This window comes from Schistocerca nitens, chromosome 5 (assembly GCF_023898315.1).
Source record: "Schistocerca nitens isolate TAMUIC-IGC-003100 chromosome 5, iqSchNite1.1, whole genome shotgun sequence".
NCBI lineage: Eukaryota > Metazoa > Arthropoda > Insecta > Orthoptera > Acrididae > Schistocerca > Schistocerca nitens.
Window position 1 is genome coordinate 253,244,354 of NC_064618.1, and position 288,358 is coordinate 253,532,711.

At 43.0% G+C, this 288,358-nt stretch overlaps 1 protein-coding gene and 1 pseudogene across 1 annotated transcript; both read right to left on the minus strand.

Moving 5' to 3' along the window:
- Window positions 1-45,794: 45,794 nt before the first annotated feature.
- Window positions 45,795-45,912, minus strand: LOC126261255 (5S ribosomal RNA; annotated as a pseudogene).
- Window positions 45,913-64,480: 18,568 nt separating this feature from the next.
- LOC126260371 (helicase SRCAP-like) lies at window positions 64,481-194,770 on the minus strand. Its single transcript, XM_049957700.1, has 4 exons — window positions 194,733-194,770; window positions 69,368-70,497; window positions 67,338-68,506; window positions 64,481-65,488 (listed from the first exon to the last, which is right to left on the minus strand). Exons 1-4 carry the CDS (start codon window positions 194,768-194,770, stop codon window positions 64,481-64,483), a joined length of 3,345 nt encoding a protein of 1,114 aa, XP_049813657.1.
- Window positions 194,771-288,358: the final 93,588 nt, after the last annotated feature.

Sequence of the window (288,358 nt, forward strand, 5' to 3'; positions counted from 1 at the left end):
TTGGGCTGGGACAAAGTAGAAATACACGAACAGATTTTCGAGACAACCACATAATCGAAAAATAACGCAGAGGAATTGCTGCGGAATAAACCGAACAAAAAAATCCGATAAAGAGACAAGAGGAATCGATAATTTCACACGACCTATGTAGCTGAAACAAAGACAGCGATACCTGACAACCCTCCTCCCACATCCCCCTCCCCCATATACAAAAAGAAATCATAGTAATTAGTATCACTTTGCCCACTTGGCCTATCTAGCGCAAACGGAGACAGAGATACCAGACAAATGATCCCGCTCCCCCCTCTCCCCCCCCCCCCCCCCCACACACACACAAAATAATAATAATCAGTATAGCGATTTTCTAGACGTATATAGCTCAGACTCAGACATCGATACCAATTCTCCCACTCCCTGGTCTAAAACTAACCAAACACAAATTTGAAAACTCAATTCAAAGATATTTCCCTTCCATTTACGAACTACAATCTCTCAATGAATAAAGAAAAGTCATAAAACGTACTTACCAACCATATTAATCAAGGCCACACAAACACAACACACACACACACACACACACACACACACACATACACACACACAAACCGTACTACAAACAACGAAACATTCAGATACAACTCCGAGACAGAACTCCGTACAAAGCACCGACAAAAATCATCCAGTCTAAAAAAAAAAAAAAAATTTACCATGTGCGTGTGGGGCTAGCGCATAGAGGGTTCGGTACAAACTTAATTACGTATATAGACAGTTAGTCAGTTCAGAGAATCGAGGATGCCGACGATATTTGCCCGTTGCCGACATTGACAGTGTCATGACTTTCAGAAGTGTTTAAATTTCAAGTTTGGAGTTGGATACGAAATGACAAAAGAAATATTTTGTTCGTGTGATATAATTCTAAACTCGCCATTTTCGGGTTTTTCCCTTTGGTTATACTGCGAAACTTGATTTCCTGCCAAATTTCATGATTCTAGGTCGACGAAAAATGCCTTTTAGGTTTTTATGTGTGAGACTGCGAGAATCAGAATACGCTGATGTGACCAAAAGTCGTATGATTCCTCCTAATACCGCGTCCGATGTCCTTTTGCCTGGCGTAGTGCAGAAGCTTAAATGGCATGGACTCAACAAGCAGTTGGAAGACCCTGCATAAACACCGAGCCATGCTGCCTCTAGAACCGCCCATAATTGCGAAGTAGTTATCGTAAGAGGGATTCTGTGCTCAAGATTGTGTCCCACAAATATTCGATAGGTTTCACGATGGGCGATCAGGCTGGCCAAATCATTCGCTCTCGAATTGTCCAGAAAGTCCCTCAAACCAATCGCGAACAATAATGTCAATGTGCAGGTTAAGCTATAAAATTTTTATCGTCGTTAGGGAACGTGAAGTCCATGAATGGCTGTGGTTCTCTTACACAGCGATGCTTTTATATTAGCAACGGCAACCCTACGCAAAAGCTGCTGATCTCGGTAGTTAGGTGAAGGCCGTCGGACACTGCGTTGTCCATGGTGACAGGTAATGCCTCAAATTTAGTATTCTCGGCACGTTCTTGACAATGCGGGATACTGCATTCCCTAACGATTTCCGAAATGGAATTTCCAACACGTCTAGCTCCCACTGACATTCCACTTTCAAAGGCAGTTAACTGCCGTCGCGGCCATAGTCACGTCGGAAATCTTTTCACATGAGTCACCAGAGTACAAATGAGAGAGCTCCGTGGATGCACTGCCCTTTTAAAACTTGTGTACGCGATACTACTGCCATCTTTGTTTCTGCGTACCGCTATTCCACGACTTTTGTCGCCTCAGTGTTTGTGACATAATAGGACGTATCTTTTGTCTGCATTGACTACGAAGCTTCACTTTTTTACGGCCCCAAGGGGCCGTATACCGTAATATGTGACACAAATTGCAACATCGTACGTCGGCCCGCTCCCGAGAAAAAAGGTTTTGATAGTCGGATGGACAGACAGACAGACAGACAGACGACACTGTGATCCTATAAGGATTGTTTGTACCGACTTTGTATGTACCTAAAAAATTGCAAATAAGAACTAGCACGAAAAAGAAAAACCACAACTGCCAAAGACTTGATCCCATTCAACTAAACCTTTACTATAAATCAAATCATAAACACAAACATACACCGCAAGAGACCGCCACCGCTAACAATAAAAGGCCCGTTACAAATCAGTCCATTTCAAATACTCCTCGATCTCATTCGACTGAACCATTACTATAAACCAAATTCCGTCATAGGAATCCGCCACCGCTAACAATATATCGCCCCATACAAATCAGTCCATTTCAAATATGCAGCACCTTCATGACGTCACATTCTGAAAAACACTACAAAATTTGTAAGTACCAAGATTACTAATTTAATCACTACTCGTTTCGCTGGCAATAAATCGAGCTCTGCTCTGAGGTTCCTACCTAACCTCACGCTAAACAAACCTACCACATTCGAAAAACAACCAAATATGTGTGAGAAACATGATTATTCCTAGATTCGCTAATCGTTTCATTCACAATAATTTTAGCTTTGGTCTTAGGTTCCTGATTAACTTTACCCTCGGAAATCTTGCTATGTACTGGAAGGAACAGCCAAATATTTGTTGAACAGAGATTAGAAGTGCCATCGCTACTTGCTTCTGTAGGAACAGTTTAATTGGTGCTTTCATTTTCCTGCCTAACTACGCCGTTCCAACTCACTACATGTTTGGAATAAACAGTACAGTTCGCACCAGTTACTAGGCAACTACAGATAACAGCTCACGACACACATCCTTGCCCGAGGCAGGATTGGAACCTGCGACCGCAGCGGTCGCGCGGTTGCAGACTGTAGCGCCTAGAACCGCTCGGCCACCCCGGCCGGCGAGTGGAATCGGACCGTGCCCTTGACCTATCAGCTATACTATTGATGATCTGCAGCCAAATCGCGCGACTGCAACAGCGCTCTGTGTAGTCTGAACGCTAAATAAATGTGACAAGGGCCTCCCGTCGGGTAGACCGTCCGCTGGGTGCAAGTCTTTCGATTTGACGCCACTTGGGCGACTTGCGCGTCGATGGGGATGAAATGATGATGATTAGGACAACACAACACCGAGTCCCTGAGCGGAGAAAAATTTCCGGCCCAGCCGGGAAACGAACCCGGGCCCTTAGGCTTGACATTCTGTCGCGCTGACCACTCAACTACCGGGGGGCGGGTGGCGCGCTGTGCTGACAGTGTCGGACTGCGAATCGTGCGGCTCTGCAGGCGCCCGCGGCGACTTACCAGAAGAGAAGGCCGGCGGCTATATCACGAAGCGCAGCGCAGAGCAGGGCGAACATAGCGGTTCACAGGCTTAGCACCAAGTGTTTCCGTGGTTACCGCGGCTGCATCTCCATTGTTGAAACAGAAGACGGCAGCGATGACCGCGAGTGTTAGGAGTCAGCTCGTTTCCTGGCAATCGTGTCCGCTGCACGGAGCAACTGTACGGTGTTCCAATGAGTATTTCAGAAGAATAAAGTCTGTCAATTCGTGAGTCATAGGCATCTCCTTTTCTCGTGATTGCGTAACATGGCTGTAACGAAGCCAAAACCAAGAAGCTTCGTGCATCTTGAACCAAGTCAGGACGAGGGCCCAAAGCAGCAAGTGCCGTACCGAGGTGAAAAAGTGCAGAAGATTTCAATAGTGGAAGCAATGAAACAGAGAATGCGAAATGACAGAGAAGTGTCAACCATCCCCAAAGATTGAGACTACTACAGAAATTGTTATAAATAAATGCATTAATTATTAAACAGCTATACATTAACAAAAGTATAACACACAGTAAATCACGGTTATAGCTTTTTATAAATTAGTTCTGTCTTCCTGTCCTTTTTTTTTTTTTTTTTTTTTTTTTTTTTTTTGGCCGTAAACATCGATAACACTATGAACTCCTGACATTTGGTTGGAACTTTCACAGTTCCTTTCTGTGCAACCAAAATCCCCAAGTTTGACAGGCCGTGATTTGTCATTATGTTGCGAAGGTAGGTTTTAACGCGTTTTAAGGTATTCATGCTACTTTTGCAAGACGTAGTGGTTACAGCAATTGCAAGAACCAACGACAGTAATTTCACATATTTAGAGAACACTTGAATGGAACGGATCATACTTGTAAACAAAAGAATGTAATATGCCATAAAATAATACATTTAACGCGACTATTATTTAGGCGCGAATTTCATTTAAACGAGTTGAAGAAGACTGAAATAAAGAAGAACACGAGAGCAATTACGAGTGCGTATATTATATTGTAATTTCTACACGTACTGCAAAACTGATCTAATTAATGAACTGTCGAACAGTTGGAATCGGTAACTAGAAGCAGCCTATGTAGAGGTCATTTCTAGTTACCGATTCCAATATTAGCGTTTGATGCGCAACAATCTTATAACATATCACAAACGTGCTTGAATAATGATCTTGTAAGTGAACTACAGAATACGATTAGACTTTCAAAAAATGAAAATCTTTACTCACATTGGTGCACACACAAAGAAATAAAACGCAAAAATGACCAAGCCGTGAAACCGATAACTATATTACACGAAAGTCATACAAAAACATCGAAAAGCAAAACATAAAAGTGACTACATAAAAAGAAACTTACCGCATATGAACTTCCAAAGGAGTCAAAGATCGAGGCTGACACGAACGAAATAAGGACATTATAAATAATAATGTAGAACTTCCAAAGGAGTCAAAGATCGGGGCTGACAGGAACGAAATAAGGACATAACAAGAAATAATGTTAGAAGGTCAAACTGTAACGAAAGAAGCAATATCGAGAATAACTAATGAAAAAAAAAATAAGAAACACAAACTGCCAGGCACGAATTAGGTACCAACCAAATCAGTTCTTCCCTACCACCCGCCCTGAATCAGACGTAAAATTTTAAAATAATAAAGAAAATGAAACCACGAGTCAATCACATAAACCCTCCGGCAGAGACACAGCAATACCCCTCGGCCCACCACTGTAACCAGAAAATATTAAAACGACTGAAAAACCTCCCTCCAGAGAAAACAAAAAAGTGGCATTCGCACAACACAGTAACATAAAAAACCGCAACGTAAAACAAGAAGAAACTATCAGACCCACCAACACGTAACTAACAAAACGAGGCTTGTACATTATGCGGACTACTTTCATAAAGGCAAGAAATAAATAATAACCTTTAGGAATACTCTTCCTCCACCAGTATTCATCTAAATGGTCTTGCAACACTGAAATCCTTCTCTTTCCCCGCCCAACAACAGATTTTACAGCCCCTCAATACCCCTCGACAGTATTACCACATGCCCTCGTCTTATAATCTTTAAACTGAATATTGTGATTCACGACCAAATGATGACAACCTCTTTCACCCAACCCCTTATACGAAGCAAACCCATCCGACATGACTACAGAACCCTCTTCCACGGTTACTTTCATTAACAAAGGATGCCGAAAACAAATCAGGAGATGAAAACAAAACAATCTGCATCGAATTTTTAATATTCGCGCGTAACGACGAAATCCAGAGAAATCATTTAATGTTCATCGACAGCAATCTGCAGCACAAACAAAGAAACATCACACATTACGTCATTGATCAAAGCCGACGGGTGGTATCGGACACTAGAATTCACCCTAAGGAGGTCCTGAGGCTGTAGACGTTTATCCTCGCTGCTGTAAACAAACGAAATTTCTCCTTTCAATTTTTCACAGTCATAAAAACGATATATTTTAAGTAGTTTTTTAACTTCTCATATCGGGCAGTTGTTTGGTCTACTATAACCTGAGAACTTTTTCTCATTTACAAGTTCTGTAAGATATGTTTCGTGAAAGTCCTGGAATCCATTTTCCATATTTACTACTACTGTGTAAATTATGTATTTCGAATGCTAGCCTTCTCAATTTCTGAATTCTTTCTTCTGTCTCGTTAAAATTAATTTCACATTATCCTACTGAAATTATAAGGCTCCACTATGCATTTCAGAATAATTACGTCACATCTTAATCGTTCAACAGCCGATGCAGTTTCCAAAGTTTTACTTTGCAATATGTCAAACAATGTATTTGTATGCTGGAAAATAGAACTGTACAGCTGCAGTAGAAAAAGAAAAGTTTGATCATCCAGCATACTATTTAGCCCTATTGCCTGTGTAAAGAATTATCATCCCACCCTTCACTGTTTATCAGGTCATTAAGTGCAGCCCGCAGGTATGTGTATTGAAGAATAAAGGTTTGTACAGGGCATGAATGAAAATTCCATCTAGTTTCACAAAGGCTTGGTAGTTTAAATCCTCTTTCCTGCAGAAGCTCGTTTCTTTTTCTAGAACGACTAAACTGCGTGAAATCCTGATAGATTTTCCACAAAAATTTTTACTTGCGTAATTTTTGCAAGTATAGAGGGGCACTAGGTTCAATTAATGTGCGTAGCAATAAACAAAGAGAGCATGAGGATATGATAGTTTGCCAGTAGAATACACAGTAATTTCTCGCTGCCATTGCACTGCAGCCGTAGCATCTTTCGACACTAATCTATTTTAATCAATATTTGAACTGCTTAGCACTTGCAATAAAGCAGTGGCTATGCCTTGTGCACTCTGGTCTTTGGATACGTCATAAAAACCTATGAATTTCTCTTGATACGTTATTTGCAAAACCAGAAATTACATCCCTTTGACTTCTGGGTGAGACAACCGTTGTTTCGTCGGCTGGTACCGATATGAAGGTAGTACTTTTAACGTCACTTGAAATTTGTTCTTTAATAACATCCGTAATACAAGCTATTACTTCATTCTGTGTGTACCTTACTCCATTGGATGCTAAATGATGTTTCGTGTATGGATCTACTTCTGCCAAGAAATCAAAAAGTTCTAAATAATTTTCTTTATTTGCTGATACCTCAGATCCGTCATGGCCTCGTAGAGCTAACTCTAGCCGTGCTAAAAAGCATATAGCCGAAATAAGCCTCTTCATTATTCGTCTGTTTCGATCAACCTTCTCGCAGTGTTTCAAAGTTTCCAGTCCTGCTCCAGCTAAAAGAGCATTGTCAGTTCTTGCTGTACGTAGCTGACTGTATTTAACAGCCACTGTAATAAGTGAAATGCAACATTCATGCTTTATAGCTTTCGAAAGGAAAGTTTCAATACTCTCTTCACCTGCTCCCCACTTACGCCATTGAAAACCGTCATTACCGATTCCAAACAGTACACAGTAATAACAACAAAGGTTTTTCCTTACAACACTGCCACTTCGCCGCTTTTTTGAATTGTACCGTTGTGTTTGGAAGCGTCTTACGAATTTTCCATAAAGTTTTTCAATAGACAGACATGGCGTCGGCTTCAGTTTCTTCTCCAGGAGATTATCTTCCAACGAAGGATTTGTGAAGAATTCAGTGCTTACAGTTAAAATATTTAGTAGACCTTGTGATGAAATAAGCGCGAACATGACAGTTTGAGGTAGTCAGCAATACCATGCGTTACAAGGTAATAATCAAAATAGTAGACAACTTGCAGTTTTCATGTCGACAACACGATGAATTGACCATGACACATCATGCGTGTCAGGGCACATTGAAATATACTTCACTAATCAGTGAATCGCTACCACTACTTACCTGTTTTCTTTTTTTTATTATTATTATTTCGAGTTGAGCCTCTATGGACTGCGTGGTAACAACCAATTTCATTTCAGTGTCTAGGTCTTGTTCTTGTTCCAGCTTTGACTTCCTGCCAGCATCTTCTGAGCCCACCAAGAAATGCCTGTTTATGCTCTTCGGAGCATGCTCTCGTCGTTTCGACGTTGGTGCCATTTTAACACCTTGGAAGTTGTTGACCAATCTTCTAAGTTTGTTCCTCTCAGGAATTTCTCTCTCTGAGATACCAGTCTGCCTAAGATCTTTTTCACATTCTTCGAACCATCTCGGCCTCGTTTTCTTAGACTGGATAAAACTCCATATTCTTTTTACTCCGCTGGCCCTTAAAATTGCTACACCAAGAAGAAATGCAGATGATAAACTGGTATTCATTGGGCAAATATATTATACTAGGACTGACATGTGATTACCTTTTCACGCAACTTGGGTACATAGATCCTGAGAAATCAGTACTCAGAACAACCACTTCTGGCCGCAATAACGGCCTTGATATCCTGGGCATTGAGTCAAACAGAGCTTGGATGGCGTGTACAGGTACAGCTGCCCATGCAGCTTCAACACAATACCACAGTTGATCAAGAGTAGTGACTGGTGTATTGTGACGAGCCAGTTGCTCGGCCACCATTGACGAGACGTTTTCAATTGGTGAGAGATCTGGAGAATGTGCTGGCCAGGGAAGCAGTCGAACATTTTCTATATCCAGAAAGGCTCGTACAGGATCTGCAACTTGCGGTCGTGCATTATCCTGCTGAAATGTAGGGTTTCGCAGGGATCGAATGAAGGGTAGAGCCACGGTCGTAACACATCTGAAATGTAACGTCCACTGTTCAAAGTGCCGACGATGCAGACAAGAGGTGACCGAGACGTGTAACCAATGGCACCCCATACCGTCACGCCGGGTGATGACGAATACACGCTTCCAATGTGGTTCATCGCGATGTCGTCAAACACGGATGCGACTATCATGATGCTGTAAACGGAACTTGGATTTATCCGAAAAAATGACGTTTTGCCATTCGTACATCCAGGTTCGTCGTTGAGTACACCATCGTAGGCGCTCCTGTCTGTGATGCAGCGTCAAGGGTAAAAACAGCCATGGTCTCCGAGCTGATAGTCCATGCTGCTGCAAACGCCGTCGAACTGTTCGTGCAGATGATTATTGTCTTGGAAGCGTCGCCATCTGTTGATTCAGGGATCGAGACGTGGCTGCACGACCCGATACAGCCATGCCGTTAAGATGCCTGTCACCTCGACTGCTAGTGATACGAGGCCGTTGGGATCCAGCACGGTGTTCCGTATTAACCTCCTGGCCCACTGAGTCTATATTCTGCTAACAGTCAATCGATCTCGCCCAAAGCGAGCAGCAGTGTCGCGATACGATAAACCGCAATCGCGATAGGCTACAATCCGACCTTTATGAAAGTTGGAAACGTGATGGTACGCATTTCTCCTCCATACACGAGGCATCACAACAACGTTTCACCAGGCAAAGCCGGTCACCTGCTGTTTGTGTAAGAGAAATCGGTTGGAAACTTTCCTCATGTCAGCACGTTGTAGGTGTCGCCATCGGCGCCAACCTTGTGTGAATGCTCTGAAAAGCTAATCGTTTGCATATCACAGCATCTTCTTACTGTCTGTTAAATTTCGCGTCTGTAGCACGTTATCTTCGTGGTGTAGCAATTTTAATGGCCAGTAGTGTATTAGTCGGTCATTGTCCATCTTCATGAAATGTCTGAAAAATGACAATCGTCTCTTCTTAATGGTTGAGGCCGACGAGGTAGGCCTCGTTGGCCTCCTGCAGGGCCATGACGGCGGAGCTCTGGAAGAGTACGTCGGTCTTTGAAGTCCTGGGAGATCTCGCGCACTAGGCGCTGGAAGGGCAGCTTGCGGATGAGCAGCTCTGTGCTCTTTCGGTGGCGGCGGCTTTCCCGCAGGGCGACGGTGCCCGGACTGTAGCGGTGGGGCTTCTTGACGCCGCCGGTGGCGTGCGCGCTGTTCCTCGCCGCCTTGGTGGCGAGCTGTTTGTTTGAGCGGCGCCTTTCCGCCGGTGGACTTGTGGGCGGCTTGCTTTGTGCGGGACATGACGACAGCGGTAGCGAGACGGAGCGGAGTGGCGTGAAGGTGCGTGCGTGACGTCGTCTGATACTTACTACTTTTTAACTACAAAATTCCATTCCAGGTCTCACCAGGAGCATGTACACTACTGTTCATACGAAAGCCTACAGACACGGTACGGAACTACCAATGTTTGAAATAAGTAACGCTGCTAAATATTAATCCGAGGAACAATGAAAATACATAGGGTGTTCCCTGTCATTTTGAAACCACGTCGCCGCACGTGATTAGCCGAGCGGTGTAAGGCGCTGCAGTCATGGACTGTGCGGCTTGTCCCGGCGGAAGTTCGAGTCCTCCCTCGGGCATGAGTGTGTCTGTTTGTCTTTAGGCTAATTTAGGTTAAGTAGTGTGTAAGCTTAGGGACTGATGACCTTAGCAGTTAAGTCCCATAAGATTTCACATACATTTGAACATTTTTTTGAAACCAAATCCAACGATGCATTCACATTTATTTGCTATGAACTGTGAATGCCTTCTTGTTCTTTGTGTTTTAAATAAACACTTAAATTAAAAGTTGATGCTTTCTCATTGTGCCCGGCTTGCTGCTAGCGTGCTAGATAATGCGAAGCAGAGCTATCTGTTAGGGAATTGCTGATCGACTTGTCATTGCACTTAGGTGTGTATCCACCTACTGGCGAGAAGTTGAAACCAATCAGACGTCAGCTTTTAAGAACCATATCCACGCTGTAGAAACCCCATGCCGCCCCGTGGTAGAAACGGTCTTCCTACGCATGCTCCTAACAAGCACGGAATTCCGAGCTGCTATTGGTTGCAAAGCTGGGGGAGTGATGCATTATACTGGTCTGTGCATATGCCACGTTCAAACGTAAAATGTTTGAAAACATTTTTGAGGGTATCTGATCAGACCGGATTAAATTCAGTGTAGACGAATTATATTGAAATTTTTTGGGTAGGCTCAGCCTTAGAGCCTTAATGGACGCTTCGCCATTGCTGTTAATAAACTTGTAACGTGTTATCTTGTTATAGGTGTCTGACTGTCTTAATTAGCCATCTGTACTACCGACACATCACAAGTTTCTGTCGTTTTGTATCTGCCCTTCACCAAACACAATAGCCGTCTTGTAAGATCTGAAATAACAAAGGCCAATGATGCTAAAGTTTCTTTAATGGAAATAGCTTGTTTTTGTCCTTTCTGGTGAGCTGAATCATAATACACTACGAAATAAACCATACCACCCTTCGCCAGGCACTTGATTATGAATTGCAGAGTAATCTTGCAGATGCAGATGTAGATTTTTTTCCACTTGACACTCAATATTTAAAATGGATTTTTATAGTAACTGGAAAAGTTGGTATTTCGGTTACAAGGTTGCTCATGTTGTTATACATCGTAACTATCATGGCAAGCTCTATGGTTCTTCTTTCTACTGCCTAAGAAACTCTTCTTGGATGGACCTGAGATTAGAAAAATTATTTTCGATTCCAAATTTCAATAAGAAATTACTTTGAGTGAGAGGGATGCTTAGATATCATTCAAGGACGTTGTTACTAAGTTCTTAGGCAACGAAAAAAAGTAACATTATATTTCTGTTGTAAAAGTAAGAGTCCTCTGACGTGTACTCCGTAGCCTACACATATGAAGTGACTCTTCCCTATATGATGTTACTCTGAGTCTTCCAGATCGTGAAACGGTTGCGGTGGCACCAGTTTGCATGAATCGCTGCAAAGTATAACATCACTGTAGATTCGGCTACGCCACCTTTCGTTGTTAATATCTTACAAGAATAGCATTCCTATGCAGAGCTAAATTACAACACATTTTTTGGTTCCAGTCTCTTGCTTCCGTCCGATTAGGAAGTAATTTCGTTCGAACCTGATCAGGTACACAAACACGTTACTGGATGCACACAGTGTAAACCAATGCGACGTGACTGCATCACAGACAGCAGAATGAATTACACCTATTCGAATGGAACAGTCTTAGATAAAAGCACCTCAGCGCTGTTGTGGATAATCGTCACCTTCCCTCTAGACGAACAACTAATCAAATACACAAAAGAGGTGCTTAGTTTTTACATGTTTATGCTTGTTTTATTATCGGGATGGGGATACGATAAAATATTCAAAACGAAATCCTAGTTTTAATCAAAAATCCATAGTTGTGATAGGCGTTCGAAAACTTTTGACCAATAGTGCACAAGGAACAAATCCAGGATTTCAATTAAATGACTTCTTATGTATTTGTTTATTATGAACTACCTCGAAGAGTACGATCTATTCACAGACAGTCAACACGGATTTTGAAAACATCGTTCTTGTGAAACAAAACAAGCTGTTTACTCACACGAAGTGTCGAACGCTTTTGATAAGAGATTTCAGATTGATTCCGTATTTCTAGAGTTCCAAAAGGCTTTTGACGCTGTACCACACAAGCGGCTTGTAATCAAATTGCGGACTTATGGAATATCGTCTCAGTTATGCGGCTGGATTCGTGATTCCCTGTCAGAGAGGTCACAGTTCGTAGTAACTGATGGAAAGTAACTGAGTAAAACACAAGAGAATTCTGGCGTTCACCAAGGTAGTATTATAGGCCCTCTTCTGTTTCTTATCTATATAAACGATTTAGGAGACAATCTGAGCAGCCGTCTTAGGTTGTTTGCAGATGCTGCTGTTTTTCACCGCCTAGTGAGTTCATCAGAAGATCAAAACAAATTGCAAAACGATTTAGAAAAGACATCTGTATGGTGCGAATGTTTGCAACTGATCCTAAATAACGAAAAGTTGAAGTCATCCACATGAATGCTAAAAGGAATGTGAAAATTGGCAGATGACCCCAAAAGTGTGAGGTCATCCCCATGAGCGCGAAAAGGAATACATTAAACACGATAAATCAATCAAATCTAAAGGCCATAAATTCAGTTAAATACCTAGGAATTACGAACAACTTAAATTGGGAAGAACAAATAGTAAATATTGTGGGGAAGGCGAACTAAAGACTGCGATTTATTGGTAGAGCACTTAGAAGACGCAACAGATCTACTAAAGAGGCCGCCTGCACTACGCTTGTCCATCCTCTTTTAGAGTAGTGCTGTATGGCGTGGGATCATTATCAGGTACAATTAACATAGTACATCGAGAAAGGTCAAAAACGAGCAGGACGTTTAGTATTACCGAGAAATAGAGGAGAGAGTGTCACGGACATGATACAGGACTTGGTGTGGAGATCATTACAACAAAGGCGCTTCTCGATACGGCGAGACCTCCCGAAATTTCAGTCACCAACTTCCTCCTACGAATGCAAAAACATTTTGTTGACGCCGGCCTACATAAGGTGAAACGATCATCATAATAAAGTAGGGGATTTCAGATTCGCACGGAAAGATATAGCTGTTCGTTTTTTTCCGCACGCTGTTCGAGAGTGGACTAATAGAGAGTTATTGTCCGCCCCGGTAGCTGAGTGGTCAGCGTGACAGACTCTCAATCCTAAGGGCCCGGGTTCGATTCCCGGCTGTATCGGAGATTTTCTCCGCTAGGGACTGGGTGTTGTGTTGTCCTAATCATCATCATTTCATCCCCATCGACGCGCAGGTCGCCGAAGTGGCGTCAAATTGAAACACCTGCACCAGGCGAACGGTCTACCCGACGGGAGGCCTTAGCCACACGACAGTTTTTTTTTTTTTTTTTTTTAGTTGTGAAGGAGGCTCGATGAACCATCTGCCAGGAACTTAGGTGTGGTTTGCAGTGTATCAATGTAGATGCAGAATTAATAATAGAAAATATAAGAGAAGTAAATTATTAGTTAGGACACTCCACTCTATTTTGCATCGATGGTGGAGTAGAAAAGTGCCAAAAGTCTCTGGTTTGATATTCGAGGTCAGATGTAACATTTTCACGAGCCACGTATCACTTCTTTCACAGGGGCTATATTTGCCAATATTAGAAACGTAGAGCTGCACAGCAGTTCGGACTCAAGTCGTTAAACTGTTGGTTCCACTGTAACTTCAAAGGCCTGAAGAACGTAAGAGTGTGCCACATGCAATAAGGTCATACAGATGATCGTAGATCGCTGTAGCAACGATAGGTACCCAGGGACTGGAAAAAAGGCGCAGGTTATTGTTACGTAAGTTTACTGTAGAATTATGGAACGTTTTATGCTTAAAGGTTATGAAGGTTTTGGAGAAAGAAAATCTCCTCTAAAAACTTCTACGTGGATTCCGCAAACAGGGATCTCGCGAAACTCAGGTCGCTGTGTTCCTGCTGGAGATCCATAGCGCCGTAGACCACGAAACTCAGGTCGATGCCGTGCTCGTTGACTTCAGGAAGGAATCTGAGACCGTCTGGGAACGCCGTTCAGTGATAAAAAATAAAATAAAAAAAAGATAAAAAAAGAGCTTATTGGCCACCCGAGCAGATTTGCCGTTGGATGCTAGACTTACTTGCAAATAGAGTTCAACACGTCACTCTTTACGGAACAGAATTGTTCTAGTAGAAAGGGTCGGAAGCTCTTTAAGACTGTTTCGCAAATGATATGATGTGATTATCTATAGGAAACTACCAACGCCAGAAGACAGTATACGTTTACAGAATGACCTGCAAAGGGTTGATAAAAGCTGTATGCTCTGCTCTGCCAGTTGGCTCTGAACGTAAATAAACGTAACAATTTGCCCATACTTAGGAAAAGAAATCCACTACTGTACAACCACACTATTGACGACAAATTGCTGGAAACAGCATCTATCGCAAAATATCCAGGCAAGACATTTGCAAAATCGGTGTAATATATATGAAAAAAAGAAACATTTAACTGTATTATTATTATTATTTCATTTATGTATAAATGGTTGTCTGTCATGTAGAGTCTGTAAAAAAGGAAATAATTATTTTTCATTTTTGTGTTTGTGCAATATCACGACGATTGTGGAAATCGAAGCAGACAATGATAATTGAAAAAAATAACAAAGATATTTAATAGCCTGCTGAATTGATTATAAATAATGGAGGCTTAAATGTTACTCTCTCTGTCTTCTTGTAGCCGTTAAATTTGTAAGAACCTGTGACGCTCGCTTGAATGTTTGGTTAGCTTTCTTTTGTTCTTTGTTCGAGGAAGGCACCATTGGCGGCTGATGTATTAAAAAGGTGTGTACTTTGAATTTATGTTGATTTTTAAAAATAGAAATTGTTAAAAATGCTTGTAATAATTTATTGCTAGCTTGCCCAGTATTTGATTCAAAATTTTTAGCCGTTTTCAGCATATTTAGAATTTTTCATGAAGCACAGCTGCGCCGCGATAGCGGGAGCCGCTGCCGCGGCAAATTCAAATTATAATTGAATGAAAGCAGTTTTCCCGCTATTGAGCGGGCAGGTAATGGTACATTAAAATTATTTCTTTCAGCTTTTCAGAGACCTCAGAGGAGAAGTGTGGGTTTTATTATGTCATTTTCAGGTGAACATGGGCAACTGCTATTACAATCTCAGTAACGTAAATAATTTACGTTAATCAGAGTAGTAAGACTTTACTTGTGTGACATCAAAGACTGCTGTGCTGAAACCTGTTCTGGCTAATAATAATATTAAAATCAAATTTAATTTTTTGTTTCATGCAATAGTGTTAGTTGTGGCAATCAATAGTGTCAAAAAATCCACTGCAGCTTTTATGTTTAGCGAACATAGCATACTGTAACTTCGGTATGTGCAAATAAGAGTAATTTTCAGTGCATTTCAGAGATGAAAGTAGAGAGGGACATGTTTAATTTCATAATTAGTTACAGTAATGATACCGTGTTCCATTTCTAACAGGCCAGATCAGGGTTATATGAAAATAGTTTGCAAAATAAAGATCACACGTTCACACATGGAAATGTTTTAGTGTTGTGAATATCCCCACATAATAGGTCGAGGTGCACAAAGTTAAAGTTTTTCAACTACAGAAACTAATAGTGAGAATCTCATGTTAAACAATAGACAGTTAATTAAAATGTTATGCAACATAAAGTGCATACAAAATCAAAAACTGCGCCGTGGGGAGACGCGACACACAGCTACCTTAAATGGAATGACCACATAAAACAAATAGCAGGAAAAGCAGATGCCAAACTGAGATTCAGAGGAAGAATCGTACGGGATTGTAACTCATGCACGAGGGAAGTGGCTTACATGACTCTTGCTCGGCCGATTCTTGAGTGCTGTTCATCAGTATGGGAGCCTTACCAGGTTGGACTGATAGAGAAGACCCAACGAAGAGCGGAGCGTTTCGGCATAGGATTGTTTGGTTGGCGCTAGGGCACTCAACGAACTCTGCTGCAGACGTTACAAGAGAGGCGCCGTGTATCAAGGAGACGTTGACCATTTAAATTTCCAAAGAACACTTTCCGATAAGAGTCGGACATCATATTAGTTTCTCACGCACATCTACGAAAAGAACACGACGAAAAAATTCGAGAAATTAGAGCTAATATAGAGAATTACCGACAGTCATTCTTCCCACGAGTGAAACTGGGAATGAGGGATCATTTACTGGTATCAGAAGTACCTCCGCGCCATACACAGTCAGGTGGCTTGTGGAATATGATGTAGATGTAGATGGCTATAACAGAGCGCTGTACTGTTTCCAGCAATCTTCTTGTTGATACAAAATTTTGAAAAACACAGCCCTCAGTCGCGAACACAATTAATTTGTAACCTAGGTTTCGGTGTCACAAGGGACACCCTCTTCGGACAAAGTTAAAACTAAATGCTACAGCATAACGTACCAAAAAATACGAAAGCTGCGTTCATACCTGACAGCGTCAGATAGTCAGAATTAAAATAAAATGCAACAGAGGTGCAAGCCACTAGGGGCTGCCATGCGTCCTCTGCTACAGTCAACACAAAACTCAAATATCATGTGACTTGTGCGCCACGACAACTTTAAGGCAATACCGCCACCTGGTGGCTAATTGATAAAACAAGCTATTTTGAAACATCTCTCGTATCTGCAGAGAGGGAAATAAACAAACACCTGAACGGTGTACATGAAACAATTGCAATAGCGGGATACTGCATGATATAAAATACAACTAATGAATGACTGGCTGTAGTACAAAAATTCCAGAATAAATGCATAAAGAAGACATGTACGAAATAATCCATTGAAAGACATTACTGCTTGCTATAATAGATACGTTATAAAAACCAAAAAAGTTTTTTTAAATTTACGTATGTGAGCCGTAAAAAGTAGAAAGAAAAGGTATCTCTGAATCTGCAAGAAGTAGTTGGTACATCAAAGTGTTAGATCTCGTCAAGCAGTGGTTTTATACCATTGAAATAGCTTCTTCCGCGCAACTGCATCTGCTCGTTGATAAAAAGTCCGTCATTCGAAAGTAAATGCTTCAAAATTTCCAGTTCCTCCAAAATATCAAGTTTACGCCCTTTTTTTTCAATATGCAAAATTTCCAACTTCTCAACCCCTTTAGGAGAGTGCCCTGTGATTAACAGGTGATCTGCAAAAGAAGAATTAGGGGCACACGGACCGTTTTTCCTCAGGAAATGTTCTTTACAGCGAATTGAAAAGGCACGTCCTGTTTGACCAATATAATGGGCACCGCAAGTGTCACATGAAATCTTGTAGCCACCAGAATTCTGCAGAGGGCTAGTAGTTGACTTTAAATTACGGATGACATTTTTTCTCAAGTTGTTATTTGCAGGAAAGGCAGTATTACGTTTTTATTTAACCCGAAGCAACCTTTGAATCTGGTGTGACACTGGACCTAAAAATGGAATAGAGAACAATTTTTTCTCCGATTCTTCTGGGACGCTGATGAAAGAACCAAGTGTAGTACCCTTCTTGCCAATCTTCTTTCTGAGGATATCATCTACCAACCGAGCTTCGTAACCATTATTCACGGCCACAGTTTTAATAAGATTAATCCCATTATTAAAGATTTCTTTCGAGAGGGGAATGGAAAGTGCTCTGTGAATAGCTGAGAAAAAGAAAGCATTTTTGTGAGAGGCTGGATGCGTAGAAGAAGCTGGAACGATCTGATTAGTTTGAGTCTCTTTACGGAAAATGTTGAAGGAAATTCTGTTTTCAATTGGCTGGAATTTAAGGCGTGTTCTAAATACGAGACGTGGCCGTAATTTAAATAATGACAGATGTCATGTTGTGGCCTAAACTGTTTTAACCCTAACCTGTGAAGATGGTCTGTAACTGAAACTGTTCCATATTTGGGTTTTAAATAAAAAAGCAGATAATGGTCATAAACGCATTTTATACATTACTCGACGGCTGTTAGCATTCACCTTCCAAAAATGTTCAAAATATTGTCTGTTAGTAACACTTTCTTTCAGAGCTTATTGCCAAACCGCAAAAACACGTGTCTGAGGCTCTTGTATGGAAACAGGCACTTGCAACATCGCGCTGATTCCTCTTTGTTACGCACTCGTTCGAAATTCTTGGCGCAGGTCTCCCGCGTTATCTTGTCTGTGATGAAAATTCCGGTGCGGTGCCTGTGTCGCTCGAGCCCTTCCCAGAGGGTGGCACGCATCTGCGCGCGTCGCTGATTGGCTCCTGGGAAGCCAGCTCGGTACGCGAAGCCCCTGCTGGCTGCACCTTCGTCATTTCCTTTTCCTCGGTCTCCCGATTCCGAAGGCAGGGCGAGGCGACACCCGCTGCGATCGGCCGCCCTTGAGGGAACGCCAGCCCTCGCCTCCAGCCACGTGCAAATACTACCGAGCCCGCACGTCGCGCCATCCCGCCACCTTCTCCTCTGCCGCTACGTTTACATGTAACACGACTTCCGAAAGACGAGAATCGAATTCGTGAAACCTATTCTCGCTGTCGTGTTTGCACGTAGGTTCCGAAAATCTTTTCCTTGGACGATCATATAAAACCGTTGTCACACGGGGCGGTTTCACATTGTGAATTCCTGACTTTCAGCGTTGTTGGTGCGTGCTCAGAATCGAAGTGCTAATCCAAAGGTTAGGAATATCTGTGAGTGAGCATAACGTACTACGCATATGCCCAATGTCGAATCGAAGTAGTCACTGTAACGTCTCTTTCTGCTATAAGTTATATGAGGATTCTATTAAGTTCATGAAATTTCGTAAAGCTATCTTTCATAAAACCTCTAAGAAACAATTACAAATAAGCAATATTATATTTGCAGTTTGCCAAATTAAACTTTAAATTCTGATTGAAAACGAGCGCCAGGCTCCCTACAAATAATATCAGATGCGTTAGCGTGATAAAATTTATGCAAAGAAGCACCTGACCTATTGTTGTGTACATAGTTCCGCGTAGTCAGCGCGTACACAACTTTCCCACAAGAGCGCGCCCCTCTAAGCACAACAGCGCAGACGCAGCGCTCGTCTGTCTCCGCACTACGAGATGGCGCTGCCAAAGAGACAGACCAAATTCTGCTTCCGCCGATCCGCGTATTAATATGTAACGCAGCCAATGAGATTGCTGCTAACGTAGAACCTTTTCTCCTCGCGGATCACACTCGCGCAGTGATACATGAATGCGCGAGGTATTATAACGAGTGTACAGACCTCCGATTAGTCAGTCTGCATTTGTCTGCACCAATCTGTACCACTCTGCATTTGTCTGCACCAGTCCGTACCAGTCTGCATTTGTCTGAACCAGTTTGTACGAGTTCTACATTTGTCTGTACCCGTCTATAGTCAAGTTTCAGTCTGCGCCTAAGAAGATTACCATATTCCTGTACATAGCCATGAAGATAAATGTATAGACGCTTTTGTCAAGTATCAGACATATATGTGAGAATAAGATTAACGTACCAATACCAAAGGAACTTCAGATTGTCAATTGTAAATAGCATCCAGAACCAAGTTAAGTAATTTTTATGCTTGTTATTATTTTAATAAATGTGTGTGAAAATTAATCAAGTTCTGTTTACAGTTGGTCACCGTCAATCTGCTACTCTAAGCACGCAGTTGGCATTTCTATCGTCTGACCTAACAGCAGAAGATAAACACGCCACGATAAGACCACGAGACATAACGCTGACACTCGCCTACTTCGTTAGAGCGACAAGTCAAATTATCTGATGGTGTGTGTACTGAAGGTCTTACAGTACGCACACCACACCTATAATAAATTGTATCATTGAAAATAGTCATTTTATGATAAAATAAATCTTGTGATTTGATGCTAATTAATTTTGATAGTTTTTTAAATAAGTTCTTCAGCTCCGTCTTCGTCGTATTTCCTATGGAAATAAAAAGTTTAAATGCGCCGCGTAATGGCGGCCAACTTTCTCAGTCAAAGATGATCACAGCTAGCTCCGCAGCAGCTGCAAAAAATGCTACACAAACTCTTGCGTTATAACAAATGTGGCGTGGGTTCCTTAAATGATTACTCTGCACACCAGATTAACTTATTATATTTTCGTAACTCTTTTACACATCAATTATGTTATAGCAATTAAACGAGAGCAAGACAAAAGCTATCGGAATACAATCGTACCTTCTGCACTCAAACTATAGCTAAGACACAAGAAAACATCAGAAGACGACTAAGTTCATTGTCTTCCAGTCCTTTTATAATATAACAAAGATTATAGTGTTCAGTTCTTTAGTTTGCACAGATGATCTTATTTCACGGAGAATAATGTCTTTTTTTCTATTATCAGAATCGATACATTTTCTTTAAAGTTATTTCGTCACTTTGTCCGTATCACAATCAGGCATTAAAGTTCACACAACATTACGCATGTATAGTTCTTTTGTCGTTATTTATAGTGTTCATGTTAAATATATGGAAAGGGACACTTCATCACCTCATATGTGACATTTACACGCTAGTAGCCGGCCGCGGTGGTCTCGCGGTTCTAGGCGCGCAGTCCGGAACCGTGCGACTGCTACGGTCGCAGGTTCGAATCCTGCCTCGGGCATGGATGTGTGTGATGTCCTTAGGTTAGTTAGGTTTAAGTAGTTCTAAGCTCTAGGGGACTAATGACCACAATAGTTGAGTCCCATAGTGCTCAGAGCCATTTGAACCATTTACACGCTAGCAACGGTCACCATCCTCCTGTCGCAGAAACTTCCTCTTCTGAGCACCTTGGTGTACTGGAGGAACCCGTCTCAAATGCAGACATCCTGGCGAAGGAACTGATCCACTTACGGAAAGCATTCAAGGAACTCAGCTACAACAGCCGCCAGATTTCGCAGGCCATCTTTCCGAAAACACGGTAGCAGAGGGAACCGGAGGACGACACGATGAAGCTTGCTTTTTCGCTGTTCTGTGATTCAGTAACAGGAAAGATTAGCCAGCTCCTAGAGAGGCATAAAATCGATTCGGTCTTCAGGGCTTCCGCAAAAACTCGACAACTCACAAGGGCTGTGAAAGGTGATGTAAGCCTCAGAACCCCAACAGTACATAAAATAATTTGTGGGTTTAGACAGTTTTATATCGGACTAAATGTTCGTACAGTTGAACCTTGCTGTGTAGAACACGAGAGATGTTTTCACCTTCGGTACCCTATCAGTGGTTGTAGAACTGGTTCCAGAAAACGGACATGGTATTGCGTTCGGCGAGACATCTGATATCACACGAACGAATAGTTTCTGGAATAGGATGCGATATAGATAAAAAATTGTGACAACACTCTCAATAAAGACGGCGGCCTGCATGTAAACACTATTCGGGACCCGTCCATCGGAAGGTTCAAGCGGACGCGGCTGGCGCGCAACGAAAACTTTACCATATATACAATATTGCAGTTCCTGTGTTCTTCCGAATTACGGTGCAACGTTCCTTCGGACATACATGCATGGCCGTTGGAACATTGCATCGTAATTCGGAAGAACACAGGCACTGCTATATCGTATATAGCCGTCGACACCGAGTTAGCGACACTCGAATAAAATGTCTCCCCTGAACGAAAATGTACTTAATGGATGTACGAGTACAGGCTGTAGACGCAGGTTGACGACATACACTACTGGCCATTAAAATTGCTACACCAAGAAGAAATACAGATGATAAACTGGTATTCATTGGACAAATATATTATACTAGAACTGACATGTGATAACATTTTCACGCAATTTGAGTGCATAGATCCTGAGAAATCAGAGATATGGAGAGTGTGCTGGCCAGGGCAGCAGTCGAACATTTTCTGTATCCAGAAAGGCCCGTACAGGACATGCAACATGCGGTCCTGCATTAACCTGTTGAAATGTAGGGTTTCGCAGGGATCAAATGAAGGGTAAAGACACGGATCGTAACACATCTGAAATGTAACGTCTACTGTTAAAAGTGCCGTCAATGCGAACAAGAGGTGACCGAGACGTGTAACCAATGCCACCCCGTGCCATCACGCCAAGTGATACAACAGTATGACGATGACAAATAGACGCTTCCAATGTGTGTTCACCGCGATGTCGCCAAACACGGATGCGACCATCATGATGCTGTAAATAGAACCTGGATTCATCCGACAAAATGACGTTTAGCCATTCGTGCACCCAGGTTCGTCGTTGAGTGCACCATCGAAGGCGCTCCTGTCTGTGATGCAGCGTCAAGGGTAACCGCAGCCATGGTCTCCGAGCTGATAGTCCATGCTGCTACAAACATCGTCGAACTGTTCGTGCAGATGGTTGTTCTCTTGCAAACGGCCCCATCTGTTGACTCAGAGATCGAGACGTGGCTGCACTATCCGTTACGGTCATTCGGATAAGATGCCTGTCATCTCGACTGCTAGTGATACGAGGCCATTGGGATGCAGCACGGCGTTTCGTATTACCCTCCTGAACCCACCGATTCCATATTCTGCTAACAGTCATTGGATCTCGACCAACGCGAGGAACAATTTCGCTATACGATAAACCGCAATCGCGATAGGCTACAATCCGACCTTTATCAAAGTCGGAAACGTGATGGTACGCATTTCTCCTCCTTAACACGAGGCATCACAACAACGTTTCACCAGGTAACGCCGGTCAACTGCTGTTTGTGTGTGAGAAATCGGTTGGAAACTTTTCTCATGGCAGCAAGTTTGAGGTGTCCACACCGACGCCAACCTTGTGTGAATGCTCTGAAAAGCTAATCATTTCCATATCACAGAATCTTCTTCCTGTCGGTTAAATTTCGCGTCTGTAGCGCGTCATCTTCATGGTGTAGCAATTTTAATGGCCGGTAGTGTATGAAAGCCTGGGTCTGGTCATGAGTCTCGCCGAAATGTAGCCGGTACGGTAGCTCAGCATGTTCGGTCAGAGGGTTCGCTGCCCTCTGTAATAAAAAACTCAGTGAACGGATCAACACTGCACTTGAACGGATGTCATGGGACCAACCAACGATATCGAACAAAGTGATATTAAAAAAATGTAGAAGACCGCTGCGATAAGCGGGAAATCCCGGATCGAGTCCCGGTCCGGCACAAATTTTCATTGTCGTCATTCCATAATACAGCTGATGGTTGTCCACATTCGCATCTGCGAATACATTTAATGTATTATCTTATGTGGTGCTGGAGCGAGCACCAATCATGTCACAGAAGGCAGCACGGTTGTATAAAGACGGTAAGATCGAGCAAAAGCAACCAGTGCCTGAGGAGTACTCGGCCAAAAACTCGATGGTCTCCAACCACTTGACGCGGCAGGAAGCTCGAGAGAATTTTATCAATATGTATATGTAAATTTCGGGCTAAAATGCAGACTTCAGTATTACATGTATCTGCTCTGTTTTCACACGTTTATTTATTTATTAGTAATATCAATGGTGCCAAGTTATTGCTGCTACAGATAGAAATCGGAGTTCATTAAAGAAGAAAAAGTTACTTCTCGTAGATAAGTACCACGAAAATGTAATACTGTTATCATGCTAATATGAGACGCTTTGCATGGTTATTAACAGTGAGCTACAGTGTCATGAAGGCACATAAGCGTAGGGATAATTCATGTGACTGTGTCTCCATGTATTTACGACTCAAGTGCTAGATAATGTCATTAGTGTTCTATTGTGCTATACGCTGAATTCCATAGCGTCCCCATACCAACATGTAATAATAATATTTTTGTAAGTGAATTAAGACCTACGAAAACTACAGAAAGAGGTCGTGTGACTGTGAAATGCATAAAGACAGACAATTACGAAAAATAATAGTTAAAATACAAAGACAATAATAATGTATTTGAAAAAAAAGATGTCATTGTTCTGATAAGTGTTCTTCTGCGGTCTTCAAGCGATTTATATATGCAAAGATTCTCTCCCTCTCTCTCTCTCTCTCTCTCTCTCTCCAGTTGTCTTCCGAAGCGTTATTACGTATACCTCTTATCCAGAACCGTAATGTAAGTAATGCAATTTACTGGGCTGATGTCAAATAGATATTAAAGTAAGCGTGAGTTTAGTTTATTTATAGATGTGTTAAACCCACGACGAATAATCCCAGTTTTCACAATTGTAGCATTGCCTGCAGTGGAGCGAAAACAGCATCGCTGGAGTACTGCAGTCTGCCGCCATTACGCGGCACGTTTAAAATTCAAATTATTGTTTTACAGGCGCGTTACTACGAGCGCAGGCTGTTTAATACTTTTTCTTCTAGCAAATCTGGAGACCTGTACCTGGTACTTTAATGACGAATTTGCCAGTCATTTTAAGGTATTGTGTGGAATTCGGTCCTGGCCTGCACTAGGTCCAAAGGCGGAAGAATTTCATTGCCAAAAAAAAAAAAAAAAAAATGGTTCAAATGGCTCTGACCACTGTGGGACTTAACATCTGAGGTGATCAGTCCCCTAGAACTTAGAACTACTTAAACCTAACTAAGGACATCACACACATCCATGCCCGAGGCAGGATTCGAACCTGCGACCGTAGCAGTCGCGCGGTTCCGGACTGAAGCGCCTAGAACCACTCGGCCACACCGGCCGGCGAATTATCAGGATGCATTTGGTTGTGTTTTAATGTGTTCATAAGATATTGATTGTACGTGGCTTAGAGTTCGTATAGCGTTGCTAGATTGTTATCGCTGTTTTATCACTTGTAACAGTATGACGCCACATACAGACAATTTCACTAAAATAATGATACCAGTATTTAATTAACATAGTAATAACATTTTCTAAGAATACATAAAACATAATTCTGTCAAGGTACGGAAACATTAAAATGCATACATATTTCAAGGGACTAATTACATGCAGATATCTTTTGTGTAAGATATTTCGCGATTCCTGTTACAAGGTTTTAGGTGTTGTAGAGGGAACGTCTGAAAATGTACCGTTTGGATGTAAAATAAGTTAGAAGGTCGCATCACTTTCAAATCTCCCTCTTCACGGTAGACACGCAGCAGAGACAAAAAGCTTGATCTGTGTGCATTTGCCATCTTCCACCACTAGCACTGCCAAATCTAGGTTAACATGCTACTCTGTGAAGACACGGGACGAGGACAGGAAAAGAAGAGGTTTCCTTGGAAGTCTTTGGCTCTGGTATACTACTTTGTATCTTTTCGAATACGTGGGAAAGCGCTTCAGCTCGGCAGTGTTTACTGTGATAATTATTACTTTTAGCTTTATACGAACACTGACCCTCTCGCGCTGCTTATATAGGGTGTTCGGAAACTCCCGTTACAAACTTGTAGGGTCCGCAGCTCGTGGTCTTGCGGTAGTGTTCTCGCTTCCCGCGCACGGGTTCGATTCCCGGCGGGTTCAAGGATTTTCTCTGCCTCGAGATGAGTGGGTGTTGTGTGTCTTTCATCATCATTGACTAGCAAGTCGCCGAAGTGGCGTCAGCTAAAAAGGACTTGCAATTCGGCGGCCGAACACCCCGCATGTGGTCTCCTGGCCAACAATGTCGTACGGTCATTTCATTTCAGGACTTGTAACGGACAGTGAGAACATAGGAGCCCATGTCCGGAAACTTACTAATTCCGCGCTACAGCTGTTTCAAAGATATTTGCTAGGTAGATTTTCATCAGAGTAGTCATGGCGGAGGGTGCTTACGTCCGAGGGGCTGCTGTTATTTGAGGTAGCTACTACCTCTCTCACCTCGCTCGAGCCTCATTCACGCGTCTGTGAGTGTTAGAGGTGGTATGGAGAGTTGAAGATGGTATGGATGTAGTTGTTGGTCATCCACAACACACCAGAGGGTGCTGGGAGCAATATCCATTGTTCATGAAATTGCTCGTGTACACGTTGACGGTTTATCTTCAATGTGATGCAATGTGTCCTCTTCCAATTGGGGCGTCCGGCCTCTTCTTGGAGCACCGCAGTCACCGCTGCTGATGGTGCAGGTACCCCTTTTACCCGTTTTCTCGAAGCCTTTGCGTAAATGGGGCGAAAATGTTAAGCGGTGGAGTCGGACATTGTGCATAACGATCCTGATAAAGACGAGGAGCAGCGCTTCCTTTACCATGAGCGTCGCAATACATAAGGGTCATGGCGGTGTATTCTGCAAACGTGTACTCAACCATGTTGCAGTAACACTCGCAGACACGTGAATGCGGCTCGAACCAGGTCAGAGAGGTAGAACGGACGAGAAATGACGTCAGCCTAGCCGACGTAAGCCTGCACCCCCCCTCCCCCCCCCCCCACAATGACTCCTCTGTTGCAAACATACCTAGCAAAGAAGTTTTCAACCTGCTGTAGCACGGAAACGGTACGCTTCCAAACGTGGGTCCCTATTCAAAATATTATGCACTCATACCCGTGGTCTAGGGGTAGCGTCTTTGATTCATAATCAAAACGTCTTCGGTCCCGGGTTCGATCCCCGCCACTGCCTAATTTTGATAAATAATCAGCATTGGTGGCCGAAGACTTCCGGCATAAGAAGTCAGCCTCATTCTGCCAACGGCCTTGTCAAAGAGGGCGGAGGAGCGGATAGAGGTTCAGGGCACTCTCTTGTCCTAGGGGTGGGAAATTGCCCCTAAAGGCGGAAGAATCAGCAATGAACAACGACATGAGGATGCAGAAGGCAATGGAAACCACTGCATTAAAGACACGTAACGTGTATCCACAGGACATGTGGCCTGTAATTGAAGAAGTGTCATGATGATCTCTCCATTGGCAAAAGATTCCGGAATAGTCCCCCATTCGGATCTCCGGGAGGGGACTGCCAAGGGGGAGGTTACCATGAGAAAAAGATTGAATAATCAACGAAAGGATAACGTTCTACGAGTCGGGGCGTGGAATGTCAGAAGCTTGAACGTGGTAGGGAAACTAGAAAATCTGAAAAGGGAAATGCAAAGGCTCAATCTAGATATTGTAGGGGTCAGTGAAGTGAAGTGGAAGGAAGACAAGGATTTCTGGTCAGAGGAGTATCGGGTAATATCAACGGCAGCAGAAAATGGTATAACAGGTGTAGGATTCGTTATGAATAGGAAGGTAGGGCAGAGGGTGTGTTACTGTGAACAGTTCAGTGACCAGGTTGTTCTAATCAGAATCGACAGCAGACCAACACCGACAACGATAGTTCAGGTATACATGCCGACGTCACAAGCTGAAGATGAACAGATAGAGAAAGTGTATGAGGATATTGAAAGGGTAATGCAGTATGTAAAGGGGGACGAAAATCTAATAGTCATGGGCGACTGGAATGCAGGGGAAGGAGTAGAAGACAAGGTTACAGGAGAATATGGGCTTGGGACAAGGAATGAAAGAGGAGAAAGACTAATTGAGTTCTGTAACAAGTTTCGGCTAGTAATAGCGAATACCCTGTTCAAGAATCACAAGAGGAGGAGGTATACTTGGAAAAGGCCGGGAGATACGGGAAGATTTCAATCATGGTCAGTCAGAGATTCCGAAATCAGATACTGGCTTCAAATGGCTCTGAGCACTATGGGACTTAACATCTATGGTCATCAGTCCCCTAGAACTTAGAACTACTTAAACCTAACTAACCTAAGGACATCACACAACACCCAGCCATCACGAGGCAGAGAAAATCCCTGACCCCGCCGGGAATCAGATACTGGATTGTAAGGCGTACCCAGGAGCAGATATAGACTCAGATCACAATATAGTAGTGATGAAGAGTAGGCTGAAGTTCAAGACATTAGTCAGGAAGAATCAATACGCAAAGAAGTGGGATACGGAAGTATTAAGGAATGACGAGATACGTTTGAAGTTCTCTAACGCCGTAGATACAGCAATAAGGAATAGCGCAGTAGGCAGTACAGTTGAAGAGGAATGGACATCTCTAAAAAGGGCCATCACAGAAGTTGGGAAGGAAAACATAGGTACAAAGAAGGTAGCTGCGAAGAAACCATGGGTAACAGAAGAAATACTTCAGTTGATAGAGGAAAGGAGGAAGTACAAACATGTTCCTGGAAAATCAGGAATACAGAAGTACAAGTCGCTGAGGAATGAAATAAATAGGAAGTGCAGGGAAGCTAAGAAGAAATGGCTGCAGGAAAAGTGTGAAGACATCGAAAAAGATATGATTGTCGGAAGGACAGACTCAGCATACAGGAAAGTCAAAACAACCTTTGGTGACATTAAAAGCAACGGTGGTAACATTAAGAGTGCAACGGGAATTCCACTGTTAAATGCAGAGGAGAGAGCAGATAGGTGGAAAGAATACATTGAAAGCCTCTATGAGGATGAAGATTTGTCTGATGTGATAGAAGAAGAAACAGGAGTCGATTTAGAAGAGATAGGGGATCCAGTATTAGAATCGGAATTTGAAAGAGCTTTGGAGGACTTACGGTCAAATAAGGCAGAAGTGATAGATAACATTCCATCAGAATTTCTAAAATCATTGGGGGAAGTGGCAACAAAACGACTATTCACGTTGGTATGTGGAATATATGAGTCTGGCGACATACCATCTTACTTTCGGAAAAGCATCATCCACACAATTCCGAAGACGGCAAGAGCTGACAAGTGCGAGAATTATCGCACAATCAGCTTAACAGCTCATGCATCGAAGCTGCTTACAAGAATAATATACAGAAGAATGGAAAAGAAAATTGAGAATGCGCTAGGTGACGATCAGTTTGGCTTTAGGAAAAGTAAAGGGACGAGAGAGGCAATTCTGACGTTACGGCTAATAATGGAAGCAAGGCTAAAGAAAAATCAAGACACTTTCATAGGATTTGTCGACCTGGAAAAAGCGTTCGACAATATAAAATGGTGCAAGCTGTTCGAGATTCTGAAAAAAGTAGGGGTAAGCTATAGGGAGAGACGGGTCATATGCAATATGTACAATAACCAAGAGGGAATAATAAGAGTGGACGATCAGGAGCGAAGTGCTCGTATTAAGAAGGGTGTAAGGCAAGGCTGTAGCCTTTCGCCCCTACTCTTCAATCTGTACATCGAGGAAGCAATGATGGATATAAAAGAAAGGTTCAGGAGTGGAATTAAAATACAAGGTGAAAGGATATCAATGATACGATTCGCTGATGACATTGCTATCCTGAGTGAAAGTGAAGAAGAATTAAATGATCTGCTGAACGGAATGAACAGTCTAATGAGTACACAGTATGGTTGAGAGTAAATCGGAGAAAGACGAAGGTAATGAGAAGTAGTAGAAATGAGAACAGCGAGAAACTTAACATCAGGATTGATGGTCACGAAGTCAATGAAGTTAAGGAATTCTGCTACCTAGGCAGTAAAATAACCAATGACGGACGGAGCAAGGAGGACTTCAAAAGCAGACTCGCTATGGCAAGAAAGGCATTTCTGGCCAAGAGAAGTCTACTAATATCAAATACCGGCCTTAATTTGAGGAAGAAATTTCTGAGGATATACGTCTGGAGTACAGCATTGTATGGTAGTGAAACATGGACTGTGGGAAAACCGGAACAGAAGAGAATCGAAGCATTGGAGATGTGGTGCTATAGACGAATGTTGAAAATTAGATGGACTGATAAGGTAAGGAATGAGGAGGTTCTACGCAGAATCGGAGAGGAAAGGAATATGTGGAAAACATTGATAAGGAGAAGGGACAGAATGATAGGACATCTGCTAAGACATGAGGGAATGACTTCCATGGTACTAGAGGGAGCTGTAGAGGGCAAAAACTGTAGAGGAAGACAGAGATTGGAATACGTCAAGCAAATAATTGAGGACGTAGGTTGCAAGTGCTACTCTGAGATGAAGAGGTTAGCACAGGAAAGGAATTCGTGGCGGGCCGCATCAAACCAGTCAGTAGACTGATGACAAAAAAAAATCCCTCTACAAGTCCTAGACATCTGTAACTGGAATTTCCAAACACCCTGTAAAAACAAACATTTGGTTCTTTGTTCACATGCTAGACGTGTTGTTCTGCTTGTAGGCTAGGGTATACTCTACTGAACTGCGAGGGATCAGCCTCCTGAACGGAGGGTTCTCTAGAATATTCCAGAATTAATAAGAAAGTCTTAGACTCTTTTAGAAAACATGATGGTGAATAAAGAAACGTTCACGGAAAGAAGGCCAGAAACCAACAATCTTGCAGTTCAGAGTCGACGTCTCTGTCCACTACACTAAAGTTTACATATCACAGTATTACGAGAAGGTAAGTTTCCATTCACCATGTAGCAGAGATGCTGTGTCGCAGATAGGCACAACAAAAAGACTCTCACAATTATAGCTTTCGGCCGTTAAGACCTTCGTCAGCAATAGACACACACACACACACACACACACACACATTCACGCAAACTTGACTCACACACACGACTCTTTTGCGTGTGTGTGCGCGTATGTCTGTCTATTGTTGACGAAGGCCTTGAAGGTCGAAAGCTATAAAAAGTCTTTTTGCTGTGCCTATCTGCGACTCAGCATCTGCTCTATATGGTGAGTGGCAACTTTCCTTCTCATAATATTGTTACATTCCATCCTAGATTTTCCATTGTTTAAAGTTTACATATGTTACATAAGGGCTTGTCTTTGATCTTACGATGTTCTGAAGGCTAAATAAATGTCGTGTGACTAGGGCCTCCCCTCGGGTAGACCGTTCGCCGGGTGCAAGTCTTTCGATTTGACACCACTTCGGCGACTTGCGCGTCGATAAGGATGAAATGATGATGATTAGGACAACACAACACCCAGTCCCTGAGAGGAGAAAAATCTCCGACCCAGCTGGAAGTCGAACCCAGGCCCTTAGGATTGACATTGTGTCGCACTGACTATTTTTTTTAATCTCATTTTGTTCGTTTTAGTTCGTTGCATCTGCTCGGAGCGGACGTCGCAAGACACCCGTTTCAGTTCGTCGTTGATCCATTAACCGAGTTTTTTTATTATAGAGGGCAGCTAACCATCTGACCGAACACGTTGAACTACCGTGCCGTCTACCACTCAGCTATCGGTGAGGGGGGGGGGGGGGGGGGGAGAGGGACTGGGGTGTGTATGCAATCTTATGGGACTTAACTGCTAAGGTCATCAGTCCCTCAGCTTACCCACTACTTAATATAAATTATCCTAAGGACAAACACACACACCCATGCCCGATGGAGGACTCGAACCTCCGTCTGGATCAGCCGCACAGTCCATGACTGCAGCGCCTCAAACCGCTCGGCTAATCCCGCGCTGCGGAGAGGGACTTCTAAACGCTTGAAACGCCAATATTTCATTAACCAACTCTTAATTCTACCAAATCGCAGCAAAAATTACGCTTTTTTTATAAATCTTCTATGTGCAGGGGACCTGAAATGGCATTCTTTGTTAACACCTCAATTACAATACGAAAAGCACCTGTTGCGAAGTCGAGATTGGTAGAGCAGGAGGCCGGGAATGTCCGGTGTTAGTATTAGGCGTTTCCCGTGATTAAGTTATAACAAGTAGTAGAAAAAACTATTTGCTTATGATAGATCCTATCGTTGCTTTGAAAAAGCATATATTTGTAGCGCGTAAGTTACAATATAAAGCTCAGAGCCCTGGTGCTCAGAGCCATCTGAACCATTTTGCAGTTTCCGAAATCCTCGTGCCGAGTCTCCGGGTCATCACAATCTGTCCTCAGATAGATCGAGGGCCTTCTCAATTCTACACACGGATAGCACGCTACATGCGCCGTAATTCTAGCAAATCGCAGCAAAAATGATGCTTTTTTTTATAAATCTTCTATGTGCAGGGGACCTGAAATGGCATTCTTTTTTAAGACCTCAATTACAATACGAAAAGCACCTGTTGCGAAGTCGAGATTGGTAGAGCAGGAGGCCGGGAATGTCCGGTGTTAGTATTAGGCGTTTCCCGTGATTAAGTTATAACAAGTAGTAGAAAAAACTATTTGCTTATGATAGATCCTATCGGTGCTTTGAAAAAGCATATATTTGTAACGCATAAGTTATAATATAAAGCTCGCCAAATATGGACATCAGCTTCCAGTGACCTAATCCAGTTTGGCGTCTCGTAAGTTCTGCTTGTGACACAGAAAACGTTCTTCCATTTTATTGGCCACGTTACTGTCCACGAATCAAAACTCTAGTTTGTTCAGTTCTGCCTATCATACACTGGAATGACTGGCACCGATAGTGTTGCGACACTGGAGGGTCTTAGAGGGACCGTTCGCAATTTTATTCACGCATATGTCAATGTTGCACCAGTCTGTGATCACGTCACAGGAGATAGCCGTAAAAGAGAGATGAAAAAGGATGATAAACATAATTTTCTGCTTCGCATCTCGTTCAGATGTCTTCTAATGGTTTTGAATGGTCCATAGTGGTCCTAGCCTGCATAACAGAGCAAAAACTGCAGTCGCACTAGCCTCCACAAAGGATCAGATCACATTCAATGGCGTTCCATCACCGCAGTGTCCTTATACTAGGCCTGAAAGTCCGGGGCGTGTCAGAATGTCGAACGTTGTCAAGAACGTCGACCTGTTGCTAATTACACTGCGAACTGTCGTTTCCGACCGCGAAATACGAGGGTCACTCCAAAAGAAATGCACACTATTTTTGTAAAAATACAGTTTTCATTCTGCATGTGTGAATGTCTTACAGTGTGTAGATACATCCTTACCGCTTGTTTTCAAACTTAGTTCAACCTTTTTCCCGTGAGTGGCGCTGTCATAGCATGTCTTCAAGATGGCTGCTACACTTGACGTTCGTCAGAAGTAACATGCTGTCATAAAATTCCTGTGCTGTGAAAACGAGGCAGTGGGATACATGCACAAGAGGTTGAAAAAGGTGTGTGGAGATGCTGCTGTCGATCGCAGTACAGTTAGTCGGTGGGCAAGCAGGCTATGTGATGAAAGCAGGCACGGCAATATTGAGGACTTTCCTCGCAACGGCAGGCCTCGTACTGCACACACTCCAGACAATGTGCAGAGAGTCAACGAATTGGTGACTGCAGAAAGAAGCATCGCAGTGAACGAATTGTCACACTACCTTATGATAGGGGAACGAAGTGTTTGCAGAATACTGAAAGCGTTGGCGTTAAAAACGTTTGTGCCAGGTGGGTTCCCAGGATGTTGACAGTGGCTCACAAAGAAACAAGAAAAACGGTATGCAGCGAACTTTTGGAACAGTACGAGAGTGGTGGAGATGAATTTCTTGGAAGAATTGTGACAGGTGATGAAACATAGCTCCATCATTTTTTACGAGACGATGAGGCAATCAATGGAGTGGCATCATGCAAATTCGCCCAAGAAAAAAAATTCAAAACCACAACTTCTGCTGGAAAAGTTATGGCTACAATGTTTTTCGATTCCGAAGGACTCTTGCTTGTGGACATCATGCCAAATGGAACCACCATAAATTCTGATGCATATGTGACGACACTGAAGAAACTTCAAGCTCGACTGAGTCGTGTTCGACCACATCGGCAAAAGTAGGATGTTTTGCTGTTGCACGACAATGCATGCCCACATGTCAGTCAAAAAACCATGGAAGCGATCACAAAACTCGGATGGACAACACTGAAACACCCTCCTTACAGTCCTGACCTGGCTCCATGTGACTATCATCTCTTTGGGAAACGGAAAGACTCTCTTCGTGGAACAAGATTTGAAGATGATGACTCCCTTGTGCATGCTGCCAATCAATGGCTCGAACAGTTTGGTCCTGAATTTTACCGTGCGGGTATACAGGTGCTGGTTCCAAGATGGTGTAAGGCAGTTGAGAGGGATGGAAATTATGCGGAGAAATGAAATTATTGTTCCTAAGGGATGTATCTACACACTGTAAAACTTTCAAACATGTAGAATAAAAGATGGATTTAAAAAAGAAATAGGATTAATTTCTTTTGGGGTGGCCCTTGTATGTGGGAATCAACGGCTCAAGGGAGGGGTGGTTTCGTTGACGCCCTCTGTGCCACCTCCTGAGGGCTTCAAGCGTCGAGTCTGAGCGACGGTGTGTACGAAACGTTCTCGTCGTCCACTCATAAAAATAGTCGCGTGATTTCAACGGTGGGTGTGGCGGTTCTGAAATCTGTCGCAGACGCGTCAAAACGAGGAGTGAAATGCGGGTGACGCTCCACATCGTGTGACACGTCCACGATGGTGTTGCACAGAACTTTGGCGCCAATGCGACATTATTAACCCACCATACAGAGGGGTCCAAAAAATTGTATCCACAGTTTAAAAGTCCGTAACTGGCAAACTAATTGTCGGACTTGTCTCATCTTTGGTAGTATAATAGTTTGTAGTTCCGGCAATCGTCTTACAGCCGTTGTATTGCGTTGTTTTGTTTTGTCAGATGACAGTCGCCAGATAGCCAGTGTTTAATTCTTAGTTGCAACTAGTTACTCGAGTAAACATGGCTGGCGCAAGGCTTACATTCGATGAAAGGAAGTCAGCTTTGAGGTGGTATTTTAAATACGAAAACATTAATGAGGTTCTAAAAACTTTCAGCATTGCAGCGCGTCAGCAATCGTAATAATTATGAAAAATCCGCCTCGACTGCACAAACTACCTGGTGTTTACCTAGGTTTCAGCGTGGGTAACCACGCCTTCTTGAGAAGGCCTTGTTCTGAAGAAGGCGTGGTTACCCACTCTGAAAACTAGGTAAACACAAGGTAGTTTGTGAAATCGAGGTGGATTTTTCATAATTCTTTTAATGAGGTTCAACGGCAAAGGCGAAATGAGTATGTAACAGAGCCACCGACACGTTTTACGATTCGTCGCATTCGAGACAAATTTGAAGCCGGATGCTGTGTTAAATATGTACACAAACAACGATGTGGACGACCTGTAACAGTAACAAGTCCAGCTAACTCCCGCCGTGTGTTACAACAATTCACTCGCTCACCACAGAAGTCTGTGAGACAGTGTGCCTGTGAAACTGGAGTGAGTCGCTCAAATGTTTGGCGAATTTTGAAGACAGCAAACTTATGCCTTGCAACGGTAGGCAATTACGGGGTTTCGAAAGAGTTAGGCTTTTTGTCGCGCAGTACAGTGTATTCATGGTAGCAAGCCCCCCGTCGACTTCGTGTTGCTAATTGGACTAAATGGTTTTGCTGTCTGGATAAATTGCCGCAGTGGTGAGTACTTTTGCCTGAAAATTCACTAGCTGACTAAAATATATCGTTATATCCCTCAACGTGAGAGGCAGTTGGTACTGCGTGAAGAAGGAAGCGATACAACGTAGACTTAACACTTAATGCAATAAGTGAGACTGCAGTGACTGTTTGGTTAAAACGGCTTAAAATGCCAGATGCGTATGTAATTTCTGATGCTAACAAAAACGCTTACTTACCTGAATACCGCAGAGAATAGAGGAACAGTGGCAGCCGTCTGGTCTTCATGACACTACGCACTGCTAGACCGATTAGCCAACAGAACCAACATAGGAAAACGTTAGGTACATACTCTTAGACGATTAACGACAAATGAAATTGGAAACCATGCACTGAAAATGTCGTGAGGTAGGCGAACCAAAGACCGTTTTACTGACTGAATTTGACCGAGCGAGGTGGCGCAGTGGTTAGCACACTGGACTCGCATTCGGGAGGACGACGGTTCAATCCCGTCTCCGGCCATCCTGATATAGGTTTTCCGTGATTTCCCTAAATCGCTTCAGACAAATGCCGGGATGGTTCCTTTGAAAGGGCACGGCCGATTTCCTTTCCTCACCCGAGCTTGCGCTCCGTCTCTAATGACCTCGTTGTCGACGGGACGTTAAACACTAATCTCCTCCTCCTCCTCCTTTAAAGGAATTGTCTGCATTATGTTTGTTCGCTCTCTTCTAGAGTAGTGATATGCGGTATGGGATCCATAACGCATAAAACTGAAGGAGGACATCTAGAGAGTTTAAATAAGGGCAGCTCGTTTTGTATTATCGCGAAATCGGGCGATACTGTCACAGGTATGATAAACGAGTTGAAGTGGCAGACATTTAAAGAAAGGTATTTTTCATTCTGGCGAGATTTTTTAACAACACTGCAATCATTAATGTACGTGAAAAATGCACCTGTTAGAGACTTCCACACTCTGAGTGGTACCTCGCAGCTGGTCTGTCGCTTAAGGGCAGGCAACTACATCTGGAAGGGGGTTAGGAAGATGGAAGTAAACCACAAAAAAACTAGAAGATGGTATGGCTGATTGGAGCATTTCACCGGACATGTTGCACAATTCGTCTCCGAGCGGTATAATAAAGACCCTGGAAAATCACGAATTGCTTCTATGTGCTGCTCGTTGTATTAACACAGCACTTAGCCACCCTCTCAATGAAGATGCTTCTTATTAAACAATGCTTTGAACATCGCAGCAACTACAACTACTGCAAAATGCATTTTACAGTACATGAAGAAAAGTAGTCTTGGCTCATCTTTGAAAAGAATTCCTATTACAAAGTTGTGATAATGAGCTTGCAGGAAGAATTGTGTATTTTCCGAACAGAGGACATATGAATTACAAGGCGAATGTAGTTACAACGTACACTGATCAACCAAAACATTATGATCACCGGCCTACTGTCCATATAAACCCATCCAGGCGGTAGCAGTGTCACCAGGCGACTAATGACTGCTAGCCAGACACACGCACGGCGCATGTAGCGTGATATCCGTGTGTAGAATTGAGAAGGCCCAAGATCTATCTGAGGGCAGATTGTGATGATCCGGAGACTCGGCACGAGGATTTCGGAAACTGCAAAATGGTTCAGATGGCTCTGAGCACCATGGGACTTAACATCTGAGGCCATCAGTCCCGTAGACTTAGAACTACTTAAACCTAACTAACCTAAGGACATCACACACATTCATGCCCTAGGCAGGATTCGAACCTGCGACCGTAGCAGCCGCGTGGTTCCGGACTGAAGCGCTTAGAACCGCTCAGCCACCCGCGGCCGGCTCGGAAACTGCAGTACTTTTCGGGTGTTCGAGGAGTGCTGTGGTGAGTATCTTCAACAAGTGGCGCAACCAAGGCTAAACCACGTCGGAAAGTCATCGGTTGGGCGGTTACCCCTCTTTATAGATGTCGGACGTCGTAAGCTTGGCAAACTGGTAAAACAGGACAGGCGGCGCACCGCGGTGGAACTAACATCAGATTTCAATTCTGGACAGAGTATAAGAATGTCTGAAAACACACTGCCTGAACACTCCTAACGATGGGCTTCCGCAGCCGAGGACCCAGGCATGTGCAAATGTTAACACCTTGACATCGGCAACTATGACTCAAATGGGAACGTGACCATCGGCACCGGACCTTGGCGCAGTGGCAGAGCGTTGCATGGTCTGATGAATCTCGATACCTTCTTCATCATGCCGATGTCAGAACGCGAATCCGTCGTCTTCCAGAGGAACAGCTCCTTGACACCTGTATGGTGGGATGGAGACAAGCTGACGGCGACTCCATAATGCTCTGGGAAACATTCATGTGGTCATCCATGGGTCCAGCGGAGCTCGTGCAAAGTACCATGACGGCCAGCGAGTATCGTACATTGGTTGCAGACAACGTATACCCGTTAATGACTATCATGTTTCCCGACGAGAGTGGCATTTTTCAACAAGATAATGCGCCAAGTCACAAAACCAGGAGTGTGATGGAATGGTTCGAGGAACACAGTAGCGAGTTCCAAGTCGACGTGCTGGTCCCCCAACTCGCCAGATATGAACCCTATCGGACACACGTGGGATGTTATTGAACGTGGCGTCAGAGTTCACTGCATGCCTCCTTGGAATTTATGGAAATTAGATGACTTGAAACTGCGTGGCAGATTGAAACTGTGTGAGGGACCGAGACTCGAACTCAGGTCCCGAGTTCGAGTCTTGCCCGGCACACAGTTTCAATCTGCCAGGAAGTTTCATTTCAGCGCACACTCCGCTGCAGAGTGAAAATTTCACTCTGGGATTAGGTGACTTGTGTGAGCAAATGTCGTGCCAGCTCCGTGCAGCGACCAACCAACACCGCATTGCTTCCGTGCCACTACGCATCCCCGCTGTTATCCGTGCCAAAGGTGGACTTACCGGCTGTTAGACAGGTGGTCATAATTTTCTGGTTGATCAGTGTAGTTATTTCTTTGGTTTGAAAAAAAAAATCTAGTGTGAATGAAAATGACTGAGGTGAGTTAAATTACTGCAGTTGCAAGCACTTTGTCGTTACGATACGAGGAAAGAATAGATTTGTAATTAACTAGCGTAATTGAGTTTTACCGACAGGCATATTAAATGTTTATTTGACACTTCAAACGAATTTCAAGCCACAGTCACTAAAACTATGAAATTTTTAAGAGGTTACAAAACTATTTTCGGCGCACTAGGTCGTCATTTTAAAATACAATCAGCAAACCTGGAAAACAGCAACAATAATTGGAACGACACTTCTATCAAATATTACAAAAAATACACTAAACCAGTAAACTGAAGGAAAGGCAACAGAAACGAGTCACAGAACATCATGACAATTTTTGGTAGATAAATCATTTCACACCTTAAAACAGATATATATTGTATAATAATAGGTGCAAAGAATTAAAAATCTAGCCCTGACTTCCCTACGACAGAAGATGGAAATCAGTTCCAAGCACAAAATAGTAACGCTCCTTTGGTCGTTTTTCAGTGATCGTGATACACTTGACATAAATAAAAAGCAGGACATTCTTACCGGTTTACGACAAAAAAAAAAATGGTTCAAATGGCTCTGAACACTATGGGACTTAACATCTGAGATCATCAGTCCCCTAGAACTTAGAACTACTTAAACGTAACTAACCTAAGGACATCACACACAGCCATGCCCGAGGCAGGATTCGAACCTGCGACGGTAGCAGCAGCGCGGTTCCGGACTGAAGCGCCTAGAACCGCTCGGCCACAACGGCCGGCTACGACAAAAGTGTGCTACATTAATGTAATCGTTTTTGTACAGTTAGTGGATAGTGTGATATAGACAGAAGGAAATATAATCTGTACAATATTTCATCAATGAAAAATAATTTTTTTCTGATATGCATTCATGCATTTCTGTATTACTTCTTTAACCGTTGTTTAGCAATATAGAGCCGTCAAGTACAGTGTCATTCTCACCTAGAATGAGAGCTCAATTCAAGAACTGGAAGAACAATAAACTGTCCACTGCAGGGGAAGTACATCTCTATATTCGAATGCACTTTGGATGTAATGATGATATGTAAAAGTGATGGAGCTGGAATGGAAAGAATCTACGAGGGATGGCTGCAGTGACGTAATGTTGTTTTTGTTTCTCAGCAAGGAGGGGACCTAGTGAGCGGCGCTTTAGTAAAGTTGGCGTGTTGCTGGCGTTAACAAATCGGCACGACATTTTAAATCCAGACTGCGTCAGTGATCTGCTGCTGATCCAGTGTATAAATTTTCTCCAAATAAAAATTGTGAAAAGTTTAGATGTGTAGATATAACGTGGTTCAAATATTTTCTTTGTACAGACGGTTGTTTCATAGATTTCAGGGCAAGTATTTATTTAATGTGTTCGTATTTTCCTTTTATTGACAAGCAGAATAAACCTCCTGTTTGGAAGTGAATTTTTTTCTGTGCTTGTACTGAATATTGTATTAACTGTGTCACGTGAGCGTTCTTGGAAACTTTACTTTTAGGTTACAAAACAGGGAGAGAAAATGAAAAAAAAGCAAAGAGAGAAAATGTAGAGAGAAGAGTTGGCTTTGTGCAGCGAGGCGAGGCGATATGTCAGCGGTGTCAGGTAACAGTCATGAAGGGCCGGACATGAGAGCCTCGTTCCCCAGTTCCCCCGCCCCCTCCCCAATCCGGAATTGGTAAAACCTAGAGCGTAGCAGCACTCTAATTACTACCAACAGAGTCAAATGATCTTATTCCATGACACCCTACACAGAGGATTGGAATTTTATTCAGGAAAATAGCACAGTGTCTGGTGATCAGGAACTTCACGCCGCCTCTTCCCCTCGACTTACCTACAAAATACTGGCGGGTAGAAGTTTCTTCAACCAGCAGGATTCGAAGCTGCTACCGCCGAGATGAGCCCCACCGCAAAAGTGTGTATTAGCGATCCACGCTACAAAAACTGGTGAGGTGATTAATATTTTCGGTACAGATAGACTACAATTTCTTGATGAACATCGGGCAACTCGTATCGGGGAGAAGGAGATTATTCAAGAAGAGATGTTTAAACATCCAAACCACGCTGATTAACGCGCGCGTAACCGCTTTATTACATCTCCAGAGATCAACATCTACATCTACATATATACTCCGCTAGCCACCAAGCGGTGTGTGGTGGAGGGCACAATTCGCGCGAAAATCATATTCCCCCCCCTCCCCCCTCTGTTCCACTCGCGGATCGCGCGAGGGAAAAACAACTGTCTGAACACCTCAGTAAGAGCTCTTATTTCCCTTATCTTTGAATGATGATCATTGCGCGATTTGAAAGTTGGTGGTAATAATATATGCTCTACATCCTCGGTGAAGATTGGATTTCGGAATTTAGTGAGCAGCCCCTTCTGTTTAGCGCGTCGTCTATCTGCAAGTTTGTTCCACTTCATACTTTCTATGAGATTTGTAATGCTCTCGCGATGGCTAAATGTACCAGTCACGAATCTTGCCGCTCCTCTTAGGACCTTCTCAATCTCTTGAATCAGAACCAACTGGGAAGGGTCGCATACAGACGAACAATACTCCAAGACTGGACGAACTAACGTATTGTAAGGCTATTTCCTTTGTTGAAGGACTGCATCCCTTCAGGATTCTACCAATAAACCGCAATCTAGAGTTCGCCTTACCCGTTACTTGTGTAATCTGATCATTCCATTTGAGATCATTTCGAGTAGTCACACCCAGATACTTGAATGATGTTACCGCTTCCAAAGACTGATCATTTATTTTGTACTCATATAATAATGGGGATTTTCGCCTTGTTATACGCAGCAGGTTACACTTACTAATATTGAGAGATAACGGTCAGTCATTCCACCAAGCATTTATTTTCTGCAAATCCTCTTGATTTGTTCCCAACTTTCGTGTGATACTACTTTCCTGTAGAATCGGCAAACAGTCTAAGGCAGCTGTCAATACCATCAACCAGATCGTTTATGTAAATCGTAAAAAGCAGAGGAACTATTACGCTGCCCTGGGGCACGCCTGAAGTTACTCTTGTTTCTGTTGAGGTTACCCCGTCCAGGACGACATACTGCTGCCTGTCTGTTAGAAAACTTTCTATCCAACAGCATATGTCATTGGATAGACCGTAAGCGCGCACTTTTTGTGGCAAGCGCCATTGCGGAACTGAGTCGAACATCTTTCGAAAGCCGAGAAATATGGCATCAACCTGGGTGCCGGTATCTAGAGCCCGTTGTATATCATGCACAAAGAGGGCCAGCTCTGTCTCGTATAACCGCTGTCTCCTAAAACGGTGCTGGTTTCTGCAGATGAGCTTCTCAGAGTCTAGAAAGGTCATTATGTCTGAACACAAAATATGTTCCATGATTCTACAACAAATCGATGTCAGTGAAATTGGCCGGTTACTAAATGCATCCGATTTTCTACCCTTTTTATAGATTGCTATGACCTGGGCCTTCTTCCAGTCCCGTGGAACTTTCCGCCGTTCCAATGATCTCTGATAGATGACGGATAAGAATGGTGCTATATTTGTAGCATAGTCAACATAAAATCTTACGGGGCACCGTCTGGGCCAGATGCCTTTCTGGCGTCTAAGGATCTTAACTGTTTTACAATCCCAGATACACTAAACACTATGTCAGCCATCCTTTCGTTTGTTCGATAATTGAAAGGGAGAATGGTGCTGCAGTGCTCTATCGTAAACGAGTTTTTGAAATCTAGGTTTAGAAATTCGGCCTTCTGTTTATCATCATCAGTTACATTACTCGTACTGTCAGCAAGAGAAGGTGTTGATTTATTTGTAGCGTTCATAGATTTTACGTACGACCAAAATTTTTTCGAGTTATTTTTAGAATCTGCAGATAAAATATTGCTTTCAAATTCGTTGAAAGAGTCTCTCATTGTCCTTATGACAGCTGCTTTTATTTCGCATAATTTCTGTTTTTCAGCGGGCCAGTGACTACGTTTAAAACGATTATGCAAAATTCTCTGCTTTCTCAGCAACTTCCTAATATGCTTGTTGCACCAACGTGGATCCTTTCCCTCCCCTATACTTTTGCTATGCATATACTTCTCTAGCACATTGCGGACAATACCTTTAAATTCCGACCAAAGGTGCTCAATATCTGTGTGTCCCGTGGTGAATGCTTGGAACTGACTATGAAGATATTCATTAATGACACTTTTATTTGCTTTCCCAAATAAGAAACCTCTATGCTGTATTTTTTTCTTTTTTTTTTGCATCTTCCACGGACATAGAAGCCACAACGACATTATGATCGCTAATAACTTCTTCTAGATTAACTTCCTCAAAAAGGTCAGGTCTGTTTGTCGCCAAGATATCTAATATGTTCCCATCTCGAGTTGGTTTTCGAACCAATTGCTCAAGGTTGTATGTTGAGAGCGCTCCTAGAGTAACTTCACACAAATCTTTGCTTCTGCCCCCTGTGATAAACGTGTAATTTTGCCAGTCAATGGATGCTAGATTAATGTCTTCAACTATAACTGAAGGGTAATTTGGGTATTTACTTCCTATGTACTCAAGACTTTCCCTGAAACGTTTAGCGACGTTTGTTGCGGATACTGGTGGTCTATAAAACATCCAAATACAATGGTCACTCCTTGTCTGTTGACAGCTTTATCCAGACTATTTCACAGTCCGATCCAGTATCGATCTCAACTGCGTTTAAATAACTTTTAACTGCAATGAACACACCACCTCTCATAGCATCAGTCCTATCCTTCCTAAACATTGTCCAAAATTACACTGCTTTTTATGTGTGGTTTCATCCAGCTTTCGGTACCTAATACAATATTGGCGTTGCTACTGTTTATTTCGGAGATTAACTCGGGATCTTGCTACAGACACTTCGACAATTTACTAACATGAGGTTAATTATATTTAAATCCTTTGGAATAACCTGTTTAGGTGAACTAACAATTTGTACAGTTGGCACACCCACATCATTGTCATGAACTGGTAATTTTTCAGGCCAGCGGTTTGTTTCCCATGGGGAGGAACCTAATCTAAGAAACCCCACATATGCTCGCCACAAGTACTGTGCTACCCATGTAGCTGCTTCCTGTGTGCAGTGCAACCCTGTTCTATCGAGGGGCGTCCTACAACCTTCCACCCCATAGCGTAGGTCGAGGAATCTACAACCATTTTGGTCACAGAGTCGACATAGCCTCTGGTTTGGATTCTCCACTTGACTCCAAACCAGAGGACGCCGGTCCACCCTGGGTAGGATGCTGCAGATCGTCAGCTAGGCTTCCTCTTCTCGAGGGATGGAGGATGCCTTCACCATTTAGCCAGCCGTCGAAAGGACCCAAGGATTTCCTTGGAACCCCGACGACAGGCCTCGTTGGTGCCGACATGCGCAAGAATCTGCAGCTGGCTGCACCACGCGCGCTCGATAGCCGCCGAAAGAACCCCTCCCACATCCTGGACAAGGCCCCCCAACCGGCAAGCACACCGAGTGAACGTTGGACTTCTTCCCCGCCCTAGCCGCTATGTTCCTGATGGACTCCATGACCCGCCTAACATTGGAGCTCCCAATAACTAACAAACCCCTACCCCCACGTGTCTGTCCGGACCTTGCTGAAGGAGCAGCCACTATCCTGGCAGAAGGTGCACTCTGATCCAGCTCAGCCTCCCCCTCCCCCCCCCCCCCCCCAAGCATCAGATAGCACACTGAATCTATTAGCAAAGTGCATGGGATTTGGCAGGAACCTGCTTCCCCCATGCAGCCTTCGCCTTGAGGCTCGAGACCTCGACACAGTCTGCCACCGAGGTGAGAGTAGGCCAGCCAGCTCAGTCGCGCCTCAGGTTGGCTCAGTGACTGAGAGCTGTGACATCCCAACCCCTGCACATCTAGTACAGCAGAGGCTGCCCCAGGCACCCTATCCCCACCACACCTCCAGGTGGCACTCTGGAGCTTGTTGATTGTGGCCAACAAAGCTTCCAGCTGCCTTTGGAGTGTGGCCAACCCTTCCTGAATCCGCAAACACAGACACAGGCCCTATCAATCTAGCTAATAACTGATTTACTATAAAAAAACTTAAGGAAACCTACTGTCACACAAGGTTAACAGCTACACTCTAGTTGGCAGAAAGGACACTCAGTAATGAAAATAAAAATTTATGCTAGAAGGGAGGTCTGGTGCTTATTTTTCTTTTAGGGGCCATTTAGTGAATACTAAAGAATAAGACAGTGACCTACAGTAAACTGCTAGGGGCTATCTAGTGAATATTATAAACAAATTAAACAGTGACGTACGGTAAGCTGCACCTGCGATCATCCCTCGTATTTGTAATTTAAACAAGCGTTTACGTACACGCGAAAGTGACCTAATAAAACTATAAAAACCGCTACCTCAAATGTACCGAGTCTAAATGACATTATAAATGTAAACACCGCGTGCTGTACACTGACAGTACCAGGTACAAAACAAAACCTTTATCTAACAATAAGAGTTCAGAGTGTGAGCACAAATACAGATTCTACTTTATAGGAATCGATGGGCTTACAGTACACGATCACTAAATCCCACAACAAGCTAAGGAATTTAAGCAGATGGCGAGGTGAGTTTCAGCTTTCTGCTAACTAAACCGTATGTAATAAGGACTCAGAAGTTGTGTTGTAACACTGATTTACTCAGATATTGTAGTGTAATACTAATTTACCACGTATTATACGTTCGTTTAACTGTTAACGGTCGCAAGTTGCGCTAGTCAAACGTATACAAGTATACACTGTCAGTATCACTATTCCTAATAAAACGTATAAAAACTGCTACCTTCAATGTATCGAGTCTAAATGACATTAATAAACGTGAATACTGAGTATTGTACACTAAATTAAACTGATTAACCCTCGTATTGATAATGCGTGTCGTGGAAATTAAATGTGAATTGATCAATAGAGGAATAAGACAGTAATAAAATTTGTTGGAGGCCCTATATGATTAGAAAATTTCCGAGGAGGTTAAGACACGCTCTTACTCCCGAGCACAGAACTATCGACTGTTTTGTCACCGGCCTTGATTTTATTTTAGTGCAAGACTTCGGTTCGCGGGGCCAATGCTCGGGCACGGAGACAAAGCGTTCAGCATCGCTTCAGATTTCCCCGACTGCCACTCGACTCTGTCTGATGGCCAGTTGAGGGAAGAGGGGAATACTGCGAACGAGCTGTATTTAAATGGCAGCGCAGTCGCACAGCATATTACTTCGTTTTATATTTCATATTCCTTAGCAACATGGATCACAAACAAAATAAATTTTCAGTATTATTTAATTATTTTTGGTGCGCCGAAGATATAATTTTTACTGGCACAAACTGTCGGCACTCGGACAGACGCAGACAATGTCTCAGAGTTTCGCACTGTAGTCGCCACGTAATCGTGTCTTATTTCGTTTCATAATCGAAAAAAGGTCTTTTACACAAATAAAAACTAAAAAAACCTCCTCTCGCACAGGCCATGAAGGCCCAAAGGTACTGACTGGCCGCCGTGTCGTTCTCAGCCCACAGCCGTCACTGGATGCGGATATGGAGGGAGGGGTGGGGTGTGGTCAGCACACCGCTCTCTCGGCCGTATGTCAGTTTCCGAGACCGGACCCGCTATTTCTCGATCAAGTAGCTCCTCAGTTTGCCTCACAAGGGCTGCGTTTACCCCACTTGCCAACAGTGCTCGGCAGACCAGATGGTCACCCATCCATGTGCTAGCCCAGCCCGACAGCGCTTAACTTGGGTGATCTGACGGGAACCGGTGTTACCACTGCGGCAAGGCCGTTGGCTTTTACACAAATATGTCGATCGAAATGTTGTAGCACTTTTCCAACCTCATTATGGTGACTTGGAAAATATACCTGACGAAAGCAATGTACACTACTGGACAGTTTTAATGTAAAACGATTTATCATTAAAACGAGAGTTACTTTGCATGTAAGTCAGTTGCATCTGCGCATGCACAGAGACGCTTTCAACTGGAACGGCGAACGCCCTCGAAAACAGCTCGGAAACAGACGTAAGATTGGCAGTGTCCTCAACATTTTTATGAAGCTATCCTTGTAATTCTTGCAATGCAACAACGAAATCTTCAGACCTCGCGCTTTCTTTAATGCCAGTGAACTTAGCCAACTGGACTGTCTTTGCCAGAATTTGTCCCTTCCACAACGCGATTGTCTTTTTAAATACAACCCCATCAAATCAGAAAAAAGTTACCTTGCAATGTCCAGCTATGGGCAGTGCGCAGTCGAGTCCACTGCACTCCATTCGGGATGTTCTAATTTTCGATTCTGCATTCCTTTTGCCTTCATAAATTGAACAATAAGGAAACGTAAAACTTTGAAGATAGCTGCTAAGGTTCAGTGACCATGTCAGAATTATATTAGAACAAATAAGCCCTCAGTCACAAATATTAAGCCAAAATTGACCAGGTTTCGACGCTACTATGAGCGTCGTCTTCAGAATTAAACTAACTGTTCTAAAACATATTAGGTATATAATACATTAATAAAATTAAAGTTTGTACTGACTGGAAAGAGATGCAGTACTTACAAGTCACATTTTAAAAAACCTAAGCCGGAAAGGCGACGTCATGAATAGTTGTAAATAAGATGGCGAGCCGTTAAGGGCTGCTCGTACTTGAGTGAACAAGGGTTGCAACAAGACTGAGGTGACCACGTTAGAAAGTGTGGGCAAGTAAAATGTATCTCTGTTTAAAGCAGATAAATATGGAACTTCATCCTATTATTATTAGTGCTTACGTTATGCCTGAATCAGCTTCATCACAATTTCATGTGTCTAATTTTGAATGTACAGTAGCCTAGTTGTTTCTGCGGCTACTAGATGGCGCTCGTAGCAACACCATGTTTATTTGCCCACACTTTCTAAAGTGGGCACCACAGTCTTGTTGCAACCCTTTTTCACTCAAGTACGAGCAACCCTTAGCGGCTCGTCATCTTATTTACAACAACTATTCATGACGTCGCCTTTCCGGCTTAGATTTTTTAAAATCTGACTTGTAAGTACTGCACCTCTTTTCAGTAAGTACAAACTTTAATTTTATTAATGTGTTATATACCTAATATGTTTTAGAACAGTTACTTTAATTCTGAATACGACACTCATAGTAGCGTCGAAACCTGGTCAATTTTGACTTAATATTTTTGAGCGAGGGCTTATTTCTTTGCCAACTAAATCCTTAAATTCTTTCTGCTTGATATTGTAACGTAAGTTTTCAGTACATGTCTATTATATGAATTGAGAATTCTCATCCCTCTGTTCTATCATCCCCATTCATTTTAGAGGATTGCGACGATGGATCGCTAGACTGCCTCTTTTCGTGCAATCAGCCACTGGACCTGTGAACGTCCATCGTAGCATGAACAAATAGTGAAGGATTAAAAGCGTTAACAGTACGATTGTGTCGAACTCAGATAGTTGTGCCGATCAAAAACGCCGAGCCGCTACACTAAGTGAAATGTTGCCCTGTTCGGCTACTACCGAGAAGGACTGACCAAAGGCGAGTGACAGTCCGGGCGTTGGTCCGCCCGTGGCCAGCGCACGTTGCACCCGTGAAGTTTGGCACGCCATGGCCAGCCCTGTTCTAGAGCCTTTCCTACTGCAGACGAGAACCAGTTACATTCAGAATGATATGTTCACTCTGCAGCGGAGAGTGCGCTGATATGAAACTTCCTGGCAAATTAAAACTGTGTGCCGGACCGAGACTCGAACTTGGGACCTTTACCTTACACGGACAAGTGCTCTAGCGACTTTTTTTTAATAACACACTACACTTTTTTCACACAGTATCTCAATGATTGAAATAAGGAAAACGTCTGTCTTAATTAATTTTTCTGTTTTTTTTAAATTTTTATTTATTTATTTATTTTTGTATTTTCGGTTTGTTAGGGCCACAGTCAGCTACAGGTTGGAGGAGACAAGGTGGGCACGAGTCGAATATCGAGGCCTGGCGACGATGTCTCCTCCTGCCCGCCGCCGTGCTGAACCCTCACACTGCTCATATTAATTTACTTATTTATTTATTTCAATTTTTTGTGCCATATATGCAGAGAAAAACAAATTAAAACCAGTCCACCCATACGGAAACTTGGAAGTCCCGCAAAATGGTACGGTGATACGTAGCGGACATCCTGCCTCCTCTTGCGTTACATATAATGTGAGTGTGTCACGGTGCCATTTTTCAACAGGACACTGTTCGTCCACGCATGCCACGTATCTTTATGACCACCTGCGGGATGTTGAGATACTCCTGTGCCCAACAAGACCCCCCAGATGTGTTCCCGATAGAATATGTATGCGCCAGCCCAGATGTCAACACCACCACAGTGCTAGCACCTTGGACACCAAGGATTACTTACAACTGTTGTGGCCGTTTGCTCAGCAGACGATACAACGGCTTTATGACATATTTCCCAACTGAGTTAGTCTATGAATCCAGGCCAGAGGGGGGTGGAACATCATACCGATTAGTAGGCACATAATTCCGAGTTCTTTGTAAATTTGTCTCGATTTTGCGATCACCGAACTAACATCAAATGTTCTGTTAATCAGTGATCTTCCGTTTCCTCCTTCCTTTCTGTGTGCTTCACTTTTTTCTCAGACAGCATGCATCAAATTTTATTTGATTTTTCTTTTGACCGTTTTGTCGAGATTTTAATTTTTGTGTTTCTAGACTCCCATTCCCATACCATCCAAGTCCAATCAATATACTGGGTGATCAAAAAGTCAGTATAAATTTGAAAACTTAATAAACCACGGAATAATGTAGATAGAGAGGTACAAATTGACACACGTGCTTGGAATGACATGGGGCTTTATTAGAAGCAAAAAAAAAGCACAAAGTTCACAAAATGTCCGACAGATGGCGCTGGACAGCAAAAACGTCAGTGACTGTGCATGACAATCGTGTATAAAAGGAGCTGTAATGAGAGAGAGAATCAGACGCGCGAGCAGTCGCAGCATGCTGACGTTCCCTAAAAGGCACTTTTAGTGAAGCTGTATTTTCAGAATGGGGAATGTGCTAGTTCAGAGTTACGATCTTATCGCCATAGGAAGGGGATTCGAACGGGTAAAGGTCCGTTGACAAATGCAGCTGTGGCGAGAATGATTTCGAAGTTCGAAGCCACGGGTTGTTTAGACGATAGACCCCGTAGTGGCCGACCGAGAACAAGGCGTAATGCTGCTGAGACAGTTCAGGAAGAAATGGAGAGTGTAGCGGGTTCGTATATGCACGGGGAAGTCAGCGCTAGTGCAGTCGCATGTCGCACCGGCATTCCATACACTACTGTTTGGTTGGCACTGAGGCGTACCCTCAGATGGTATCCGTACAAAATCCATCGGCATCATGATCTGTTACCTGGCGATTTCGTGAAGCGGAGGGCACTTGCGGTGTGGGCGTTTCAAAAGATGGCGGAAGATGACGATTGGTTGAGTAACGTGTTGTGGACCGACGAAGCTCATTTCACGCTCCGAGGGTCTGTCAACGCCAACAACTGCAGAATTTTGGCTACCGAAAATCCTATAACTGTCGTGGAAACTCTATTGCACGACGAGAAAGTCACGGTATGGGTTGGATTTACCACATCTACCGTTATTGGGTCTTTTTTCTTCGAGGAAATGCGTGATTCTGGTTTTGTAACTGCTACCATGACGGATGAGAGGTACGCCGACATGTTACAGAATCGCATCATCCCCATCCTGGCTGATAAACAACTGCTCGAACGTACGATGTTTATGCAGGATGGCGCTCCACCCCATATTGCTAGACGCATGAAAGATCTCTTGCGCACGTCGTTTGGCGATGATAGTGTTCTCAGCCGCCATTTTCGTCATGCTAGGCCTCCCAGGTCCCCAGACCTCAGTCCGTGCGGTTATTGGCTTTGGGGTTACCTGAAGTCGCAAGTGTATCGTGATCGACCGACATCTCTAGGGATGCTGAAAGACAACATCCGACGCCAATGCCTCACCATAACTGCGGACATGCTTTATAGTGCTGTTCACAACATTACTCCTCGATTACAGCTATTGTTGAGGAATGGTAGTGGACATATTGAGCATTTCCTGTGAAGAACATCATCTTTGCTTTGTCTTACTTTTTTATGCTAATTATTGCTGTTCTGATCAGATGAAGCGCCATCTGTCAGACATTTTTTGAAATTTTGTATTTTTTTTGGTTCTAATAAAACCCCATGTCATTCCAAGCATGTGTGTCAATTTGTACCTATCTATCTACATTATTTCGTGATTTATTCAGTTTACAAATTTATACTGACTTTTTGATCACCCGGTATTATAAACACGATTTGCGTGCGTAGAGAAGCTGCAATCTGTGAGGGTCCCCGAAAATTGACCTTGAGTCTCATTGAAAGTTATACAAATGATTGTTTGGATGATTAGACTTTTCGTAATTCTAACGTGCGATTTGATTGACGTCATAAGAAGGACGTCACAATTCAGCCTAATAAAAGAAGCTGCCTCACCTGAAAGTGGGCAATGGTGGAGAGTTCTGGAGAGTTTCTAGCGAGTTAGACCACTTATTAGCGGAATGACTGGAGCGGCAGTTTCAGATGATTCGATTTAAAAAAATAGTGAAGTGGCAACGTCCCCATACTAAAGTGGAGTAATATTTTTTTTACTGGATAACGAGAAATATAATGCAAAGTATTGTTTGTTATTTATAAGTTTAAAACAGTTTGAAACATACAAGTTGTGGCTATAAAATAACTTGACTGATGCTGTCACAGAGTAAGTCACATGCGCGAAATATGAAGGATCAACAGCGGTGAAGCGGCATCTCTGGTGTCTGTAGACCGTAGTCTTTGTTTGTATACGAGCTGTTATTTTGTTTTGCCGGGAAAATGTAGAGTGCAATAACAGAGCAACGAATTGTCATGTTTCACATGAAACATGGAAACACTGCTACTGAAATCTGCTTGCTACTAATGGAACTGTATGGTGAAAGATTGTTAGACTGTTTATCACGTACGCTCGTTTTTGAGTGGTTCAAGCGTTTTCAAGATGGCTGAGAAGACGTTGACATTGACTCACGCCAGGAACGCTCTTCAACATCAATAACGGATGAAAATATCGAAAAAGTAGATAATCTGATTCTGCTTGACCGTCGGTTGAGTATTCTATACGCCTTTCATCATCAAAAACGGATGAAAATATCGAAAAAGTAGCTGGTCTGATTCTGCTTGACGATCAGTTGAGTAGTCGATCGATTGCTGAAATTGTAGGGACAAAGAATGGGTAAGGCAAATTTTACATAGCTGATTTTACTTGAGAAAAGTGTCTGCGAAACTTATGCTGAAAATTGTCACGATCGAACAAAAGGAAGTTCGTGAAAATGTTTTTACTGACACTTTATATGTTATTGAACGTAATCCTAATTTCCTGGAAAGTGTGCTAACATGTAATCTTGGTTTCTCACTTACGATCAGAAACTAAATGCCAATTCATGCACTGGAAGGACAATTTCACCGAGAGCGAAAAAAAAAAAAAAAAACCTAATGAATACATCAAGATTCAAAGCGATGATGGACGTTTTCTTTTCGATATTCATGGAACTGTGTATCTTAACTGAGTTCCTGTAGGTCAGACTATAATCAGCATTCAGAATGAGATTTTTCACTCTGCAGTGGAGAGTGTGCGCTGATATGAAACTTCCTGGCACATTAAAACTGTGTGCCGGACCGAGACTCGAACTCGGGACCTTTGCCTTTCGCGTGCAAGTGCTCTATCATCTGAGCCCCGTCCTCACAGCTGTACTTCTGCCAGTACCACGTCTCCTACCTTCCAGACTTTACAGAAATTCTCCTGCGATCCCAGCAGAAGTTTCATATCGGCGCACCCTCCGCTCATTCTGGAAACATCACCCAGGCCCACGTCTCCGCTATATCCTTTCTTTCTGGAGTGCTAGCTCTGCGGAGGTAGCAGGAGGACTTCTGTAAAGTTTGGGAGGTAGGAGACGAGGTACTGGCAGAAGTAAAGCTGTGAGGACGGCGCTTGAGTCGTGCTTGAGTAGCTCAGATGGTAGAGCAGTTGCCCGTGAAATGCAAAGGTCCCGAGTTCGAGTCTCGGTCCAGCACACAGTCTTAATCTGCCAGGAAGTTTAATAATCAGCATTACTACTTTGAGGTACTTGCTCACATCTGTGAGATAGTAAGAAAAAAATGAACCGGAATTTGGAAGGTTGAGTCGGTTTCATCACGACAACTGACCGACTTATACCGTATTGTCGGTTAAGAGCTTTCGAGTGAAGTACAGCATTCCAGAGAATTGGACCACCCACCTTATTCACCTGACCTAGCAACATGCGACTTACCTGTTCCGCAATGTCCAATCTGCATTAAAATAAACAAGATTTCAGTCCGTCGAAGCAGTGAAAAAAAAAATTGAAAGCGGCACGAGTCATTAAGGACCTCACAGAGAAAGACTTCCAGCACACTTCTCTTCAACAGAAAATTCGCATCGTGTGTTGTTGGGATGGAGGAGGTTAGTATACTGATAGTGACAATAACGGTATGTGTTTTTTGAAAACAAGATGTTCCACAGCTGTAGTCGCGTTATTTTACAACCACAACTCGTACGAAGCCTTGTACCTGCAAAATCAAGTACCAAAAATTAGGTACGTAGACGAAAGTTGCCAGAATCTGTTAGTGGGGCCTCAGGATAATGAATACAGGAAGATCTCACCACAGTGAAGCACAGCTCAATCATAGCAGTGATAGTGATAGCGCAGATGCAAAACTGAATGTAAATACAGACTTGCTAGCGGGTGCAAGGAGTATTCGAGAATGAGCGTGTGCAACCATCATCGCAGCGCCAGCTGCTCGGGACTCGCACTGACACACCAGCCACGCACGGACACAAAACCAGTTCGTTAGGCTCTTTAGCGGTGGTGAGGGTCAACAGTGCATCGGAGAGAGGAGCATAGTGCAAGTGCAGTATGTAGGCTGTCGCAAACAGTCCCAATGTCTGTGAAGACCTATATAGACATTGTGCATTGACTGTAATACTTCCATTTCAAAGAAAGTATTGAAAAGTAAACGAAACACTGCTCCAATAATATGCTTTGCGAGATTGGTTCATGGAACAAATCACCCACAAACCCTATTATGTGACAGGCAATGAGATGTTGTTCTGACGTCTCACAATTTTTAGTAATGCAGAGTATAATTTCTAACTGTAAAACGAAATACAAAAACTTAAATCACGCGGAAAAAGCAGATGAAGTAAATAAAAGGAAAAATAGCGATATGGATGAAGACGTATAATTTCAAACAATTTCATTTAGTAGCAGAAGGTGTCCGCTATGTTACATCAGAACCGACTTTTACTACGCGAAAATTTAGATTATGATAAACCTTCAGATGGTTCAAATGGCTCTGAGCATTATGGGACTTAACATCTGAGGTCATCAGTCCCCTAGAACTTAGAACTACTTAAACCTACCTAACCTAAGGACATCACACACATCCAAGAACGAGGCAGGATTCGAACCTGCGACCGTAGCGGTCGCGCGGTTCCAGACTGAAGCGCCTAGAACCGCTTGGCCACAGCGGCGGGCTATGATAAACGAAGGGCTTTATTCCCAGAGGAGTCGATTAGGTAATGAGGTAGTCATCGACTACTCGCAATTGATCTTTGACTTAGAATAAGAGCAGAGGATTAAACAGAATTATATCGCAGCAGGAAGGGGGTAGAGGGGGGGGGGGAGTAATGCTAGCGACATTGTATGTTACCGTTCACCATTCATGCTGAAGATTCGTGTAGGGGTTGGTTTATCTCCATAACGTTTCTAATCGCGTTGTAAGCGGCACAGTTAAAGTTTGGTCGGATGTTCCTGTATAACCACATTGACAGACACCATTCTCATTCCTGTTGAATCTGTGTAGGTAAACTGGACATCGACCGTGTTCCGCTCAGTATTGTACCATGTCCTGGCTGGAATTTTCATGGCAAAGGGCTATATGTTCGCGAATATTAGGATAGTTGGTGTACTCTTTGGCCCGATAGGTCCGACATATAATACAACGCTCAAGCTTAATCGTGACATTCCAGTTTGACCTGTCGAGAAATGGGCTCAGTAAGGTCGGAAAATGTGGCCCACCCTTCTCACTACAAAAAATTCCACTTGGTCTGATGTGGAAATGCGAGTCCGCTGTATGTGGCTCAAAAAATGGCTCTGAGCACTATGGGACCCAACTGCTGAGGTCATTAGTCCCCTAGAACTTAGAACTAGTTAAACCTAACTAACCTAAGGACATCACAAACATCCATGCCCGAGGCAGGATTCGAACCTGCGACCGTAGCGGTCTTGCGGTTCCAGACTGCAGCGCCTTTAACCGCACGGCCACTTCGGCCGGCTAATGTTGGTGGCGACTCTTGCTTTTTGTGCGCTGCACTAGGGACTACTCCGGTCTGACCATCGTTTCATTAGATGCGACTGGTCACACCGTATCTCTTTTGTTCTGCTGCTAAAAGAGCTCCTTAAAGTAGCACGAATACAGGCTAATTCTCTGGGGAGAATGTCTGTGCCTTCTTTTGAGCTATCGTCCGGACTGCAGAGCAGAATCCAACATATAATACTCGTAGTTCTGTAGTGGTTCTGGGCTTGTGATACTCCTTAGTTTGTGCCACATAGAAACACAGCAGATTTCCGATTCTTTCCAAGTCTCTGGCTTGCTATTTGTGCAGTGCTTCAGAAAATATATCTGTTGATATATTTATTGTATCCGTGTAGAGAGTGGTTTCATGTTATTATAAATAATTTCTACCCTTTCTAGACCACTTTCTTGTCTTTTAAACCTTAGTAATATATAAGAAGTTTAGTGATTCGCTCGGACTCGTGGGTGTGCAGTAAGTATTTTGTAGTATGTTAAATATTTAGGTAAAATAAAGAAAAGGTCTTTCCTTACTGTACATAATAATAATAACAATAGTTTATAGAGTGCACGTCATACCCAAAAACAGAAAATTATAAATAAAATTCGCGGATCCTCTCAAGACGAATATTGGCATGTATTCTTCTGCAAGATCATTTCTGTGACAGCAGTAGTACTCGGTCTGTAGCCCACTCGTTGTCGGTGCCCAACCCAGGAGGATAGATATGGCGTGCAGTATATCGGAAAAAAGCATAAATAATGTGGTACACAATTTAGACATTGTGAGAAGTTAAAATTATGGGAAAAAACTCCGTAGCAACAACATGTAATACCTTCATTCATAGAGCCATGAGAGAAAGAAGAACTGCAACAAAAAATTTACCAGGAGATCTCCAACTTAAGCTGAACATGGATCTAGAGTGAGAGATCACAGCTGAGAGAACGTGCCAAATTTTCTCTTCGCAAAGCAGAACTTAATTGCTTGTGCGAGAACGAACATATTGTTTTTAGCAACGATCGGAAGAAGAGGTTGCACCAAACATATTATTCAAGACTAGGTGATGCCTAGATCATATAGCCGATGGACGTAATGCATAATGAGTCATATATTACTGTTTGTACACATTGTTTCAGATTTCACATTTGACTACGTGCTGAGAACTTACTCAAGACCTGAAATATTATAAAGTTAAGTTTAGAACAAACTGAATAAATTTAAAATAAATTTTTTCTGGTCTGTTGAACAAACTAGTCTTCAGTCACAAATAATTATCTTGTTCAAGATGCAGGATGCTTTTCGAATTCTAAGCTGATCTTCAGTGTTTAAGATCAGTATTTCGACATTATCCGTAAGCAATAGTTTTCATAGGGCCTAATGCATGCGCGTAGGTTAGTTATAAGACGATATAATTATGACGAAAGTAACTGATTTTATAGAAAGAATTTACTGTTTCTGATAGTGGTAGTACATCGCATTTGCGGTTCATGTCTGCATAACCGGTACTAGAATTATATTTTTATTTTAGGGCTCTAAACTGTAAGGTCAGCAGTGCTCTTGCATAAAATGAATAGAGACGACTGGTGAAAAACGATGAAATGACAAAAAACTCAAAAATAATACAGGAGAAACGCATGATCCCAACGAACAGGGTTGAAAATACATTATTCTACATCTACATCCATACTTCGCAAGGCACGTGACTATGTTTGGCGGACGGTACCTTGAGTACCTCCATCGGTTCTCCGTTCTATTCCAGTCTCGTATTGTTCGTGGAAAGAAAGATTGTCGTTATGCCTCTGTGTGGGCTATAATCTCTCTGATTTTATCCTCATGACCTCTTCGCGAGATATAAGTAGGAAGGAGCAATATATAGCTTGACTCCTCGGTGAAGGTCTGTTCTCGAAACTTCAACAAAAGCCTGTACCGAGCTATTGAGCGTCTGTCTTGCACAGTCTTCCGCTGGAGTTTATCTACCATCTCCGTAACGCTTTCGTGAGTACTAAATGATGCTGTAACGAGCGCGCTACTCTCCGTTGGATCTTCTCTATCTCTTCTATCAACCCTATATGGTACGATTCCCACACCGGTTAGCAGTATTCAAGCAGTGGGCGAACAAGTGTACTTCCTTTGATTTGCTTACGATTCTTCCAATGAATCTCAGTCTGGCATCTGCTTTACCAACGATTAATTTTACATGGTCATTCCATTTTAAATCACTCCTAATGCCTACTCCTAGATAATTTATGGAATTAACTGCTTCCAGTTGCTGACCTGTTATATTGTAGCTAAATGATAAAGGATCTTTCTTTCTACGTATTCGCAGCACAATATACTTGTCTACATTGATATTCAGTTGCCATTCTCTGCACCATGGGTCAATTCGTTGCAGATCCTCCTGCATTTAAGTACAATTTTCCATTGGTACTGTGGTGTCACCGCCAGACACCACACTTGCTAGGTGGTAGTTTAAATCGGCCGCGGTCCATTAGTACATGTCGGACCCGCGTGTCGCCACTGTGTGATCGCAGACCGAGCGCCACCACACGGCAGGTCTAGAGAGACGTACGAGCACTCGCCCCAGTTGTACGACGACTTTGCTGGCGACTACACTGACGAAGCCTTTCTCTCATTTGCCGAGAGACAGTTAGAATAGCCTTCAGCCAAGTCCATGGCTACGACCTAGCAAGGCGCCATTAGTTACTTCATGAATCTAAAGAGTCTCACTTGTATCATCAAGAATGCTGTATACCAAAGGACGATATAAAAGTTAAGTGTTCTAGTAGCTACGTTCTTTTCTTTATCACATTCATCACGTATCCTGTTCCAGACTTCGCGCCAGTCGGCGTGTGTGTACGTGTGCCCTTTCGGCTACCCGTCTCTGTGGACTGGCTGCCTTGTCAGTCCACTACAGGTACAACCTCTCGATATACTGCAGCATCATCCGCAAAAAGCTGCAGTGAACTTCCGATTTTATCCACAAGGTCATATATATATATATATATATATATATATATATATATATATATATATATATATATATTGTGAATAGCAACGGTCCTATGACACTCCCCTGCGGCACACCTGAAATTACTCTTACTTCGGAGTACTTCTCCCCATCGAGAATGACATGCTGCGTTCTGTTATCTAGGAACTCCTCAATCCAATCACACAATTTTTCTGATAGGCCATATGCTTTTACTTTGTTCATTATTGACACAAAGAGGGTCATAAACGGGGCGGGGTGGGGTATATGAGGACGCCTCCTCAGGTGTGATGAAGTCGGCCTTCCTAGGAGAGGAAACCTGGTCTTCCAAGTTGGGGGTATGCGTTAAGCCCTGTAACCTATCGATGTAAAATTCTTCATACTCGCAAACCTCAGAGTAATCGTAGGATAAAAGCCAGAAATCAAGGACGACGAACTTAAGGAAAAGGGTAAGAAATAAGGGATAAAAGAAACGCCTATCATTGCCACATGGAACGGACTGGGTTTTGCGACATATGGGACAGAGCCTACAAAAACACTCAACATTATACACGATGCAGTCACATTAATGTGACCGCCTCCTATGTTCGACTTCGCGAGCACAGGGTCCCGGTTTCGATTCCTGGCGGGGTCAGGGATTTTCACCTGCCTCGAGATGACTGAGTGTTCGTGTTGTCCTCATCATTTCATCATCATTCCTGAAAGTGGCGAGTTTGGACTGAGTAAAGGTTGGGAATTTGTACGGGCGCTGATAATCGCACAGTTGAACGTCCCACAAACCAAACATCATCATCATCCAGAATGAGATTTTCACTCTGCAGCGGAGTGTGCGCTGATATGAAACTTCCTAGCAGATTAAAACTGTGTGCCCGACCGAGACTCGAACTCGGGACCTTTGCCTTTCGCGGGCAAGTGCTCTACCATCTGAGCTACCGAATCACGACTCACGCCCGGTCCTCACAGCTTTACTTCTGTTAAGTTTGGAAGGTAGGAGACGAGCTACTGGCAGAATTAAAGATGTGAGGACGGGGCGTGAGTCGTGCTTCGGTAGCTCAGATGGTAGAGCACTTGCCCGCGAAAGGCAAAGGTCCCGAGTTCGAGTCTCGGTCGGGCACACAGTTTTAATCTGCCAGGAAGTTTCATCATCATCATCATCATCATCATCATCCCATTTTCGAAGCCAACGTACAACAAGCGCTCGAAGGTGGCAGATGGCAGTACTAGCAGTGGGAGGTATGTAAAGCGTGTCGGGGGGAATGCGGAAAATAGTGTAAACACTGTCGTAATTGGAAACGGAGCGATTTTCTGACTTACTAAAGGGCCTGATTATTGGCTTTAGGGCCAGGGGTGGCAGCATTTACAAGAGTGCTAAGTTTGTAAACTGCTCGCATGCCAGTGAGGTCAAAGTATACCGAGCATGAGAAAATGGAGCTATCCCAAACCTGCCCTGACGCAGTGCACCACAGGCCATTGGTGAACGATGGCTGCAGAGATGTGTACGGGAGAACAGACGTGCAACTGTTGACCAACTGAACTCCCATATGAACCAAGGGGCTACCAATAGTGTTTCCTCAACGACCATCCCGCAAACATTGCTGCATAAAAAGAAGGAAAGAATAATCCATTAAATTTCGGGCATGCAGCCGTACAAGTAAAATTTCCTCTACTTATATTTCGGCCGCGTACCGTCCGGGCATCATCAGAGTGAGTTACAAGACTGGGGACAAAACAATTTTCTTTTCTTTATTGTCATTTGGCTCTTCAGCCACAAGCAGTACAGTAAGTGGAAAAACCAATGAGGACATAAAAGTAACATAATGGTGGTTAAAAACAGTAGATACAGCAATGAAAAAAACATGAAACCGTTCACACTCACGAAAAACAAGAAAACTGTCAGCATTGTGCACAACACTGATGATTTAGACATCACACGTGAACGAAGGAGCGTGGGTGGCGAAAAACACTGAATCACAAACACGACGGCACACACACGAAAAACTAATGGCGATGATCTCCGGCGCGCGAATGTCCACTGAACATGTGCGAGTCCAGGGACTTGCCAAGAGGGGAAGAAGGTGGTGGGGGAGGGAGAGGGGAGAGCAGAGATGCCAATGGCAGAGGAGATGGGGGGAGGAATGAAGGTATGGGTGGTAGGAGAAGCTGGGGAGGAGTGGGGAGGAAGGGAGGAGGGAGGGAAAGGAGAGAGAAGGGAGAGAGTGTGTCCTAAGGAAAAAACACAGGAAGTGGGAGGGGAGGATCAAAGTTGATAGGAGGGGTAGATGGTTGGGAGGAGGGCATCATCAGGGAGGGGGAGCTGGCGGAAGCCACCTTGGGAGAGGGTAAGGTGAGTGGAGAGATGGAGAGCAGGTGGGATGTGGAAATACAGGTGCGGCAGCGGACGGAGGTGGGAGAGGATGTGAGAGACAAGCGGATGAGGGGGATCTAGTTGATGGGAGGTGTAGAGGATCCATATCCGTTTGAGTAAAAGGAGGAGGTGGGGCAATGGGATAAGGTCATACAGGATGTGCATGGGGGAGGGGAGACAGATGCGATAGCCGAGGCGAAGAGCATGGCGTTTGAGGATTTGAAGGGATTTGTAAAAGGTAGGAGGGGTGGAGATCCAGGCAGGGTGGGCGTTGCAGAGGATAGGGTGGTTGAGGGATTTATAGGTGTGGAGGATGGTGGATGGGTCCAGGCCCCATGTACGGCCAGAAAGGAGCTTGAGGAGATGAAGTCGGGAGCATGCCTTGCCTTGGATTGTCCAGAGATCGGGGGACCAGGAGAGGCGACAGTCAAGGGTGATGCCAAGGTACTTGAGGGTGGGGGTGAGGGCGACGGCCATAGATGGTGATATAGAAGTCGAGGAGGCGGAAGGCATGGGTTGTTTTGCCTACAATGATCACCTGGGTTTTGGAAGGATTGACCTTAGGCAACCACTGGTTGCACCAAGTGGTGAACCGGTCAAGATGGGATTGGAGAAGGCGTTGCGAGCGCTGCAGGGTGGGCCTAGGGCAAGGATGGCGGTGTTATCAGCGTACTGGAGAAGGTGGATGGGGAGTGAAGGCGGCAACATGTCCGCCGTATACAAAAGGTACAGAAGAGGGGAGTGGACAGAACCTTGGGGCACACCAGCGGAGGGGAAAAAGGTGTAGGAATCCGTGTTATGGATGGTGACATAGGAAGGATGTTGGGAAAGAAAGGACCCGATCATGCGGACATACTTAAAAGGAAGGGCGAAGGTTTGGAGCTTGAAGAGGAGACCGGAATGCCACATAGGTACGTTCGAGGTCGAGGGAGAGGAAGATAGCAGAGCGACGGGAATTAAGCTGTTCGGAGAGGAGATGAGTGAGATGAAGGAGGTCATCGGTAGAGAAGGATGGCCGAAAGCCACAATGGGTAACGGGAAGGAGGCGGTGCTGGCGGAGATGCAGGTGGATGCGTCGGGTAAGGACCTTGCTGAAGACTGAGGTAAGGCTGATGGGACAGTAGGAGGAGACAGTAGATGGCGGTTTGTCGGGTTTAAGGAACGTCAGGATTCGGGAGGTTTTCCACAGGTTGGGGTAGTAGCCGTTGGTCAAGACAATATTATAGGGCCTGGCCAGGGTGGAGAGGAAGGAGGCAGGAGCATCACAAAGGTGGCAATAGGTGACACGATCGTGACCGGGAGCAGTGTTGCGTTTCGTGCGGAGTGTAGCAATGAGATCCTGAGTAGTGATGGAGGCACTGAGTCGGTGTGTGCAATGTTGTCCAAGTACTGGAAACCAGGAGCGAGAGGAGCGACAGAGGTGTCAGTTCGATCACGGACATCCGGGAAGAGGGAGTACTCGAACTGGGGATCGTCTGGAATGGAAAAGACATCGAGAGGTAGAAGACAAAGTGATTGACCTTACTAAAGTTGTCAGGGAAGGGTTGATTATCATGAAGGAAAGGGTAGTATGAGAGGGGTGTTTTAGATCCAGTAAGGCGGCGGAAGGCTGACCAGTACTTGGACAAGTTGATATAAAGTGTAGCATTGAGACGGGTACATGTCCGTCGCCAGTCCCGGCATTTCTTAGCTGCGAGCAAGTTTCTGATGTGTTGTTGTAGTTGCTGGTGGCATCGTAGTGTGTCCGGGTCATGCGTGTGAAGCAAGGCACGGTAGAGACGGTGGGATTCACGGAGAAGGAGGACGGCCTGTGGGGGTAAAGTAGGACGGTGGGGGTGGATGGCGACAGAAGGGACGTGGGCCTCCATGGCCTCAGACAAGGTCTGCTGAAGAAATGGCATCAGGGTGGCGGTAGGTGAGGGGGTGGCTATCGACCTGGGTAGAGAGGGTATTCCGATAGGCATTCCAGTCAGCACAGGAATAATATCGACGTATTTTGGGGGAGGGACATTACAAGGGTCAGGACGGGGCGACAACCGTCTGAAACGGTGAGGAGGACAGGGAGATGGTCACTACCAATGGGGTCCAGGACATCCACCGCTATTCAGCCAAGGAGAGGATGACATCGGGAGTGGAGTTGGATTGAGGGCGGGTGTGCTGGGGATTGGAGACGATGTCGCCTTGGAGGGAGGAGAGGAACCTATGCCGCCGCTGTAACTGGGCGGCGGAATGATTATGATGTCAGTGGCGATCACATAGGAGGAGAAGGTACGGTCAATGTGGGAGAGGAAGTCAAAAGGAATAGGGGTGTTAGGGCGAACATAGATATTGGCGCAGGTGACGGTAAGGCCAGGGAAGAAGAGACTAAGGATAAGGTGTTCTGTGGGGTCGGGAAGGAGAGGTTGGAGCCAAACAGGGATCTGGCGGTTGTGACCAATGGCTACTCCGCCATGCGCTATCAGGAGGGGTTATCGGAGCAGTGAAGGAGGTAGGGCGAGGTGTGTATGGTGTGTTGGGACTGACGAAAAGTTTCATTGAGGAGGAAGGCATCCACGTGGTGGGTTGCGAGGGTGTGCAGGAAGAGGTTCTTGATGACCGGAAGGGAACGGATGTTATTGAACAAGATACGATGCTGTCGTGCTATGACAGGAATTTAGAAGAGGGTGTTGAGGTGGGAGAAGGTGAATTGGACCTGATCATGGGAGTAGGTGGCATACATGTTGAGGTGGTGTGGGGTGCTGGAAAGGGTGGACATTCTGGAGGGCGATGGTTAGGAACCTGATGATGTCCTCAGCGGTAGGGGTGGGGATGAAGAGAATTACCAGGATGGGTGGTGGTGTTCAGAGGGCGGAAGGGGGTGGTGAGTTCAGGAGTGGTTGAGGGGGGGTCGGGCCTTGCATGTCTGGCAGTAAGTGGGATGTGGGAGGTTACAGGTGTTGCAGGAGTGAGGGGACTGTACATTGGGGCACTGCTGGATGAAGTGCGCCTGTATACAGTGTGGGCAGACAGGGGCCATGCGGCACCCAGATGTAGGATGGGCATTATAGCGCAGACACCTCTGGCAACTAGGGATTGACGAGGGGAACGGGAGGGGTCGACCATTTAACGTTGGTGAAAGAGGAGGGCACCATCCTTCAGGAGACGGTTGATGGAAGGGGGATGTTCTGAGAACACAAGCATAAGGCAGGTGGAGCCAGCGGGGTTGAAGACGCGTCGGACTGCCCATATTTCTAGGGATGGGTGCGCCTTGAGCTCTGCCAACACCTCCTCCACCGTGATTGTCTCACTAAGTCGAGTGATCACATCGATCGGTGAGTGTCGGCGGGTGACAAGGGGGTTGGGGTTGGCGGGAGGTGGATGGGGAAGTTGCAGGGGTGAGGGAGGCATTGGCATCGAATTGGGTAATGGGGATGCAGGAGAGGATGTCTGTGTGAAGGGTGGGGCTGGGGGAGGAGATGAGAACTGAGTGTCGGTGAGGAGTGAGCAGGGAGATGGGGACTCCGGGAAAGTGTTGGCAGAGGAGAAGCATGAGGCTCCGGGCCTAGAGGAGGGAGGGATCAGGATGGGAGAGGAGGTATTTGTAGGAGGAGGGGGAGGAGGAGGAGGTAGTAGGGTCAGGTAGGGAGGCATCCATGGCATCCTGAAGGGGGGGAGGAGGACGGGGCTGAGCCTTTTTGGAAGCAGAGGAGGCAGGGGTGCCACTGGGGCATTTGACAGTGACGGAAGGGTAAGAGAAGGCAATGGAGGTGGAGCAACTGGAGGTGGCGGGAAGTGGCAGGTCCCGGCGTTGATGCTGGGGCTGGCGCCGGAGATGGGGATGGAGACAGTGAAGGCGATGGTGATGATGAAGATGACAACGATGGTGCAGGCAAGAACGAGAGTCGGGCGTGGGCCGCGGTCCTCCGGGACATACCCCTAGAGGGGGCTGCAGAGACAGAGTGAGGGAGGGGAGATTAGGGATCAGAGAAGGAGGCGGCCCAGGAGGAAAGAGCCGGGGGTGGGGCGACAAAGAGCGAATGAGAAGGGAGAGTGAGAAGTGGGGGAAGGAATGGGGGGGGATTATTGGGCACACCATGTAATTGTGGTGGTGGCAGCGGAGGGAGTGGTGTACACTATGGCGGTGGTGGTGGTAGTGGTAGTGGTGGTGGGGGTTGACATGACGACAATGAGGATAGGAATAGGACAGGACATAAACTACAGAAGAAAACAAGGGACTCACAAAGATGGACAAAGATGACAAAGATGGACAAAGACAGATAGATAAATCTGACGACACACCAACTATGGTCAAAGCACCACTCCGCTGCCGCTGGCGGGAGGCGACCACAGAGGAAGGAACGCTGGCTGGCCAGCAGGAACGCTGGCAGGAACGCTGGCAGAAACACTGGCAGGAATGCTGGCAGGAACACTGGTCGGAACGCCGGCTGGAGCACTGGTCAGAACGCCGGCTGGAACACTGGTTGGCTGGCAGGAATGCTGGCTGGCCAGCAAGAACGCTGGCTGGAACACTGGCAGGAATGCTGGCTGGCTGGCAGGAATGCTGGCTGGCAGGCATGAACACAAGCAGGAATGCTGGCAGGAACACTGGCTGGCAGGAACGCTAGCCAGCTGGCTGGAACATTGGCAGGAATGCTGGCAGGAATGCTGGCAGGAATGCTGGCAAGAATGCTGGCTGTCTGGCAGGAACCCTGGCAATCCGGCAGGAACACTGGCAGGAACACTGGCAGGAACACTGACTGGCAAGAACGCTGGCAGGCAGGTAGGAATGCTGGCAGGAACACCGGCAGAAACGCTGGCTGGCTGTCAGGAACACTGGCTGGCCAGCAAGAACACTTTCAGGAACGCTGGCAAGAACGCTGGCTGGCAGGAACGCTGGCCGGCCGGCAGGAATGCTGCCAGGAATTCTGGCTGGCTGGCAGGAACGCTGGCAGGAAAATTGGCTGGCAGGCAGTAACAGTGGCTGGCCAGCAGGAACGCTGGCAGGAACGTTGACCAGAATGCTGGCTGGAACGGTGGCTGGCTGGCAGGAACACTGGCAGGAACACTGGTAGGAATGCTGACTGGCAGCAACACTGGCTGGAACGCTGGAAGGAACGCTGGCAGGAACACTGGCTGGCTGGTAGGAACGCTGGCTGGCAAGCAGGAACGTTGGCAGGAACGGTGGCAGGAATGCTATCCGGAACGCTGGCTGGAACGGTGGCTGGCTGGCAGTAACACTGGCAGGAACACTAGCAGGAACACTGGCAGGAACGCTGGCTGGCAGGAACACTGACAGGAACGCTGGCAGGAACGTTGGCAGGAACACTGGCTGGCTGGCAGGAATGCTGGCTGGCCAGCAGGAACGCTGCCTGGCCAGCAGGAAACCTGGCAGGAACGGTGGTAGGAATGCTGGCAGGAACGCTGGCTGGCTGGCAGGAACATTGGCTGGCGAGCAGGAACGCTGGCAGCAACGCTGGCTGGCTGGCTGGCAGGAATCCTGGATGATGGCCAGGAATGCTGGCAGGAATGCTGGCACGATCGCCAGAAGGAACGCTGGCAGGAACACTGGCTGGCTGGCACGAACGCTTGCATTAACACTGGCAGGAACACTGGCAGGAACACTGCCTGGCTGGAAGGTGTTGTGTCATGATTGAACAATGAAACTGCAGCTCCGGTATCGAGCTGGAATGGTATTACTTTGCCTTCAAGGTCAAAGTCTACAAAAAGTTTATTGTCCTGCTGACGACAAGAGCGACTTTCACATGCAATGTGAACTGATACAGGTACAGAAGCACTTGCGACTTTACGGGATTTCCGGCGACGTCGATGCACACTTTTTGTGGGACGAACACAGTCACTGTTAGAGAAAGTGGCACTGGACGGGGTGGAATTAACTACATGAATGTCCATGGGCGAAGGTCCACGAGCCCGAGTATTCTGGGTTCGATTCCGGCGCGAAGCAAAGGGCCTGGAATGGTTGTGATTGTCTGATCTGAGCTTTTTCTGGCAAACACTTTGAACATGCCCTTTCTTATGACAGTAAAAGCAAATAGCTTGGCGTGACGGGCAATTGTCACGCGAATGTCTAGTTGCACACCGCGGGCATGATTTTAGAACTGCATTTGCATGCTTACGCGGCACACGTGTTTGAGAGCTAGGCTGCAGCTGCGCGGACGTGCGCGAGGGCTGTTTAGCGTTCCGTGCAGCGCGCCCGGCGGGCCGGTTAATGTGACAGACGGCTGGCGAAGTTTCAAACGATTCCTGTGCAAAGTCAAGTGTGCCTTGCCTATCCAATATGTCTATCACTTGTTGAAGGGAGGGATTAACTAGTTTCAAAATCTGTTCCCGTATACGAACATCAGAAACGTTCTGTGCAATTGCATCACGTACCATTGTATCTGAATAAGGGAGTCCACATTCACACTCAAAAGCACACTCCCTAGTAAGTCCTTGCAAAGTTGCAACCCACTCCCGATTAGTTTGACCGGCCGTACGTTTTGTACGAAAGAACGTATACCTTTTTGCAACGACATTGACTGTTCCCTTGAAATAGGCATCTAAAGCAGACAAAATTTCGTCGTAGGACAGAGTTGCTACGTCGCGTCGGGGAAACAATGTCACTAACACACGGTAGGTGGACACACCTACACACGAAAGCAAAAACGGCTGCCGCTCATTACCTTGAATTCTGTAGGCGGCGAGATGGAATCCAAATTGGCGTGACCACTCCGTCCAGGTTTCGTTGGCTGCATCATACGGTCGAAATGGGGGTGCAACTGCATGTTGTGGCTGTGGTAGCGGTGAAGCGGCGGCGGCCGCATCGTGTTGCAGTGCACGTTGACCCTGGACGAGCTGTCCAAGGGCATCCAATAACGCCTGCGTCTGCTGATTCTGCAAGCGATAAAATTCGGACAGTACATCTGGAGAATGTGGCGAAGCCATGACACAAGCAAATTAATACAAACACGAAATCCTCTTTTAAGCCTCGTCGCCACTTGTTGTGTCGACAGAGGTGCCGACACAATGTGTTTGAGGGGGCCGAAATGCACGCTATAAGCGCACGAAGGATGGCGTGAAGTCTGAAACAGGATACGTAATGAATGCTATAAAGAAAAGTACGTAGCTGCGGAAATACTTAACTTTATTCCATCCTTGTGGTACATCGCTCTTGACGAATCAAGTGAGACTCTTAAGATATATGCAATGTTACAAATGGCGCCTTGCTAGGTCGTAGCCATGGACTTAGCTGAAGGCTATTCTAACTGTCTCTCGGCAAATGAGAGAAAGGCTTCGTCAGTGTAGTCGCTAGCGAAGTCGTCGTACAACTGGGGCGAGTGCTAGTCAGTCTCTCGAGACCTGCCGTGTGGTGGCGCTCGGTCTGCGATCCTGACAGTGGCGACACGCTGGTCCGACATGTACTAATGGACCGCGGCCGATTTTAGCTACCACCTAGCAAGTGTGGTGTCTGGCGGTGACACCACAGAAGGAATGCAGGCTGGCCAGCCGGACCACTGGCAGGCACGCTGGCTGGCTGGCAGGAATGCTGACTGGCCAGCAGGAATGCTGGCAGGAATGCCGGCAGGAACACTGCCAGGAACACTAGCAGGATCCCTGGCAGGAACAATGACTGGAAAGAACGCTGGCTTGCTGGCAGGAATGCTGGCGGGAACGCTGGCAGGAACGCTGGCAGGAACGCTCGCAGGAATGCTGGCTGGCTGGCAGGAACACTGGCAGGAACGCTGACAGGAACACTGGCAGGAATGCTGGCTGGCAGGAACACTGGCGGGATCGCTGGCAGGTATGCTGGCTGGCTGGCAGCAAGGCTGGCACGAACGCTGGCCGGAACACTGGCTGGCTGGCAGGAATGATTGCTGGACAGCAGGAGCACTTGCAGGATAGCTGGCTGGCTGGAATGCTGGCTGCACAGCAGGATCGCTGTCAGAAACTCTGGCGGGAATGCTGGCTGGAACGCTGGCTGGCTGGCAGGAACGCTGTCTGGCCAGCAGGGACACTGGCAGGAACGCTGGCAGGAACACTGGCTGGAACTCTGGCTGGTCAGCCAAAACGCTGGCAGGGACAATGGCAGAAACGCTGGCTGACTGGCAGAAATGATGGCTGGACACCAGGGACGCTGGCAGGAACGCTGGCAGGAACACTGGCTGGCTGGCAGGATGGCTGGCTGGGCAGCAGCAACGCTGGCAGGAGCGCTGTTTGGCTGGCAGGGGCGCTGGCTGGCCAGCAGGAACACTGGCAGGAACGCTGGCTGACTGGCAGCAATGATGGCTGGACACCAGGGACGCTAGCAGGAACGCTGGCAGGAACACTGGCTGGCTGACAGGATGGCTGGCTGGGCAGCAGCAATGCTGGCAGGAGCGCTGTCTGGCTGGCAGGAGCGCTGGCTGGCCAGCAGGAACTCTGGCAGGAACGCTGGCAGGAACACTAGCAGGAACGCTATCGGGCAGGAACGCTTGCTGGACAGCAGGAACGCTGCCAGGAACACCAGCAGGAACGCTGGCTGGCTGGCAGGAACGCTGGCTGGCCGGCATGAACACTGGCAGGAACGCTGTCAGGAACACTGGCTGGCAGGAACGCTGGCCAGCTGTCTGGAATGCTGGCAGGAACGCTGGCTGGCTGGCAGGATCACTGGCTGGCTGGCAGGAACACTGACTGACTGGATCGCTGGCAGTAGCGCCGGTAGGAACACTGGTTGGCTGGCAGGAATGCTGGCTGGCCAGCAGAAACGGTGGCAGGAACGCTGTGTCGAACGCTCGCTGGCTGGCAGGAACGCTGGCTGGCAGGAACTCTGCTGCTGTCTGGACCGACGTTGCTGCTGGCTGGACCACTGTTGCTGCTGCTCGCTGGCTGGCTCGCTGGCCGCCTGGCTGGCTGGCTGGCCCTGCAAAAGCACTAACACTTCGATCAGAGGCGAATGCCACTATCGAAGGGCGGTACTCATTGCGAGGTACTGCTAGAGTTGGGAGAAGATGCCAAGATGCGGTCTTATATGCTCCCCCCCCAGCGGTACTGCGCATGTGGGTCACAGATGCTAGTCGGCGATAGAGATATACGCTTACAGATGCGCACCTTCTGGCGAAGGCGTACAGACAATCGATTTCTTATCGATTTATGATCGGCGGCGGTCACACCATGACTACTTCGCTGCAGTTAAAATACTCCAAGAGCTGGATTCCATGCTTTATCCAAATTAAAGCTGTTGTCTCTATTTATTGAATTATTAGCTAATCTAATCTCTATAGCTTCCTTGAAGACGGATTCCCAAAGAGAAGAGGTGGATGTTGAAATCTTCACATCACTACAATTCATCGAATGCCCTGTATCAATACAACGTTTGACCACAGCTGACTTGTCTGGCTGTAATAAGTGTGTGTATCTTCGATGCTCCACACAGCTCTCATGAATGGTGCGCGTTGTTTGACCTATGTACGACTTCTCACAATTTCCGCATGGAATCTGATACACACCCGCTTTCCGAAACTGTAAATCTGACAGGAACGCTGGCTGTCAGGAACGCTGGCAGGATCCGTGGCAGGAACGCTGGCAGGAACTCTGGCTGGGTGGCAGGAACGCTGTCTTGTAGCAGGAACACTGGCGGGAACACTGGCAGGAACACTAGCTGGCTTGCAGGAATGCTGGATGGCCAGCAGCAACGCTTTCACGAATACTGGCTGGCAGGAACGCTGGCTGGACAGCAGGAACGTTGTCAGGAACACTGGCAGGAACGCTGGCTGGAACGCTGGCTGGCTAGCAGCAACGCTGTCAGGAAGGCTGGCTGGCTGGCAGGAATGCTGTCTGGCCAGCAGGAACACTGGCAGGAATGCTGACAGGAACGCTGGCTGAAACGCTGGCTGGCTGGCAGGAACAATGTCTGGCCAGCAGGAACACTGGCAGGAACGCTGGCTGGAACGCTGGCTGACTGGCAGAAATGATGGCTGGACAGCAGGGACGCTGGCAGGAACTATCTCAGAAACACTGGCTGGCTGGCAGGACGGCTGGCTGGGCCGCAGTAACGCTGGCAGGAACGCTGGCCTGAGCGCTGGCTGGCTGGCAGGAACGTTGGCATGAACACTGGCAGAACGCTGGCTGGCTGGGAGGAACGCTGGCCAGCCAGCAGGAACGCTGGCAGGAATGCTGGCAGGAACGCTGGCTGGCTGGCAGGAACACTGGTTGGCTGGCAGGAACGCTGGCTGTCGGCAGGAAGGCTGGCAGGAACGCTGGCAGGAACACTGGCAGGAACACTGGCTGGCTGGCATGAATGCTGCCTGGACAGCAGGAATGCTGGCAGGAATGCTTGCTGGCTGGCAGGAACGCTGGCTGGCCGGTAGGAATGCTGGTCGCTGGCAGGAAGCTGGATGGCGGGCAGGAACGCTGGCAGGAACGCTGGCAGGAACGCTGGCAGGAACACTGACAGGATCACTGCCCGGCAGGCAGGTACGCTGGCTGTCCAGCATGAAGGCTGGCTGGCCGGCAGGAAGGCTGGCAGGAACACTGACAGGAACAGTGGCAGGAACACTGGCAGCAACAGTGGCAGGAACACTGGCAGCAACAGTGGCAGGAACACTGGCAGCAACAGTGACAGGAACACTGGCTGGAACGCTGGCTGGCTGGCAGGAACGCTGGCTGGCCAGCAGGGACGCTGGCAGGAAGGCTGGCAGGAACACTGGCAGGAACGCTGGCTGGAACACTGGCAGGAACGCCGGCTGAAACACTGGCTGGCTGGCAGGAACGCTGGCTGGCAGGAACGCTTCTGCTGCTGCTGTCTAGACCGCCGTTGCTGCTGGCTGGACCACTGTTGCGTCTGCTGGACGGCTGGCTGGCTGGCTGGCTGGTCCTGCAAAATCCCTAACACTTCGATCAGAGGCGAATGCCACTATCGAAGGGCGGTACTCTTTGCAAGGTACTGCCGGAGTTGGGACAAGATGCCAAGATGCGGCCTTATATGCTCCCCCGCGGCGGTACTGCGCATGCGGGTCACAGATGCTGGTCGGCGGTAGAGATATACGCTTACACATGCGCCGCCTGTGGCGAAGGCGTACAAACATTCGATTCGCTTATTGATGTATGATCGGCGGCGATGACAGCATGACGACTTCAATGCAGTTTAATTACTCCAAGAGCCGGATTCCACGCTTTATCCAAATTGAAGCCATTATCTCTATTTATTAAATAATTAGCTAATCTAATCTCTATAGCTTCCTTGAAGACAGATTCCCAAAGAGAAGAAGGAAGATTTGCAGCTTCGTAAAGCTGGTATGTATCAGATTCCTTGCGGATATTGTGAGAAGTCGTACATGGGTCAAACAACGCGCACCTTTCATGAGAGCTCTGTGGAGCATCGAAGATACACACGCTTATTACAGCCAGACAAGTCAGCTGTGGCCGAACATTGTATTGATACAGGTCATTTCATGAATTACAGTGATTTGAAGATGTTAACATCCACCTCTTCTTTCTGGGAATCTCTCTTCAAGGAAGCTATAGAGATTAGATTAGCTAATAATGTAATAAATAGAGATAATGGTTTTAATTTGGTTAAAGCATGGAATCCGGCTCTTGGAGTAATTAAACTGCAGTGAAGTCGTCATGGTGTCACAGCCGCCGATCATACAGCGATAAGCGAATCTCAAGTCTGTACGCCTTCACCACAGGTGGCGCATGTGTAAACGTATTTCTCTGCCGCCGACCAGCATCTGTGACCCGCATGCGCAGTACCGCCGCTGTGGAGCATATAAGGAAGCGCTTGGCATCTTTTCCCCAGTCTTATGACTCATTGAGAGAGTGGCCGGACGATACGTGGTCGAAATATCAGTGGAGGCAATTTTATTAGCGCGGCTGCATGCCCGAAATTTAATGGATTATTCATTCCGCCGCGAGAAGTTGAAAATGCATAAGCTGGAAAGAAGAGTACGTTTAGCGTCCCGACGACGTCGAGGTCCTTAGAGATGGAGCACAAGCTCCGATTGTGTCAAGGATCGCCAAGGAAATCGGCCTTGCCATTTCGAAGTCACCAGCCAGGCATTTGCTTGCGACGATCTAGGGACATCTCGGAAAACCTAACTCTGGATGGATGGAAGCGGCTTTGAACCGTCGCCCTTCAGAATGATAGTCCAGTGTGCTAATCAGTTCTCCATCTCTCTTGGTCGTTGCTGCGTATGGTCGTCTGCAGCAGGCACCTAATTCATGCCCTCCTGCTGACTGCTATTCATCAGCGACGAAGTCTGGAATTTGCACGCCAGCACCGCAACTGGGCTGTCACTGAGAGTGGTGACAGGTGGCCTTTCAAACGAATCACATCGGCGCTCCATCGAACAGATGGCCGTTGGCGGATTCGGCGTGAAACGTCTGAAAGATAATACCCTGCAACAATCGCCAGCCGGACGGTGTGGCAGAGTGGCTCTAAGCGCTTAAGAATGCACAGCCGGCCGCGGTGGTCTAGCGGTTCTAGGCGCGCAGTCCGGAACCGCGCGACTGCTACGGTCGCAGGTTCGAATCCTGCCTCGGGCATGGATATGTGTGATGTCCTTAGGTTAGTTAGGTTTAAGTAGTTCTAAGTTCTAGGGGACTGATGACCTCAGATATTAAGTCCCATACTGCTCAGAGTCGTTTGAACCATTTCAACAATCGTCAGGAGGGTCCAGACCGGACGGCATTTCTCTCTGTGATCTCGTCTCTCTGGAAGGCATAACTAATGAACACAAGAATGCATTTATCCCACACCTACATGCAAATCGTTTTCCCACTGCACGATGACATCTACACTACTGGCCATTAAAATTGCTACACGAAGAAGAAATGCAGATGATAAACCGATATTCATTGGACAAATATAGTACACTAGAACTGACATGTGATTACATATTCACGCAATTTGGGTGCATAGATCCTGAGAAATCAGTACCCAGAACTATCACCTCTGGCCGTAATAACGGCCTTGATACGCCTGGGCATGGAGTCAGAGCTTGGATGGCGTGTACAGGTGCAGCTGCCCATGCAGCTTCAACACGATACCACAGTTCATCAAGAGTAGTGGCTGGCGTATTGTGACGCGCCAGTTGCTCGGCCACCATTGACCAGACGTTTTCAATTGGTGAGAGGTCTGGAGAAAGTGCTGGCCAGGGCAACAGTCGAACATTTTCTGTATCCAGAAAGGCCCGTACAGGACCTGCCACATGCGGTCGTGCATTATCCTGCTGAAATGTATGGTTTCGCAGGGATCGAATAAAGCGTTGAGCCACAGGTCGTAACACATCTGAAATGCAACGTCCACTATTCAAAGTACCGTCATTGCGAACAAGAGGTGACCGAGACGTGTAACCAATGGCACCCCATGGAATCACGCCGGGTGATACGCCAGTATGGCGACGACCAATACACACTTCCAGTGTGCGTTCACCGCGATGTCGCCAAACACGGATGCGACCATCATGATGCTGTAAACAGAGCCTGTATTCATCCGAGAAAATGACGCTTTGCCATTCGTGCACCTAGGTTCGTCGTTGAGTACACCATCGCAGGTGCTCCTGTCTATGATGCAGCGTCGCGGGTAACCGCAGCCGTGGCCTCCGAGCTTATAGTCCATGCTGCTGCAAACGTCGTCGAACTGTTCGTGCAGATGGATGTTGTCTTGCAGACGTCCCTATCTGTCGACTCAGGGATCGAGGCGTGACTGTACGATCCGCTACAGCCATGCGCATAACATGCCTGTCATCTCGACTGCTAGTGATACGAAGCCGTTGGCGTCCAGCACGGCGTTCCGTATTACGCTCCTGAACCCACCGATTCCATATTCTGCTAACAGTCGTTGGATCTCGACCAACGCGAGCAGCAATGTCGCGATACGAGAAACCACAATCGCGATAGGCTACAATCCGACCTTTATGAAAGTCGGAAACGTGATGGTACGCATTTGTCCTCCTTACACGAGACATCACTACAACGGTTCACCAGGCAACGCCGGTCAACTTCAGTTTGTGATGAGAAATCGGGTTTAAACGTTCCTCATGTCAGCACGTTGTAGGTGTCGCTTCCGGCGCCAACCTTGTGTGAATGCCCTGAAGAGCTAATCATTTGCATATCACAGCATCTTCTTCCTGTCGGTTAAATTTCGCGTCTGTAGCACGTCACCTTCGTGGTGTAGCAATTTTAATGGCCAGTAGTGTATCAGCGGGGCGGAGCATCGCGTCACACCTCACATTTTACGTGCATGATTAGAAGGGCACCATGATGAGGTTGCCAGACTCTGCTGGCTACCAAACTCCCCGGATTAAACCCTCGATAATCTTGGGACCACCTCGATCGAGTTGTTCACGCCATGGATTCGCAATCGAGAAACCTAGTGCAGCTGGCTACCGCACTTTGTTCGGCCTTATGACTCTCTTCCTGCACGTCCTGCAGCGGTTCGCGTTGGGAATGGTACTTTGTTCATGCTTCTGACAAGTGGTCACGTTAACTGACTGGACAGTGTAGTATCAGTGTAACAGTAATTACAGAAATCATAAAAAGTTGAAAGGTGCAGACGTCTAGAATGCTACATTATGTTATACAGGGAGTAGAACCAGCCCAAAGAACATGTAGGAGAGTGGCAGTATTGATAGAAAGTGGGAAGATAACATACGGCAGCATCCCACTAGTAAGCCAAAGAATGACCACAGTGAGACTGAAATTTGTAACAGTTGTAGGAACCTACGTCCTAGAAAAAGGAAGCACGTCTGTGCTTCGAAGAATTACATAAACAGATGAAAACATAAAAAAGTCTGATCGACTTACTTGGCAGGAGACTTAAGTCCAAGAAAAGTTGAAGAACCTATTCACCAATTGGTCTACAGCAATGGGAAAGATATCATTAATAACAATGGAATAAAGCTGAGAGAGTGTGTCCCCTTTAATGAACGGAAAATAACTAATATATTTTAGTTAAAGGAAGATGTGTACACACTGCTGAGCCAAATCATTATGACTACAGGAATAGCATGTTTAGGTGTCTTAGGAACGAAATACAGCAGTGATTCTGCATATCAGGGATACCATAGTTCGTTGGTAGGTTTGTGGAGGCATGCGGCATTAGATTTCTACGCACAGGTCATGTAATTAGTGTAAATAATGGACCGCTGATTTGTGTACGTGGTGATGGCGCCCGATAGCGATCCACATGTTTTCCATAGGTATACGTCAGGCGAATTTGGTCACTGAGACATCAACATGAGTGCCCTGTAATGCTCCTGAAACAACTGTAGCACGCTTCGGTCTCCGAGACACGGATAGTTGTACTAATGAAAGATGACATCTCCGTCGTGAAGACATCAAGCATGAAGCTGTACAGGTGGTTGGCGGCTGTCAGTGTGCCTTCGATTACTACCACAGGTCGCATGCAAGCGCAGAAGAATGTCTCTCATAGCATAACACTGCTCCCACCAGCCTGCGTCCGTGGCGCGCTGCACTTTTCGAGCCACCGTTCACCTCGATGGCGGCGTTTGTGGAGACGACCATCAACTTAATGTAGCAAAAATATGATTCACCCGAAGAGCCGACACTTTTACATTGATTGACGGTCGAATCCTGATGATCCCGTGCCCACTGCATTAGCAACTGACACTGTCGGTGGGTCACTATGTGAACACATAGAGGTGGTCTGCTGTGGAGCTCCATGTTCAACAATGTAAGATGAACGGTGTGCTCCGAAACACTTGTGCGTGCACCAGCATTTTGCTGTTTCGGCATAGATGTCACAGTTCACCATCTATCCTACTTTACAGAGCAGACAAGCATCCGAACCCCACTTTCTGTGTAGAGTTGTGGATGTCCAACCATTTCGCGCCTCGTCTTTGTTTCACTGTCGTTCTACCTCTTTCCGTAAATGTTCACGACAGTAGCACGTGAACACTGGACCAGCTTCGCCGTTTTCCAGATACTCTTTCACAGGCTATGCGTAATAATAATCTGACCTTTGTCAAAATCGCTTATCTCAATGGATTTCCCCAAATTGCAGCCAATACCTTCACTAGGGTGATCCCCGTCCGTGTCTGCTCGACTTACACTCTTGTTACCGAGTCACGTGACCGCAGGGCCACCAGGCGGAATCCCTCATCGCGGTCGGCAGTGGCCATAATATTTCGGCTTATCAGCGTAAATACACGAGAGCTGCAAAAGGCCAATTGATTATATAGCTGAAGCCTCACAGCAAGGGTTGGGATAATTTCAAAGAAAAACACATGGAAAGTGGACACAAATATTTCGTCATTTGAAGTTAAAATCTTCTTCTAAAATGTTCGACGTTTCGACCCCTCTGCTGGGATCTTCCTGAGGATCTTTTGGTGTCCACTACTGCTAGAACACTGTCAGAGACGAGTGCCGCGTCCACTTATAAAGGGGGAATTTTCTCGCGTTCGTGCTGGAGAAGTGACAGTATTGGTTAAAATTCATATGGCTACCATTCGTGGGCCATAGTCATAGGCTAATACAGAAGAAGGGGCGTTGGTAGCTCATCTCCTGTGGATACCATTGGCGGTCATCTTCATTGGATAGAAAGGCACTATTCCACACTTACGCTGGAGAAGGGTTATTGGTTGACGTACCTTCTACCGCTATTGTTTGGTCGTCATCAGTGGCAAGATTCGAAACGGACAGAGCCAGAGAGGGGGAAAGTTTACCCAAAATATTATTGTCCCCTGTGGATTATCACAGGAAGATGGAACAATTACTAGCTGACACTGTGTATCGCAAGTTAAAAAGCGATCCGACAAACAGAATAGCTCGGAAAGTGAAAAACCTGACATCAGACTCCAGACTGGACAGCTCTATTACAAAGGATCTAACACCTCGAATACCTGTCTCACCCAGAATGTACAGACTACCGAAAATACATAAAGAATCGGTTTCTTTGAGGCCTGTAGTCAGTGGGATTAACTCGCCGACTTATTTTTTAGCGCGTCATTTATCTGGAAAACTGAGACATCTCTTTTTATAAAAGATTCGAAATATTTTTTTTAGAAATTATACGCACACTGAGGATAACATTCTTGTGACATTCTTGTTAGCTTCGAAATGACATCGTTACTTACTAACGTCCCAGTATCGGATACAATGGAGATCATAAGAGAGAATGTTGCTACAGATGTTTGTGACTTAATTGAATTATGTCTTCGTTCGAGCTATTTTAAAAACAATGGTGAATTCTATGAACAGCCTGACGGCCTTGCCATGGGCTCACCCATTTCGCCAGTGGCAGCTGATGTTTTTATGAAACATTTTGAGCAACAAGCGTTAAGTAGTGCTCATTTGAAGCCTTCTTGCTGGCTCCGCTATGTGGACGATACATTTGTTATATGGCCACACGGCGAAGAGGAACTTCATGTGTTCCACTATTTCTGAAATGGAATTCACCACAAAATCAAATTCACCTTGGAGGTTGAGAGTGAGGTCGGTCATCCGTTCCTAGATGTGTTGGTATACAGAAGATCTGATAACACTCTAGGTCACAGAGTGTACAGGAAGCCGACTAACACAAACAGGTATTTAGATGCCACTTCGCACCACCACCCAGCCCAGAAGCAAAGCAGTACTCAACACTGTCTTCACGTGCCTTCCGTATCAGCGATGACGACAACTTAGAATCGGAGTTGAATTTTTTTAAAGAGGATATTGAAGGCAAATGGGTATGATAGTTCATTTCTAAGAATGCATCTAATTTGAACAGAGAGGATGGCTTTAGGCTTCCGGCATCGTGGCTCCCCGCCATCAAGGAAGTAAATATGCGGCCGCGATGTGTGAGCGGCATAAACAATGAGCTGGAAGTCACCTCGGCGGACAATAATATTTTCGGTAAATATTCTCCCTCTCTTGCTCTGTCCGTTTCGAATCTTGCCACTGATGACGACCAAACAATAGCGGTAGAAGGTACGTCAACCAATAACCCTTCTCCAGCGTAAGTGTGGAATAGTGCCTTTCTATCCAATGACGATGACCGCCAATGGTATCCACAGGAGATGATCTACCAACGCCCCTTCTTCTGTATTAGCCTATGACTACGGCCCACGAATGGTAGCCATATGAATTTTAACCAATACTGTCACTTCTCCAGCACGAACGCGAGAAGATTCCCCCTTTATAAGTGGACGCGGCACTCGTCTCTGACAGTGTTCTAGCAGCAGTGGACACCAAAAGGTCCTGAGGAAGATTCCACCAGAGGGGTCGAAACGTCGAATATTTTAGAAGAAACATGACGCTGCCTAATAACCCAGAAGATTTTAACTTCAGTGACAACGGCCACGAAGGCCTGCAGACTTACATTTCGTCATTTGATATTTCGTGGAATACACTTTATTGATTAGTAACAATTATAATGATTACAAATTGAAAACCTTGTCAAAAATGTATAACAACGCTTACAATAATTTAAAGCTCATTCATAAAATACTTTAACAGTTTATACCATTAAGAAGCGGGCTTAAAACCAGGAATATACATAAGTCCCCAAATACAAGTAAGATGTCACACCAACTAGGTGTCAGAGCAAGCTGGTTCAACAAACTGAGTTTTACCTGTAAAATGAATTACTAATGACTGTCACTAAAGTACTAACAATTTCCAAGCATGGATAAAAATTTAAACAACCAGACAACGCCCACCCAAAATACAGAAAGGATAGCAAGTTACGCCACTGATTTTGGCTGTTGGAAAGCCCTTAACAGTTAACAAACCATAATAAAATCCGTTAGGCATTAAAATACACAATTCTGAAAGATGGGAAGGAATACAATTTAAACGTGACTTCCATCTGTTACACACCAGCAGAAACATTAATAATGACCAATAAACAAATACACAATCCTCCAAAAAACGAGAAGAGCTGGGAAGGTGTACAATTTGGTGTGACCCCTCAAATGATACACACCAGCAGAAACATTGATAATGACCCTTAAGTAAATATACAGTGCTCGCTCGGCTAGCCGCGCAGTCTAACGCGCTGCTTTCCGAGCGGGAAGGCGTTCCGGTCCCCAGCACGAATACGCCCTGCGGATTATTGTTCAGGTCCGGTGTGCCGGCCAGTCTGTGTATGGTTTTTAAAGTGGTTTCCCATGTGCCTCGGCGAATGCGGGCTGGATCGCCTTATTCCGTATCAGTTACACTACGTCGGCCATTGCTGCGCAAACACTGTCTCCAAATATTTGGGGTTGCACTCGTCTGGTATGAGACGATCCCGAGGGGGCCGGGCTCCGCTAGGGGCCGAACCACACAATAACCCTGAGTTCGGTGTGAGGCGGTGGTGGGGTGAGTGGACAGCTGTAACCTGTGACGGCTATGGCGTGGACGAAGCCTTTCCGTCGTTTCTAGGGCCCTGGTTCAATATACATACACAATACACAAATATACAATCCCTCAAAATACAAGAAAGCTGACAAGTTATAGTAACTAGTTATCACAGCAAACTGGCAGCAACCCTGCAGGTTTGACAATGAACAGAATTACCTAATTTCAACAGTTGATACTCATAAGTAAAAGTCTTTAAGTCTTAACACGCTTCAGCACTAGCAAAATAGGACCTGCGAGATTTAAACTAGTTGTGAAAGGACAAATATAGTCACAAGGAACTTCACACTTGCAGAACAACCGAGAGAAGTGATGCAGCTTTTAGCACACTGGACTCGCATTCGGGAGGACGATGCTTCGAACTCATGTCCAGCAGCCTTCCTGGGAGGGGTTCTTTGAAAGGATACAGCCGCCTTCCTTCCCCAACCTTCCTTAATCCAGTGGTGTTTGGTCCCCTCCTCCAAATCAACCCGCCAAATTCCAGAACACACCTTAAGCCCTGTGTGCTCGCTCAACTCTCAATATTCTAATAGATCAGTGGGTCCGGAATTAATTTGGCGACACTCCGCCGTGACACGTACAAAAACGATCCTAGTTACTTAACTTGAGGCAACACAAGGCAGCTGAATGAGGCACCTGGCAGCGGACAGACGTCCTGCGGAAGTGTCGCGACAGCTAATTCTGCTCTGGACTCTGGAAACAGGAACGCGTCGTCCACTGACAGAACTACCCTGCCAACATGCACCAGGAAGGAAACAGTAATCTGCCCAAACAACGCTACAAACGACAAAATCTAAGATGTAGGAAATGCTGACTTATTATGAAAGAGGCTACACATACAAGTCACGAGCTTGACACTCCTTAATATTACATAAGAATTGGCAATGTGAACTACAACCAGCTGCAAATCCAAATTCTTTGGCACACCCTCTTTTAACAGTGCAATGCCTTCGACACGGACTATACTGCAGTTCCAATTACAACAACTGAATTTACAACAGAGAGTAACTTGCAATGAATCTGATCTCGAACAAACAGATTAAAATCAGTTACACTGACTAGTGACCGTCCTCACAAATCACTTGGGGGTGTAATAAACATGACGAGTCTAATTCAACATTAACACAGACTTGGGCTTACGATAACAAGTACTAATAAGACATCAACACTTAACTCCACTCAGGTGCAAAGGCGCTATGACCTCCACCATTCCAGGCAGGTATATTATTGCCTCCAATCCGTGCAAGCGATCTACAGGTGCTGTAATGTTTAAGCCTCCCGAGTCGATGCGGTTCTTGCTAACCAGGTTGCACGTGGCTTTAGCTGCCTTTCCCTCAACTCGCTGCTATTAATACTTAATTCAGCTGGAAAACTTTGGTTGCTACCAACTTAACAACTCGCGGTTCCGTGAGCTCCAAGCCCGGGCAGCAAGAGGGCTGTAAAAACCAACTCAGTAGCCACGTGTCCTCCCGCTAACTCCCGTACCACGGCCCGCTAAACCCAACAACTCGTTCCTCGACCACAGACCCTAGCCCTGACATATGACTAGGATAGATGCCAGTTGTACAAATATTTAGTGGTGCCAGCGGAAAGGCATGCCCGCCGAAATTAAAGCCGACATGGCTCAATAACAGTAAATAAAAATGTAGCTATGATTTTATCTTGGAACTCTTCCATTTGGTTCCTGTTTGCATAGAAAAACAGTAATATCAGCAAATTGAGTCCGCCTTGATGCAAAACACCTTGTTATGCGTTTTATTTCTTTCAAGATTTTAAACATGGCTGCAACAGCAACTGTTGAAATTCTTCACGATAAAGGATGACAGCCAAAAACAGTTGCAGGATAAAAATTTCTTATTATATATATATTTCTTTATTATATATATTGCTAACATACGAAGTTCACCTTTTAGTATTTGTTTACTAACAGCCGCTCACATGGTTGCAGATGACATGATGTTCGCTAAGTAAAAGAATGACAACAGAAAAAAGAAAAAAAAAGAGCACAGAAAATATGCTGCAAACTGCGCCAATAATTGCTTCAAACATGTTGCAACATGAAATAAATAAGGTAGTATGAAAGTATTCCACAGAAAACTAAATTTCAAAAGACGAATAGTAAAAATGTAATAATGTTTTACTGTGTTTGTATAGCCGTGCTATTTTCTGCACGTTTTAGATTACTAAACCCCACTGATGATGGTGATATTTGTCGCCGAAACTAGTTCGGAATAATAAAGAAATAAAACGCATAACAAGGTGTTTTGCATCAAGGCGGACTCAATTTGCCAATATTACTGTTTCTCAAAAATCTAGCTTTAAGAGTATGTAGGGAGAGCAACGTGAGTATAGACTACAATCTTGTTAAATCAAAGACCGAACAATGGAAAAAAACCGCAAGACGAGAAATGAAATAAATGCAAACAAATGTTTTAAGGTATAGCTGCTCCAAGGAGAGAGTTTAATGAATCTATATCGCTGCAGGTCAACTAAGCTACTCCAGTAAATGACATCGAGTGAAGATCTGACTGAAGAATGGACAAATATTACAGGTCACTAAAGAAGTGCAAAACGAACAGCCCAAAACGAACCAGATAAGGGGAACTAAAATTTGGAACGAAGAGGAAGGAGTGGCCACAAGAAAGAAAAATAAAGCATACAGGAAGTGCTTGCAGAGCTAGACTGAGAAAGCTGAAGAGAAATATGATAACAAATAACAAAATGAAACAAAAATAGTAAGGCGGGGAGATAGATCTTCATGGGTACATTTATAAGCAACGTACCCAGGAAACAGCACATAAAATGGTCAGTTAAAGAGAACAGACGAAGGTTCTGCAAATGGAAATATCATTCCTTGAAAAGAGTAGGTAAATCACTATCAAAAATTACGGCATAATCCGGATGCAGAAGGACCAATGGAAGAAAATTAGAGGGAGGGACAGATGTAATAGATGTGACAGAATTAAAAAAGACATTCAAGAAAACAAAAAATAGAGAAGCTCCTGGATTAAACAGAATCTCAGATCTGATAACTTATGGTGGAACATTTCTAGAACTCAGAGGGTTCCGTCTCCGTAATATATGTTGGCGTACAAGTGAAATACCAGAAGAAGGTAGATGCGCTAAAATTATCTTTCATTGTTTAAAAAAGGAAGGCAAAGTAAAACAACTCGCTACAGGATAATCTATCTTCTGAATGCTTCTCATAAATTCTACAGCAAAATAATTGATGAAAGGGTTCGGAACATCGGTGATTCCAAGCGTGCTTCTGTAAAGGAACATAATAATACTCGTAGAACAGGTGTTTCATTTCCAGTAACTACAATGTGACATAACTTTTCAAGCAGAGAAAGACATACATAAGAAAATTAACACCTGCTAACATATGTATGGTACGACAAAACGAAATTAAAGGGTACAAAGAGAAGAGAAGAACAGATGAAGTTCTATAATGTCAGGGTAGTAGCCACAATAGTGTATGGGACAGGTACCTGGACATTACGATCAAAATATCTGATACGAAATTGAGATCAAAATACCGAACACCGTTTTAAATATCATAAATGAAGTTCCTTAGTTCGCTGAAAGGCTGCACGACAGAAGACAAAACAAGAAAAGGAGAAATAAGGAAACAATTGAGGATACAGTCATTAGCTAAAAAGTAATCCAACGAAAGCAGGAATGGAAGGAGTATGTGTTGCGTATGTCACCTCAGAGAATCGCTTGATAAGCAGTGGAACATAATGAAGGGTGGGAAGGCGGACGAAGAGAGGTGAGGTCGGAACAAGCCATTAGGCCTAATCCGAATGGCAGAAAAAAAAGAAGAACAGGAAGGTGAAGGTCATAAAAACAGTAATATGAAACAAATAAAAACAACGCAACTAACTATTGATAAAGTACATTACAAGACGGCAGGAGAAATACATTTTAAAAGAGACAGCGTTATTGTATCTATCCTACCATTTAGTAACACAGGATGACCCGATTACCAAGTAAATCTCCCTCTCAGCATATTGAGAAGGTTGCTAGAGAACACAAGAAACCTTAATACCTGTATCACACTCGTCTCATTCTCATTTAAAACCATACACTGCCAATCGAATTGTAAGGTTATCGGATGTAGCGCGATATCTTCTGACCACACTGCAACCGACATAGCTGTGACAGAATTTCGCGAACCCGCACTAGACAGCGTTTTACCATGAACTTCAGGATGTTTCCTAAGCAATTAGTGAGACTGACGCTAGTATAAGTACCAGGGAAAGTACAGTACTTTCCTGATTTCAAAGTTGGAATTTTTCCACGAATCGAGAAATATTACTTTCAGCCAAATTTCAATAAAAAGTTGAAGGAGAATTCGATCGCCGATTCAGCTGCTTTAGTACGCTGTACGTTAGCAGTCCCTAGGGTTAACACAGCCGCGATTAGCACGAGCAGCGGAGGGGTGGACTAACGTTTATAGAAACAAAAACAAAGATACATATGACTTAAATGGTATATAACAGTCAATGATTAGAATTTGAGATCTCTCTTTCAGATCTCAGTATGATTTGAAAGTTTTAGATGCTGCAGCTTAATGATACTGAATCAAAGGGAGCCTGGAAATATTCCAAGGGAATCATCTTCATTTAATTTATGTTCGGATCGACAAAGCACCAACAGCCTGAGTCAATATTGCACCATTACCCACCTACGACCACCATCTGGTGTTCTGAGACGTAGAATCATGTGACTAATGCAGTAGCCATTAGGAGTGCAGCATTGCAGGGGTAGGGGGTGATACGTCATGAATGAATGAATATTGCGATCCTAATGGGAAAATGTGAAAATTGTCATTTCATAATTGAATATGTAAATTGTACATTCATTTATGAAATATGATTAAAATTGAAATGGAATTAAGGAATTAGGTAATTGATAAGTTAGATGCACGATGTGGATGTTTCATGTGTTGACTTACGTTCGTCAGGATATTTGCAGAAGACTTTCTGTGGCGCAGGTATGATCGTTCAGGGTGCAGGCTGTGAGGTCACCAATCACGCGTTCGTGGGCCACTGACATGTATTGTGTCCAGTTATAACACGTGTGACAGAGAGAGTGAGTGAGAGAGAGAGAGAGAGAGGGAGAGAGAGAGAACGCAAACGATCTTGTGCCGTCATGATACGAACTAAGTCAGTTGGGCTCTGGGGCGTGTGGTGAACACACTGGGTGTGCCACTCTCTTGAATAACGGTACTTGTGTCTTGATCAGACGTCGGGAGAGCGCCCTCTGGTAACACCGATATGAGATAAGCCAGTTGGAGTTCAGACCCAGTGGCGAACACACCTGCTTGAAACTGGTTAAATAATAAAGGCAAGTCTTTTTTTCCCACAAATCCTTAGGTTAGTGGAGGCAGCCATATGTCCAGTTTTCCCGCGATTTTCTTTGCTTAGTAGAGATAAGCGTGGTGTGGTGCATTATCCTGTTGGAATATGAACTTGGCGCCATTTTTCTGGGGAAGGGGGGCGTGATTTCACTTTTCTGCCAAAATCGAAACTTCCCGCCAAAATCGGCCAATTTGATTGACGTCATCGCCGCCGTATTGGGTGATGTCATCGCCGCCATCTTGGATAACGGTACTTTGGACTGGTGCCCCCCTTGTTCCAATACTAGCCAGTAGGGCCAAAGTGCTTGAAGTCTAACAAAAAGTTGAAAGCTGTTGCTTACAAAAGACTGCAACTGCCTCTTGTTGCATTATATCCGAACATCATGTCCTCTTTACAGGCATACTATTAATTACATCGGCCAAGGCATTTTGTAGTAAGCAAATTACAGAAATCAGTGGGCATTTCTTATGTCAAAGAGTAGCCTGCAGCATTGCGTTTCGTTTTTTTAATTTTTATCCATGAAAACGCAAAACAATTCGAATTGATAATATCTTACTCTACAGGGCTGAAGCTGGCTCTTCTCATAGCAAATTGATGTGAACATAAGGAACTGAAAGATCATTTATGTAAGAAAAAAACATTAACTGCTAGAGTATACAGAAGTAAAATTTATAGGTCGAACATAGATGAAAAATGTAATGTATGCACACATCCGTAAAAATAGCCATGTAATCCCCAAATACTTAGCAATCTATTTATAGGCTGTCCTTTTGTAACCTAATTTAACTCCCTCATTGATTTCGCTTTCTCCTAATGACTTTTTATCCGATACAATTAAAGAGATGAGAGGAGAGGACATCTCCATGTGTCACTCCAAGTTTGATCTACAAACTTATAGAAGTGTCACCTTTAAATTTCGCTATAGAACTGGTGTTTGTTGGTGTTTACTAAATTAGAGGTATTGCTTTAGTATTTAAGCCCAGTACAGAATCATTATTAATAGTGGGTCTTAAAATGAAATGTCGCGTCCCGTTTCAAACGCGAGACCGAGCCGGCGGCGAGCTCCACACGTCGCATCATCCGAGCCTGGAATTTCTACCTCCGTACAAAGGGACGGCAGCGGACGCTTTGCTCATAGAACGCGACGCTCTCACTTTAAGCCGCAAAGCCGCGCCGAGCTGCGGTGTCCAGCCATAGGAAGTGCTCTTTTTGCGTTTCACGCTGCCGCCAATTCCCGCTCACCTGCACATATTGCGAAGTGGCGGCTGGTGGTCTGGGAACGCCACGTTCTCCAGAGAGCTATCACCGGCGCCTGCGTTTCGCAGGACAATTGCTTGAATTATAAATGGCGGAGAGCTGTCGGACGCGGCGACACAGCGCGGGAACAGATGAGCGGATTCTGCGTTGATCGACTGCCCAGCTATGGATGTCCCTCCCTGGAGGCAGAGCGTCCACCAATCCCACGAATGCGTCGTTGCCACTTCTGCGCGTAAGTAATAATCGGAAAATTAAGCTGACAGGGAGTAAAACTCCTCCGGTGCCTGAAAATCGAACCTGACAGTTTCACAAGCGAACTCCTCTCATAAAAACGTTTTTGTGTGATCAATATATATGCATATGTAATGTATTTGCTAAATAAATAAGTACAAATAAGTAGTAGTTTAGTAGTGTTGCGGGTTTTAATTCTACTTGAATTACGTAACTATTACGGCACCTCACCTCAACCTCTCGATACCAGCAATATTCTACTTGGTTTGGTTGGTTGTGGTCTTTAGTCCTGAGACTGGTTTGATGCAGCTCTCCCTGCTACTCTATCCTGTGCAAGCTTCTTCATCTCCCAGTACCTACTGCAACCTACATCCTTCTGAATCTGCTTAGTGTATTGATCTCTTGGTCTCCCTCTACGATTTTTACCCTCCACGGTGCCCTCGAATGCTAAATTTGTGATCCCTTGATGCCTCAAAACATGTCCTACCAACCAATCCCTTCTTCTAGTCAAGTTGTGCCACAAACTTCTCTTCTCCCCAATCCTATTCAATACCTCCTCATTAGTTACGTGACCTACCCACCTTATCTTCAGCATTCTTCTGTAGCAGCACATTTCGAAAGCTTCTATTCTCTTCTTTTCCAAACTATTTATCGTCCATGTTTCACTTCCATACATGGCTACACTCCATACAAATACTTTCAGAAACGACTTCCTGACACTTAAATCTATACTCGATGTTAACAAATTTCTCTTCTTCAGAAACGATTTCCTTGCCATTGCCAGTCTACATTTTATATCCTCTCTACTTCGACCGTCATCAGTTATATTACTCCCTAAATAGCAAAACTCCTTTACTACTTTAAGTGTCTCATTTCCTAATCTAATCCCCTCAGCATCACCCGATTTAATTTGACTACATTCCATTATCCTCGTTTTGCTTTTGTTGATGTTTATCTTATATCCTCCTTTCAAGACACTGTCCATTCCGTTCAACTGCTCTTCCAAGTCCTTTGCTGTCTGACAGAATTACAATGTCATCGGCGAACCTCTAAGTTTTTACTTCTTCTCCATGAATTTTAATACCTACTCCGAATTTTTCTTTTGTTTCTGTTGTGGCGTAGTAAGACAGCCACGCCACTCGGAAGTAGCCGAAAGGCACGCGCTAATCTCACGCAGATGGGCGTGAGGTCTGAAACAGGATACGTAATGAATACTATAAAGAAAAGTACGTAGCTGCTGGAATACTTAACTTTAATCCATCATTGTTGTACATCGCTCTTGACGATACAAGTGAGACTCTGTAGACACATGCAATGTTACTAATGGCGCCTTGCTAGGTCGTAGCCATTGACTTAGCTGAAGGCTATTCTAACTATCTGTTCTGCAAATGAGCGAGGCTTCGTCAGTGTGCATCGCTAGCTACGTCGTCCGTACAACTGGGGCGAGTGCTAGTCCGTCTCTCGAGACCTGCCCTGTGGTGGCGCTCGGTCTGCGATCACTGACAGTGGCGACACGCGGGTCCGACATGTACTAATGGACCGCGGCCGATTTAAAGCTACCACCTAGCAAGTGTGGTGTCTGGCGGTGACACCACAGTTTCCTTTACTGCTTGCTCAAAATACAGATTGAATAACATCGGGGAGAGGCTACAACCCTGTCTCGCTCCTTTCCCAACCACTGCTTCCCTTTCATGCCCCTCGACTCTTATAACTGCCATCTGGTTTCTGCACAAATTGTAAATAGCCTTTCGCTCCTTGTATTTTACCCCTGCCACCTTCAGAATTTGAAAGAGAGTATTCCAGTTAACGTTGTCAAAAGCTTTCTCTAAGTCTACAAATGCTAGAAACGTAGGTTTGCCTTTTCTTAATCTTTCTTCTAAGATAAGTCGTAAGGTTAGTATTGCCTCACATGTTCCAACATTTCTACGGAATCCAAACTGATCTTCCCCGAGGTCCGCTTCTACCAGTTTTTCCATTCGTCTGTAAAGAATTCGCGTTAGTATTTTGCCGCTGTGACTTATTAAACTGATAGTTCGGTAATTTTCACATCTGTCAACACCTGCTTTCTTTGGGATTGGAATTATTATATTCTTCTTGAAGTCTGTGGGTATTTCGCCTGTCTCATACATCTTGCTCACCAGATGGTAGAGTTTTGTCATGACTGGCTTTCAGTGCTCTGTCAAACTCTTCACGCAGTGTCTTATCTCCCATTTCATCTTCATCTACATCCTCTTCCATTTCCATAATATTGTCCTCAAGTACATCGCCCTTGTATAAACCCTCTATATACTCCTTCCACCTTTCTGCATTCCCTTCTTTGCTTAGAACTGGGTTTCCATCTGAGCTCTTGATATTCATACAAGTGGTTCTCTTCTCTCCAAAGGTCTCTTTAATTTTCCTGTAGGCAGTATCTATCTTACCCCTAGTGACACAAGCCTCTACATCCTTACATTTGTCCTCTAGCCATCCCTGCTTAGCCATTTTGCACTTCCTGTCGATCTCATTTTTGAGACGTTTGTATTCCTTTTTGCCTGCTTCATTTACTGCATTTTTATATTTTCACCTTTCATCAATTAAATTCAATATTTCTTCTGTTACCCAAGTATTTCTATTAGCCCTCGTCTTTTTACCTACTTGATCGTCTGCTGCCTTCACTACTTCATCCCTCAGAGCTACCCATTCTTCTTCTACTGTATTTCTTTCCCCCATTCCTGTCAATTGTTCCCTTATGCTCTCCCTGAAACTCTCTACAACCTCTCGTTCTTTCAGTTTATCCAGGTCCCATCTCCGCAAATTCCCACCTTTTTGCAGTTTCTTCAGTTTCAATCTGCAGTTCATAACCGATAGATTGTGGTCAGAATCCACATCTACCCCTGGAAATGTCTTACAATTTAAAACCTGGTTCCTAAATCTCTGTCTTATCATTATATAATCTATCTGATACCTTTTAGTATCTCCAGGATTCTTCCAGGTATATAACCTTCTTTTATGATTCTTGAACCAAGTGTTAGCTATGATTAAGTTATGCTCTGTGCAACATTCTACAAGGCGGCTTCCTCTTTCATTTCTTCCCCCCAATCCATATTCACCTACTATGTTTCCTTCTCTCCCTTTTCCTACTGACGAATTCCAGTCACCCATGACTATTAAATTTTCGTCTCCCTTCACTACCTGAATAATTTCTTTTATCTCGTCATACATTTCATCAATTTCTTCATCATCTGCAGAACTAGTTGGCATATAAACTTGTACTACTGTAGTAGGCATGGGCTTTGTGTCTATCTTGGCCACAATAATGCGTTCACTATGCTGTTTGTAGTAGCTAACCCGCACTCCTATTATTTTATTCAAAAATATTCTACTGTGTTTCTGTAAAATAGTTAACGTATTTCTGTGACAACATTCTGATTTGATTTCATTAATGTAGAGGTACTTCGATACATCGATATGTATATATTGCAATGATATTATTCTTATGTGTATTCTTTCTTTTCTCACTATGATCTTTGAGGTACTTGTAACTCTGAATTTTGGGTGCGTAAGCGGTTATTAGAGAGTCAAGCTTTGGTCGTCATGTTCAAAAGACGCAAATTGTAGTCAGTTTATGAAATGTGAACTTTAACAGTGAGGAAGATATTTTCAAGTATGTTTTATATTGTGAAGTGATGTTTTGCAACGAGTTACGTGATATTGCAACAAAAGTAATAAAAAAGAAGTGTAAATTAAATTCGAAGTGCTGATTACTTTTTACATCACCATTGCCCTAACTTGCAAAAGTTTAATCTTCAAGAATGGTTTATGAAACACATCTATATAACTTTTGAATATCGCAGAATAACACCTAGGCCTTTTTGCATCCGAGCTTAGAATCATCATTACCTAGATTTTCGACGATTGAGCCATGAGTTCACAACGAGACCAGCGTGGGAAACACGAAAAGATGAGTGCCTAGTTTATCTATTATTTCAAGAAATGACTTTATTAACTGTGCTCTAATGACACCTGCCACATAATATAACTTTGTTGTTGCCCGAAAATGCAATATTTAACAGCGTGAGCAACACTACAATCATAATTAATTTTTGACCTTTGTTGTGGTAAGGTTGTTAGAGGCTGCAATTTTGATATCAAATTGTTAAGTAAATTAATTAAATTGATCAATTAATCTTTAGATACGCTATATAATCGTATTACTATGGTAGATTCGAGCAAACAGCAATTTAATGTAGGCGATTTAGTAAGTATTTCAAAACACAAGACAACATTTGAGAAGTTATACATGCCAAACTGGTTAACCGAGATACTCACAGTTTCCAAAGTGCAGAGAACGAATACTGGAGCCCACCTCTTAAAGGACAGCAGAGCTACTGAAATTGCAGGATGCTTTTACATACAAGAGTTACAGAAGAGCTCGGAACCAGATGTGTATCTCGTAGAGAGGTTCATACGGTGTCGAGGGAATAGAGCGGTGGTTAAATGGCTTGGTTTTCCCGCATCACGAAACAGCCGCATCGACGCTGACGATCTGTTATATAACAGGGAGCGCAGACCACGAGCACCTCAGTAGCATAACATGCGTGGTAGGAGACGCATTAGAGGAGCAAACGGTATTCTCGACAAACGACCAGTCGAATTACACATTCCTGGATATAGCTACCGTGGACCTGGAGCAAAACTTCAAAATCGATTGGCACGCGGTGATAAGGAAATAAATCTACTCGACGTAGAGTGTGTGGAACACGACATCGCTTACACAGCAAATAAAGATCGTCACACCGCCGATCGAGTTTTAGCTGATAAAGCTAAGGCAGTACATTCGAGAAAGGATATTGGTATAGGTCGACGCAATGCAGCATTTGCAGCAGAAAAAACTATGCATACTAGAGTTGTGTTTGGGTATGTAGAAGTTGAGCCAGCTACTAAGGAAGAAGATGAAAAACAAAGGGCGCATGAAAAATTGTATCTTGATAGTGTTGTATGCAGCTAAAGGCGCCCTGAAGCAGAAAGGAGCGAGAAAGAAAAGATCGATTAAACCACCCAGGGTTCTACCAATACCCAAGACATCGGGTGGAATTATTCTATTTGTTATTCCTGCCTTAGCCGTTCTCTCAGCGTTGGGTTCAGTGGCTGGAGGTGGTGCGGCTATTACCAGGACAGTCAAGAATGCACAAAGTTCTCAAGAGCAACTGCAGGAGGCACGGAGACATGACCGCATGATGGAGGCAGCAGCCATAGGAAAAGGGCTATACTTGAAACCAAACAAGAAACGACTAGGTCTCTTCATAACCAAAAAACAAGCCCCCTAGCAGTCCTGTCAGACAGGCCGCTTACAAATACAGGTCTACTTAAGTTTGTTACGAAGAAATTCAACATTCCGAGGTGTGTTTCTGCGGAACACATTAACGAAGATTATGTGGGTATCAGGAGAATGCGGAATTGTGAATTTGGATGTAGGAGGAGGACCTGGAACTCACTGAGTAGCATATGTTAAAAAAAGAAATGCAAATTACGTCTACTATTTCGACTCATTCGGTGACCTCCAACCTTCAGAAGAATTACAACGATACTTCACAGGCAGAAATGTGTTCTACAATTTTCTACGCTACCAAGACTGTGGTAACGTGGTGTGTGGTCATCTATGCATCATGTTCCTATCTATGCATCATTCACCAGTAGACGCTTAGATGCAATGTCGTACACTCTGACATTAAAAGAACGATCGTCTGTACTGCGTGCGAATTACTTCCCACCAATTGATTTAAGCGTTGGAGATCGGAGCATCTCGCTGATTGGACTGGAGACATACAACACCATCCCAAATATCACAGAGGCTAACAATAAATTAAAAATATGGCATTTCAGTCTCTGATCGCAATTTTTATTTTCAATTACCGGTTTCAGGCTAGCTGCCCATCTTCAGACCATGATCTGAAGGTGGGCAGCTAGCCTGAAACCGGTAACTGAAAATAAAAATAGCGATCAAATACTGAAATGCCATATTTTTATTTAAAGAACGATCCCTGAAATCCCATTAAGATAATCATGTCTAGTTTTGATAACAATAAATTGCCTCTGGAAGTTAATGGTAAAGAAGAAATCGTAGAAATTGAACCCGGTGCATACGACATTGATGATTTAAACGAAATTTTAAAACAGTCTGGAAAAGGGATTGAGCTCCGTGCAAACATGAGTACATCTGAAATAAGGACGGTGAATGCTTCGATTGACTTTAAGCAGAAAGGTTCAATAGGCCCACTACTGGGTTTCACAAAGAGACAGGTTTTGAAGACAGATCCCCATAAATATTACAAATCTGATCAGACAGTGGATATTCTCCCTGTCAGTACAATCCGTGTTGAGTGTAACATTGCAACGAACTCATATCTCAACGATTGATTGCTTCATTCAATTTGCCGATTCTTCCCATCAGTTGGAACAGGGTATAAGATTTTTGAGACTCGTACAAGCGCTATATACCTTCCAGCAACAGTTCAGACATTGAACTATCTGGAGCTGCGTATTGTGGATCAGAATAACCAACTTTTTGACTTTCGTGATGAGGAAATCATTCTAGGACTACATCTACGACAAGATGGGAGTAACCAGTGCACGCAGCGCACAGCATAACACTTCGCAGCAGCACCGAAAGGTGATAACACGTGCGAACTATACGTTTCTTAAATCAGTAGGCTTGAAACCTCACAATGACGTCGTCGCTCAATGTATCTTACCCAGCGGAATATGATGAGCGAATCATACGCCAGGAATACTTCTCGCATAAACCTTATGCTTCAACAACATTTAACAAGAACTATGATATTAGGACTGTCATCCAGCATCAAGACGCTTTAACTCTTCCACGCAAGAATTTCATATATTTGGATGGATACTTTAAGAAAAAGTATGGTAAAAAAAGGATGGTAGTCATACAGTGGGATCAAGACTTACACGTAATGCTTTGGCATTCCTGTTCCAGAAACACATTATGAACTTAATGGGGTAGAGATTGATTATACAGGTAATGTCGGCATTGCATCAACCCTTAAAATATATGTCTCATCACCACCCTCGGATTTGAATGACTTAGATAATGCAGGATGGTTCATAGAGGAGCCCGTGGGCAGAACAGCAGAGGGGTACCGCCGATTTACTGCATGCATACCTCTAAAAATTCTTATGGGGTACTTTGAAGACATGCACCGAATTATTATGAATGCTAAACAGGAGCTTATTCTGGTATGGAGGGCAACACGTAGCAACTCATACATTAAGGAGCTCAAGAGGAGAATCAGATCTTCATTAATAAAATGATATGGAAATTGCCGCACATCACTGTGGCAGACGAGGAGCGTTTGAAGCTATTAAAAGTTCTGAATACCGGTACATATCTGCCATTAACTTTCTGCTCATGGGAGGTTTTTGAGTACCCAGTGCTACCGACAGCGAGCAGACAAACATGGGCTATTGAAACCTCAGTGCAGCTGGAGACACCTAGATTCATCATACTTGCATTCCAGACCTATAGAAGGGGGAATTTAGCAAGTGATTCCACCGTATTTGACAACTGTAATTTAAATGATGCCAAGGTCTACTTGAATTCCGAGTTCGATCCATATGACAGTTTACTGCTACAGTGGGACTGGAATGTATAGTCCAGCATTTGACATGTATGCAACGTTCCGTGCTACTTACTATGAAGGTGTTGACGCGGAAGGATGCCTACTCAGTCCACGGAAATTCAGGGCGCTGGCACCAATCATCGTTATAGTCTGTTCTAATCAGAATGAGATAATTAAATCAGGATCAATAGATGTACGAATCGAATTTGAATCTTCATCAAATTTCCCAGAACACACTGCAGTGTACGCTCTAGTTCTACATAAGCGTGTAACTAACTATTGCCCACTTACTTGTGTTGTGCAGCGTGCTGTATAAATGACCAAGTGCTGTGGCATGCCCACAGCATTTCACAGTGACAACTTGTACTGTGAAAGTCGCTGTCGACATTCAAGGTTTCTATGATAATGAGAGTAGACAATTCGTATTTAAGGATGTTGCACTCATAGCGTAAACATAAGATGCTGGTATAATAGAGGCGTTGTTAGCAAGAATTGCGTCACCGAGGCCTTTCAAGGATGTGAACTGCGCTAAAACACGGACTGCAAAGTGGCTAACACGTTTCTTTCATGGTTTCCACAGGAACGATCCTGGTATACCTTATAAATAAATGACGACGTCACTTCGAATATTCGATCATCCCGAGACCATCATCTACTCAAAGGCAAGGAGAAGATTGCATGGATGCAGCGAATCTTGAAGTTTGCATTTATTCAAGACCTGGAATTCTGCGTGTGCCCTGCTATCCATAAGCTTAGGAAGAAGAAGATGTGTGAAAATAGTGGTGTGTCTACTTATGAAAATGTAAAATTAATTTTTAGTTGGATTAATGAAAATAAATGAATTTTTACCTCACATTCTGTGTTTTTCTTTCTTTCACCCTAGCTCCTACTTAGATAGCACTTAGCTTTGCCCAGATTCTATGCCTGTGGCTTTGTATAAGCACAGGAGATATAATTTCAGCCATGTTTGCTATATGTCTTTGGAAGCGGACACGATCAAGCGCTGCCTGTTCCCAAAAACCTATACATGCAGCACGGTAGGCGAAATACCATTCAGTCATTACATATATTTTGTTTCCCTCCATTTAAGCGTCACCTCCCTCATGCTTTAAACTAATATCATGTGCATCTTGCATAGCCTTTATATTCATTTGCAAGGGCAGGGATTTGTGAAATAACAAGAAAGACGTACAGTAACAAATAACAATTTTTTATTCAGACATAAATACTCACAGTATTAATACAGCTTTACATACCCAAATCTTGTTGTTTTTACACTACACAAAATAATACTGCTTTTAAATTCACAGTTCTCCTAACTGTTTGAAATTATTTTTGTTTATAGTTCATAGATTTTTTGTACTTTACGTTGCAGTACAGTTTACAGCTATTGCAGAGGTATAGTTTCTCTGACACTAACACTATTACTAGTGAAATTCCACCTAAACGGAAGACTTAATTTATACTTTGAACTGGGTGGCTCTAAACATTTTCCACCTCAAGCAACTGAAATAATTTAATAATACATTGAAGAGGATGGCCCTAAAATGTTCACCCCAATCTGCTGCACTAAAATGAACTGGGTGGAACTCAAAACTATTAAGAAATGGCTCTGAGCACTATGGGACATAACATCTGTGGTCATCAGTCCCCTAGAACTTAGAACTAAACCTAACTAACCTAAGGACAACACACACATCCATACCCGAGGCAGGATCCGAACTTGCGACCGTAGCAGTCGCGCGGTTTCCGGACTGAGCGCCTAGAACCGCTAGACCACCGCGGCCGGCAAAACTAGTAAGACTTGGATAGCTAGCGGTAGGTGAAACTTAAAAACTACTCTATTGACACATGCACTCATACACTCACACACGCACATGAAGTTCAAAAGTGAGAAACACTGGAAAATATTTTTTTCCTTCATTTACAATTTTTTAACTTTTTTGATGATTTTGGTTCAATTTCTTAAATCTTTTATATACATCGCACATTTTCACTTTTTTAATAGTTTTTTTATAATGTTTTTCCCAACACATATTGATTATACTCGTGCTGAGATATTATTGTAGTTATTTAAAAAAAACGGAAAAATTTACAAATAGGCATACATATTTACACAGACATCGACATTCAAGCGCACCCACAAGCATACACACAGATGCCCATAAGCACTCACACATTCAGGCATGCCATGCTCTGAATATAATGGTAAGTCGCTTGTCATTTCATGCAAACTAGCAGGGTATATGAGTTCTGCCTCCACCACATACTCTACATCTGAATCAGCCGCCAGACCCAATATTTTTTCACCTAATCCGTCTAATTCATTTTTACGCAGCCATTGAAACCCACAAAATGGCAGTGGATGCACCGTGGCGTGCCCGTATAAGTTATTCACATCCAAATATAGAATATAACTTTAATCGAGCGATGCGTTAAACCCCGCACCAATATGTGGATTATTTGCCTTGGCTTGTCTATGGACACACTGGCAAAGTCCTCCATGGATCACGTGCTCAGAGAAAAGAAGCATATCGGCACCAGTCAAAAGTTCGATGCTGCGCCTTGTTTTCTTGAGTACTGCATCCCAGGACAACCCAGGTGGGGTCCAGAGAGTACGTGGCCATACATACTCTCAGGAACGTTTCAGAAACTTCCGCAAGCAAGCGCACGTTGGTGTCCATGTATAGTCTTGCGTATTCACCTAAATTTGGAATGTTGAATTCCCGCCAGACATTCACAGCTAGCTCATAATTTGCACTAGTTATGGCATCGCCTGTGAGAGTACCGGTAAATGCAGAAATGTCGGGTAGCCTTACTACCCAGATACTCATTATGGAAAACTCCTTTCCTAGTCACAAGCTGAAACTGTTCCTCATTAGGGTAGGCAGATCGGGTGATATCCACATACTTCCAAGGTAGAGGTTCAAAGAATTTCTGGAGTGGCGCGTGCATAAAACGTAGCGTGTCAAGGAAGTGGAGCGTAATTTTTGGCATCATTCATTTGGAGAATGAAATATACTTCTCAAAACAGTCAGGCAGGACACTGACCTGATTTTTCTCCCAACCGAAACTAACCAATTGGTTAACTAGAAAGTGAGTGTCATAATCATTTAGATTATGGAAGGAAACGGGTATGTGTCTTGTGATAACTGATACTTCTAATTACATGCGTTGTGAGCTGCACTTGGAACTTCCCCGTAAGGTGACAATGATCTCTACACGGAGATCCAACTCTCATGTCTAATGGCAGCCCACGGCATCATTGTATAATTTTTTATCCTCCTCTGATTCGGTCAGGGGGATGTTGGTGTTGTAAAGCTTGAACATCCGATGAGAGTTCTTCAAGCTCAGTGAGCAACCGAACTGCAGGGTTATCTCCAACATAAGATTCAAAGCGGTTAAGACTTGAATAATAAGAACATGCAATTTGGTACGCTGCTACATACGGTATGTGTTTTTGCGTGAAGGTGGTACGTGAGGCTAAGGGGTTCCCTTCACAGCGGGTAATAGGGGCAAGGAGACATTCGAAGTCTGTGTATACAACAAACGGACATCGTTCCTGGTGGTGAGCATTCTTGAATTTAATGAACTTGTTTTCTTCTGTAGGCAAAACAACACGTACCTGTTCCTTGGATTCACAGTCCTCCAGATACCTTTTTAAATACTTTTCTTCTGAAAAGTTATTTAGACACCTGAAGCAAAAGTGTTTCTTATCTTTATGGTTCAAAAATAGTTCAAATAGCTCTGAGCACTATGGGACTTAACATCTGAGGTCATCAGTCCCCTAGAACTTAGAACTACTTAAACCTAACTAACCTAAGGACATCGCACACATCCATGCCCGTGGCAGGATTCGAACCTGCGACCGTAGCGGTCGCGTGGTTCGAGACTGAAGCGCCTAGAACCGCTTGGCCACTCCGGCCGGCTCTTTATGGTTAAACAATTGACTGCAAAGGAGGCGGGGCATGTCTTTGATCCATACATAATGCTGATTGTCACCTTCAGAGAAGAGCAGCATCTTTTCATGAAGATGACGCTCACCTGCGTATTTCGAAAAATTGAGTGTCATGATCATCTGGATTGCTTTTCTGCTTCTTCTTCAGGACATAAACCTATCGCAGACTCGCGGCATTCCCGCTACGTAAGCAAATCTTTTGAAAGATATTTCCGCCATTAGACTGTAGCTAAATATTCATTTATATCACACAAGAATAATTTCGGCTTTATGGCCATTCTCAAGTGCAAATTGAAATGTCATAAAATGTCCGACCTCCTAAATGAGAGAAGCAAGTTATTTACCAGTATGACTGATAGGTTAGCAGTGAATATTGCTCGTTTAGACATTTATATAGATAAAACTACTGTAAATTTATTTTAAGATTTATTATCTATTCAGAGAATGTTTAAGAATTACGTTGACATATACACATTTTCGAGGCATCACCGAGTTTGTAACGACAGCACCAGTTAACAAGACCTCTAAATGGTGATTAATTATTAAAGTAAATTACGGAAATGAATGACAAGTTACAACAAGTCGCTGTTAGCTCATAAATGCAAGATGTCATGACCAAATTAATACAGAAATCGCCCCCTTTACTGTCGTAGTGATATGGTAGAGATACTGCTCTGAGTATTTTTCGTTTGACGTAATAAACGTTTTCTCATAGTGGATGTGGAATAAACAAGAATACAAACATTTTATTTGCAGTGGAACAAATTTGTATCTTTTTCTTTTGAAGTGTGGACTATAGCTTGAATAAATTTCAATTGTGTAATTTGCATCAATTAATTTTCATCTCGCACCCTCCTAAGTCTCATGAAACACAGCTTCGTTAAAGGCCATCTGATCACGACAATGAGTCATTTCGCCTTGCCAGTGCTGTTTCACAACAGTAAGATCCTGTGCTCATCTTTCGTACTAACACTAAGTCACGATGAGCCTTACATTCCTACGTGCTTCGGGAAGAGAGAACGAGTGGACGAGTACGAAGCGACTGTGGAGCCACAGTCATTCTCGCAGAACTACTGCAGCAACAAAGGAAGCCCATTAGGACTGATGTAATAGAGGCACCTTAATTTTTGAAGTATGCAACCCGCAATATTGGACTCGTGCTCGCTCTGTTTCTGATCTCTACCAAGCAGATGTGATATACAGGGGCATGGTGTCAGCACATCACATTTCTGGTTGTGGTTGGCTTTCTTGACGCTGGAGCAACTGCTCCTCAATCAAGTAGCTTCTCAGTTGGCATCATGAGGCTGAATGCACCATAGTCCATTTTTCCCACCAAGGAAAAGTCCCTGGCAGTATTGGGAATTGGACTTGGGCCCTCTGCATTGTTACCAGGATTCATTGAGCTACGGAGGTGAACATACGAAGATTAAGTGATTACATTTGGGCTATACAAAGTGAGAAATTAATACAAAGAGCTACCACCTCTGAGCTTCAATGACAGGTACAGGTAAGCCATTCTATGTTGTTTGAACTCTATCCCAGTGTTGATCAATCACAGTGACTTGCAAGTGGTGGAATGACAGTCTTTTGGCAACCGATGACCTGACAGATGTGCTAGCCAGGGCATTGAACACCAACTGTATGAAGGAAGATCAGAGCAGCTGGGGTAACTTGCTCTCTTGCACTGTCTTGCTGAAAGACAACGTCACGGGCATTTTGTGGGCAGTGCACTGTCTCACGCCATAACATGTAGAACAGTAGTGGTTACTGGCCACAAGTTGGGTGAACTAGAGGTGATCATACTGTGTACCAAATGCCACCTCACGCCACTTCATATCACCACAACAGATGCTGGGCCAATATGACAGTGGCAAATTTCATTCTTCTCGGACCTCCTTCACAAGCGGATATTTCCATTTATGCTCTACACAGACTGGGGATGCGTCTGAAATGGTGACATTGCACCACTCCTGCATTCTGTGTTCTCGTTGGACGCACCCCAGCCAGTACGCTGGTCTCTAGTGCCACATCAGAGGAAGCTATTCAATGATCGCCTTGCTGACAGTCTGTGGTAGTATGGCGTAGTCGTTCTCTTTGTGGATATCTCTATCGTTGCAAAGAAGCCAATTTCCTCACGAAAGTATGTGTTGTGGCTGTATGATCTGACATGGCCATGCAACGGGCCCTAGTCGCATGAAGCCATTGAGATCCTTCAATTGAGATCCTACATGTCCCTCCCCCCTCCTTCACCCTCAGACCCATCGATATAAACCCATCGGTGTAATGCTCTCGTGACGGTCGTGGTATTCCGAACAACGCGAGCAGCAGAATCACAGAATGATGACACGCAGCCTCCACAGGCCTCGCGCTGCCGCAGTCGAATTCCGAGGCATGCTAGCACACATTTCTCTTTCTTAGACGAGGCGTATCATAATCTTCTCAAAACAACCAACACTCAAATGCGACGTCTGAGTGATAAGCCCTCTGCTTAATCGTTATTTCTGTACAAAATGTGGATGGCGTTTCGCCATACTTGCTTGTGCTGAAATTTTCATCATACGCGTATACAAGCACGTAGTACGCTTCATGTCTGTTTGACGTATGTTGCATGCTGCCTTCATGAAGATGAAATTTTAATTGCCAGCAGTGTATACAGGGTCTTCCATTGATCGTGACCGGGCCAAATATCTCACCAAATAAGCGTCAAACGAAAAAACTACAAAAAACGAAACTTGTCAAGCTTGAAAGGGGAAACCAGATGGCTCAATGGTTGGCCCGCTAGATGGCTCTGCCACAGCTCTAACGGATATCAACTGCGTTTTTTTATAAATAGGAACCCCCGTTTTTATTACATATTCGTATAGTACGTAAAGAAATATGAATGTTTTAGTTGGACCACTTTTTTCGCTTTGTGATAGATGGCGCTGTAATAGTCACAAACATGTGGATCACAATTTTAAATTAACAGTTGGTAACAGGTAGGTTTTTTAAATTAAAATACAGACAGTAGGTACGTTTGAACATTTTATTTCGGTTGTTCCATTGTGATACACCTACCTTTGCGAACTTATCATTTCTGAGAACGTATGCTGTTACAGCGTGATTACCTGTACATACCACATTAACGCAATAAATGCTCAAAATGATGTCCGTCAACCTCAATGCATTTGGCAATACGTGTAACGACATTCCTCTCAACAGCGAGTAGTTCGCCTTCCGTAATGTTCGTACATGCATTGACAATGCGCTAACGCATGTTGTCTGGCGTTGTCGGTGGATCACGATAGCAAAATACCCTTCAGCTTTCCCCACAGAAAGAAATCCGGGGACGTCAGATCCGGTGAACGTGCGGGCCATCTGTCATGAAACATGCTATTCAATACCGCTTCAACCGCACGCGAGCTATGTGCCGGACATCCATCATGTTCGAATTACTTCGCCATTTTGTCATGCAGTGAAACATCTTGTAGTAACATCGTTAGAAAATTACGTAGGAAATCAGCATACATTGCAGCATTTAGATTGCCATCGATAAAATGGGGGCCATTTATCCTTCCTCCCATAATGCCGCACCATACATTAAATCGCCAAGGTCGCTGAAGTTCCACTTGTCGCAGCCAACGTGGATTTTCCGTTGCCCGGTAGTGCATATTATGCCGGTTTACGTTTCCGGTGTTGGTTAATGACCCTTCGTCGCTAAAAAGAACGCGTGAATAAAACCTATCATCGTCCCGTAATTTCTCTTGTGCGCAGTGGCAGAACTGTACACGAAGTTCAAAGTCGTCGCCATGCAGTTCCTGGTGCATAGAAATATGGTACGGGTGTAATCGATGTTGATGTAGCATCCTCAACACCGACGTTTTTGAGATTCCCAGTTCTCACGCAATTTGAATGCTACTGATGTGCGGATTAGCCGCGACAGCAGCACCTAGTTGGGTGGTTGACCTTTCACTTGTAGCTGAAGACTTCCTGTTTCCTTAAATAACGTAACTATCCGGTGTACGGTCCGGACACTTGGATGACATCGTCCAGAATACCGAGCATCATACATAGCACATGCCCGTTGGGCATTTTGATCACAATAACCATACATCAACAAGATATCGACCTTTTCCGCAATTGGTAAACGGTCCATTTTAACACGGGTAATGTTTCACGAAGGAAATACCGTCCGCACTGGCGGAATGTTACGTGATACCACGTACTTATACGTTTGTGACTCTTACAGCGCCCTCTATCACAAAACGAAAAAAGTGTTCCAACTAAAACATTGATATTTATTTACGTACTACACGAATAAGTAATAAAAATAGGGTTTCCTATTTAAAAAAAACACAGTTGATATCCGTTTGACCTATGGCAACGCCTTCTAGCGGACCAACCAGCCTCCTTCAAGCTAGACGAGTTTCGTTCTTTGTAGTGTTCTCTTTTGATGCTTATTTCGTGAGATATTAGGTTCGGTCACTACCAATGGACCACCCTGTATATAAGACCTCACACAGGCGCCATTTGCGTAGCGATAGACTGGGAACCAGTGATACAGAAGGTGTTTGTCAGTCATAGGTACAAAGGAAAGGGACGAGTATAGGAAAATGACCTGTCCAAACAGGCCTCGGCAGGCCATTTGTACCGACCGGCCGCCGTGTCATCCTCAGCTAACAGGCGTCACTGGATACGAATATGTGGGGGCGCTCCGTCCTCCCGGTCCTTGTTAAGTTTCGAGACTTGTGCCACTACTTCTCAACCAAGTAGCTCCTCATTTGGCCTCACAAGGGCTGAGTGCACTCCACTAGCTAACAGTGCTCTGCAGCGTGCACGGCCATCCATTGAAGCGCTTAACTTTGGTGATGTGACGGGAACCCGTGTTACGACAGTGGCGAGCCGTTGATCCAGAGGACAATGAAATAAGCAAATACTCCTAACAAAATATAGATCCGGAAACCAACACTTTCTCCGATATGACATATGCTCAAGTGGAGTCATGCCAGTATTGTATAGTCTGTCTGTAAACTCAAGAGCGAGCAGCCCTTTTGGTGGGGGAAGTGGCCATTCCCGGAAGAACCCTGCCACTGGACTACAGGGCAACCCAAAATCAGTTACCCGTTACCTATCTAGCGGTGTAGTTCGGCGTGCAGTGATATACGTCGTTTCTGTTCGTGGGATCGTAGTTGCCAATCTCAGTCAGTTGACTTTGTGTACTCACTGATATACTTCAGTATCCGGAAGTGATTGATAATCGCCCTGCATTGCAAGAAAATGTGCAGAATACGAAGGAGATATTTGCGCAGAACGAGCGTTCGATCGTCTCTAACGTTATTACAGCTTGTGTTAAGGAAGCTACACAAAAAGAACTGTTGGCTAATATTACCAGTCCCAATCAAAGGGATGCAGTTTATGCAAACGTCAGCCTCGCCAAAATAGGACGCATAAGGAAGGAACGCGAAAACAAGGCGCATGGTTTACTGGAATCACCGCGAAGGAAAACTAATAATTTTGGGAGGAAACCCATCGATGTAGACAGTTTCACAAAATCGGTCATTCGACAAACAATGGAGGACTTTTACATAAACCAAAAACTAATGCCCACATTACGGAAATTACTAACTGGCGTGAAACAAAAAGTACATTTTCGTTGCAGAAAGATGTTTTACACAAGACGTTGCGTGAAATGGGATTTACCTGGAAATACTTTTCAGACATGTTTACGAAGGCAAAGACAAAAAAGCAGTGCGAATCGAACTAATACAACACACGTAATTAAAAATATCTAGTTACTTTTTAAACACCCTTCGTGTTGCAAGAATTGTTAAGTTTTAATGCAGGTCTTCAAAGAAAACTTCTATCTTTTAGTAGAAACACAAAGTAAGAACAAGCCTTAAATTCTACAGACTGATTGCACTATATCTGCTTCGTCTTACGAATAGAGGAACATACATTCATACGAATACACATTCGGTTCTATGTTTTTAGTAGAATCCTGATTTCCGTTCTTATGTTAATATTATTTACTCTATAATGTTTATTTTAGAAGAAGCTTTTGTTTTCGTTATACTCTTAACGAATTTGTCTAAAAATAAACGCAGACGGGACGTATCTGTACACGGCGTCGTCACAGATTTAAAGCCCGCGCCGCGGCAGGGACTGTACTACGTTGTGGAACAGCCTGTAGAAGCGCCCTGTGATGTAGCAGGGTAGCCAGAGTGGGGACTCGCGCGCTCGCTCTTCAGTTTACCGACAGGCTATAATACTGTATTATTTTCAGCATCATCTGTATGTATGCACTGATAGCTTGTCATCTATAAACCAAATGACGTAAATTTGAATTTCATCGGGAACTAACACATCCCTTGATTTTTAAAAAACGTGATTTCGGTGCTGCAAAATATTCAGAAGACCTAACGGCCCTAAAAAGAAAGAGCAACCATAGCACATTTGCTAACCACCATTTCGGAGCACTGCAAGTTCTGATAAATACAAAGCGATAAACTGCTCTCGTTTGATTTACTTGTGCATCGATCGTGGTTCGCCGATACCATGGCCACCATAGCCACCAGCTTCCCTTATTTGAACTCGTTTGACCTTTTTTTTAATGTTGATAGTTCAGAGCTTTGGTGTATTCCAACTCTGTTGAAAGTGTCAGTGAACTCGGGAAACGCATTATGATGGTTGTCAATGCATTCTGGAAGTTTTGAACGGTTACCAGGATCGATGAAGAGAAGTGCTGAGGCCTGCCTTCAACATGAACGATCGTGTCGGGGAACTCATTGGTTTCCAGGCCTATTTTTATTAGGATTATTTACTTGCTTCAATGTCATCTACTTGCCCGTTTTGTTTGTGCCTATAATCTTCAAATAGCCAGCGGCCTTGCTGCAGTGGTAACACCAGTCACCGTCAGATCACTGAACTTTTAAGCACTGTCGACCTTAGAAAGTACTTGGGTGGGTGACCGTCTTGGCCTGCCGAGAGCTGTTGGCGAGCAGGATGCACTCGGCCCTTATGAGGCCTATTTAGGAGCTATGTGACTGAGAAATAGCGGCTCGAGCCACGAAAACAGACGACGGCCGGGAAAGTGGTATGCTGACCACATGCCCCTCCGTATCCGCATCCAGCGATGCCTATCGGCTGAGGATGACACGGAGGGAGAGAATATAATCTTCAAATGACCTATAGTACGCAGTTTTGTCAAGGTTTCAGATTGAGACTTAATTTTAAATACAAGTAATCTTATTAATTATAAGTTATTGCATCTGAGTGGAGCGTTTGCGGTTAACAATAAATAAAAGGATAAGATGTGCCAGCAGCTGTAATGTTAGTAATGGACATTATAATTCTTTTTAGCTTCATAAAAATTCTGTTCTGTGTCCACATCTACTTGGTTTGAGCTGCCATGATGAAATAATATCGCTCTGTCGTACACTGCTATGAACAGATAGAACAATAATATGGCAATTGTATCATAATTCTCTCAGAGTAACTTTTAGTTAATATTGTGTGGTATATATAATGTAGGAAGGAACACCAGCAACTTAGATCACTAAAGTTTATTTTTTAAGTTTCTGTCGGAGTGACGTTAAAATTATTTTATTTTAATTGTGGTGAATAGTTTCTGACTACGTTGTCCGTTCTCAGACAATAGCTTACAAACAATGGCTGTTAATGTAATCTTTAAAAAATCACACAACTCTCATTAGTGTAATCAACACTGCGTAGCTTCTTTGTAAATGTTAACATACATTTACACCAATGCACACATATAAAATTGCCACAACTGGTATTTTTACGTGTATACCATAGTAATGCTTATTTAGAATTCAGTAACCTCATAAAAACAAATAGCGATGGATCCCTCCAAAAGCACGTGGTATGCTGAAGGGCGATGTTGTGACCAAGTCCAAGTAAAATTGACGGAGGTCGCTAGTGGCTATGTATGATATTCTTACGCTCTGCGGAGGTATGCATGCTTCATGTTTCTACAGTGTTTATCACCATATTCATTAAATAGTACTAATCCAAGTACAAGTTTGACGACCCCTAATACAATCTGCTAAAGAATGATAATTTACTAATTAAAACAGTGAAAAGTCAAAAAGCATTAAAAATACAACGCCATAATGATGTGTAGTCAATCATTTGAAGCGGCTGTAAGCCGTGATCAAAATGTACTGCTAAAATATGGAAAGGGTACATAGTCGGTAGCCGCGCGGGATTAGCCTAGCGGTCTAGGGCGCTGCAGTCATGGATTGCGCCGCTGATCCCGGCGGCGGTTTGAGTCCTCCCTCGGGCATGGGTGTATGTGTTTGTCCTTAGGATAATTTAGGTTAAGGAGTATGTAAGCTTAGGGACTGATGACCTTAGCAGTTAAGTCCCATAAGATTTCACACACTTTCGAACATTTTTTGAACATAGTCGGTAATGAGTATACTGACGCATTACAATATGCTCTATTAATGGGAGATTCCTTTCGTGCCTCGGATAACAGATTTACATTTACTATTAACTTTTCTTTAATTTTCAAAATAACTGTGATATGAAATTATAATATAAAAGTGCAAAGACTGTTTCTCGTATTCACCGTTAGTGGGTCATGGACTGTGCGGCTGGTCCCAGCGGAGGTTCGAGTCCTCCCTCGGGCATGGGTGTGTGTGTTTGTCCTTAGGATAATTTAGGCTAAGTAGTGTGTAAGCTTAGGGACTGATGACCTTAGCAGTTAAGTCCCATAAGATTTCACACACTTTCGAACATTTTTTGAACATAGTCGGTAATGAGTATACTGACGCATTACAATATGCTCTATTAATGGGAGATTCCTTTCGTGCCTCGGATAACAGATTTACATTTACTATTAACTTTTCTTTAATTTTCAAAATAACTGTGATATGAAATTATAATATAAAAGTGCAAAGACTGTTTCTCGTATTCACCGTTAGTGGGTCATGGACTGTGCGGCTGGTCCCAGCGGAGGTTCGAGTCCTCCCTCGGGCATGGGTGTGTGTGTTTGTCCTTAGGATAATTTAGGTTAAGAAGTGTGTAAGCTTAGGGACTGATGACCTTAGCAGTTAAGTCCCATAAGATTTCACACACTTTCGAACATTTTTTGAACATAGTCGGTAATGAGTATACTGACGCATTACAATATGCTCTATTAATGGGAGATTCATTTCGTGCCTCGGATAACAGATTTACATTTACTATTAACTTTTCTTTAATTTTCAAAATAACTGTGATATGAAATTATAATATAAAAGTGCAAAGACTGTTTCTCGTATTCACCGTTAGTGGGTCATGGACTGTGCGGCTGGTCCCAGCGGAGGTTCGAGTCCTCCCTCGGGCATGGGTGTGTGTGTTTGTCCTTAGGATAATTTAGGCTAAGTAGTGTGTAAGCTTAGGGACTGATGACCTCAGCAGTTAAGTCCCATAAGATTTCACACTCATCTGAACATTCTGTTAGTGAGTCATATGCGTACACAAAAGCGTACTTTACAATTAAATTTCGTTTTTTGGAAGGGCAAAGTAACTATTATATTCAAAATCAGGTGCTCATTTAATATTTCTCAGGTTCCTTAACTTTACCCTAATAAATTTCTAATTCCTCAAGAATTTCAAGCTACAATCCTTCGGGAGCTATATGTATTATTTTCATAGATCTTTCGATGTTTCCGGCAACATGATTTGGGTTACGTAGGTGCTGACCAATTTCTGTTCTGTTGTTAGGGTCAGTATGCTCCTTGAATGTAATTACTAATTTACGCCCTGTTTGGTCAACGAAGAACTGATCACACGAATCCCATGCCAATTATAAACACATGACCCATCCTATACGTCCTACATTGGGCAAACCGAAAGGAGCTTTGTCACTAGATTTAAGGAACATATTGTCCTTAACAATAGGACAGTTTGCTTAATGGCAAGGAAGTAATAAATATAAACGTCATGCATGATGCAGCAGTTTTTCACCCATCTCTGTGTTTATGACATCATATCTCCTAAACTGTGGGTCGTACAATGATATAATTTAGCAGGTACATTCAGTGCTGTATGTGAATACTGTCTGCAAATTATGTAGTCAGCGTTAATAGTAAAGCAGTAATAAATTTTTTTCTTACCGTCATTTTACATTATATGGCTTTTTAGGACCGTCTGTATAGGGTCCTGCATTGATAACTTGTCGCTGCAGACCAAACTATGTAAATGATGAGTTTACACATTTTTGGAAAACGTGATTTTGGTGTGGCAAATTTTTTTTGCGTGTATGTTTGTTATTATTCACGTTTTGTTGTGACTGATCCTTCTTCGCTTGCGTTCTGAGGGCACTGCATGCACATATTAATATACTTTGTGTAGTTTCGTTTTCACACACGCCTTTTCACCTCGCAAAATGCGGTGAACACTACGTTGCGGTGTTTCCTAACTCCATCGGAGTTCATTTGTTGCCGAGCGAATTAGGCGCTGAATTTTGTTTACTTTCTCTCTCTCTCTCTCTCTTTGTGTGTGTGTGTGTGTGTGTGTGTGTGTGTGTGTGTGTTGTTCAAAAATGGTTCAAATGGCTCTGAGCACTATGGGACTTAACTACTGTGATCATCAGTCCCCTAGAACTTAAAACTACTTAAACCTAACTAACCTAAGGACATCACACACATCCATGCCCGAGGCAGGATTCAAACCTGCGACCGTAGCAGCCGCGCGGTTCCGGACTGCGCGCCTAGAACCGCTAGACCACCGCGGCCGGCTGTGTGTGTGTGTGTGTGTGAGTGTGTGAGAGAGAGAGCGAGAGAGAGAGAGAGTTGTGTGTGTGTGTATGAGTTTTTTTAGCTGTTTGTGTTGCCTTTTATGTAAAGTACCTTTAATGTGTTAAATAATGTGCCTTTACAGAGTGTAGTGTTTTCACTTAACACTTGTTTGCCCTCAGCTGTTGCTTTCTGTATGTGGAAGTTCTCTTGTGTTGTCATTTTGTGCTATAGGCTGTGGCTGTGTTTCAGTATTTTTAAATCTGTTGCTATTGTTGTTGGACTATGAGGTGGTTAGCAAATGTGCTATGGTTGCTCTTTCTTTTTAGGGCCGTTAGGTCTTCTGAATATTTTGCAGCACCGAAATCACGTTTTTTAAAAATCAAGGGATGTGTTAGTTCCCGATGAAATTCAAATTTACGTCATTTGGTTTATAGATGGCAAGCTATCAGTGCATACATACAGATGATGCTGAAAATAATACAGTGTTAAAATCACGGTAAGAAGAAAAACGAACAAAGACTTCCTTTAGGCCTCATTTTGTTAGATCAGTTACAACCCAAAATATGTTCATTTTTTACAGTTTTCAATAAACAAAACACACTGATGATGGCACAGAGGTACCTAAACGTGCTTAGGTAACAAGATAAACAGTATTTTTGTATAAAAGGATGTACCTATATCCAATAAATTAAAATGTCATGTCTGATGCGGTAGTTTTACTGCATGAACAGCGAAAATGTAGTTAACGATAATATTTTCTTCCGTTCATCATTTTGTGGGGTTGTTAGCGACGAAAAGTTTCGTTTAGGTTTGAAACTATGTAGGTAGTTCGCTGCAAGTCGCTAAGTGCTCTCATTCTCGAACATACACTGCTTTTTCACTCCAACCTCCACCCGTTTGATAGTTATATGGTTCTTACCTGCACAGTGATTCCTTCCAGGCAGTAAGTGTGATGTGTGTATTAAGTTTGCTTGAAAGTAGTCCAGTCGTTTAGGAGGAGATATCAACAAACACTACTGGACCTTAAAATTGCTACACCAAGAAGAAATACAGATGATAAACGGGTACCCATTGGACAATTACATTATACAAGAACTGACATGTGATTACATTTTCACGCGGTTTGGGTGCATACATCCTGAAAAATCAGTACCCAGAACAACCACCCCTGGTCGTAATAACGGCCTTGATACGCCTGGCCACTGAGTCAAACAGAGCTTGGATGGCGTGTACAGGTACAGCTGCCCATGCTCGGCCACCATTGACCAGACGTTTTCACTTGGTGAGAGATCTGGAGAATGTACTGGCCAGGGCAACAGTCGAACATTTTCCGTATCCAGAAAGGCCCGTACAGGACCTGCAACATGCGGTCGTGCATTATCCCGCTGAAATGTAGGATTTCGCAGGGATCGAATTAAGGGTAGAGCCAGGGGTCGTAACACATCTGAAATGTAACGTCCACCGTTCAAAGTGCCGTCAATGCGAACAAGAGATGACCGAAACGTGTAACCATTGACACCCCATAACATCACGCCGGGTATGACGAATACACGCTTCCAATGTGCGTTCACCGCGATGTCGCCAGACACGGATGCGATCATCATGGTGCTATAAACAGAACCTGGATTCATCCGAAAAAATGAGATTTTGCACTCGTGCACCCAGGTTCATCGTTGTGTACATCATCGCAGGCACTCCTCTCTGTGATACAGCGTCAAGAGTAACCGCAGCCATGGTCTCCGAGCTGATAGTCCATGCTGCTGCAAACGTCGTCGAACTGTTCGTGCAGATGGTTGTTGTCTTGCAAACGTCCCCATCTGTTGACTCGGGGATCGAGACGTGGCTGCACGATCTGTTACAGCCATGCGGATAAGACGCCTGTCATCTCGACCGCTAGTGATATGAGGCCGTTGGGATCCATCACGGCGTTCCGTATTACCCTCCTGAACCCAACGACTCCATATTCTGCTAACAGTCATTGGATCTCGACCAGCGCGAGCAGCAATGTCGCGATATGATAAACTGCAATCGCGCTAGGCTACATTCCGACCTTTATGAAAGTCGGAAACGTGATGGTACTCATTTTTCCTCCTTACACGAGGCATCACAACAACGTTTCACCAGGCAACGCCGGTCAGCTGCTGTTTGTGTATGAGAAATCGGTTGGAAACGGTCCTCATGTCAGCACGTTGTAGGTGTCGCCACCGATGCCAACCTTGTGTGAATGCTATGAAAAGCTAAGCATTTGCATATCACGGCATCTACTTCCTGTCGGTTAAATTTCGCGTCTGTAGCACGTCATCTTCGGGGTGTAGCGATTTTAATGGCCAGTGGCGTATATGCAGACATACAACTTATAATTTGTGTGGATAATACGTTCCACTCTGGAGCATGTTAAAGTTTTAACAGGGTGGGCTACACCCGCAGAAAAGAGAATTTTCACCATTTACCTCGGTTCTGGATATTAATGAGAGAACTATTCAATTTTTTAAAAGTGTTTTCATCTTGCTGTTAAAATTTCAGATATTTTAACAAATTAACACCATTCTGCCTTGTCACTGTATGGGCAGCGTCACAGTTCCACTTCCCGACACGTTATGAGCAGACTGCTCTGTGCGGACAGGGTGTCATTTTCGCGCCTGCATCGTCTTCGTTCCTTCGGGACGTCCTATACCAGCCGTTCGCCGGTGTAACCGTCACCTCATTAATAGCCCCGAACGGGCAGGGTGTCACTCAGGTGTAGCAACGTCTTCGTTCCGCAGTGGCGGAGTGCCGAGTTCAGCGTCGTTTCACTACGCAAGCAGTACTACTGCTCCGCCGCGGAAGCTGTGACTCGTTTACATCTCCAAGTGTGCTGTGTGTTCCAAACTGCAGTCCTGTACTCGGGTGTCACGTGAATATGATACATTGAAGGAAGACCGAAGTTTACATCTGTAGTTAGAAAACACTACTACAGTAATGGAAACTATTTCGTTGGTTACAGTGTACTTTATCCACATCTTAATACATACTCCGCAAATAATTATGATGTGCTTGCCAAGGGTACTTAGCGTGGTATCAGATGTTACCATACGAAGTTTTTTCGTTTTGTGATCTGCAGTAATTTTGCATTTTCGTGTGTTTAATGGAAGTTACCAATCTTTGCACCATTTTGAAATCTTATTACTATCTGATTGAATACTTCTGTAGTTTTATTCAGGCAGTAGTTCATATAAACTGCCTGAAAAAATGTGAAGCGCACGGGAGAATGGTCCCATGTCAGTATAAATTCGTACACATACAGACCATTTCCAGGCATGTAAATGATTAGAGTTGCAACATTCTGAGGCAAATAGAGCGACCACTAAAGATCATTAGTGTCGTCTGTATTTAGTGTTGTCACCAGCCTTGGTGGAGCATGTAAAGTGAACAGTGTCAGATGTAGAGCGATCACTATCAAGGGTACGTAGATGCCATATACTTGTACGAGACAGCGTTATCAGCACCCGACAGCGTATGAAACGGGCCTGATTGTAGGTCTCCATTTGCCTTACTATTCGAATCGTGCAATATCCAGATTTGTGTGGCATTCGGATGTGCAGTGGCTCGATGTTGGACTGCATGGCAACGTGAGAGTAAGCACATTCGTCTTCACGGTTCCGGTGGACGACGTCTGATCACCAAACAGGAAGATCGCCGTATAGTGCACGAAGCAAATCGAAACCTCTTCGCATGGTCACCTGCCAGCCGAGAAACAAGTGCAACATTATGTCATACAGCACCGTTAGTCGGAGACTAGCAGCAATCGGGTTAGAGAATTACGATCATATGCTTGGGCTTCCGTAAACATCACAGCACAAGCGGGGCATTTGGAGTGGTAGTGCGACTGGAAAACGTAGACTGATCATGAATGGCGTGCACAGAGTTCAGCGATGAATTGCGGTTCTGCACTATCCTGCATGACCATTGTCGGTGAACATGGCGACCACATGGGTATAGATCCTATTCTTCAGATGTTTAGGACAAGCACACCAGTATTATTCCTGGCGTCACGGTGTGGGGACTAGTACTTGGAAATTGATTCTCGGTCTGAGACTGGTATGCGGTAGGATTTATACAAGAAATGGAGAACATCGAAAGAAGAGCAGTGCGTTTCGTTACAGGTTTATTTAAATAGGTGCGAAACTGACACGGATATTTTGAGCCAACTCCAGTGGCAGATGCTGTAGAAGGTGCGGTGTGCATCAGGATGTGCTTTACTGTTAAAGTTACGAAAGCGTGTATTCCTCGAAGAGTCAGCCAAAATATTGCTTCTTGGTCATTACACCTCGCGAAAAGAAAATGAAGGTAAGACTATGGAGGTTCACACGAAGGCTTACCAGCAGTCATTCTTTCCGCGAACCATTCGCAACGGAACATGAAAAGTCAGAAGCGAGAGAGGTAAGCGAAGTACACTCTTTCACACACCGTACGGTGGGTTGTGGAGTGTACATGCTTCTCGCTAACATCATCTCAGGTCGCAACTAGCACTGATTGAAGTAACTCTGATGGCACAACTGTACATCACGGACAACTTGCGTCCTCGTGTGTTACCTCTCTTGCAACGGTATCGTGGTACCATTTTTCAATAGTAAAATTCTCGCCTATCCAAGTAACGTGCCTCTATGAACTGTCTCTGTGATGCTGGAGTCTGCAGCATTCCCAGACCTGTCCCTGACGGAACATGTGTGCGACCAGCTCAGATGTCAACTGTGTCCCGGCCCCAGAATTCAGTATATTGACGACCAGTAACAGCAGTTTCGGGCCAGTTTGCCTCAAGAGAGTATACAACGGCTTTATGACACCCTTCCCAACTGAATCAGTTAGATTAGGTTAGATTAGATTAGATAAGTTTTTCGTTCCATAGATCCGTGCTGAGGAGATCCTCGTGGATGTGGAACATGTCAATATTTTTTTTTAAATTGAAATAACAATACTAATAGTATGAATATATACATTACATCATTTGTTTCTATTAAAAAATTCGTCAATGGAGTAGAAGGACTTGGCCACTAGTAAGTCTTTCAGGTTCCTTTTAAACTGATCTTTATTTGTAACTAAATTTTTTATATTTGCTGGCAAATTATTGAAGATAGGTGTTCCTGAGTAGTGGACCCCTTTTTGAACTAAAGTAAGTGTTTGTAAGTCCTTGTGTAGATCATTTTTGTTCCTGGTATTGTATGTATGAACTGAGTTGTTTGTTGGAAAAAGAGATATATTATTTAGAACAAATTTCATTAAGGAGTAAATATGCTGAGAGGCAGTAGTTAGTATACCCAGTTCTTTGAAGAGGTTTCTACAGAACGTCCGTGAATTTACTCCACAAATAATACGTATTACACGCTTTCGGACTCTGAAAACTTTTGTTTGACTTGAAGAGTTACCCCAAAATATTATACCAAATGTATGGAGGCCAGAGGGTGTGCAACGTCATGCTGATAAGTGTGCTGATTCTGCCAAGAACTTTGTAAATCTGACTCGATTCTGTAATCCGTGAAATAACATCACATATCTTGGTTCAAATGGCTCTGAGCACTATGGGACTTAACATCTGAGGTCATCAGTCCCCTAGAACTTAGAACTACTTAAACCTAACTAACCTAAGGACATCACACACATCCATGCCCGAGGCAGGATTCGAACCTGCGACCGTAGCGGTCACGCGGTTCCAGACTGAAGCGCCTAGAACCGCACGGCCACACCGGCCGGCTGCGCGGTTCCAGACTGAATCACATATCTTATCAACTCGTGAAGTTTTACTGTGATTCCTCCTCTCCTACAGTGTGCTTCACTTCTTTTGTCGGGTGGTCCATTGATCGTGACTGGGCCAAATGTATCACGAAATAAGCGTCAAAAAAACACTACAAAGAACGAAACTTGTCTAGCTTGAAGGGGGAAACCAGATGGCGCTATGGTTGGCCCGCTAGATGGAGCTGCCATAGGTCAAACGGATATCAACTACGTTTTTTTTTTTTTTTTTTTTTTTAAAAGGAACCCCCTATTTTTATTACATATTCGTCTAGTACGTGAAGAAATACGAATGTTTTAGTTGGATCACTTTTTTCGCTTTGTGATAGATGGCGCTGTAATAGCCACTAACATATGGTTCACAATTTTAGACGAACAGGTGGTAACAGATACGTTTTTTAAATTAAAATACTGAACGTAGGAACGATTAAACATTTTATTTCGGTTGTTCCAATGTGATACATGCACGTTTGTGAACTTATCATTTCTGAGAACGCATGCTGTTACAGCGTAATTACCTGTAAGTACCAAGTTAAGGCAATAAATGCTCAAAATGATGTCCGTCAACTTCAATGCATTTGGAAGTACGTGTAACGACACTCCTCTCAACAGCGAGTAGTTCGCCTTCCGTAATCTTTACACATGCATTGACAATGAGCTGACCCATGTTGTCAGGCGTTGTCGGTGGATGACGTTAGCAAATATCCTTCAACTTTCCTCACAGAAAGAAATCCGCGGAAGTCAGATCCGGTGAAGGTGCGGGCCATGGTATGGTCCTTCGACGACCAATCCACCTGTCATGAAATATGCTATTCAATACCGCTTCAACCGCACGCGAGCTATGTGCCGGACATCCATTATGTTGGAAGAACATCGCCATTCTGTCATGCAGTGAGACATCTTGTAGTAACATCGGTAGAACATTACGTAGGAAATCAGCATACATTGCACCATTTAGATTGCCATCGATAAAATGGGTGCCAGTTATCCTTCCTCCCATAATGCTGCACCATACATTAACCCGCAAAGGTCGCTGATGTTTCACTTGTCGCAGCCATCGGGGATTTTCCGATGCCCAATAGTGCATATTATGCCGGTTTACATTACCGCTGCTGCTGATTGACGCTTCCTCGCTAAATAGAACGCGTGCAAAAAATCTGTCATCGTCCCGTAATTTCTCTTGTGCCCAGTGGCAGAACTGTACACGACGTTCAAAGTCGTCGCCATGCAATTTCTAGTGCATAGAAATATGGTACGGGAGCAATCGATGTTTCTGAGATTCCCGATTCTCGCACAATTTGTCTGCTACTGATGTGCAGATTGGACGCGACAGCAGCTAAAACACCTACCCGGGCATCATCATTTGTAGCAGGTCGTGGCTGAACACTTCCTGTTTCCTTAAATAACGTAACTATCCGGCGAACGGTCCGGACACTTAGATGATGTCGTCCAGGATACCGAGCAGCATACATAGGACACTCCCGTTGGGCATTTTGATCACAATAGCCATACATCAATACGATATCGACCATTTCCGCAATTGGTAAACGGTCCATTTTAACACGGGTAATGTATCACGAAGAAAATACCGTCCGCACTGGCGGAATGTTACGTGATACCACGTACTTACACGTTTGTGACTATTACAGTGCCATCTATCTCAAAGCGAGAAAAGTGGTTCAACTAAAACATTCATATTTCCTTACGTACTACACGAATATGTAATAAAACATGGGGGTTCCTATTTTAAGAAGACGCAGTTGCTATCCGTTTGACCTATGGCAGCGCCATCTAGTGGGCCAACCATTGCGCCATCTGGTTTCCCCCTTCAAGCTAGACGAGTTTCGTTCCTTGTAGTTTTTTCGTTTGATGCTTATTTCTTGATATATTTGGCCCGGTCACTATCAATGGACCACCCTGTATATTAGGGTTGCCCAGAAAGTAGTGCACCGTATTTTTTTCCTTCAACATTTCTTTATTGAACATAATGAGAATTACTTACGCTAAAGAATGGTGTTTTATCTACAGACCCTATTTTTCCACGTGATCTCCACCCCATTGTATGTCCTCCCTCCAGCGCGAAACGAGGGCGTGTATGTTCTGTCGGTACCATCCTTGTCCTGGTTGTGCAGCCAGTGCTTCATTGTGTGAATCACCTCATCATCTCCAAAGTATCTACCACGAATGGCTCCTCGAAGGCCCAAACAAGTGGAAGTCCGAGAGGGCTAGGTCAGGTGTGACAGCCGTAGATGACCTCCCCGACCCTGCAAATCGTGGAGCTCCGTCGGACCGCCTTTTGACGACCTCACCTTCCGTGCACAGCGACTAACTGTACTTCTATCGACAGCAGATGCTTCATAGACTTTGCTCAAGCGTTTGTGAATATTCCCCATAGTTTCTTTCTCTGCAGCGAGATTTTCAATGACGACACTTTGCTTACAACGTCCATCACCTACAGACGCCATTTTGAAACTGTCCTGCAGCTACGCTATCTGTTGGAAGTGAGGGAACCTTGGCCCGCTCATTCAGGGGACTTCAAATAACCCACACATAACGTTTCGAATTCGTAGCATTGTTTTCGGCTGAGAGAAGAAGTGCGGTGTATTGCTTTCTGGCAACCCTCGTAATTACGTCATCTGCAAATAGTCGGAGACAGCTGTTAATTTTGTCTCATCACGAAAGATCGCAAGACAGTTCCTTGAGCTACAGCTGAAGTTTCTTCCCCTTCTATCAACGACTCTCCAAGATAACAAAGTCTCAGTCACAAGTTTTGCCAGATAACTTATATAATTGAACATTTATTGGGAAACATTGATATAGTACCGAGTCAAATGCTTGTCGTAAGTCATGAAATGCGCTATCCACCTCTATGACTTGATCCACGGCATCCAAGATGTCACGTGAGAAATGTGCAGTTTGGGTTTCATGTGTTCAAAATGGTTCAAATGGCTCTGAGCACTATGGGACTCAACTGCTGTGGTCATCAGTCCCCTAGAACTTAGAACTACTTAAACCTAACTAACCTAAGGACATCACACACATCCATGCCCGAGGCAGGATTCGAACCTGCGACCGTAGCAGTCGCACGGTTCCGGACTGCGCGCCTAGAACCGCGAGACCACCGCGGCCGGCATTTCATGTGTTCGATGTTTGCAGAATGCATGTTAGAAGGCGCAGAGAAGATCATCTGATCGAGATTTCTCATTATATTTGATCTCAGAATATGTTGTAGGAGTCCACAACAGATGGATACTAATGAAATTGGATGGCATTCTTCCACGGCCTATGTGAGTCTATTACTGCTATTGAAGAATAACGTTGTAATTCATCATCCATAATTAATAGTTTACTCAAATCCTACTTCCTTCCTTCCTTCCCAAATGGATGATAGGACTGGATAGCATACACCACTCAGCTCAATACTAAACCAGAGACACTACTCCTCAAAGCTAAGTTATGATGCGTAATGTCACGGCCACCGTGTTAGTTTTGAGCAAGCTATCACATTTTTCTGCTGTACAGAAGAAATATAGTTACTAGTTATGATACGACGTGACACTTAACCGTTTTTGTCGATTAATAAGAATCAAAAATGGTCCAAATGGCTCTGAGCACTATGGGACTTAACACCGAAGGTCATCAGTTCCCTAGAACTTAGAACTACTTAAACCTAACTAAGCTAAGAACAGCACACACATCCGTACCCGAGACAGGATTCGAACCTGCGACCGTAGCAGTCGCTCGGTTCCGGACTGAAGAGCGTAGAACCGCACGGCCACGGCGGCCGGCTGAATAATATTCAGAAGTGCTCGAAATTGCAGGCAGAAAAATACCACTAGACACAGGAAGCGTCTACTAGAGTAGGGGAGTACATGTGGCGTACAAATGGGCTTTGATTTCCGACAGGGAGCTATCCTCATTAATTAAAGAGACTAGCATTCGTCGTGGCAGAACGGAGAGATAAAATACTAATGTACGCTGTCCCCAGAAGGGAAGGAGGAAACGAAATGAAACATCAAGGGTTTAAAGGTGTGTATGATGATTACCAAGTCTAGTAAAATTTTCGATTAACTTGGCACTGTGAGTCTACTTGTCTGTTTGACATTGTACCTCCTCTGGCCTCGACACACGCTGGTTCGGTTGTGAAACGTTCCATAAAATCTCTCTTGAGGCAATCTGGCCCACAGTAGTTCTAATTGGTCCCTGATGTGTTGGGAATTGGCACTGGAATGCTGTTGACGTCCGAGATAGCACAATACTTATTCTACACTACTGGCCTTTAAAATTGCTACACCAAGAAGAAATGCCGATGATATTCATTGACAAATATACTATACTAGAACTGTCATGTAATTACATTTTCACGCAATTTGGGTGCATAGATCCTGAGAAATCAGTACCCAGAGGCCGGCCGGTGTGGCCGTGCGTTTCTAGGCGCTTCAGTCTAGAACCGCGTGACCGCTACGGTCGCAGGTTCGAATCCTGCCTCGGGCATGGATGTGTGTGATGTCCTTATGTTAGTTAGGTTTAAGTAGTTCTGAGTTCTAGGGGACTGATGACCACAGATGTTAAGTCCCATAGTGCTCAGAGCCATTTGAACCATTTTTTTTTCAGTACCCAGAACAACCACCTCTGACCGTAATAACGGCCTTGATACGCCTGGGCATTGAGTCAAACAGAGCTTGGATAGCGTGTACAGGTACAGCTGCCCATGCAGCTTCAACACGATACCACAAATCGCCAAGAGTAGTGACTGGCGTATTGTGACGTGCCAGTTGCTCGGCCACCATTGACCAGACGTTTTCAATTGGTGAGAGATCTGGAGAATGTGCTGGCCAGAGCAGCAGTCGAACATTTTCTGTATCCAGAAAGGCCCGTACAGGACCTGCAACATACAGTCGTGCGTTATCCATCTGTAATGTAGGGTTTGGCAGAGATCGAATGAAGGGTAGAGCCACGGGTCGTGACACATCTGAAATGTAACGTCCACTGTTCAAAGTGCCGTCAATGCGAACAAGAGGTGACCGAGACGTGTAACCAATGGTGGAGGAGGAGGATATTAGCGTTTAACGTCCCGTCGACAACGAGGTCATTAGAGACGGGAATGTAACCAATGGTACCCTATACCATCACGTCGGGGGCTACGCCAGTATGGCGACGACGAATACACGCTTCCAACGTGCGTTCACCGCGATGTTGCCAAACACGGATGCGACTATCATGATGCTGTAAACAGAACTTGGATCATTCGAAAAAATGACGTTTCGCCATTCGTCGTTGAGTACACCATCGCAGGCGCTCCTGTCTGTGATGCAGCGTCAGGGGTAACCGCAGCCATGGTCTCCGAGCTGATAGTCCATGCTGCTGCATACATCGTCGAACTGTTCGTGCAGATGGTTGTTGTCTTGCAAACGTCCCCATCTGTTGACTCAGGGATCGAGACGTGGCTGCACGATCCGTTACAGCCATGCGGCTAAGATGCGTGTCATCTCTACTGCTAGTGATACGAGGCAGTTGGGATCCAGCACGGCGTTCCGTTTTACCCTCCTGAACACACCGACTCCATATTCTGCTAACAGTCATAGGATCTCGACCAACGCGAGGAGCAATGTCGCGATACGATAGTCCGCAATCGCGATAGGCTACAATCCGACCTTTATCAAAGTCGGAAACGTGATGGTACGCATTTTTCCTCCTTACACGAGGCATCACAAGAACGTTTGACCAGGCAACGCCGGTCAACTGCTGTTTGTGTGTGAAAAATCGGTTGGAAACGGTCCTCATGTCAGCACGTTGTAGGTGTCGCCACCGGTGCCAACTTTGTGGGGATGCTCTGAAAAGCTAATCATTAGCATATCACAGCATCTTCTTCCTGGCGGTTAAATTTCGCGTCTGTAGCACGTCATCTTCGTGGTGTAGCAATTTTAATGTCCAGTAGTGTTTTAGAAAGAGATCTGTGGATGTCCCTGGCCACGGGAGTCGCTAAACATCGTGCAGGAAATTCACAAAAGCGTTTCACGTGTGGAGAAGCGTTGTCACGTTGAATAATGGCGTTACTGTTCTATGGCACAAGAGGTAATATCTGAGGACGCAGGATATCCATGAAGTACTGGTGGGTAACCGCAGGCACTACCAGCCGCGACCTAAATTCTTCTCCGACGGCTCTCACCATATGACGCCAAAGTAACACCACGGTACCTCTCCAAAGCATTGGAAGAATGGGACCTCTTCGCAAGTCGGCGTCACATTCGCTGACGATGATCGTCCGCGGTAGAGCAGAATTGCGGTTCATCGTTAATCAAAATGCGACCCCATTCGTCAGCAGCGTATGTTTCCGCGTCATGGCACCACTATTAACACAGCCGTTTGTTTTGTGGTGTTAACGCCTAATGAAAAAAATACGAGCGTACTGAATGTCAGAACCGCTGTGTTACTGGACTGGAGAATATCTGGCAAACAGTACACAGTATGACATTCTCACCGGAGCAATATTTTCAGACATAAACTTCGGGTGCACCCCATGGGAGCTCTATTGGACCATCCCTTTTCACAATATACAGGATGTCTTTCCTACAAGTCAACAGGCGTATTTTCCAGGATGTTACGGCAGATATTTTAAATTTTGGTTTCCAGTTACAAAACAAATGATTTTTAAAGCGGACGTTTACGTGCCGTTAGGGCGGCTGTAAATTAGTGTAGTACGATATTCGTTCCAGCGATATGTATTAACAGGGAACAGGGACAGTAAAACAGGAAGAATAGGCAGTACTCCAGGAGCGATAGAGCAGCGCTAGTGCATGGCAATAGTGTTCAGAGTGGGCCACGCTGGCACTTGAGACGGGATAAGTCGAACAACGAATCAGCGATGAACAAAGGTTTTCCTGTGTTTTACTTTCCTAGTCAGTACATATGTCCCTAAAGCGAATATCGCACTAGAATAATTTAGTACCCCTGTATCAAATGGGAATGTAAAATACCCCTTTAAAAATTGTTTTATTTGACTTGTTAATAATAGATTTCAGCTATCAGTCGTCCTTTGGAGTTTTTATTGTCAGCTCTAGACTTTAGCTATAAACTAGCCATTCTGAATGCACTATCGTTTTTGATCAATCCATGTAATGCCTGTTGGTCGGGTTTCATCTACAGTTCATTGAATGTGAGTATTCAATGAACTGTGGATGGAACCCGACCAACAGGCATTACATGGTTTGATCAAAAATGATAGTGCATTCAGAATGGCTAGTTTATAGCTAAAGTCTAGAGCTGACAATAAAAACTCCAAAGGATGACTGATAGCTGAAATCTATTATTTAAAAGTCAATATAACAGCCGCTGCGTGCAACAGCCTCTACATCTACATCTACATCCATACTCCGCAAGCCACCTGACGGTGTGTGGCGGAGGGTACCTTGAGTACCTCTATCGATTCTCCCTTCTATTCCAGTCTCGTATTGTTCGTGGAAAGAAGGATTGTCGGTATGCCTCTGTGTGGGCTCTAATCTCTCTGATTTTATCCTCATGGTCTCTTCGCGAGATATACGTAGGAGGGAGCAATATACTGCTTGACTCTTCGGTGAAGGTACGTTATCGAAACTTTGACAAAAGCCCGTACCGAGCTACTGAGCGTCTCTCCTGCAGAGTCTTCCACTGGAGTTTATCTATCATCTCCGTAACGCTTTCGCGATTACTAAATGATCCTGTAACGAAGCGCGCTGCTCTCCGTTGGATCTTCTCTATATCTTCTATCATCCCTATCTGGTACGGATCCCACACTGCTGAGCAGTATTCAAGCAGTGGGCGAACAAGCGTACTGTAACCTACTTCCTTTGTTTTCGGATTGCATTTCCTTAGGATTCTTCCAATGAATCTCAGTCTGGCATCTGCTTTACCGACGATCAACATTATATGATCATTCCATTTTAAATCACTCCTAATGCGTACTCCCAGATAATTTGTGGTATTAACTGCTTCCAGTTGCTGACCTGCTATTTTGTAGCTAAATGATAAAGAATCTATCTTTCTGTGTATTCGCAGCACATTACACTTGTCTACATTCAGATTCAAATGCCATTCCCTGCACCATGTGTCAATTCGCTGCAGATCCTCCTGCATTTCAGTACAATTTTCCATTGTTACAACCTCTCGATACACCACAGCATCATCTGCAAAAAGCCTCAGTGAACTTCCGATGTCATCCACAAGGTCATTTATGTATATTGTGAATAGCAACGGTCCTATGACACTCCCCTGCGGCACACCTGAAATCACTCTTACTTCGGAAGACTTCTCTCCATTGAGAATGACATGATGCGTCCTGTTATCTAGGAACTCCTCAATCCAATCACACAATTGGTCTGATAGTCCATATTGTTCATTAAACGACTGTGGGGAACTGTATCGAACGCCTTGCGGAAGTCAAGAAACACGTCATCTACCTGTGAACCCGTGTCTATGGCCCTCTGAGTCTCGTGGACGAATAGCGCGAGCTGGGTTTCACATGACCGTCTTTTTCGAAACCCATGCTGATTCCTACTGAGTAGATTTCTAGTCTCCAGAAAAGTCATTATACTCGAACACAATACGTGTTCCAAAATTCTGGATGGAGGGTAACCTAATTGCTTTATTCGTAACGGGAAACAAACCGATGCTTCACAGTGACACTGGGCGTCGCATCAAAGACGTTATGAGCAGTATTTGTTTCGGCTGACTGCAGCTGCACATAGCATGAACGAAAATGAAAGTATCCGTCGAAACACCAGAGAAATTGAGCCTGACGACTCTTAAGAGAGATATTTAAATGAACTAGTGGGTAACGTAGGAAGTGCTAAGAGGCTTTTACCGGATGATGCTGTTGTATGCAGATAAGTCGCAACGCTAGAAAATTGTACCAAAATGCAGGAATACCTGCAGAGGTCGACAATTTGTGCAGGGATTGGCCATTTACCCTCAACATAGACAAATGTGACGTGTTGTTGTTGTTGTGGTCTTCAGTCCTGAGACTGGTTTGATGCAGCTCTCCATGCTACTCTATCCTGTGCAAGCTTCTTCATCTCCCAGTACCTACTGCAACCTACATCCTTCTGAATCTGCTTAGAGTATTGATCTCTTGATCTCCCTCTACGATTTTTACCCTCCACGCTGCCCTCCAATGCTAAATTTGTGATCCCTTGATGCCTCAAAACATGTCCTACCAACCGATCCCTTCTTCTAGTCAAATTGTGCCACAAACTTCTCTTCTCCCCAGTCCTATTCAATACCTCCTCATTAGTTACGTGATCTACCCACCTTATCTTCAGCATTCTTCTGTAGCACCACATTTCGAAAGCTTCTATTCTCTTCTTGTTCCAACTATTTATCGTCCATGTTTCACTTCCATACATGGCTACACTCCATATAAATACTTTCAGAAACGACTTCCTGACACTTAAATCTATACTCGATGTTAACAGATTTCTCTTCTTCAGAAACGATTTCCTCGCCATTGCAGTCTACATTTTATATCCTCTCTACTTCGACCATCATCAGTTATTTTACTCCCTAAATAGCAAAACTCCTTTACTACTTTAAGTGCCTCATTTCCTAGTCTAATTCCCTCAGCATCACCCGACTTAATTCCACTACATTCCATTATCCTCGTTTTTCTATTGTTGATGTTCATCTTATATCCTCCTTTCAAGACACTGTCCATTCCGTTCAACTGCTCTTCCAAGTCCTCTGCTGTCTCTGACAGAATTACAATCTCATCGGCGAACCTCAAAGTTTTTACTACTTCTCCATGAATTTTAATACCTACTCCGAATTTTTCTTTTGTTTCCTTTACTGCTTGCTCAATATACAGATTGAATAACATCGGGGAGAGGCTACAACCCTGTCTCACTCCTTTCCCAACCACTGCTTCCCTTTCATGCCCCTCGACTCTTATAACTGCCATCTGGTTTCTGTACAAATTGTAAATAGCCTTTCGCTCCTTGTATTTTACCCCTGCCACCTTCAGAATTTGAAAGAGAGTATTCCAGTTAACGTTGTCAAAAGCTTTCTCTAAGTCTACAAATGCTAGAAACGTAGGTTTGCCTTTTTTAAATCTTTCTTCTAAGATAAGTCGTAAGGTTAGTATTATCTCACGTGTTCCAACATTTCTACGGAATCCAAACTGATCTTCCCCGAGGTCCGCTTCTACCAGTTTTTCCATTCGTCTGTAAAGAATTCGTGTTAGTATTTTGCAGCTGTGACTTATTAAACTGATAGCTCGCTAATTTTCACATCTGTCAACACCTGCTTTCTTTGGGATTGGAATTATTATATTCTTCTTGAAGTCTGTGGGTATTTCGCCTCTCTCATACATCTTGCTCACCAGATGGTAGAGTTTTGTCATGACTGGCTCTCCCAAGGCCATCAGTAGTTTTAATGGAATGTTGTCTACTCCCGGGGCCTTGTTTCGACTCAGGTCTTTCAGTGCTCCGTCAAACTCTTCACGCAGTATCTTATCTCCCATTTCATCTTCATCTACATCCTCTTCCATTTCCATAATATTGTCCTCACGTACATCGCCCTTGTATAAACCCTCTATATACTCCTTCCACCTTTCTGCCTTCCCTTCTTTCCTTAGAACTGGGTTGCCATCTGAGCTCTTGATATTCATACAAGTGGTTCTCTTTTCTCCAAAGGTCTCTTTAATTTTCCTGTAGGCAGTATCTATCTTACCCCTAGTGAGACAAGCCTCTACATCCTTACATTTGTCCTCTAGCCATCCCTGCTTAGCCATTTTGCACTTCCTGTCGATCTCATTTTTGAGACGTTTGTATTCCTTTTTGCCTGCTTCATTTACTGCATTTTTATACTTTCTCCTTTCATCAATTAAATTCAATATTTCTTCTGTTACCCAAGGATTTCTACTGAGTCTTTTTACCTACTTGATCCTCTGCTGCCTTCACTACTTCATCCCTCAGAGCTACCCATTCGTCTTCTACTGTATTTCTTTCCCCCATTCCTGTCAATTGTTCCCTTATGCTCTCCCTGAAACTCTCTACAACCTCTGGTTCTTTCAGTTTATCCAGGTCCCATCTCCTTAAATTCCCACCTTTTTGCAGTTTCTTCAGTTTCAATCTGCAGTTCATAACCAATAGATTGTGGTCAGAATCAACATCTGCCCCTGGAAATGTCTTACAATTTAATACCTGGTTCCTAAATCTCTGTCTAACCGTTATATAATCTATCTGATACCTTTTAGTATCTCCAGGATTCTTCCAGGTATACAACCTTCTTTTATGATTCTTGAACCAAGTGTTAGCTATGATTAAGTTATGCTCTGTGCAAAATTCTACAAGGCGGCTTCCTCTTTCATTTCTTCCCCCCAATCCATATTCACCTACTATGTTTCCTTCTCTCCCTTTTCCTACTGACGAATTCCAGTTACCCATGACTATTAAATTTTCGTCTCCCTTCACTACCTGAATAATTTCTTTTATCTCGTCATACATTTCATCAATTTCTTCATCATCTGCAGAGCTAGTTGGCATATAAACCTGTACTACTGTAGTAGGCATGGGCTTTGTGTCTATCTTGGCCACAATAATGCGTTCACTATGCTGTTTGTAGTAGCTAACCCGCACTCCTATTTTTTTATTCATTATTAAACCTACTCCTGCATTACCCCTATTTGATTTTGTATTTATAACCCTGTAATCACCTGACCAAAAGTCTTGTTCCTCCTGCCACCGAACTTCACTAATTCCCACTATATCTAACTTTAACCTATCCATTTCCCTTTTTAAATTTTCTAACCTACCTGCCCGATTAAGGGATCTGACATTCCACGCTCCGATCCGTAGAATGCCAGTTTTCTTTCTCCTGATAACGTGACGTACTGCACATAAATAAGAAGAAAGACGCATTTTGTATGATAACGCGATTGCACGACTGTCACTGGAAGCAGCTACAGCCATAAAATATCTAGGGGTATGCGTACGGTGCGATTTAAAGTGGAATGCTCACATGAAACTAATCGCAGGTACGGCAGATGCAAGAGTGACATTAATGGGAAGAACGCTCGGAAAGTGTGGTTCATCGAGAAAGGAAACAGCTCGTTTGACCAGAACTTGAAAATTGTTCGTCAGTCTGAGACTCGTATCAGGTAGGATTCGCAGAGGAAATTAAGAAGATCGAAAGAAGAACTGTGTGTTTCGTTACAGCTTTATTTAAACGAGTGCGAAACTGGCGCGGAGATGTTGAGCCAACTATAGTGGCAGATGCTGATAAAGGTGCGTTGTGTGTCAAGCTGTGCTTTACTGTTAAAGTTCCCAGAGCGTGAGTTCCTAGAAGAGTCAGCCAACATATTGGTTCCTCCTCGTTACAACTCATGAAAAGACGATGAAGGTAAGACGACAGACGGTAGAGGTTACACGGAGACTTACCAGCATGATGGTTTCCGAGAACCATTTGTGACTGGGTAATATTTCTGTCTTTATAGTCGTCATATTTAGCTACAAGAAGCTCTTCTTGGAGCAGTTGAGAAGGCAACAGCGGTAAGATGACGCAGTGTGGTGTGAGGTACGGCCGGTGACAGATGGTTTGTTCGGTACTAGTATTTGTGGTCCTCCTCTGCGATAAGCCACTGCGTCCGGTAGTTGCGCGCCAAAATGACTAACTTCTGTTATTAATATTAGAAAAAGGAAACCGTGAACTTATCTGCGTTTCACATGAAAGTATCTGTCAGTAGCAGGCTATCTACATCTACATCTACATGGATACTCTGCAAATCACATTTAAGTGCCTGGCAGAGGGTTCATCGAACCACCTCAACAATTCTCAATTATTCCAATCTCGTATAGCGCGCGCGGAAGCAATGAACACCTATATCTTTCCGTAACAGCTCTGATTTCACTTATTTTATCTTTATGATCGTTCCTCCCTATTTAAATCGGTGTCAACAAAATATTTTCGCATTCGGAGGAGAAAGTTGGTGACTGGAATTTCGTGAGAAGATTCCATCGCAACGAGAAACGCCTTTATTTTAATTATGTCCATCCCAGATCCTGTATCATTTCTGTGACACTCTCTCCCATATTTCGCGATAATACAAAACGTGCTGCCTTTCTTTGAACTTTTTCGATGTACTCCGTCAGTCCTGTCTGGTAAGGAACCCACACCGAGCAGCAGGATTCTAAAAGAGGACAGACAAGGGTAGTGTAGGCAGTCTCCTTAGTAGGTCTGTTACATTTTCTAAGTGTCCTGCCAATAAAACGCAGCCTTTGGTTAGCCTTCCCCACAACATTTTCTATGTGTTCTTTCCAATTTAAGTTGTTCGTAATTGTAATACCTAGGTATTTAGTTGAATTTGCGGCTTTTAGATTAGACTGATTTATCGTGTAACCGAAGTTTAACGAGTTCCTTTTAGCACTCATGTGGATGAACTCACACTTTTCGTTATTTAGGGTCAACCGACACTTTTCGCACCATTCAGATATCTTTTCTAAATCGTCTTGCAGTTTGTTTTGGTCTTCTGATGACATCACTAGAAGATAAAAGACAGCATCATCTGCAAATAACCGAAGACTGCTGCTCAGATTGTCTACCAAATCGTTTATATAGATAAAGAACAGCAAAGGGCCTATAATATTACCTTGGGGAATGCCAGAAATCACTTCTGTTTTCCTAGATGACTTTCCGTCATTTACTTCGAACTGTGACCTCTCTGTCAGGAAATCACAGATCCAGTCACATAACTGAGACGATATTCCATAAGCAAGCAATTTTACAACGAGCCGCTTGAGCGGTACAGTGTCAAAAGCCTTCCGGAAATCCAGAAATAACGGAGTCGATCTGAAATATCTTGTCAATAGCACTCAGCACTTCATGTGAATAAAGAGCTAGTTGTGTTTCACAAGAACGATGTTTTATAAAACCCGTGTTGGTTCAAAAATGGCTCTTAGCACTATGGGACTTAACATGTGAGGTCATCAGTCCCCTAGAACTTAGAACTACTTAAACCTAACTAACCTAAGGACATCACACACATTCATGCCCGAGGCAGGATTCGAACCTGCGACCGTAGCGGTCGCGCGGTTCTAGACTAAAGCGCGTAGAGCCGCCTGGCCACACCGGCCGGCAAAACCCATGTTGACTGTGTGTCTTCGAGGTAATTCATTATGTTCGAACACAATATATGTTCTAAAATCCTGCTGCATATCGACGTTTACGATATTGGCCTGTAATTTAGTGGATTACTCCGACTACCTTCCTTGGATATTGGTGTGCAACTTTCCATTATTTCAAAAGTGTTGGTAACCGGCAGAACAATGAACAACTGCTGAAGCGAAAAGGCAGACGAAGCCCTTCGGAGATCTTCAGAGGCACCCAACTTGGATGGCGGGTGAAGTGGTTCGGCTTTAAGATCAGAACTAGTTTGGCAGCCTCGAAAGAGAGATACATGGTCTCTCTTCGACGGTATCAGTTAAGGGCTTAATTAGCAATCTCTGGTTACTTGAATATGTAACTGATGATGATGATGACGATGATCCTTGGAGCTTGTGGCCGCTAAACAGCGAGGTCATGAACACCCTTTCACTTATTAAAACAAACGAATGTGGTTAAAGCCGAAAATTGTTCCACATTCATTCGCTCGATTCGAGCGCACAGTTACTCTACCCCACGTGGTCAAAAACGGCAGAGAAAAAGTAAAAGTAGTTATACACAAGATTAAAACAAAAGTAAAATGACAAAGGAGCTAAGAGAAAGGCACAGGCAAATTCGACTGGCTGACTACCTACAAAAATACGGGTTAGTCAGTCACCCTGTGAACACATTAAAACCGTCGTCTTGAAATCTAGGGAAAAATTTTGAATAATGCTCAAAAAATTTAGAACAGGAACCACATTCGTTTCATTTTACTTAAAGGAGAAGGCGGATCCAATATCTAATTGAGAACAATTTGACAGTACACTACTGGCCACTAAAATTGCTATACAAAGAAGAAATGCAGATGATGAACAGGTATTCATTGGACAAATTGAAAGGGTCCTGTAGCCACCTTTCATTAGTCCGGTAGCCCATTTTCATTACCATTTCTCTTTCTTTTCCGTGTTTCTCTTTTCTCTTTACTCTCATAGTGGCGTGATTGAATGAATGTGGTTGTGTGTCACGTTGCTAGACGGTGGCGTAGTCTGCTGCAGAAAGTCTGCGATAGTCGTACAGATTCAGCAGTGGTACAGAATAGCCAACTCTCGTAGTGGTCAAGTCGGCAAAGAGGTTTTCGCTACTTGTGAGAAATCCACCTGCGTTAGGTTGGTGGCGGAAATGGCATCTTTGGGTTTTCCGGGCCACACGGAGCGTGGAAGAGGCTGGAGAAGCGGGAGGCAGTCTGCCGCCGGCACGGGAAGCGTCCACAGCTGTGTTCCAGTCGATGAAGGGTGAGTTAGACTGACCGCGTGGCGCGTTGTTACTTGGCGAGGGGAGAGCTGTTAGCTTTTGGTCTCGCTTTTCAACTCTGAAAGATTGCTTTACCTTGTCGCAGCAAGGAATGCAAAACTTTGGCAGATGTTTCATTTAGTAAATTTCTATAGCAGACTTGGATCCACCGGAAGAGCGCCACACAAAGGTGTCGATAAGAAGTGAGCACTCGCTTCTGTATGAATGTCTGTTTGTCTTCAGCTGTGCCTGTATAAGCTTTCATTTTTCTAAATATTAATAGCTTTGCCTTCTCATAAATTTTCCTTGCTTAATGTATCTTTCGTCCGTGGGGAACCGACCACGTTGTTGAACATTAAAGTTTTGTTGGGCTACCGTCATCACTAACTGTCCGGTCTCATGCTTGTTTTAAAGAACTTTAACCGCTCATGATTGTGTGATGTGATATTGTTGCAACTTGGACACGATACCTACGAAGTGCGTCTCCACAAACCACGTGGGCACGCGGGTGTACTGCGAAACGTGTACCGCTTTACGGGCTATTGCGATCAGGCAACAGCAGTGGTGTGAATGATTCAAAACAATGATTTTAGGAGTACATTAGAACGGTGAATATATCGATGCTTCTCCTTAATGTCTTAGGGATAAATGATTTTATCCACAATTTTCTCTTGTGTTCCGAGGTTACGTTTTTGCACCTAAGCGACTCACCTCATAGCTTTCCCATTACCACGTCCAACGCGTTTCCTTACGCACAGGTCCAGTGATTAGTTTCCTTTTTATTTGAAAACAAGTGCTTTAGATTAAGTCTTATTTTCAGGTGTGTTCTGGGAGCTGATCTTTTGCAGTGTTCATGCATTTTCTATTTTATTTTAAATGTTTGATTGTCGTGAACAGTGCGTGGGAAATACTGTTAATTAAATAGTATCCGCTACGAGCGACATCACAACGTATGCATTTTTGTGAGTTTTTGATCTGTGATCAAATTAATTTATTTTCCGACTCGACCAAGCCTTCGATTAGTTGTATGGTTAAAGTCGGTGGCGACCCTAATCTTCTCACGTTAACTTCCCAAGCAATAAGTATTTACATTCCCAATAATAACGTAATAACCTGTAGTAACAGGTTAGTTACACATGGCGACCCTGCCAGGATTTCGGTAAACCAGAGATCTTCTGATGCGCAGTGAGGATTAGTTATTTTCGGTTGGATGTGCTAATTAGTATATTGTCTTTTTTTGTGATACAGAATTTACGTGAATTTATGATATAGGTGTGCAATTTCTTACATGTTTTATCTTGAATGTGTATTACTGTATAGACATTGTGATTTAGTATTCAATTGTGTTACAAGTGTTGGTTGATTCTTGTCCTGTGGCGTGTATCGGTGTCATACAGTAAATCTTGGGTGCTTTGTGGGGACTGTGAGTCCATTAGGAGACTTTGGCACTATTCTTGTTGTATTTTGGAGCACAGAGTAACTATCCTTATGATGGAGACGCGTAGCTGTTCAGGGAGCCGCGATTGGATAAACTTGCCAGACAATAACCCTGAACAAGGACGAGGTCAAAACGTCGAGTCCGACGAGGAACGAAACGCGGGAAACGCAAGTACAAGTGTTGTCCATCCTGATCCCGCTGTAGTGATTTCGAATCATTCGATAGATGCAAATTCATTACAGACCATGCTACAACAATTACTAGACAGTAATAGGAGACATGTCGAGGAAGTGAATAATAAACAAGTGGAAGAAAGTAGGAGGCATATCGAGGAAGCTAATAAAAGATTGACTAGTGAAATATTAGAGGGTGTTGGGGAGAAACTGGCGATCATTGACCAACGCATCTCCGCCTTAGAAGAGGGGCAGCAAGTCATCAGCAAGCAGGTGATGGAACAAGAAGAAAGGTTCGCTGGGAATATATGTATGCTAGCAGAACAATGCCAGAGTGAACAAGCGGCTCTTGAGTCCCGAGTAGGACAAAATTCCGCCAGGGATCTCCGCGCGTTAGCAGAACAATGCCAGAGTGACCACGCGGCTCTTGTGTCACGAATAGAGGACACTGCGTCTAAGTGCCCGGTCCACCTTAGCGTGCAGGTAGAAACCCTCAGCCAGGCAATAATAGCTCTTGAGCGAGAGCAAGGGCTTACACAAACACAACAAGACACGGCCCACCGAGAGATGCGAGAAGAAATAGCCAGGATCTCAGACGCAGTGGCGCGTAAGTCTGACAATAATAGGGAAACAATTACCTCGGCATCAGCGGATGCAGACGAAATACGGTCGATAACGAAATGTCCGCGTGGACAGTGTGAAATAAAAATACAACAAAGAGGGGTTACCGAGGGAATATGTGAGCGCATGGCCCGTTTAGAACTTCACCTAAAAGGGTTAAAGGCCCATGAAGTTGAAAGAAATGAACGAAAGGGCCATTATCCCGACGATGATTCCGGGAACGATGGCGAATTTGATCATCGTCATGATCACGGATCTCGTACCAGGTGGGAACGACGAGGATCCCCTCAGGAACGTTCGCCATGGGAAACTCACGAATTTGACTTTAAACATTTTCTGACGGCGAGGAAGTTTGAAGTCTTCCGTAACTAGGCTACGGGGATTCACCCGCGGGGCTGGTTACAGCAGTTCGAGTTCTCCCTTCCTCCTACGTGGCCCAGTGCGCACAAAATAGAGTATATGTGCGGCTACCTCGAAGGTGAGCCAGCGGCGCGGATGAGGTCAATTGCGCGCAATTGTTACACAGTCGGGGAGTTTCGTCTACACTTCCTGTCGATCTATTGGTCAGTGGCAGCGCAGAGTCGTGTAAAACACGGACTCATTAAGCTACCAGAGTTAAAACGGTCGAAATTCTCCAGCCCTGTGCAGACGTTCGAGCACATGCTGCAGGCGAATGAACATCTTGACGATCCTTGTGGACCTGAGGAAATTATTCGTATTTGCCTGGGAAAGTTTCCAATGCAATTGCGGCACGTTATCCTTGCAGGACGATTTAAGGATGACGTAGAGGGGTTTCGCAATTTCCTTCTAGAGCTTGAGTGCGATGCGAATGGCACCACGCAGAATTACGGTCAGAGCGCCTACGAGCAGCGGCCGCGCGAGCGAAGCCGCAGCCGTAGAGACAGGTGGCACTCCAGACGTAACGGGTCGCCTGAGAGTTACAGAGCGCGCGAGCGGTGGCGGCGTCGCGATTCCTCACGGAACGCGGGCAGAACAAACGATGCCAATGGTCATCATTCGCCGAGAGTAAATCAGAGACACCCCCGGGAGTTTAGAACATACGGTACTAAGCAAAGATTTAGGCGCAATTATGGTGGACCTAGGAACGGTAGTCGTGATCGACCACAGAATAATTATCGAACAAGCAACAACAGGGGTGCCGCAAACAGTACGGGTGGTCCGCCAGTGGGTGTTGAAATTCGTCCCGCAAACCCGCGTCACAATCCGCCACATGACCCTAATCAAAGGGATCAATGACTAGCGGCTGACTCGGTTGGCGTCAACTTAATGAGGGCCGGTGCTATTGATGATACTGATGTGCATTTGATAAAGGAAGACGTTATTATGGAAGATTTGTTGAGGGAGGGCCACAGTATTGGTGTGCCCGCGGTAAACCCAGTCACTTCTGTTTCGTAAAATTACAGTGTATATTTTCCAATGTTTTGATTCACTCTAGTGTGATTAAAATTAAAGTGTATATTTCCTATGAATTGTAAAGAGTCCCCCAATATATGTGTAGTTACTTCTTCTTCTGAGCAGAAAAGAGTAGTGTTATGCAGCTTGATAACGTCTGAATGTGAATGATTGTGAGGCACAGATCAAGCGTTTCCTTTTACAGTATGATGGCTTTTGTTTTTTTTGATGACTAAAAAGGTATCGGCTGTCTTGGTGTGGCGAGTCAATGGTCATAAGGTAATTCTTGATGATAAATTACAGTTGTAGTGTTCTTATTCCCCTTAGGTGAGCATGATTCAGTGACATTTTTCAAATGTACTGCGATGTTGATGAAGCGACTTCGTGAGTTGTAGGTGAAGGATTTGTGTATGAAGGGAGATTAATAGTGTTTGATTTTCAGAGTTGCCATCTTATAAGATATTTGGAAAGTATAACTTGCCGCCACGTACTATTAGGTACGGTTGAGGGCACCAGGATGTGAAACCCCAGAAGACGTATATGGAAACAGCTTATAAACTCAAGCAGCTTGATATTTAATAGAGAATCAGTGCGGCTACCTCCAAGCTGAAATAACATGACGGTAGGTGAGGACCCCTGTGGACATGTGGTGAGTAATTGTGTAATCATTATGAGTATCTTATGACAGCAGTAAACTGGGTACTCGTGGCTCTGGACAATGGATTTCTTTTGACAGTCTTTGTATGTACTTATAGGACGAAGTGTTTATGTGTTTGCTAATAGGATAGAATGATTTTTATTTCCATTTTTATGCCCACTGACCTTTTGCATTAGTCTGATGAATAGATGTTGAAACATTTACCATTCGAGATGTGACTTGAATGAACCTGCTGTGTCTCATTAATCATAACTTACATTATGCAATGTCCATAGAAAAGAAGTCTCGGAAATGTTTCACAGATCAGCAAACGTGTGCTGCAAACCTTGGAGCAGCAGTCAATGAATAACAATATGGGTATTGGTGTTGAAAGGAATATTTTGTTTATATGTGGGAATTTTAGTCGGGTTATATGGTGATGGTGACTAGTACGAGCTGTGTAGATTGTGTGTGAGAGCGTAGTTAGGAGTAGATAGAGTTTTGTGTCTGTAGTTAGCAGCGGCGCCAAATCCTATCCAAATCCTGACCAAACCTTGTACAAGATCTACCCTGAACGATTGACAGCAGATGTAATGCTAGAACTATATTTTATAAAAAGGATTTTTTGTTTGTTTGAATATTGGTTATGTAATTTTCCTCGTTGTTTTTTTTTATTGGTATTGTTAACAAGGCCATACTTGTCAAGTTAATTTTGGGCAATATTCCACGTATTGATCAGGAGTAAGAAACTCCGCTGATTTTGTGGTAATCTGTACACATGATATTTTGTACGAGGGCAGTTCAATAAGTAATGCAACACATTTTTTTTCTGAAACAGGGGTTGTTTTATTCAGCATTGAAATACACCAGGTTATTCCCCAATCTTTTAGCTACACAACACTATTTTTCAACGTAATCTCCATTCAATGCTACGGCCTTAATCCACCTTGAAATGAGGGCCTGTATGCCTGCACGGTACCATCCCACTGGTCGATGTCGGAGCCAACGTCGTACTGCATCAATAACTTCTTCATCATCCGCGTAGTGCGTCCCACGGATTGCGTCCTTCATTGGGCCAAACATATGGAAATCCGACGGTGCGAGATCGGGGCTGCAGGGTGCATGAGGAAGAACAGTACACTGAAGTTTTGTGAGCTCCTCTCGGGTGCGAATACTTGTGTGAGGTCTTGCGTTGTCATGAAGAAGGAGAAGTTCGTTCTGATTTTTGTGCCTACGAACACGCTGAAGTCGTTTCTTCAATTTCTGAAGAGTAGCACAATACACTTCAGAGTTGATCGATTGACCATGGGGAAGGACATCGAACAGAATAACCCACATGACGAGCAAGCAATTCCGCACAGATGGTTCTCCTTTGCTCTTTATGGTGTTCGGTTAGAAACGAGGGACCCAGCGGGAACAAACCTTTGAATATCCCAACTGGTGAACAATTGTGACAGCACTACCAACAGAGATGTCAAGTTGAGCACTGAGTTGTTTGATGGTGATCCGTCGATCATCTCGAACGAGTGTGTTCGTACGCTCCGCCATTGCAGGAGTCACAGCTGTGCACGGCCGGCCCGCACGCGGGAGATGAGACAGTCTTGCTTGACCTTGCGGCGATGATGACACACGCTTTGCCCAACGACTCACCGTGCTTTTGTCCACTGCTAGATCACCGTAGACATTCTGCAAGCGCCTATGAATATCTGAGATGCCCTGGTTTTCCGCCAAAAGAAACTCGATCACTGCCCGTTGTTTGCAACGCACATCCGTTACAGACGCCATTTTAACAGCTCCGTACAGGGATGCCACCAGTCGGAAGTCAATGAAACTATACGAGACGAAGCGGGAATGTTTGAAAATATTCCACAAGAAATTCCCGGTTTTTTCAACCAAAATTGGCCGAGAAAAAAAATGTGTTGCATTACTTATTGAACTGCCCTCGTAATTACCTCTGTGAGCGCAGTTCTTAAGTGGGTGCAAGGCCGCCTAGGGAGTCTCCGTATCAGAAAGCACAGGGCTTGGTCCACCGGCAGGCGTTGCAGAACCCTGCTATCAACGGCGAGGCAGTGGTGCGGCGAGCGGTCACAGCTGTTTCCCCATCAGAGGGGAGGGGATGCTGGTCTTCCTCCAAGCCCAGGCTTACACCGGGGTCCGCAGGCGTGTCACCACGGCAGCGCCAGCTGATGGCCGGCGTTCCACTCCATGCGCTAGTTATCTGACAAGCGAAAGAGAAAGTATGACGCACGCCAGGTGAGGCCGCCGATCCCTGAGCGCCGCTAGTCCAGACGGCCGCTGCGGTGAGGTAACGCCCACTGCCCGGAGGGACGCGGGTCCCACCACTGACGCATCAACTGAGACGGTGCAAAGAGGCGATAAGCGGGTCTCAAGCCCGACACCCGCACGAGTTTACGTCGACCTCGATGCGACGGAGAAGAGCACGTGTCTCTCCATTGACACGACAGGAGACAGGGGCGTGTGTCGCAAAACATATTACTCCGCAACACACGGACGACGACCGCTAAGCCGCCTTCTCGGTGATGAGGCAGGGCCCACAGGCGACGATGTCCTGCAAATCTGCAGCGTCGAACCATCCCACAGTATGGAAGCAGAGGGTGGAAACGGCCACGAGGCAACGTCACGGGGTGCTGTCTAGGATGAACAACCTGGGTTACAACGGACGTTACAATCAACGCCGCTGCGAACTCCCCAGTTCAGTGTTGTGGTCCCCTAGTAGCTTATCCTCCAAGTCGCCTTTAGAAGAGACGCCCACCCCAGCTCCTAAAGAGAATACCCAGTGAAAATACAATGTGACGAAACTGCAAAATGACAGCGTGTCAACGAGCTAGTTTCTGGATGTGTTTTTGTACTCATGTATTATTTTCCATAGTTGGTTATTTACCAGCTGTCATTCCATTGGTTCATTGGTTTCATTAATGATTTTGTGTCACTGTATTTGTTATGCACATTGAGCTTTGCACTTTCACGTAGAAGTTTTTATATATGTCAGCACCAGCTGACACTCCTTTGGCCCTTGGTAATGATTTTGCATCATTGTATTTGTTTATATATGTATATACTTTGTGTACCTGTTCATCTATATCTCTATGTTAACTCTGATAATTGGTTAAAGCAATTTTAAAATAATATCTCAGGTTTGTTGTCGTAGTAGGTCAGATGACACGATGTTCGTGTACAATATCACGCTTAATTTATTTTGTTCTGTTTGCCTTGCGGACCACATAAGGTCACAATTATTGACTAAAGTGAGATAAAACTCATTCGAATATAAGAGATCAATCAATTCTTTTGTGCTGCTGTTTGCCTGTTGCAATTGTTGCTAGTTAGGGTATGTTTGTTTCGAAGACTGTTGGCGAATCTCCTAGAATGGCGAGAAAATTCGTGGCACAGTCTTCTCCGGGACGTTTGGGGTGATGAAAGGCTCCTGTAGCCAACTTTCATTAGTCCAGTAGCCCATTTTCATTACCATTTCTCTTTCTTTTCCGTGTTTCTCTTTTCTCATAGTGGCGTGATTGAATGAATGTGGTTGTGTGTCACGTTGCTAGACGGTGGCGTAGTCTGCTGCAGAAAGTCTGCGATAGTCGTACAGATTCAGCAGTGGTACAGAATAGCCAACTCTCGTAGTGGTCAAGTCGGCAAAGAGGTTTTCGCTACTTGTGAGAAATCCACCTGCGTTAGGTTGGTGGCGGAAATGGCATCTTTGGGTTTTCCGGGCCACACGGAGCGTGGAAGAGGCTGGAGAAGCGGGAGGCAGTCTGCCGCCGGTACGGGAAGCGTCCACAGCTGTGTTCCAGTCGATGAAGGGTGAGTTAGACTGACCGCGTGGCGCGTTGTTACTTGGCGAGGGGAGAGCTGTTAGCTTTTGGTCTCGCTTTTCAACTCTGAAAGATTGCTTTACCTTGTCGCAGCAAGGAATGCAAAACTTTGGCAGATGTTTCATTTAGTAAATTTCTATAGCAGACTTGGATCCACCGGAAGAGCGCCACACAAAGGTGTCGATAAGAAGTGAGCACTCGCTTCTGCATGAATGTCTGTTTGTCTTCAGCTGTGCCTGTATAAGCTTTCATTTTTCTAAATATTAATAGCTTTGCCTTCTCGTAAATTTTCCTTGCTTAATGTATCTTTCGTCCGTGGGGAACCGACCACGTTGTTGAACATTAAAGTTTTGTTGGGTTACCGTCATCACTAACTGTCCAGTCTCATGCTTGTTTTAAAGAACTTTAACCGCTCATGATTGTGTGATGTGATATTGTTGCAACTTGGACACGATACCTACGAAGTGCGTCTCCACAAACCACGTGGGCACGCGGGTGTACTGCGAAACGTGTACAGCTTTACGGGTTATTGCGATCAGGCAACAGCAGTGGTGTGAATGATTCACAACAATGATTTTAGGAGTAGATTATAACGGTGAATGTATCGATGCTTCTCCTTAATGTCTTAGGGATAAATGATTTTATCCACAATTTTCTCTTGTGTTCCGAGGTTACGTTTTTGCACCTAAGCGACTCACCTCATAGCTTTCCCGTTAGCACATCCAACGCGTTTCCTTACGCACAGGTCCAGTGATTAGTTTCCTTTTTTATTTTAAAACAAGTGCTTTAGATTAAGTCTTATTTTCAGGTGTGTTCTGGGAGCTGATCTTTTGCAGTGTTCATGCATTTTCTATTTTATTTTAAATGTTTGATTGTCGTGAACAGTGCGTGGGCAATACTGTTAATTAAATTGTATCCGCTATGAGCGACATCACAACGTATGCATTTTTGTGAGTTTTTGATCTGTGATCAAATTAATTTATTTTCCGACTCGACCAAACCTTCGATTAGTTGTATGGTTAAAGTCGGTGGCGACCCTAATCTTCTCACATTAACTTCCCAAGCAGTAAGTATTTACATTCCCAATAATAACGTAATAACCTGTAGTAACAGGTTAGTTACACATGGCGACCCTGCCAGGATTTCGGTAAACCAGAGATCTTCTGATGCACAGTGAGGATTAGTTATTTTCGGTTGGATGTGCTAATTAGTATATTGTCTTTTTTGTGATACAGAATTTACGTGAATTTGTGATATAGGTGTGCAATTTCTTACATGTTTTATCTTGAATGTGTATTACTGTATAGACATTGTGATTTAGTGTTCAATTGTGTTACAAGTGTTGGTTGATTCTTGTCCTGTGGCGTGTATCGGTGTCATATGCCTTGATACGTCTGGGCGTTGAGTCAAACAGAGCTTGAATGGCGAGTACAGGTACACCTGCCCATGCAGCTTCAGCACGATACCACAGTTCATCAAGAGTAGTGACTGGCGTATTGTGACGAGCCAGTTGCTCGGCCACCATTAACCAGACATTTTCAATTGGTGAGAGATGTGGAGAATGTGCTGGCCAGGGCAGCAGTCGAACATTTTCTGTATCCAGAAAGGCCTGTACGGGACCTGCAACTAGCGGTCGTGCATTATCCTGCTGAAATGAAGGGTTTCGCATGGATCGAAAGAAGTGTAGAGCCACGGTTCGTAACACATCTTAAATGTAACGTCCACTGTTGAAAGTGACGTCAATTGGAGGAAGAGGTGACCGAGACGTGTAACCAATGGCACCCCATACCATCATGCCAGGTGATACGCCAGTATGGCGATGACGAATACACGCTTCCACTGTGAGTTCACCGCGACGTCACCAAACACGGATGCGACCATCATGATGCTGTAAACAGAATCTGGATTCATCCGAAAAAAATTCGTGCACCCAGGCTTGTCATTGAGTACACCATGGCAGGCGCTCCTGTCTGTGATGCAGCGTCAAGGGTACCCGCAGCCATGGTCTCCGAACTGATACTCCATGCTGGTGCAAACGTCGTCGAACTGTTCTTGCAGATGGTTGTTGTCTTGTAAACGTCCCCATCTGTTGACTCAGGAATCGAGACGTGGCTGCACGATCCGTTAAAGCCATGCGGATAAGATGTCTGTCATCTCGACTGCTAGTGATACGAGACCGTTGGAATCCACCATGGCGTTCCGTATTACCCTCCTGCACGCACCGATTCCATATTCTGCTAACAGTCATTGGATCTCGACCAACGCGAGCAGCAGAGTCGCGGTACGATAAACCGCAATCGCGATAGGCTACAATCCATCCTTTATCAATGTCTTAAACGTCATGGTACGCATTTCTCCTCTTTACACGAGGCATCACAACAATGTTTCACCAGGCAACGCGGATCAACTGCTGTTTGTGTATGAGAAATCGGTTGGAAACTTTCCTCATGTCAGCAGGTTGTAGATGTCGCCGCCGGCGCCAACATTGTTTGAATGCTCTGAAAACCTAATCTTTTGCATATCACAGCATATCTTTCCTGTCGGTTAAATGTCGCGTCTGTAGCGCGTCATCTTCGAGGTGTAGCAATTTTTAATGGCCTGTAGTGTAAATACGCAAATACGCAGTTCCTTCCTTTGTTTATTTTCTATGAATCTGTGATTCATAAAATAGACAATAAGTGTGCACTTTCTCGTATTCTGCTAATAAAAATCGAGTGGCATCCCGTATAAACAAACTAATTGAAAATAATTATTTATACGACATCAATTTATCACTAAGAGTTTATTACAGCCTGAAGTTAACGGATTCACGACCAACATGCTGTTTTCTGCGCAGGGGACAAAAACTATAGAAGATGGTGAACATTAATTAGAACTTACGCATTCCGCGCAGGGCGGAGGAAGCGAAAAGGGAACTTGCATGTAATGCAATCTTAGCACAAATGAGATCAGTGACACATAATCTGTGGTAACACAGAGGAGTTATGAATGAGTGAAATTTTCGAGGAAAGGGTTTTATTATACTCACGTAAATACCTCTCACTAACTATATTCCTGTCATTCTCTTTCCACTTGTCGTAACTGGAACATGAAAAGTGAGATGAGACAGAGGTAAGCGAAGTACTCTCCGACATACACCGTGCGGTGGCTTGTTGGGTATCGGTGCCCCTCGCTAACATGGGGGCTTCACCACAGACTGTCAAGGTTTTGTAGGCAAAGACGGTCCCGAGTAGTGTCCCCACTTCAACACAGAACTCGGTGACCTACAACAGGTGTGACGCTGATGGCTATCCAGAGGACAGCTGCGCTGCAGCCAGACAAGGCCTCGGGCCTCTGAGGGCCAGTGAGGCGACACGTGACTCATTAGCTGGCCGCACGATTCCCTGCGGTCGTACAAGCACGTTTCAGCCGCTCGATATTGCGCTCCAGCCGGCGACACATCCTCCCTGCCAGCCAGTCTATTGACTGCTCTTCACGACGGAAACTACTGCTCTAAACTTCGTCTAGATGTTGATTTACGCGTCTTGGCTACCATTTACCACTACACCTACCTCTTCACTGTGTGTCAAGGAAAGGAGCAAGTGTAACAGGAAACACTATTGATACTGCTACACTGACGGAAAGTGTTACACCGCGAGCACCTTCACCGAACGCAACCAGTCTGTTTACAGTTTCTCCATGCCTGTACAATATGTTGGTCATAATTTCTCTTTCAGTATACTACTGGCCATTAAAATTGCTATACTACAAATATGACGTGCTACAGACGCGAAATTTAACCGACAGGAAGAAGATGCTGTGATATGCTTTTCAGAGCATTCACACAAGGTTGGCGCCGGTGGCGGCACCTACAACGTGCTGACATAAGGAAAGTTTCCAACCGATTTCTCATACACAAACAGCAGTTGACGGGCGCTGCCTGTTGAAACGTTGTTGTGATGCCTCGTGTAAGGAGGAGAAATGCGTACCATCACGTTTCCGACTTTGATAAAGGTCGGATTGTGGCCTATCGCGATTGCGGTTTATCGTATCGCGACATTGCTGCTCGCGTTGGTCGAGATCCAATGACTGTTAGCAGAATATGGAATCGGTGGGCTCAGGAGGGTAATACAGAACGCCGTGGTGGATCCCAACGGCCTCGTATCACTAGCAGTCGAGATAACATGCATCTTATCCTCATGGCTGTAATGGATTGTGCGGCCACGTCTCGATCCCTGAGTCAACAGATGGCGACGTTTGGAAGACAACAACCATCTGCAAGAACAGTTCGACGACGTTTGCAGCAGCATGGACTATCAGCTCGGAGACCAAGGCCGCGGTTACCCTTGACTCTGCATGACAGACAGAAGCACCTGCGATGGTGTACTCAACGACGAACCTAGGTGCACGAATGGCAAAACGTCATTTTTTCGGATGAATTCAGGTTCTGTTTACAGCATCATGATGGTAGAAACCGTGTTTGGTGACATCGCGGTGAACGCACAGTGGAAGCGTGTATTCGTCATCGCCATACTGGCGTATCACCCGGAGTGATGGTATGGGGTGCCATTGGTTACACGTCTCGCTCACCTCTTGTTCGCATTGACGGCACTTTGAACAGTGGACGTTACATTTCAGAAATGTTACGACCCGTGGCTCTACCCTTCATTCGATCCCTGCGAAACCCTACATTTCAGTAAGATAATGCTCGACCGCATGTTACAGGTACTGTACGGGCCTTTCTGGATACAGAAAATGTTGATTGCTGCCCTGGCCAGTACATTCTGTAGATCTCTCACCAACTGAAAACGTCTGGTCAATGGTGGCCAAGCAACTGGCTCGTCACAATACGCCAGACACTACTCTTGATGAACTGTGGTATCGTGTTAAAGCTGCATGGGCAGCTGTACCTGTACACGTCATCCAAGCTATGTCCAATGAATACCCGTTTATCATCTGCATTTTTTCTTGGTGTAGCAATTTTAATGGCCAGTAGCGTATTTTTTTTTTTTTAATTTTAATCTATTGGTTTCCTTCTCATGCCGATTCGGCCATCTCAGTAAGGCAAGACGATACCATAGTGTACTGGGGACGATTCCTTGTCAGTCAAGACGATACAAAACAAGGACAAAACAACACTTACTCTCTGAGCGGAGAAAATCTCCGACCCGTCTGGGATTCGAACCTGAGTGCCTTCGGTTAGCAATCTGCCGCACTGACAGTGCAACTACCGAGCAGATGCCCTCAGTATTTTCCGTACATGAAAAGGCTGTTCCTACTGATGAAGAACGGTGTGAGTAACTGAGGGCTGTTGGGTATCACTGTAGATAGTAACTCGTATAGTGCTACTATTTACTCGTTCTGACTACCGGTGGTGCCATATACGTGTAGCAGGCATTGAACACACAGCAACCGACCTCCTCCGTCATGTCATATCATTTGGCGTGATCTCGTGGTCTCCAGGGAAACATAAAACTACGCACATTGGGATAAGGAGCCAGTGTCGTATTCAGTCTGCATGCTTACAACATACGCGCATTTTGTTGACAATTTGCTGCCAGCTTGGACTATGAGTACTGTGAAATACCAGTGTGAACCTTCAGCTAGTTGAACCAGTCAGGACCTGTCGAAATCCAACGCTTAATGAGTGTTGTGTAACGGATCTGACAAGCGCATTTTATCGAAAACGGTGGCCGTAGCATTGAATTCCAGGTGCCGGTATTCCCATAATTTACTGTTACCTAACTTCATTTTGGAATTTAGCAATTAGAAATCAAAGTATTTGATCGGGCGATCATCCGCAACTGTGGAACATATTAATAAAATAAAGAAACCGCTGTAGTTGACGGTTATTTCTTATTTATTGAAATTTCGAAGCCTAAAGCGTCATCTTCAGGTGCTACGAAATAATACGGAGACATAAAAGTGTGGCAGCCAGCCAGTCAGTCATAGGAGTCACACCCACATCAAACAAACACATGGAAGCGTACGACCGTCAACCGCAACGCCATCCTCGATATTTCCGTAATTATCTCGTGGTACCTGCAAATGAACCTTTACGCTTCAAAGTCTGTCGTGCAATAAGTAAGTAACTGAAGCGGATTTTTTATTCTATAACTAAATCTAAAGCTCGCTCCACGTGAATCCAAATATTTAGCACCATTCTTAGTGTGCATAACATCATACAAAGGACCTTACAAGATTTCTAAAGTAGCACACTGTAAAAACATCAGCCGGCCGGTGTGGCCATGCGGTTCTAAGCGCGTCAGTTTGGAACCGCGTGACCGCTACGGTCGCAGGTTCGAATCCTGCCTCGGGCATGGATGTGTGTGTTGTCCTTAGGTTAGTTAGGTTTAAGTAGTTCTAAGTTCTAGGGGACTGATGACCTCAGTAGTTAAGTCCCATAGTGCTCAGAGCCATTTGAACCATTTTAAAAACATCAAAAATGAGACTTGAAACTAACTTGTAACAAGCAACAGTAACACGAGTAATGGACTGCAATAAAAGTTGTTAACAGGCGATATTATTTTCATAAATCGATACCGAGGAAGTAGCTAAAAGCTAATAATCGAGAAAAATTAATGGCCTGCAGGATATTCATGAACATGTGGTTTAGGGACACAAATACATTTGAGAAATCATTTATTTACATCTTGTGATCAAAAGCTCATCCTGTCACTATTTTACTCGTATTTTAACTAGTACAGCGCAGAAAAGTTAAAAATTATTCGTTCGCATGTTGTTTATACTCCATATCTTAAAGTTTAACAAACAGTATGTATTACACAACTTCAGAGTTCACAAAACCAGTCATATGAAAAGAAGACTCCAAAAGGTCCACGGTCATGCACGTCTGTCTAGCATCTGAGTATCTAAGGTCCACAGAGTTTTCGAATTAATATGATCCAATAAGCAGCCCTGTCACGTATGCGCAATGTTAGCGAGGACAGAATGGTAATGGTAATGAGTGAGTTTATGCTGGCGAGGTGGCCTGTTTTATTTCCTGCATGATGTCAAATGTCAGACCGATGCAGCTGCTCGTGGTCACCTCTTGTCAGCCGCAGGTGACGTTTATGACAGAGTATATAATAGACTACCATCCTCGCTGCCTGAGGATACTGATATAGCAGTGTAAACCATCTATTACGTTTTGCGCAGAACTGCTCCTTCTATTTGTATTCGGATTGAAAGTTGGGAACGAGTCCAGCATTCGATATAAGGACTACGTCTAACGATCTAGGAGACTGTCATGAAAGCGACTTATTGGTTCGCTATTTTTTCCTAACAATCTGTTCCGGAGAGCCAATGAGTGCTACGAAATCCCATGCAATATTTACGCGCACTGTTACCAACTCCGCGAAATGCACTTTTCCGACAATGACTTGCAACCGATGGAATGTTTTCACATGCAGCTGCAGTTGAGTCTTTCACTTAACTGTCATGTGAATTACTGTCTGTAGCTTTTGTTTGGTTCATGTTGAGCACCGAACATTAGTACAGAATATGTGTCCACCTTTTTTCACTTGAACTCTGCCGGGAAACTTATCCACAACTTTCATTTAACGGAGACTTAACGATTTGTATGTATTTATAATCTCTGTATACTTGTTTGCAGGTGAGATAGCTTTGCTATACTTTTGCTAGCGGATCAAGCCTGACGCTGTACAGAGTATAACGTGTTTACCAGTTGCTTTACTAAAAATAATATCGCCAGTGTAAATCCTGTCTCTGCTATAATACTCTCTCATGACTCTTCTTTTCTGCCTCCTGCTTTCCTAAATACCTATTGTTTTCTTTAGATACGTCTCCTTCTACTTGTTCCGTCTTCTTTTCCATTCGGAATCGCTGCCTCAGGTTCTGTAGCGGCTGAGAAATGGGTCCGATGGGAAGCCTAAATACATGCTTCTTGAATCACATCTTCTCCTGTGACAAACCATGGTGGGATTTTTTTATTTCCAACATTATACACAGCTGGATTACTGTCGGTTATTGAGAATAATATTATATCTCCGTTAAGTTGTGGTAAAATATTGCATTTAATATGTTGATTTACTGTGGTTATGTGGATGACAGCAATAAAATTGAAAATTAATTCATGTTAAAATATTCACTCAATGACATTATGTAAAATAATTCTTTCATAGCTTTAGAATTATGTGTAATTATAATTAATATTGCGAATGGAACGAGTTTTCATTTTTCCAGAGAACCGCTGATCGAGTAGTGTAGAATTTGCAAACTGCTGCACGACTGAATAGTAGAGAATCTGTAAGCAGTAGTGGAGAATCTTCAGCTATTGAAGTCTTTTGGTAACTAAAGTACCAAAATGGTCCAAATGGCTGTGAGCGCTATGGGACTTAACATCTGAGGTCATCAGTCCCCTAGAACTTAGAACTACTTAAACCTAACTAATCTAAGGACATCACACACATCCATGCCCGAGGCAGGATGCGAACCTGCGACCGTAGCGGCCACGCGGTTCAAGACTGAAGCGCCTAGAACCGCTCGGCCACACCGGCCGGCAAAAAGTACCAAAAGAATAAAGTAGTAATATCACGGTATTAGCGAAAATGGGTGAACAGGGAGCAAAATTCTTTAAAACAGACTATCTTGCTGGGTTGCCATTGAGTCTGAATTTAGAGAATGAATATTTACTTGTGTGACAGATAATAGGGGTGGGTTGAGGGAAACTTGACATATTTTGCATGCCTATTTTCATGTTTTCAGGAAAAGAATTTGTTTGATAAACCTCTTAAAATTAATTTTTCGCTAGTCTGCTAGTTTCTCTCTTGCCCAAGTCAGACATGGAAAACCAGGTACATCTCAATACAAAGAATGTGAATTTAATGCTATCCGAAATTAGTGATGACTGGAACATGACTAATGTCATTGACAAACTGCTAAGGAAACTTGAGGCTTTTTTCAAGAGAGACATTCTGTCTGGGCTTTGAAGGAAATAGTTCAACTGTGTGTTAATGTCAATGGAAATAACGGATTTTACGCAGGAGTATACACAAAACTGTCCAAAGTGATAGCAGATAAATGTGCAGTAATAAATGTTAAATCAAAGGATAGTGTTTGTTTCCAGTGGCCAGTTCTAGCAGAATTATATCATGTAAATCCTAATGCTCATTGTGATTCTAAATATTGGTCAAATGTAAAGAACTTTGACAACATACCATTCCTAGCAAAGCTAAAATGTGTTCACAGTTTTGGTAAACAGAGTAAAAGCAATTCTGTAAACTTCTATGACATTCAAAATTATGATTCTGAATGGACGACTGAGACACTGAAGGAATTTTGATTTGTGTCACTACAGGACACCTCATGACTAATATGTAGACCTATTAACGTTGTAAGTTGCCAATACGTACAGGGTAAATCATCTAAAACTTGCACCACAGATAATCTACATCTACATTTATACTCCGCAAGCCACCCAACGGTGTGTGGCAGTGGGCACTTTACGTGACACTGTCATTACCTCCCTTTCCTGTTCCAATCGCGTATGGTTCCCGGGAAGAACGACTGCCAGAAAGCCTCCGTGCGCGCTCGAATCTCTCTAATTTTACATTCGTGACCTCCTCGGGAGGTATAAGCAGGGGGAAGCAATATATTCGATACCTCATCCAGAAACGCACCCTCTCGAAACCTGGACAGCAAGCTACACCGCGATGCAGAGCGCCTCTCTGGCAGAGTCTGCCACTGGAGTTTGCTAAACACCTCCGTATCGCTATCACCTTCACCAATGCTGAAATGGAAAGTGCTATTGATGTACGGTTTTCATAGAGTGGATTGTTAGTGTGGGACTCGTATTGTTAGCCAGTCACCAGATTTTAATAATATTTAGAAAGTGTATTTTTGTGCAAACATACGCTTTTTTGTCGTGACAATTCCTACGTACATTAACAAATTAAACTTAGGGTAAATCAGAATGTCGGTGATGTTTGTTGAAGGATTCTAGTGCGAGTCGTTTACGAGATATTGTATTTTGAAAAGTTCTCACACCGACACTTGTACAACAACTGTTGTAGGACACACTAAAGAAAACCACAAGTGCGTGTACTAGTTATGTGGATTGCGATCAGTAACGAGGCTATTGACGATCACAATTTGTGTTCAAAATGACCATCGAGAGCGGCAGTACACGCTTCCAGTCTGGTATGGAACGACTGCTGCACACGTGCTAGCATTTCAGCGATGCCCGAGAAGGCTGCAGCAGTAACACGTGGTTGCACATCATCAGGTGTGTGTCCTTGTAGACACCATCTCTCGGCTTTCCCCACAGAGAAAAGTCTACATGCATTAAAATCTGGGGAACAGGATGGCCTTGGTACGGGTCCTCTGCATCCAATCCAACGACTTGGAAACATTTCGTGAAGACATGCTGTAGTATTTCATGCAATATGTGCTGGAGAGCCAACACATTGGTAGCACTAGTTCCTCCTAGTCTACAGAGAAACGTCTTCTAGCTTCCGTAGAAGGTGGTCTGTTAGGAGGCTGTGATACTTGTGCGCGTTCACTTTTCCGTATATCCCATACCATACGTTTACATTCCACGGACGCTAACGCTTCACCAACGGGGAATGTCAACAGACCAATAGTGCATGATTCTGTGATTTACCTGGCTGCTGTTGGTAAACATGGCTTGGTTCAAATGGTTCAAATGGCTCTGAGCACTATGGGACTTAACATCTGTGGTCATCAGTCCCCTAGAACTTAGAACTACTTAAACCTAACTAACCTAAGGACATCACACACATCCATGCCCGAGGCAGGATTCGAACCTGCGACCGTAGGAGTCTCGCGGTTCCGGACTGAGCGCCTAGAACCGCTAGACCACCGCGGCCGGCTTAAACATGGCTTCATCACTAAACAAGATACATGATTCATCTTGGTATCTTGTCTTAATTCTCATGTACAGAAGTTAAAACGATTCTCATAATCGTTTCAATGCAGTTCTTTACGGAGAGAGATGTGATTGGGATGGAACCTGTGTCGATGGAGAATGCATAGGACACTCACCTGCCTCATGCCACTTCCTCACGCGATTGCTCAGGAGCTAACGTGCGAGTCAGCTGGAACAGAAGCAAGAACATTAATTTCCCTCTCTGCTGCCATCACGAGTTTCCTTTGTTACATTGTCTTTGGTTTACAGTACAACTTTCACGTAACTGGTTGAAGAGGTTTTAGGATATGATGCCGCATACATCGTGCAGAACAAATTGTACTCTTCCCACACTCTCCGTAAACCAGGAACATGTCGGCTTTTCCTGCGTTGGTAAGCCCCATCATCCACTTATGACCTACTGCTTCGACTGTCACACACTAACTGACTATCAAATCGCAGTGCAGTCAAGAAACACACAATCACACTGCAAGCGCGGGGTAGCCGCGTGGTCCAGGGCGCCTTGTCACGGTCCGTGCGGCTCCCTCCGTCGGAGGTTCGAGTCCTCCCTCGGGCATGGGCGTGTGTGTTGCCCATAGCGTAAGTTAGATTAAGTAGTTCGTGGGCTTGGAGACCGATAACCTCGGCAGTTTGGTCCCATAAGAGCTTACCACCAATTTCCAATTTACACGGCAAGCAAACGTAACAACATTGTACTTAGCGACTTCGCAGGTTGAAAGACACAAACAAGTGTCAGTGTGAAAACTTTTCAATATACGATATCGCATAAGCGACTTGCACTATAACCTGGAACAAACACCACTGACATGATAATTTACCCTACTTTTAGTTTGTTAATGTCAATAGGCATTGTTCCATTTGAACTAAAGTGTATGTCTGAACAAAAAATACACTTTCTAAGTATTATTAAAATCTGTGTATTTGCTAACATTACGTGCCCCTGACTACCAATCCACTCAATGAAAACCGCGCATCAAAAACACTTTCCATTTCCGTAAACCTGCGGTGCAAGTTTTAGGTAATTCGCCCTGTATATACGTCACGTCTATTGCACAAAAAATTTATCAAGGCTAGCACAAAATCGCATTCCTGCCTATTAGCAATTAATTGTAGCATGTAAACGCTGGCTGCGCTATTGTCATTCCCAGGTAAACACTGATGCACTTTAACTGTCTGTCCACAGCTTAAACCAATCTATAATATACTTTCTAGTGCCTAGAACGAGTTTGTAAAATTTACAAAGTTCAGTAACAAACAAAAACTGCCTTTTTTAATTTATCCTGATTCAGAATGCTTGTTGGAACCAGTTGCTACTTGCAGTCTTGCAATGACTCTGGTTTATATTCTGATCAGGTATATTTGCATAACAGTTGAGCATTGCCTACCACATACACCGTGGATATAACAAGAGGGTTTCCAAGTCCAGAGGCACCAGTTACATGGAATGGTTCACTGAACAGCTGTATGCAGTTAATGAGAGCGTGAATGACTTTTTATTACAAAAGAAGAAGACGGTAATAAACTCTGAAAACGATTTAGCATTTCTCTCAAGAGAGTTCTGTCGAATTTTCTGGGAACTGTTCGAGGAAGAAAATATTAAACACAGAGACAGCTGTCATTTCACTTGTGTGTAATGATGCACAGCAAGTCCCGGTTGCAATGTAAACCCACAGACTTCGCTATATAATCCCCGCCATACTCTCCAGTTTGAGCAATTATGATGGGCATTTGTGAACGAAAGACAGCAGTTACTGATGAAGGTTCAGTATTTCTCTTCTGCCATCAAATACAGACAAAATATAAAGCTTTTACAAAAAGTATATCTATATTGCATCAAGAGCGGTAGCGCGATATAAATTTCTGATTTAGTGATTCGTCTAATTTCTTGATGTGCTCATTCCAAAAGCCTGCATCATATCTAAAATCAAACAAATTCAAAGTAATGAGAAATATTTTCCTGGTAGCCAAGCGTTTAACCTGGATAATCATAATGGAATTTTTCCGTATGAGTATGTGAACAACGAATCGACTTTACTGAAAGATTACGTACCCTAATTCCAAAAGTTCAAAATCTTATTAAAAGGCGAAACAATGACAGAAGCCGTGTGCTAAAGAACTTGCAGCGTATGAAATGTATTGAAGTTTAAAACACTACTCCGATTTATATTTCAAATTTGCCGGCGTGTTCCAAACCTATTTCGGTCTTTGTCTTAAGATGTGTGAATTGGATTCTGCACGTTACATTACATCGCCTGGCTTGGCGTGGGAAGATCTGCTAAAAATTACTTATACAGAATCGCAGTTTGTTACCGTTATCGTACAACTTCAATTGGTTAAATGAGGTATTGATGTTGAAGACACGCAATTGCTAAAGACAGATTAACGGCTGAATCTTACATCATTTATCTTGATGCGAACAGCCTATACAGCTCGGGGTGCAGTATCTTCTGCGTATAGTTTTGAATGGCTTTCTTCAGAGAATGAAGAAATTTTTGCGGTGGGAAACGTACCAGGCGGCTCTGACATACATTGTATGCTACATTTTGGAAACGGATCTCGAATATCCCGAGAGTATTCAAGATTTTCATTTGGATTTGCCATTACGTGCGGAAGAAATGCCACCACCATCCGATAGCGCGAAACGAAAGAAATTATTTTCGACCTTTCATGATAAGAAATCGGTGTTATTCATTACAGGAATCTGAAACAATGTTTTTAAATATAAACTGGTTTTAAGAAAGATTGATCGAATTTAATGATTCGGGCAAGTTTCTTGGATGAATCCATACATTGAGATAAAGGCACAAAAATGCAGGAGTGTAAGCAATGACTTCGAGATGAACATTTTCTAAATAGTGAATAATAGTGTGTTTGAAAAAAAAACTATGAAAAATATGTGAAAGTTGCGGCACATAAACACTAGCGACATCCTGGGAAGTCTGATATGGGGCATCTGCGTTAGTTGCCTACCAAATATTCAAAGGTGTGTTCTGTTTTTAAATATAAACTGGTTTTAAGAAAGATTGATCGAATTTAATGATTCGGGCAAGTTTCTTGGATGAATCCGTACATTGAGATAAAGGCACAAAAATGCAGGAGTGTAAGCAATGACTTCGAGATGAACATTTTCTAAATCGTGAATAATAGTGTGTTTGAAAAAAAAACTATGAAAAATATTTGAAAGTTGCGGCACATAAACACTAGCGACATCCTGGGAAGTCTGATATGGGGCATCTGCGTTAGTTGCCTACCAAATATTCAAAGGTGTTTTCTTTTGTATGAAATTTTAGTCGTTAATGAAATGAGCAGGAATGGCCATTCTGAATATTTCGAAAAAACCATGTTATCGACTTTCATTTAAGATGCATATTAAACAAATTTCCAGCAGATATTGTAAGACTGTCTATACAGATGTACAGATACAGATAGCATAATCTATTGTGTTGAAACTTTACATACCTATGAGCAAATAAAGAATAACATCCACAAAAGGTTAGATACTTCAGGTATTTCTGGTAATAACGATATTGCACTAACGAATAAGGCATAGGCTGAGTTAATGAAAGACAAACTTAATGATAGTGGTAGAGTTCTGTACCTAAGAACATATTCGATTAAAAATTCAAAGATATAAAACAAGGTTCGAATTTCGCATTATTCCCCAAGCAAATCTCATTTGCCTATGTTGAAAAAACCAAATTGTCATTTAATTAAAAATGAAAATATACAAAAAATTTATAATTCATTCAAATTGAGTAACGTGAATCAGATGACCTTTATTTTGTTTTTTACCTCAATAAACAAAATGTAATCCGACAATTTCATCGAATTTATCACCATTATTTGTAAAGATTTTAATATGACCTTCTGGAAGAGTAATTTTATGTTTATCATCTCAGAGTAATAAAACTTTATCCCCGAATTTAGTTGGCAAAATTTCAACTTTTGAAATGACATAAAATTTATATTTTTTAAAGTTCTGATAATTTAGTGAACACTTCTGCACAACCATTCCTATAATTGTTATGTTATGTTAATAGATTTTCAATATTACCATTCATGTTCACTTTGTTTTGGTTTTATTTATGTAGAAAAAAATTATGTGAACACACACCCGGAAAATGTTTGGAAAAGTTTCAGTTTTTGAAAATCTGAAGTTTTCAGTTTTTATTTTCTCTATTTTTCTGAAAATATTTCAAAAGGAAATGAAGACAAGAAGTTAAAATGTCTCAAATTTTTTCTACTTTTTATTGATTTATATAGTTAAAACTTTTCAGTAAGTATTTTCTATTATGAATCATAAGTCAAATTCTTTTTATCACACATAATAACATATGCATTTGTATCATAAGGTATGTTTTCATTAAAGAATGCACATAATTTCATTGTTGTTCTTTGAGTAGTTACAACATTCATTCTTGTAGATATATTAATTACATAGATATGATAATTTTGAACAAACTTACATCATTAGTTAATTGTGCTATTCTTTTAAAATCTCTGAAAGCATCCTGAGGAAGAACTTCATTTCTTCCATTTTTAATATATATTTTGTAATTTAATGTGATCAAATAAAGAAGCATCACTTAACTGATTATTTTCTCCGTTGGTTTGGAAAGCAATGAAATTAAAGTAACGCATATCAAATTTAGTAGAATTATAAAATTAGTTCTTGATGAAAATGATCTTTACATTTAACAAACATTCCATCAGACAAATTATATATAACATTAATTAATTCAAATGTACTGATTTTAGGAACACATTTACCAACAGTCTTTTCATTAGCCTCAATAATTTGACTAGTAAATCCTAAAACTGGTCAACACAATCTTCTGTGTCCATGAATAATTTAACATTACTTTCAATAACAACTCTAATTAAAATTTTATGTTGTTTAATGTAAACAATAGGTTTTCTGGTTGAATAAATTTTTCTATTTTTCAAATTATATAGACCAACAGGAATTTTAATTATTTTTCAATGCAATATTTGGATTTAAAAAGCTGAATAAAAACCAGCTAGTGAAACACTTCCATAAGTTTCTCTTTTTGGGAAAGCTAATCTCTCTTTCAGAACAGATGAATTATCACTCAACCGAAAGAATCTGCTCATTTATATTAGTAAACATTATGTAACTACATGACAGATTGGGAACCAAAACTAAGAATTTCAGAAAAGAAATTACAAAATAAACAAGTTAAACTTGTACCAAATTCTGTTCAATGTGCAATCATAGCACCAAGTGTTTGTGGAAAGACAACATTGCTGATTGATTATTATATTCGAGCTCAAGAATAGTTAAGCTGGAAAAAATTATTCATTTGTATTTTTTTTCTAAAAGCTTAGATCAACCAAAATATCAAGAATATATAAAAGATGTGAAGCAATTGAAGACAAAGTTTATGAAAACTTGCAACTTTTATTGAAAATAATCATAAAATTATTCCAGTAGATGAAAGTGAAGAAAATTCAGATGTAGTTTTTGATGACTCCATTCTTGAAAATCATGATAGAGAATATTTTACTAGAGGTAGACATAAAGAATAGATTGTTTTTATTTCAGTCAAAGATATTCAAAAATACCTAAACGATTTTTCGAGATTATTTTATGTTTCCAAGGTGATAGAAATGTAAACCATATATATCGGGAATTTGTTGGTGGAGATTAAAGTTTGATGGATTTAAAGAAATATGTGTAAATGTAGCAATTAAGATAAATTTGTTTTTATTATGTTAGATATGGTACAAAACATTAATGATGGTAAATGTAAGGAGTAACAATTTTTTAAACAATGAACATATAAAATAGAAAGAATTGAAGTGTAACCTGCGGTTACACTAATATTCAACCACATTTTTTTGAGTGTTAAACATAAAAATGTTGAATGTAAACACTGAACACAAAAACGTTGAACATAGAAATGCTGAACAGAAATGATGAATGAAAAATAAAAATGATTATCATATTTTTATCCTTAATAAATGTTAGCAAAATACGATCCAGAAGTTGCTAAAAAGTCAAACAAAGTAGAACAGCAAAGGAACAATTAAAAGAAGAGTTTAAGAAATGGAAAGAGCAATCAGGACAGAATATAAAAATTCAAAAATGGAGATCAACCAGTCATCGGTAGAATTGAAAAAGCTAACCAAGGAATTGAAGGACTAGGAGAAAAAGTTTAAGAAGTAATTGAAGAAAAAAGAGAAGCTGAAAAACAAATATTTCCTTCTTGTTGTTGTCGTTGTGGTCTTCAGTCCAGAGACTGATTTGATGTAGCTCTCCATGCTACACTATCCTGAGCAAGCTTCTTCGTCTACCAGTACCTACAAACAGAGAAGCTGAAAAACAATTATTTCCTTGTTGTTGTTGTTGTTGTTGTGGTATTCAGTCCAGAGACTGGTTTGATGTAGCTCTGCATGCTACACTATCCTGTACAAGCTTCTTCATCTCCCAGTACGTACTGCAAATAGAGAAGTTGAAAAACAAATATTTCTTTGCTGATGTAGTTGTTGTGGTCTTCAGTCCAGAGACTGGTTTGATGTAGCTCTCCATGCTACGCTATTCTGTGCAAGCTTGTTCATCTCCCGATACCTACTGCAACCTACATCTTTCTGAATCTGCTTAGTGTATCCATCTCTTGGTCTCCCTCTACGATTTTTACCCTCAAAACTGCTCTCCAAAACTTAATTGATGATTCATTGATACCTCAGAACATGTCTTCTAGTCACGTTGTGCCACAAATTTGTCTTCTCCCCAATTCTATTCAGTACCTCCTCATTACTTATGTGATCTACCCATCCAAACTTCAAGCATTCTTCTGTAGTACCACATTTCGAAAGCTTCTACTCTCTTCTTGTCTAAACTATTTATCGTCCATGTTTCACTTCCATATATGGCTATACTCCACACAAATACTTTCAGAAACAACTCCCTGACACTTAAATCTATACTCGATGTTAACAAATTTCTGTTCTTCAGAAACACTTTCCTTGCTGTTGCTAGTCTTCATTTTATATCATTTCTACTTGGACCATCATCTGTTATTTGGCTCCCCAAATAGCAAAACGAAGCTGCTACTTTAAGTGTCTCACTTCATAATCTAATTCCCTCAGCATCACCTGATTTAATTCGACTACATTCCATTATCCTCATTTTCCTTTTGTTGATGTTCATCTTATATCTTCCTTTCAAGACACTGTCCATTCCGTTCAACTGCTCTTCCAGGTCCTTTGGTGTCTCTGACAGAATTACAATGCCTCGGCAAACCTCAAAGTTTTTACTTCTTCTCCATTGATTTTAATTCCAAATCCGAATTTTTCTTTTGTTTCCTTTACTGCTTGTTCAATATACAGATTGAATATCATTTGGGATAGGCTACAACTCTGTCTGAGTCCCTTTCTAACCACTGCTTCCCTTTGATGGCCCTTGACTCTTGCCATCTGGTTTCTCTACAAATTGTATATTGCCTTTCACTCCCAGTATTTTACCCCTGACACCTCCAGAATTTGAAAGAGAGTATTCCAGTCAGCATTGTCAAAAACTTTCTCTAACTCTAGAAATGCTAGAAACGTAGGTTTGCCTTTCCTTAATCTATCGATTAAGATAAGTCATAGGGTCAGTACTGCCTCGCATGTTCCAACATTTCTAAGGAATCCAAACTAATCTTCCCTGAGGTCGGCTTCTACCAGATTTTACATTTGTCTGTAAACGTTTCATGTCAGTATTTTGCTCCTGTGACTTATTAAACTGATAGTTTGGTAATTTTCACATCTGTCAACATCTTCTTTCTTTGGGATTGGAATTATTATATTTTTCTTGAAGTCTGAGGGTATTTCGCCTGTCTAATACATGTTGCTCACCAGATGCTAGAGTTTTGTCAGAGCTGGCTCTCCCAAGGCTATCAGTATTTCTAATCAAATGTTGTCTACTCCCGGGGCCTTGTTTCGAATTAGGTCTTTCAGTGCTCTGTCAAACTCTTCATGCAGTATCATATCTAATTCTTTCTTACAGTTGAGATTTAATGATATTCCATCAATTACACTGTGTGGTAGTGGTAAAAGAGACTATATATTAAGTGAATCAGAAATAAACCGGTTTGTAAGAGAATTATGAAAAATAAAAAAAGATAAATATAAAAAGATGTTAAAACATAAATATAAATGAAAGAATGTTAGAATTTGTCAGTCATTGTGAAGATATAACTTTTGGATTAAGACCTATTGGTCAATTTAAATATGTTGGTAATTTAACAGCAGAATTCAATTGTGATAGATTAGAAATTGGCAAAAAAGAATATGAAGGAACAGATGGCTTAATGAATATTTTAAGTAAAAAACAAATAACTCTGAATGATTTAGGTACAGATTTGACTCTTTTGATTTAAAAAATTATGCTACAATTTTACTCAACTCAAATGCTGTAGATAATGAAAGTAATCCAAATAAAATGAAATCTAGTAAAGAAAATAAATATAATAATTCGATTAAAAGTAATTCTTGAAGAATATTTTCCTAGTTTTTCATACGAAATCTCAGGGATTCATTTGAAAAAGATGGTTTGGATTTAGTAAAAAAAAATTCATGAAAACCAATCAAATTTGTTTGGATGGATGATGTTTGTCAATTAATTGATAGATTAGCTGTAATCCATGGAGAAGAACTAGCTAGAAATAAAAATTATCAAAACCAAAAATTAGGAATGACTCAAATATTAACAAGCAAATTTAGTGATTTTATTATTAATGATCCAAAATGAATTCCTTGTTTATTCGGATTTTTCAGTAATTAACCATACACGTTTTGAGAAAATAAAAAAAATGGAAAAGGATTAGTTAATACTTTAACTATAAAACCATTCGAAATGCATCTTCCAGGTTATAAACTTTGTGGTCCAGGACCAAAATTAGAAGAAAGATTAGCTGGAGGAGATAAAGTAATTAATCCATTACTGTATATCTTATAGAGGTCATAAAGGTTTAGAAAAAAGATGTGAAGCAGATAAAAAACTTCAATTATTTGCAAAAGAAAAAATACATGCAAGCAATTCTACATTAGGAGAAAAAATAGCTGCAGCTGGAGTTAGAGGTATAATCTACGTAAAACGAATATTAGGAATGGTTTTTGATGTTGATAAAAACGGATGGGGATTACAAAAATTCTTTATTTATTTTTGATTTATATAAATGAGTAACTTTCAGACATGTCCAAAACAACAGACACCATATCCATATGAGTATATAGTTCTGGCAATATGGGCCATGACCTTCTTCTTCTGTGTGGATGCACATATATTCCACGAACTCTTATGGGACTTGGTAAGAATGTCTTTCACTAGTAATGAGTGTGTTGATGTGGGACAATGCGAATGTAGTGTGTGGACATACAAAGAGAGAATGTGGGTCTCGTTGGATGCATGTGCGAGATAGTCCCTGCAGTCGCACTAACCTCTGTGCAATCGGTAGCTCAGAAGGATAGAGTGTCTGCCATGTAAGCAGGAGGTCATGGTTGCGGCACACATTTTCACCTGTCCTCGTTGGTACATATCAACGACCGTCAGCAGCTGAAGGTATTAATATATTTCAAATTTCGTCCCTGAGGAGTATTGGTGACAGTTATGCCAGATGACGTGTCCACTTATATGCATGGTTGTCTCACTACTAAACAACATGTGTGATGTTAAATCATCAGTCTCCACACACTCCAACAAATCGGTTAAGTCTGCATCATGGAGTTGGTGTAACACTAGCAAATGATACGGGCAATTCTTCAAGGTGAATTTCAACACTCTGAACGCTGTTGATTTCAGAATTTGTAATTGATGTGAAGGACACTGTACAGATTTAGGACTCCATTCGCTTGATTCCTGTATGATGTCAGTGTCAACTGCACTTCTGGAAGGCCGAGCTGGTCGATTCCTGTTAGCAACAGTACCTGTTCGTTGAACCTTATTCAACTGATGCCATATGCTTTTATTCGTTGGGCCATCCTTCCTAAACTTCCGTCGAAATCGTCGTCGCAGCTCATCGTTCAAAATGGTTCAAATGTCTGTAAGCACTATGAGACTTATCATCTGAGGTCACCAGCCCTAGACTTAGAACAACTTAAACCTAACTAACCTAACATCCATGCCCGAGGCAGGATTCGAACCTGCAACTGTAGCAGCAGCGCGGTTCCAGTCTGTAGGGCCTAGAACCGCTCGGCCACCCTGGCCAGAAGCAGATCATCGTACAGAACACCTATAGACGCCTTGTGACAAGAGCAAAAGGTTCGGGAATCGTCAATGTACTGCTCTGTGATCAACCGGTAACAAAAAGAGATACATATGTTACCACAAACACGAAATAATTGTTTTATACCCTGTGTATAATGTATAAATACGTACGTAATATATAGAAAGGGGAAGCGTTGTTAGTAAAAACTTCGAGGAATGCCTGACTAGTTTAATTCCATTTTTTAAGCGATATTGTAATAAACGTTCAGACGGAGATAGGCTGTGATTTTTTTAAACAGCTATCTGCAGGTTCTCTGTTAAAACCGATTGCAAGAAAGAAAATTATGTGCTACGCTTTGATAATGTGCGGTGTAATTCTTTTTCTAACAGTCAGTTTCAACTTTAATGCCAGGGAATTTAAACAATTACACGAACTTGAATCTCCCATGTATATTCTCTATCCGTATATAGAATTTTAAACAAAATTTGTACGCACAATATTGTGGTGTTTTGTTTTCTTCCTCGCAGTCAGTTTTAACACAAAGCTGGGAAGTTGTATTAATGGGTTATCGACGTCTGATTGGAATACTACTACGGAATCTGAATCGTATGAAACAAGGTAATCAGAAACTACGTAATGCTACCTGTTCACAGATTAAAACTATACAAAATACTGTCATTGAAGCTACTATCCACCCAAATCTAGCAGATGGAGAGGTCTCTCTCATACTGCATATACCAATGACCCCAAATAATTTATCCACTTATTTTAAGCGATTTCAGTTGCCAATCAACGTTTTATTTGCAGTAACAGTAAACAAGGCTCGAGAGAAGGGGAAGAGGAGGTGGAGAGAGGGATGTGGAGGAAATTGACATAGAGAGGGGGGTGGGGGAGACAAACAAATACAGCGGGAGAAGAGATTCCAATACGTATTTAGCTACTGCAAAGCTTTGTGGGGTTAAGTTGTGTACGGATATAGATTTTGCATTCCGCCTGGATAGGTGGCGCCTTGGTCTGCTCCCATCTTTTTCCTTTATTGTCATTTCATGCCTCAGCAGAGGCGTGCCGGCAGTGGCCTACATACGCCGCTCTTAGGCCAAGAGACACAACATATAGACATAGAAGACAGAAAAAAAAGAAGCATGGTAAATACATGATGAACATTGCACAACAAATTAGAAGACATTCGACGGAAGGCACTGTACATGAAGGGTGTCACCAGTTGAACAGACGCAGACATCCAGGTGGAGATGCAAACATAGGAGAACACTGATGAAAACACTGTAGCACACAATGGAGAAACACTGACGAATGGAAACACTGGTGACGATAATCGGCGAGGCACTCACAAACACACTGACAAAGGGGGGGGGGAGCATGCCGCCAGGTGGAAGGGAGAGGTATAGGGCAGGAAGGATTGGGGGTGGAACCAGTGGGAGAAAGAAGGGAGATTGAGAGGAGGAGAGAGGCGAGGGGTTGGAGGCCTGGGGAGGGGGTGGAAGTGGAAGGTATAGGAGAGAGGAGGGGGAAAGGGAAGGTGAGGAGGGAGAGGAAAATGGGAGGGGAATGGGAGAGGAGAGTCAGAGCTGGTAGGAGGGGTAGATGGATGGAACAAGGACATCATTAGGGATGGGGAGTTGGCGGAAGCCACCTTGGGAAAGGGTGTGGTGGGTGTGAAGATGGAGATCCATATCCATTTGAGGAAAAGGAGAAGGTGCAGGAAGGGAATCAAGTTGTATAGCATCCGTGTGAGGGATGGGAGATGGATGCGATAGACATGGTGGAGCACATGGCATTCAGAGATTTGAAGGGACTTATGGTAGGTGGGAGGTGTAGAAATTCAGGCAGGATGGGCATAGCAGAGCATGGGATGGATGAGGGATCTATAAGCATGGAGGATGGTGGAGAGGTGCAGACCCATGTGCCGCCACAGAGGAGTTTGAGCAGGTGGAGTCGGGAGCATCCCTTATCTTGCATCATTCTGAGATGTGGGGTCCAGGAAAGGCGGCGATCAAGGGCAACACCAAGGTACTTGAGGGGGCGGGGGTGAGATGAATAGGACGACCATAGATGGTGAAATAAAAATCAAGGAGGTGAAAGGAAGGGGTGGTTTTGCCTACAGTGATTGCCTGGGTTTTGAAAGGATTGACCTTCAGCAGCCACTGGTTACACCAAGTGGTGATCCAGTCAAGATAGGATTGGAAAGGTGCTGGGAGGGTTGCAGGATGGGCACAAGGGCAAGGAAGGCAGTGTCATGAGCATACTAGAGAAGGTGGATCGGGGGGGAAGGCGGCAGCATATGCACCCTATAGAGAACGTAGAGAAGAGGGGAGAGGACAGAACCTTGGAGCACACTGGAAGATTTAGGAATCCATGTTATCGATGGTGACATGGGAAGGACATTGAGAAAGGAAGGAGGCAATCAGACGGATGTAGTTAATTGGAAGGTTGAAGTTTTGGAGCTTTAATAGGAGACTGGAATGCCATACACAGTCGTAGGAACTCTCAAGGTCCGGAGAGAGGAAGATTTTGGAGCTTTAATAGGAGACTGGAATGCCATACACAGTCGTAGGAACTCACAAGGTCCGGAGAGAGGAAGATAGCAGAACAACAGGAATTCAGTTGTTTGGAGAGGTGGTGAGAGAGGTGGAGGGGAAGGTCATCGGCAGAGAAGGATGGTCGAAAGCCTCATTGGGTAGAGGGAAGGAGGTGGTGCTGGGGAAGGTCTTAGTGGATGCGTCAGGTGAGGATGGATTCCACGACCTTGCTGAAGACCGAGGAAAGGCTGATGGGACAGTAGGAGGAGACAGTGGTGGTGGTTTGTCGGGTTTCAGGAACATCAGGATCCGGGAGGTTCGTAGTGTAGCTATAATATCTTGAGTGGTGATCGGGATGTTGCGTTCAGTGTGTGTAATGTTGTCCAGGTACTGGAAGGCAGGAGCGAGTGGAGGGGCAGAGGTGTCAGTTCGATCATGGACATCAGGGAAGAGGGAGTGTTCGAACTGGGGATCATCAGGGATGGTAAAGATATTGGAAAGGTAGGAGGCCAAATGGTTGGACTTACTAAGGTTTTCAGGAAAGGGGTGGTCATCATGAAGGAGAGGATAGTAGGGGAAGAGTTTTAGACACAGTAAGGCAGCGGAAGACTGACCAGTACTTAGACGAGTTAATAGGCAGGGTAGCATTAAGGTGGGTGCATGTCTGTCGCCAGTCCCGGCGTTTCTTGGCTGCGAACAAGTTTCATAGTGTTGTTGGAGTTGCCGGTGGCGTTGTAGTGTGTCCTGATCCCATGTGTGAAGAAATGCGCGGTATAGACTGTGGGATTCACGAAGGAGGAGGACGGCCTGTGGGGGTAAGATGGGGCAGTGCAAGTGGATGGCGACGGTAGGGATGTGTGCCTCCACGGCCTCAGACAAGATCTACTGGAGTAAGGAGGCAACATGGGTGGGGTGGCGGTAGGCGAGAGGATGGCTATCGATCTGGGTAGAGAGGGTATCCCGGGAGGCATTCCAGTTGGTGCGGGATTAGTCATGGACATACTTCGGAGGAGGGTCGAGGCGAAGTTCGGGGTGGGGGCGACCCCCGTGTGATACAGTGAGGAGGACAGGGAGATGGTCACTGCCAATAAGGTCGAGGACATGCACTGTGATGTGGCCAAGGAGGTTGAGGGAGGCCAGGACGACATCGGGAGTAGGATTCAGGGCAGGTGTGTTGGGGAAAGGGAAGGAGGTCACCTTGGAGGGTGGCGAGGAACCGATGCCATCGCCATAGCTGGGCTGCGGAAAGACTATGGAGGCGTGACGTCCATGGCGTCTATGGGGAGGAGGAGGAAGAGGCTGCGATTTTTTAGGGTTGGAGGATATGGGGGCAGCGCTGGGACGCTTAACCGCAGCAGAGGGGTGGGAGGAGGTTTGGGGAACGGGTGTGATTGGGAGGCAGGTCCCGGTGATGGTGTGACAGCAGCGTGGGTCATGGCCCGTCGAGTGACCACCCTGGTGGGGGCTGCATTAGCTGACATAGTGGTAGGGGATGGGGGAAATGGAGGAAAGGGATCAGATGCGGTGGAAGGGGTTTGCTGAGCAGGAGCAGGAGCAGGAGCGGGAGCAGGTGATTAAGTGAGAGAGGGCGTAGGGGTTGTAAGGGTGAGGAGGGGGAATGTATTGGGGAAGGGGCAACTGCACACACGAAGTAATGGTCGTAGCGGCGGCGGATGGGGAGGTCTACACTATTGCAGTTGTGGTGGCGGCGGTGGTGGTGGTGGGGGTAGGCATGGTGATGGTTTAGAAGGGAAAAACAGCACAGTAGAAACGGAACACTCGCTGCTGGGCTGCTGGGACTGTCGAGGGCCACTGGGACCGGCGAGGGCCGCTAGAAACTGCGAGGACCGCTGGCGTGGCTGGAACCGGCTGGCGTGGCTGGAAACCGGCTGGCGTGGCTGGAATCGGCTGGGCTGTTGGCACTACCGGAGCTCGAAAGTGGACCTGGCACTGGCGTCGCTGCGAGGCTGCTGGATGTGACGACTGCTGCTGCACCTGCGACAAGTCGTAACACTTCAACGATTGTAGTTAAAAATCCTTGAAGGGCGCAACTCTTTCGAGTTCCGCCGAAGATGTCTGCTCCCGTGAACTGCTTCTTTAATATAGGCTGAGATTGAAGGAAGGGAATAGGAGCAGGAGAGGTGAAGCACTTCGGTACTGCATGTAACGTTAATACTTTTACTAGAGCCAAAAACACAAGAAATTATCAGCGGCATACATAACTTTGGCTAGGATGAGAACGTAGGTTTGAGGTGTGAAGCCGTAGTCCAGGTTAACACAAAGTCTCAAATAGCAAGCTAGTCCACTCGGTAGCAGAAGCGATAATTCCAGGCCGTCTGCTCTTGATGAAAATGGGCAGAAATCAAGATGTCACTCGCTGAACTCCACAGGGTCGGCCAGAGGGCGTTGTGGTTGGCGTAGTTAGTCTTATCTCGTACTAGTGTGGCGTCGTAACTATTGACGCCACAATAGAGCTTAAGAGAAATCCTGTCACACTACCCCTGGAGCACTCCTGACGATACCCTCGTCTCCCGCCACCGAGGACAATGTAACGTTAATACTTTTACTAGAGCCAAAAACACAAGAAATTATCAGCGGCATACATAACTTTGGCTAGGATGAGAACGTAGGTTTGAGGTGTGAAGCCGTAGTCCAGGTTAACACAAAGTTTTCAAACCACTCACATGTCTGGGAACCTATTCCGCTCACATGTACCTTCGTTAATACGTTGCGGTGCAGCATCATGTCAAACACTCTCCGGAAATCTAGGAATATGGAATCTGCCAGTTGCTCTTCATCCAGTATGCAGTACATCGTGTGAAAAAAGTGCAAGGTGAGTCTCGCACGAGCGACGCTTTCTAAAACCGTGTTGATCTGTGGACAGAAGCTCTTCCTTCTCCAGGACAATTATTATATTCGAACTGAGAATATGTCGAAGAATTTTGCAGCAAACTGATTTTAAGGCTATGTAATTTTATGGGTTCGTGATTTTACCCTCTTCGGCGCTTTCTTCCAGTCGCATGGGACTCTGCCCTGGGTAAATGATTCTCGATAAATGCAAACTAAGTAAGCGACCAATGCCGTAGAGCACTCTCGGTAAAACTGAATTGGAATTATATCCACATTTGAAAACTTACTTGTTTTCAACCCTTTCAGTTGCTTCTTTACCCCAGGGATGGCTATTACGTTGTCGTCGAAGCGGGTGTCTGTACAGCGGTTAACCAACGGTATGGGTTTGTACGATCCTCCTGAGTGAATAATATGTTAAATGCGTGATTTAAAATATCGGCTTTCCTTTTGATGTCTTCTATTGTGACATCAGACCAGTCAACGAGTGACACGATTAAGGATTTTCAATATGATCAGAATTTTCTCGGGTTCTCGGTAAGATATGACCAAAAGTTCAAATGTGTATGAAACCTTATGGGACTTAACTGCTAAGGTCATCAGTCCCTATGCGTACACACTACTTAACCTAAATTATCCTAAGGACAAACACAAACACCCATGCCGCACAGCCCATGACTGCAGCCCGCTCCCCCCCCCCCCCCTCCCCCAGAGCGCTCGGCTAATCCCGGGCGGCTAAGATATGACCGTGGTGGTTGTTGTAAGCTTTGCACATAGATATCTTTATGGACGCACAAATTTCAGCTTCTTGCTTGAGTCGAGAGTGCGATTGCCTCTGCTTCCTCAAGGAATTTCCGAATTTTTCTTCTAAACCTGTAGGTCTTTCCTGTCCTTAATTCACTTGCTTGGCATATCCTTCTCCAGGGCGCGATTTACAATCTGTTTAATCTTTTCCCATAATTCCTCTACGTCCATCATACTGGAACTAAATGATGTCCATTCTTTTCGTAAGTGGGACGCTAACAACTGCTTAGTTGCTGTAGCTAGCAAAACTACTCTCCTAAACTTCTTGATGGATTTACTAACTTTAGTAACCATCGTTACTGTGATAATGTTGTAATCACTAATCCCTGCCTCTGTACTGACACCGTCGTGAGGGTCAGGCCAGTCGAACTAGCTGCTCAAGACAGTTTTCGGAAAACATGTTCAAAAGTACTTCACAAGACTGTCCATACCACGTACAATAAATCCGTTGAGGTCCCAGTCCATACAGAATTCTAAAACTTTCACGTCGAAATCGGATGGCCGGTGGAAACATGAGATAATTAACTTGAGTTGATCTAGACCTATATACGCCTTCACGTAACTTCACAGTCAGATTCAATGTCGAACTCGCTAGATACAGTATTTTTGTCGACTGCAATGAGCACTCGCTCCTAAGCGTCTAATTTGTGTTTTCGATATACGTTCCATGCCACGCTAAATGTTCCAGAGCTTCTACCTCGGTTTTCGGGCAGCTCTTGCTTCCGAGAAAAGTTTTTGCGGGACAACTTTCCTGGAGGGCAATAAATTCAGGAATTTCGTTGCGAATACTTCTACAATTCACAATCAAATTTTTGACAGTCGAAGTACCATATGTTTTACGTGGCCTGATTTAGATCTCTTCGTATCGACTGGCGAGTGTTCATTAGATGACGTCAAGCGCCGCCTAGTTTAAAAATATTCCATATGCACTCCACAAGTATTCTGCTACCCGAGTAGCTGCTTCCTTTGTGTAGTGCACCGTCGACGTATCAAGGGGAGTCCTGTAATGATCTGCCCATAAAGCAGGTCCAGAAATCTGCAGCCAGTACCATCATAGAATCGACGCAGCTATTGGCTTAGACCCTCCACTCGCCTCCAAGTCACATTCCACGATCAATTCTGCAAGTACTGCAAGCTGCGAGCACTCCCTGCAATCTGCATGATCTACGTCTAAGGCCATCAGTGTGTGTGTGTGTGTGTGTGTGTGTGTGTGTGTGTGTGTGTGTTTGTGTGTGTGTGTGTGTGTGTGAAACAGAGAGAAAGAAGAGAGAGAGTACATGTGATACGAAGACCATCAGTGCTCCACTGAATATTATTCGAGGGTTAAAAGCAATCATCACTGTAAATTGCCTCATTCATTGGTATCCAGCCCCGTCATCCTCTGTTGACCGTCATTTTACACTGACCATCACTCTCCATCATTTTACATTGACCATCACTCTCCACTGACCATCATTTTACACTGACCATCACTCTCCACTGGTCATCATTTTCCACTGACCATCATTCTACACTGACCATCATTCTCTCTTGACCTTTATTTTCCACTGACCATTATTCTGCACTCTAACCTGCAAAATGACAATCATTACTCGTCATAAATACTGGATTGTGTGTCTAAGCTCTTAAGATGCACGTGTCCTGTGCTATTTTTTGGAAATAGACTGACTGCTTCATTATAATGTTCCGCTGATTGAGTGCAGAGGCATTTATGTGTTTATGTGCGTGTACGAAGTTCAGAGGTAAATATCTTTGAATACAGCTCTATCTTACGCAAATATCTTTGACTTTCAAGCGAAGGCCACAAAACATTTTCGGAAATAATGTATATCTCTGAAGGTGATACCATTTTAAACAGTTTAAGTAAACCGGCTACCTCATTTGATTATTACAGTGATTAAATACAGAGGTACGTATCTGTACACACTTTAGAGATAAATATCTTACTATATTTTATGCAAAAGTCTTTGACTTGCAATTGAAGGCTACCTAATTTTTCAGAAATAGTGCGTATGTTTTAATGTATCTCCGGAAGGGGCTGTTATGTCAGAGCTGCATTCTGACAGGCTACATCAGTTTGACACGAGAGGCTGGAGAGGAGGATGGGATACAAAGAAAAAATGAGCTAGTTCCACCACCTTGGTTTCCTTTTTTTTCTATTTCTTTCTTTTTTCTTAATTTCCCAGTAGTACAGTTGGTTAGTTTGACCAGCTTGGATTTTGACTGGCTCGAGATAGCGGGAGATGGAAGAGAGAGGGGCATGGCTTCTCATGTGATCATTGATAAAGCTGATGACGTTACCAATAGGGAGGATCTGCCTTGTGACGGCAAGGGTAAACCACTAACGTGGATCACGTGACGTCACAAGTGTAAACAAAGTGTAAACAGAGTGGGTACGTATACACTAATTCCTGTCTGCGAGAGTTCCATAGCTATTAGCCATGGAAAAAATAAACGCATTGCGCATTCATGAAAAGCTTTGATCTGAACATTCTGTGTTTTAATTTTGTATTTTTCGATAGTCTGCTTTCTCAGACAGCTTCGCTTGCTTTATCTAACCTTCTCTTTACCGTTTAGCGCTGTAACAGAAAACACAGCAAGAGATAGTTCTGTAGCATGTCCATTGATCTTCACTGAGGAAATATACAACTTTGTTTACGAGAAGTATAGAATCTGTGGGTCACTGATATTGCTAATCTTTCGCATGCTTGTAGTACGCATGTGTAGCAGAAAATTCTCTAGGACGATGCTCTTCGCAGGCTTTCCGATAACGAGCCTGTTTGAGCACCACACGAGAGCAACAGCCCTCGACCAGAGGTTACTGCATTCGAATCTCACCATTCTTCCTTGTTATCCTGCACCAACCATTCTTCAATCGCCGTCGAAATTTGTGCTAACGGCTCAATTCCAAAATCACAGTAATAGTGTGTCAGTAGTATTCAGTATCGACCACACTTCTCTGAGCGGTTATAAACTGTTGAATATGAACTAGACCACTTCTCGTCTGCAACACAGCAAGTAGGAAAGCATGCAACCGCATTCCACGAGTAGGGAACACAGGTGTTTTCTATTTACGCTCCAAAACCAAGCCCAAAACAGTGTCCATTTTTATAAGAAGTTATAGTCCGCTACGCGTATAAATTTATCGAGAAATATTTGTTCATCTCTACCACGATTATTTATTATACGTCGATTATACACTGTCCGATCAAAAGTACCCAGACAGGTGTGTGTGTGTGTGTGTGAAATATTATGGGACTTAACTGCTAAGGTCATCAGTCCCTAAGCTTACACACTACTTCAACTAAATGATCCTAAGGACAAACACACACACCCATGCCCGAGGCAGGACTCGAACCTCCGCCGGGACCCAGGCAGGTATTAGTGAGCATTAACATAGGGTGTTTTCATTCTTCGCCTTTATGACGGCTTGAATTCTGCTGGGACACTTTCAATGAGGTGTCTGAATGTCAGTTAAGGAATGTCAACTTTCATTCTTCCTCCAGGGCCGAAAGCAGAGAAGATGTTGATGTTGGTGCTGGGTTCTGGAGCAGAATCGACGTTCTAACTCATCCTGAAAGTGTTACATTGAATTCTGGGCAGGTCAGTCCATTTCGGGAATGTTATTGACCACAAACCATTGCCTCACAAATACTGGTTTATGACAGGTGAACTGTCATGCTGATCCGTGCAATCATCGTTGCTGTAATATCCCACTACTGTACACAGTACCACATGATATAAAATGTGTTCATATCCTTTCGATTTTAATGTTCGTAAGTGTAGTAAGGGGACCACACACTAACCACGAAAAACTGCCGATGCCGTACATCACCTCCTCGGTACTTCACTGCTGGCGCTACACAAGATCAGAGCTAACGTTCTTCACCCATTCACCAAACCCAGACGCTTCCATTGGATTGGCACTGAAAGAAGCAGAAATTCTGAGGCTTATAAACCTGAAATACGTGGGAATTCATCACACTAAAATTTCTGCTCCCTTGATGAGGTATGTTGTTGTTACGACGAAATAGATCTCGGGTGAACAGCCTCGTATGAGTGTGCATAGGACACAATATTTCGGCCATCATCAGCGCACACTCATACCAGACTGTTCACCTGATGTCTATTTAGTCATAAAATATGCCTAAAGAAATTGAAGAATCATATGTTGTTGTTGTGATCTTCAAACCAAAGACTGGTTTCATGCAGCTCTCCATGCTGCTCTATCCTGTGCAAGCCTCTTCATCTCTGCGTAACTAATGCAACCTAAATCTTTCTGAATGTGCTTACAGCATTCATCTCTTGGTCTTCCTCTACGATTTTTACCACCTACACTTCCCTCCAGTACTAAATTGGTGGTCCCTTGATGTCTCAGAATGTGCCCTATCAACCGATGCCTTCTTTTAGTCAAGTTGTCCCACAGTTTTCTTTTCTCCCTAACTCTACTCAGTAGTTTTTCATTAATTATGTGATACTCCCATCTAATCTTCAGCATTCTTCTGTAGCATCACATTCCAAAAGCTTCTAGTCTCTTCTTTTATAGACGCTTATCGTCCATGTTTCACTTCTATACATGGCTACACTCATTACAAATACTTTCAGAAAAGTCTTCCTGACGCTTAAATCTATACTCGATGTTAACAAATTTCTCTTCTCCAGAAACGCCTTTCTTGCCATTGCGAGTCTACATTTTATACCCTCTGTACTTCGACCATCATCGGCTACGTTGCTGCCCAAATAGCGAAATTCATCTACTACTTTAAATATCACATTTCCTAATCTAATTCTCTCAACATCACGTGATTTAATTAGACTACATTCCATTGACTTGGTTCAGCAGTTGTTTATGTTCATCTTATATCCTCCTTTCAAGACACTGTCCATTTCGTTCAACGGTTTATTTGTTCTCCCAGGATTTTAATTCCTACTCCAAATTTTACTTTTGCTTCCGTTACTGCTTGCTCATTATACAGATTGAATTACTTCAGGGATAAGCTACAATCCTGTCTCATTCTCTTCTCAACCACGATTTCCCTTTCATGCCCCTACTCCTATAACTTTCATTTTGTTTATGTAAAAATTGCAAATAGCCTTTAGTACCTTGTATTTTACCCCTGCCACCTTCAGAATTTGAAAGAGTGTATTCCAGTTAACAATGTCATAAGCTTTCCGTAAGTCTCCAAATGCTATAGACGTGGGTTTGCACCATTGCTTAACCTTTCCTCTAACAGAAGTCGTAGGGTCAGCATTGCTCGCGTGTTCCTACATTTATCTGGAATCCAAACTGATCTTCCCCGAAGTCAGCTTCTATCAGTTTTTCCATTCTTCTGTAAAGAATTCGTGTTAGTATTTTGCAGGCGTGATTTATGAAAGTGATATTTCGGTAATTTTCACACATGTCAGTATTTGATTTCTTTGAAATTGGAATTATTATTTTCTTCTTGAAGTCTGAGGGTATTTCTCCAGTCTGATACATTTTGCTCGCCAGGTGGGAGAGTTTTATCATGACTGGTTCTCTCAAGGCTATCCCTAGCTCTTACAGAATGCTGTATACTCCCGAGGCTTTGTTTCAGTGCTCTGTCAAATTATTCACGCAGTATCGTATCTCCCATCTCATCTTCATCTATGTCCTCTTCCATTTCCATAATATTGTCCTCAAGTACATCTCCCTTGTATGGATGGACCCTCTATATACTCCTTCCATCTTTCTGCTTTCTCTTCTTTGCTTAAGACTGGTTTTCCATCTGAGCTCTTAATATTCTTATAAGTGGTTGTCTTTTTTCCAAAGGCTACTTTAATTTTCCTGTGGGCAGCATATCTTTCCTCTAGTGAGATGTCCAGCAGTCATTCCTGCTTAGCCATTTTGCACTTCCTGTTAGTCTCCTTTTTTAGACGTTTGTATTCCCTTTCGCCTGCTTCATTTACTGCACTTTTATGTTTTCTCCTTTCATCAGTTAAATTCAGTAAATCTTGTGTTACCTAGGGGTAACGTATATCAATGTGTAAATGTGTAGAGTTCGTTATTCTTTTACTGATTCATATTATGTAACGTTATTCTGCAAACTCTAGTTTCACTGATGTATTGTAGACATTTGCCTCGTCTTGGTTTTATGCACCTTATGTTTGAGATACTCCTTGGGCTATGGGCGGCGTTGGTACACACCAGCCGATGTTGTGACGTCAGATCAAGTCCAGGAAGATTTGTTCTTCAAATGCAGCTCCAAGGAATACGCTAAGCAAGAGACTCCACGCGCTGAAAATGAACGATGCAGAAGAACAGAACAACAAGCTTGGATTTACGCTTTTAGGCAGTCTCTTGTCTGAAGTCTCTGGATAGACGTCTCTTACGGTAGCATTTCTTGCGACATCACACGTTCTGCTTCAGAATCTGAAAGTTAAATAAATTGTCAACAAGATCTCTAGTCTACTGATTTAAGTAGAACGGGTAAATAACAGTTTTGTGCAGTGTACTGCGGTTCGAAAACCGTACGGAAGTACTGCACGGTCTACGTAGTATCACTAACACAAATTCATGCGGCGCCCCTGCACCACAGGGTATAGCGTCATTCATCTCTCTTTTCCAGTCACTAACTGTCCAATGGATTCGCTCTTTACACCATCTCAAGCATCGGTCAGCATTGACTACAGAAATGGCTGACTTATGAGGAGTTCCTCAACCGCTGTACTCTTCTCTGCGCACAGTCGTTGTGCTACCTGGACTGTTGGTAGCGCTTTTTAACTCGATAGTGATTCTTTCCCGAGATTTCATGTGATTTTTTAAGACCACCACTCCAGTGTTCGACTGTCTCTTGAGGTGTAGCGCCGTATACCGATCCTGTCTTGGAGGCAGTTAAGTGGGTTATGTGTCTCAGAGCTGGATAGTGACAGATGGTGACGCGGGGCAGGACGCTCATGTAGTTTATGTATCAGCCGATAGAGGACAGTATTGGATAGGGGACTGTGATTTAGTTTCGATTGTGGCCACTAAAGTGCACCAAAGTAATATAAAGTTTTTCATAAACTGTTCTAGTATTTTCATAAAGCGTTATTATGTCTTTTTGAGTATGTAAAAATGCTATAAATGTGTTTTAGCGGTATGAATGATGCGTGAGTGTTGTTTAAGATTAATATGAAGATAACTCTTTAACGAGTTATGTAGTGGGATTTAGTGTGGGAATATTTCGAAGAAGTATGGATGTGGACAAAGAGGATTTTTGTAGAATAGATTCGTAAAGTAAGTTTATGGTAAAGTTAATTCAGTTATAAATAACAACAGTAAATAACTTTATGCATAAACAAAACTTCAGCACATTAGATAATTACGTCGGTAAAAAGTGCAGTCGTTAGGTTTACTACTTTGGGATTGGTTGCTGATTAAAAGCACGGACTGACGCGGGAGAATGTTGTTTTGCTATTGGCTGTTGAGTAAACTGACCAATGGTAAAGCAATATTCTTCACGGTAATATTCTTCACGCGCCTTTCTCTGCTGGTAGAGAAGACTTAGACTATTCTAGAGAGGAGTGGGAGCCTAGTCATGAAACAGTTCGGACGTGTGTAGTAGTAGTTCCGATGGAAATGATAATTTGCCGGATCTAGCAGTGTTTCATACATCAAAAGTGTTGTAAAGTGATGGCATAATAATTCCGATGGGTGTGTAAAAATTTCGCAATTTTTAAGTGAATTTTGTGACGAGAAAAGATATTTATTCCGCGTGGCGTACTGAGCAGGTCGTTGGCTAAAATCTGTGACTGCATTAGATACCGACAGACTTAATATTTGGCGAGCATTCTCAACCAAAAACAATACGTATTTTTGTAGCTATTACGTTTTCGGGAAATGCAACACCACAAAATTTCTAACGTGAGTGAAAGGAATACTTAGTGACTGCGTTAGGACTAGCACGGGCTTGGCAGTGATACTTGTTCACCTAAGTTTCAGAATGTAATAATTAAGGAAACAATTTCCAACATTTCATTTAGTGTGAAAACTTTCTCCCGCAACGTAGATTTGTTGTTGTTGTGGTCTTCAGTCCTGAGACTGGTATGATGCAGCTCTCCATGCTACCCTATCCTGTGCAAGTTTCTTCATCTCCCAGTACTTACTGCAACCTACATCCTTCTGAATCTGCTTAGTGTTCAAATGGTTCAAATGGCTCTGAGCACTATGGGACTCAACTGCTGAGGTCATTAGTCCCCTAGAACTTAGAACTAGTTAAACCTAACTAACCTAAGGACATCACAAACATCCATGCCCGAGGCACGATTCGAACCTGCGACCGTAGCGGTCTTGCGGTTCCAGACTGCAGCGCCTTTAACCGCACGGCCACTCCGGCCGGCTCTGCTTAGTGTATTCATCTCTTGGTCTCCCTCTACGATTTTTACCCTCCACGCTGCCCTCCAATGCTAAATTTGTGATCCCTTGATGCCTCAGAACATGTCCTACCAACCAGTCCCTTCTTCTCGTCAAGTTGTGACACAAACTCCTCTTCTCCTCAATTCTATTCAATACCTCCTCATTAGTTATGTGATCTACCCATTTAATCTTCGCCGGCCGAAGTGGCCGAGCGGTTCTAGGCGCTACAGTCTGGTACCGCGTGACCGCTGCGGTCGCAGTTTCGAATCCTGCCTCGGGCATGGATGTGTGTGATGTCCTTAGGTTAGTTAGGTTTAAGTAGTTCTAAGTTCTAGGGGACTGATGACCTCAGCAGTTGAGTCCCATAATGCTCAGAGCCATTTGAACCATCTAATCTTCAGCATTCTTCTGTAGTACCACATTTCGAAAGCTTCTATTCTCTTCTAGTCCAAACTATTTATCGTCCATGTTTCACTTCCATATATGGCTACACCCCATACAAATACTTTCAGAAACGACTCCCTGACACTTAAATCTATACTCGATGTTAACAAATTTCTCTTCGTCAGAAACGCTTTCCTTGCCATTGCCAGTCTACATTTTATATCTTCTCTACTTCGACCATCATCAGTCATTTTGCTCCCCAAATAGCAAAACTCCTTTACTACTACAAAAGTGAAATATCTAACTAGCCTTTTTACCAAATCAGTTTACGTACATTCTGGGGTTACTCAATAGTTACAAACTCCTCTCATTTCCTAATCTAATTCCCTCAGCATCATCCGACTTAATTCGACTACATTCCATTATCCTCGTTTTGCTTTTGTTGATGTTCATGTTATATCCTCGTTTCAAGACACTGTCTATTCCGTTCAACTGCTCTTCCAAGTCCTTTGCTGTCTCTGGCAGAATTACAATGTCTTCGGCGAACCTCAAAGTTTTTATTTCTTCTCCATGGATTTTAATACCTATACCGAATTTTTCTTTTGTTTCCTTTACTGCTTGCTCAATATACAGATTGAATAACATCGGGGAGAGGCTACAATCCTATCTCACTCCCTTCCCAACCACTGCTTCCCTTTCATGTCCCTCGACTCTTATAACTGCCATCTGGTTTCTGTACAAATTGTAAATAGCCTTTCGCTCCCTGTATTGTACCCCTGCCACCTTCAGAATTTGAAAGAGAGCATTCCAGTCAACATTGTCAAAAGCTTTCTCTAAGTCTACAAATGCTAGAAACGTAGGTTTGCCTTTCCTTAATCTTTCTTCTATGATGAGTCGTAAGGTCAGTATTGCCGCACATGTTCCAATATTTCTACGGAATCCAAACTGATCTTCCCCAAGGTCGGCTTCTACCAGTTTTTCCATCCGTCTGTAAAGAATTCGTGATAGTATTTTTCAGCTGTGACTTATTAAACTGATAGTTCGGCATTTTCACATCTGTGAACACCTGCTTTCTTTGGGATTTAGTGAGTTTAATTGCAGCCTGGTTCACGTCGAAGTACAGTGGGTTTCGCTCGGCTTCCCTACTGATGATCTGCTGAGACAATGTTCACAGGTAGGTGAAGGTTAGTCGTAAAGAACCGCGCCGCCGCACTCTGAACGTCAGTACATGACGTCTGCCTGGTTCCCTTTCAGCTGTTGTTGTTCCTTGGCGATTACATTCCACCATTACGTCACCAACGGTCGACTTGGGTAGATTTAGAATGGCTGGAACGTCCCAGGCTCTTTCGCTCCCCAAGTGACATCCGGTGACTAGTCAGCGTTCGATTCGCCAAGCTCTCCTGACGACATATTCTGCTGTTAATGCTTTTCTGCTGACAACACAATACTCCTCACCACTTTTACACAGGCGGATTCAACTCTCGTGACATTGATAGGAGTCTACTGGGGCACATTTGTATGTGACACCAGAATATGACAAGAATATTAATGTAAATTAAAATGGAACTAGTATGCTATAAACGATGTATGTCTCCGATGGGTTTGATAAAGCGGGTCGCTCACTGTGCATAACGTAGAGCCAAAGATTCTGGTCTGAGATTGCAAGAGAGCGCTGGGCGAACAGTTGTAGGCAGCTGTCTGTGAGTGAAAGATGACGGGGTAGGCAGTTTTTGTGGTGTGCTCTGTGAAGCCAGAAAGTGTTAGATTAATGTTGGTATCTCCATATTGTTGAACATGGAAGCACAAGTCTTCATGCAAGCAAGATAAAAATATTAAATAATTACGATTTTTGTTTTACCAGCACGTTAGCATAGATTAATTGGCTGATAGTTTGTAACTATTGAGTAACCCCAGAATGTACGTAAACTGATTTGGTAAAAAGGCTAGTTAGATATTTCACTTTTGTAATGGTTCTAAGATTTGTTAACAGAGACATATGTAATTTGATGATTTGGATCTATGTTGGATTAGTGAGTGAAGATAAAACTTGCTGTATAAATCTCATTGTTTGTGGATCAATTAGTAAAATGTAACTTCAAGTGTCAAAAGTTTTTGAAAAGACAAATTTAACTTGCAATATAATTTGTCTAAGAAAACTCGGTGTTAGTAATTCACCACAATCAGTACCGCCTCCCTGTCCAGGTCTTATGTTTTTCAAAGAAGTCGGATTTTTCATAAATGTTTTCATTTATCATCCAAAACAATTTCATGTGCATTTCAAAGTATTACAGCCAGGATTGCAAGCTGTTGAGCCTGTAGCTAGAGTATTTATGTTTTTTGTGAGAGACCAGAATATATCACGCTCCACCGTTGCTGCCTTAGATGTAAGACAATTTAATCTATTTGTTATGTGCACAGAGACCAAAGTTATCAGTATTGAATAGAGCCAGAGGATTCAGTGCCTAAGGAGCTGAATGTATTTTGCAGTAACTCTATTTGTTTAATGGTATTGGGAGTCGCATTGCCCAATCAGCTCGTGTGAAGTTTTGCTGACAATAACACAGAGTAAGCACACCACTTGTAGTTACAAAACGCTACACGATAATTCGAGTTAAGTACCCATTCCACAATTCAGACATTAATGCAATGTAATTGTAAAGTTTTCCTTCTTTGCAAAAGAACTTTACACCATCTAGCGATCATTACCGCATTATAAACGGGCGTTCGGATACTTTTTATCAGTTAGTGTACACATTCTCGAATGTGCCACTGTTATTGTTATTTATTTTTGGTCCTTTTCGAAGAAACATGATTCGTTGTACCGATGTAAGATTTTGTTGGCACATCAGAAAAAGGATAACAAGAATTGAATGTTGTACAGGCTACCTTGTACCCTGACGGTTTATCTGACTCCGCTAATGCCGTCATTCGATGGGCGGCGCTCTAGTACAGACTATTAAAACTTTGAACCTTGATTTCTCGGAAACGCTTCAATAGTGCATCGTATCAGAGTAGCTTTTTTTGCATGTGTGTGTGTTACAACCGCTTGCAAGACGAGCGAAGGCAGTTATCTGATGAGAGTCTAGTCTCGTCTTGGCGCAGATGGTGGTGGTAAGTTCCCATGGGACCAAACCGCTGAGGTCATCGGTCATCGGTCCATAGGCTTATACACTACTTAATCAAACTATCAAACTAACTTACACTGAGGACGACACACACGCCCATAACCGAGGGAGGACTCGAATCTCCGACCGGAAGAATTTATCTTACTGTAGCTTGTTGAGTGGCTGCCTTGGGCCGTCGGCAACCCTTACAGCTTGTGATGAGATGTCGCGGGATGTCAAGTAGAGCAGCTGCGCCTGACGGCTGACGTCTGAGGAAGGGGTGGCTGCCTGCCTGCGGTTCGCTGTTTGGTGTCGACGAGCAACCCAGAGGGGGCCGTGGAGCGCTGAATTAATTCCTACCCGATGTTAAAGCAAAATTACTTCTCCGTAATGTGAAATGAGTTGTTCTTCAGGTTAAAATCGCCGGCCGCCGTGGTCTAGTGGTTCTAGGCGCTCAGTCCGGAACCGCGCGACTGCTACGGTCGCAGGTTCGAATCCTGCCTCGGGCATGGATGTGTGTGTTGTCCTTAGGTTAGTTAGGTTTAAGTAGTTCTAAGTTCTAGGGGACTGATGACCACAGATGTTAAGTCCCATAGTGCCCAGAGCCATTTGAACCATTTTTTAGGTTAAAATCAACAATCGAGATCGCAATAATATTTGTTTATTTGCCGGTTTCGGCTTATGTTAAAGCCATTTTCAGAATTTTTGGCCCTGCAAGGGCAGGAACAGCGAAGTCACAAACAGTACTGTTACGTATGGCTTTAAAATAAAATAGAGAAAAGCTCTAGTAAAAATTACAAACAGTACTATTACATGTGGCGTTAAAAGAAAATAGAGAAAGATTGTAGCGTTTACCCCTATGGCAGGTGCCGGCGGCTCGTCGGTTTTCCCGTGATAGCACGATCGTACACTGCGACTGATGGCTGAGTAGTCACCGATTAAATAGTGTGCAGTTCGCACGCCGACTACAGATTAACTCATCACCAGTCAATGGCAAACGCTTCACGAGAACTGCCATCGCTGTACGAAGTAAATTCTCGTAGGCCATGTATAACTACATATGAAGTTAAAACACTATAAAACATCAGGCAAGTAGTCATTTATGTAAAAATAAAATAAACAAACTTACAAAATGACAGAAGCAGCAGTATAATCTACGGACACTGGTGTGAAAGACAAATACATCGTTATGAATATTTTGTCGATAAACGAATGAACTAGAGAGTGGTAACTGTATACACATTCATATATTACATAAAGACACAACAGGTAACATTACATTAAAATTTACAACCAAAAACATACTCATCGTTGTATATTTACCAGGCAGCGCCCTCTGGTAAGAATTCAAAACGACGCTGTTAGTAGTTGGGTAGTTTCGGCGTCACTCCACTTTTGATATCAAATTGATATGCAAATTAATTAAATTGATCAATTAATCGCCCCGCCATCCCTGCCCACCCCCGTCCCCGACAATGTCCACCCCCACCCGCAGATGACGTCACGTGTTTTTTTCAGCTACACATGTGCCCCAGCTCCTCCCCGTCCCACTCCCCCACTCCTCCCCCTCCCTCAACCTATCCTATTGGCCAAAGATTTTGACTTGTGGCGGGAATTTAGAATTTTGGTGGGAATTTCGAATTTTGGAAGGAATTTCTTTGTCCCAGGGCTGTGCTGAGATCCCACCGCACCCACACCCCACCCAGGAATTGACAGTAAATTAAAATTGGCACTACAATTTCTGGGACTCGAACCCTGGTCCTCCTGGGTGGAAAGCCCAAGTGTACCCTCCTAACACAATTAAACCACCAGAGGCGCTTGAAATTGACAGGAAATTAAAAATGGCTGTGCTCTTTCTAGGATTTGAATCCTGATTCTACTGGATAGAAAGCCGAAGTGCACCCCCAACACATGGAAACTGTCCAGATGCGGGAGAGGAAGGTTAGGTAGTGTACTTTATTTATTTTGGTCAGGAAACTGATGCAAAGATCGATCCTAATTACGTAGTTAAACACAAAGATTGGACCTAATTACACAACCATATGCACAGTGCTACACAAGGATGGCTTAAAATCGCAATACAATCCAAAACTGACTATGCCATACAACTGGTATTATCCTGCTGGGAAAAAAAATTCGCAACACCACTCTAAACTAGCGACACACTCGAACTCTACTCTACACCTACAAGCATGTGGGAAAAAGATAGGAACAATGCTGGCGTTGGACAGAGAGGAGTTTAAAAAGTGCATTACCTGTAAGCATACGGTATCTATCGTTGTTTGACGTCAGAGTTCGCTACAGACGCCTGCTCATAAACCACCTACAGCCCAGGTATCCGATGCCAGTACACGATGCCAAAACTGGTGGAAAAAAATGTCTCACAGTTTTAATTATACTTTGAAGTTGCTGTGAAAAAACAAGCACCGTAATGAACGGGTCATGCTGGAGCACATATTCTGGGGAAAATCGTCGTCCTAAAACACTGCAAAAGGGGCGGTAGTTGAACATGCATTCTCCGTGATAGGCGTCTCCAAACTCCCGAAAATCGAGAACCTCTTCTTTCCTCCATCCATCCACCCGGGGGGGGGGGGGGGTTACAGGCTTCTTGCAACGGCCAGATCCTCCAACAAGCATCTCGAGCACCCCCTATCAACCTCTAAGGCCGCAGCCTGCACTTGGATTTCAACCATCTCGCCGCCACCTTGGGGCGACGCTCCTACGCCAGCACAATAGCGTGTATAGTCAACTAAGCAACAGGAGATTAAAGGACGGCCGCCTCAAGTGCAACTCATTCATGTAAAATATAGTGACGGAGCCCCCACACGCCGGCCCCTGGACAGACAGCGGCTGTGTCCGGTGACCACCACAGCAGATACGCCTCCCAGCTCCCCCTCGCACGCAGTAGCCCACTGTTTAGCGATGGAGAACAATATTATTTGACATCAACGCATCTATAATCAAGCATGTATCCAAAAAAGCAAAATACATTTGCGACAATGATAAATGTCCTCTTTCCACGAAAATAGGTGCAGTCCATTTACTTTTAGTCTTATGATCAAAATCGGTATAGCTTTTACAGTCAACTGCATATGCAATCCGCATCTGTTTATTTTGCAACGTCCAGCGAAGTGTACTGCTGCCGATTACAGATGATCAGCAGAGACATGCCGACCCTGCGAAAAATCAGGAAATAAATACTTCGACTATTTTGCTGCGAAAACTACCAATTACCGCAGACTGTCCTCGTTATTTCGATACCGTGATCAGGGTAAAGAAAAAGTGATAATTTAAACTCCAAAGAAAAAATATATATAGTAAACAATTTCTTCCAGCTTGTTGAACAAATTACATGACCTGAGACGGCTCTCGGGTTCATTGTCTGTAAATAAACTGTCATGCATGTGAAATAACGTTACAGAATACAATCTTTCATGGCATTGGCTCACATATTGGAAGAAACGCAATCATTTTACATCTGGCAACAACAAGCTATAATTCAAGAGAAAGTAGCTGTTTTGTACACTACGACAGGTCCCCTGTTACCAATGCAGTGCTATATCATACAGCGTTTACGAAACAAAACGTGAGAGCCTGTCTCGCCCTGTGTAGGTGGAAGATTGAAATTTCCTTAAAAAATATCGCCTCAGCGAAAAAGAAAAGCAACGGTTGTCAAGAATCATTCCGTGGCGCCCTAGCCGTCTCTTCCACCCTCCAGACAGCACGTCGTTGATATCAGATTGATAGGTTAGTTAATTAAATTGATCATGGGAGTTACTCTGCATGGCGGGTAATTTTTTATTTATTTATTTATTTTTTTTTTGGAGTAGTCGGATTACACTCGCCAAGTAGGACAACTGGGAATCCATGGAAGGAACACGATGCTCTTTTTGGAGAACACTATTGAGAAATGATCTTTTAGCTGACCACCAAGGGATTGGAAATCCATGGAAGGAACACAATGTTGTTTTTGAGGAAGACTAATGAGAAATGGCATGTGAGCTGACCACCAAGGGATTCTACAACTCACAACATACGTTTCGCATAAGACCCGCGCTATTAGAAACACGATCATAACGCCTATGCTACCATCGCCCTGTATAAAATGCGGTCTTAAGTCTACAGGCACACACGGGTCACTGATAGTGCTATGCCTTCAAGCAGAAATGTTGTCCCAATTGCTACCCACAATTTAGCATCAAGTCTATCCATACACCCACACATTTGATTTGGATCCCGTAGAGAGGTCTTTTAACGATTACAACCTCTGGGAATCATATTCGTGCCACTCTCGTATATCGAAACAAGTAACCTAAGGATACACCAAGAGCTCCAGCACTGTTTTTAGACAGTCCCTCTGCATCTTGTAACTGCTCCTAAGTCTCTGCCCTGCCATCCCTGCAGCTTAGTCCATCGTCCCAATTTAAGTCTGAACGGTACGGAAGCCGGAGAGCGTTATATCTAAGACACTCCTCATCCTGTGGGGAAACAGGACGAGCTGAGTTAATGCGATAGAAACGCGTTTTGAAAACTCGGTGGAAATGGGAACATGCTGTCATAGCTCTGGCAAACGAAGCTTTCCCTTGCAACACGAGGTAATAGAAGAGATAATACGAGGAGCCATGGTGGTGTTTCTTGTTGGTTAGGAAGACTACACACCATACATGGTGTGGAAGAAGGACGAAGATTTTGCTATTGCATTTCGACACATCTCCAAACTACATACAGGTACTGCAGTCCAAAGGGGATCTGCGTTTTTTAGGTGGCATTCATGTCGATCACCCAAACATATGAGGCGATCCTATTAAAAATACAGGTATTGGTTCATTGGAGCAGCTGGTTTGTGATCGAAGTCGCTTCCACAGACCGGTGTAAAGTTTCATCACCTGTACTGTAGGATGACCATATCCAACAGACTATCACACAAGAGGGTTACTTTATTGTTTTTCATAAACAGTTCAAAACATTGTCTTTTTCTCGGTTGTAACACACCCAATCAGAGTACATCGCCATGCACTTTGTTTTTTTCTACCGTGACCTAGAGATCCATGTCAGCTGCTAAACCGACATTAACACATTTCGATCCTCTCGTTCTTACAGAAAACTGAACATCACAAGGCATAAACTATATAGCTTCTACAATAAAACACAGAGGCGATGTTTCTCACTGACAAAAATGTGCAAGACATCGCAACATAAGGAAACTGCAAGGGCTTGCGGTATTGTAGAGCGCTTCCAACAGCTATTTGAAGTTGGTGTCCTGTACATTAATTTCATCTTCCCATCGACAGGGTAGCGGATGTCTCAGTGCTCCATTTCGAAAAGCAGTGTTACTTCATTTTGCAATCATGTACATGATTACTGTTCCGGTGTTGCCCATCGCCGTAAGGTGCTGTTCATAACACGCTTGACATAGCACAAATAAAATGAGGCACGGTTCTAGTATTGGCAAAAAATAAATAAAAAAACTAAAAATAAAAACATGTGTACGGGATCGCAGCATATGGAAATAGGATGAGTCTGTAGCAATTTAGCCCCATCAACAAGTAGCAAATAATCAGCGTTCCGTTCAGTCTCCCCTCATCTCAATGGACTGGTGACAGTCAATCATTGTGCATACCCAGTGGGCCATCGAGATAGGAAAGATACCACTGACGTGGGGTGATGTGCTGTAATATACACCGCACTTGATATAGAAAACGAATACCTTCTATGTGCTGGCATTGAGAATATGCGGCGATCCTATGAAATATACAGGAATTTATCCATTGGAGCACGTGTCGAGTGATTGTCATCGCTTGCACAGACTGGTGTAAGGTTTCATCGCCTGTACTGTATAGGAACCTTCTCCCACAACTTAACAGTCGCAGGAGAGGGTCCCTGTTTTGTTATTTGATACATTACTTTTTCTGCTGTAACACGCTTTGTAAACTGCCGCACGTTTGTTTTTTTTTCCGCCACGAGTTCGACGTCTGTGTCAGATTCTAAACTGTCATTAACACGTTTTGGTCCATTGGAGCCCCCAGAAAACTAGACATTGCACGTTGTAAATCCTGTAGTTGCTGCTGATCCCATAATACACTCACACACTGGTTGATTGAAATAAAAGACAGTCACAGCATAAGGAAACAAGAAGAGTTTTGAGGCATTGTGGAGCGTTTCCAAACTGCTGTCCGAAGTGATTGTGAACCTCTACATTTAAACTCATCATTCACAGTGTCGGGATAGCTGATGGCGCTGTGTTCCATTTGATTGATTCCTCATATTGCTGGCAAGCACGTGATCACTGTTATGGTGTTAGCCATCTGCGGATGCTGCATCCTCCAAGACCCTATCTCCATATCAAACATGCGATGTCAGTCAATCAGTATGTGGGAATCAATAGCGTACCAGTTGACTGTGGGGATGGAAAAGACACTGTCGATGTGCTGTAATAATAAGCACGATAGTAGTGCGATAAATTTTAGCAAATTTATCGTAATTTCAACACCTACCAATGACGCAGCAGCATGGTTACCAGCCCCTCCACTACTTTACGAGTACCATCGCGAATGTAAGTTGATGACTCTGCAGTACGTTTATTCATTGTTAATTCTCGAATATATACACCATAGTATATCAGACAGCGACCTCCATATCCCTGGCACTTCGATCACAGTGCGTAATTTATGATCTTTCTCTATGTGGATGAGAGTCACAGGGTATTCTCGCATTCTTACGATAAAGTTAGAGACCGAAAGATCTCCTCGCATTGTCATTGACCAACGCTCACTGCAAGTGGCCCGAAGTAGACTGCTACATTCCACATTCCGTGCAGGAACAGTGCGAACCGAGGCTGTAACTGCTGTCCCGCACCCATCCCAGAGCTCAAGATTTCTCCAAAGGTGCGAATGTCGAAGAGGTTAGTTTCCCTTATCGATGTACAGTAGCTATGAAACTGTTGTAATGATATAACAGACAGTTAAGAAAAAGAAACGGGTGGTTATTATGCATGATGGTGCTCCACACGGACGGAGTTTGTTGCGTTTTGCGTAAAGCAACTGCGCTACCAATTCTAAAGTATTGTTCTAGCATCGGGGGTCATTACCAAGAAGGCACTGGTAAGAGAGAACATTAACACATGCACTCCTCAGGCACTTAAAACACTCTATAATGTTAGATCGTTGCTGTTTCCCGCCTATTAGTCGTACGGGATGCAACGCTGTTACTATCATAAGGTAAGAAATATATTTCCTGTCCATGACGTACATTCTTCTTGCAGGTTTCTCTGCAATAAACTATGGTGATAAACTGAAAAGTGAAAATGTACTTCCTTAAAATATCGATTCCTTGCGATACGTGTACAATATAGGTTTCCAGAGGTGTATAGCCCCAACTATTAACATCTCATGACGGTTCAGAAATTATACAATGCTTGCATCAGTCCTATATAAAATGATCGTTAGTAATGGAGAAGGCGTCTTACAAAGAAAGAGACAAAGGCATGGAAGCGGTGTTTGACATGTGAAAATACACATTATTCCGCCACTAACTCCATAAACAGGACATCTGTCAAGCAGATGCATACACGGGGATTTTAGTACCTAACAAACAGCTGTCGCTAACTTAGAATCACCGCAGTTACGAAACTGAAGGCTAGATTTTATGTCCAACACGCGGCAGGGGAATGGAGTACGTTGCTAAATCTTCATTTGTCTAGATGAATGTGTCGAAACAGGATGAAAGTCCTCTGATGACCAAGATGTTTGCTGCTAACGATCCCAAGTAGACAGAGCTCTAAGCCACACACAGAACACGCAGTTGTATGCGAGTCAAACCCACAACTGATGCATCCCGACATAACAGCGGCAAAAAATGGTCCAAAGACCCACAGCGACATTTCCCCCTCTCTCTTATGGAAGTAAGTTCAGAGGCAAATGGTTCTCTTTTTTCCAAGAAAGCATCAAAGACAGCAGTCAACTCGTGCATGTCATTGTTATCTCAATAGACATAGTGTAGAATGTTGCCTTGACGAAAAATAAAAGATTGTGCTTCCATCTCGACATTTTCCCGTATTCCTCTTGCTGTCGTATACTCGTTGCTATGTAGAAGAACTGCTTTGCACCAATCAGAAATCATACAAGTACTCCCTTAATTTCCCCGCATCTCAGTGAATTTTCCGAAATTTATACGTATTATCCTTCATTTTATCGATTTTATGTCACTTCTATCCATGCAAACACATCGCTTACCTTCCGTGTCCCAAATTGCTTGGAAATGTAGTACAGCTGCCAACACCTATTTTTCTGGTCGGACGGCATAGCACAGCACAGTATTCGAATGCAGCCAGTCACCTCCGACCGCATACTCCACAGTTGTAGCACTATTAATCTGTTTTATCTATGTCTGTGTCTGTGCATGTGTTTCAGAAGGCTATCATGACGTGCTCTTCCCGCTGGTGGATCCAGCTCCGAACATTGAACACATCGCCACACGTAATGCGTCACTGATCTACCTTAGTTGCCCTATCCCAGATGTGATGTGTTGTGGGTCCGCATCCCAACATCACTCCGGATATAACGCTCGGGGGATCCACACTCGAACACTAACTCGGGTCTACTGTGGGACCTGGGAGCCATCTGGATACATACCCAGTAGGAGCTAGGAATTGGAAAAAAAAAAAAAAAATTCAGAGAAGGCGAAATCTGAGAATTATGCTCTGAGAAACATAATTTCCGTTTTATAGGTCATGAATACACTTGTTTAACTTCGAATTGCTTCATCACTTCATACATTGCGATCAAAAAGTCATAAAGGCGCTCCATGTTGTTCTGCTCGGCTTGCGCATTAGGGACTTCGCCATTGCAGCTTTCGCGCCACCGGCACACCACCCTTCTACCCATCATCAGGACCCTTGCCGGCTCTGGCCCTCTGCAGATGGGCTACTTTCATGAGGGTGCCTTGCGCGACATGCCTACTCCATGTCCCTCTGGACAGCTGCAGACCTTTCGACATGAAAGGCGCTGCAATAAGCGAGCTCGTAACTCTCAGGCGGCCTAGCGACACAATCGCGACACATGCGCCGCTCGGCCACGTGTTCGGAGGTCTACTGATGAGCACTTGTCTGCCTCCGTCAGGGGGGGGCGGGGCGGCCAGCAGCTGGAATCTGTGTGCAATGCCTTACCACCAGCAACAGAGTTGTTTTCGAAGGTTAGCGTCTACCGCCACAGCTCTGTCCTGAGGAAAACAGCAACATGTATTTCGATGGACATTTAAGCAAACGTAAGAAACATGGTAAATTAGTGTTACACTACAATATCTGAGTAAATCAGTGTTGTAATACAGCTTCTGAGCCCTTCTTACATACGATTTAGATAGCAGAAAGCTAAAACTCACCTCACCATCTGCTTAAATCCCTTAGCTTGTTGTGGTATTTAGTGATCGTGTACTGTAAGCCCATCGGTTCCTGTAGAGTTCATATTTGTGCTTTACATTCTGAACTCTTATTTTTAGCTAAAGGTTTTGTTTGGTACCTGCATGTCAGTGTACAACACTCAGTATTTACGTTTATTAGTCTCAATTAGACTCAATACATTGAAGGTAGCAGTTTTTATAGTTTTATTAGGCCATTTTCGCTTCTGTTTACATTATAAATACAAGGGTTAATCAGTACGTGTAGCTTACCGCAGGTTATTAATTATTTAATAATATTCACTAGGTAGCCCCTACCAGTTTACTGTAGATCACTATTTTTCTTTAGTATTCACTAGACAGACCCTAGCAGGAAAAAAGTACCAGATCTAGCTTCTACCGTATATTCACACTGTTTTTCATTCGTGAGTGTCCTTTCTGCCAAATATTGTGTAGCTGTTAACCTTGTTTTGCAGTAGGTTTCCTTAAGTGCCTTATAGTAAATCACATATTAGCTAGATGGACAGGTACTGTGTCTGTTGTGTGCAGATGCAGGAGGCGTTGGCCACAGTCCAAACGCAGCTGGAAGCTTTGTTGGCCACATTCAACAGGCTCTAGAGTGCCACCTTGAGGTGCGGTCGGGATGCAGTGTCTGGGGCAGCCTCTGATGTACTAGATGTGCTGGGGAGGGGGGAGGGGGGGGAAGCCGACCTCAGGTGCGACTGAGCCGGCAGGCCCACTCTCACCTCAGTGTGGGTGGCGGACTGTGTCGAGGTCTCGAGCCTCAAGGCGAACGCTGCACGGGGGACGCAGGCTCCTGCCAAATCCCAGGCACTTTGTTAATGGATTCAGTGTGCTAACTGATGCTGAGGGGGGAGGGGGGGCGGTGGCTGAGCCGGATCAGAATGCACCTTCTGTCAGGATAGTTGCCGCTCCTTCAGCAAGGTCCGGACAGGCACGTGGGGATAGGAGCTTGTTAGTTATTGGGAGCTCAAATGTTAGGCAGGGTTAGGCAGGTCATGGAGCCCCTCAGGAGTATAGCGGCTATGGCTGGGAAGAAGTCCAGCTTTCACTCGGGATGCTTGCCGGAGGCGTATCCGGGATGTGGAAGAGGCTCTTACAGCGGCTATCGAGTGTGCGGGGTGCAGCCAGTTGCAAATTGTTGCCCATCTCGGCACCAGCGATGCCAGTCGTCGGGGTTCCGGGGAAATCCTTGTGCCCTTTCGACGGCTGGTTAAATTGACGAAGGCGCCCTCCATCTCTCGAGGAGTGGAAGCCAAGCTGACGATTTGCAGCATCGTATCCAGGGTAGATCGGGGTTCTCTGGTTTGGAGTCGAGTGGACAATCTGAACCAGAGGCTACGTCGACTCTGTGACAAAAATGGTTGTACATTTCTCGACCTACGCTGTAGGGTGGAAGGTTTAGGACGCCCCTCGATAGATCAAGGGGCAAGGGGTGCACTACACACAGGAAGCAGCTACGTGGGTAGCACAGTACTTCTCGGGTGCACATTTATTTTTATTTTTAATTTTTTTATTGGGTTCCTCCCCACGGAAAACAAACCGTTGGCTTGAAGAATTACCATTTCATGACATTGATGTGCCAATTGTAAAAATTGTTAATTCTCCTAAACAGTTCATTTCAAAGGATTTAAATATGCCGGCCGATGTGGCCGCGCGGTCTGGAACAGCGTGACCGCTCCGGTCGCAGGTTCGAATCCTGCCTCGGGCATGGATGTGTGTGATGTCCTTAGGTTAGTTAGGTTTAAGTAGTTCTAAGTTCTAGGGGACTTATGACCACAGCAGTTGAGTCCCATAGTGCTCAGAGCCATTTAAATATGCTAAATCTCATGTTAGTAAATTGTCGATGTGTCTGTAGCAAGATCTCCGAGTTACTCTCCGAAATAGACAGTAGTAATGCCAGTACTGTATTAGGTACCGAAAACTGGTTGAAACAAGACATAAATAGCAGTGAAATTTGGAACTCGGGCTGGACAATGTTTAGTAAGGATATGACTGAGCGGTAGCGTTCACACTTCCCGCGCCCGGGTTCCCGGATTCGATTCCCGGCGGGGTCAGGGATTTTCTCTGCCTCGTGATGACTGGGTGTTGTGTGATGTCCTTAAGTTTTTTAGGTGTAAGTAGTTCTAAGTTCTAGGGGACTGATGGCCATAGATGTTAAGTCCCACAGTGCTCAGAGCCATTTGAACCATTCGATAGGACTGATGGTATAGTAGGTGCTGTGTTCATTGCAGTTAAAAGCTGTTTAAACGCAGTTGAGATCGATACTGGGTCGGACTGTGAAATAGTCTGGATAAAGCTGTCAATCAAACAAGGAGTGACAATTGTATTAGGATGTTTTCATAGACCACCAGCATCCGCAACAAACGTCGCAGAACGTTTCAGGGAAAGTCTGAAGAACATAGGAAATAAATATCCAAATTATCCATTAGTTATAGGTGGAGACTTTAATCTAGCATCCATTGACTGGGAAAATTACATCTTTATCACAGGGGGCGGAAGCAAAGAATCGTGTGAAGTTATTCTAGGACCGCTCTCACCACACAATCTAGAGCAATTGACAGAAAACCAACTCGAGATGGGAACATGTTAGATATCTTGACGACAAACAGACCTGATATTTTTGAGGAAGTTAATCTAGAGGATGGTATTAGTTCAAAATGGCTCTGAGCACTATGGGACTTAACAGCTGTGGTCATCAGTCCCCTAGAACTTAGAACTAGTTAAACCTAACTAACCTAAGGACAACACACACATCCATGCCCGAGGCAGGATTCGAACCTGCGACCGTAGCGGTCACGCGGTTCCAGACTGAAGCGCCTAGAACCGCACGGCTACACCGGCCGGCGATGGTATTAGTGACCATAATGTCGTTGTGGTGTCTACGTCAGTGGAAGTTGAAAAAAAAAAGGAAAAAAAAACAGCGCAGAGTTTTCTTCTTTGGGAAAGCAAATAAAAGTGTCTTTAATGAATATCTTCATAGTCAGATCCAAGCGTTCACCGCGGGACACAAAGATATTGAGCATCTTTGGTTGGAATTTAAAGTTATTGTCCACCTCGTGTTAGAGAAATATGTGCCTAGTAAAAATGTAAAAATATGGGGGAGGGAAAGGATCCACATTGGTTCAATAAACATATTAGGAAGTTGCTGAGAAAGCAGAGAATTTTGCACAGTCGTTTTAAACGTAGTCACTTCCACGCTGACAAACAAAAATTATGCGAAATGAAAGCAGCTGTTAAAAGGTCAATGAGAGATTCGTTTAACGAATTTGAAAGCAATATTGTAAGTGCAGATTCTAAAAATAACCTCAAAAAATTTTAGTCGTGTGTGCAATCTACGAACGCTACAAATAATTCGATACCTTCTCTTGCTGACAGTACGGGTAATGTAACGGATGATGATAAACAGAAGGCCGAAATTCTAAACCTAGCTTTCAAAAACTCGTTTACGATAGAGGACAGCAGCATCACTCCCCCATTCAATTATCGAACAAACGCAAGGGTGGCTGACATAATGTTTAGTGTATCTGGGATTGTAAAGCAGGTAAGATCCTTAGACGCCAGGAAGGCATCTGGCACAGACGGTATCCCCGTAAGATTTTATGTTGACTGTGCTAAAAATATAGCACCATTCTTATTCATCATCTATCAGAGATCATTGGAACAGCGAAAAGTTCCACGGGACTGGACGAAGGCCCAGGTCATAGCAATCTACAAAAACGGTAGAAAATCGGATGCACATAATTACCGCCCAATTTCACTGACATAGATTTGTTGTAGAATCAGGGAACAGATTTCGTGTTCAGACATAATGACCTTTTTAGACTCTGAGAAAATTATTTGCAGAAACCAGCACGGTTTTAGGAAACAGCGGTCATGCGAGACACAGCTAGCCCTCTTTGTGCACAATATACAACAGGCCCTAGATACCGGCTCCCAGATTGATGACATATTGCTCGACTTTCGAAAGGCGTTCGACTCAGTTCTGTACTGTCACTTGCTCCAAAAAGTGCGCGTTTACGGTCTATCCGATGACATATGCAGTTGGATAGAAAGTTTTCTAACACACAGAGAGCAATATGTCGTCCTGAATGGAGAGACTTCAACAGAAACAAGCGTAATATCAGGTGTGCCCCAGGGCAGCGTAATAGGTCCGCTGCTTTTTAAGATTTACATAAACGATCTGGTTGATGGTATTGACAGCGGCATTAGAATGTTTGCCGATGATGCTGTAGTTTACAGGAAAGTAGTATCACACGAAAGTTGTGAACAAACTAATGAGGATTTGCAGAAAATAAAGCGTGGTGTAATGACTGGCAGTTATCTCTCAATATTAATAAGTGTAACCTAATGCGTATAACAAAGCCAAAATCCCCATTAATATACGAGTACAATAAAATGCCCAGTCTTTTGGAGTGGTAACATCCATCAAGTATCTGAGTATGACTATTCGAAATGATCTCAAATGGAACGATCAGATTACACAGTAACGGGTAAGACGAACTCTGGATTGGGGTTTATTGGTAGAATCCTGAAGCGATGCAGTCCTTCAACAAAGCAAATTGCTAACAATACTTTAGTTCGTCCAGTCTTAGAGTATTGTTCGTCTTTATGGGACCCTTACCAGGTGTGTCTCATTCAAGAGATTGAGGAGGGTCAAAAGAAGAGCGGCAAGATTCATAACTGGTACATTTAGCCATCGCGAGAGCATTACAAATCTCATAGGAAATATGAAGTGGGACAAATTTGCAGATAGACGACGCCCTAAACGGAATGGGTTGCTTACTAAATTCCAGCCCGCATCTCGTGGTCGTGCGGTAGCGTTCTCGCTTCCCACGCCCGGGTTCCCGGGTTCGATTCCCGGCGGGGTCAGGGATTTTCTCTGCCTCGTGATGGCTGGGTGTTGTGTGCTGTCCTTAGGTTAGTTAGGTTTAAGTAGTTCTAAGTTCTAGGGGACTTATGACCACAGCAGTTGAGTCCCATAGTGCTCAGAGCCATTTGAACCATTTTGAACTAAATTCCAAAATCCGATCTTCGCGGAGGATGTAGAGCTTATATTATTACCACCAACTGTCATATCGCGCAATGATGACCATTCAAAGATAAGTGAAATTAGAGATCCTGCTGAAGCGTTCAGAGAGTCGTTTTTATCTCGCGCGATCCGGGGGGAGGGAGGGGGGGGGTAAACGTGACTCTGGCGCGAGTAGTGTCCTCCGCCACACACCGCTTGGTGGCTAGCGGAGTATATATGTAGATGTAGATGGATGCAGCTGGTCCTGGGCACGTCTGACTATCCATCTATCTCAGACTGAACAATTTTCCATCCACTTGCCGGCAAACACAGGGTGTTTTCAGAAAGGGGCCTCTACTTGTTTCACCGAATTTGTATGTCTCCCACTGCAACTCACTACACAAAGAAGAAAAAGAATGCAAAGTTAGTGTCTTCCCTCACAGCTCTGTCCTAAGGAAAACAGCAACATATATTTCGAAGGATGATGCTGGCACTGGGCTTATCAGACTCTCCATCTGCCTCAGAATGAACAAAGCAATGCCACCCAACCAAAAAATTGTGCATTTGCGCTAGGTGTTGCCAGCTGTACTACATTTTCAAGCAATTTTGGAACACGGAACGAGAAGTGATGTGTTTGCATGGATAGAACTGACATGAAATCGGTAAAATGACGAAAAATACGTATAAATTGATGGAAAATACACCGAGATACGGGCAAATTGAGGGAGTACTTATATGCCTTCTGATATGTGCTGAACAGTTATTGTATATGGCAACAAGTATACGACAGCAAGAGGAATACGGGAAAACGGCGAGATCGAAGCACCATGAACCAGGGATACAATCTTTTATTTTTCGTCAAGGCAACATTCTACAGTATGTCTATTGAGGTAATAGTGACATGCAGGAGTCTTGATGCTTTCCTGGAAAAGAGAAAACCATTTGCCTCTAAACTTACTTCCATAAGAGAGAGAGAGAGAGGGACATGTCGCTGTATGTCATTCGACCATTTTTTGCCGGTATTCTGTCGGGAGGCATCAGTTGTGGGTCATAACCTGCGTTTGACTCGCATGCAGTTGCGTGTTCTATGTGTGGCTTAGAGCTCTGTCTACTTGGGATCGTTAGCAGCAAACACCTCGGTCATCAGAGGACTTCCATCCTGTATCGACACATTCCTCTAGACAAATGAAGATTAATGCAACGTATTCCATTCCCTGCCGCGTGTTGGACATAAAATCGAGTCTCAGATTCATAACTGCGATCATTCCAAGTTAGCGACAGCTGTTTGTGAGGTACTACAATTCCTGTGTACATCTGCTTGACAGATGTCCTGTTTACGGAGTTAGTGGCGGCATGATGTGTAATTTCACATGTCAAACACCGCTGCTATGCCATTATTTGTAAGACGCCTTCTCCATTAGTAACGATCATTTTATATAGGACTGATGCAAGCATTGTACAATTTCTGAACCGTCATTAGATGTTAATAGTTGGGGCTATACACCTCTGGAAACCTATATTGTACACGTATCGCAAGGAATCGATATTTTAAGGAAGTACATTTTCACTTTACAGTTTATCACCATAGTTTATTGCAGAGAAACCTGCAAGGAGAATGTACGTCGTGCACTGTAAACATATTTCTTACATTGGAATAGTAACAGCGTTGCATTCCAAACGACTAACAGGTCGGAAACCGCAACAATCTAACATTATAGAGTCTTTTAAGTGCAGGAAATTGTAGCCTTAGGAGTGCATGTGTTTATGTACTTACCAGTGCCTTCTTGGTAATGACCCCCGACGCTAGAGCAATACTTGAGAATTGATAGCGCAGTTGCTTTACGTAAAACGCAACGAACTCTGTCCGTCTGGAGCTCCATCATACATAAAAACCACCCGTTTCCTGTTCTTAACTGTCTGTTATGTCATTACAACAGTTTCATATCTACTGGACACCAATAAGGGGAGCTAACCTCCTCGATATTCGCGCATCTGGAGATATCTTGTGCTCTTGGATGGGTGCGGGACAGCAGTTACAGCCTCGGTTCGCAGTGTACCTGCACGGAATGTGGAATGTAGCCGTATACTTCTTGCCACCTGCAGCGAGCGTTGGTCAAAGACAGTGCGAGAAGATCTTTATCCTAAGAATGCGAGAATGCGCTGTGACTCTCATCCACATAGAGAAAGATAGTACGTTACGCACTATGACCGAAGTGCTAGTGATATGTAGGTCGCTGTCTGGTATACTTTGGTGTATATGTTCGAGAATTAACCCTCACCTGGCCACGTTGGAAAAGTTAAATGACTTGGCACTTGGGGTCTTTCAAGACCCCAGTTGATTTGACTGGAGCACTTTATTTATTGCGGGTTTTGCCATTATTTCCTTATTGTAACATCACATTGTTATATTCCACACAGTTTTTATTTTTAGTGGATCATAGCAGGGTGGTCAGAGACGTTACTCCCCTCTCCAGACATTTGACTGGAGCACATTACTTATTGTGGGTTTTGCCATTATTTCCTTGTTGTAACATCAAATTGTTATATTCCACAATATTTTTATTTTTAGTTTATCATATCAGGGTGACCAGGGACATTACTCTCCTTTCCAGACATTACGCCCCTTGACCTTTTTTTTCTGGGGCTATATCAAGGACAGAGTCTTCGTCACACCAGTTGCTGACGGTCGACGAACTGAAGGCTAGGATACAAGCTGCTGTGGGTACTGTGACAGAACACATGTTACGAAACGCCTGGAGGGAACTGGAATACCGCCTCTACATTTTCCGAGCTACCAAGGGAGGACACGTTGAGGTTTACTAACGTAAGTGGTCCTAAAAGAAAACTAGTAACACTATCCTATGTAACGGCATCAAATGTCAATTATTACGTCGAACGGCTATTCTGTAATAAATTGTTATAAGCAGGGCAAGACTTTGTGCTCACCCTGCATATCAAATGAAAATTTGTTTTTTATATTGTATGGCAGAAAATACATTACATAATTTCCGCACTTGTGCTTTTCATTGCTTTTTGTTACAATAACATCTTTTGTTTTTTTACAATTTACATTCTTACATATTAAACATTATCAGGACATACCGGTTTATTTCATATTTTTGAAAACATCTGATATATTTTCTTATTTTTCAGTTTTTGCTATTTCTGTAGAGATCGTAACGGAAATGAAAACTTCAGTACAATGAAATACCTGTTCTAATTTTACTGTAACAGAAATGGCCATGTCACCATGACTCAATTACTCATTTTCATAACATTCTAAGCATATCACAATCTGGCTGGAATGAGAACTGCATACAAATTATCCCTAGTAGCTACAAATTGTTTTTACTTTTTTTCTCTAGGTTTCTTGGATACGAAGCAAACTTTTGTCGTTTGTTGGTGGGCTGGTGATTCAAAAATGCACTGAGTCTTTTAGGCTCATAGTCATATCAAACAGCAAGACGACAACTTTTTGCTCCCTTTTGAAGGAACCTCCTATCACGTAGTCTTCTGTTGGTGCAAGGATGCACAAGCTGTCGTCCTAACTGACCCAGGAACTGCCGCCTCTTCTGGTGTGAAGTCAGGCATTGTGGGTGATGATGCAACCATATAATCATCACAGCGATTCCAGCAGTGTCGATCATATTATAGAAGAGTACAAGGGGCCAGCGCTTGGTGTTGCGTTTGACGCTATAGGTGCCCATAAGTTGATCCATAGTGTCAGCACCCCCCTCATGTTTGTCGTATTGCTCTAATGCTTCTGGCTTCTTTTCGTGACCAACTACAATTTGTGATGAGCAAAGAAAGGAGACAATTATAACTGCTGATGGCTTCTTTGGTACATATGATCTAATGATACGGAATCAAACTCAGAGAGTCCAAATACAGAGGAATTTACTTCTCTCGAACGATGTGGCTGCATCTCCTTTGGAATTTCAATCTTGTTTTTCCTTAGGGTTCCGACATAGGTGGTTTCCACCGCCAGCAATTATCTCACTAAAGGTATACTACCGAAAAAAATATGAGCTACAATATTGCGGCCCTTATTGAACCATTTTGCAGTTAGATCTCTGATGACTCTGGAACGCTGATTTACTTCTCTCTGTTGGCTGGGTTGTTTTCCCAAGTAAATCTATCCGTTCAGTGAAATTGCATTTATAGAATCGCAAGCCCGCAAAATTTTATGCCATATTTAGAAGGGTTGCTTTTCATGTATTGTCGAAATGGACATTTCTCTCTAAAAGCAACAAGCTGTTCATCAACAGTTATGTCAAAGCCTGGACTGTGTGTGGAAGAAATCTGTGAAATGAACATTTCCCGGACGTCTCTAAATGCAGCTAATTTATCATGAATCCTACGATATTCACTTGTTTCCTTACTGTCAAATCTGAGACAACGTGTGATAGCTTGAAACGTTTTTAGGCACATTGCTCTGAAAATAGACTGCCACGTTTTTCCTTCCACTGTTAATCAAGTCCTCCCTCCCTGATCTGTCGGCTCCAGAAGATATAAGCAAACCAATGTGCGCCTCTAATTCTTCCACATCTAGTTCCATACCTTATGTGTGCTACTAGGATAATCTTCCTTTCAGTTTTTGTATACTCGCCTAGTATCTCTGTCAGTTTCCTTTACCATGACGGACATTATTTCTGGAATAATTAGGAGCTGTAGGGCTTCTTTTATTGAATTTGGGGGTACCACTTTAGGACCAGATTAATGACGAATTATATTATGAGGTGGAGTTTGACACTTAGCTAAAGGCTCTTTGTACCAAATCATTCCATTTTTTCCAATGAAATAATCTTTCATAGTGTTGTCATTACTTCAGTTACATCATTGTCCCTGTAAATGACGTCATCTTCATTACCTTCCTCTTCCCCTTCCATTTCATCACTGCCTTCCTCCTCTTCATTATCTGAGTGCAAGTGTTCGTCATCATTCAGGTCAGAAATACTTTCATTATCACATCAGCATCATCACACATTATCATCTTATCAGCTTCTTCAACCCAAACAAGTTTTTCATCAAACTTATACAAAAAATTAATCCTGTATTTAAATTCTAACCTAAGTTATAAGAAAATAGTTTTTCCTACAGTTTCCTACAGTTTTCATAATTTTGAGTTACTTACATTATAATGTACAGACATTTTTCTTTTTATTGATAATATCATACATGTATGCAAAACTGTAAGATTTGAAAACAATTACCTTGCTTACCTAATAAAGCCAGCCATCATCCATTTCCCCCGCATCAACAATGCTGTCTGAAGCTTAAAAACTGAGTAACCTTCATTGTTAATAAGTTCTACCAACTTCAGCCATTTTCTGACAACACTGAGTCAGTTAAACCCACTTGGGTCTTTGAAGAAGTCAAGTGCCCATTTTCGTTTATTCCTAAACTAAGTCATCATAAATTAAAGAAATAGTTAATTAATGGTATTCCCGCATAGCACTCATTTAGATCATAACTAAGAGAGAGATGTCAGCGACCATGAGCGTGTGGCCGAGTGGTTTTAGGCGCTTCTGTCTGGAACCGCGCGACCGCTACGATCGCAGGTTCGAATCCTGCCTCGCACATGGATGTGTATGACGTCCTTAGGATGGTTAGGTTTATGTAGTTCTAAGTTCTAGGGGACTGATGACCGCAGATGTTAAGTCCATAGTGCTCAGAGCCATTTGAACCATTTTTTTGTTGCAGGTCCAGCAAATAATGAAGTGGTATGGATGCCCAGCAGAGGGTTAACAATAAATGAACGTACTGCACAATCACCTACTTACATTCGCGATGGTACTCGAAAAGTAGTGGAGGGGCTATTTAGTGATGATATAGAAACTGGTAACCATGCTGCTGTGTCTTTCGTCGGTGCTGAAATTACTATAAAATTGCTAAAATTGATAGCAGTATCATCTGTGATGCTTATTATTACAATACATCGACGGTGTCTTTTCAATCGCAACAGTCCACTGGTATGCTGCTGATTACCACATAATGATTGACTGACACCAGTTGTTTGAGATAGAGTCTTGGTGGAGGAAGGAACATCTTCCGGGGACGGCTAACACCGAAACAGTGATAGCGTACATGCCAGCAAATTGAGGAATCAATCAAATCGAACACAGCGCCATCAGCTATCCCATCACTACGAATGATGAGTTTAAATGTAGAAGTCGTCAATCACTTTCGGACAGCAGTTTGGAAACTGCCCCACAAAGCCTCAAAACTCTTCCCGTTTCCTTCTGTTGTGACTGTCTTTCATTTCAATCATCCAGTGTGTGGGTGTGTTGTGGGATCAGCAACACCAAAAGGATTTACAACGTGCAATGTCTAGTTTTCTGGGGGAGCCAATGGACGAAAACGTGTTAATATCAGTTTAGAATCTGACGCAGACGCCGAAGTCGTGGCGGAAAAAAAAGTGTATGGAAAGACTGCGACTGATAAACTGTAGCAGATGATTCTCGCACAGTACAGGCGATGAAACTTTACACCGGTCTGTGCAAGTGACGTCAGTCACTGGCCACCTGCTGCAGTGGATAAACACCTGTGTATGCTCGATGCCAGCACATAGACGGTATTCGTTTTCGATAACAACTTTTCCTATCCTGACAGCACCCTATGTACGCCGTTGATTGCCGCACACTGATTGACTGACACCACTCCGTTCAGATGGAGGGAGCCTTGACGGAATACTGGATATCTGCTACTTGTCACTGTGAAACATGAGATTAAATGTAGAGGTCATCAACTCAATACGGTTGTTTGTAAGCTTTCCTCATTGCTACAGACTCATCCTATTTCCATATGCTGCGATGCCCTACAAATGTTTTTGTTTTTATTTTTGTATATTTTTTCGGCAGTAAGATAACAGTATCTTTTTTCTATTTGTGCTACCTCACGCATATTATGAACAGCACCTTCCGGCGCTGGTCAACACCAGAACAGTAGTCATGTACATGACTGCAAAATGAAGGAACAATGCTTTTTAAACGGAGCACCGAGACATCTGCTACCCTGTCGATGGGAAGATGAGATTGACTGTACAGGTCATCACCTTCAAATAGCTGTTGGAACGCTCTACAATACCGCAACCTCTTCCAGTTTCCATATTTTACGACTTGTTCCACATTTTTGTCAGTGAGAAACATTGCCTCTGTGTTTTATTTTTACTTGCCTGTGTTGTGGTAGCTGTATAGTTTTGCCATACGATGTTCAGTTTTCTGTGAGAGCCAGAGGATCGAAACGTGTTAATGTCGGTTTAGCAGCAACTGACATGGATCTCTAAGTCATGATAGAGAAAACAAAGTGCATGGCGGTGTACACTGATTGGGTGTGTTACAACCGAAAAAAGAAGACAATGTATTAAACTGCTTATGAAGGAACAATACAGGAACCCTGTTGTGTGACTGACAGTCTGTTGCATATGTTCATTTTACAATACAGGTGATGAAATTTTACACCAGTCTTTGGAAGCGACATCGATCACGAACCACCTGCTCTAATGAACCAATACCTGTATATTTAATAGTATCGCCACATATGTTTGGGTGATCGACATGAATGCAAACTTAGAGATGCAGATATCCTTCAGACTGCAGTACCTGTATGTTGTTAAGAAGTGTGTCGCAATGCAGTGGCAAAACCTTCGTTCTTCCTCCATGCCGTGTATGACGTGTAGCCTTCCAGACTTTCCCAACAAGAAACACCACCATAACTGCTTGTACTATCTCTTCTCCTATCTCGTGCTGCAGGGGAAAGCCGGCCGCGGTGGTCTCGCGGTTCTAGGCGCGCAGTCTGGAACCGTGCGACTGCTACGGTCGCAGGTTCGAATCCTGCCTCGGGCATGGATGTGTGTGATGTCCTTAGGTTGGTTAGGTTTAAGTAGTTCTAAGTTCTAGGGGACTGATGACCACAGCAGTTGAGTCCCATAGTGCTCAGAGCCATTTGACCCATTTTTTTGCAGGGGAAAGCTTCGTTTGGCCCTGGCCTTACACTGTGTACATACTTGTCGGTGCTATGAGAGCATGTTCCCATTTCCACCGAGCGGTCAAAACACGCTCCTGTCGCATTAGCTCAGCTCGTCCTGTTTCCCCACAGGATGCAGAAGGTCTTAGATACAGCGCTCTCCGACTTAGGTACAGGTCAGACTGAAGTTTGGCCGATCACACGGACTAAGCTACAGGGAAGTCAAATGGTTCAAATGGCTCTGAGCACTATGAGACTTAACATCTATGGTCATCAGTCCCCTAAAACTTAGAACTACTTAAACCTAACTAACCTAAGGACATCACACAACACCCAGTCATCACGAGGCAGAGAAAATCCCTGACCCCGCCGGGAATCGAACCAGGGAGGTCACGCAGAGACCTAGGAGCAGTTACAAGATGCAGAGGGACTGTCTAAAAACAGCGCTGGAGTTCTTGATGTATGGAATCCTTAGCAGATTGGTTCAAAAAAAGGTGACTCGTATCGTGGTATGAGAGTGGCACGAATATGATTCCCAGAGGCTGTAATCATTAAAAGACATCTTTACAGTATCCAATGCACATATGTGGTCGGATGGGTAGACTTGATTCCAAATTGTGGACAGCATTTTGGACAACATTTCTGCCTGAAAGCGTAACACTATCAGTGACCCGTGTGCGCCTGTAGACTTAAGACCACTTTTTATGCAATGTGATGGTAGCATAGGCTTTACGATCGTGTTTTTAATAGCGCGGTCCTTATACAAAATGTATATTGTGGGCTGTAGAATCCCTCGGTGGTCAGCTCAGATGCCATTTCTCTATAGTGTTACTCATAAAGAACGTGATGTTCCATCCATGGATTCCCAGTTGTCTTACTTGGCGAGTGTAATCCGACTGGTGAAAAAAATATTACTCGTCTTGCGAGTGATTCTCATAAATTAATTAATGGATCAATTTAATTAATTTGCATATCAATTTAATACCAAAAGTGGAGTGACGACACCACTACCCAACTACTGCCGTTGTCTAGGCAACGTGAAGGCTAAGATGGGAACCAAGGAATCATAGAAGTGTATACTGAAAAGGGCGCCGTTGTCAGAGTTTCGCTACTTGGGCAGTAAAATAACTGAAGAGAGAATACAAAATGTAGACTGGCAACAGCGAGAAAAGCGTTGGTGAAGAAGAGGAATTTGCTAACATTCAGTATAGACTTAAGTGTCAGGAAATCTGTTCTGAAGGCATTTTTCTGGAGTGTACCCATGTGTGGAAGTGAAGCGTGGACGATAAACAGTTTAGACAAGAAAAGAATAAAAGCTTTTGAAATGTGGTGCTACAGAAGAATGCTGGAGATTAGGTTGGCAGATCACGTAGCTAATGAGGAGGCACTGAATAGAATTAGGGAGAAAAGAAATTTGTGGCACAACTTGACTGAAAGAAGGCATCGGTTGATCGGTTGATAGGGAATATTGTGAGCCATTAAGGGATCACCAATTTAGTATTTGCGAGAAGTAGGGTGGGGGGTTGTTCGTACAGGGAGACCAAGAGATGAACGCAGTACCCAGATTGAAAAGGATGTAGGTTGCAGTAGTTATTCGGAGATGTAGACGGTTGTACAGGATAGAGCAGCATGGAGAGCTGCGTTAACCCAATCTTCGGACTAAAGAACACAAAAACAACACCCTACATGACAGTGGAGTATCAGTGTGCTGAATTTCGGTTAAAATGTTCATGGTGCAATACTTTCTATTTCCGTAAGAGCATCGCACACGAATTTTTAGGAAAATCTACGGAATTACCAAAACCAGCAACAACTTTGCTAGAAGGGCAGAAAATGAGGATGGCCGCAGCCTAGCGGACAGCTGCTGCGAGTGGGCGGGATGACAGCGTAACCAACTTCAGCCCTCGCGTCCGCCTCCACTGCCGCCTACGTCCCGGACGCTTCTGCCTATTAATCACTGCGGGAATACCACAGCCCGCTCTCCATTGTGCGTGGGGGCGGCGGAGGCGGCGGCGGCGAGGACTCACTCAGTTGGCGGCTAATTTGCAGCCGCGCGGCAGCAGTCTGCGCCAATTGCGGGTTTCGCTGTGGAGCGACCACAGAGAAGCTGCGGTCGGCTCCAACATGCCGAGGGCACTTTGAAGTTGGGCTGTAAAATGGCCTGCACCATGCTCGCCTGTGTCTGTGACACACGCTGACTGAACGACAGTCGTGCTGCGGTCTCACTGAAAAGGCCCTGTAATGCGTACTACTGTACTGCTTGTGAATCTTACATACATACAGGTTGTGGCGGGTATAGGTGCAGATATTTCTATTGGTGACTGATGACGGTGCGCTCAACAACGCTATATCAGTATTTAAGTCATCTGCAGACTAACAATTACAGGTCATATGTTTTTAGGTTGGTTAGTACCTCCCAGTATATGTGGCAAGTGTAAGCAATTACTGCTTATTTTCCCCTGGGGAGCAGGTCAGGCGTTGAAGTGGGTAGTCTACACTGACGGGCATAGTCCACTTAGTGGTGCAGTGCGACTGTGCAGAAAATATCATGTCATACAGTTTCTGATAATACTGTTCGACGTAAAGGGAAAACAACCAAAACACTGATGAGTGACATTCTTTCCAGCCTGCCAGGTAACGGGTCGTAATATCATCCCTGCTACTAATTACGTCCCCCTAGGAATTTCCGGTTTTCACAGTTGATAAGAAATGCTTGATTGTGCGTGCATGCTGACACCAGTCCATAGCTTTATTGGTAGAGTCTCCCATGTACAGCACGTTTGGCTTCCGTCTACGACGTAATTGATCCTTTGTCATTGAGGAGAGTGTTGTGGATTGGCAAGACAGCCAACCCACTAATACAAAGCCGAAAGGCACGCGTTTAAGCTGACGCAGGCTGGCGTGAGGTCTGGAACAGGACAAGGTCTTGAGACTAGCAAAAAAGGTACGTAGCTTCTGGAATACTTAACTTTAATCCATAATTGGTGAACATCGCTCTTGACGGTACATGTTTTACAATCAATAGTGACTGGTAATGGCGCCTTGCTAGGTCGTAGCTAATGACGTAGCTGAAGGCTATGCTAACTATCGTCTCGGCAATTGAGAGCGTAATATGTCAGTGAACCATCGCTAGCAAAGTCGGCTTTACAACTGGGCGAGTGCTAGGACGTCTCTCTAGACCTGCCGTGTGGCGGCGCTCGGTCTGCAATCACTGATAGTGGCGACACGCGGGTCCGACGTATACTAGCGGACCGCGGCCGATTTAAACGCTACCACCTAGCAAGTGTGGTGTCTGGCGGTGACACCACAGAGAGGTGATACAGCAACCAAATTAACAGCCTATGAGTGTGAGCACTGGTTTGTGTTTCAATACTGAGCTTTATTTCAGACGTGCGTTGCAGTTGCTAGCGTGTAATCGCTATTGTCTACGGTCAGGCCTATGTGGCTCTAGCTGCCTTTGTAATTAATATGAGGATGTTCGTAATTTCGTCCCCCTTGCAGTTCCTATTTTCGTCCCGGAACGAAATCCCGGAACGAAATTTGGAACTGTTATTGAAAATCCAATTTATTTGTTATTTATAGAGATTCTTTACTTTTTTCTATTGAATAAGGTAAGCGGAAAGAAATTGATTCGCTGCACAGATGCTTGGTTTCTTATCAAGAAACATGCTTTTAATCTACCCAGACACACAAATTCATATGTACAACATGTTCAGAAGGCTGAAAATAACTTTAAAACATTGTTCATTCATGGCCTTCAAGTGATTTGTAACAGTTAACGTATTTGACAATGCTAAGATGGAGAAAACATTTAAATTAATCGTATTTTTATGAGAGACGAAACTGCGAAGACTTTTTTTTTCTATTTATGTTTTTGCAGCGATAACATTTATGTCAAATAGGCCTACTGGTTTTAGTACGTTATAACCATATAATTTTAATTTTCCGACAAGTGGAGAATAAATTCAGGAATATACCAATTTGTAGCAAATTTCTATAACCTTTGAGGACTTCTACGTATTCCAACTTACTAAGGTCACGAAGCCTGGGATCCCTGTCTTATATGTAAGTGACATGACAGGTAGTACATCATTGTCGGAGTGCATCATAACAATTTCAGACCAAGTGAAACACACGTGTCACAGTAAGGAGTGCCCAAATAGTCGCATTAATACACAGAGGACCCCCGTCTGCCAGCAACGCATGCATGTCCTCCCGTATGTAAACTATCATGAAGGTACTGAATGGTTCGCTGCGATGTTTCCGCTTCACCATGTCACGTACGTGTTCAGTTGGCGAAAGATCTGGCACTTCTGTTGGCCAGTGCACTTAACGCACGCCACGAAGAGCACGTTCGTCGCAGCAGCAGTACTTGGACATGCATTGTCCTGCTGGTAAAGCACATCACCTTCCCGTCGGAGAAATGGCACTGGCATAGGGATAACAGCTTGTGCGTGTAGCGGTACTTGTTATTTCATCCTGCAAAAATACTAGATTTGACCGAGATTCCTAACTGATGAGCCGGCCGCTGGTGGCCGAGCGGTTCTGGCGCTACAGTCTGGAACCGCGCGACCGCTACGGTCGCAGGTTCGAATCCTGCCTCGGGCATGGATGTGTGTGTTCTCCTTAGGTTAGTTAGGTTTAAGTAGTTCTAAGTTCTAGGGGACTTATGACCTCAGCAGTTGAGTCCCATAGTGCTCAGCGCCATTTGAACCATTTGAACCTAACTGATGACCCCCAACACCGTGAAACCTGCCACGGGTCCTATGAGTCATGGGCGAATTACTGTAGACAGCTTACCAGGTCTACGCCATACATATGCATCACACACATGTCACTAGAACTTACTCACTGAAGACAACGGAGAGCTACTACACTCAGCGTGCAAATCTTCCACGACAACTAGCCATGTTAGGCAGCGCCATTTTATCTTTGGTATCCTTGCCAGAGGCACTCCTGGTATTAATTCTGTTGCAGACAGATGGTTCCCAATGATCCCTGATGACAGCAGGTGCAACATGTACCCGGATTTCGTCTCTGGATGATATTACGTCGGCCACAGCTGCTCACACAGCGCATGGATCCTGACGCGTGCCTGTACTGCCTGGACGTCCAGAACCTGTCCTACAGGTGTGGGAATGTTGTACAGGCCATCTTTAAAAGCAATGACACTGTATCGATACATTGTGCCAATATGTGCAGCAACAATCCGTCGATATATCCACTCGGCTTGTAATGACACATTCCGACGCAGAGATATACAATACTTTAAAGTCTGCGCCAAAGATTAAATTGAGAGGAATGTAGAATATAATCTCTGTAATGTTCATACAGGATTCTCTTTTGTTTCATACTCCAAGAAGGAGTTAAGACACATTTTCGATTGTTACCTTGTAGAGGAGGGACGTAATTTTTGGTGTGTGCTGAAAGGCAGCCGTCTTGTTAGTTCAAATGGTTCAAATGGCTCTGAGCACTATGGGACTCAACTGCTGAGGTCATTAGTCCCCTAGAACTTAGAACTAGTTAAACCTAACTAACCTAAGGACATCACAAACATCCATGCCCGAGGCAGGATTCGAACCTGCGACCTTAGCGGTCTTGCGGTTCCAGACTGCAGCGCCTTTAACCGCACGGCCACTTCGGCCGGCCGTCTTGTTAGTATTTATGGTTCATGCGACGAGCAGAGCAAGTGTTATTGTCTTGTGAATAAAAAATAGTGAAGAGTATCTAAGTTTTACGAGAATTATTTAAAGCGACGTACCATTGTACTCCTTTGTTTCCACCGTCTACGTGAAGGAAACCGATGTCTACATAGGAACATACACACGGTCAACAAAGAGAAGAACATCGATGGCGACTAATGAATTAATATTGTGGCAGAAGGACTAATTCTACGTCTAAGGTGAGAACTCTGAATGAATTAACAATGACGTGGAATTCAAAAATATTATTAATCGGAATTGTGAATTATATTACAGGCAAATTTGACGCAGCACTGAATTTGTCTGCATTCAAGCCGGTCAATACAACCCGTAAAAAAACCTTTCAAAATTTCTAAAGTTCCATATCCATAAATTTTTCTCTTTTCAAAAAAATCAACAAATTTAATTTTTTTATTTATTTCTCCACAGGCTTCCCGCAGGCTCACAAATGTCTGAAGCTGTTCAACGGGAGAACTTACTCGTCTGTGCCGCATGGTTGTATCCTAGAGTAACTATTGCAAACATTGTTCACCTTTAAACTGAGCACAGTTAACGCCTGCAGAGTGAAAACGGAGGGCGCACAGACAGGCTTCCTGAAGCCATCTGATCGATGATACATGTGACTAATGAAACACTAGCGCGACAACCAATCAATATGCACATATTATATACCATGGCACCACTAAACATAGTCCTTGAGGGTTCATATTTTTTGTTCCGGCAGTATAAATATATACAAATTACTGGACAAATATTAGTATTAGTTCCAGAGTCAGCAGTCGCAATTATCCAGGCTTATGTCTTCTCAGTTCAAAGGACTCTCTCTCTCTCTCTCTCTCTCTCTATATATATATATATATATATATATATATATTCAGATTAATAATATTTTTGAATTCTACGTCAGTGTTGATTTATTCAGAGTTCTCACCTTAGACGTAGAATTAGTCCTTGGTTCAAATGGTTCAAATGGCTCTGAGCACTATGCGACTTAACTTCTGAGGTCATCAGTCGCCTAGAACTTAGAACTAATTAAACCTAACTAACCTAAGGACATCACACACATCCATGCCCAAGGCAGGATTCGAACCTGCGACCGTAGCGGTCGCCCGGCTCCAGACTGTAGCGCCCAGAGCCGCACGGCCACTCCGGCCGGCAATTAGTCTTTCTGACACTATATATATATATATATATATATATATATATATATATATATATATATATAGAGAGAGAGAGAGAGAGAGAGAGAGAGAGTCCTAATATTGTTAATCGGAATTGTAAATTATATTAAGGGCATATATATATATATATATATATATATATATATATAGAGAGAGAGAGAGAGGGAGAGATAGAGGGATGTATATATGAAACTCGGTTGGGGGTTGGAGTAGCCCATACGAAGATAATGAGACACCATGGCCGTATATTTGTTGAAGGATATTGATTTCGGGAGTGCAGCCGCATAAACTTTATTTGTTCTTCTTCTAACGTTTATATTTTCGGGCTATGTTCAGAATAAGCTTACTGAAGCTACAGTTTGCTACAGTATACTACAACCGCTTCCGACCAATTGCCACGTAACCCTGTCGTGTGCAAGGGAGTGAAGCTACATTTTTCTTATCAAACGTTATGTCTTTACATAAGTGTTCTCTGATCGTCTGATTATCACCAACAACTTTTTGGTCGTTAACTTTACATTTCGGTTTTGTCTATTGTTGTCAGTGTTGCTGCTGTGACTGTTTTACTTTTGTAAAAAAAAATATTCGTGAATTTTAATCCAGGAGACGGTGAGGATTTTTTTAAAAAACGATGGCATTATAATTCTGTCTGAGAACGAAAGATTATGTGAACAGAATAGATGACGTCTTGAAATAATAGACGTCGCATTATGTCTACGCGTAGTTTCCCCGTGGGCATTCGACCCGCTATCGTAGCAGTATGGCGACTGGAACTACCAGAACAAACAACTCGTGTTAGTTACTGTCCAGCAGTATAACACGTGACAGTATGCGTTCTCGGCCTGCAAGGGCAGAGTACCATTCTCTAAAATCAGCTGGAGGATCCAAAGGTTGCCCGCATCTCGTGGTCGTGCGGTAGCGTTCTCGCTTCCCACGCCCGGGTTCCCGGGTTCGATTCCCGGCGGGGTCAGGGATTTTCTCTGCCTCGTGATGGCTGGGTGTTGTGTGCTGTCCTTAGGTTAGTTAGGTTTAAGTAGTTCTAAGTTCTAGGGGACTTATGACCACAGCAGTTGAGTCCCATAGTGCTCAGAGCCATTTGAACCATTTTTTTTTTATCCAAAGGCAATAAAAGAGTACTACCTGACCAGGATAAATTGCTGATGAAAGAAAGCTGTGAACTGTTGAAAAGCACAGACTGTGACACCCGCTATCAAAGACATCACTTAAAAACGCGAAGTAGACATTTTATGAGGTGCACTTCGCTCTTTTACGGCTACTAAGAGCGCTCATAAAATGGTTTATTGGCATAGCGGGCGGTCACATTATACTTCGATGTAGATAGCAAACGATAACAACGAATTTCTCTGCAAAGGACGAGAAGCCAGTCCGACAGTGCAGTGCAGAAAGTGCAACAGTTCAAAATTTTCTGCATCTCCAACCTATGCAAATAATATAAGCATGAGAAGACTTCGCTACATTTGACTGGTATTATTTTGTCTTTTCTTTTCACTTTTTACGTCTCTACAACATAGGAACAGTATACATATAAGGGGCGATCAAAAAGTTTCGGTTCGAAGGCCGTATAGTCCACAACAAGTATGCCAATCAGGCAAAATCGCCGTGGGCATTGAGAAAATCATCTTACCGACGTACCAAGTTGAAGATACCCGTTTCGTGAAACACGGTATCCTGCTGCATGAAGACGTCCGTAAGTGTCTGCTGCACTGTCACCGGCGACCCTTCGAGGCCTTTTTTTAAGAGACCAAATTCGTGACAATCGCATTGCAAGAGATCAGGAATATAGGGCGGATGTTCGAGTGCCTACCATTTCAGTTGGCGTAGCTTCTGCGTTACGACATCTGCGATAGTGGAATGTGCCTTATTATGAAGCAGGAGCATCCCTTATCGTGGTTTTCCCGGTCGTTCAAGCCTTAAATGCATACATATTCTTCATTCTCCGGTAGATGTCTACCGGCGTTTGTCCTTCGGTAACCCGCACCCTGGTCCTGACTGTATGCATCTGGTAACGTCGCCAACGTTCACGTTCCCGAATTTGCCACACGCACGTCGGAAAGAACCGAATATCATACTAATCCCTCGCCTACATGTCAGTGATTATACACTACTGGCCATTAAAACTGCTACACCAAGAAAAAATTCAGACATATTATACTAGAACTGACATGTGATTACATTTTCACGCAATTTTTGCGCATAGATCCTGAGAAATCAGTACCCAGAACAACCACCTCTGGTCGTAATAACGGCCTTGATACGCCTGGGCATTGAGTCAAACAGAGCTTGGATGGCGTGTGCAAGTACAGCTGCCCATGCAGCTTCAACACGATACCACAGTTCATCACGAATAGTGACTCGCGTATCGTGACGAGCCAGTTGCTCGGCCACCATTGACCAGACGTTTTCAGTTGGTGCGAGATCTAGAGAATGTGCTCGCCAGGGCAGCAGTCGAACATTTGCTGTATCTAGAAAGGCCCGTACAGGACCTGCAACATGCGGTCGTGCATTATCCTGCTGAAATGTAGGGTTTTGCAAGGATCGAATGAAGGGTAGAGCCACGGGTCGTAACACATCTGAAATGTAACGTCCACTGTTCAAATTGCCGTCAATGCGAACAAGAGGTGAACGAGACGTGTAACCAATGGCCCCCTATACTATCACTCCAGGTGATACGCCAGTATGGGGATGACGAATACACGCTTACAATGTGCGTTCACGGCGATGTCGCCAAATACGGATACGACCATCATAATGCTGTAAACAGAACCTGGATTCATCCTAAAAAATGACATTTTGCCATTCGTGCACCCAGGTTCGTCGTTGAGTACACCATCGCAGGCGCTCCTGTCTGTGATGCAGCGTCAAGGGTAACCGCAGCCATGGTCTCCGAGCTGATAGTCCATGTTGCTGCAAACGTCGTCGAACTGTTCGTGCAGATGGTTGTTGTCTTGCAAACGTCCCCATCTGTTGACTCAGGGATCGAGACGTGGCTGCACGATCCGTTACAGCCATGCGGATAAGATGCCTGACATCTCGACTGCTAGTGATGCGAGGCCGTTGGGATCCAGCACGGCGTTCCGTATTACCCTCCTGAACCGACCGATTCCATATTCTGCTAACAGTCATTGGATCTCGACCAACGCGAACAGCAATGTCGCTATACGATAAATCGCAGTAGCGACAGGCTACAATCCGACCTTTCTCAAAGTCGGAAACGTGATGGTACGCACTTCTCCTCCTTACAAGAGGCATCACAACAACGTTTCACCAGGCAATGCTGGTCAACTGCTATTTGTGTGTGAGAAATTGGTTGGAAACTTTCCTCACGTCAGCGCGTTTTAGGTGTCGCCACCGGCGCCAACCTTCTGTGAATGCTCTGAAAATCTAATCATTTGGATATCACAGCATTTTCTTCCTGTCGGTTAAATTTCGCGTCTGTAGCATGTCATCTTCGTGGTGTAGGAATATTAATGGCCAGTAGTGTATAACCGCACCGGAGTCTCGCTACGTTACTTATACGCTGCAGCAAAGCCTCACTTTGATCGCCACTTATATCTTTGCTAGTTCACGAGTTTTGCTCGGTGTTATACGTATAGTACAACTGTGCCGAGGCACAGATATTGCACAAGGTGAAGCGCAGTTCCAAGACCTGAGACGAGTGAAGACAATGTACGTCAAAGGAACGATGGATGAGGCAGGAGAAGATTTCTTGCGAGAAGAGGCTCAGAAGAAGGTACGTAAAGTTAAATTCTATAAGAAGAGGTGCCAGTGTCGCCAAAAGTTCGCGAGGAACAACTCTTCTGAGAGTTGGAGACAATAATACATAGTGCTCCTCAAATATCTGTTTAAATTCCAACCTCCAGACCCTTTAGACTTAATTATTTACCACCTACACTGAAGAAAATTAAAAAGCAGACAATGAAACTGTAGAAGAACAAAAGCGCAGGAGGAGATAGAATCCAGGCGGAAGTCGTTCAAGCTGGAGAGAAGAGACTCCACAATGGAATTCATCAGCCAACGAGGAGGATCTGGATTGTGTAGGAGCTCCCAGAAGACTGCAAGACAGTGGTCATCTTCCCTACACACAACAAAAGCGATGAAATGGACTGCACCGAGTAGAAATGAACGTCGGCTAAAAGATCTTATCGAAGTGTATACTGCAGAGAGTTCAGCCATTTGCAGAACTGATTGGTGAATATCAGTGTCGTTTCTGAACGGAACGTTCGACTGTGGACAACATCTATGTACTGCAACGGCTCATCGAGAACATGAGGAATATCGCGAAGACCTTTCAAGTGGTCTTCATAGATTTTAAGAAGGCGTACGACTGCGTACTCCGGGAAAGCCTGATAAATTGCCTAAACCGGTTTGGAATACCGAAGAAACTCCTCAGCCTAGTTAGAACGTCTGTAAATCCATCTATTTAAGAGATGTTTGAGGGGCTTTGGTGGTTCACATTTTTCACGTAGGCCTGGATATGGCGTAGTGAATCTCAAATGGCTCAAATAGCTCTGAGCACTATGGGACATAACATCTGAGGTCATCAGTCCCCTAGAACTTAGAACTAATTAAACCTAACTAACATAAGGACATCACACACATCCATGCCCGAGGCAGGATTCGAACCTGCGACCGTAGCAGTCGCGCGGTAGTGAATCTCCGATACTCGTCAGATAAATAAATGACATTCAAAATATCAGCGGGTAACGGTGTTTGTAATTTCACATTTTAGTTACGGTATAATTTGCCTCACTGATTTAATAGACAAAGTGAATTCCAGGAGCCAAGTGACGGAGAGACCTAACCCTTTCAGACCCCCACCCAAACTTGAAATGAACGTTTTGAAATAAATGCATTTTTGTAACAAAAAAAATATAGAATCGTGGATCAATTGCTTAGAAAATTTTATTTTTTAATTTTGATACAAATTTTGAACCCACACAATTGTGTGGGTCGGGATTATCTTACATATTTATGTAATTTCTTGCAGTGATATTCACGAATGCAATTACTGTCTTTTGACAAACACAAATAAATATTACACTTCAGACATCTTGTTCTCGTCCTCTTCTTGCAATTATTTTTGCCTGCAATAACGAGCTGAAGGCAAATCATCAACAGTTGACCAGTGATGTTATCCGTCTAGCCGCTTCTCATCACATGGTGTGTTTGCTGGATTGTATATTTTATTTGGTGGCTTTTCATCGGACTCACTTTCATGTTCCTGTCCTGAAGAAGAAGAAATTAGCGCTTCCTCAATCACTTGTCGGAATCCAAGAGGATCTAAAGTGTTTTTCTTTTGTACTTTATTGGCTTCGCATTCAACTTTGTATTGTAACCAGGAATTGACGCAAGCCAAATCAAGTAAATGAATTAAAACTTTTAAAGTCCACTTTTTTGTCTTCAAGAAAGTCCTGTAGGTCTCCATCAAATGATCGCAGAGGTCCACTCCTCCCAAACACAGGTTGTACTTCACTACGACTGCAGGTCATGGCACTAAGATGTACTTCTTTTCTGGTTTACTCCATCTCCCAACATTGCTTACAGGTTCACATCCTGTGCAAGTAGAGGCAAGGGTCACAGCTTTTGAATCTTTCCACTGGACAATGACTATTTTATCATCGTCCCTGCAGAATTATTCCATATCTCCTCTCTTCAGTCTTTTTTCTTCTGTCAGGTGAACTGGTTTCACTTTCCCATTATTGCAACAGTTACTTGTCCTAGGGCTGGAAGGAACAGGAACCATAAAGAAAAACAAAGCTGTAAAATATCTGTCAAAATATAGTCTTGCACCTTGAGGTAATGTTTGAGCAAGGCGAAGTATTACAAATGGCCCAAGACCGAGGCCAACATCTGGCAGAGGAGTTGATTTACCTTGATAAAATTCTAAATCAAGTACTAAACCTTTCGTTGTTGCCAAAACAAAGTTTTTGATTTCCAAAGGATGCGGTTTGTTTGGAACATATTGAGACAATGTGCAGCGTCCAGTAAATGGTACCATTTGCTCATCAGTGGAATAATCATTTTCAGAGGGGCATGGAAGTCTCAAACAAGCACTGCGTACAACATTAATTGCAGGTTGTACTTTCCACAATCTATTAGTTTCTGATCACGTGGAATGTTGTTAGTGTCCACAACATGCAGTGCTGTTCTGAGAGTGAAGATCCTGTCTCTAGGCATACAATCTGCAATAGTTGGCATACGCAATGACTTCTGCCAGTACATACGTGTACGAGGATATCTAATGCAACCCGTAAGTACATGCATGCCTTACAGATTTATTATCTCTTGAGGATTTGTATTAAGCAGCTTCCCTTTCTTCGAAAAGTAGTAACTGTTAGTGAAGTCAGATGCTAACTGAAAAAAATATTCTGGGTAGTACTCGCTGAAATAGCTCATTGGAGTTTTAATTTCCTGTCCTACCTCACTCTCAGAGTGCGCAAAAATTTTGGAGGTGAATGGTCTTTTCCTCCAAGTGGACAAACGACTATGTATTTCCATTGTTTTTTTAGGATTATTCCTACTGTGTTGTCTGGGAAAATTGTCCTGAACTTCTGGAGCAACTGGTAGTATTGTTGCAGAAACATTGTTACAATTTTCCTCCTCGTCAGAAGATTCAAAGTTTTCCCCAAGTCTAGGTTTGATTGTTGGAAGAGTCCAAGTTGTATCTAACAATTCGTCATCACTACTGAAGACTTCCACTTCAGAGTTATCTAATATGGCTAGAATTTCCTCGTCAATAAGCCCTAAAACGAAACAAACAAACGAACTGTGAAAATAATGGGTAAATACAATAGTAAAATGACTTATATATTCCGCAATCTGTTCCGAATCGTAACCACAAACGTCGACCGAAAACGACCATATGCCGGTAAAATAGTCCCAACACACACAATTGTGCGTGTGGATGTTACAGTCATTGTAGCTATGAAAGTATTCAAATAATTGTAGCGGACATATTTTTATTTACTTCTGTACACCATTCGGAATCTCAAACACAATTTTCCAAATGTCAAAACGCAATAAATAAAGCACAATAAACATTTACCTCCACAGACATGCTTTCGACCCGCCATCTTGAAAATTACCAAAGATTAAGACACAATATCTTTCGTCTTTAACGAGATATCGATATAAATCGAGTTGCATACGAAACAGCGATTCCTGCACACTCCTGTGACTTGGCACTCAACTGCATAGCGTGCGTATCGGGTCTGAAAGCGCTAACATAATCACATAGCTGAAACAAGGAGTTAGTTTGTGTGTGACGCCAATATTGTTCTACCTGGCGCTCGAAATTATAGGGAAGCTGCTCATAAGAATTCCGATTGGTTTGAGGTAGAGAGGGAGAAAATCTTGCATTTGATGATGATGTCGCCCTGTTGTCCGGATTTAAGAGAAAAATGATACAGATGAGCGAAGCTTGCAGGCGGCAGCGAGCATGATTGGTCTCCTTGTGAGTCAATCGAAGACTGGGTATCTGGTGATGAGCAAGACTCACTATGTTTAGTGCCGACAGAGAAATGCGGAGGAGCTGGTGTAACTGTATCTCGTGACTAGGGTGTGCTGTTCTTATTGAACTTAAGAAAACGGTAAATGCGGTAGAATAGGAACACATATACAGCATTATGTACTGTGCAAAGCAGGCGAGCAGTAGAAGGCGGTATCAGCATGACAGTGCACTCTGTCTTAAAACAACTTCTCTAATTCAATTGTTTGTGAAACAGTCCTGAAATGAACTGGCCTGCCGAGAGTCCCGGCTGGAACCAAATGAACTCCTTTGGCTAGAGCTAGAACGTCGACTTAGTTCCAGACCACGGCATCCAACATCGATATCATTTCTGATCTTAGCTCCTGCGGAAGAATCCGTTGCTCCGTGATCAAGGAGTGAATTTCAGTGATTGCGAAACTGAATGACTGGTTGTTTGCAGCGCCTGAAGCAGATGACCTCGACAAGAATTTTCTACCGTCATTATTGATTTGAGGTCTGTGCCACAGCACTTGAAGATAGTCGCCAGATCTGAAATGATGTTATTTTTGAGGGAGTATTGCAGCGGGTCTTAGAGGTAACTATAAAACTGTAATTATAAGCTCGCGTCGCACATACCAGTACCTATATGTTCATATCCACCCATGATTGTTCTTGCATACAATTCAAACCCAAGTACATTAGATCGCAATGCTTCACTTATTTCACCTGATTCATCAGTAATTACTGATGAACACTCTGGGTAGTATAAATATTAAAAAGTTGGTTCATTGTATTTTAATGGTATACATCCAAACAAGTTACAGCTAAACCTACCTTAAAAATAATTGTATGCGTGGAGTAATCATTTTATTTACCTTAAGGTAATCATTAGATTTCCCGATGGTGATAAACCATTGTTCATTTGCCATCCTTTGGTGTTTTAGCCCTCAGCACAGCACAGACATTTTGAAAAAGCCAAAGAATTTTTCAGGGTTTTCTCTCAATTCCTTACAAATTTTAAAACGTGTTTATCTCGAGCAATTAACGTAGGACGCGACCAGTATTAAGCTGACATCGGTGGCGTCTGTTTTTTTTCTTTCCAATAACAAAGCGAAAAGAATTGCTTCCTCGTCAGAATCCATTTCGCAGCTGACTTACTCAAGCACACAGACGTCTCTTGTCACAGAGCTTCTTCCGGGCGGTTCAATTGTATGCTCGGCGATTCAAGCGCGCGACTTAAATACGCAGGTCTTCCACAGTAAGCGCTATCGCTGGATCCGAGTCGGCGCACGGCAAGTAGCCAGTTTCGTGGGGCGCAGCACTCCTAGGGCCCTGGGCGCCGTCTTCTTAATCGACGAGCAGCTCAGGCGCTTACAGTCGGCCGTAAACCGATACTTCCGTCTCTGGCGAACGAGGCCACTTTGCCCCTCCACCTTTCCGGCGCACAATTTTGTTTTCCGGCAGAGGAGAAGCTCTTGAAGCTTTCCCGCTGGTCTTCACTATCAACGATTCGTCCGTAGAGCACTAGTGAACTGCTAAAGACACTCAGATATTTAGGAGGCTGCTTTAAAAACACTTGTTACGTCCACGCTATATTACCTTTTAGTTGTTTGGGCCCATTACCTGCGTCCACTTGATGTAATGTACATTTCTCAGCATAAAACGTGGTTCTGGAAAATCGCATCCAGAGTTCGGTGGATCAATGACATCAATGAGATGCTACATACCATTTTTGCGGAGAGGATATTACTTGAAATATTACGCAGAAATAGTCCTTCAGGTATTCTAGAGACTAGACCTATTCCAAAAAGACACAAAAGCTTTTCTGCAAATAAAATACGGTGTTATTAGCTACAGGTACACTATTGCACATCTAGCAAGAAAAATGTTTCTGTGTTCCTACAAAATGGTTCAAATGGCTCTGAGCACTATGGGACTTAACTACTGAGGTCATCAGTCCCCTAGAACTTAGAACTACTTAAACCTAACCAGCCTAAGGACATCACAGACATCCATGCCCGATTCAGGATTCGAACCTGCGACCATAGCGGTCGCGCGGTTCCAGGCTGTAGCGCTCGGCCACCCCCGGCTGGCTCCTACGAACTGAAGTATATTTCCACTGTAGATGCTACAGTTTTTATACTGTGAATCTACGAGGATCACTTCTAGAGAAGAGTATGAAAAACCTGGTAGCAATATTTGATATTATGGAAAGGTTTTGAATTCAGCAATAAATTACAGCCATCATAATTGGTAGTAATAAATTAATTCCGTGACAGGCCAGCAATAAGGCGAAGGTTGCCAAAAGCGGATTATTCATGGAGAATATAGAAGCAGCTAAGGATCGACGGGAAACGTAAAAATAAGACTGATTATTCAGTCTACAGGACAGCAGAAGCACGAGCGCTAATGTTCGTATCAGCGAATTCTGGCAAGTGTGGGCAGCACCTTACGACCCACCGATTACAGTGCGTTTTAACACAATGACTGGGGGCCGCTAAAAATCAACTCTTCTAAGAGATTCAAGTCAGTTGGCCTCACTTTTCGAAAAATAGGTAATCGTCATGCATATCGTTTCGTATTATCGTTGAGGCTGTACCTTTCCGAACTAAGTCTCGTCAATGTGTAGGGTTGTAACGATACAATCTTCCCCAAAATTCATATGCAATATCTGATACCACCTTCTATTTATATGCATCCGGATAGTTATCGGCCAGTTCAGTGCTTCCTAAGGCCTTGTATGTGTGTCTTTATATATATCATTCTGTCCTATTTAATAAAAAAACTTGATATTCATTGCGAAGGCGTATGGAATGTTCTAGAAGAACGTGCGTTGTCATAACCATCGGTGGATTGTTGTCATTGATAAAATTATGTACATATACTAAATTAAGCAACTAAACAAGAAATTGAAGTAATAAGTTCTTAGGAATAAGTAACTACAGACTGCGGAGATTTTAGCATGAAAAATCAACGCTTCTAATTAACAAAATTGTAATCTAAAGATATAGTAATAGAAAACATCTTTATCTTGACAGTCAGCTTAAAAGTTATTACCAAACGATGTATTTTAATTTGTTTATTTATTTTTATGTCTTCCCCTGCAATTAATAGTCTTTGTAATCATATTTCTAATTAACTCTGCAATTGTTTACATCTCACAGTTTTCCAGTTTCAGAATTTGGGGCCTTATTTGTAACTTTCTCATATGCAGTCGGATAAAGCACAAGATTTGTAATGTCATTTAATGTTAGGAACGAAATCCAAACTATAATTAATTACGTAACTAAAATAATGGGAGAGACATTATTGTAATTGACGTTCAGAATGATTTTCTTATGGAAAAGTAAAGATATTATTTGAAAAGATTTTTATTTAAATACTGTATTTTATACCTTATTCAGCTGAAACATCAGTTTCTTTGCATTTTGTAAATCTTTATTGTAACATTGAAATTGTACAATTTTAATTATGGACTGTCTTGGAAGCTATTGTTAAAATTCTATATAAAGAAATGCAGCGATGCTGCGACAAGTCAGTTTTGAAGTTACTACTGGAAGACAAAGAGGTCAGTGAAGTCTGTCCGTGTTTTGCTTACATGATGAGTGTGCAGTTCCGATGTCAATTAATGTGAATAAATTTTGTTAAGAATGAAAATTCGCGTTCATTCATCAATGGACCAGACAGAAGAAACTTAAGTAACATTCAAAGTGAATCGTTGCAGGGTGATAAATGTCATAAAAGTATTCGAATCTTCTACATCAAGAATATTGAATAAAAGAAACTGTCACACATGCTCTTCTTTTTTTCCCAATAGCAACCTGAAAAGAGGCTTCGATTATATTCATGGAAACCCATCTCTGCATAAGTAGTTAATGGTAAGTGAATGCCGAGCTCATGTCGGCAAATATCGCAGGCCATTCCATTACGCTGATTCCTCTGTCCCCGGAGGAGGCGTTCGCAAATTGACCGTAGTTTCCTCGTGCATTATCGCTTTAAGGCAGGAACCCGTCGCAAAATGTTGACCGTGGAAATTGGCAAGAGGTTGGAGTATCCTGTCCCAGAACTTCACAACCCTAAAACTACCCTCCATAACGTTGAGACGTGACCTACATCTGTACAACATACCGGTCAAAACATGACTGAACCACTGCCTTAAGGCCTATATTGATCACGTGAGGTAGTTGCCTAATGTCTGATACAGTATTCCCAGCTGCTTTCGAAACTGTGAATTGGCCAACATTCTTCCGCCAGTACGTTGCCATTTCTGTGAAGGAAATCTGTATTCAGTGTATTGTCCTCGCAGAATCTAAAAATTTGTTCTTAGCTCCAATTCCACTATCTTGAAATATTCTTTTACTGATTGAGAACGATCCTAGAACCCAGGCATTCACTTGTCGTTTTAACAAAGTCAGGGAAAAATGGATCCTAAGAGTTATTTGCTGGCGGAAAGCGCTGATTAGTATTTTATGATCAGTAAATGATATAATAATCATAAAATGCATATACTTATACTACCTCAAAAAATCAGTTTTGTAATTGTGTTTGACTTTCTGCACATACTTACCCTTCGCTATCCGCAAATATGAATTATCGCGCGAAAACCATTGTTGTAAAAGTGTGCATTTTGGCAATTCAGGTTATGTTCCACACAGAAAATCAGCTATTCATCGTTCTCTTAATGCCTGCGACGCAATGATTTCTTTGTTAGAAGAAAGAGAATAAAATCATAGTATGCTGTGTTAGGAGAATAAGGAGGGGTGAGGGGGCTGGGGAGGGGGGGGGGGGGCAGGGCTGGGACACAGTTTGAGAGCTCAGCGAAGAAGAAGCTGGATAAGACCTGTGTTCAAAGAGCGACTTTCCTAATGTTCAAAACGTCGCAGAAGAAGACAGATCCACGACTTATTTTCACTATAAATATGCGTAGATCTGTAGTTAAGCTGGCTCGGTCACAAAAAAAGTCATACAGCATGCGAAGGACGAATTTTTGAAAACGAAGCACACATGACGCGGATCGAAATTATTTCCATCTGCAGATATCCGATTCCAAACACTCCACATGGGCAAAAGCGTTACAGTTGTGTGAGCCCTGAGGAAGGCCACTTGCAATACTGGCTGAAACGTCGGACAATTTTATATTTGAGAATGCGGTCAACAGCCCGGAAGAACTTTATTGACAATACTCACTGTCTCCATTGTCGCCTCGATTATGATACGTTGGTCTGGGAATGCTAGAAGATTCACTTCTCTTGTCTCTCACAGAGAGGTGGTGACGCTTGATTCTTGGTAATTTAGACTTATAGACCACACTGCAAGTGACTGCATCAATTAACCACTCTTTCGTACCAAATTAAGCAAAAAATCGTAGAGAACAGACGAAGTTTCAATATTATTTTCTTTATTTACTTGATGACTAGTTTAGAGCCTAAACTCATTATCAGATCATCCTAAAAATAGAAACATAATAGTAAGTTCTTTGTACATTACAAAACAGTGCCACATTAGAAAACAACTGATGACAGTAGGTACATACCATTAAGCTATGCAGTAACATACATTACGACAGCCACGTGATTGTTCATTCCACTTAAACACATCTTGTAAAGCAGTGAAGAGATAAACTCGTTCACCTAACTGAAACACCGACGTGTGGAAGATATTATGAAGTCTAGGATGGGGGCCGCTTATCGGAACTGCGCCGACTAGCAGAAGCTTCCTTTTACACATATACTTCTGTTTTTCGGGTTTGTATGAAGTGATTAACTTCATATTCCGCAACAAGCATTAGAAAATACGTATTTCAGACGTAAAAATCCTTACAAGAAGATACTTGAGTTATAATCTGTAGCGGAAGCAGTTAGGCATCTATACGTCTTCATGACAGCACCATGCTTGGAAAATCGATGAACCAAATTTTGAACGCCTCGACGACGTTTGTAACACGAAAACATATTTTCAAAACAACAACAAAAACATTCATAGACAAATTTTTTTAGACAACTTAGTATGACATGGCAAGATCAGAAACTCCAACATTAATAAAACCACACATTCAGTTGTAAAGCAATTAGATAACCAGACATAAAATAGTGATGATACCCTACAGACAAGTATGAAACATTACCTAAAATCATAAATAAAAGACAAGTAAGTATAACATGACAAAATATGGAAGTTCATTCTAAACAATTTGTACAGTCACTTATAAAACAGCTACATAAAAATAGGACGAAACAGTTGTAAAACCACACCGTCAAAAATAAACCGTCACACAGAATAAGACATAAATAAGAGGTACATCCGGCTTTGAACTTACGGTAACAAAGCTCTTTACTCACAATAAAGAGCAACCATTTATTTCAGATATCAACTAACACTTATTACGAAATAAACAACTGTAATGAGGCTCTTGCAGGCTGCGGTAATCAGTTATACTCGTATTTTGAGGTTAGCGAAGTTGGTAATATAGAAAGTGAGTTTAGTAAAAACTTTGAAAATTATCTCACATAAACTTACAGCTTGTTTCACAATGTGGAACTCCAATCTTTACTTCTCATAAGATGAGTGTGGAGTACATATCAGTAACAAAACATTAAGATATTAACGTAACAGAGCATTTCCAACAGAACTTTGCAGTAGTGTTACAACATTAACCATAGCTTTATGGTTATAAAAACGAGGACGTCAAATGTTGCAAAACTCTGTTCTTGTATCATATCGATCATGATCGCAAAATACACCACATTGATATTAGTTACCTAGCTTCAGAAAAACCTGATGATTTCTTCCTGTGTCAAGTCTAATGTAGACAAAACTATCCACCAAATTAATGGACCATTCAAATGGAGAAGTATTATATTAAAGAACCCACTGGAGATTAGTACTGTGACGTGCAATGCTAATCTAATTTTGTCGTAAGGTATCCAAGAGCAGAATGTATGGAAAGTAGTTCATACTATGATGCATAATTTCCGTAAACTGCTACCAAATCAGCATAATAGCGTTGCTGTCCTTCAAATGATGCTCCTTTATGTAAATGTGTGATGAAATTTTGTATTGACTCTTCTGGTGGCGTGCTACGGTACAGTGTCACTGATATTCCATTGTGTACCAGGACTGCTGGTATGTACCTAAAAAATGTGGATTTGTTTCTTCGAGGTGATAATTAGCATTTTACGACTATCATTCGTACGCTCCCCAGACTATTGTATCAGCCAGTATGTTATCAGGTCAAATATAACAAGTGCGCCCACACCCGTATTAGGCAAAAAGAAGCACTGGATGACCCCCAAAATACTAGAACTTACTGACAAAAGAAAGCGACTAAAAGAAAAAAGGCATGATGAATATGAAGCAATTAAAACAAGATAACAATGTGTCATTTAGAGAAAGGAAAGTGTCTGTGAGAAATCAATGTAGGAATGTAAGATGATTTTAAATTTGCAAAACAGTATTAAGCTACTCCAAGATTACACTGCTGCGACACAGGCAGAGAACCAACAGTAAATAGTGAGAGACAAAAATGCGATACTGTTGTTTGACGCAGAAGATATAACTGACAGATGGAATGAGTAGACCTATATTGAAGACTTGCACAGTGGCGGTGAAACTGACAATTCAGATGAGTATGTTGATGATATTTATTTTTCTTTTCTCACGCCTTCTTCCTTATCGGAGCAGAGAAAATGAATTGTCATCAACGGATTTGGTACAGTTGATTTAAAGGGTAGCCGAATACCCCTCCTGTGTCTTCGAACCATTACCCCCTCACCTCCTTTCTGACATGGAAGATGTGTAATTGATATAAAAGTGAGCGAAAGTTTTCTAAATGTTTGCGAATCGAGTGACTGAGGCGGGACATGTATACCAGCTTGGTATTAGCCTAGTGGGATGTGGGAAACCGCCTAAAACCTACATCCAGATTGGCCAGCACACCGACCCTCATTGTTAATTTGCCAGGTTGATTCGATCTGGGGCCAGGACACCTCCCCATCCTTGAAGCGGCACTTTAGCATGCATGGCTACTGGGCTGGTTACATTTAAGTTCAGAAAGTAAATGATGAAACAATAAGGGACCACCAATAAGAAAAGAAGAACTCTTCTTATCACTAAGTAGGTTAAAATTAAATAAAGCAAAGAGTATAGGGGACTTTCCTACAGAGTTCCCACATAACAGGTAGCAGCATAAAAGGTGAATTACTTACTATGGTATCCAAATGTTATGAAGGTAGTATTACACCAGCTGTCTCTGTAAAAAGTATAACAGGATTGTACAAATTATAACTCTAGCCCATCACTCACACATAAAAAAATATTGATGTAAATAGTTAAGGAGAAGATTAAAAATAAAGTAGATTGGGACTTACTCAATGATCAATTTGGTTTCAGAACAGGGCAAGCAATATGTTGGAAACAAGATTAGAAATAAACAGAAAAACATATATAGCGTTTATTGGCCTAGAAAAAGTATTTGTTTTAGTTGATTGGAAATTATTATTTAAAGCAATTAGTAAAGTATAACATGACTGGGAGAACAGACAATTAATTTTGGGTATGTACAAATGACAATGTACTGAAATGATATTAATAGTAGCAAGAAAGAAGCAAAAATGGGAAAGGGAGTAAGAGGGGTACCTTCTGTAACCTCAATTATTTAATATGTTCATCGAGGAGGCAATGTAACAATGAAAGAAAAGACAATTAGAATCAAAATGAATGGTATCATATTGAGTGCATGGGATTTGCTGACGAGATTGGGCAATGCCAGACTGAGAGAAAGAATTAAATAAAATACTTAAATCTTAAATCTAGCGCTAACGAATACTAACAAGACAAAAGTCATGGTTACAGGAAAAGGTGGTGGAGTTGAGAGTGACACAAAAATAGGAAATGAGCAACTTGTGACATTTATGGCTTTGGAGCCATAAGATTCCATCCAAAGATTCACATAGTTTGGTTGAGATTGCAGTAGTTGAGGCATGATGTAAGAAGTGAGATGAGAAGTAGACAACAGGTGGTATGGTGAGAATCAATTTCACGAGAAATTGCATCAGTTTTATGGGACAACAACCTGATTGGCTGCCACCACAGGAACCGGCGCGCAAAATTTCTAAGATTCCGTTATTATTATTTGACGAACTATAACTCATTCCGAAGACACTCTCAACAGCAAGCAATTATGTACTTATTTAATGTCTCACAAGGGAACATTCCCAAATGTCAATGAACGATCTTGGTGAAACTTGGAAGGTGTGTAGAGGGGGCATAATAATGCAATACGAATTTTTTCTTTGTGCCCAGTTTCATTTTTAAGAGGTAAAACATGCCCCGAACTGTAATTTCGCATATTAGGTTTGGAGGGAATAGCTTCGAAACTGTGAAGTACAAATAATGTGTTTCATACAAAAGTTGAAATGTAACTAAAGTTCTTGAAAATTGTAAATTAACTTTTGAAAAACTGAAAATTTGCAAATTACTCCAGCACTATTAACGAATTTTGCAAAGTGGAAGCTTTTGTTACAGCATAAATTAAAGCTTTCAAGCCACATACATCCATGTGTAATAAAGCTGGTTTCTGTAATACCATTTTTGGAAAATAAGTTGTACACAGTGTACTGTCGGAGCATGTGAAACATACCTAATTAGAATCTTTAAGCTTTCATTATTATTCTAGTTATTTGTTTTCAGTAATTTTGTTTAAGTTTTATGTAGATATATTACATCGCAAACTAACTCTTTTTTCGTTTTTTAGATTACAGTTTCACATGTGTATTTTGTTAATTGAAAGTGATAGGTAATCCATTATTATGATAGAAGATCGTTACAATAATGATACTCAGTAACGAAACGCTTGCGACATGACTTTTTTTACACCATGCACACAAAATAAACGAATTTCCTCCAGCACTTGGAAGGACAACGTCTGTCAAATATCGTTTGACTTGTTAAGACGTTAGCTTACCAGATTTCGATGACGTGACAAGAACATTTAGGGCGACCTGTGAGCAAACGCCTGTCTCTTGGGACAGCGTGTTCGACTACATACTGCTATGCACGGTATCCGCCGAAAACAGTCGCTGCGACAAGTTCTTATCGGCGTGTCGACGGTGATTCTAGGACTTCAGTATATTAGTAGTTGTTTCGACAGGCTATTATTTTAAGATTATAAAAGGACTGCAACATGCGGTAACACTCCCTGGTACCATCTCCAGATGCAAGCCCTGTCCGGCGCCACTTCTCGTTAGCTGCAGCCCAGAGATGCAACAATTTGCAGCCTGCAATCTACGGAATTTCGCCAATTAGCAGCTCATGGGGTACAAGGCTGTACCGCTCGCTGGCGACACCATAGACGACGTCGCGAGTCTACCGAGAGCTGTCCATGTTGTGTCTTCTCATAGGTGCCTCCTGCTAAACAAGTCGGCGCCGACAGCCTTACAGCAGTCTCGTTCGCCGCTTGCTACTACTGCGGCACTACATCGCTGCTCGACTTATGGGCCTCTCTATACTCTTCAGGACCTCTCTATCTCAAGGAGGCCCGCATCTCGTGGTCGTGCGGTAGCGTTCTCGCTTCCCACGCCCGGGTTCCCGGGTTCGATTCCCGGCGGGGTCAGGGATTTTCTCTGCCTCGTGATGGTGGGTGTTGTGTGGTGTCCTTAGGTTAGTTAGGTTTAAGTAGTTCTAAGTTCTAGGGGACTTATGACCACAGCAGTTGAGTGCCATAGTGCTCAGAGCCATTTGAACCATATCTCAAGGAACGCTCTTTGGACTATTAGTCGTCGCATGGATTTTGGACGTGGCCATCGATAGGGACGGTGCGTGTAGAACTGGCTCTTTACGCCGACGATACAGAGCTGTTCTCCTGCAGCATCTGCCTTATACAATAAATCGGCTCAGTTCGCGTTCGGCACATAATGAAAATGGATCACCAACCACACCACAGGCTGACAATATGTTGAGCTGACCCGCTACGAGAGTAATTTTCTCCGCAGCAGCCTGAGGTAAACTCACTTCCACATCACCAGAGGCGCATCTTGAATCGAGAATAATATTCTCTGCAGCAGCATGAGGACAATCATCTCCCCATTACCTGAGGCCAACACAGCAAGTTAGGTAAAATATGACCTCACATTAAGAGGTTACTGAACAAGGGATGCTCGACAATTACAGCGACCAGCGACTTGAAGATTAGTCTCAGGTAGCACCTGAGAAAGATAACGAGTTACGTTATCGAAATATTGCGAAAGAACGACGCTGCCATCCGCAAGAATAATCCACACCTCAAAGACGTCACAAATTTCGAGGAAATTCTTAATAATTACATTATGTAAAAACGATATGAAAATATTGGGAAGTGACAGTATTGCGCCACAATGTGACAATTATCTCCAATGAGCAAAAGGCATCAAAATTTTGAAACAGTTTGTATAGCTAAACTGCATGCAACTGAAAAGACTACAAGCAATAGCATTATTGATTAGAAACAAGCACTTTGTCCAGAATGAGATTTTCATTCTGCAGCGGAGTGTGCGCTGATATGAAACTTCCTGGCAGATTAAAACTGTGTGCCCGACCGAGACTCGAACTCGGGACCTTTGCCTTTCGCGGGCAAGTGCTCTACCAACTGAGCTACCGAAGCACGACTCACGGCCGGTACTCACAGCTTTACTTCTGCCAGTACCTCGTCTCCTACCTTCCAAACTTTACAGAAGCTCTCCTGCGAACCTTGCAGAACTAGCACTCCTGAAATAAAGGATATTGCGGAGACATGGCTTAGCCACAGCCTGGGGGGATGTTTCCAGAATGAGATTTTCACTGTGAGTACCGGGCGTGAGTCGTGCTTCGGTAGCTCAGTTGGTAGAGCACTTGCCCGCGAAAAGGCAAAGGTCCCGAGTTCGAGTCTCGGTCGGGCACACAGTTTTAATCTGCCAGGAAGTTTCATATCAGCGCACACTCCGCTGCAGAGTGAAAATCTCATTCTGGAAACATCCCCCAGGCTGTGGGTAAGCCATGTCTCCGCAATATCCTTTCTTTCAGGAGTGCTAGTTCTGCAAGGTTCGCAGGAGAGCTTCTGTAAAGTTTGGAAGGTAGGAGGTAGAGGTACTGGCAGAAGTAAAGCTGTGAGTACCGGGCGTGTGTCGTGCTTCGGTAGCTCAGTTGGTAGAGCACTTGCCCGCGAAAGGCAAAGGTCCCGAGTTCGAGTCTCGGTCGGGCACGCAGTTTTAATCTGTCAGGAAGTTTCAAGCACTTTGTCGTTTGGCATCGGAAGAAAGGTTGAAATATTTATATACAAAGAAAAGGTGCTGTGGATGTTAGTAGTAACTGGATCACTTTAGTGCACTACGGGATTATTTAATGATCAAACCCACCCAACCACAAAACTAAAATATAAAAAATTGAATACATAAAAATTTATTCACACAATTAATCCCATATCATGAAATTTTTTATCATTGTTTTTAGGTTTCTTCTTTCCTTTACACTTTAGTTTAATATTATCGTCTTCAAAAAATTGAAAGTCCCAGTTAGTTATTATTTTATTAAACCTGTCTGGCAAAATAATTTTAAGTTTCGGCCGTTTGTGCCGTGGTGCGCCTTTTCTGGCACACAATCTCTTTGGCAGTACTACCGATTACCCGGCTGTATTACTATCGTTGCCCCTTTTGTGATCTGGCGGCGGGTATTGGCGGTAGGGGAGTTGGTCGCCGGACTCTCTACGAGGCACTAGGACGTGCTTGAGGGAACGACGCAGCAAAACGCGGGCTCGGGAAGCGGTGGCGCGGCCGGTCTACCTTGGAAGACGGTCGCTAGTTTGTGGTGGACCTGTCTGATGTCAACGTCGGGCACTGCTTGTAGCATTGCTTTGGGGCCTGTTTTCTCGGAGAGACCCATCCCTCAAGACCATCTCTACCGTACGTGTTAGTGGTTTTGGTGTCTTCGTTTCGTCAAACGATTTGCGTCGCAGCGAGTGAACATGTTGGTCGGTTGGCAGTCGGCAGAGTCTGTGTGACTGTATGCAGACCAGCAGTTACTATTTGCTGGTTGGATGGCTATTAAAAGGCAGATTAGCGCTAAGGAGTGCGTGTGATTTTGGGTTTATTGTTATCAGGGGACGTCCCTGGTATATTGCTGTAAAAGAAAAAAAAAATTTGCAGCCAGTTATTCTGTTATTAGTAAAACTTGTATTTGGTAAAGCTACTCATTTGTATGTACTTCCTTATATACGTGCACTTATTGAGTGCACTCACTCAACAGCAACTGGTTTATGTATTTTATCGCTTTATTAACTTATATTGATTGATGTTTGGCTGGTGTTTGCTATGTCTTCTGCGATCTGTTTGTTTTCCAGTTCCTGCGAGTTGGGGTGCGTGGGTGTGTCGCCACGTCCCGCTTCGGTACACAGAAGCTGTGACGTGCCGTCTAACGGGAAGTGACTCCCGTTTGATCCCTGACGTTTAGGTGTTGTTTGGAAGGCTGTTCGGCTGCTTCCGGCATTTAAGTCACCCTTGCACAGGGCAGCCTGGGGTCACTGCTCATTTGATAAATATAACCTATTTCATGTGTTGTTTGTTTTTTTCCTTAAAAAAAGGGGTTTTAAAATTGTTGAATATGAATTATTGAAGTCACGTGTTGTGCTGGTTGGGTTTTTGGGGGTTCTAAACGAACTGATGCTTTTAGTAAATTACCTTCATACCGTAAATTTAAAAAAAAATAGTGCCATTTTTAAAAATCAGTTTCATATTGTAACTGCAGCAGCTCTCCCAATGCAGTGGCCTGTTGGAGCATAGGAATGTATCTGAGTTAACTTTGCCATCCTCTAGACGACAGAATAGCGAACCAATACTTAGTATGTGTTGGGCGGCTTTAGCGATGAAGTGGAAATTGAGAAGTTTGTCTATGGAAGTGCGTTTGCGCTGTACTGTTATTCCCTCCCATGTCGGTTGACTGCTATGTGCACATTTTGCGCCTTTATTTAGTTGAGAGACGATCGATTGTGGTGTGTGCATCTGGCATGTGGAAGATAGGTTTGCTTGTTCTCTAGACATGGGAAAGACCTTAGTTGGCTTGTAAATTATAGGGTTGATTTGGAATCTGTTACATCACCGACAGCGTTATTCAAGTGGGAATACGCACCTCGCTAAAGTTTGGGGTTTGTAGAGAAATTATTTCCATTCTATATCTTGGGTATTATGTTGCGCTAGCGATCGGTAAGATGATGCCTAGTGCTTGATGTCGAGAAGTACCGCGAAAATGGTATAATATTATGGTGAACCATGCGAAAATACGTATGTTATTGTAATCCCCGAGACTGGAGATGTCTGTAGAAAAGCGAGCAGTTTCGGAGCAGAAACAGTAACGCGTTTGTGCCGAGGGGAAACGATCTCGAATTTGTAGAAAAATTCGCTGAGGGTGCTCTTATGTAAAAGGGATGATTTAGTGTGGCGCTGAATGTCACGTCTGTAGAAAGAAAGAAAAGGCTGATAGTGCTTACCTAGGGCTGGGGGGCATCGTGACATATAGCCTGTGTAAGTGTAGGCATACCATAATATATTCGGGTGCTCTGTAGATATAAAGGATAACTGAACTGTTTGTGTAAAATGTGTATATATTGTATTGTAAAGTTACTGTGGCTTACGTTTTGTAAAATGTGTATATATTGCATCGTAAAGTTACTATGTTACTATGTTATGGTTTGCCTAGAGAGGATGACTGTGTGTCCTATCGTAACAGTATTTCCGTTAGAATCGCTAAGAAGAAAGCAGCTCCTGCTATTCTGGAATGGGTTTCTGCAGCGTCTTCACTAGACTACAGTTAGGGGGAGGGTAGCAACGAACCCACATGTGTGGCCCAGCTTGGAGCGTTTGCGCTAAGTAAATAAGTCTTCGCTCCCATCCGTTAGCATCATCAGCGGTGCCTAAGTGATTACGTATTTGGATAGGAATTTCTCTGGTGTCAAGTAAGAAAGGGATGTCCCTGCCCCATGCGTGCAGGCATCTGTGCATGGTTTGACAGCTGAGGGAGGCGTCACTTCGCGCTCTAGTGGACAGGGTGTGGGGGGGGGGGGGGAGGGTGCTTGCACACGATGATTGCGTTATTTTGCGACTGGGCCTATAGGCTGTGCCATGCGCTATTTGGACTTTACGAGTACTGAGCATGTCTGCACTTCACTGTGCTGAATTATTTAGGAGCAGTTTGCAGGTCTGTACTGAAATTATGTCTGAAAATTAGAACTGGTTTGGATGTCTGCGGACTATGTATTGTGACCCCAAGCACATCAGGTCAAGTGTTTTGTGTCAATGTGATAAATATACTGCATGCCTAAATAAAAAGTTCCAAAATAAATAGAATGCTCTCCTCCTTACTCTCCCCAACAGTCCAGCGTAGCCTGAGTCATTTTGCGCCATTTTTCCCTTACAGACCACCATCTGCAATTAGGTCACTGGAGGGATGACCGTACCCTCTGGTGGCAGTAATGTGCACTAGGTCAGTTGGAGTCTAGACCTAATGGTGGACACAATGCTTGCAAAATAAAAACTTATGTCCATCATAGGCAGAGTCGTTTTCCTGCCATTTCGCCCCACCATCTTTGATGACATCATCCACTGTGCACGTTAGTACACTTTAGTACACATTAGTACAAGTTAGTGCAAATTGGCCTGACAACATGCGTTGGTAAGGGGAGGCGGCGGTCGGTTGGGGATTGTGGTGGAGACTTTAACTATTTCCTTCCAAGTCCAGGTGGGCGTGGTCTTGGCAAAAATTCATTCCTAAGTCCACAGTAGCACACTCTGGTGGTGCCAATATGTACTAGGCCTCGTGGTGAACTCATTGTATGCCTCCATCTTGGATAACAGTGCTTGCGTCATCACTTGACATCACGGTAGCGCCATATGGTGCCGGTACTGTGTACTAAGTCAATTTGAGTCCAGATCTCATGGCGAACACACTGTTTGCCGCCATCTTGGATTATGTCACAGATGAGAGTGCACTCTGGTGGTGGCAATGTGTACTAAGTCATTTGGTGATCACACTGGATGGCTGTACTGCATGAAAATGATTAAATAATGACTTATGTCAGAGTCCTTTTCCCACAAATCCTTAGGAGGGTGTAGCAGGTGGATGACTGAGATTAGTGCAAGTGTCCTTTCTTTCACTCCGTTTTCTTAGCTTAGTTGAGATATGCGAATTGACCTTTGTTACTGCCAAAATTCAAACTTGGTGCCACTTTGTAGGAAGAGGTGGTGGTTGGGTGACTTAAGTTAGTGGAGGTAGGCCAAGTTAACTATCTTCCGGCAATTTTCTTTTCTTAGTAGAGATAATCTGAGTGTGATGCATTATCCTGTTGGAGTTCAAACTTGGTGGCAGTTTGTAGAAGGATTTGGTGGTCAGATGACTTAGATTAGTACAAGTGACCTATCTTCCCACATTTTTCTTAGGCTGGTACTAAAACCTCAAGTGACCTTTATTTACCGCAAAAATTCAAACTTGGTGCCAGTTTGTAGGAGGAAGTGGGTGACAGGTTAGTGGAGGTAGGCCAAGTGAGCTAGTTTTTCACGTTTTTCTTTGCTTAGTAGAGATAGCCGGTGATCGATGCATTATCCTGTGGAAATTTGTACTTCCCGCCATTTTTCTGGGGGAGGGGGGTTAGGTTAGTGGAGGTAGCCCATTGACCTTCTTCCCGCCAAAATTAAAACTTGCTGCCAAAATCCACTAACTTGAACGACGTCATGGCCGTCGTCTTGGATGATGTCATGCACTGTTGCCAAATCCACACAATGCCCTCTGGGATGACGTCATCGCCGCCATCTTGGATACATCTGGCAACTGTGCAGAGTGGCGCAGAATTGGTGTCGCCCTAATACGGCCGGAATCTCTGTCTTCCCGTATCTCCCAGCCTTTTCCAAGTGTACCCCCTCCTTTTTGATTCTCTAACAGAGTATTTGCTATTACAAGCTGAAATTTATTGCAGAACTCAATTAGTATTTCTCCTCTCTCATTTCATATTCTCCTGTAAAAGTTTCTCCTACTCCTTCTCCTACAACTGTATTCCAGTCCCCCATAACTATCAGATTTTCATCTCTCTTTATACATTGTATTACGCAAATCCTCATATACTTTGTCTACTGCTTCATCTTCTGGTTCCGATGTTGGCATTTATACCTAACTATAGTTGTCAGTGTTGGTCTGTTGTCGATTCTGATAAGAACTGTCCACACTAACACACTGTCTGCCCTACCATCCTATTCATAACGAATCCTACTTCCACTACATCATTTTCAGCTCCTGTTGATATTACGTTACACTCAGATTACATGAACCCCTTGTCTTCCTTCTATTTCATTTCACTGACCTGTAGTATATCTAGATTGAGCCTTTTCATTTTCCTTTTCAGATTTTCTAGGCTCCCTACCACGCTCAACTTCTGACATTCTACGCCTGGGCTCACCTGATGTTATCCTTTCGTTGGTTATTGAGTCTTTTTCTCAAGGTCACTTACGCCTTGGCAGTCCCCTCCCGGAGATAAGAATGGAAGACTAGACGGCAATCTTAGGCCAACAGAGATTTCATCAGGACACTTTACCATTTACAGGTCACTTGTCCAGTGGATACACAGTACGTGTCTTTAATACCTTTAATTTAGTGGTTTCCATTGCCGTCTGCATCTTCATGACGTTGATCATTGCTGATTCTTCCGGCTTTAGGTTCAGTTTCCAATCCCATGGGGAAGAGGGTACCCTGAAGCTCTGTCTGCTCCTCCGCCCTCTTTGATGAGGCCGTTGGCAGAATGATGGCGACTTCTTGTGCCGGATGCCCTCGACCGCCAATACTAATGACTTTTTTTTCAAAACTTATGTGGTGGCATGGTTCGAAAACGAGAGTGCAGCCAACTTTTCAACCGAACACGCTGATGGACTGTGCCGGCATCCCCTAGACCACAGGTGCACCTCCGTCCCCTAGACCACAGGTGCACCTCCGTTATAGAGGGCTATGTGAAAGCTTCATATAGCACAGCCACCTATCGGGACTTCATGAAACAATAGGGGCTGAAGTGGGAATATTTCGCAATGTTCACAACAAATTTCAAATTTTTTCAACCAAAATCGGTCGAGAAAAAAATGTGTTGCATTACTAATTGAATTCTTCTTGAACTAAACCTGTTAGATAGGAACTTAAATACATGAGATAATGTAGTATTCTATGCTCACTGTAATCTCTCTCTCAATACAGTAGACTATTACTTATGTATTGTAATGAAAACGAATATCCAAAGACTTAATGTGAAATTATGAGCTCATTTATTACGTTAATCAGAATGCAGTAAGGGTACCTTCGTGTAGTTACCAGTCAAGCCGATGCCGATGAATAGAGACAAGGCTGTGAAGGGGGGAGGGGGAATTGGTTCTTCATAATTTTTTTATTTGTCTCTCCACATCAGCGGGTAGTATAGAAAAGCAGCAGTACACTTTCAATGTTCCCTGGCGCATAGTGATTCTGGATTTTTGAATGAACATAAATAGAGGTAAAAACATTGAAAATACGCGATCAAGATTTGATACAATGCAGCCACCTCGTCCTGTGCCCACTCGTTGCTTTAACTGTGCCAATAATTTGATCTAACAGCCATTCCCTCTCACTTATCACCATTTTCAAAATATGAACTACCAGGATATTACAGGCCACAAGGAAGGTTGGAGTTGACAACGCGTCGACGATACGTTAATCAGAGATGGACTTACGGCCTCCGGTATGTAATAGCAGAATTAGAAATACACTCTAAGACAAAAGAAAAATAAGAGTTAAAAAAACGACGCACCTCAAAGGAATTGCCCTGGCGGGACGGAAACCCATACAAGTTATGTACATGTACAGAAAAACAAATGATTACAGTTTCACGAAAAAAAGCTTCACAAATCAAGTCAATAACGTGTTGCTCCACCCCTGCAGTTATTCGGCGTGGAATTGATTGTCGGATTGACTGGACGTCCACCTGATGGATATTGTGCCAAATTCTATCCAACTTGCGCTCTAGATCGTCAAAATCCCGAACAGGTTCGAGGGCCCTGCCCATAATGTTCCAAACGTTCTCAATTAGGGAGAAATCTAGCGACTTTGTAGGGTCTGGCAAGCACGAAGCCTAGCAGTAGAAACACCCACAGTGTCCGGGCGGGCATTACCTGCTGAAATGTAAGCCCAGGATGGCTTGCCATGAAGAGCAATAAAACGGCGCATAGAATATCGTCCACGTACCGCTTTGATGATAAGGGTCCTGCTACGAAAAGAAATGGCACCTCGGACTATCACTCGTGGATGACGGTCCGTAAGACTTCCTTCTCTAGATTGTCGCACAGATGAAAAAATGGTAGATATCGAGATAGATGACAGAGGGATAGAAAAACAATTAAAATCACTCAAAAGAGGAAAGGCCGCTGGACCTGATCGGATACCAGTTCGATTTTACACAGAGTACGCGAAGGAACTTGCCCCCCTTCTCGCAGCGGTGTCCCGTAGGTCTCTAGAAGAGCGTAGCGTTCCAAAGGATTGGAAAAGGCACAGGACATCCCCGTTTTCAAGAAGGGACATCGAATAGATGTGCAGAACCATACACCTATATCTCTAACGTCGATCAGTTGTAGAATTTTGGAACACGTATTATGTTCGAGTATAATGACTTTTCTGGAGACTAGAAATCTATTCTGTAGGAATCAGCATGGGTTTCGAAAAAAACGATCGTGTGAAACACAGCTTGCGCTATTCGTCCACGAGGCTCAGAGGGCCATAGATGCCGTGTTTCTTGACTTCCGCAAGGCGTTTGATACAGTTCCCCACAGTCGTTTAATGAACAAAGTAAGAGCATATGGACTATCAGACCAATTGTGTGATTGGACTGAAGAGTTCCCAGATAACAGAATGCAGCATGTCATTCTCAATGGAGAGAAGTCTTCCGAAGTAAGAGTGATTTCAGGTGTGCCGCAGGGGAGTGTCAAAGGACCGTTGCTATTCACAATATACATAAATGACCTTGTGGATGACATCGGAGGTTCACTGAGGCTTTCTGCAGATGATGCTGTGGTGTATCGAGAGGTTGTAACAATGGGAAATTGTGCTGAAATGCAGGAGGATCTGCAGCGAATTTATGCATAGTGCAGGGAATGGCAATTGAATCTCAATGTAGACAAGTGGAATGTGCTGCGAATACATAGAAAGAAAGATCCCTTATCATTTAGCTACAATATAGCAGGTCAGCAACTGGAAGCAGTTAATTCCATAAATTATCTGGGAGTATGCATTAAGAGTGATTTAAAATGGAATGACCATATAAAATAAATCGTCGGTAAAGCAGATGCCAGACTGAGATTCATTGGAAGAATCCTAAGGAAATACAGTCCGAAAACAAAGGAAGTAGATTACAGTACACTTGTTCGCCCACTGCTTGAATACCGCTCACCGGTCTGGGATCCGTACCAGACAGGGTTGATAGCAGAGATAGAGAAGATCCAACGGAGAGCAGCGCGCTTCGTTACAGGATCATTTAGTAATTGCAAAAGCGTTACGGAGATGATAGACTCCAGTGGAAGACTCTGCAAGAGAGACGCTCAGTAGCTCTCTACGAGCTTTCGTTGAAGTTTCGAGAACGTACCTTCACCGAGGAGTCCAGCAGTATATTGCTCCCTCATACGTATATCTCGCGAGGAGACCATGAGGACGAAATCAGAGAGATTAGAGCCCACACAGAGGCACACCGACAATCTTTCTTTCCACGAACAATACGAGACTGGAATAGAAGGGAGAACCGATAGAGGTACTCAAAGCACCCTCCGCCACACACCGTCAGGTGGCTTGCACAGTATAGATGTAGATGTAGATGTACATGTCGGTATCCCACAGCTGTCTGGGACGTCTCCAGACACGTCTTCGCTGGTCACGGGGGCTCAATTCGAAGCGGCACTAATCACGGAAGACATTCGACCCCAGTCAATGAGGTTCCAGACTCACTGTGGCTGACGCAGACGCAGTGGGGCTGCTGGTGTACACAGGTCAATGGTAGTCAGCACAAGGCGCTCTGTGAGCTCAGCCCCCTGTTTATGGGTCCTGTGCTCGTGGAAGCTGCAGTTGCACGTCGGATAGATGATAATGGTGATCCCGAAGCTCTGAGCGCCTCTCTGACGACTGCTCTATCCTCATAGTACGAGATCACCCATCCCTACCAACATCGTCGAATAGCGGTATCGCTCGTGTTCACATGTTGAGCGATTCAACGATTACTCCAACGGCTTCTTTGAGCCCATCTACACGACCTCTTTCAAGTGCTGATATCTGTATACAGGGTGGTCCACTGATCGTGACCGGGCCAAATATCTCACGAAATAAGCGTCAAACGAAATAACTACAAAGAACGAAACTCGTCTATCTTGAAGGGGGAAACCAGATGGCGCTATGGTTGGCCCGCTAGATGGCGCTGCCACAGGTCAAACTGATATCAACGGCGTTTTTAAATAGGAACACTCATTTTAATTACATATCCGTGTAGTACGTAAAGAAATATGAATGTTTTAGTTGGACCACTTTTTTCACTTTGTGATAGATGGCGCTGTGATAGTCACAAACATATGGCTCACATTTGAGACGAACAGTTGATAACAGGTAGGTTTTTTAAATTGAAATACAGAACGTAGGTACGTTTGAACATTTTATTTCGGTTGTTCCAAAGTGATACATGTACCTTTGTGAACTTATCATTTCTGAGAACGCATGCTGTTACAGCGTGATTACCTGTAAGTACCAAGTTAAGGCAATAAATGCTCAAAAGATGTCCGTCAACCTAAATGCATTTGGCAATACGTGTAACGACATTCCTCTCAACAGCGAGTAGTTCGCCTTCCGTAATGTTCGAACATGCATTGACAATGCGCTGACGCATGTAGTGAGGCGTTGTCGGTGGATCACGATAGCAAATATCCTTCAACTTCCCCCACAGAAAGAAATCCGGGGACGTCAGATCCCGTGAACTTGCAAGCCATGGTATGGTGCTTTGACGAACAATCCACCTGTCATGAAATATGCTATTCAATACCGCTTCAAACGCACGCGAGCTATGTGCCGGACATCCATCATGTTGGAAGTACATCGCCATTCTGTCATGCAGTGTAACATCTTGTAGTAACATCGGTAGAACATTACGTAGGAAATCAGCATACATTGTACCATTTAGATTGCCATCGATAAAACGGGGGCCAATTATCCTTTCTCCCATAATGACGCAACGTACATTAACCCACCAAGGTCGCTGATGTTCCACTTGTCGCAGCCATCGTGGATTTTCCGTTGCCCAATAGTGCATATTATGCCGGTTTACGTTACCGCTGTTGGTGAATGACGCTTCGTCGCTAATAGAACACGTACAGTAAAACTGTCACCGTCCCGTAATTTCTCTTGTGCCCAGTGGCAGAACTGTACACGACGTTCAAAGCCGCCGCCATGCAATTCCTGGTGCATAGAAATATGGTACGGGTGCAATCGATGTTGATGTAGCATTCTCAACACCGACGTTTTTGAGATTCCCGATTCTCGCGCTATTTGTCTTCTACTGATGTGCGGATTAGCCGCGACAGCAGCTAAAACACCTACTTGGGCATCATCATTTGTTGTAGGTGTGGTTGACGTTTCACATGTGGCTGAACACTTCCTGTTTCCTTAAATAACGTAACCATCCGGCGAACGGTCCGGACACTTGGTTCAAATGGCTCTAAGCACTAAGGGACTTAACATCTGAGGTCATCAGTCCCCTAGAACTTAGAACTACTTAAACCTAACTAACCTAATGACATCCCACACATCCATGCCCGAGGCAGGATTCGAACCTGCGACCGTAGTGGTCGCGCGGTTCCAGACTGAAGCGCCTAGAACCGCTCAGCCACACCGGCCGGCCCCTGACACTTGAATGATGTCGTCCAGGATACCGAGCAGCATACATAGCACACGCCCGTTGTGTATTTTGATCACAATAGCCATACATCAACACGATATCGACCTTTTGTGCAATTGGTAAACGGTCCATTTTAACACGGGTAATTTATCACGAAGCAAACACCGTACGCACAGGCGGAATGGTAAGTGATACCATGTACTTATACGTTTGTGACTATTACAGCGTCATCTGTCACAAAGCGAAAAAAGTGGTCCAACTGAAAAATTCATATTTCTTTACGTACTACACGAATATGGAATTAAAATGGGGGTTGCTATTTAAAAAAACGCAGTTGGTATCCGTTTGACCTATGGTAGCCGCCATGTAGCGGGCCTACCATAGCGCCATCTGGTTTCCCCCTTCAAGCTAGACAAGTTTCGTTCTTTGTAGTTATTTCGTTTGACGCTTATTTCGTGAGATATTTGGCCCGGTCACGATCAGTTATTCACGTGTCTGTCTGCGAGATAATTACAGTCCAGCTGCGTGAGCGCACGGAATAAAATTCGCAAAGATCTTTTGTCCTGGTATCGACGTATCCCCTGTTCATTATTCTTGCCAGCTGCGCGGTAAAACTGCAGCGTCACACATTCGTGTATCGGCCGCCAAAGTTCACAATTTAGCATTTTCTGTCTCTACCTGTATGAATATCAATTCCTGGCCGATTTGCAAACTCCTTCGTAGCGCGTCGTTTGTTTTTGGAGAGATATTTGAAACTATGTTAATAGTTATCACGGAACTCACAGTCTATTGTGGGACAGCGCGCTGAGCTGACGCGCGTGCTCTGTGTTGTTGGGCTCCCGGTCTGCGGCGTCGACTCAATTACGGCTCGCGCGGCGTTGATCACGTTCTCTCGGCACTGTGCATTAATTAACGACGTGGTGAGCCGGTGCAGGCCGCAGGGCCGATAACGTGGTCCCGGCCGTACTGCTGCTGCACGACTTCCGCTGATAGAGGCAGGGCAGCGCACCGCTACTCCTGCTCGCTTATATGTACTGCACGGGCCAATAACGCACCGCTGGGCTATTACTTTTTGTATTGTGATGGTATAATGCGTCTGCACTACGGAATTAAAATTCTGCCGTTATTTTGTACTTCCGTGTGCGGAATCTACACTGAAGAACCAAAGAAACTGGTACACCTGCCTAATATCGTGTAGGGTGCGCGCGAGCACGCAGAAGTGCTTTAGCACGACGTGGATTAGATTAGGGAGATTAGATTAGATTAGTACTTGTCTCATAGATCTTGAATACGACACTTCGTAATGATGTGGAACGTGTCAGGTTAATAAAAGGTGTCTATACAAGATATTACATTACACGAAATATTACATGACGCTTAATATTTCTAATTTTTGGGGGGTTTTGGGGAAATTACCCACTTCCTATATCCAAAAATTCTTCTAATGAGTAGAAGGAGTTGCCATTAAGAAATTCTTTTAATTTCCTTTTAAATGCTATATGGCTATCTCTCAGACTTTTGGTGCTATTAGGTAAGTGACCAAAGACATTTGTGGCAGCATAATTTACCCCCTTCTGAGCCAAAGTTAGATTTAACCTCGAGTAGTGAAGATCGTCCTTTCTCCTAGTGTTGTAGCCATGTACACTGCTATTACTTTTGATTTCGTTCGTATTGTTAATAACAAATTTCATAAGTGAATATACGAGTATATATTTGTGCGGCTACAGTGAAGATCTCTAGCACTTTAAATAAGTGTCTGCAGGATGATCTTGGATGAGCTCCAGAAATTATTCTGATTACACGCTTTTGTGCAATGAATACTCTTTTACTCAATGATGAGTTACCCCAAAATATGATGCCATACGAAAGCAGAGAATGAAAATATGCGTGGTAAGCTAATTTACTGAGACGTATATCGCCAAAATTTGCAATGACCCCAATAGCATAAGAAGCTGAACTCAAACGTTTCAGCAGATCTTCAGTGTGTTTTTTCCAGTGCAACCCCTCATCAGTGCATACACGTAGAAACTTTGAATATTCTACCTTAGCTACCGATTTCTGATAGAAGTCTATATTTATTAATGGTGTCATTCCATTTACTGTGTGGAACTGTACGTACTGTCTTTTGTCAAAGTTTAATGAGAGCCCATTTGCACAGAACCATTTAATGATTTTCTGAAAAACGTTGTTTACAATTTCACCAGTTAATTCTTGTCTGTTGGGTGTGATAGCTATACTTGTATCATCGGCAAAAAGTACTAGCTTTGCATCTTCGGTAATATAGAATGGCAAGTCATTAATATATATTAAGAACAGCATAGGACCCAAGACCGAACCTTGCGGCACCCCATTCTTGATTGTTTCCCAGTTTGAGAAATCACCAGTTTTTTGCAGATTATGTGAACTTCTTATTTCAACTTTCTGCAGTCTTCCAGTTAGGTATGATTTAAACCATTTCAGCGCTGTCCCATTCATACCACAGTACTTGAGCTTATCTAGAAGTATTCCATGATTTACACAATCAAAAGCCTTTGAGAGATCACAAAAAATCCCAGCAGGTGACTTCCGGTTACTCAGAGCATTTAATATTTCATTAGTGATAGTATATATAGCATTTTCCGTTGAAAAATCTTTCTGGAAACCAAACTGACATTTTGTTAAAACTTTATTTTTACAAAGGTGTGAAGCTACTTTACAATACATTACTTTTTCAAGAATTTTGGATAAGGCAGTCAGAAGAGAGATTGGGCGGTAGTTGTTGACATCAGACGTACCCTCCTTTTTTTGCAGTGGTTTAGCAACGGCATACTTCAGTCTATCCGGGAAAATACCCTGCTTCAGAGAGCTATTACATATGTAGCTACGAATCCCACTTATCTCTTGGGAACAAGTTTTTATTATCCTGCTGGAAATGCCGTCAATTCCATGTGAGCTATTATTCTCTAGAGAGAAGGGTGAAATTTCAATTGTATCAAATGGTGTGGGTAAGGCCTCTTCCATTACCTGCCTTGCTTCTAATGAACATTTAGATCCTATTTTCTCTACAACATTTAAAAATGATTATTCAAAATGTTTTCGACTTCCGGCTTGTTGCTTGTTAAGTTCCCATTCGCTTTGGTGGTAATGCCGTCATCCTGTACTCTTGGCATGGACTCGACCAATGTCTGAAGTAGTGCTGGAGGGAACTGACACCATGAATTCTGCAGGGCTGTCCATAAATCCGTAAGAGTGCGAGGGGGCTGGAGATCTCTTCTGAACAGCACTTTGCAAGGCATCCCAGATAATCTCAACAACTTTCACGCCTGGTGAGTTTGGTGGCCAGCGGAAGTGTTTAAACTCAGAAGAGTGCTCCTGAAGCCACTCTGTAGCAATTCTAGACGTGTGGGGTGTCGCATTGTTCTCCTGAATTTGCCGAAGTCCGTCGGAATGCACAATGGACGTGAATGGATGCAGGTGATCAGACAGAATGCTTACATACGTGTCAACTGTCAGAATCATATCTAGACTATCAGGGGTCTTATATCACTCCAACTGCACACGCACCACACAATGACAGAACCTCCATCAGCTTGAACAGTCCCCTGCTGACAAGCAGGGTCCGTGGATTCATGATGTCGTCTCCATACCCGTACACGTCCATCCGCTCGGTACAATTTGAAACGAGACTAGTCCAACCAGGCAGCATAATTCCAGTCATCAACAGTTCAATGTCGGTGTTGAAGGGCCCAGACGAGGCGTAAAGCTTTGTGTCGTGCAGTAATCAAGGCTACACCAGTGGGCCTTCGGCTCCGACAGCCCATATCGATGATGTCTCACTGAGCGGTTCACACGATGACACTTGCTGATGACCCAGCATTGAAATGTGCAGCAATTTCAGGAAAGGTTGCACTGCTGTCACGTTGAACGATTCTCTTCAGCCGTCGTTGGTTCCGTTCTTGCAGGATCATTTTCCGGCCGCAGCGATGTTGGAGGTTTGATGTTTTATCGGATTCCTGATATTCACAGTACACTTGTGAAATGGTAGTACGCAAAAATCCCCACTTCATCGCTACCTTGGAGATTATGTGTCCCATCACTCGTGCTCCGACTGCAACACCATGTTTAAACTCATTTAAATCTTGGTAACCTGCCATTGTAGCAGCAGTAGCCGATCTAACAACTGCGCCACTCACTGTTGTCTTATATAGGCGTTCCCGATCGCAGCGCCGTATTCTGCTTCTTTACAAATCTCTGTATTTGAATACTCATGCCTATTACAGTTTCTTTGGTCCTTCAGTTTATAATCTTCGGAAACAAGCTTTGGTGATGAGGTTTAATAGCATACACTGACTTTTCCTGTATTACCATTATAAAAATCAAATCCACTGAGGAGGAGCGTCGAAAACTATAATTTATAACATTTTCTTCTTAGCCATCCTATCTTCTCCAACCTGGCCTCCATTTGTGTGCCACGAATATTTACTGATCTCTGTGATTGCTTATTTGGGTAAATCCCAATTTATGTCTATACATTTCTTTGATGAATGTTTTTTCTTTTTTATAAAAGTTTCACAAGACTTAATTCCATCTGTTTTATGTGCATTTTGAAACACTCCCGTTATGTCCTTTGTTGGGTTTTGTGTGATTTACCGAAGCCGCCAAACAGTTAATTATTATCATTATATCACTGTGTGCTTAATGGATGAAAGACTATCAGTTTTTCTGCTGTGGTTTCGAGGGTGTTTCAACCAAGTGCGGCTGTTCTGAGACGGAATAGTTAATGTTTGAAAGTTGTTACCTTCGCCTTAAACGTTTAATTACGGTTATATCTTTTATTGGTTGCTGATTTTAAGTACTTAGTCACACGCAGTGTTGATGTTTTAACATTCACAACAATCCTCACTGCAATCCATGATTGTTGCTGGCCGACGCGGTTGACACGAAACACGTAATTCGGCACTTGTCACTTTTGGTTTCATATCACTCGCGAATCGGTATCGATGAGGGTAACCCCACGACGATCAGGGGGACGTGCTCATTTGTCATACTCTGGTGAATGTACCGTTTACTACTCACTCGGCACATCCGCCATTGACACTGTACTCAGCTCGACCACCATTCTTGTCCGTCTTCCCAGCACTGCCGCACACTCGACACTCAATCTCACTGCCTCCTGCAGCGCTTGACAATCGACTCCTGTCTGCTATCGACCTGGATGTCGGATACTAGCATCTATGTTCGTGGGATCGCGGATCCTTTACAATTTGTCTAGTATGCATTTGTGACATGACGATGCTACTGCATGGAATTTATGGCCTTGACGCATTCTTAACGTGTGGTGTTGTTTTTACACTGAGGTGACAAAAGTAGTAGGATAGTGATATGCACGTGTAAAAACGGTGGTAGACAAGGTATGAGACGGCAGTGCAGTGGCGGGGCTGTCGTTTGTACTCACGTAATTCTTGTGAAAAGGTTTCCGATGTGATTATAGCCGCTCAACGGGAATTAAAAGAATGTTAACGTGGGTTGGTAGTTGGAGCTAGACGCATGGAACATGCCATTTCGAAAATATTTAGGATATTCAATATGCCGAGATCCACAGTCTCAACGATGAGTCGAGAGGACCAGATTCAGGCATTACCTCTCACCACAGACAAAGCAGTGGCCGACGGCCATTAATTTAATAATCGAAAGCAGCAGCATTTGCGCAGAGTTGTCTGTGCTGACAGAGAAGCAACGCAGAGCGAAATAACCGCAGATGTCAATGTGGGACGCACGATGAACGTATCCGTTAGGACAGTGCGGTGATACTGGCCGCTAATGAGCTATGGCAGCAGACATCAGACGTGAGTGCCTTTGCTAACAGCACGACATCGCCTGCAGCGCCTCTCCTGGGCTCGTGATCCTATAGTTTGGACCCTAGACGAATGGAAATCTGTGGCCTGGTCGGATGAGTCCCGATTGCAGTTGGTAAGAGCTGATGGTAGGGTTCGAGTGTGTCGCAGACTCCGTGAAGCAATGGGACCAATTGCCAACAAGGCACTGTGCAAGTTGGTGGTTGGACCATAATCGTGGGCCCGTGTTTACGTGGAATGGTCTGATCATTGATGGGAAATGGTTATGTTCAGCTATTTGGAGACCATTTGCAGCCACTCGTGGACTTCATGTTCCCAAACGACGATGGAATTTTTATGGATGGCAATGCGTTTGTCACCTGTCCACCACTTTTCGCGATTGGTTTGAAGAACATTCTGACAATTCGAGCGAATGATTTGGGCACCAGATCGATATGATTCATGTCGGACGAACATTTATGGGACATAATCGAGAAGTCAGTTCATGCATAAAATCTTGCACTGGTAACACTTTCGCAACCTTGGAAGGCTATAGACGCGGCATGGTTCAATATTTCTACACTGGACTTCCAACGACTTCTTGAGTTACTGTCACGTCAAGCTGCTGCACTACACCGGGAAAAAAGAGAACTCACAAGACTTTAGGAGGCATCCCATGACTTTTGTCAACTCATTGCATGCACAGTCGACAGCACGAAACGTAAGCCACCAACTGTTCCATTGTGTAGGCGGCACCTGACTGTATGCAACCAGCACAGTGTAGCTGTGTCGTAAGTCGACGTCTACATGAATACTCCGCTATTAACTATTAAATGCTTGGCTGTGGGTTCTTTGAACCACTGTCACATTATTTCTCTATTGGTCCACTGTCAAAAAGCACGTAGAAATAATGAACAACTGAACCTTACCTTGCAAAGGATGGTCATGTCTCCTATGTATGTCGGGTAAACAAAATATCGTGGTATTGAGCGGAGGAGGTTTGCGACTGGAATTTAGTGAAAATATGTCGTCGCAATGTAAAACCCATGCGTCTCAATGATTTCCATCCTAACTCGTTTATCATATCCATGACGCAATCGCCTCTATTTCGTAATAATAGAAAACAAGCTTCCCATTCACTTCAATATCTTCCGTCAGTCCTACTTCGTAGGGATCCGACACAGCACAGGAATACTCACGAACAGGACGGAGAAGTGTGTTGTAAGCGGTTACTTTAATTGATTTGTTGCATCTTCTACGTATTCTTCCTATAAAATGTGGTCATTGGGTTTTCTTCCCTACAATATTTCCCACATGACGGTACCAATTTAAGTTGGGCATGATCGTAGCTGATCCATTTTAGGTGAATCGACAACCTTTAAATGAGACGGACCTAAGGGGTAAGTGACCTTTAACGGAGTTGGTTTGATATTCATGTGGATAACGTCACACATTTTATTGTTTAGACTCAATTGTCCTTTTGTTGTCGGCCGGTGTGGCCGAGCGGTTCTAGGTGCTTCAGTCTGGAACCGCACGACCGCTACGGTCGCAGGTTCGAATCCTGCCTCGGGCATGGATGTGTGTAAGGTTCTTAGGTTAGTTAGGTTTAAGTAGTTCTAAGTTCTAGGGGACTGATGACCTCTGATGTTAAGTCCCATAGTGCTCAGAGCCATTTGAACCATTTTTGTCCTTTTTGTACAGTGAAGATATATTTTCAACATCATTTTGCAATTCACTATGGTCTTCTGAGGAGTTTTCTAGACGGCAGTATTATCAACCATGAATCTAAGAGGAATGTTCTGATTGTCTGCTAAATACTTTATACATGCTAGAAGTAGCAGAAGACCTACATCACTTTACTTGCGGAATCACAGTCCCGTTTCACTGGATAATGTCCCGTCGGTTACTGAGAACTGTAACACTGCAGACGGGAAACTACGATTCCAGTCGCCCATCTGAGAAAGCATTTTTGTTGGAAGCCGCTTATGAGGAATGATATCAAAAGCCTTTTTGGATTCTATAAATTCGGAATCAATTCGAGAGTCCCTGTACACAGTACGTCGTGCGAATAAAGTGCCATCTGTATCTCACGAGAGTGATACTTTCAAAACCATGTTGGTTCGATGTCACTAGGCAATATAATTCGGAGTATTTCATAACGTGGGAGCAAAGCATTTTTTCACACGTCCTGCTACATATCGATGTCAATGAAATAGATCTGCAAGTCGTATGTATGGCGGTGGTCTGTGCAACCTCCCATTCTTTTCTTTCGCAATAAATAGTAGAACACTCCTCGTGCCTAGCCTCGCGGTCTGAGGCGTCTTGTCTCGGTCAGCGCGGGTCTCCGTCGGAGGTTTGAGTCCTCCCTCGGGCATGGGTGTGTGTGTCGTCCTTAGCGTAAGTTAGTTTAAGTTAGATTAAGTAGTGTGTAAGCTTAGGGACCGATGACCTCAGCAGTTTTGTCCCATAAGACCTTACCACACTGTCGTAGGAAAAGTAATTAAGCCGATGTATCGCTGATGTACGAGATACACTCCTAAATTGTTAGCCCACTCAAGGAAGACATTGCCTGTAGAAACATAACTGTCTGCTACGACTATGATAGGGTCAAGACGTCATGGTGGAACATGACTGGCGAAGCTGTGATAGTTTTGTTACTTCCTGGAATGACAGAGAATTATCTTGCAAGATTCACTTGATATACTCGTAGCATATATCTTGCAAGATTCACTTGATATACTCGTAGCATACCGATCAAAGATACTGAATGAATTCAAATTTGATGTGTAATCGAATTATCAAATAAATATTTACAGACAGGGAACATTACTTTGAAGTAGCAGCTACAACTAATTTCGTTGTCTACGTTGTGAATTACCTGTATCAGCCATCGCAAGGGCAATGAGGAGGCAATGAAGGCTCCAGTTGGTCGCTTACTCCATGAAAATGTCGACGCACTGTAAAGAGGTGGAGGCAGTAGCTCCAAACCGGCGCGAGAGTAGCATCTCACCTCTTCTGTGACAGATCTGCAAACAGCTACATCGAACTCGGAACGAAGTCTTCAGAAATTTTGTCATCGTAAAACATCTCGCTACTTTCAGTACCAATAGGTCTGTAGGTAAGAAACATAAATTACTGCGGAGCTCCTACTCAAAATACACAGATCTGTCACTGAAATAGTATCACTGAACACACTATTAACTGTGTTCAGTCAGCACCGACTCTCACCGTCACATTGTCGTATTTATGTTGTAGTCTCGTAAAGCTGCTTGAGCACGTCAAAAGACTTCACGTTTAATTAAGATAGCCATTCGTTGTATGATATTGTGATAAGACACCAGCTGTATTAGTGTAGTGAATGTTAATAGCATTTCCCGTTAGGTTATTGAACAAAACAGACACAAATATTTGAGAAATTGTCAACAATATATTCTACCTCGTTATCGAAAACCGTCTGATGATGTCCAGGTAGTTTTTCGATCTCACGCATGTAGCGACTTGCTGATTCTTAGTTAAGCCACGTTTAAAGTGCAGTTGCAAAACAAAACAAACAAAAGACAACAAATACAAACTTTCTTGAAGATTGACCGATAAAGGGCAGGAAAGGTAAGCACGTGGGGGTGCCAGATTAGAAGACGTGAGGTAGGCGTGCTTGCCCCAAGCGGCTAAGGAGACTTGAGCCAAGCTTTAAAGGCATTCCCGTTAGAAACACGCGGGTCTGTTGTTCGGTTGCAGCCTTCTTGAAACTTTGGAATGCAGACAAACACTTGAAATAATGATGTCCTTAGGTAGTCCACGAGAAAGTCAAACTTGAAAGCGGTTGGCGACCGCACAGCGCATGGAGTGAAATGATGCAACATGAAACAACATGAGAATCACGTGGACTTCCCAATCTACATGCAAGGCGCCGCCAAGACACTTTTGGACACTCAGGAGCGAAAATGCTGGGACGCTGCAGGAAGACTAGCATGTGTGACTACGCGGTATCGATCGTTCACTGCCTGCGGTTTCAAATTAAGTCCGGCAACGAGGAAGACGTCGGGACAGGAACTTCAGGATCCTAGGGGACAGACACCGGAGACAATCCGCGAGAGACGAGACAGTCAGTGACTGAAGATACTGATCAATCGATGAGTGAGAGGAGGACCTAGAGAAGGTTGAGCAGAAGTGTTTGGCTTGCAGCTTCACACAACACGATCCAACTTTGTCTGTTGGTGATATGCAAGCCTGTTGTCGATTCAGTTTTCAGTCAAATCCCTTACAGAGAGGCCGAGTGGATGACGCCTCTACACCGGCCGCTGTGGACGAGCGGTTCTAGGCGCTGCAGTCCGGAATCGCGCTACTGCTACGGTCACAGGTTCGAATCCTGCCTCGGGCATGGATGTGTGTGATGTCCTTAGGTTAGTTAGGTTTAATTAGTTCTAAGTTCTAAGGGACTGGTCACCTCAGAAGTTAAGTCCCATAGTGCTCAGAGCCATTTGATGACGCCTCTACACGATGTCAGCAATCGTCTGGAAGCGCTCGTGGCACTAAGGAAACATGAATATTCAGTGAATCGTTTACTTTGACAGCTTTTACAAAGGGCGGTGCACTGTTGGCCGTTGTTTCCGCCAGCCCTTGTCACGGACAGACTCTCGGTGTCGGACGCTGTGCCAGTCCTTGCGTCTGCGTCCTAGCGAGATGTCGTTCCACTGACGTCGATATGGATGCTTAACCCAGCCTAGTACAGCATGGATAGCTTCTATCGGCTGAGGGAGTGTACTCGATCCCACTCCGTGCCTCTTCTTCCCTGGACCACCCCAACCGCGGTGTTGTGTAGGCGGCAGGCGTCGAACCCAGTACTGCTAGCCTGGTAGGCCCGCACACGGATCCGCTTAGGAGTGCCGAACGGTGGTCCGGCAGGAACCCTGGTCGTCGTTTTCCGTCCCACTCTCAGAGAATACAGCACCTGGTACCGCACTGCTGCTGGTAGCTCATCAGCTCCCCCATCAGTTGCGGTTTGTGTGACACAGCAGGAAGTTCGGCAGTGGAGTTCAGCTCTGCTGCCCTCCACAGTCGACACTGCGCTGGTTGAACTGAGACAAGACATACTGAAACAAAATGGTCAACCGAATGTCGTCGATACGGACTCCATCGTTCCCATTGATCTGAACCATTCTCTCCTCCTTGGCGCTCGGGCTCCTGTACTTAAAAGGCTCTCCGTAGTTCTGTGGCGTGCGGTTTACTAGCGATGACCGCATGTGGCCTCGTTATTCTGCAACCCTCGCTGTAATTCCCTCTTAACAGCTAGTTAAATGGATCTATGAATGTTTTCTCTAGCCGTGCCTACTGCTTCTTGCGGCGTCCCGCAGCGCGAACTAGCGTGCGTGTTATTTTGATTATTCGCTGTCCTTTCGTTTTTTCCCGCTCTGTGTGGTCTCTCTCACTCAGCTACTGCAAAGTTGCAGACTGTGCTGCCCGTCTGTCTTGCATCACCGTGCTTCCTAGTCCGCCACTAATCGTGGTGTGACCAGCCTATCTTACACCAAGGTGGTTGAACCCCGTAAAAAAATTTTATAACTTGGCAACCGTACTACTCTGTGCCGTAAAATGCTGAAATCCCTGCATTCATTCCGGTGTCGGTCGTCACTTTGTAACATACTACACTACTGGCCATTAAAATTGCTACACCACGAAGGTGAAGTGCTACAGACGCGAAATTTAACCGACAGGAAGAAGATGCTGTGATATGCAAATGATTAGCTATTCAGAGCATTCACACAAGGTTGGCACCGGTACCGACACCTACAACATGCTGACATGAGGAAAGTTTCCAACCGATTTCTTATACAGAAACAGCAGTTGACCGGCGTTGCCTAGTGAAACGTTGTGACGCCTTGTGTAAGGAGGAGAAATGCGTACCATCACGTTTCTGACTTTGATAAAGGTCGGATTGTAACCTACCCGACTGCGGTTTATCGTTTGCCCCTCGCGTTGGTCGAGATCCAATGACTTTTAGCACAGTATGGAATCGGTGGGTTCAGGAGGGTAATACAGAACGCCGTGCTAAATCCCAACGGCCTCGTATCACTAGCGGTCGAGATGACAGACATCTTATCCGCATGGCTGTAACGGAGCGTGCAGCCACGTCTCGACCCCTAAGTCAACAGACAGGGGCGTTTGCAAGACAACAACCATCTGCAATAACAGTTCGACGACGTTTGCAGCATGGACTATCAGCTCAGAGACCATGGCTGCCGTTACCCTTGACGCTGCATCACAGACAGGAGCGCCAGCGATGGTATATTCAACGACGAATCTGGGTCCACGAATGGCAAAACGTCATTTTTTAGGATGAATCCAGGTTCTGTTTACAGCATCATGATGGTAGCATCCGTGTTTGGCGACATCGCGGTGAACGCACATTGGAAGCGTGTTTTCGTCACCGCCATATTGGCGTATCACCCGGCATGATGGTATGGGGTGACACTGCTTACACGTCTCGGTCACCTCTTGTTTGCATTGACGGCACTTTGAACAGTGAACGTTACATTTCAGATGTGTTACGACCCGTGGCTCTACCCTTCATTCGATCCCTGCGAAATCCTACATTTCAGCAGGATGATGCACGACCGCATGTTGCAGGTCCTGTGCGGGTCTTTCTGGATACAGAAAATGTTCGACTGCTGCCCTGGCCAGCATATTCTCCAGATCTCTCACCAATTGAAAACGTCTGGTCAATGGTGGCCGAGCACTGGCTCGTCACAATATGCCAGTCACTACTCTTGATGAACTGTGGTATCGGATTCAACTCGATGGGCAGCTATACCTGTACACGCCATCCAAGCTCTGTTTGACTGAATGCGCAGACGTATCAGGGCCGTTATTACGGCCAAAGGTGGTTATTCTGGGTACTGATTTCTCAGGATCTATGCACCCAAATTGCATGAAAATGTAATCCCATGTCAGTTCTAGTATAATATATTTGTCCAATGAATACCCGTTTATCATCTGCATTTCTTCTTGGTGTAGCAATTTTAATGGCCAGTAGTGTAAATTGCATTTTATATGTTATAAAAATTAGTTCCTCGCGTACCTTTGTGTTTCTACATAACCAAAGCAATTATTTTTGATGCAAGAATAGTTTAGGTGCAGAAACACAAAAAAGTCTAGACAGCTATTGTTATTTTGTACTCAACAGACTCTCTTCATTATCATCTATGGCAAGAGTTTTCCGTTCTTACTGATAAGTGCGAAAGTTGTTTGGCAACGACAGAACCATGTTTTATATAAGCTCGATGAAATATTGAATTTTTCAATTTTTCTGTTCCATCTTTTTTTGGGGGGGAAATGTATTCTCTAGTGACATATGATAAATCCCTTTGTTTTAAATTTTTCTTTACGTCGTCCCTCTGTTTCAAGGTTACAGATAAACTATTTTCGCAAAAAACCTGAAATACATTCTGGGATTCAATTTTGCTATAAGTACTGTTTATTTTTAAGAAACAGACAGCAGGTAACTACGCAGAACTAAAACGTTTCATAGGTTACGTGGCCCTTTACATATTCTTACTCAGTCTCTAGACGGTTCGCCGCTTCCGGTTTCTAGTGGAATGCAGTGAGATACGATCGCATATGCAAACAAAGCCATCGAAATGAGGTAACGTCTAATAGGTATGCAACATACGTAATGTGCTGGTATCGCGGTTGCCATTTTTACTGACCAAATGTACTACGCAAATTACCGTGGTCTACTCTTATTTACGATGGTCTACCGTAGCCTACGGTAGTTTCACAACTCTACTGGAGACGGATTAGGCAGGAAGTATGAAACGTCCCCTTTTGACAATTATACACAGGACTGTGCGTAAACTGACGCACAATATTTTTTAGCGCAACGCAATCTGACTTTCAACACACAATGTTTTGTTAGCACAACGCAATCTGACTTTCAAAATTCTCTACAAGAGAATGGCCCTGACTAACATTAAACTATACCTTTCACAAATCACTTACCTCACAAAAATCTTCGCTGCTCAAGCTACTGCAATACAGCGAGCGCCACTACTGCCAGCTAAATAAAAGATTCAAACTATGGAAGGCACTAACTACTGATAGGGATAGTTAGCAAATGAAAGATATTAATAGAGAACAAACAATGTATTTACCTTGATATCATGACAAATTACAAAACTCCGCCATCTCTCTCCCCACATCCACCACTGCTGGCGGCTCACCTCCAACTGCCCAGCGCTACGCGCTGTTCACAGCCAGCTGCCTAACACTACAATGGCGAGTATTACAACAATGCAAAGCAGCCACAGACTGCACACAGCACAGCCAGTGATTTTCATACTGAGGTGGCGTTACCAATAAAAAAACCTAAACAGCCTACTTACATAACGCTGCAATGTTGATGACAAGCTATGGGTACTTTGCATTCCTGACGATTTTGTTAATAAGCTCATTTGGTACATTCATTTCAGCTACGCACATTTTGGTCCACGAAAATGTTATCATATTCTTCGAACGACTTGTTATTTTAACAATATGGAAAAGAGAATTCGAAGAGTCTTGTCTATTTGTAAACTTTGTCAAAAGGCGAAACCATCTACTGTCTCACATCGTGCTCCGTTGTTTCCTATTATTCCTTCTAAATTAAAAGAATTTGCTGCAGTTGATCTATTGGGACCCCTTGTCAGAACATCGAATGGATTTTCGTACGTTCTAGTAGCTGTTGAACTTACTTCAAAATTTGTTTCTTTCACACCGTTACGTAAAGCCACTGGACGATCTGTATCCAACGCCTTTGTTAAAAATTTCTTACGTGAAGTTGGACACGTTAGTAAAGTCATTTCAGATAACGGACCGCAATTCAGATCTGCTGTTTGGTCTCGCATGCTTCGCAACCATAAAATCAAACCTGTTTTTATTTCATTGTACTCACCACATTGTAACCCCTCCGAACGGATTATGAAAGAAATCAATAAGCTTTGGAGACTTTATTGTCACAGAAAGCATCAGCATTGGGACAGATATTTACACTTATTTCAAAACGTGCTGAATGAAATGCCTCATGACTCCACTGCTTTACCACCTACTCTTGTGCTGAAGAATGAAAAACCACCGAACAGAATCAGAGAGCTTGTACCTTTCCCGAATACACGTAAACTTCAACACAAAGACATAATTGATTTGGCTCTTAAAAATATAAAATCTGCAGCAGACAAAAGGAGAAAACTACACGGAAAAGCAAATGCAAAGAAATTGTATATTGGTCAGAAAGTTCTCATTAAAGCTCATTCATTGTCACATAAGAAGAAACACTTGAGTCACAAATTCTTTCTAGTTTACAATGGACCATACAGAATCCGACGTATACCACATGATAATTGCGTTGAAGTTGAAACTCTGCGTACTAGGAAGAGTAAAGGTTTACACCACATTTCACATGTAAAACCGTTTATTGAAAGATAATCTGCTTTTTTTTTAATGCAACATATTGGTTTACTTGCAAATACATTATGGATTCAAGGTGCTTTCTGAGAGATACCAGGTGACACAGTGGTTAGTCTATTTGACAGCTACACGACTATATCACGACGCTACTAATGTGTGACACAGTTCACCTTGTTGCTTTTGCGGTGTATCTGTTTTATATCTGCACAGTTTTTCTGAATTCTTCTGGAAAGTAAAACATGTTTTAGTAGTAACTTTTGTGGTATAGCAACAATGAGGCAGCCTTTTCCGTAGCACAACAATACGTTACAGCACAGTACTTTCTTCATCACAACAATAAGCGTAATAACTAAGATATCTATACGCAAAGCATTTCACTTTTGTGTATCATCAGGTAAGTACATTGACTTCTGTAGAACTTAGCTTTCGGAGGACGATAACTACGAGACTTCCACAGAGATTATCTTACAACATGACGCACAGTTTAGCGCTACAGGACATGTATTTGAGTGATTAATTTTGTACTTAAAACATTTATTTTTAAATATTTTTGAATTACAAAGATAGTTTTCCGAGATACATTTCATTCCATTGATGTAATTTGTAACACCTGAGGGTATAATTACATTTATCCTCAGGGGGGTACACGCTTACTTTGTGTACCATGTGTGTGGCAACCACAAGGAACCCTAGCTAATATGGTATTTGCTTATACAACTTTACACATCGGTACCATATTTCTCCAACACAGTATTACACAGCTATCAGATCATTTAACTGAGAGAGACAAACATTTTTTTTACTACATTAGTGACAGATGCTTACGTAATTACACAGTTGAATAACTTCACACTTATGAAATTGTATTTTGTTTGTACTTTGTAAACTGTTCATATTTTTTTGGAACCATTGTGATACTATGTGAGCTTTGAATGATGTGTTTGGTATGGAATCATGATTTTTAAAGTACGTTTGAGGCAGATGACACTTTTGACATGAGCAGAGAATTTTTTTTAGGTTTTGAAATTAGAAAGCTACGACGATTTTGAGAGTTGACTGAGGTGTTATGATGTTATTTTTACGGCGACGATGTGTATTATGTTGTTGAGGTATGTTTATTATCAATGAGATGATGCTATATGAGGAATCTGATTATGATACGTATGTTACGATGAAATATTGAAGTGTCGACGAATATGTATATGTATAATAAGGTAAGGAGTAATGAATAGTGGATAGGAACTCTGCTTTGTGGAAAAGGATGTTGGAAACCGAGAATCGTACTTTTAGAATTATGAAATGTGTGTAAATGCGTGAATGTATCACAATGCTGACGAATATTTTTTTTTGGACACTTATATTTATAGGATTTTGTTTCTACAGATTTGTAACACAAATGCTTGACCTATGAAATTTTTATATAAGACTGCCATTGTAGCGAAAACTGCTGTCGTAAATATTTCCGTACGAAAGTTAAGTGACCACCTGCACGTAATGCGTCGCGGGCACCCACCTGGGCGACAGCCGCCCGAAAAAAAAAAAAAAAAGAAAAAGGGCCATTAGCCTTCCAGCGGCACAGGTAGAAAAACAAAAAGGGAGGCCATTAACCTCGCTTCTGACATTCTTTTGTAGAAAGCATCGCAAAAACGACACCGTCGAACTTGAAAACATATGATTACACTGGATGCCTAATGAAATGACGAGAAATATTTTTATGTCTATACACCTGATTATGACTACTGTCTCTCTAGTTGAGAGATTTTTCCACTAACTTATGAAATGTCACATGACTATTGAATGATATTTTTATGCTTTGCCTTTCATAGTTGCTTATTTCATTTGATATCTAGTTTCCAGCTGTGTTGCAGCATAGGTTTTATAAAAAAAAAAAAATTCATTTGCTAATGTGGACACTTTCTGTCAACAGATCTATTAAATAATTATTTTATGACCCACATTCTTCGAAAAAGGAGCTCTTGGAATGGAAAGACCAATAAGAAGGGACTAATAACAGGAACTGCATACATAATTTTCTTTTCAACTACTTGTTAATTTTTTTCGTAGAGTAAGTTTTTGTGATGCATCACTCTAGTGTTAAGATGTGACGTAAGTTTTAAACATGGCCATTTTTACTGTAATATTTTTTCTGCTTGAGCTATGTCATGTTTAGGTATAAGTTGCTGCTGTTTGCCAGGCATAGTGTTATTGAATTTGACTTTGTATTATTCTGTTAAGCCAGTTTTACTAATGATTTCTTGTTATTATTTGTTGCACATTGCCTTAGATTAGTTGTAATATTACAATTGCTTTGCTAATTTCTTAATGCTGCTTGCTTCGCAAATCTGCGTTTTTTTTCATTGCTGCTTATATTAATTGTTTTATGTGATGCTGCATTGCCTCGTCCCTTAGTTTAGCATCTGAGCTCAGTAGATTTAAGTTAGCGTAAGAGGGGTAGACTATATAAGAAACAGATTTGGCAAAAATGAGTATTGTGCACTAAGAACTAACTATTTTGAAAGAAATATGGTTGGAACACAGAAAAGAGGTACAGATAGGACTTTTTGGGAATAATGATGAACGAAGGGAGATCTCCAAGAACAAAAAAGGTTTTGTTCGCAAAATACTGCAGTACCAAAAGTTACACTGAAAACGAACCCTGTCCTTTCCTTTTGTGTTATCTCACTATGTGTTTGTGTACTCTTTTATATTTGTGTTTTTCCTGTCTTTATGTGTTTAGCTAATAAGATTTATGTTGTATAATTTTTCAAATACTATGTTATTTACTTTGTAAAGATGTTTAGACATTTATCTGTTCTGTTTTAATGCTCATGTGTGATGTTGATGTTCCAAAAGTTATTCTGATCTTTATGTATGTACTTATGTCATTATTTTTGTAACACTGATGTATATGTTTATTTCTATTCTTTTGTAAAGCCCCTATTACCGCAACTGTTATTTGTATTGTTATGTTCTTGAATGATGTGTTTTGTATCTTTGTTATTGTGTTCTTATGTTATAAAATTGTAATTGACACCAGGTCATCAAATTAAGTAACTTGTTCTTTGGTGTTGCGTATTAATTTGATTTTGATTTTGTTTGAATTTTCTAATTTGTTCATACTCTTCTGTGTCAGTGAAGGCTACAGGTCTTGTGTCATTCAGATCATCATCTACCTTTGTAGATAAGTTAGTGACCTGATCCGAAAGTTCGCCTACTTTCTCCGATAGTGAACACATTTCCTCCGTGTGTTTTTCTGAACCAAGTTTCAGAGTGTCCATTTGTGTTGAAATCAAATCTACTGTGTCCTTCAAGTTTTCCTGAGTTTTTGCAAGTTGCATAACCGAATCGGTAGATGCAACTGAGTCAAATTTAGCTTGCAAGGTCTCATGATTTTCATGAACAGTAGTTTGCAGTTCTTTTATGGCTGCTTCGTGATTCTGTAGTGCATTTTCATGACGCGAAAAAATAGGTTGGAAATGCTCACAAATTTGTGTTTTTACGTCATTACAAACTTTTTGACATTTCGATTCAATGTTATGTAACTCAGTAGTTAAATCCTCACGTGTTTGTTCAAGAGTTTGCTCCAATGAGTCTAACTTTTGAAGATTTTGTTCCATTGCGTCTAACTGTTGCTGTGTTTGACTCTGATTTTGTTCCATTTGTTTCTGATTTTGCTCAATTGTGTCTAATTTTTGAAGCTTTTGCTGTGTTTGTCCCATTTGTTGTATTAATTGTAATAACAATGCATTGGTGTCTGAAACATGTTCCTCAGTGGTTTTCGGCAGTGAATTTGCACCGGCAACATTCACATTTTGACAAGCAGAAAATGTGTCTTGACTTATTTGAGAAAACGGTGAGGATCCAAAACCTGAATCTACAGTATTTGCGAGATCGTGTCCTGTCATTTCGGATTCCTGAGGCGAGCTGTTGCCGACCGACCGATCGATAATGCTTCCCTGCTCACTGATTGTTTCACTGTCTACGCCATTGTTTGCAGCCCGCTCCATTTCCCTATGCACAGCTACCAAATTATTACTTTGAACATCTGTTAATTCATTACACAGTGGTGCTGGCAAGCTACGCTCGTCGTCACTATTATTTCTCAGTTTGCTTTGGAGCCTAGTGTTACGTTTTTCACACGCCATTATTGTCACAGTATTTCACACGACAACACAGAAAAACACAATTTGAAGAGCAAAAATAAGAAAACACATTAACATAGCACTGAAAATAATATCTAGTTAATTGCAAGCGCAGCTGCGAAATACTTGCTGCAAATCTACATGCATGCCACAACTGTTTTACTGTACAACAATGAAAAACTACAACTACAAAGGAAATTCTCTCTATAATTACGCGCTAGCAATAAACAAAATCTACACTAATTACACAAACTACAAGGAAAAAATCAGAAGATTCCAGTGAGGTATCCTCGGCTAAGGGTCGACATATGAAACGTCCCCTTTTGACAATTATACACAGGACTGTGCTTAAACTGACGCACAATATTTTTTAGCGCAACGCAATCTGACTTTCAACACACAATGTTTTGTTAGCGCAACGCAATCTGACTTTCAAAATTCTCTACAAGAGAATGGCCCTGACTAACATTAAACTATACCTTTCACAAATCACTTACCTCACAAAAATCTTCGCTGCTCAAGCTACTGCAATACAGCGAGCGCCACTACTGCCAGCTAAATAAAAGATTCAAACTATGGAAGGCACTAACTACTGATAGGGATAGTTAGCAAATGAAAGATATTAATAGAGAACAAACAATGTATTTACCTTGATATCATGACAAATTACAAAACTCCGCCATCTCTCTCCCCACATCCACCACTGCTGGCGGCTCACCTCCAACTGCCCAGCGCTACGCGCTGTTCACAGCCAGCTGCCTAACACTACAATGGCGAGTATTACAACAATGCAAAGCAGCCACAGACTGCACACAGCACAGCCAGTGATTTTCATGCTGAGGTGGCGTTACCAATAAAAAAACCTAAACAGCCTACTTACATAACTCTACTGGAGACGGATTAGGCAGGAAGTACGGAGATTGAATACGGGGAACACAGAAGACGAACGCTACCAGCTGCGAATCATAACTAAACGACACGTGATAAACTCAACACGTCATGACGACATCGTACCAGTTGCACACATCTTTATGAAACACTGACTCCATCGCATTGTGAGATCAAGTGGTTTATTTCTTCGACGCACTTGCCCAGATACTGAATCGTGTCTATGTCCAGTCAAATGAACCCTAAATTATATTTCTGTTGTTGATCTAGGAATAATAATAATAATAATAATAATAATAAACGTAAATGTTTCCTTGTTACTGTTGTGGTTTTAAGTCCAAAGAGTAGTTTCATGCAGCTCTCCATGCTATTCTATCCTGTACAAGCCTACATCCTTTTGAATCTGCTTACTGTATCCAGCTCATGGTTACGTGATTTGCCCATCTAATCTTCAGCATTCTTTTGTAGCACCACATATCAAAAGCTTCTATTCTCTTCTTGTCTAAACTGTTTATCGTCCATGTTTCACTTCCCTACATGGCTACACCCCATACAAATACTCTCAAAAAAGACTTCTTGGCACTTAAATCTATAACGCGTTTCTGAAGAAGAGAAATTTGTTAACATCAACAAATTTCTCTTCTTCAGAAAAGCTTTCCTTGCCATTGCCAGTCTGCATTTTATATCCTCCCCCCTTGACCATCATCAGTTATTTTGCTTCCCAAATAACAAAACTCCTCTACTACTCTAAGTGTCTCATTTCATAGTCTAACACCCTCAGCATCTCCTAATTTAATTCGACTACATTCCATTATCATCGTTTTCGTTTTGTTGATGTTCATCTTATATCCTCCTTTCAAGACTCCATTCCGTTCAGCTGATCTTCCATGTCCTCTGCTGTCCCTGACAGAATTACAATGTCATCGGCAAACCACAAAATTTTTATTTCTTCTTCCTGGACCTTAATTCCTATTCCAAATTTTTCTTTTGTTTCCTTTACTGCTTGCTCAGTATACAGTTTGAATAACATCGGGGAAAGGCTACGACCCTCTTTCACTCCTTTGTCAACAGTGCTTCCCTTCTGTGCCCCCCGAGTCTTACTGTATACGTTAAAATATGCAGTCGTTGTGTGATCTCGCGTATAGTGCTGTATGTTAGTAAAAAGTAGGCAGAGAAGTGGAGCTGTCTAGACCTATGTCTGCTTTTAGTGGAGCACTTCATGATCATGTTCTTGTTCATCGAAATAAGTTAGGTTCCGTTGTAACTCCTATCTCAATATCTTCAGATCGTGTACTTTCAGACAATGAGGCCCACTGTTCACATGCTTAAAGAACCTAAGGGCTGAAGTCACTCAATTGAGAAAGTTTAAGTACAAGATAAAATGAAGTCATAAGCCCAACAATAAGAATGAAAATTTATTAGGAATGGTAACTAGTAAATTCCAAAAGCTTAATGAGTTTTGGGAATTTACCTGTCGGTTTCATATTGTTGAATGCGTTGCATGAGAACGGTAAAGTGACAGGTTTCTGTGGACTTATATTTAACAGCTTATGTACAGGTCTTGTGATAAATGGGATTGTAACGTGTCTGTATTATAAACCGACTGCCCGGAATCCGATTCTAGTTGCAGACTGCCTACGTAACGGCTTCCAGAGATAACAAAAAATTGACTTTCAGTAGCTACTGACCGAAATTAAAACTTAAGATTCTTTCTTCATGTACTCGTTAAGAATTATCATCTTGTGTTAAAAGTTCAGCTCAATAAGACAAGTATTGCAATTAAGAACTGTGTGAAGCTTCCTGGCTGATTAAAGCTGTGTGCCGGACCGAGACTCGAACCTGGGATCTTTGCCATTCGTGCGCAAGTGCTCTACCAGTAGTGTTTGGGTAGCTCAGATGGTAGAGCACTTGCCCGCGAAAGACAAAGGTCCCGAGCTCGAGTCTCGGTCCGGCACACAGTTTTAATCTGCCAGGAAGTTTCATATCAGCGCACACTCCGCTGCAGAGTGAAAATCTCATTCTGCCGCCATGAACTATTTGTCTTGAGGTAGCAAAACTGACGACGTGTAAGTAACCGGACTTCATTCATCCAGTATTTGAGAATGAGAGCACTTAGCGATTTTCCACAAACATTAACAATTACTTCAAACTTTTTCTAAATATCGTCTCCCTTACATGCTTAACATAAAATATTTAACACATTAACTCATTTGTACAGTTATCGGACGTTAGATGTTTTATACATGAGTGTTTGATTCTTTAAAGAATCGGCGGTTTACTAGTAGTTTACTAAGCTAACTTGATGAAACTAAATAGAGCCAAGCAAAACTATGTTTGGAATGTTTAGAGTACCACGAGCGGAGTATCGCGCTCACGCCATTTCCTCTTACGACAGTATGTAATGTAAAGTAAATACCTCTCTCCCATTAGTTACCTCCTTGGATGAGGAAGCAGAAAAAGTTAAGAGTTAAACATGTCATCTATGTGGAGGTCATTAGTGACTGAAAGACACCTCACCTAGAGGAAGCTGAAAGATGACACTTCAGCTAAAACGATATAAGGAAAACAAGGGAGACACAGTTTTCCAATGTGCTTATTGGGTCGTATTCACCCCAGCCGAGCTACGAAGGGTACTGCTGATGCTGATGCAAGACACCATAAAAATGGGTACTAAAATAAGTAGGAAACAATATTTTCATTGTTGAAGGTGTTTCCTATAACGGCTATGGTACATAATATTCATCATTCTGTTACCGTAATTGTTTCCTTCAAGAAACAAACAATTTATGTGTGGATCGTGATGTATCGTAATAATCAGCAAGTAGTTGCATAAAATAACTTTAATTTCTAGACCGGTTTTGGGTACTTAATGCCCTTGTTCAGAAGGCTGTAAAGGAGAATACACCACAAGTAAATGTATATTACATAAGAATATTAAAATTAAGAACGAAAAGTTTAAAAAAATTTAGATTAAAATTGTGCACATACTTACAACTATCCCATTATTTGCGACGGTCAAAAATAAGATGCATGCTGGCTATAGCTGTGTTCCTAAAAATACAAGAGCAGTAAGTAATACAGTAATGAATCTATTAATACAATAAGAGCTCGTAAATGCTTGCATGAGATTCATCGTGTCTGTACAAAAACTGTATAAAGAAATCAAACAACAAGTACAGACATTATGACAGAACTTTGTCATGAATAAATTTTAATTTGTTGCAAATATAAAAATTAAAGAAACCTCATAGAATGCAGTTGACTTAGAGGGAGAAAGTCGCATATTTTGGTGATAATAGTTTTGAAAACAACAGAGGTACATATTTTCAGTGTGCTCATGTGGTCATATCGACCTCAGTGGTACTAGGAGGGTTAAAGTCTGAACCGCTCAAGAGCTGGCTCCAGGGCTGGTGACGTGTTAGCGCCGTGGAAGGTAGTATACAAAACAGTGACACGGCCGAGTGCAGCGCCAACGCAAGGCGTCAAGGGGTTGTTGAGTTGAAGAGAGATTGGAGTATGACACACGCACGGCTTGGAGCCAGTGCTAAAGAGCATGTGGAGTATGACACACGCACGGCTTGGAGCCAGTGCTAAAGAGCATGCGCAGCAGCAGCAGTAGTAGAACACTTCGAGAGCAGCATACATGAAGGGCAAGCGATCCGGTCGTCTTCGTCCTGGAGTGGCTGGTTTTTGGGTTGATGGGCGAGCAACCGCACTGCCTGGTCTCTGAGCGTGTACCTGGGGAGAAGTGTCACGGTCCACAAGCGGCCAACACAGACGAGCTGCCCCGTATGCAAGGAAAATGAGACGGCTGGAGTCGTTTTGCAGTCTAGCAGGTGAATGTCCAGCAGCGAAGCTGTGTAATCCAGTGACGTGTGCGTTGGGGATGAATCGCAAGTTGTAATAGCGGCCCGTCATCTGTGGAGAATGGGGCAGTCAGTCGCTGTTTATTAATTTTTTATTTTACATGTTTAGTTCCACGGGACCAAATTGAGAAGCGAATCCCCATTGTCATGGAGAGTACCAAGAGGCTTCAAGACATCCTCCTCTTGTTCTCGAACGCCTCACTGGGTCTGACATCAACTCTTGGAGAAGAGAATGGCTCCAGAATGCCCCAACAACTTGCCACCGAATGCCTTGTATTACCGAGGGGTTTGATTAGCCCCGCAAGATTTGGTAAACTCTGAACCGATTAAGAACTGGGCGCCAGCCGAAGTGGCCGAACGGTTCTACGAACTACAGTCTGGAACCGCGCGACCGAATGAATCGCAAGTTGTAATAGCGGCCCGTCATCTGTGGAGAATGGGGCAGTCAGTCGCTGTTTATTAATTTTTTATTTTACATGTTTAGTTCCACGGGACCAAATTGAGAAGCGAATCCCCATTGTCATGGAGAGTACCAAGAGGCTTCAAGACATCCTCCTCTTGTTCTCGAACGCCTCACTGGGTCTGACATCAACTCTTGGAGAAGAGAATGGCTCCAGAATGCCCCAACAACTTGCCACCGAATGCCTTGTATTACCGAGGGGTTTGATTAGCCCCGCAAGATTTGGTAAACTCTGAACCGATTAAGAACTGGGCGCCAGCCGAAGTGGCCGAACGGTTCTACGCACTACAGTCTGGAACCGCGCGACCGCTACGGTCGCAGCTTCGAATCCTGCCTCGGGCATGGATGTGTGTGATGTCCTTAGGTTAGTTAGGTTTAAGTAGTTCTAAGTTCTAGGGGACTGATGACCTCCGATGGGAAGTCCCATAGTGCTCAGAGCCATTTGAACCATTTTGAAAAACTGGGCATAGAAGATGTGCTGACTCACTCTTCAAATGGGGACTGCTGTCTTCGCCAGCATGTGACTGCGTCGCGCCTAAGCAGACCATCCAACACAACAGAGAAAAATGTAGTGCTAGAGCGTTCAGTGGGGACTTTGAAGACGTCCTTGTGGCACCCCAAAAATACATCAAATATATACAATGACTAGATGTTTGTCTGTGAATATATGTAATTTTATGTAATGTAGAATAACGTGATCCAATACTGAAATGTACTTAAATTCCATATGCTAAATAAAATAAATTGTCTGGGAATGTGTCAGTACCTGAATTTACGTCAGACATCTAATAATAGAGAAAATAAAATGTTTATGAATCCTAAAAGGCGACAACCTATAAGTTTATATAACTGCAGTCAAGAGTATAATACAGGAATCAGCTTAATTTTTAAAGGATCGCCTCAACAGAACAGAAGGAATGAGCCACGAAGAAACTCTCCACTTAATATTTCAAAGTGCGTGGATACTGTTAAGATTTTTGAAATTCTTGTGGTAGCTTATTGAAAATGGATGGAGTAAAATACTGCATGCCCTTCTGCACAAGACCCAAGGAAGTGTGATCCAAATGCAAATTGGATTTCGGCATCGTAGTAACTAAGTGAAAGCTTCTATTTCTTGGGAAAAAGCTGACACTGTTAACAAGAAACGACATTAAAGAATATCCATACTGAGAGGTCAATATCAGAATACCCAGACTCATGAATGGGTGTCGACAAGAGGTTCGCGAACTCGCCCCACTTATTGTTCGAACAGCCCCTGTCTGAGTCAAAAATACCTTTCGAGAATGGGAAAAGTTGCCCCAAAACAGAACACCATACATGATAAGGGAATGAAAATAAGAAAAGTACACTACTTTTCGTGTCGAACTATCACTTCAGACACTATTCTAATAGTAAAACTGCAGTATTAAGTCGTTGAACAAGGTCCTGAACATGAGTTTTCCACGGCAGTTTCCTATCTACCTAAACAACTAGAAATTTCAACTGCTCAGACTCAATAATCATTTGCACATGTTGTGTAATTAGAATGTCAGTTTTTGTTGAACTGTGTATTAGAAACTGTAAAAACTGAGTCTTACTGTTATTTAGTGTTCGTCTATTTTCTACAAGCCATGAGCTTAAGTCTTCAACTGCACTATTTGAAACAGTGCCAACGTTGCACACAACGTCCTTTACTTATATGTTGGGGACTGGAGAACGACTGAGCCCGTGGAAGCCTCACGAGTAAAGATGATAAGGAACAAAAACTGGTGTCAGCAGTAAGAGTGGGGAGCAATTTCGTTTGGCCGGCAGGGGAAAATCTGCTGGAGTCCAGGCCCGAACGAGCATCTAGCAGTAACTTGTCATCAACATGTGAGGTAACGGGTGGGTTGGGGCGGCTGCACGTGCTGCTCGGTCAGCCGGGGCGAGGGAGCAAACACGTGGTGCCGAACTTCAGCCGGACGAGTGGGGTAGCCCCAGTGCATGGTCCAGTCGCATGGCTGGGAATTCCGCTGTGACGAGGACGGTGCTTTGAGTGGATAAAGGAGATGTCTATGCTGGTAGTGACAAAGATGGCGGACTTCGTGAAACCTTAATGGCAGACATTTTACGCTTTGTATAGAAATTAATAGTAGCCAGATGAATCATGATACCTCAAAAAGAAACATGTACATTACTATTATTTGCACGACGATTCTGATGGTGTAATCAGATTTTCAACATCTTCATTAGTTTAAAGTTTAATATCTGATTGTAAATTATACAAGTAGCATCAAGCAACCGATTTCCAAAATGTAAACGCTTCATCCGATTTCGTCGATTGAAGTGTCTAAGGAAAGCTATTAGTGTAAACCTAAATTGGTGTAAATTACAGGCATGTAACTTGAATAGTACATGAGTTATTGGAGGTCAAAGTGGCTGATAACTGTCGATCGCGTTTAGCTGTAAGTACTCCACAGTTACACGAAAAAACGGTAGCAGCATGCCTATAAATATATTCCTTCATCTATGTCTTTGTTTATATCCGATATATGCTACTCATGAAGAAATTGGTTAAATATTTACTGTGGTTTAGAAAGCACAGACATGAGGCTATTGGCGTACCTTTTGTTGCTATTCCTGTGAAATATGTTTATTTAATTTGTTTATGTATTTAATAATGTGAGTTAGAGCGTGTTTATGGTCCAGCTGTAGAATTATTTATTTAATTTCAAGTTATTTAAATGTAAATCCAGTATTTGGTATGTGTTTCAATATGTTTGTGAGTGCACACTGGCTTAGAGGCATGGAGGGAGCGCTCTAGCCAATCACAGCGCTCGTTACAAAGAGAGGCGTATGGAGGTTGGGGAGGAGCATCGTTTCCGGAGAGGACAGTTCGGGACAGTGCGGCGCGAGGGAGAGTCGCAGAGGACACGGGAGATGCTGGACGGCGCGACGGACGCACAGTAGCGGGAAAGACCTGGAGTGTGGAGCGGTTTGCGCGTGGTCGCGACAGATAGTGAAACCTTCCCAATCTCCTCTATATCTCTTTTGTTACGCAACCTTTCCTTCTACAATAACCTATGAAACCTTCACTTAAGATTTCTATCTCTTGCTTAATAATAGCAAATGAAATCTTCCCTTTGAAATTAATTCTCTTTCTCAATCTTCGCATACAAATTTAAATGCTGCTTATTAAAAGTGATTTTCTGATTATTTCGACGAAACATAGAATGTGTCGTCGTCTTGGCCCTCAGTCGTTACCTGCAGTAACCCAAAACTGTTCATTACCATTTTTTAATGTTACTGGATCGCCATCTGACTGCTACATCGAACTGCGACACGAATATACTTACTTTGTTTTACTATACTCTATTAGCTGCTGGGGGGCTGTCCTGTCACAATAAGTGGCTGTATTTATTACCAAAGCTGACGTTATTCTTTAATAGCATAGCTGACGTTATTCATTAATAGCAAAGCTGACGTTATTCTTTAATAGCAAAGCTGATGTTATTCTTTAATAGCAAGGCTGACATTATTCTTTAATTAATTTGACTGAAGTTACGTAATTCATAGTTAAACTTTTTCTTGACAACAATAAAATTTTGCAAAGTTTTACGTTGATGGTTTTATGAGATGGATTATAATCAGTAATGCAATATTGCTGGCAAAAATTAATTACTTTATGAATGAAATGATTTTACAAACGTTCAAATGGGACTTATTTTTTACAATAATCTTACAACTAGCATTGCGCAAACATACCTTCAGTAGTCTTGAGTTTCTCAAAAAATAATTCAATAATATTAGTTCTTCTTATGATAATAGTTAGATGATGTCTCTGTACATCCGTTTATAATCTCTTGTAAATCATAGCTGGTGGCTGGCAGGCACACCGCTCCTCTCAACCTCTCGCTGCAGACCTGCTACCGACTCGCTTCACTTCTCGCTTACTACTGACTAGTGATGGGGAGCTCGTGAATGAGTCGTTTAAATGAACGCTTCACTCCAGTGAAGTGTGAACTAACCACTCAATTTCAGTGAACTGGTACTTCAAACTCTCCACAGATAGTACACTCCACACTTTTTTTCTAGTTCGTTCACTCACTCTCCTCCCCTCTCCCTTTCCCACTACATTGGCGCTACGTCACTCACTCTCCCTTCACTTCAATCCTCCCTGTACTGCCTGTCGACGAATCGCACGGTGAAATACACTTAGAACAACAGTTGCACTTTGCTTTCACATAACCTAAATCGGCGAAGAAACCCCAAATTTCATTACTTTTACGCGATCGCGTGTTGCTAGCCATTGTATAAGCGTGAACGGACACAAAAACTGCTTTCGAATAAAATAAAGAGGGATTTTACCTGAAATCGTACCAATGACTACAGGTGACAGTTTACGTTTTGAATTTAGAGGGTTATTATTCTCAATAAAAATAAAATCTCCAGGAAAACTTCTGAATAATTACTTAACGTAGGTATATAGACTTTGTGACAGTGGTAAACATACTCATTCTATTTTGGATTAAATTTTAAAAGGAACATAAACTTGGACTGTATTTCGTTGGTAGCCCTAGTTTTCAGTCCATAAATACAACAAATAAGGTTTCACTTGGCAGATGAAGACTCTTTTTGGCGCTTCATGAGAAAATGTCGAGCAAGATTAAACGTAATACCTTCTTTATATGTGACAGGCTTCTCTGTTTATCTTTCCTTTGTCCCCTTCGACCATCCTGTATTTAAGTTAACTCAGACGCTGTAAGACGCAAAACGTTGCGTGCACGTTACTGCATAGTTCGGCCATCTGTTGGTAAAAATATGAAGTATTACGAAGCTTTATTGTACGAGCGAGGCGAAGCGAGCGTAGCCGCGGCTGAACGGCGAACTGGGCAACTTCGCCAGGCTTCCGTACTTCATGAATGAACTACTTCATTTGAACGCTTCACGGCAAAGAGTGAAAAGAATGAAGTACTTCACGGGAATGAACGAGTTCGACCCATCTCTACTACTGACTTCCTACGAACGCTAAAGTGCGGTCTCTCCCGCCAACAATGCTTTCAGGTGCAGACAATGCCTGCTATCATTACAAAATGTATCAATGCGCGGTCTTTCCCGCTCTTTTCTTAAAATGTATCCATACGCGGTCTCTCCCACTCTTTATAAAATTATATCAATGTGCGGCCTCTCTTGCCAACAATACTTTGGTGCAGACATTCCCTGCTACCACAGTTATTTCCAACATGACAAATATTAATTATTCCTACTTAATCCTATTAATAAAATATAAACATCATTCATAAATTGTGGTTTGACAATAGACAATAGAAATATACACGCCTTAACAATAGAAACACTTCGGAGTGCCGAATTGTGCCCTTGTGAGATTTCCGTGGCTTCTACAGTGAAGACATAGTGTGCGTTTAGAAGTGAACATCTCGCGAGCTATGTTGTTGTTCATAACTAATTACGTGAAGTAGGAATCTATTGTTTCCCTGTTATTCAACTTATATTTTATTTAACTGCTGGACCAAGGACACCAATAAGTGTTTTGCAGAAATATACCGCATTCTCAAAAGTACTTCTACTACCGTACTCATCATTTAAAGTCGGTAAGGTAGTACCAGCAGATCTTATTTACTGCAATATTTCATTTATAAATTTATATGTTACTTCATAATTCGCAGTTGCCGAGTGATAGAAACCTTCTGTCATTCGATTCATGTGTGTTTTCTGATCATCTACTGTAGACTCAGCGCCGGCCGGAGTGGCCGAGCGGTTCTCGGCGCTACGGTCAGGAACCGCGCGACCGCTTCGGTCGCAGGTTCGAATCCTGCCTCGGGCATGGATGTGTGTGATGTCGTTAGGTTAGTTAGATTTAAGTAGTTTAAAGTTCTAGGGGACTGATGACCTCAGAAGTTAAGTCCCATAGTGCTCAGAGCCATTTGAACCATTTTTTTGTGGACTCAGCAGTATTTGGCCTGTAATGCGGCAACTACGTATCCCAGCCCCAAGACAACGAAACCAGCCAAAACGTTTACGTAGTTGAGGGTACGAAGTTGAGGGTCACAACACCCCACATTATTATATTTGAAAGCCCGCAAACAGGCATACGTCGGTCCCTGTTTTAGGTGGACGGCCAGTGCCTGGTGTCCTGGCTCCAGAGAAGGTGTTGCTGGCGAGACACGGGTAGAAGCTACCTGTGGTGTGGGCTCTTGTATGGCGATGCAGAAGAACGTCACACCACTGATGATAGGAGAAAAGTGGAGCCGTCTATATTCTGGTTGCGATTCACCTTAAGCTGTGCTGGCAGTTTCATAGTTCATGAGAAAATCCCGTCACAACGAAAAACGCCTTTGTTTTAACAATTGCCACTCCATTTCACGTATCATGTCTGTGGCACTATCTCCCCTATTTCGCGATAATACAAAACGAGCTGCTCTTCTTTGTACTTTTGCGATGTCATCCGTCAGTCTCACCTAATGCGGAACCCACATCGCACAGCAATACTCCACAATAGAGCGGACAAACGTGGTGCAAGCAGTGTTCTTAGTAGACCTGATGCACCTTCTAAGTGTTCTGCCAATGAATCGCAGTCTTTGGTTTGTTCCACCCACAATATTATCTATGTGATTGTTCCAATTTAGGTTAAATGTAATTGTAATCCCTAAGTATTTAGTTGAATATTCTGGTTGCGATTCACCTCAAGCTATGCTGGTAGTTGTCATTCTGTCCTAACGGCGAGGCGACTGTAAGGCCTAAATGTAGGTGGCTTAAATACTTTTTAGTTGTGGAAAATTCTGTATGAGTTAAACCCTGAGAGTGTTGTTGAGTAATGTTAACTGCTTGGATTGTTTTTTTTCTTAATTGGTTGGTCTAGTGTTTTGAATTCCTGGACCGTTTCCTCGCTCCTATGCCAGCGTCGTATAGGCTTTTTCTGTGTTGTTTAAACTGTGTATATCTTGCTACCCATTGTAGTATTAGCTTTTGAGTGTATTATGCCTCCTATTGTTGTGTTTTATTTGAGAATTGTGTCCTGAGATTGGGTTCAGCTGTCTGAGTTCATTATTGTTCGTTACAGCTTGTGCAGTTATTCAGTTGTTGCATTGTTCATTTATCTTGTGCTCAGCTTTTGATAGCAAAGTAGTATCTATTTTTCTAGAATTTTTTCGAATTGGCATTTGATGAAAGATATAAGGTTCTTGTTTATTTGTTGACTTCAGCACAAGTAATATTTCTCTGGATTTACTTCAACATCCACATCTGTACTCCGCAAGTCACCTTGCAGTCTGTGGCGGAGAATACTTTGTGTACCACTGTCAATTCTTCCCTTTCCTGACCCAGTGGCTATTAGTTCGCGGGAAGAATGACAGCCGGTAAGCCTTCGTGGCCTTCGTGTGGGCTTGAATCGCTTTAATTTTATGTTCATTGTCTTTCCACGGGGTATATGTCGGAGGAAGCATTATATTTATTGGCCTGTCTAAGGACAAACGTTCTCGGAAAATTAACACTGAACTACACTATGATGCAGAACACCTTTCTTGCAGCGTCTGCCTACATCCAGTGCAGAGCAGATCATTCCATTTCTCAATAACTGTTGATCAGCTAGTGGCACTGACAAGAGATTGCAGCTATGCTCATTAAATACACGCAGGAATCAATGACATAATATAGAGGAAGGTGAAGGTGTAATTGAACTATTATCAGTTACGTATTCCCTGTGTGTGTTTCGGGAACAGCCGCAAGCTTCTCGTAACTGGAGAACGTACATCCAGTGAGAATGTCTTTACTGAGCTATTGCGCTCCTTCAGTTCGTGGCGGCTGCAGGCTGCAGGACCACTGGGAAGGCGTTCTACGAAATTAACCTACGTTTGGCAGCTCAAGTAGTTGATTCGTCACGGCAGCGAACGTCGGTGCTCTCAGCTGCGTCCCCTAGAGCCAGAAGCGCTCGTTCCAGTTTTCTGTGTGCTAGTGTGAAACGGCCCAGAAATAGCGGGTACCAGAATACCAGAGACAGAGGAAGGCTCAACAGCCAATTGCTGGCATTGTTACTGGAACGAAGCGATCCTGTGACTTGATTAGGGAAGATTTAGGGATTCTATTATGGGATGTGGAAATGGGACATCTGACTTCCTATAGGATATTATCGACAGTGGACAGAGCGGAACGCTGGAACGTGGGCAGAACGGTGAGAGAGACGCAAACACTCGGCCAGTCGTGACTGATGCGCTGAACACCAACAGTGGCGGCTGACAAGTTAATAATTTCCCTTAAGCCCCAGCCTATCACCCAAATAATACCCAAGTTTTTTGCTCAGTTATTTAATATCGTGAGAGCTACATTTACAGTTAGCTATCAGTTTAGGTGCGATCTTTATGAACCAACTCCTTCGGAGCAAATGGTGCTATAGTTGCCGAAAACCCAGGAAATCGACGCAGCATTTTGCGTTTCCATTTAGAATATGCATGTCGTCACTGCCAACACAATTTGTATTTGATTATTGTTTGAATGCATGTACGCTGGCGGAAAAATTATTAGAACACCCTTTTAGAGGTTTCCATTTCACTCAAGATTCATTCTTGCAACAGTGCATATGGAGTACATGGAATGATGATATTTAAAGAACAATAGTGCAAGCGGTTTTGAGGTACCAGGTATCAACCCATGCTGAAACACCCACGTTAGAGGGTGGAGTAGCCTCCACTGGTGGCAATGCAGGTGCTGACTCTGGCATCCAGTTGTAACGTATTACTATCTTTACAACGTTTCTCATCGAGCAATATACGTTATCTCACATTTCTAGCTGCTTCTCTCACACAAATAATGATAAAAATTCAGAAATTCAGCGCCACCACCACCCCAAGGCCTTCCTAACCATTTAGACAAAAACGGAGCTGGAAAATTATTAGTTTAATTACTTTAATATTTCTTTAAGTAGTCAGATAAATAGCACTCCATGTCGTGCATAAAGCAACTTGATTAATTCAGGATTGGAAATCGCAGTAAGTGGGTAAGATCAACACCACAGAATTTATCTTTCACGTAGACTATTTATTGTATCTAAGTATTTGGTTGCACATCCTAGCTACACATAACCGGTGCCTGACTAGAAAAATTTCAGTAACAATTACGTGAGAATGTAACAGGGCACAAATTTACTACAGCAAGAAGAAACACAGAAAACAGGGGTGGGAGACAATGAAACCATTATCTCCTTTGCATTCATACCATAAAAATATCTCAGAGATTCGCGTTAAGATTCTACGCATTCACTACTCTGGACAGAGGTTTAACCAATGCACGAGGTTGTGAGATAATTATTCAACATACTAATTGCGCCTGTTGCTTGCAAACGGCCGAACTAGAGCACGTGGTCCATTCCGAATCAAACTGTTGTGCTGATTTGTAGAAAGCGCACGAAAGACCAGATATTCTTACAGAATTTTTAGTTCATTAACAAGCAAACTGTTAAAATAAAGCCTATTGCGTTGCCGTGGTGGACCAGAAGGGTGACTGATTACCAAACACGTGGCACAAAATCGACACACAAAGACAAAAGCAACTTCCACAAAATGTAAGGTTAAAAAATCATTAAAAATCATACTCGCTTCGACACAGTATTACACTCACGTACGGTTGAAGTGATCCTAACCAGCTTTTTCTAATCAGATTTACCGTTTGAAATTCTACTTCATCGTTGTTCAAAATGCCAATGTAACTTCCACAGTTTTAACTCAAACACCCAAAACTCGCCTATTTAAAGTAAAACAATTACGGCACATTCGGAAAAATAACTCGCATCACACGCATCAGTTAAGCTGAAGTTCTGAAGTATTTCAACTGTTAAACATAACTAAGTCCTAACTCAGTCTGATTCCTATCACCTGAAACCACCCTTAAGAGCTACGATCCGTACTCACCAAGCGTTCACCGAAGAGTGCCGCATTCTCTTTCGAGGTTACCTAGCTCCCCGTCACCAACCTCACACACAAAAACAGCCTTCGACTAAGATGGGTAAACCTCTCTGTTTAGAGCTATTGGAAACCGCCGGCCGGAGTGGCCGAGCGGTTCTAGGCGCTTCAGTCTGGAACCGCGCGACCGCTATGGTCGCAGGTTCGAATCCTGCCTCGGGCATGGATGTGTGTGATGTCCTTAGGTTAGCTAGGTTTAAGTAGCTCTAAGTTCTAGGGGACTGATGACCTCAGCTGTTAAGTCCCATAGTGCTGAGAGCCATTTGAACCATTTTGAACCATTGGAAACCTAAGTTGGTCATCCTGTGCTCTCCTTCGAATGAGAATCTACATCTTCTGCGCCCAGCAGACGATAACCAACCCAGCGTTTCCCACTAAACAAAACAGAAGCCCCACATTAAAACACACATATAATATTCAATAGGCCTTATTTGAGTGCTCAGTCTTTCTAGAAGAGTTCATGAATTGAGCTAAAATCAGATAGTAAAGTGAATAAATTGTACCGAATTCGACAAGCGTCTTATGAAACGACTTCACGAAGACGTTTCACACTCAATCGAACAGATGGCGAATACTGTATTGGGTATTGGGGTACGTTATGCCACGTCTGCTCGACCTGTTCATGTAGTTCTGTAAGTGTTGTAGGTTGACGAGTCGCCCGAGTCACTTCTCTTCCCATCATACCCCACACGTACTCGGTTTGAGACAAGTCTGGAGATAATGCTGGCCAGGGAAGACGGTGCACGTCTTGCAGAACACGGTCAGTTTCACGGGCACTGTGTGCTGCTGCAACAACACATCACATTCCTGTTGCAATAACGGCAAAAGATCGGGTCACATAACATTCTGCACTTGCCAAGCGCTGGTCAGCGTTCCCTCCAGAAACAGAGGTGAACGAGAGTTGCAGCTTATCGCACCCCAGACCACTCTACGAGGCAGCGTTCGCCAGACCTCCGTTGTACGCTCAAACGACCATCACTTGCATGCGGACAGATCTTGCTTTCATCGTTCAAGATCACGGTGCGCCACTCCATCTTCCCAAGTGATCCTCTTGGACTCGACCAGTCCTGTAACTTTACTTCAGAGCATTCACACAAGGTTGGCGCCGGTGGTGACACCTACAACGTGCTGACATGAGGAAAGTTTCCAAACGATTTCTCATACACAAACAGCAGTTGACGGGCGTTACCTGGTGAAACGTTGTTGTGATGCCTCCTGTAGGGAGGAGAAATGCGTACCATTACGTTTCCGACTTTGATAAAAGTCGGATTGTAGCCTATCGCGATTGCGGTTTATCGTATCGCGACATTGCTGCTCCCGTTGGTCGACAAATCCTACGAACATGTCATGGTTTTTCTCCAATCTTGTTTTTGTCATTAACCACAATGTCATAACCGCCTCTCTGGTGCCTTTACCTTTCCTAAAGCCAATTGATTATCATATAATAGATTCGCAATTTTCTTCTGCATTCTTCTGTATATTATTCTTGTCAGACATTTGGATGCATCAGCTGTTAAGCTGATTGTGCTATAATTCTCGCACTTGTTGGGTCTTGCTGTCTTCGGAGGTATGTGGATGATGTTTTACTGAAAGTCTGATGATATGTCGGCAGTCTTACAGACTCCACACAACAAGGTGAATAGTCGTTTTGTTGATAATTGCCCCAATGATTTTATAAATTCCAAAAGAAACGAATCTATCCCTTCCGTCTTAATTTATTTTAACGCTTCCAAAGCTTTTGTAAATTTTGATTCTAATATTGGAAACCATATCTCTTCCCAGCCACCGAGCGAGGTGGCGCAGTGGTTAACACACTGGACTCACATTCGGGAGGACGACGGTTCAATCCCGTCTCCCTGGGCATCCTGATTTAGGTTTTCCGTGACTTCCCTAAATCACTTCAGGCAAATGCCGGGGTGGATCCTTTGAAAGGGCACGGCCGATTTCCTTCTCTAACCCGAGCTTACGCTCCGTCTCTAACGACCTCGTTGTCGACGGGACGTTAAACACTAATCTCCTCCTCCTCTTCCCAGCCGACTCCTCTTTCTTCTTCTATCATATCTTCAGAAAACCCGTCCCCTCATAGAGGACTTCAATCTACTCTTTCCGCCTGTTCGATTGCTCCTCTGCATTTGTGCAATTCCCATTGCACTCTTAATGTTTCCGTTCCTGCTTTTAATTTCACTGAATGTTGTTTTGATTTTCCTGTATGCTGTGTCAGTCCTTCCTACGCTCCTTTTCCGATTTCTTCATGTAGCCGTTTCGCCTTAGCTCCCCTGCACATCGTACTTATTTCATTCCTAACTGACTTGTATTTCTGCGCGGGATTAGCCGAGCGGTCTGGGGCGCTGCAGTCATAGACTTTGCGGCTGGAGGTTCGAATCCTACCTCGGGCATGGGTGTGTGTGTTTGTCCTTAGGATAATTTAGGTTAAGTAGTGTGTAAACTTAGGGACTGATGACCTTAGCCGTTAAGCCCAATAAGATTTCACACACACTTCTTTTTGACTTGTATTTCTGCATTCCTGAATTTCCCAGTAAATTTTTGTTCTACTTTCTTTCATCGGTCAGCTGAAGTGTTTCTTCTCTTACCCATGGTTGCTTGGCAGTTACCTTCCTTGTACCTACGTTTTTCTTTCCAAGTTCTGTGATTGCCTTTTCTAGGTTCTGTACCAGATGGATACTTCTGACATTCCAAGCTTAGACTCGTAGAAAGTTAGCCTTTCGTTGGTAATTCAAACTTTATCTCATGGTCACCTGCCAAGGGGGGCCTTGGCAGCCCCCTTCCGGAGATTGGAATGAGGGTCAGTCCGGAAAGTTTTGCCAGTGGAGAGATCCTCATGACTTTTCAGCAGTTATGGGTCACATGTCTTGTAGATACACATTGTGTATCTCTACTGCAGTGGCTTTCTTTTTACTTCAGCATCCTCATGCCGTCGATCATTGCGGATTCTTCCGGGATTCTTCCGCCTTTGGGGAGTAGTTTGCTACCCCATAAGGAAGAGAGTGCCCTGAACTGCTGTCTGCTCCTCCACCCTCTTTGACAAGGCTGTTGGCAGAAAAGGGTGACTTTATGCCAAATGTCTGACAGCCTCTACCGATGATTTTAATTTAAGCAGTTGCGAAGTTTGAACCCATGACCGAGTGCGTTTTTAATAACTAGTCAAAGACGCTACCCTAGACCACGGGTGCACCGCAGAAAGTTCAAGAAAGTGTAAAAACAGATATCATTCTTTCACATAAATAATTTAGAAGTGGGAGTAAGGAGTGCGACTATGCAGAGAGTGGGAGTATATGGGACACATTTTGGAATGTCGAGACTAACAAGATCTTTTAACTGGTTAACCGCCAGAAGCATAAGTAAGAAAGGGAGACCAGAACGTTGTAAGACACCATCTTACTCGTCGGCAATCACCAGAATTAGTTTTCATCCAATCAAAATTACATGACACCAAAGAACCCGGTGCTCAGAGTTTTCCTTGTTCAAAGCGCTCTGTGAATAGTCACTTGACCGGTGGATTTCTTCTCAGGCTTCGCTTCTAGACGACTTCTGCATATCCAGGCTCATCTGGGTCGGAAAGCTATCACCCTACTTAATTAACACAGTTAGGGAGAAGTTGTTGTTACCGAGTGAGTGACTGGTTTTGCAACCACTTCAGCTGCCACTGACAGGTTATAAGTATGATGAGAAGCGGCTGCAACTGTGAAGCGAAGTGAAGGAAACGCAACGTCATTTGTGATGTTCTGTAACTTTAATCTTCGTTCTGAGAACTTTTTTGCAATCAGAGATTCAACATGCTTTCAGCTACAGCAACTGACGCACATGCTTATCCTTCTGTATGAATTTTCTACTTCTATAAACTAGCCGTTGGCAATCACGGAATGATTACGGCGAACGTAAATATTTTGTGCAGATACGCGTTTACATCAATCACATTCCAGATCACTTGTCCAAGTTTTCCAAGGCACTAATTAATTCATTTCAGTGATCATGCAATTTGTTTATGGCGAATTTGATTACGTACCTGTAATAAACAGAGTTAATTGAGATCATTGTTTAATCACGTAGTCAGATGAATTCCTTTATCACTATTTCATGGAGGATGATTTACTAGTGTCAGATATCACAGGGTCAAATTAATACAATGAGGTGACAGAAGTCGTCGGATAGTGATTTCCACATATCCGGATGACTATAGTATCGCATACCATGGTATAAAAGGATAGTGCATCGGTGGGTCTGTCATTTGTACGAGGTGTGGCTAGAAAAAAACCGGACTAGTACTGGTGAAACAATAAAACGAATGCAATAAGGCGGAAAGTCGCGTGGCCTGTCACGTGACTCTCGCTACGCCTACTGCTCGAGTTTCATCTGCCTCCTGCACTCAGTCTGCCCGTGGCGTCTGTTTTAAGTAGTTGAAGTTTTGTCTGTGCGTCGGAAAATGTTGAGTGTACAGGAAGAACAGCGTGTTAACATCAAATTTTGTCTTACAAAATGTTATTACTTGCGATGAATCGTGGTTTTTTACTTACGCTCCCGAAACTAAACGCCAATCGATGCATTGGAAAACTCCTGGTTCTCCACGACAAAAAAAAGCACGAATGTCAAAATCGAAATTCAAGGCAATGATGATTGTTTTTTTTTTGACATCAAAGGGATTGTACACATTGATTGGGTACCAGAGGGACAAACAGTGAATCAGCATTACTACATTGTAACCTTCCAAGAAAATTTTTAAAATGACAATATTTAATAGAAATGGAGCCAAGTGTAAGCTCCCCAGAGAAATTTTGAAATACAAAGACAATTAAATAAAAATTAGCTATCTGACCCAAGTATAAGTTCCTAACAAAATGAAAGTCAATTCAATGATAATGAAAATCTCAGTGACAATGGAAACGCAAATAGACCGAAATGTCGATCTTTGGCCCTGTGCGAAATCAGAATTAATTTCTTACCTCAGTATAACTGCATGTCAAAGTACTGCTCTTATTGTTGGCCGCGGCTTGGAGGAAATGCGTTGCAAGTACTTTTTTTTTTAATTTAACTGAAAATTTTCTTTAAGGAAATGCAAGGGAATCAAATGATTTTTTTTGTTAAAATTGCTTTGAAATCAAAATTATTGTTGGGGCGATTATTGCACAAATTAGTTACAGTTAATTTACATCGTTAGCTGAGCGCAATGCTGCTTAATAATATACCTCGTCCTGAATCATGACCAGAGTGCGATGTCGACACCCGCCGACTGCTCACACACAACTAAACTCTCTCGCATCTAGACCGCGACTGCTCTTCGCTACCACTACCGACAGACTCCTGTTCGCTACTGTACTGCTACAGCGCTATCGCGCTACTGCACGCAACAGAGCTGAACATGCTCTTTAGTCAGAGATTTTTACCATGCCTCACCATCGCTGCCATCGAGTACATACGCCTTTCATAACCCTCCACTGGGGGGGCAAAAATTTGGCAGCGATGGTGAGTCATTTGGACTTGCCATCGTAACAATTTTTTTTTGTTTTTTTAACTAATTAACTTTTACAATTTGCAAAATATTCACTTGTAGTACAAAATGTGAGTACAAAACATATTAGCAAATCAGAAAAATGTATATACAAATTATTTGACAGATAACAAAGTGCACACGCACTGTAAGATTCTGTAGCATTTTCAGAACAAATAAATAGAATGGCAAAATAACGTGTTGACAAGTGACATGAGTGCACATGCACTGCAGTTCAGAACAAATCGAAAAAAATGTCTTTAGCATTTTCACAATAAATAAACATAATGGCAAAAATCATGTCGACAGGTGACATAAGTGTACTTGCACTGGAGTTCAACAAATCGAAAAGAAATGTATAGGCCATGAACATAAATGATGTTAGCTAAAATGATTTTCACTATTAGGATAGGAAAGGAAAGGATTGCATCATGGTTGTAGCACTTTAATTTGCACACAGCTGCACTGGAAGTCCATATCTTTCCACAGAATCACAACACCAAGTGATACAATCTGCAGTTCAGAAGCATTTATCAACGTATCAAGACACTGAAACGTCGTAGTAATATTCCATGCTATCATTTGGCAGTACACCAGGTACACCAAACAGTGGGACCATAATAACGTCTTCATCGCTCACGGTGGTGGACAGCATGTCGTGTCAACACCACGCTCTTAAGAGGCACACCAACGTAGAATTAGTGCAAAAACCAAATATAGTGCTCCATGATAATGAGGATGGACAAGACAATGGATGTTACAATAATTTCAGGTAGTTAGGTCAGAAGGTGAAGGACATTAACTAACACACAAGTCTTCATTAGTGATTACATAAGTAGTTTGCGGCATCCATAGTCTAGTTATTGAACATTTCTGTACCATGTATTTTAGTATTACAGAATAATGTTCATAAAATTAAATTATTGCCATCATGGGTAGTCGTATTACAATAAACAGCGGCAGTCTTGGGCCAGTTACAAACCATATTACAGAATAATGTTCATAAAATTAAATTATTGCCATCATGGGTAGTCATATTACAATAAACAGCGGCAATCTTTGTCCAGTTACAAACCATGTTTAGTATGACAGAATAATGTTCATCAGAAGTCTTAATTACATTAATTATTGGCACTCAGTGGCCATTTACTAAAATCATTATTGAAAACAAGAGCTAATTAATGGCATAATTAATAACATAATTTATATAGTTACATTAATTATTGGCACTCAGTGGCCAGCAAGTATTGAATAGTATAAAACATTGTTCATCATTCAGTATTATTCAGATCATTAAGAAGTCATTATAAAAAATCAGTTAATTACAATCATAGCATTAATAATCATGGGCATTATAAGTAGTCTCATTACAATAAACAGTGGCAATTATTAGCCAGTTACAAAATTACAATCATAGCATTAATAATCATGGGCATTATAAGTAGTCTCATTACAATAAACAGTGGCAGTTATTAGCCAGTTACAAAATTACAATCATAGCATTAATAATCATGGGCATTATAAGTAGTCTCATTACAATAAACAGTGGGAATTATTAGCCAGTTACAAAGCATTATATATATATATATTTTATATATTTTTTTTGTATCATTAAGAAGTCATTATTCAAGTGACATACTATTCAGAGCTGATCAGTATTATTCAGAATTATCATAAACTAGTGACATTATATGAGACTGGTAATACAATTTTTTTTTTGTGCTAGCAATGCATTGCTTTGGGTAATTATAAGGGAAAGCAAGAAGAAATAAGAGAAAAAATTGCTTCTAGGTTGTTCCTATAAATGAAAAATGTGTGACGTCATTCGTCAGCTGTACCAAGGTTGTGACACAAGGTAGTATATGTGATCACATGTGTAAATGATATACACAAATGGGTAAAAAAATTGCAAGTATTAGAACAGGTATAATAAGTAACAAGTTTAGTAAGTATCGTGAAAAGCTTCTCCTGGACAAAATACAAAATGGATTATTGAGCTGAAAGAAGAAATGCAGACTATGCTGAAAAGTAGTGAACTTCGAATTAACAGGTAGTGAAATGTGTATAAAAAATGTGTTCCATAGCTGTCCTTTCCAAAACCTTCAGTCATCCTACTACGCAATATAACACCTGCTGTCAAAGCCAACTGCAACAAATACTTAAATAGCTACATAGCATAAATACATAAACTTCAACATCATCCTCATCTGTAAAGAAAAAAACTTCATTATCCATATTATCATAACTTCACTATCGTCATCACCTGTAAAGAAAAACTTCATTATCCATATTAGTATATTCTTCATCATTATTCATCATCAGCATTCATTATCATCTGCAAAAATCACTTCATTATTCATCACAGAACTATTCCTTATCTCTAGCATATTTCATCACTTAAAACTAAGATGTGTAGTTCTGTCTGACAGCTTGCATCAATCGCCTTGTATTCTGAAAGAAAAGATTAGTTAAGACTGCTATTCTGCGATGTGTATAGTATATTCTTGTTAATGCTTGTTAATTCTGATCCATTTACTCGTCCTCATAAGGTTTTGTATTTTCTTTCATCTATTCCGTAGGTGAAATTCCCATTCTGTTTAATTTATTTCCTTTACGCATCATTTCTTTCTGAAACTGATGAACAAAGATTAATGTCTTGTATTTAAATCATATACCCATTAGATAATGACTGGTTAATGGTGACACAATTAAGCATACAGCATAACATGACAGAAAACGTAATATGTCAAAAGCATAGACAGTGTTCAAAGGCAAAAAGTGTACAGAGAATATCATAATGCAGCAGCAAAAAACAAAAAGGAAAATGTAAAACAGTCACGATGTTGAGATATCATAGGGCAAAAAATGTCAAAGTCAACTGGTGTGTGTTATACCTTAACTAGTTCACAGTGCATACAAACAAAACATGAAAACAATCGTACATACATAAGAAAGACAAAATGTGACATTCGTTGTGTTCAGCTTGTATGTAGTGTAGTTAATAGAGGCGATAATTAAAGACTTTAATGGAGAGAGAATTTGATAAAATTAATGCGTCACTACAGAGAATTGCATAATTATTCATAAAATGCGTAAGTTCATCTGGAAAATATGCACGGTCTAGTGTGTAACGACAAGAAGAGCGACCTGCTAACCTTACCTTGCCGGGCACTTGCCAAGAAAAAATACGATAATCATCAATAAGTAGTCACATAAATATAATTGCATAAGTGGTCATAAAAATGTGTAAGTTCATCTGGAAAATATGCACGGTCTGATGTGTAACGACAAGAAGAGCGACCTGCTAACCTTACCTTGCCGGGCACTTGCCAAGAAAAAATACGATAATCATAAAAATGTGTAAGTTCATCTGGAAAATATGCACGGTCTGATGTGTAACGACAAGAAGAGCGACCTGCTAACCTTACCTTGCCGGGCACTTGCCAAGAAAAAATACGATAATCATCAATAAGTAGTCACATAAATATAATTGCAGAAATGTTCATAAAAATTAGCAAATAGCATTACGGCGTGATAAATCATAAAGTATGTTCACTCAATAAAGGGTTTTATGTTTGACCAATGGTGGTTGCCTTTCGATTTCCTGGTTCTCAGAGTTTCGACGTGTACAACATTGGGGTGAGGAATTCTGCGAATCCGATATGGACCTGCGTACAGAAGTTCAAATTTACTGCACTTACCTTTTAATTTGCTGGATAAATAGTGTGTACGTACTAATATCTTCTGTCCAACGTGAAAGTCTCGGCGTGTACCAACCTGTTTTTGCTGTCTTCTCCGGCGCTCTGCGGCACGTTTGATGTTGTTCAGCGCAATGTCAATTATTTCGTGGTGTCGTAATCGACGAGATGTAGGAAATGTTACTAATTCTTTAATTTTGTTTGGTGGTTCAACGTTTTTCAGTATTACAGACGGAGATAGCATAGTGGATTCATTTGGAATGGAATTAATTACATCTTGGAATGAGTGTATGTGTGTGTCCCAATTAACATGTCTTTTGTGGCAGTATATTCTACACAGTTTACCAATTTCTTTCATTAATCGTTCACAAGGGTTCGATGAAGCGTGGTACTTGGATATATAAATCGGAGAAATGTTTCTAGCTCGTAACATGCGTGTCCATATAGCAGAACGAAATTGTGGTCCATTGTCAGAAATTACTTTCATCACATGCCCTACATGAAATAGAAAATGTTTTACAAAAGCTTTCGAAACAGTTTTAGCAGTAGCTTTGCGTAACGGAGTGAAAGTAACAAATTTTGAAGTGAGTTCAACAGCGACAAAGATGTAGCACAAACCTCTATTAGTTCTCGGAATTGGACCAAAAATGTCTACTGCCGCCATATGTCTTAATTTAACAGGTATAATGGGATATAATGGAGGAATGTGTGAAGTTGTGTCAGACTTAGCTTTCTGGCAAATTTTACATGACGCTAAAACTCGTCGTATACGTTTTTCCATGTTTGAAAAATAACAGTTCTGTCTCAGTATAAGAAAACGTTTTCTGGCTCCGTAATGTGCGTAGCTTAAATGAGTGTACCAGATTAATTTGTTAACCAGTTCGTCAGGAATGCATAATAACCAATTGTTGCTGTCTGGATGAGAGCGGCGAAACAGAATGTCATAGCGTACAGTGTAGTGGTTTCTAATCGTAACATTATTCTTATCTTGCCAAAGGTGTTTAATTTCTTTCCACACATTGTCTTTACTTTGCTCTTTTGCTATGTCCTGTAATGACGACGAAATAAAATTTTCAAATGCAACTTGCTGAATGTACATAACGCTGAAATTTGCTTTGCAGAAGTTGTTTGCTACGTCTTGCTGATTGTTGCTCAGAGAACGCGATAGTGCGTCTGCTATAACATTTTGTGTGCCGGGAATGTGAACAATCGTAAAATTAAATTCCTGTAAATACAGCTTCCATCTGCTTAATCTGTCATGAGTAAATTTAGCCGAAAGTAAAAGTTGTATAGCTCTGTGGTCTGTGTAAACGGTGGTATGTCTGCCATAAAGGAAGTGTCGAAATCTCGTAAAAGCCCATACAACACATACTGTTTCCAATTCTGTAACGGAATAATTTCGTTCAGCGGGTGACAAAATGCGGCTTGCAAATGCAATGTTTTTAATTATTTTAGAACCATCTTCTTCAATTTTCTGAAAAATATGTACGCCTAAAGCGGTGTTGGAACTGTCGGTGGCAATGGAAAAATTTCGAGTAAGATCTGGGTGCGATAAAAGTGGTGCATTCAACAAAGCATGTTTCAGGTTCACGAATTCAGAATGTGCTTGCTTATCCCATGACCAAATAGTGTTTTTACCTGTTAGTTGGCATAATCTAGGTGTGTCTAAAGCATAGTGATGAATAAATTTGCGAAAAAGTTAATTAAGCCCAAAAAACTACGTAATTGTTTCTTCGTTGTAGGAACAGTAATGTCACGTAGAGCTTGAAGTTTTTCCGGATCAGGTGCAATGCCTTCTGCTGAAATTACGTGTCCAAGAAATTTTATAGAAGTTTTGCCAAAGTGCGATTTACTGAGGTTAACTGTAAGTCCTTGTGCATGGAAAGTTTGCAACAGTCGTTCAAGAATCATATTGTGTTCAGACCAGTTAGCTTCTGCGATAAGAATGTCGTCTACGTACGTTGTAATTCTGTCTTTAAGTTCTGTCGGAAGTATCGTGTTCAAACCGCGAATAAAAGCTGCAGAGGAAATAGTTAAGCCGAACGGTAATTTACAAAATTGATAAGTCACCAAAACAGAGAAAAGCTGTGTACTTTCTGCAATTCGGATGAAGTTGAATTTGCCAAAATCCCGATTTCAAATCTAATGTGGAATAAATAGCTGTACCGTGAAATTTCTGTAGTAGTTCTTCTAAAGTCTGTGGTCGATCTGTTTCATTAATAATTATGTCATTGATATGACGTGAATCAAGTACGAGGCGAAGAGAGCCATCTTTTTTCTTAACAATATGTAGCGGGTTTATGTACGGACTAACTGCCGGTTCTATAATTCCTTGGTCGAGCATATCCTGCAACTCTTTTTTAACTTGTTCTCTGTGGATATACGGAATAGGATAATGTTTTGCTTTAAACGTGTCATGCTGTTTGACTTGAAATTCGTACATAAATCCGGACATAGTACCAGGAATGTTGTCAAAAACTGGAGCTTGCTGTAAAAGAATTTTGTGTAATTGCGTTCGTTCATCGTCTGTATTTGCACTGCTTTGTTTAACTTTGTCAGAAATCATTTGCATTACGTCGTAGTCAGCTTCGTCTGGAATGTTATAGTTATGTACGTACGTATCTGTGAACAATGTGGGATTACAGTCTATGTTACGTGTTGTGGAAATGACCTCTGTACGATTAATTGTTTGTTCTTCCGCAGATAAGGAATGCTGAAATTCTAAGGCCAATTGTACATTTTCGTCCTTCAACATTAAATAAGAATTTTGAAAATCAACCACTGCGTCGTGTTGTACGAGAAAGTTCGTGCCTAAAATAACGTCTGTTGTCAATAAAGGAACAATCCAAAAATTTGAGTGAAAAGTACGACCTCCAATACAAAATGATAAATGCGTCTGTAATTTCACATCCACTCCTTTACTCGATACTGCTCCTTTCACTTTCGTTTTGCCTAAAGGTAATGTGGGATAGGTATTCTCTTTGTTGCACTCGTTGAAAGTCTCCTCATTTATAACTGACATAGGTGATCCGGAATCAATTACTGCTGAAAATTTCGATGAACCAATTTTAATTTCGATGACAGGGTGTGAAATAGTTTTCTGAACAATTGGTCTTTCCAGTAAGAGTGTGTCTCTGATGTCATCGAAAGTAATAACATTTTTGTGAACAACATTCTGCGTGTCAAAACTAGTGCTTGTATTATCGGAAGATGCGACGTGTACAGTATCTAGTCAAATTCTATCTGACGTGTTATTATTATCAGGAGGATTCCGTGGCATTTCTACTATTTGAACTGTTCTACTACTTCTTCCAGACGTATTACGCTCTGGATGATACCTACTGTCGGGTTCATTCATGAGAATAGGTTCTTGTGGATAATTCTGCTGTTGGTATGACCGACTGTTGTTAGATGTACGCTGAAAATTGTCGTCATTATTTTTACGTCTGTCGTAATAGTTATTCCTATACGGTGCATTGCGATAGGAATTAAAATACTGCGTTTTCTGTACGTAGTTATTCCTTTGCTGTCGTGCGCTACTATTTGTTGGATCTGGGACTATACGTGCACGCGGCGAAACATTAAAGCTTGGTTGACCTTGTAGACTGCATTGTTGGTTACGTATGCTAAGCGGCTGACTTTCATGCTGTTGTGGTGAAAATCATGTATTGTTATAAAAATGTGGTTGCTGTTGCTGCTAATTTTACATATACTGATGATTAAATTTTTGTCTGTTATTAAAATTACGGCGGTAGTTCTGGAGTGCCTAAAGAGAACTGTCACTTTCGGTAAAAATTTGTCACATCGGGTTTTCATTACATATTTCTTAATACTAGGTAGAGCAATAGTTAAAGAGCTGTTTTGATAGATATAAAGGATAGTAGAAGAGAAGGCAGCAGTGCAGAAAACTAAAGATGAAACAGCACTACTACAGCTCGGGGCCCTATGCTCGCTACTGCACGTATTCATTAAAGCGTAATGAATCCCCTGAGGTCAATTACGCACTGCAAATACATTTCAGCTTTTGTGTTATAGGCAATGGCGGTAAAAATCCAAAAACAAATTGTTGTATCCTTGCTAATTCCAGTTTCTGCATTACAGGTAATAGCGGTGAAAGTACAAAAATAAATTGTCTTCTACAGTGCAAATCGTGTATCTGTGCTCTGTCATTATTAATTTCCTTAGATTTTCTTGCGGATAAAAATTGCTCATAATCTACGTTCTCGTCACTGAATTTTAGAACACGTTCAGGTTTGTGTGTGAATCTGCTCGTCTGTGTCATTTCACGTTTAAAGTTACGTAGCTTTTCAGATTTTAAGTCGCGTAGTTTTTTGGATTTTAAGTCGCATAGTCTCTGTAAATTGCTCAAATTATACGCGCTGCGTGACTCTGACAAATGCTCGAAAAGTGGCGTCTGCTGTGATGTGTTATTAACTGAAATACTTTTCATCTCTGTTACTTCTTGCTGTAAACTTGACAGTTTTCGACGCAATGTGTTATTAGATGAATCTATCTCATTAACAGTCTGCTGTAGATTTTGAAATTCCGGTGTTTGATTAAATGAAACCGGTGAAGTATCGTCTGATTTATTGTCATTAGTATTTTCGATGACATCAATACGACTGGCCAATTCATCACATTTTTCAGTCAGTATTTTTACCTGATCATCGGTTTTAGTGTCAGTGGCATTAATCTGGTTTTGCAATTTACGTGTAGTTTCGTTCAGTTTTCTAACGTCAGCTTTGACGACATCGGAATCCTGTGTTAGTTCTAATTGTTCGAATCTGTCTGTCACTATCTGAATATCCGCTGTGTGTGTATCTGTTTTTGATTTAAGGTCAGAAATCTCATCACGTAATTCCGCGTTCAACTGTTTGATGGAATTAATTTCGTCGGACACTGTGGCAATATTGTTGTCTACATATGTTTTCGCCTTCGCAAACATTTTACGTTTGTCTTCCTGTCTCTGAGCAGTGATTGTTTCCATTACTTGACGTTTTACTTTATTTTGATCCTCAATAAATTTGCGGAAACGCGTATCACTGTTTTGTATGTGAACACTAAGACGTTCATTAATTTGAGAGTTCTGTTGTTCGAATTTCGCGTCAATCTTTTCATCCATTGTGCGCGAAAGTTCTGCTGTCATTGCTTTAAACTCGTCCCGTAATTGTATAGTCTTTTCAGAGCATTGTTTAGCGACTCCGCTAATTTCGTCTCTGAGTGTTTCTGTTGCAGCTGTTTGCAATTCCCTTAATTCCTGAGCAACAGACTTAATTTCTTCGCCACTTTTTCTTGAACAAGCCTCAATTTCTTCGCGTAACTGTTCCTTAGTGTCATGACACTGCGCGGCAACGGCTCTGATTTGTTCACTAAGCTGCCTAGAAATGTTGTCTAATTTTTCACTCTGTTTGTCTAATTTTTCATTAAACTGTTTGGAAGTGTTGTCTTGTTTTTCAAGAACTTGTAGCAATAATCCCATCAATTGATCCGAGGTAACATTACCTACTTTATTCACTGTGTTGTTTAATGGTGGATCTAAAATTGTCTCGCTTTCTGTAACCATTTGGTTATTCTGAGATTCACAAAAAGGTTTGTCAGTCGGATGTACACTGTCAGACATTATTTCGGAACCAAATAAATCCGTCGTACCTTCTGTATCCTGTCCATTTTCATTAGACAAATTTGTCTGTGCGTTACTTGAACTTTCCAAACCGGGTGTGTTAAGCTGGGCAGCGCTCATTACAATAGTGCGCCCCGCGTCATCAGTTGTCGTCAAATTAACAGAGGAGACAATTGAGTTCGTTTGTTCATCAGTAAGGTAAAAATTGTCATTAGTCGTTCGAACGCATTGATTGTCAGTGAACGCAGCATTGTCATCATTACACTGCGTGTCACAAGTCCTACCGGTAAAATTGTTTGAGTCGGTAACTTCATTCACTACACCTCGCGACGTACTATTAATAGTCTTTCGCGTCATTTTTACAATAGTCACAATTAATCACAAAACAAATAAGCACAATGCTAAAGCGACACACAAATACAACAGAGCAACGAATTGCCGATGATCTGTGGAAAGAAATTCACAAATCAGTAAAAGCGTTGCGCCAAATGCTAATTATATTTAAACAAATAAGAGCAGATATCTGACTGTTTTTCAAAAGATTCTCAACGAAATACGATCCTGGACCGGGTGTCGCCAAGTGTAACCTTCCAAAAAAATTTTTAAAATGACAATATTTAATAGAAATGGAGCCAAGTGTAAGCTCCCCAGAGAAATTTTGAAATACAAAGACAATTAAATAAAAATTAGCTATCTGACCCAAGTATAAGTTCCTAACAAAATGAAAGTCAATTCAATGATAATGAAAATCTCAGTGACAATGGAAACGCAAATAGACCGAAATGTCGATCTTTGGCCCTGTGCGAAATCAGAATTAATTTCTTACCTCAGTATAACTGCATGTCAAAGTTCTGCTCTTATTGTTGGCCGCGGCTTGGAGGAAATGCGTTGCAAGTACTTTTTTTTTTAATTTAACTGAAAATTTTCTTTAAGGAAATGCAAGGGAATCAAATGATTTTTTTTTGTTAAAATTGCTTTGAAATCAAAATTATTATTGGGGCGATTATTGCACAAATTAGTTACAGTTAATTTACATCGTTAGCTGAGCGCAATGCTGCTTAATAATATACCTCGTCCTGAATCATGACCAGAGTGCGATGTCGACACCCGCCGACTGCTCACACACAACTAAACTCTCTCGCATCTAGACCGCGACTGCTCTTCGCTACTACTACCGACAGACTCCTGTTCGCTACTGTACTGCTACAGCGCTATCGCGCTACTGCACGCAACAGAGCTGAACATGCTCTCAGGTCAGAGATTTTTACCATGGCTCACCATCGCTGCCATCGAGTACATACGCCTTTCAACATTAGCGTCCTGGCTACCCTACGTGAGCGAGTACGGAGAAAACGGAACGATTTGTGGAGAAAAAAGTCATGGATCCTTTACCAAGACAGTGCTCCAGCTCACAGTGCGTTGTCAGTGAAGACGTTTTTGGCAAAACACAACATTCCCATCTTAGATCATCCACCCTACTCACCTGATTTGGCCCCCTGTCTCTTTTTTCTTTTCCCTAAAGTCAAGTCAGCTTTGAAAGGAACTAGATTTGAGACTGCTGAAGCAGTAAAAGAAAAAGCGACGGAAGTAATGTATGGACTTACCGAAAATGATCTGCAGCATTGCTATGAACAGTGGAAAATTCGTATGGAGCGGTGTAGAGACCGAGGAGGAGAGTACATTGAAGGAGATAACATGAAATTGTAAATAATTGTAAATAAATGTTTTTTCCAGCATCAGTCCGGTTTTTTTCTAGCCGCACCTCGTATTCAGGTGATTCATGTGAAAGCTTTCCGACATGATCATGGCCGCACTGCGGGTATTAACACAATTTCAACACCGGATGACAGCTGGAGCTAGACACATGAGACATTTCATTTAAGAAATAGAGAATTCAGTGTGCCGAGCTGCACAGTGCCACGAATGTGCCGAGAATACCAAATTTCAGGCGTTACCTCTCACCACGGACAACGTAGTGGCCGACGGCCATTAATTTAACGATCCAGAGTAGCGGCGTTTGCTTAGAATTGTCAGTGCTAACAGACAAGCTACACTGTGCAGCATAGCCGCAGAAATCAATTGCGGCGTACAATCTGTTACGATAGAGCGGGCAAACTGGACTTTAATGAGCTATGACAGCGTTTACTAACAGCACTACATCGCGTGCAGCGCCTTTCCTGGCCTTCCGACCGTATCGGCTTGACTTAGGTGACTATTAAACCGTTGCGTTCTCAGACTACAGATTTCATTTGGTAAGAGCAGCTCCGTAAACCCCACGAAGCCATGGAACCAGGCTGTCAACAATGTACTGTGCAAGCTGGTGGCGGCTCCATAATGATGCGGGCTGTGTTTACATGGAGTGGACGTGTTCCTCTGGTCCAACTTAACCGATAATTGACTGAAAATGGTTATGTTCGGCTATTTAGAGATCATTTTCAGCCTTTCATAGACGTCTTGTTCCCAGTTAAGGGCAGACGCAGACCATTCTACATACTGATATTTAAACTTCGATGTCTCCTACAACATTACACTTATAAATTTAAAACTTGACACTATTGTGTAGT

What these genes read in the sequence shown, in the direction of transcription:
- LOC126260371 (XM_049957700.1), bottom strand. Translation starts at nt 194,770, where the DNA reads ATGCCTGACTTCACACCAGAAGAGGCGGCAGTTCCTGG. An exon ending in GAAGAGGCGGCAGTTCCTGG is followed by an intron (nt 70,498 to 194,732) that starts GTCAGTTAGGAC and finishes CCTGCTGGCCAG; the next exon opens with CCAGCGTTCCTGCCAGCCAG. An exon ending in TCCTGACAGCCAGCGTTCCT is followed by an intron (nt 68,507 to 69,367) that starts GTCAGATTTACA and finishes CCTGCCAGCCAG; the next exon opens with CCAGTGATCCTGCCAGCCAG.